The 233,894-nt window shown below is 48.8% G+C and overlaps 6 protein-coding genes across 13 annotated transcripts; 3 read left to right on the top strand and 3 right to left on the bottom strand.

Annotated features, from left to right (window-relative positions):
- Window positions 1-10,191: 10,191 nt before the first annotated feature.
- Window positions 10,192-73,672, bottom strand: DEPDC5 (DEP domain containing 5, GATOR1 subcomplex subunit). The gene is made up of 43 exons (XM_081113541.1): window positions 73,637-73,672; window positions 72,669-72,790; window positions 69,281-69,368; window positions 68,446-68,492; window positions 67,249-67,334; window positions 66,328-66,411; window positions 64,931-64,980; window positions 62,811-62,880; window positions 60,878-60,956; window positions 59,906-59,967; window positions 57,562-57,631; window positions 57,192-57,264; window positions 56,022-56,125; window positions 55,437-55,511; window positions 53,751-53,885; window positions 52,641-52,702; window positions 52,303-52,376; window positions 51,513-51,582; window positions 50,222-50,258; window positions 49,395-49,515; window positions 48,517-48,737; window positions 47,701-47,904; window positions 45,833-45,968; window positions 44,531-44,628; window positions 40,926-40,991; window positions 38,879-39,062; window positions 38,036-38,196; window positions 36,131-36,248; window positions 35,548-35,715; window positions 34,237-34,456; window positions 33,555-33,688; window positions 29,757-29,868; window positions 26,471-26,536; window positions 23,698-23,852; window positions 22,130-22,207; window positions 21,505-21,637; window positions 20,696-20,804; window positions 19,509-19,733; window positions 16,472-16,641; window positions 15,708-15,879; window positions 13,404-13,464; window positions 11,545-11,627; window positions 10,192-11,396 (listed from the first exon to the last, which is right to left on the bottom strand). Exons 2-43 carry the CDS (start codon window positions 72,724-72,726, stop codon window positions 11,104-11,106), a joined length of 4,812 nt encoding a protein of 1,603 aa, XP_080969667.1. The 5' UTR covers window positions 72,727-72,790; window positions 73,637-73,672; the 3' UTR covers window positions 10,192-11,103.
- A 3,941-nt stretch (window positions 73,673-77,613) lies between these two features.
- On the top strand, window positions 77,614-106,468 carry PRR14L (proline rich 14 like; the record flags this gene model as incomplete). Of its 2 annotated transcripts, XM_081113862.1 has the most annotated exons (9): window positions 77,614-77,773; window positions 83,708-84,227; window positions 90,411-90,483; window positions 91,035-96,210; window positions 97,227-97,298; window positions 98,007-98,178; window positions 98,721-98,827; window positions 101,363-101,434; window positions 102,112-106,468. In XM_081113862.1, 8 exons carry the CDS (start codon window positions 83,757-83,759, stop codon window positions 102,386-102,388), a joined length of 6,420 nt encoding a protein of 2,139 aa, XP_080969988.1. In that variant the 3' UTR covers window positions 102,389-106,468. The 2 variants fall into 2 exon arrangements, with proteins under 2 accessions (XP_080969988.1, XP_080969989.1); XM_081113863.1 differs by lacking the exons at window positions 77,614-77,773; window positions 97,227-97,298; window positions 98,007-98,178; ... (1 more) ...; window positions 101,363-101,434; window positions 102,112-106,468 and having other exon boundaries at window positions 83,757-84,227; window positions 91,035-91,147; window positions 91,350-94,240.
- A 1,924-nt stretch (window positions 106,469-108,392) lies between these two features.
- Window positions 108,393-129,820, top strand: PISD (phosphatidylserine decarboxylase). Of its 7 annotated transcripts, XM_081113858.1 has the most exons (9): window positions 108,404-108,488; window positions 111,860-111,939; window positions 124,033-124,237; window positions 125,626-125,791; window positions 127,031-127,267; window positions 127,426-127,564; window positions 127,810-127,956; window positions 128,122-128,282; window positions 128,609-129,819. In XM_081113858.1, the coding sequence occupies exons 3-9, from the start codon at window positions 124,188-124,190 to the stop codon at window positions 128,831-128,833; spliced, it is 1,125 nt and encodes a 374-aa protein (XP_080969984.1). In that variant the 5' UTR covers window positions 108,404-108,488; window positions 111,860-111,939; window positions 124,033-124,187; the 3' UTR covers window positions 128,834-129,819. The 7 variants fall into 7 exon arrangements, with proteins under 7 accessions (XP_080969982.1, XP_080969986.1, XP_080969984.1 ...); XM_081113856.1 differs by lacking the exons at window positions 124,033-124,237; window positions 125,626-125,791 and adding an exon at window positions 115,028-115,206 and having other exon boundaries at window positions 108,393-108,488; window positions 128,609-129,812; XM_081113860.1 differs by lacking the exon at window positions 124,033-124,237 and having other exon boundaries at window positions 108,400-108,488.
- On the bottom strand, window positions 129,772-171,235 carry SFI1 (SFI1 centrin binding protein; the record flags this gene model as incomplete). The annotated part of the gene is given in 33 exon segments (XM_081113854.1): window positions 129,772-129,970; window positions 130,046-130,157; window positions 130,666-130,967; window positions 132,138-132,369; window positions 132,518-132,622; window positions 133,300-133,559; window positions 133,630-133,806; window positions 133,948-134,022; window positions 134,663-134,737; window positions 135,125-135,285; window positions 136,101-136,197; window positions 137,493-137,595; window positions 138,600-138,676; window positions 139,104-139,199; window positions 139,673-139,748; window positions 140,900-141,078; window positions 141,357-141,438; window positions 143,514-143,644; window positions 143,990-144,056; window positions 145,193-145,290; window positions 146,982-147,074; window positions 148,006-148,076; window positions 148,353-148,514; window positions 150,313-150,469; window positions 156,638-156,740; window positions 158,145-158,262; window positions 159,785-159,879; window positions 161,644-161,754; window positions 166,265-166,336; window positions 168,058-168,219; window positions 171,128-171,177; window positions 171,180-171,215; window positions 171,218-171,235. Coding segments are annotated over 33 exon segments (3,858 nt in total). The 3' UTR covers window positions 129,772-129,865.
- Window positions 171,236-176,152: 4,917 nt separating this feature from the next.
- On the top strand, window positions 176,153-209,323 carry EIF4ENIF1 (eukaryotic translation initiation factor 4E nuclear import factor 1). The gene is made up of 19 exons (XM_081113413.1): window positions 176,153-176,250; window positions 177,155-177,280; window positions 183,681-183,754; window positions 186,258-186,385; window positions 189,892-190,178; window positions 190,448-190,649; window positions 192,675-192,850; window positions 195,106-195,241; window positions 195,453-195,632; window positions 196,354-196,586; window positions 199,103-199,174; window positions 199,634-199,814; window positions 200,756-200,835; window positions 201,150-201,292; window positions 204,020-204,098; window positions 205,485-205,617; window positions 207,071-207,415; window positions 207,691-207,855; window positions 208,614-209,323. Exons 2-19 carry the CDS (start codon window positions 177,185-177,187, stop codon window positions 208,853-208,855), a joined length of 2,952 nt encoding a protein of 983 aa, XP_080969539.1. The 5' UTR covers window positions 176,153-176,250; window positions 177,155-177,184; the 3' UTR covers window positions 208,856-209,323.
- Window positions 209,324-211,480: 2,157 nt separating this feature from the next.
- Window positions 211,481-220,920, bottom strand: DRG1 (developmentally regulated GTP binding protein 1). The gene is made up of 9 exons (XM_081113414.1): window positions 220,704-220,920; window positions 219,108-219,231; window positions 218,282-218,457; window positions 216,914-216,983; window positions 215,951-216,120; window positions 215,115-215,245; window positions 213,581-213,748; window positions 213,201-213,323; window positions 211,481-211,790 (listed from the first exon to the last, which is right to left on the bottom strand). Exons 1-9 carry the CDS (start codon window positions 220,743-220,745, stop codon window positions 211,691-211,693), a joined length of 1,104 nt encoding a protein of 367 aa, XP_080969540.1. The 5' UTR covers window positions 220,746-220,920; the 3' UTR covers window positions 211,481-211,690.
- Window positions 220,921-233,894: the final 12,974 nt, after the last annotated feature.

The following is a 233,894-nucleotide window of genomic DNA, read 5'->3' as shown; positions in this document are numbered from 1 at the left end:
ACCTGAGTGTTACCCTCTGGAAATTGGACTTGAAGGACTGCTAAGAGCACTAGAATAGAAATCTCGGGATGTCCAAGGAAGGCTGGCAGAGCCCTTGAAAGTCACCACTGTCACGGGCTGGTGTTGCTCAGTGGTTGAGCCTTGATTCCTAGCGGGGGCCATGCAGGAGGCAGCCAGTCCATGACTTCCCCTCTTGTGGATGTTTCTAACTCTATCCTTCTCCCTTCCTCTCTCTCTCTAAAAATCAATTATATATATAATATATATATATTATATATATATGTATTATATATATATAATATATATATATTAAAGTCAACCACTGTCTGACCCTTTAACATAAGAGGAAACTGAGATTTGAGCAGGGAGGGAGCGAAGGGGGAGGCTGGCCCGGGTTTGCACAGTCTCCAGCCTTCGGGGCCTCCTCATCCTGGCTGTGATGCTAACATGAGGAACGCAGTGCCCGTGGGGTAGGATTTGCCTGTGGGTGTGAGAGGAGCCCCCACCCCAGGCTTCACCAGGCTTGGAAGCGTCATGTTTGCTAACCACACATGGAATCGGGGTTCACAAACAGGCTTATGTTTCCCCCGGTGAATATCTTTCCAGAGCCCAGTCAATAGTAACTGTCACCCACCAGCCCTGCCCTCCGTGAGGCCAGGGTTCCCAGCACCGGAGGGGACCCCAGTTTCCCTCAACTCTCAGAGGGGTTAGAGCCCTTCTAGCTTTTCTAATCACTTGGACTGAGATGGATTTCAACACAGTGGACATTAGGTAGACGGCAGCATTCTAATCAAAGTCAGTTCTCATGCTAATTGGTGGTGACATGCGTGGGGGACACGTTGGCTCTCCCACAGAGCCTTTTCCCCTTCTCACCAAACTTCAGTCTCCACCTCCGTACCTCCCACCCAACCCTCAGCTCAACGTACTCGGCCACCTCCACTCCTCCACGGTGGCCACCAACGGCTCCGGTTGTCAAATCCGAGGTCACTCATAGTCCTCCCCTCCTTGGCCTTTTAGCTTTCATGACCCTGCACGCCCCTGCCTTCCCTCTGCTGCTCTGGCCACTCCTCTCCTGTCTCCTGTGTGGGCTGATCTTCTCAGCCTACCCGGAAATGCAGGGGTTCCTCAGCCATGGGGAGAGCTGCTAACATCCCCATTCCTCCCAAATAACCCAGGACAGCCACCTCAGACAGCTCACCTATTCCCACGGTTCCGAGTCTCATCAAGAAACATGGACTTGCCCTGGCCGCTGTGGCTCAGTTGGTCAGTTGGTTAGAGCATCGCCCCGATATGCTAAGGTTGCAGGTTCAATCCTCAGTCAGGGCATATATGAGAATCAACCAATGGATGCATGTATAAGTGGAATAGCAAATCGATGTTTCTCTCTCTCTCTCTCTCTCTCTCTCTCTCTCTCAAATCAATAAAAAAAAATTTAAAAAGAAAAGAAACATGGCCTTTGAACACCTCCAAAGAGTGCTCCTGAGCCAGGTTTAGGGGGGCTGAGCCAGGTGTAGGGGGGCTGATGATTAAGGTCAGACAGGCTGTGTTGCCATGGAGCTCAGAGCAGGTCCCCAGTGCAGGGGCCAGGTCTGCTGTGTCTCACGCAAGGAACAGAGGGAACCCCGCGGCTACCGGAGGGTGGGCGTGTGGTGTGATGGGGGAGAAGGGTCTGGACTTGGTTAGAACCCTCTGCCTGGTACCTGGTGGGCTGAGTAAGTACCTTGCGCAAGCCCCTTGCCACATGGGACTAAGCACCCCTGTCTCTTAGGGTCGGGGATCAGCAAGACTGTGTTTGTCCCGGGCCAGCCTGGGGCCAGCAACGGGAAGCGCCGGCCATCACAGCTGGTAACGATTCCTTGCTCTCCCACCGGAATGACAGCTCCTCGCTCAGGACCGGATCTGCAAAGCATCGCCAGCACCTTCTGCCGGAGCCCAGTGAATGGGTGACCCAGAAAAGGCACGTCCTGCTTTTCCTCTCGGGCACTCTGGGACACTCTGAGCTCCCCGACAAGTCTGGACACCAAGGGACATATTAAAAAGAAGCCCTGGCTTTGTTCTGGAAGAGACGGCGGCGTTCACACCGTTGGCATGGTTACCGTCTTGAGCAGGAGGGGCCACCCGCCCACAGATTGGTGTCACCCAGATAGGATTTTAATTGTGCCCCCTCAAATGCAGGTCTCCTGCTGCCCAGGTGACCCTGCCCATCCCGAGCCGTGACCCCACCATCGACCGCATCTTAGCTGATGAGTCCTGGCTGGCTCTCTGCCTGGCCTGAGGGTACTTTACCCCCATATGTTGTCTCCCCAGATCCTTACAGCCCCTGGAGGGAGGTGTTTATCCCCATGATACGGATGAGGAAAATGAGACCTGGAAGGCACTCACTCGCTCAATGTTCAAGGCGGTCACCCCAGCCCACCCCACCCCCCGCCCCGCCCCCTTCATGCCCACTTCCTGCCATTTGCTTTGCCTGCTACAGAATCCCACCCCCTGTGTCTAAGACCAGCCTGAGCTCACAGATTTCAGGGCCGTCCGTCCAGAGCCTTCGCCACTCTTTCAAAGCCCACTTTGGAAGCAGACTGGCTCCCGAGGCAGCTCTTGGCATTCAGACGTGTGAAAATGTCCTGGTAGCTGCAATCTGGGAGCTGGTGGAGCTCAGAGCCCCATTCCCAGCACCCACCCCCTGTCCCCCGTCCCCCCACCCCCCAAGCTCAGCTCCGGGGGAGAAGGCGAGGCTGTGGGATCTGGTTAAAACAAGGGGGAAAAGGCTTTTGCTCTGGTCAAGGAGCTTGTGTCCCTTAGCCAGAATTTTCTAGATCCTTTGGCTGGAACCATCTAGATCATGGCTTCAGGCTTCTGTGTGATTCCCACAAGGTGGGGCCGAGGTGGGAGGGGCCCTGTGGTCCAGGAAAGCTGGAGGACAGGGCCTGAGATTGCTGGGACTTCCCCTCTCTGAGCCTTGACGTTCCTATCTGTGAAATGGGAGACTGCACTGGTGGGTGACAGAGTTCTTCCTTTCTCCCAGCTCCGAAGGTCTAGGCAGTTCGCCATCGGCAGCTCAGCAAACCCAAGAGGATGAACCAGGGGTGCCTCAGAGGCCCCGTGTTGGGACCAGGTCAGTACACGGAGTGGGGGAAGGGAACGAGCACCCACCCCATAGCAGGCCCTGGGGCGGCAGGTAGCCCGGGAGCTCCCACTTAAGTAAAGGCGAGGTCAGTGGTACTGTTCCATTTTACAGACGAGGAGACTGAGTCCCAGTGAACTCAACTGCAGCACAGAGGTCGGGGGCAGGAAGCAGAGCGCAGACCCGCTCCACTGTCACCGTGTTTCCCACTGCTGCCCCTGCCCTTCTGAGAGCCTGAGAACATTCTTTCGGTGGCGGAACATTCTTTTTCTGCTTAAGCAGCGGTACCCTGGGAAGCCAGGGGGAGGGTGGCGGAGTGTTCGCCGGGGCTCCCTGCCAGGCATCTGTGCTGGAAAACATCTTTCTCCGCCCAGTATGTTAGTAGGAGGCAAGCAGATTGCTGGAGCCCTGTGCCTTCCTCCAGAAAACAGTGCCAGGCTGGCCCCAACTCGGGAAATAAGGGATCTGGGAGGACCAAAGCCACCGGGCAGGCTGACTCCAGGGGCCTGGCCTCTGCAGACCGCTCTGAGCTGCCGCCAGGGTCATCGGTCGGACCGCTTAAAGGTACAAGCTCCTCTCCTGGCCCTTCAGAACCAGACCTGGCTCACCTTTCCAAGCTCCTCCCCCACCCCTGCACATCCTAGGCCAGTGATGGCAAACCTATGACACGCGTGTCAGAGGTGACACGTGAACTCATTTTTTTGGTTGATTTTTCTTTGTTAAATGGCATTTAACTATATAAAATAAATACCAAACATATACATCTTTGTTTTACTATGGTTGCAAAGATCAAAAAATTTCTATATGTGACACGGCACCAGAGTTAAGTTAGGGTTTTTCAAAATGCGGACACGCCGAGCTCAGAAGGTTCGCCATTGCTGTCCTAGGCCCACCAGGTTCCCATGAGTTTCTTCCAATGTCGAAACGTAGAATATCCTTTCTGACTCCTCCACCTCTCTGTTCCTTACGTCCTTTAAGGCCCAACTGAAATCTTTTCTTTCAGAGAGGAAGGAAGAGGGGGAGAGAGATAGAAACATCAACGATGAGAGAGAATCATGGATCGGCTGCCTCCTGAGTGCCTCACACTGGGGATCGAGCCCACAACCCGGGCATGTGCCCTGCCTGGGAACCAAACTGTGACCTCCTGGTTCATAGGTTGATGCTCAACCACTGAGCCCCACCAGCCAGTCTCTAGGGCTCTTTTATTCACAGCCCCCGCCCTGAGCTCTCCCTGTGCACCAAGCCCTGTGCTATTGCTAGCCATGGCTTCACTCAGTCCTCCTAGCAACCCTGAGAGGGGGACCCAGTCTGCAGGTAAATGACTAGGAAGGGGTGGGACCAGGATCCAAGCTCTGATCCAGTTCCCTCTGCCTGAAACACGTCTCCTGCCTCTTTCCAGACCTAACTCGAGCCTCTCCTTCAGTTTTCAGCACCACCCTAGCCTCCTTGGAGGAACCCCTCAGCCTCAGGAGGGCGGGCACAGGGCTGGGCTTTCCCCTCTGCAGTGAGGCTGCTTCTCCATCTCCTCCACTAGACAGGGAGTCCCGTGAGGCAGGGGTCTTAACACCCTCACAGCTGTGACCCCAGAGCCTAGCACCGTGCCTGGCATTCAGCAGGTGCTCAGCAAACACTTCCCAAATGGCTGAGTGCACTGTGTCAGCAGCAGGAAGCAGCGGGCCCTGAGGGAGCCGAGAGGAGACGGGAGGAAAGCTTCAGAGCTCCTGCCACGCCTTCCATTAGCGCATCTTCTCTGCGCCTGACAGCTGGCCCCCCGGGACACCATCTGAGCCAGCCGAATTGGATTCCCGTCACTGCTTCACCTTGGAAAGGCAGCCTCGGCCCCCACCGAGCAGCCCAGTAACCAGCATCACCGGGTGCCAGGAGCTGCCGTTAATATTTAATGTGGCCGGCACTGCGGCAGAGCTGCAGGTTGGAAGAGCTGGAGGGGGGCGCACAGAGTGTCCGTGGGGTCGTGAGGAGGGCACAGCTGGGAAAGGGCTTCATAAACCAGAAAGCCCCCAGCAGACGAGCATTAAACACATCCATTTGAGCCCCTGGCTTAACTCAGAAAAGGCCGGGGCAGCGTGTGCCTGCGGGGGGACGAGGAGACTGCTGACTGAGCCCAAGCGATGAATGTAGGGGGGATCAGGGGCTCCCCGGGGACATTTCCCGGAGACAGTGGGAGGGCAGAGCAGCAGCGCCAGCCAGACCAGGACTTCACTGTGTGGCCTGAGCAGCAAGTTTTCTGACCTCTGAAATGGGTACAATAAAATACCTTCCTTGAGGGGCTGTTATGAGGCTTCAATGAGAGAAATGATGTAGAGGACCCAGCTCAGCACATAGTAGGACCTCAGAAAATGCTGAGTTTCTTCTCCCAAACCAGGCATGGGTTCTGAGGTTGGAGAGAAGAGATGGGGGCGGGGGGAGCACAGGAAGGGTGACCTTGAAGCCAAACATCTCGAGTTTGGACTTGGCATCATGGTGGGGCAACGCCTAGGAGGGATGTCAGAGAGAGGACGGGCAGAGAGCCCAGGGCGGCAGGAACAGAACAGCCCTTATGGACCATCTCTTCTCACCATCCGACCCCTTCATTCAACAGATGAGGCTGCTGAGGGCTCGGACCAGCCCAGAAGCTCACACAGCAGAGCTGGGGCCTGACCCGGTCTGCAGTCACCTGTAGGAGGCTGCCTCAGCTGAGGGGGTTACCCAAGCCCGCCCATGGGGTCGAGGAGGCAGGTGACATGATGAGGTGCCCCCATTCCCTGGCAGGAGGGGACTTCTGCTTCTCTGGCCTGGACAAAGCAGGACCCTAACTCCCACCCCTTCCTGTCTCTCTCCAGTGTGTTTCCCACAAATCCTGGGGGGAGCTCCCCAAAGAGTAAATCCAACCAGCCCAGCTGTGGCATCAGGATGCTGTGTGACACGGAACAAACTCCTTGCCCTCTCTGGACGCCGGTGTCCTCATCTATAAAACGGGTCACTCCTCCCTGGACTTTCCAAGCCCATGGGGCTGTTGGGAGGATCAGATAGCAGTTCGATGGGAGAGTGCTTCGGAGAGCAGGAGCTGTTTAGTGAGTAACAGGGGGTTGCTGTTAAACCTGAAAACAGTCCATTGGAAATCTCTACTTTCTGCTCAGTTTTGCTATGAACCTAAAATGGCTCTTACAGTAGTCTTTTTTTTTTTTTTAAAGGACCTCTAGCAAGACCCTCTAGACCAGCAGTTCTCAACCTGTGGGTCGCGACCCCTTTGGCGGTCGAACGACCCTTTCACAGGGGTCGCCTAAGACCATCCTGCATATCAGATATTTACATGACGATTCATAACAGTAGCAACATGACAGTTATCAAGTAGCAACAAAAATAATTTTATGGTTGGGTCACAACATGAGGCACTGTATTTAAAGGGCCAGAAGGTTGAGAACCACTGCAAAGCCTTTAAGTCAGGCAATATAATAGGGGTTCAAATGCTGGCTTGCAATTTTCATGACTTTGGGCAAATATGTTAACCTCTGTCAGAGGTCTGGCTTTTCTTCTGCAGAGACAGGGACTCTGGGGAGAAAGAAGGGCTGGGAAGATGCTACAGGATGTGATAAATGAGGGGAAGCCCCCCAGCCTGGGCAACTGCAGAGGAGGGTCCCCCACCTGGCTGTGAGAGGCAGTGGGGCTCCCTGTTCCTCTTTGCATCCCCCTCCCTTCCCCACCAGGGGACTCTCAGCTCCACCCCAGGTAGATGGTGACTCCAGTCATCCTGCAGCGACTGGTCCCTCTGCCCCCGTTGCCATGGCACTGCAGCACAACCTGGCCAATCAGGAAGGGGATGGGTGTCTGAGCCTCTGTTGCTAATGCCGAAGCAGGATGCCTGGCCAATGGGAAGGGCGGCAGAGTGGAGCCACCATGGAAACCTCAGCCTTGAGATTCTGTTCCAACCAGGTTTTTGCTGTTTGCAGGGGGGAGGCTGGGCTTCCTGCATCCCTTTTCTTGCAAAGAGCATCTTGCAGCCCAGAGAGGACATTCAGGAGTCATAGCGAGGGTGCGTGACAAGAGGCCTGTGTAAAGAGTCGCAAAGGACCCAGCTTCGCAGGGCTCAGCGTCAGATGCCCCTCATCATTCCCCCCCACCTCAGATGCGCAACATCACCTGGTCTATGGTCTCAGTCCTTCCCCACGGCTCTCCCAGCCCCATCTGTCCTGAGAAATGGCTGTGGGCTGCAGAAAAATGCCCACCCCCACGGGAAAGGAACATGGAGCTCACCCCAGCGGTACCCCTCCACCCTCTAGCTCTGTGGCTTTGCACAAACGCTCCACCTCTTCTCCTCTGAGCAGGGAACTGCTGGAGGATGGTGATGAGGGTCAGACAGGTGCTGGCCCCTCTGCAAAATTCAAAGATGGAGCAAATGGGCTCTGGGATGCCTCTCAGATCTCACATTCCAGACTTCGTGCTGTCTTCGCCTCCAAGCTCTGGATCAGGTGGACCAGGGGGGGATCCCTGGCAATAGTGCCAGCGGACACAAATAAGACTCAGGTTGCCCTTAAAATGCCAGACCAGCAGGGCCAGCCATTCTAGAGCTGAGGGCCAGAGGGGCAAAGCTGCCCCCTCAATGCCACACAGCTAAGCCCTAGCTCCCAGCCCATTCTTCCAGCCGGCCACGTGTGCAACCTCCTTCAACCAGCCTCCTCACCCCACCCCACCCCACCCCACCCCCGCAGGCAATCAGGGAGCTGTGCAGCCCAGGCTCTCAACACCCCTTATTTTGCAAACACGGGCATAATCACAACTGCAGGGGAAAGTGCTCCCACCCCTTCCCAGCTCTGCCCTGGCTTTCACTCTGTTGCCTGGCAACAGTTCTTTCCAGAAACATAGGTGTCATCCTAAACAAGAGCCTGGCTGGCCCGCATCCTTCCCACCAAACCCATTGCCCAGTCATATCCCTTTTATCTCCTAAATGGTTGACAAGTCATCCACGCCTCCCCCGCCCCCCCCCCCCCTTTCCCGGTCTGAGGTTCCATCACAGATTTCCTGGACAACCACACTGGCTCTCAGCGGCTTCCTGCTTTGACACTCGCTCATCCCACCCCCCGCTTCCATTTTGGATCACCACAGCCAGACACGCTTTTAAAACTCCACACCTGACCGGGTCACCTGGTGCTGGCTTAGAGCCTTTAATGATAAAACCCAAAAAATGTTTTATGCCTGGCCGGTGTGGCTCAGTGGTTGAGCATCGACCTCAAAGATGCTCAGTGGTTGAGGGTTCGATTCCTGGTCAGGGCACATGCCCGGGTTGCAGGCTTGCTCCCCAATGGGAGGCGTGCAGGAGGCAGCCGATCCATGATTCTCTCTCATCATTGATGTTTCTCTCACTCCCTTCCTCTCTGAAATCAATAAAAATATATTAAAAAAATAAAAGGTAGTTCCATCTTTAAAAACAAATGGTTTATCACAGCTTGCATTCAATATTATTTTGTATAGGTTCCAGGTGTACAGCCCAGTGGTCAGACGATTCCCTTCCCAAAGCGTCCCCCGATATTCCCAGGACCCACCCGGCACCACCCATGGTGATTGCAGCATCACTGACTATGTCCCTATGCGAGTCTGCACATCCCCGGGACACGGTCACTACCCATCTGCACTTCTCAGCCCCTGAGCTGCCACCCTCAGAAGTGGCCCAGCACAAAGTCTGGCCACTCCTGTTGGTCTTTGCTCATCAACTGCTGCATGCTGTTTTTCCTCTGCGAGCCGCTCGCTGTCTGCCGCACTGTAAGGAAGCTCACACTATACCAGTATTTGTCTGACTTAACAAACTGTATCTTCTTATTAGGATGACTAGTAATTTCCTTCTAGAATCCTCACCCGAGGATATTTTTCCATTGATTTTTAGAGTGGAAGAGAGAGGAGAGAAATATTGATGTGAGAGAAACACATCAACTGGTTGCCTCCTGCACGCGCCCCCGACCGGGGCCAACCCTGCAACTGAGGTATGAGCCCTTGACCGGAATCGAACCTGGGACCCTTTGGTCCGCAGGCTGACACTCTATCCACTGAGCCAAACTGGCTAGGGATTATTTTTTATTATTTTTATTTAAAAAATTTTTTTTATTGATTTTAGAGAGGAAGGGAAAGGGAGAGAGACTGAAACATCAATGATGAGAATAATTGATCGGCTGCCTCCTGCACACTCCCCACCAATGATCGAGCCCACAAGCCGGGCTTGTGCCCTGACCGGGAATTGAACCGTGACCTCCTGGTTCACAGTGGACGCTCAACCACTGAGTCCCCGTGGCCAGGCTGCCTTCTCGTTTGGTTTTAGTGCCAAAGCCCTTTAGCCCTCCAGAATCCCCTCCCCCCCCCACTCCTTGAAGGCCAGAACTCTTACACAGCCTTCACATCCCAGCCCACGACTGCAAGATTTCACCACCATAACAATAGTGACCTGTGCACACTCGTGTTCACAGCCCTTCTTCCTCACGGACCTGTGCACAGATTGCTCTGAATATATTGTTGATGGGAGAACAATGAATGAGAGCATAAACCGTGCGTGAGCCTCTATCTTGTAGTGACGGGCTGGCCGCGATTCCACTGGGAGCAGGGGATGTAAAAAGGGCCATTTCCCTGAGAGTCTACATCACAAAACCCAACAGAAATGGTATCTTCCAACCACAGGGATGCCAGCCAAGGAGGCCTGTGTGACCAGATGCTGCCCAGGATGTGTGGTGGGAGGCAGACATGGGTGGGTCCCCAGACCAGCCCGGCTTCTGTCAACCCCCAACCTCAGACCCCAGCCGTTCCTGCAGGAGACGGTGGCGAGGGGATGGTCCGACGCGCCTCCTGCGAGGGGAAGTGTGCCCTGTTTCACTTCTGCTTTGAGGTGAGACACTTCCTGTGTCAGACCAGCCCGGAGCGCTCCTGTCCTCCTGTGCCAACCGCCCTCGGAGGCCAGTGCGGTGACCGGGGACCGGAGGGTGTGTGGCCTTGGCCCTCATCGCTGGGCAGGGAGCCGGCCCCAGCCTGCCCTCCCCCCTTCCCAGTGCGGGGAAACCACTCACAATGGGCTTATTTCTCCCACTCCTTTTTTTAAAAAATATATTTTTATTGATTTCAGAGAGAGGAAGGGAGAGGGGGGGAGAGAGATAGAAACGTCAATGATGAGAGAGAATCATTGATGGCTGCCTCCTGCACGCCCCACACTGGGAATCGAGCCCACAACCCAGGCATGTGCCCTGACTGGGAATTGAACCCTGGCCTCCTGGTTCCTAGGTCAACGCTCAACCACTGAGCCATGGTGCCTGGCTGGGGGCCGGGGCCGGGCAATTCTTTGCTGTAGGAGCCACCCTGGGCAATGCAGGGTGTTGGGAAGCACCCATCAGATGCCAGTAGCACTGGGGACTGTTAGGATACCCGAGTGTTTCCAGATATTGCCAAATGTTTCTCAAACGGGGGTCCAAGTCGCCCCCAGTGAGAACCCTGGCCAGCCCCTGGTGCTCCCCCAGCATGTACCAGGGGCCTGGAAAGGTGGGGGCTGGGGGGTGCTTTAAGACGGCACAGAAACCAGGCTGGGGCCAGGGATGGCGCGGGGCTCTTTCCTCCGCTGCTGCTATGTACAGGTATGTACAGTCGGTGTGAGCCTATGTACACTATTTCACAACATTATCTTACATCCTGTGCGCTCTCCTAGTGGGAAGTGTGGATCCTGCTCTGAAGAGCCCCCGGGGGGTGCAGGAGGGGACTCTCGGAGGAGCCACCCCCTCTGAGGACACTCCTGGGGGCTGCCTGTCCCCTTCCCACGGGCCATCTGGGCCTCCCACCTGCTCTGGGCGGGCGCTAGCTGCTTCCAGAATCCTTCTCCTCGAGCGGAAGAACACGGGGGAAGCAGCGGCGGCCCCCGCCCACTGACGGTGGCAAACTGCCATCGACGCCCAGAGCCTGGCTGATCCGTTGCCTATCAGCAGCAGACGGGCATCCTCCCATCCTCTGACCACACCCCCGTCTCAGGGGGCGCTGGCATGCATCTTCTCCAGGCAGCTCGCCCAGAACGTGATCAGCCGGTTGTCGCGGTTGACGCAGAAGTCGGTGAAGTCCCTCAGCAGCCGGTCGGCGAACTTCTCGTCGCCCGTGGCACTGGAGCGCCAGGTCTTGGTCAGCATGGTGTTGTAGGCCCAGTTGTAGCCGATCCGCTCCTCGCAGAACATGTTCTGGTTGGCGGAGCTGGTGGAGTTGCGCCGCCGGCGCTGCTGCCCCGAGAACTTGCGCTTGGAGTAGGGCAGCTGCAGGAACACGGTGCCTGGACGAAGGGGAGGGCGCGGGGTTGCAGCCACAGGTAGTGCCGCCGGTGGGGTCGGGGTTGGCTGGGCGGTTCTGCAACCACAGGCGGGGTGCAGACCCTGGGCATGGGGCCCACCCCCTCCCCCATTCTCTCCAGAGCCCCTCACCTGTGACATGGATGTACTGAGGCTTGTTCTCAGCTGGGAAGTTAAAAGCAGACGCGGAATATTTATCTTGCACAAACCCAAACCTAAGGGAAAGACAGGAAGACGCACTGAGTAGGGCCTCTCACAGGACCAGGGGCTAACAGGACTCCGACAGGCTGGGCTAACAGGGTCTGGAAAGGTCTCCAAGATGGAACATGCAGGCTGCTTCCGTCTGTGTCTCAATCTCTACCTCTCTGATGGCTCCCCGGATCTCCTCGTGCCCAGCCTCCGTTCACCTCCGGGCGGCTGAAAGCCCCCTCCCCGCCGCCCTCTTCCTCATCCCCTGCTCCTGGCACCCCCAGCCGTCCCATCAGACCTTCCCACGGTGCCCACCACATCCTCAGGATTGTCAGACCCTGAAAATGGTCCTGATCTTTCTATACCGTAGCCATGCCTCTCTCCCTTCCTCGTCTCCCACACTAAGCACACAGTAGGTGCTCATTAAAGGCCCTGAAGGGAAATGAAGTAGCTTAATTGAAATTCTGTTCTTAGAAGCGAGGACCACCAGTCTGGGCTGTGCTTCCCTGCGGTCTGGAATGGGCAGGAGGGGCCGTTTTGCATGCACGGCTGTTCCTTCCGGCTTCTGTCTCCGGCTTGTTCTATTCCTGGTTTTTCTATTTCGTGAAGCCCATTTCTCACAGCTCTACCTGCTAAGTGCTGCAAAGGACATATTAATAGATGTGGCTCCTGCCCTGAGCCCGACGCTTTATGTAACGCAGGCGGGGACACGGGCAGAACTCCAGGAGGTGAAAGGCCCCTCTTCTCTCCTGGACCAAGCTCCTCAGGGAGGTGCTGTGTGGTAGCCTCTACATTAGTCAGATCTGCAAACACATGGACCGGCTAACACGCCTCGCAAGCCCATCGCCCGCAGGCTGATTCCATCAGGTGCAGGCGTGGCCTGGGTTTTCCTCTCTTCCTCTCTACTGCTAATCAAGTCCTTCATTTCCTCGGCGTAGATCAGCCTGAGCCAGATTCTTGCCTCATCTCTTCCTTAAGTCACCAGGAAGGAGCTTCCACTTTATAAAGGCAACTTAAGCTGCGCACTGGCAGTATCGTAACCAATGAGGTTTACCCGAGGCGCGATTATTGCTATTTGGGAAAAAAAAAAAATGCGTGGCTCCGTGGTTGAGCATCAACCTATGAGCCTGGAGGTCAGAGTTCCACTCTCGGTCAGGGCACATGCGGGGTTTCGTGCTCGATCCCCAGTGCGGGGTGTGCAGGAGGCAGCTGATCCATGATTCTCTCTCATCACTGACATTTCTATTTCTTTCTCCCTCTCCCTCTCTTTCTGAAATCAATAAAAAAAATACATATTTTTTTAAAAAGGCAATTTAACCACATGGTCCTGGGCCCCCTCACTGACTATCCCCGGGATGGACAGCCAAGCCTGGGGAAGGCTTTCCCTGGAACACAGCTGAAGTGCCAGGAAATGCCTCCTGACTCCTCTATCACTGCTTAAGCACTGACTGTCTTTTCGGCATGTGTCAAGGGACTCTTGACAAATTCCAGTTTTTCATCTCCTGTCATCTCCCAGATAGCTTGTCTCAGGTCTTGTTGGAGGCTAAGGGGGGGGCTCTGCTCTCCCCTCAACTGGAAGGCGACGGAAATCAGGTCTGAAAACAACAGCCACGGGAACTGGAGAGGGTGCGCTGAGCTTTGAAACCAAGGCCGGGGTCCGAGCGGAGATAAGCAGCACATGTGACATTGGGGGGCTAGCCCTGTTTCCCCAGAAATGAAACGAACGGGGCTTCGCTCTGGGAACTGCTATTCCAGACGAACGCGAGGGTCTCCCTGCCGTTCTCTCTTGCGAAGGGACGAACCTGTGCGCAATGGCTTCCTGGAAGAGGTGCATGCGGTCCCAGTACGTTTCCGGTTCAAAGCCTGAAAGGGAAAAGGAGTAAATGCTCGGCTGTGACCCTACGGTACGCGACTGGCCCGGGGTCTGGCCTTCTGAGCCCTTCTCTGCTCTTGGCAATGCCTCCTCCTGGTCACAGGCTCAGCTTTTCCACCCGCCCTGCCTCCGGAAAGACCAGCCTCTACCCCAAGAGGGGACGTGCCAAAGAAAGTGACAGCCACACATTCTCACCCTCCTCTCTCCTGCGTTCCATCAGGATCTAGAGAGGGGACGAACGTGAGCCCTTAGGAGCCAGTGTGAGCTGCCAGGACTCATTCCAATGACCTCCTGTGTCAGCAGCGGAAAGGAGCACGATGTCCCAGTGCAAAAAGGAGAGGAGCTTTAAGGGCTCTGGCCAGTGTTGCTCAACGGATAGAGCCTGCAGACCAAAGGGTCCCGGGTTCGATCCCGGTCAAGGGCCCTGGTTGGGGCTCGTGCAGGAGGCAACCAATCGATGTGTTTCTCTTACATCGATGTTTCCTCTGTCTCTCCCTCTCTCTTCCACTCTCTCTAAAAGTCAATGGAAAAATATCCTTGGGTGAGGATTAACAAAAAAACAAAAAAGAAATGCATGTTATCTGCCTCTGAGGACCACCTTCCATTTCCCTATGAGGAAAGGCAATATTATAAGCTGGGTGGGGAAATGGAAGCAAAGTGATATAAAAATAATTTTGGAAGAGTGATCGTCTGGGAGGGGCGGGGACATACCCTCCCCCATCGCCCACTTTGTTGCTCCAGCCCCGCTCCTCCTGCTCCTCCTGCGGGGCTGCCTTGAGGACCAAGAGGGGCGGGAGGGGGGCTGGGAGCCTGTCCCACAGCAGCCGGCCAGGGCCAGGGCCGCTCTCAGGACGGAGGTGCCACGGACATCCCCAAGGCCCGGTGCCTGCAGCGGCCTCGTCACTCCTCCCGCACTTGGACTCCTCTATCTAGGACAGACCTGAGGATTCTGGGCAACGGAGAGCGAGGGAGAAAAAGGCTCTGGCTTTAATAGGAAAACACACACACAGCCGATTCTTGTCGGGTTTTTAAGGGTTTGAATCCACTGTTATCAGAAGGGGCGATAACTGGAAGAGAAGCAGCACAGAAGCAAGAAAATCGAATTTTAGACTCAAGCCCTTATGCCTTGAAGCTAGGACTCCTTTCGTTCAGCTGTAACCATGGCAACCCACAGAGGCGGCTGGTCTTGATGACGGGGTTATGAGTGGCAGAGAAAGCCATCAGCTCACACAAAAAATGTCCCCCGAGGCCAGCCCCTCGCGCTATCCTGTGCTATCACCATGAAGGTGGAAAACCCCAGAGGAGGCTCGGACGGTGCGGGGACCATCTCTCTGTCCCCTCAACACATGAAAAACAGCACCATGAGGCGGTGCCTGGCTTAAAATAGTTAGATACACACACTCATTAGGCATTTCCGAACTGCAAAAATGGTCCTGCCTCAGCCACACCGTGAGGTCACACAAGTGTGTGTGTGTGTGTGTGTGTGTGTGTAAAGAGTGCTTTATAGCCCCGCTGGTGTGGCTCAGTGATTGAGCATCGACCTATGAACCAGGAGGTCATGATTAGATTCCCGGTCAGGGCACATGCCCAGGTTGTGGGCTGGATCCCCAGTGTGGGGTGTGCAGGAGGCTGCCGATCCATGATTCTCTCTCATCATCGATGTTTCTCTCTCTCTCTCCCTCTCCCTTCCTCTCTGAAATCAATGAAAATATATACAAAAATAAAAATAAATAAAAAGGATTTTGAGGCCCAGAGACATTAAGTGACTTGTCCAGGGTTACCCAGTCTCTAAGTGAAGAGGGAAGATTAAAACCCAGATCTGCCCTGACTGGTTTGGCTCAGTGGACAGAGCGTCAGCCTGTTGACTGAAGGGTCCCAGGTTCGATTCTGGTCAGGGGCATGTACCTGGGTTGCGGGCACATCCCCAGTAGGGAGTGTGCAGGAGGCAGCTGATGGATGTTTCTCTCTCATCGATGTTTCTAACTCTCTAACCCTCTCCCTTCATCTCTGTAAAAAGTCAATAAAGTATATTTTAAAAAATCGTTCAAAAAGCCTTAGGGCCACTTCATTAAAAAAAACAAAAACAAACAAAAAACCCCAGATCCTTTGGCCCCTGTCCGAAGGCTCTCTATGCAGAAGCCTGCGTGGGTTAGCTCCCCAGAGGTGTCCTTGGGGGGAAGAGGGGTCTGGTCTTACTCATGGAGACGGAAGCCCCGAGGGGAGCGTCTCTTACTATCGAACAGGTGCTCGCTGCCCTCCTTGAGCAGACAGCTGACGTTGAGCGGGATGAAGAGCTGGGCTCGAAGTGGGTCGCCGTACAGATAACTGGGCAGCGCAAAGGGACCCTCCAGAACCGGCACCAGCAAAAAGCCGCAGGAGGTGGCTTTGCGATGCCACCCTTGGACCTGGTGGAAAACACAGACACAAACAGTGTCACCCCCAGCCTGGTGCAGACGAGAGGAAACACTGCTCGGGGAGCGAAGCTGCCAGGTGGCGTCACGCACGTTGACTGGCACGTTGGTGATCGCCAGCTCCCAACCAGTCCCGGGCAGGAAAACGCAGTCTCACCTCCTGACGAATACTCGCAATTAAGAGCTACGCACAGTTCCTCCCGGCAGCCCATGTGTCTGCAATGCCGGTGTTTCTTTTGGGAGGAGGAGACTGGAGAGAGCTATCTCTTGCTTCTAAAAACCCTTCTCACCTGGCCTGTGTGACTCAGTGGTTGGGTATCAACCCAGGAACCAAGAGGTTGCCGGTTTGCTTCCAGGTCAGGGCACATGCCTGGGTGGTGGGCTCGATCCCCAGTAGGGGGCATGCAGGAGGCAACCGATCCATGATTCTCTCTCATCACTAAAGTTTCTATCTCTCCCTCTCCCTTCCTCTCTGAAATCAATAAAAAGATGTATTTCTTGAAGTGACATGATTTGCTACTAAGCACCCACTGAGCCCTCCGCACAGCGAGCCAGGGCCCCATCTGCAAGGAGAGGAGGTGCTCACCATCTCGAAGAGGACCGCGGCGGTCACCGCCATCCAGTGGAGCTTGATCTCGAAGGCCGCGTTCAGGGAGAAGTTGCCATGGTAATAGCAGCTGCACCACTCCAGCCGGTCTGTTCGGTTGTTCACGTCCACGTCCAGCGTCACAGTCCTCTGCTCCGGGACGGTGGCAGCTATGTCCGCGCAGAGGAGGGGCCCCAAGAGAGAGGGAGAAGGAGGAGGGGATGAGGAGGAAGAATAAACACCCAGATAGGAAACTGCAGAATCACCTAAGAGGAAAATCGCAGATTCTAGAAGCTTCCTGGAAATCATCTAGTCCAGGGGTTGCAAACTTCTGTAAAGGTCCAGATAATAAATACTTTAGGTTTTGCAGGCTATGTGGTCTCATATAGAGACTGTTTCAATGGCTCAGGTCTGCCATTATAGTGCAAAAGCAGCCACAGGCATGGCGTAAATGTAGATTTTATTTACAAAAACAGATGGATTTTTAGGGCAGTGAAATTGCTCTGTATGATACTACAATGGTGAATACATGTCGTCAGACATTTGTCAAGACCCATAAAATGTATACCACCAAGAGTGAACCCTAATGCAAACCACAGACTTTGGGTGATGATAATGTCAATGTAGGTTCATCGATTATAACAACCATCCCACTCTGGTGGGAGATGTTGATAGTGGAGAAGGCTGTGTGTGTGTTGGGACAGGGAGCATATAGGAAGTCTACTTTGTGCTCAATTTTGCTTTGAGTCTAAAAGTGCTCTAAAAATAAAATTTATGCCCTGGTTGATTTGGCTCAGTGGATAGTGCATCGGCCTATGGACTGAAGGGTCCTGGTTCAATTCCAGTCAAGGGCACATGCTTGGGTTGTGGGCTCGATCCCAGTAGGGGGTGTGCAGGAGGCAGCTGATCAATGATTCTTTCATCATTTGATGTTTATAACTCTCTCTCCCTCTCCCTTCCTCTCTGAAATCAATAAAAATATATATATAAAAAAGAAAATGTATTATAAAACAAACAAACAGATTTGAGCAGGTAAGCCACAGTTTATCTCCCCCAATCTAATCCCAACCCTGCATTTATAGTTGAGGAAACAGCAGCCAAGGAGGGAAAATGTTTCCGTCAAGATCAGAGTCAGCTGAACCCCTAACCTTCTGGTCCCAGTGACCCACGAAGGGACACAACTGGACCAGCCATCCAAACCACATCACAGTCCAGGGCAAGTCTCCCTTTTCTGGTCTCGACCCCGGAAGGCAACGGTTCTATAATCTTACCTCAAGAAACCTCATCATGAGGCCTAATGCCCTGGCTCATCAACTGTGTGTTACTCAAAAATTCCAGGTCAGTATCAAACTAGCTCATCCTCCATGGGTCTCCTGCTCAGAAATCCTCTGCAGCCACAGAGGAGAGCTCTGATCAATGAAACGTGGATGAGTCACAGCCTCCCTGCGTGCCTTCTCCTCTGGCCACCTCGCTTGTAATCATCCCCTCTTCTGTTCCTGGTAACCCTTCCTCCCAGTATAAGCCTCCCACTCACCCATGGTCACCCCGAGGCCTGGCCAGGCTCCCATGGACACTGCTTAGCTGGCTACGGTACTTAAGGCGAAAGAGTTCGGTGGCTCCAATGCTAGAAGTTTCATTGAAACTGGCACACAAATCCCTCCAGCCCTGACCTGCTCTGACTCTTGTCTTCCTGAAGCCGTGGTGCAGTATGGTCGGGCTCAGACAGTGGAGAAAACACGCCAGTCCTAACACTGCATAGAAGCAGAGCCTGGGGCAAATTCCTGCCCCTCCCTGAGCCTCAGTGTCACGCACTCTGCAACATAAATCACAGCCTCGCTCCGGCACGGGAGGAGTAAACGAGGTAACTGTCTGCCTGCTCAGTGCCGACTCAGAGTGATCTAGAAACCAGGGCACGAGGGCTGTCATCGCACGGCACCACCTGGGGCAGGGCGGGGCTAGAGCAGCCGCATCACCCATGGAAAGCACTAGAGCAGCGAGCAGCCCAGGGCCACGAGGGCAGAGGACAGCGCTTGCTTCGGACGGCAGCTCCCTCCTCCCACCAGCTCTGAAAACACCCTCCCCGGCCTGACACCTGCAGAGGGAGGCGGGCCTCCCCGGTTTGCTGAGCTCCCCGATCTTGGCTCCTTCCTGCAATCTTCAATTCCCTCCCAGGCAGCCATTCCCAATTGGGGGTGATTTGGCACTCCCCTGGGGACGCCGGGCAATGTCTGGAGACATTTTGCCAGTGGGCGGAGCCACTGGCATCCAGTGGGTAGAGGTCTGAGAGGCTAAGCACACTACGAGGCACAGGACAGTGCCCCCCCCCCCAACAGAATGATCTGGACCCCAATATCCACAGTGCTGAGGTCGAGGCCCCTGCTCTCTGGTTTTGCACATTCCGCACGAGGGACTCACATCAGAAGCCCTTTTATCGAGCACTTTAAAGGAAAAGACATTCTTCAAGTAATGCTAGTTACCCCCCACCTAAAAGGAGCTCAAACCTAACAGATGTGTGTAAAACACATTCCTACAACATGTTTGTACACTTGCTGCCATCAGTGCCCCTGATTTCCTGCCTCTAACCTGGGGCGATCCTGAGCGATTGTAGCCAAGCTCCTTACAGCAAAGAGCTCTCTGTGCTGGTCTGAGGGGCGCGCCCTGTGAGAGTGACGCTTGGACTTCTGGCACTGGGTCGGGTTCTTTGGGAATCTCTCTTGTTCCCTCAGCTCTCAGGAAAAGAAAGTATCACCGCACACCAATACTTATTTGAAGTGGCTCATTGTGCCTCTGTCTCTGAACGTGACCTTGGGGAGAGCGGGACGCTGATGAACACTGTTTGTTGGTCAGGACAATAATGAGCTCAACCCACTCACAGAAGCCAGCGCAGGAGCCTGCAGTGCCCACAGACCGAATGGCCAGTGTGACTGCCGCAGCGGCTTCGATCCCGGTTCCCAGGCCTCGTCCCCCCGGCTGGCGGCCACTCTGCCTCAGCCACCCGCCAGCGCACCGCCAGGCCCTACGTGGGTCGGGCACCTACCTAAGAGCGCAGCGGCCTGGCTCCGTCCTCCGAAGCTGCGGCTGAAGGAGCTGTGCCTGCTCGCGTAGGAGGCCGGCCGGCTGGGCAGCCAGGGCAGGAGGAAGGCCGGGATCTCCGAGTGCAAGAGCTCTTCGGCCACGAAGGCCACCTCGAACCACTTGCGCTGGAAGCTGGCGAAGTCGTCCACCGCTGGCGTGTGCCAGGTGGTGGGCTGCTGCATGGCCACTGGGGAAGCAGAAGGGAGAGAAAGCGCCTTGGGCACGAAGGCCTGTTTTCTTACGGACGCACGCTACAACACGGGTGAGCCATAAGCACATCACGCTAAGCAGAAGAAGCCAGCACAAAAGGCTACGCTGTAAGAGGCCCCTTAATAAAATGTCCACTTTGACCGGCATTTCTTCAACTTGAAGGTACAATAGGTCACACTCAGAAATGAAGGGAAGAGGTGGCAGGGGCACACTAGCAGCTACAAGGGAGACGACCTGCCCGATCCGCTCTGACCCATCCTTGGGGAAGAGCGGCACAGGCTGCTTTATCGGATGCACGATTCCTGAGACCCATGGCCGGACGCCCTTCGTCTGCAGGACGGGAGTCACACAGCCCTGTGCGTCAGGGGACCACAGCTGCCTGTCTGCGTCCTGGCTGCCTCCAGTGCTGTGCAAGCCAGCTCTGACCAGCTGGGATTGCTATCCTCTTGGGGATCACTTTTCCTCATTAAAAAACCCGCAAACACATAAAACATATCTTGGGAAATATGTTAGGTCCTGATGGTCTTCCTGGGGGAAGGAATGGAGTCTGCAGGCCCAGCGAGGAGAAAGTGCTGTCAGACATGCAGGTTAGAGCCCGTCATGTCATCCTCAGACCCACCTGCACTGGGTGAGGGCGCTCTAATCAAAGCCAGCTACCAAAACATGGCCCGCGGGAATTTGCTCATGCCAGGTCCCTTGCCCTCCTGGAGGGTTATCTTCCATTCACCCGGTTCCCACCAAGAACGTCCGGTAGCTTTAAAACACCCGTGTCGCTCCAGCTATGCTTAAATTAAACACGAACGCTCAGGGAAGCTGACAGGCCCGGCACAACTTGGAAAACCAAGTGACCCAAGAAGCTCCAGCAGCAGCGCCATTTGAGAGAGCAAGTCACCGGGCAAAGCACCAGCCCCCGTGGCCCCAGCGTGCCGCGCCTCTGACCTCGGTCGGGCTCTCTGTCCATGACTATCTTGTAGAAATAGAAGCCGTAGATGAAGGTCCGCCAGACTTCGCCAGACGCATGCGTGATGAGCTGCTCCTCCAGCATTTTCTGAGGGAGAGACAGTGAGACTCTGAAATTCCCGCAGAGGGACATGTGAGAGGCGTAGCCCCCGTACAGGGCGGAGTGGAGGGGTGGAGGGAGTGACAGGGCCCCCAGGAGACCGTACCCTCTACCCCATCAGCCACAGCTGCACCCTGCGAAGTGCTGTGCCTGGTGCAGACAATGCTATAAAGTACAAATGCGTATTTTAACATCATCAAATATTTCAAACATACAGAAAAGTATAAAGAAAACCCAACTTTAACAAAGTTAATATTTTACTATACTGACATCAGATCTTTTTTAAATATATTTTTATTGATTTCCAAAAGGAAGGGAGAGGGAGAGATAGAAACATCAATGATCTCAGAGAATCACTGATCAGCTGCCTCCTGCATGCCCCCCACTGGGGATGGAGCCCACAACCCAGGCATGTGTCCTGACCGGGAATCGAGCTGTGACCTCCTGGTTCATAGATTAACACTCAAACACTGAGCCCCGCCGGCTGGGCTCAGCCAGATTTTTAAGTCATGTCTTTCAAAGCAAGACAAGCTCCTTTCTCAATTCCAGACAGTCCTCACACTTATTAAAAAGCAGATCCTCACCCCCCTCCAGACCTCGCTGCTGGAAAGGGCGGCTCCTTTACAGATGGGCTCTGGCTTCCTGGGCCTGAGCAGACGGTCCTGCAGCTCCGCCCGGGCTGTCTCACCTGCATGATGTCGATGGCCATGGCCGGCGTCTGGACGCCCTCCACGTTGTTCACCAGCCAGTGCACCACCTCCGCGCTGATGAAGCAGGAGGGCGAGAGGCCCTTCTGTTCTGAGAGCAGCTGGACGCCTGTCCTGAGTTCCAACGTGGCGCGCAGGGAGCAAGGCGCGTGCGCACCATGGCAACAGCGGAAAGAGAAGATGGTGAAGAAGGGACTCGCGCTAAAGCGCTTGCTATCTGGCGCGAGCATCCCCACAGTGCAACTGCTCTCCGCTATTTCTAGACCCAGAGAAACCCCAGAACAAAAAATGGTGTGAAAGGGGGAAAAGGAGAAGAGAAAGCAAAAGGACCTGATATTTAGAGAATATACTTGTCAGGTACGAGACGAGGTGAGCTACATAACTGTTCTACTTAATCCTTACATCCAACCTGGGACTTCTATTGTCCCATTTTACGAACAAGGTACGTCTCAGAGACCAGAGAGGTCAAGTGACTCGCCCGAGGTCTCACAGCTAGTGAGCAACCAAGTCAGGTAGGACCCCACCGGACTGCACTGCCCGAGCAGGGCCCGGCTAGGGCCTGCGGACCCCCCCGCCCCGGCGCTCACACACGCGCCCAGCACTTACGAGGGGTGCTTCATGGCTTCCAGGATCTCGGCCAGGGTGGAGGCCGACGTCAAGGAGCTTGCCAGCACCTGCTGAGAGCTGGGACACAGAGCGCCTGGTCAGCAGGGCCAGAGCCGGGACCTGAGGAACCGTCCTTCTTACAGAGCGGGGACCTTGGACAGCACTGACGTTAAAGGTGACCCAGAAAATTCTGGATTGCTACATCCTGGGGTTATCTTATGGGAAGGGGTAGAGGTTCCTACTTCCAAAGTGTATACATTAAAAAACAAAAAGAATTCCAAGTGATTTTATGTCCACACTTGCTTATTTTTAAAAAAATACGTTTTGTTGATTTTAGAGAGAGGAGAAGGGGTGCCTCCCATACCCACGCTGAATGGGGACTGAACCCAGCACCCCGAGTCCCCACTCCCAGGCTCGGACAGGAGGCGGTCCTACCCGTGTGAGCGCAGAACTCAGCTCCTCTGAGGAAGCCCACCTCCCCGTGGCGTACCAGCTGCTAGCAAGTTCTTTACCACGAAATGGAACCTGTTCTATTTCCATTCACTGGTCCTGATTCTGTCGATGTTGGTCTCCTTGTCTCCAGCCTACATACCCCCAGTTCCTCTTTCCTTTCAAAAGCAGAAGAAACCTGCGCCCCTGGTCTCGCAAGCAAGGAGGAAGCCGGGACATGCACTCCGTCCCTAGGAGCCAGGCAGCCCCTCCGACCCTCCTCGTCCAGAGCCAGGCTCGATGGGGATGAGCCAGGCTCGATGGGGATGAGCCAGGCTCGATGGGGATGAGCCAGGCTCGATGGGGATGAGCCAGGCTCGATGGGGATGAGCCTGGGAGGCGACAGAAAGGAGGCACACCCAGGCCTGCTTGCGCCTCTGATCCTCCGCTGGCCACAGTGAACGGGCTGCGTGCGTGAGACATGGGAAGCCCGGCCCTGCACGTGCGACGTGAAGGCAATGGAGTGCTTCCAACAGCGCCGGCAGGCAGGCTGCCCGGGGCCCTTCTCTCTTGGGGAACGGGTGCAAGAGGCAGCTTCTCAGGCCACGCAGCCCAGGGCTGCTCCATCGGCCCAGGAAGGCGGCAGGAACAGCCTGGGCAGATGGCTAGGGAGCAATTATGCAACAAAGGAAATAAAAAAGAAGTTCCTCTGATCTGCCAAGGGTATAACAAGCTGGGGTGTGGGCCGCTTCCCCAAGCAAATGAGGTCCGAGCGGCTTCTGTTCCCTCTGGATGCTCAGGATTGGGAACAGTGTGGCCCTACCTGGCCACAGAGGGGGACCCATTCACTACCCGTGCATTTCCTCCAGCGGCATAGACCCACTGCACGCTACCACATGGGAGGCCCCTGCCACGGGAGCCGCGTGGAACAGGACTGACGAGCTCAGAGCCCCCTCCCCGAAACCCACCCTGCATGTCTGATCCTCCGCGGGGGCCTCTGAGCTCTCCTGTGAGCAAGGCAGGGCGCAGGGCAGCAGCCCAGCACAGGTCCGGTAAGAACGGACTGGGCGTCGGGACTGGCCGCCCAGCCTCCGCAGCCTCTGCGGGCGGACCATCCCACCGCCCAGGAGGAGTCTCACCTGCTGTCACTGGGGTTCGTGGAGGTGAAGCTCTGCTCCCCCGCGTTCTGGGAGCTCCCGAAGGTCTGGCTGTTGCCTCTGTCCGCGGACTGGCCTGTGCTTACCCCCAAGCTGGTGCCGTCCAACCCCGGGACGGCCGTCTGGTCCACAGACACCTGTATGTTAAAAAAAAAAGAAATCCTTTAAGGCTATTTACATTTGTGGTCCTTTTCTTTTCTTTCTTTTTTTTTAAGGGGACTAGGAATACTTGAGCACTTCTAAAATGAAGCTTTATATCATCAGCTATGTTGTTAGATGCTGCACAAAGTACTCCTGCTAAGTCAGGGCGTCTCAACCTTGACACTACTGCCACTTGGGGACAGATAAGTCTGTTGTGGGGGCTGTCCTGTGTGGGACATAGAGCAGCATCCCCAGCTCCTACCCACTAGATGCCAGTAACACTACTCTCATTATCTCCCCCAGCCCAGTTGTCATGAATAAAAGTGTCTCCAGATAGTACCAAATGTACCTTCGGAGGCAAAATTGCCCCTCATTCTGAAAGAACCATTTGGCTCTCGGTTTGGGCGGGTGGAGGGACACACCAAAAACACACAGACTCTGCCAGCACCATAAGAACATGGAGAAAGAAAGCAAGAGGCAACTTGCTATTACCAATCCCCATCTGCTTGTAACCAGCAAGGCTTAGGAACGGGTACCGCACTGTCATCCTAAATTAGAAGCGAATGGAGGACTCGACCCAGCTCTCAGGCACAAAAGCGTGGTTCTTCCGTGATGCCCTCTGGATCCCGGTAACGGGTTCCCTCTCATCTACTGCCCCTGAGAACTGCCCCACCAGCCTAAATGGAAGGATGTCTCCAAAATTTACCTAATTCCTGCGTTTCATTTCGGTGGAGATGAGGTTAAGGAGTTATCCTCTTCATCAGAAATTGGCAAACCTTTTCTGGAAAGGACCAGACTAAATATTTTAGGCTTTGTGGGCCATACAGGGCTTGCGGCAACTACTCAACTCTGCATGGAGAGGCACAGAAGCAGCCATAGACAACTTAAACGAATGGACATGGCCTTGTTCCAATAAAACTTTATTCATAAAAGCAGATGGTGGGCCAAGTTTGCCCATTCCCTGATGCCTGCTCTATGTTCATCTTTCAATCTTTCTCTCTCTCCTCTCCCTTCCTCTCTGAAATCAATAAAAATAAAAAATATCTAAAGAAAACAAAGCAAGCAGATTTTACGTTATGTATATTAAACACAGAAATGAAACATAAAGTGCAATTTAACTTTGTGTAAGTATCTGATTTGAGTAGAGATAATGTTCTAAGAAGTTATATGTCTTCTTAACAACATACCTGGTGGGCGATATAAAATTTTTCATGTGTCCTCCTAAGCTCTCAACTCTGTATTTCCAATTGTGGGAACACATCCACTTTTGTTCTACTGGTGAATCCTACCATGTGAAGCTGTGCGGACTATTACGGGATTTATAAAACAATTCTCTTATTCCAGATCTGTTGATCTTTTTAAAATATTTTTTTTATTGATTTCAGAGAGGAAGGGAGAAGGAGAGATAGAAACATCAATGATGAAACAGAATCATTGATCGCCTGCCTCCTGCACGCCCCCCACTGGGGATCAAGCCTGCAACCCAGGCATGTGCCCTTGACCGTAAAACCCTTCAGTCCACAGGCCGACGCTCTAGCCACTGAACCAAACCGGCTAGGGATTTCTTTTTCTTATGTTAAATTCTAATCTAAGTCCAAGAGGGTCTCTTGTTAGAAAGCAAAAGTTTAAGAAGTCCGACCTGAGTCTGTTTTAAACCAAAAATGCAGCATGCCGCCCACACTCAGAGATCACATCCTCCTTAGCTTGCCCTGCTCCGCATAAGCCTCCTCAGCTCTCTCAAGTCTCTGTAACTAAGCCAATCTCACACACTCAGGGGTCTTGGTAAAGGACTGGGAGCCCCGTTCATCGTCACCTGGGACCTGTCAGGACAGTCATTGCTAATGTTGACTACAGAGCAGGGGGGTCACGGGTCAAGCCTGTTGGTCCTGGATTTAAAGCCCAGGTCGGCACCATGCTGTGCAAAGTACAACTTCTTTGCCTCTCAATTTTTCCATGTGTAAACTGGCCCTAACACTTCCTAACGCACCGGTGACGGCGTGAGGATAAGTGAGGTGGTGCTATGTCGTGGCAGATAGCAACTGAAGCATGTTAAGGCTTGGGAGGCCCTTGGAGATCTGGCCCAAACCCTTTCCTTTGACAAATGTGTTCAGGGAAGTCCAGTGGCTGGACGAGCTGCCCAGGCCACACACGTTAGCCTCCGACAGCACATGCCTGTTAGTAAATGTCTGCTGGTTTCCACCACTTCCCGCTTCTCACCCCATGGTTACAGACTTCTCTGGCTGTATTAGGAGGGGAAAAAATAAGCGTTCAGGCCTTAAGCAGGCATCGTTCATGCTGCTTGCATTATATGGACAAAAACACCTCAAAGGGAAGAGGCTGCCCCTTGGCGAAGAATCGGGGGCAACTCTGTGGCAGAGAGGCAGAGGCAGGAAGCGTGAGTCAGCACTGATGCGACCATTTGGTCTCTGACATCCATCATTTCCATCCCCCGCTGCCCTGGCCCAAACCTCGGGTGGGAATGGACGCCTCGGAGACCAAATTCAATGTCAGCTGCCCTTGAATCTCAGCCGAGGTCCCATCCCATCTGTCCTGAGCCGAGCAGAAGGCTTCTGCTGACCGGGCAGGCCTGTGTGGGCTGCAGGGTTTGACTGACCTGCGAGTAGAAGGCAGACGACGCTGTGCGTGGACTGCGGACAAACTCCATAAAGAAGGCCCCGTCCTGGAGTCAGAGGAGGAGGAGGCAGTGGTGGCAGCAGGTGCAAGAGAGCGAAGGAACGGAATGTGGACCCGTGGTGAGCCATCAGGGGGAGGAGCGGGGGACGAAAGAAAAACAAAAAAACGAAAACAAGGAGGGAAGGAGAGAAACAAGGGCTCATGAAGAGAATGGGGGGAAAGAGAGATCCACCAGGGAAGACAACATCCAAATGCAAAGCACAGGCAGGACTCGCACCTTCTTGGGCAGAGCATCCCGTGACGTGGGAGCGAGCACCTGGCTTAGAAGGTGGGTCCAAGCTCCCTGGGGCCTCCTCGGAGCCCGGCTCGGACACGTGCGCCCTGCCACATAGCTCTCAGCTCCCTTCAGGCCTATGCCCGGGGGAAGGGGCGGCCGGAGAGCAGCTTGGAGGGGGTGGTAAGGAAGGCGCTTCAGGGGTCACTTCTTGGCCTCCCACCAGCCTGGGTGACCAGCAGGCCCCTTGGAGAGATACTCAAGGGCTTGAGGCTTTCAATTCTGTCGGTCCCTAAACATGGCAGCCAGATGGGAGAAGAGGGTTCCATGCAGGAAAAGTTCTTGCTTCATTTTCTGAGCAAACAGGAGATAAAGGGGCAGCAATCCTTTCTCCTCCACAGCCTGTGTGACAATGTCATATTGTCGGATGCACAGGCACTGGGGGGAGCTTCTGAAACCGCCTTCCTCTCCCCGCCTGCCCCTGTGGGCCTCCAGTTGCCACGTATGTGAAACAAAAATGACATAGAAGCCCAGGCAGTGCGGCTCAGTGGTTGAGCGTCAACCTATGAACCAGGAGGTCATGGTTCAATTGAGCCCGGGTTGCGGGCTCCATCCCCAGTGTGGGGCGTGCAGGAGGCAGCCAACCAATGGTTCTCTCTCATCACTGATGTTTCTCTCTCTCTCCAACTCCCTTCCTCTCTGAAACAATAAAAATATATTTTTAAAAAATGACATGGAGGACTTTTCCAATAACCCCTCCTTCCACCTTTCTTATGGCTAAGAAGGCCTCTCTCGTCCTGTCAACATGTTTTTACTTTGGATGCATTATCACTGACACACGATAGATCTGAAGGCCTCTGCTTTCCTACCACCTTCCTTCGATCCTGTCAGCAGAGTCACTGAACTGCCTGGCTGTGTTTGATCAATACTGCCGCCATTTCCCACAGGCCACTGGGAACTCGGGGAACTGACCATGAAAACGCGCGCCTGTGGAGATGCAACCTCGGGTCCCCTTCCACGCATCCCAACCCAGACGCTGCCTGGAGACATCGCCAGGCGGTTCTGAGCATGTCAGCCAGGGCTCTTCGCGCTGGCCATCGCATCACACCTGTGCTTCTCCTTGACGACACGGGAACCCACACCCAGCATGACGGGTGGCCATCTGTCTGGATTTTAGTGTTCAGTTGGAAGAGTAGGAGCGTGTTCTAAATAGCCCTCGAATATCGGGTTGTTGCCACATTTTAGCCTGAATGCTTATGACTCTATAATTTCTCTACCTGGCACTATTTCTAATCCTCACAGATGGCAATGAGCAGAGGTCAAAGCGAGGGTACTTTGGGATTCTCCCTGTTCCATCCGGTCCCTTCTCTGCCAGAACATACAGAAGCAGAGGTGGTGATACCGCTAAGATGTATACACATGCAAGTGAGGATGGGTGAAAAGCTTTTCCTTGACCCACAGGTCATTCCTTACGCACAGACTGTCCTTAGAACTGCACCTGAAGTCACAGCAAACTACAGCCTGCAGGCCAAATCCAGCCACTGGCTTATCACAGCCTGTGAGCTAGGAGAGGGTTGTAACAGCTTATGGAAGTACTATGCAAAAGCCTTGAACTTGCCTCTTGGCCCACAAAGCCTGCATTCCTCAAGGTTTGCCAACCCCTGATCTGCAGATTTCACAAGCTGCCTATAGACTTAGTTATACTTTTTCTCAGATTTTAATCCCTCCATCCTTGTAGTCTAATGCTAGTAATTTATCCTAAAAAAATAACCAGCAATGTGGTCAAATAATTATCTGCAAAGATGCTATTTGCAGTATTATTGATAATTGTAGAATAATTATAAAAATGTATGGAAGAATTTTCAAAAATTGTTTTTAAAACCAGGTGAAAAAAAAGTAAATTATAAATGAAGGGCCATCCATCTGATGAAATATTCTATCATTATTTTTAAAAATAATTCTTTGGCCAAAACCGGTTTGGCTCAGTGGATAGAGCGTCAGCCTGCGGACTGAAGGGTCCCAGGTTCGATTCCGGTCAAGGGCATGTACCTGGGTTGCGGGCACATCCCCAGTACGGGGTGTGCAGGAGGCAGCTGATCGATGTTTCTCTCTCATCGATGTTTCTAACTCTCTCTCTCCCTTCCTCTCTGTGAAAAATCAATAAAATATATTAAAAAATAATAATAATAAAAATAAAAAAATAAAATAAAAATAATTCTTTGGAAAAATAATGATCTGGGCAAATGTTCATGACAGGGAAGTAAAATAAATAAATACCAAGGTGGATATACAATTTGACCACAATTTTGAAAAGAAAATACATCTATTAAATCTCCTTCGTTTCTTCTTAATGGAGATCAGATAAAAGGACATCTGATCGGCTCACCTCCCACACCAGACGATCTCAGGGTCTAGATTTCCCAGAGGCGTGGACACAGCCAAGGCTACTGGTCTTAAAGGTGTGCGAAGCACGACCTACAGTTCCCGCCCCTCTGATGTGCGTCCTATTCTGCTCAGAGGCCCCAGACTCAGGCTGTGTTTTTTGTGGTGGTTGTTGTTTTCAGGAGTCTAAGCAAACTGACGGGAATTTCATTACCAAAGAGTGAGCTCTCTCATCCTGGACCTTTACTTGTAGATAATTTTAAAAAAAGAAAAAGAAAAACAGTGAACTCATGGCAGACGCTTCCGGAGCTTCCTACCTGCCCTCCGGGGGAGCCAGAGAGGTGGCTACAGGACAACCAGATGGCCAGTTCCAAGGCTCAAGCCAGACCCTGGGCTGTGACCAGTACCGTTTAGCCCGACTGCTTTCCATCTGCCTTTACTGAGCAGCCAGCCTCCTTACAGTTCTGAGCAGGAAAGTTCCTCAGTAAAAGTAGTCACGTTGCAAAGGGCGCAACGCAGGGCAGAGCGCCTCTGAGTCCTCAGCTCGTCAGTCCTAGACCCCACCCTGCCCACTGGGTCGCCCGTTCCCTGCAGGAGTGGCCCCCTTTACCTTTCTCGGGCTGTCCACGTAGGTGGGAGTCATGGCAACGCTGCTGCTGCTCTCGGCGGGCTGGGCGGAGTTCTTGCCACCGTGCACAGCTGCCTGCTGCTCTCCCAGGCACCTGGAAGGGCAAACACACGCCCCTGGCTCGCTCAGAGCCCCCCGAGGAAGGACCCGCGGTAGCCAAGACGACACGAAGACAGCGCTGTTGCTGTCACCTTTGTTTTTTGTTTGCTTTTTTTAAATCCTCCCTCGAGGATTTTTTTCTATTGATTTTTAGAGGGAGTGGAAGGGAGAGGGAGAGACAGAGAGAAGCATCGATGTGAGAGAGACACATCGGCTGGTTGCCTCCCCCACACACCCTGACTGAGGTGATCAAACCTTCAACCCAGGTACGCGCCCTTGACCAGGAATCGAACCCATGACCCTCCGGTGCGCAGGCCGATGCTCTAACCACTGAGAAACACCAGCCAGGGCTCAAAAACTTTTCTTTAAGGTTTTCTAATATCAAATATTTCTCCAATCACCTTCAAAAATTTCTTGGCAGTTTGTTTGTTCAAAACAGGATTCAACTAAGGTCCCTCCACTGCAATACGCTGTGCCTCTTAAGTCCCTTTCAAGCTATAAACGCCTTCTTATCGCTCTCATCCCTGCCGTTTATCTGCTGAAGAAGGCAGCTCGCGTGTCCTGTAAACGGACAGCCTGGGAGAGCCGATGGCACCCTTCACTGCGCATCCCGTTCCTCTGGGCCTGCGCTTCCCGAGGCCGAGAGACGATGACGACAGGCGTGGGCAGATCGACACTCAAGGGCCAGCCTCCTCCCCACGCGCGCGTGTGCTTGTCGGGAGGCCCCTCGTCCCTCTCTGGCGACGGCAGTTGCCGCTGATCATCTCTGCTGATCTACACGTCCGTTAGAGCCCACACATGTGATGTGCTATCATCCGCCCCAGCTATTCCCTGGAACATTGAGAAAAAGAAAACTTCCCCACACCAGTGACTTGCTACTCTGGGGTGCAGTTCATACTGCAAAGGTGAACAGGTGCTGGGTTCCTTCCCTTGTCCCCTCGCATCACTGTCTGCCTCCTCCCGCCACACAGCCCCCTGCCCCCTCTCACCGTGTGGTTTCTTCTGAGCCCCACGCGCGGTCATGCACTGTGACATTCCCTTGGGTAGGCCACGGCCGGGAGAGCAGGGCCAGGAAGTCTTGGCTACCCACAGACGCTTCACTGACGCCCATGTCAACCCCCATTTACGGAGCTGCCATCTGGCCCGGGGACTGGCAATCAGGGATCCAGGGACCCTGTCCTTGCCCCTGGAGGCTCCTTGTCTAATGGCTCAGGGGACGGGGCTGCCACAAAATGACCAGTCACACGTATTGTGCACGTACATACGTGAGAACATGCGTAGGGGCACACGGCCTTCTGCCGGGAGGGCAGCACCAAGGCAGTAACGGCTGCCATGTGTGTGGGGGGGGTCTCTGCTCGGACTCAGCTGTCGTCATTGTCCTCATCTACAGGAGCAGCGAAGCCTGCTGCTGGGTACCTGCTGCCCAGACGGCTCACGGCCACGCTGCTCATGGGCCCAAGGCCAAGGTCCCCGGGGCCGCCACCTTCCAGGAGGGCCTGACTGAATGGACACACCTCCGAGAAAGACGGGAGGGAAGTGGAAGAAATAAGCACAGTTATGCTGGGATGGCCGGACTATAGGGGACATTTAAAAATTATTTTTCATGCCTGGCTGTGGTGGCTCAGTGGTTGAGCATCAACCTATGAACCAGGAGGTCACGGTTCGATTCCCGGTCAGGGCACATGCCCGGGTGGTGGGCTCGACCCCCAGTGTGGGGTGTGCAGGAGGCAGCCGATCCATGATTCTCTCTCATCATTGATGTTTCTGTCTCTCTCCCTCTCCCTCTTCCTTCCTCTCTGAAATCAATTTAAAAATTATATTTAAAAAATTCTTTTTCATAATAAATAAAGTTGGGTCAGCTCGGTGCAGGAAATTAAAAAAGCACACAAATGAAAACGCTGTGTGAGCAAACACTATAGGAAGGTCTGCTCCCTCTGCTCTGCCTCCAGCACTGAGAGAACGCACCACGTCACAGAACAGTCCTCGGGAAGGCGCGGATCTCGCCTCTCCGTCCTGCCTCTTGCTCTGGGGCTAGCTGAGTCTTGCTCCTCTCACGGGACCCCTCCTCCCCCCACAAGCCACCCTTCCTCTTCCAGGCTGAGCAGAAGCAGGCTCCTTGGAGCGTCCTGAATGGTGACTCACTGACAAATTAAAATAAGACCCCCCCCCCCCCCCCCAGCTTCACACCCTTCCCAGCAACATATGCTCCTTGTTGTTTCCAGCAGGAAAGGCCTATGACTAGTTGCAGGGAGAACCTGCCAGGCAGGGTCCTGGGGTCTCTCCTTGGGCACATGAAGGTATTTTTGGAAGAGGACCCACAGTCACGAGCCCAGCCCCTCCCAACTCTCTTCCTCTCATTTGCTCCCCGTCAGCCTGCTATGTTCTCCACGTCCCCACCTGGATCCCTTCCTTCCCATGTCACCACCACCCTCCCTCCACCTCTGCATTCTCGCCTGGGCCAGTGAGAGCCCACCCATGGGCCCCTGCCTCCTGGGCCCGCCCACCGGGCCTTCCTACACGTGGGGCTCAGCTCTGAAAACACCACTTCTGGCAAAGACACTGAAGGGCTATTTCATGATGTTAAGGGATTGCTGTAACTTTTTAGGTAAATAATGGTATCACAGTTTTGTTTTGCTTTGTTTAAGAAAGAGGACTTATTTCTCAGAGACATACTGAAATGTTACAGAGGAAGGGACATGTGTGTGGGATTGAATAAGAAATTAAAAAGGAAGATGAGAGCAAGTGGGATATAAATGAAAGAGATTGGCCATGAGATGATAACCAGTGAAGCTGGGTGATGGGTAAATGGGGAGTTATTATACCAGCCTGTCTATTTTTTTTTAATCTGTTTGAAATTTTCCATGAAAATAAAAGGCCTTTCAGAGGATCGCTCTTGCTAAGGAAAGGACAGCCTGAACTCAACTTCCCACGCAGCCTCTGTAATGGCATCTCCCACTCGGCCCCATCCTCACTGCATGTCACTTCCTGAAAGCTGAATGGATGCGGGCTCCTGCTGGGACCCTCACACCAGACACACATGGTCTAGTCCCCTATAACATCTCGTCCAGGGACCCCTGCATCCCTTTCTCCATCATTCACGTCTATTGTCCACCTACTACGTGCCAGGCACAGCACACAGCCTCTGTCCTCAGCGCACAGACAAGTCGAGAGAAGATGAGCGAACCAGGGGCGGCCTGGAAGAATACTGACGGACACAGGCCCAAGCCGGGAAGCTCCGAGGCTCCCTGACCAGGTTGGGAGAGTTAAGGGGGCACAGAAACTGTTCTGTCATGTGACGACATGTAATCCTAAACTTGTCTAAACCCACAGAATGTACACCACCACGAGAAAACCCTGAGGTAGATGAACTATGGCCTTTGGGTGACTATGTGTCGATGTAGCTTCATCAGTTGTAATAACTGTACCACTCTGGTGGGGGATGCTGATGAATGGGGGAAGATATATATCGTATATGTGGGTACAGAGATTCCCCATTTGTGTGTATGGGAAATCCCTGGACCTTGCACTCAATTTTGCTTTGAACCTAAAACTGTTCTACAAAATAAATTCTACTAAAAACAAAACAAACAAAAACAAACAAACAAACAAAACTAAACAAAACCAAAACCCCTCTCTGGGCCACTGAGTGTAGCCGTAGCCTCTCTCCGCCCAGGCACTTACTTCTGGCTGGCCTCCATCTCCAGCAGGGCAGACAGGGCCGAGGTTCCCTTCTTCCCAACCGGGGGGCCGGCCGCCTCGAGGGAGTGCGCGGAAATGGGCCCCGCCATCTGTAGGCCTTTCATGGCGGCCCCTTTCTGAAGCAGAGAAAGGAGACAGGCATCAGCCCAGGCGGCCCTCAGTGGAGGCTGATGCTGAGAGAGCAGGCAGCCCCGACGGGTCACGTACTGTGTGATTCCACTCGTAGGACATTTGGAAAAGACGAAAAGCGCCGTGATGGAGAACAGGCCACTGGCTGCCAGGGATGAGAGATGAGGGGAGAAGGTGGCTAGAAAGTAGGGGTGGGGAACCTTTTTTTCTGCCGAGGGCCATGTGGATATTTATAACATCATTCGAGGGCCACACAAAATTATCAACTTAAACATTAGCCCGCTCGATTTGGTCGAACATTTAATGAACTTCTAACGCCTTGGCAGGGCCCGACCAAATGATTTTGAGGGCCTTACACTGCCCGTGGGCCGGACGCTCCCCACCCCTGTTACACAGGGTGGCACGAGGGAGATTTTTTTGAGTGACGGAAACTATTCCATACGCTGGCATCTCCTGGAGAGGTCCCTGAGCTAAGAGGAGATGGCTCCCAAATCCCAGACCAAGCGCCGTCCCCAAGGGGCCCCCGGACCCTCACCCGCATCATGCGGTCTGAGCGGTGGCGCCGGCGGATGCGGTTCAGGCCCTCCACGAAGCGGATAAAGCCATCCAGCAGCTGCCACTCCTCCTCGTCGGCCCGCGGCCGGTCCCCATAGATGTCGCAGTGGGCTTCGCCCTCCGTGATGCGCTTGGTGGCAGTGACACAGGCGGGCAGCAGCAGGAAGCGGGTCCTCCAGAACTTCAGAGACTCGATTAAGCTGTGGAGGAACCAAGGAAGAAAAGGGGGTGGTGGTGAGAAAAAGCAGATCATGAAAGCACCATCTCAACCCTCTCCCCGAAGTTGATGTGTGAGGGACCCTCTCCCCATGATGTGCCACAATTCAGGGGGTTTCACTCACAACACAAGCTCGCTGTATGCCAAAGATAATTAAAAAATAAATTCTGAAAAAACAAAAGAATTGACTTCAAGGTCACGGTTCGATTCCTGGTCAGGGCACATGCCCGGGTTGCGGGCTCAATCCCCAGTATGGAGTGTGCAGGAGGCAGCTGATCAATGAATCTGTCTTATCATTGATGTTTCTATCTCTCTCTCCCTCCCCCTTCCTCTCTGAAATCCATAAAAATATTTTTTAAAATAATAACAAAATAAAAATTTAAAAAACCCACAAAAACACAAGCTCAGAAGGAGGAACTGGAAGATTGAATTCGCTTATTGTTCCCAGAGATGCCAGGATGCTTCTGTGTGCCCGGCCCGGGGGAGTTGTGGCTTTTTAATCCCCGCAGTCATAAATCACACAGAAAATTAACAGCAAAGCACCACAAAGTGGTCAGGAAAACGTTAAGAGAACATGACCTGCACTGACATTCCACCAAGTTTTCTGGCTGTTTGTTTTTAGGTGGTAAAATCTACATAGCAGTTTACCACTTTAATGATCGTTACGTGTACATTTCAGTGGCATTAAAGCACATTCCCATGGATGTGCAACCATCACCACTATCCATTCCATCATTGAGTTTTTAACCCAAATGCAGATGTGCTTTTGTTCTTCCAGGTTCTTCTAAAACCAACATCATTTTGTAATCATTTTTAAAATATGGATACACCCAAAGAACTTGTATGCATACATGCATAACCCATGGACACAGACAATAGGGTGGTGAAGGCCTGGGGCGCGGGACGGGGGCAGGCTGGAAGGGTCAATGGGGGAAAAAGGGGACATATGTAACACTTTCAACAATAAAGATTTAAAAAATAATAATAATAAAATAATAAATGACTAAATATTGTTTAGACAAAAACAAACAAAAAATATGGCTACACCCAAGGCGGCCCAAAGCGCCCTCCGACCTGAAGTCCTCCGAGCCGGCGGAGCAGATGTACTGATCTAAGTAGTTCCACTTGTACTCCTCCAGCCGTTCGTGGGAGAATTCCACCCAGCAGGACACGAACTCCGAGTCCGAGTGGGAAGGGCACAGGCTGTAGGTGTAGTGGATCTGGGCTGATTCGTAAGGGTACCTGAAACAAAATGGCCCGGCCGGAAGTCCAACAGGGAACCTTCCCCGATTCCTCCCTACCTTTTCCAAAACGCTTAGCACCCTCCTCGGCATTCAACCACCTCGTCCCCAGGGGCTGGCAGAGGAGATTTCTCAGATCTCAACTTTCTCCTCCTTCTCTCCTCACATTCTCCATTTTCACTTGGCTTTTTAAGAATCAGGCGAAACGTTATAAATGGAATCAAATCCCTTTTGGAAGTCTGGGCGCTATAACCCTAACGTAACCCTAGGAAACCAAACAGCAACTCCAGAAGAGGACAGCACTCACTCCAACACCTCCGTGTGAACTACGTGTGACACATGTAACTGAGTATGTGGACAGCACGTGGACACAACGCAGGACAGGAGCTGGAGCCCTGACCTGTCCCAGGACTCACTTGGGCAGGTAGCGCGTCACTGTGATCATCTTGTCCTTCAGAGTCACTTTGTGGAACGTGCGGCCCATGCTCAGCCAGTACTGGTCCTCCTCCTCAGGGCAGTTTCGGGACACCAGGCCTGAGAGAGGAAAAAAAATCATTTTCTAAATGTGGTTGCAGGTCATTCCATTAACAGGCAATTGCCTCTCTTCCGTATAGATTCAGAAAAGGAGAGACAAAAGAGATACTTTCTTTGGAGGGTAGTTTCGTGGAAAAGCGTTATCCTTTGGTAAAAAAAAAAAATGTCAAAGTCCTGAAGTTAGCAGATTTTTCCATTATGAACCAACCAGCTACAGATCAGAGCCTGGGGCTGCTGATAGCACCTGGATGACACACTCAAAGTCGAACAGCCGGTGTGGCTCGGTGATTGAGCATCGACCTAGGAACCAGGAGGTCATGATTCCATTCCCGCTCAGGGCACATGCCCGGGTTGGAGGCTCGATCCCCAGTGTGGGGCCTGCAGGAGGCAGCTGATCCATGATTCTTTCTCATCATTGGTGTTTCTATCTCTCCCTTTCCCTTCCTCTCTGAACTCAATACAAATCTATATATTTTTTTAAAATGAAGCCAAAATAGTCCCGGTACTCAGAAAGGTTCCTATTCAGTAGAGTCCAGACTAGGAAAAGAAGGCAACACGTGATAAAGATCACAGGGGCTTTCAAGGAAAATCCAGAGGGAGTCTGAGGCTTCGTCATCAACGACGGGGCCTGGGCCGGGTGACCACCGAGCTCCCTCTAACAAAACCACACTTCTCTGATCCTCTGGCCAGGGGCGGCTTAATGGCGCCAAAGACGAGCGGAGATTTTGAGCTGGGTGGCTCGGGGAACAGGGGTCTCATTAGCTAGATGGAGGAAGCAGAAGATTAATGGTTCCTCATCGATTGTTCCAGGAAGTAACTGCTGCTTTCTGATTCCAGGCACCCGCACTGAATTTTCTTTGCCTGCGTCACTTCAGAAGGGCTCTCCAGCGCTTGGCTCCAACTCAGCCGGCGTCACCCAGTCTCTGCCACTGTTAGCCCCTGCCACTCACAGATGACCCCCCATTCTTGCTCCAAGTCAGTAAGCGTCAGTGATAAACAAGAGATGAATCCAGAATAGAAAAAAAAAAAAAAAAAAGAAAGTATAAGCTTCAGGTTTAGGTGACATCTGAGAACCTGCCGTGTGCCAGGCACCATGTCAGAAACAAATGCAAGTGTCTGGGTCTAGAACAGTCCCTGCGAATGCTGACATCTCAGTCACAGCTCAGCTGAGGTGTCGCCCAAGCCAGGCTGTGACATTCCTGAACTTGGCCATTCTCCTCCTTGAAAGGAGAGTTATAGATGAGAGCTTTAGGATAAATCTGTGCCTAGTGGAGACTTCATTCCTCCTGTAAAGTAAAATTTAGGGGGAAATATTTTGTGTTGAAAAATAATTACTCCTAGCCCTGCTGGTGTGGCTCAGTTGAGCATCGACCTATGAACCCGGAGGTTACTGTTCAATTCCTGGTCAGGGCACAGGCCCAGGTTGCGGGCTCCATCCCCAGTGTGGGGCGTGCAGGAGGCAGCCGATCCATGATTCTCTCTCATCATTGATGTTTTTCTCTCTCTCTCCCTCTCCCTTCCTCTCTGAAATCAATAAAGATATATTTGAAAAAGAGAAAAGAAAAATAATTACTCCTAAATTTATCTATTCCCTACCATCTTGAGAGTCTACTTGCACAAATTTAGTAGAAAAGAAAAAATACAGTAGCTGGTTTGGCTCAGTAGATAGAGCATTGGTCTGTGGAATAAAGGGTCCCGGACCCTCCAATAAAAATCTATTTTAAAAAAGTTACATATATACACATATATATTTAAAAAGGAAAAAATATAAGTCGAGGAGAACTCACCTCGGCTGTACAGGGGGCTGCTGCTCAGCGGGGGTGGGACGGCGGGGTTGGGTTTCTGCGCCTTGGGCTGCACTATGATCTGATAGCCCTGCATGAGACGCTGGCAAATGAACTCTTCGAACACCTGCTGGGCCGTCATCTGCACACCCTCCTCGTCCCTCCTGAAAGAGCCAACGATTGCTCACACGCATATGCTTAGCCCAGGGCGGAGGGACACTCGGAGTCCACACTCCCATCCTCTCCTTCGCTTCAACCCCACAAGCCAGCCCTGATAACCATTCCACAGTGGTTCATAAAACTAACTGTCTATAAATCTATTCTGGGAGAAATGATCGGTTCAAGAGGTGGAAAAAGAAGGCAGGTAATTCGATACCCAAATGAATAATCTTAGAAAAGAAGATCCGAACAACTGTCACAGAAAACATGAGAAGGGATCAATGAGGGGAAATGGTTAAAGGAGGCGGGTCAATAGAACTCCAAAGAAAAACAGACAGCCCAGCTGGTGTAGCTCAGTGGTTGAGCATCGACCTATGAACCAGGAGGTCGGGGTTCAATTCCTGGTCCAGGCACTTGCCTGGGCTGTGGGCTTGATCCCCAGTAGGGGGTGTGCAGGAGGCAGCCGGTCCATGATTCTCTCTCTTCAGTGATGTTTCTATCTCTCCCTCTCCCTTCCTCTCTAAAAATCAATTAAAAAAATATTTTTTTTTTTAAAAAAAGGAAATTTAACAGTTCTTGCATCATAACATTTCCTAAGTATAATTTCAGTGTTCTGAAAATGCAGTGTTCTGACGCACACCTGGCCATTCCCAGACTGCCTGCCAACACCCTTCCTCTGACACCCACCTGTCCATGTCCGCTTCGGGGAGGAGGTCGTAACAGCCCTCCGTGTAGTCGTTCTGCAGGCCCTGGCGGTCGGGGAAGTAGTCGGTGGTGAGGGGGAGGCACGCCGGAGTCGTGAGAGACTTCCAGTCCACTCCAACTGTGCAACAGAAGCCTGGCACTACAGGGGGGGCAGACAGTGTCAGAACTGCCTCGTGTAAACGGGGGAGGCACGTGTGGTCGCCACGGGCAAGCGTGGACAGAGGCGGGCAGGGAGGGGAGCCGGGGGAGAGGGAGGGGCGGGGGGAGTTCATGGTGCAAGGTGACAAAATTTCCAGGCACGGGGATGGGGAGGGAGAAAGAGAAAGAGAGAAACAGTTTGTTAGACAATGCAATGCGCGTGCTGCTTATTCAGTCCCATCATGCAAATGGGATTCAAGCTGATCCTTTCGTTTTCTGCTGATCGTGAGCTATAAGCTGCGATGGCAAGGAGGTTACCGCGGGGCAGGCAGAGGCACACATCGAAGCGGATCACGTCCCCAGAGCAGGAGCGGGCTGGAGCCCGAGCCTCTCCTGAGACGGCAGAGGGGCTGGCGGAGCGAGGAGGAGAGCTCAGCTGGATTTTGGAGCGAGCAGCACACGGTAGCAGAATTTAGGAATTCTTTCAGAATTGCAAAAATAAGCCACAGATCCAAAGGGTAGGAAGAGAAATCAGGGTGCTTGGGACAGTTATAAGGCCGGAAGTGTAAGCGGCTGAGCTGAACCACCTAGAAAGGAAAGCTTCGGTGGGTAGGGAGAGTGGGCCTGACCACAGGGGTCTGCCCCCAAATTGCCTGCTCTTTGGTTAAAGTGGGGTTTCTCCACCTCAGCATTACTGAGGTGTTCACATTGGATAATTCTGTGTTGGGGTGGGGAGGGGGGCTGCCCTGTGCATTGTGGACCATGGACGCTACTCACTGGACACCAATGGCATCTCCTGGTTGTGAAAACCAAACATGTCTGCAGACACTGCCACGTGTTTCCCGGGACATCATCGCTGCCCCCCCTCCCCCGCCCCCCGCCCACCCCAGTGGAGCATCAGTGAGTAAAGGGAATAGGGCAGCTATTTCTTTAAGTTACTGAAGTGAAGATTATTTCCCAAGTCTCTGTACAAAGGAGTGATATGAAACAGAAACACTCCACACCTCTCCCCTCAGCCCCGGGAGAGACCCCATACACCTTCTTTGCACGGCGCTGTGTCCCTCAGTGAGGCTGACCTCTGCTGCCTCAGCAGCCCTCACCCTGCCTCCTCGGGGCAGCTGTGTGTTCACCAACCCCTGACACAGCGGGCCAAGCCTGACCTCCCAGCGGTGACAGGACCAGAACCCTCTCTGCTGAGGCGACTTTCCAGCAGGTAGACACACCCCGACCAGTGCAACGGGTCCCACCGAACCCGGGGCTGCCGGACAGGAGGAGGGCCGTGTGCTCAGTCAGAGCAGGAAATATGCCCCATCAGCTGCCTTGGGGAATCTGATCTGACCTACAATCGGCCCAACTCCATGACCCACACAGGCCTTGGGCTGATTTTTTGTTTCAATTTTACTTTATTATGGTGAGAACACTTAAGACAAGATCCACCCTCTCGCGCATTTTCAAGTAAGTGCACCACACAGTATTATTAACTTGGGCACACTGTTGTACCGCGGAGCACTAGAACTTATCATCTTGCGTTACTGAAACTTCACGTCCATGAACTAGCAACACCCCATTTCCACCTCCTCCCTAAGCGCCTGGCAACTACCATTCCGCTCTTCGATTCTATGAGTTTGACTATGCACAGGTCTTGTTAACTCATTACCATTTCAAGAATTCAAAACATAGCCCTGGCCAGGTAGTTGGTTGGAGCATTGACCTGATCGGCCAAGGTTGTGGGATGCGTGGAACAACAGATCAATGTTTCTCTCTCTCTTCTCTTTTTTCTCTCCCTCTCTCTCTAAAATCAATCACTCAATAAAAAAATTGTTTAAGTTATTTGTGGATTGTCAACACCCCCACCTCCTCTCCACCTTCCACAGCCCGCCGCCCCTCTTACTTGGGTCGGGAGAGGTAGAGACACTGTCCTCTAGCGAATCCTTATTCTGGGTCCTGGGGTTCATCCCTATGGAGAGAGGAAAACAGCTGGTTTTAATGAGGCTCATTCTTCAAGAAAAGCTCTGACCAGTCATGGTTTAAAAAGCCCCAAACTAGAGGTAAAAATGAAGACGTAAGCCAAGTGTTGAGGATTTGCAGCAGCACGAAGGAATCAGTCACAGAAAAAGGATCACTCTAAAAATTGGGAACGAGCCAGAACGTGACTCTGAGGTTATCAATACTATTATTCTTTGCCCACTGAGGCCTTGCAAAAAGCACCTTACCACTTACAGTAAGAAAAGGGACGTATTCCAAAGTCATTTTAAACGAAGTAAAGCCATCTTTAGCACACATAAAAGCAATCTTTAGCAAGCATAAAATAACCTAAATTTCATCCTTCGCCAAATCATGGCTGTTTGAAGTATGATGTCAAAGCTCACTACCTGAAGAGAAAACACACATGATTTCACCTATAACTAGGCTGAAAGAAAAACAGGTTCTTTGAAATACAATTTATTAACAGAAATGTAATAGAACTCATTGTAAAACACACATGTAAATATTTAAATGTTCCTTTCAAAACATGAAATCAATAAAAAAAATACATTTTTAAAAATATATTTTTATTGATTTCAGAGAGGAAGGAAGAGGGACAGAGAGATAGAAACATCCATGATAAGAGAGACTCATTGATTGGCTGCCTCCTGCAAATCCCCTACTGGGGATTGAGCCCACAATCCGGGAATGTGCTCTTGACCGGAATCGAACCTGGGACCTTTCAGTTTGCAGGCCGGCGCTCTATCCACTGAGCCAGACTGGCGAGGGCGAATATATATATATTTTTAAAAGAAGCAGAGGGGTGAAAACTCTCTGCCCAGTCCCACTGCTGGGCCGAGTGTGAAAAACAAGGGAATGGCCCAGGTGCCAGGCTGCAGCCAACAAAGCTCAGAAAGAACCCGACGGGGCCAGGAGGAGACCCACAGAGACACCTCCTGGGAGCCATGACTCGCTAGGGATTAGGGATTCAGTCCAAGCGCAGAAGACCTGAGTCATGCCCGAGTGCCTGCAGGTGGTGCAGACTGTCAAGCCCAGGGGGTGAGGGTGAGGTCATGGATGAGGTCGTCTGTGTTTTAATGAATGAAATGTGAACTAGCTGTTTGTTTAGACCCCACCTTGTCCCCAAACAAGAACCCAACGTGACATTTTGCCCTCAGGGAACCCGATCTACTTTTGATGGCTGCAACTTGGCGAGGCGGGTGGGCAGGCAGGGAGGAGGCGAAGGCCTTTCTGCCCATTAAACTGACGAGGCGCAGCCCAGGCTGAAGGCCGAACTCCGGAGGCCATGAGGAGTCGGGCTGGGAACTTAGTTCTGGTCGTAGGTCACGTGGTCAAACCACACGGTACCACTGGAACCACTCACAGTCCAGCTCCCCTCAAGAGGCTTTATTTTCTCTTTTTTTTTTAGAGAGTGGAAGGGAGGGGGAGTGACAGAGAGAGAGAAACATTGATGTGAGGGAGACACATCGACTGGGTGTCTTCCGCATGCGCCCTGACCAGGGCCAGGGATTGAGCCTGCAACTGAGATATGTGCCCTTGACCAGAATCGAACCCGGGACCCTTCAGGCCATGGGCCGACACTCTACCCACTGAGCCAAACTGGCTAGGACGAGGGCTTTACTTCCATGATTGTTACCCCTTCCCCCCATGGAACTGCTTCCAACAGAATCCCGAGTCAGAGCTCCCTGAGGTGAGGATTGGTGTCCGGATCACTTGGCTTCTCCTCAGGCCTTAGCATAGTGCCTAGTGTTCAAGAAACATTTCGGGAACGGGTAAGAGTTTAGTGGGTATGAAGAGAGCGATCTGTGGGGATTGAGGATGGCTGAAAGGAGTCAATTCCAAACCAAGCAAGGCAGAAAAAGACCGTCCGATGCTGTGAGGAAAGGAATCCAGTTAACTGTTCCAGAATCAATGCTAAAGGTTTTAAGAGAGAAGAAAAACCTTCAGGAGAGAAAGCTAACCTCAGAAGGCTCTCGGCATTCACTCAGCTCCTTGCTGTGTGCCAGGAAGCATTTTAAACTCTAGAGATACAGCCATAAACAACAAAAAGGAAAGTTCTAGCCCAGTGGCTCCCAGGTTGAGCATCGACCTATGTCACGTTTCGATTCCCGGGTTGTGGGCTCGATCCCCCATGTGGGTTGTACAGGAGGGAGCCGATCAGTGATTCCCTCTCATTGTTAATGTTTCTGTATGGAAGGGCAGTTAGCAGGCTTCGGAGCTAATTCAGGCAAAGATGATGGATGTTACGGTGTTACGTTGGACCGAGCGAGTGGTGGAGGTGATGGTAAGATTCTAGATCTATCCTGAAGGTAAATCTGACATGAACTGCTTATTGCACATGGCAACATAGAATGATCTGATCGCGTTTCTTTCCGTGGCTGGCTAACACGACTGACCAGGAAGCACAAAATCAAAGGTGGGAGTTCAATGCTACAGATCACCTCTGATGACCCCTGACCCCTTTGAAAACACATGCTACTGGTCATAAAGAGACAGGGCAAGAGTAAGGATGAGCCTGCTTCTCTACATTACCCATACATTACCCAGACTACAGTACCCGAGGTGCCCACGCCTTCTCTACGGTAAGATGCTAAACATTCTAGAACATATTTATGTAACTGAACACTCGCAGGCAAAGTAGAGTAAGTCTGTGGGTCATTCAGATGCTTCTCACACATGGCCGCTTGGCCCTGGAAGTGTACGTTCACTTGTCAATACATGTGGGGCGTGGGGACAAAGTGGGGGCGAACAGAGATAAGTTCTTTCAGGCGAGTGGAGCGACAAACACAGAAGCAATGGGATCAGAACGTGCCAAGTGGGACAACGGGGTCACGCGTGTGAAGCGCTGTGGACACATGCCTAACAGCTCCTGGGAAGGCCTGGGGAGGAGACAGGCGCACCAGAGGGCCGCAAAGGAGGGGCGCTGTTGGAGCTGATGCATAAAGACCAAGCCGACATTTCCCACGCAGAATCAGGGGTTGAAGAAAGAGAAAAAGCATGTTCCAGACAGAGGCAAGCCCACCACCTGGGCCTGGGCCCTGACCCGGATTGAACCGCGACCTCCTGGTTCACTGGGTCAACGCTCAACCACCGAGCCACACGGGCCGAACAAGAAATGCAAAGAGAGAAGAGGACAAAATACACCACACTGTTCCCCTCTGGGCCTCTCCTAGTTGTTCTTATGGAGGGGTCCCCCCCACACAATGGAAAGCTCTTTCGGGAGCAGAGATCTCTCCTGCCCTGGCCCTGCCCTCAACACCAAGCTCGCAAGTCGTCCTCGGTCACGACTGGCTGACAGACCGATGATAAATGTGGCTTGACCAGCATGTTCCCGGCTAAAAATGTACCGTGCGGCCCATTTATAATTCCATGCATTATAAAGCACTGCTTCTAAATAGGTCGCCCCAAATTGTGGCTGACATGATCCCAAAATAGACGCGGCCCTTCCTTCTGGTCCCCAGACGAGCCTGCTCCGAGCGTCCCGGCTCTGTCGCCTCCTGGATCGGTTACCTGCGCCGCTGTTGCTAAGCAGGCCGGCAGCAAGCTCTTCCGTCCCACCGAAGTTCAAGAAGGACATGCCGTCGCCAGGCTGGCGGGAGGAGCTGTGCCTGCAGGGAAGAGCCCAGCCACCTGGCTTAGTGCAGATCATCACCTCCTGTATCCTGCTCACCCTGCATCCCAGGGGTCGTCATCCAAAACAGGACTGGCTATTCAGCCACCCAGTCCCAGGCTGGCAACCGCTGGGATCCGTGTCACAGGCTACCAGGCCGCGGCGCGTGGTCCGGGTGCCAGCTCCGCCGGCCTCCTGTGACCAGCCCCTCCTGCCCTGGCACCTCACCTGCGATTGCCAAGGCTAGACCGCCTGCCCTTTCTGCTCTAAGCCTCCCCTGCTGACACCAACAGGAGGATGTGAGGTGCTCGAATAGAGGCAGCAAGTTAATCTGGTAGAGATGGTCATGTCGGTCTATATCCCTCATCCATCCCAGGGGATGCTGAGGTGAGTGAATGGGGTCGAACACTGCTCTTTGCAAAGTGTTGCCTAAAGCATCACAGTGAGTCCAGGCGTAACCCGGGCTCATGCTTGTCAAGGCTTCAATGGCTTTCTTCCTGGACCGAGTCTCTTTGGATGCCTCTAACGCAGTGGTTCTCAACCTTCCTAATGCCGCGACCCTTTAATACCCCTCAATTTCATTGTTACAAATTGAACATAATTAAAGCACAGTGAGATTAATCACAAAAACAATATGTAATTATATATGTGTTTTCCGATGGTCTTAGGTGACCCCTGTGAAAGGGTCGTTCGACCCCCAAAGGGTCGCGACCCACAGGTTGAGAACCGCTGCTCTAATGCATTCAGAATTCTGGTTCAAAAAGGCTTGTTTTTAAAAACACAGACCTTGAATTCCACCGTTTTTAGCACTGATTTATTCTAAATTCAGCAGTGAGATTTCTCAGTGACCAAAATGACAAAAGTCAGAGGCTGCCTGCCCAGCACACACAGCAAGAATCACCGGTCTGGGCACCCCTTGTCAGCCTTGACCAAGGACTAGAAGGCATTCATGTCTGAGGTGTACAAACTGGGCTCTGAATTACACCTCCACTAAAGCAGGGCCTGGGCAACATTTCTGGCAAAAATGTCAGGCCATTTGCTTTGAATGTGGCCCATTGAAGGGAGTGACGCTGACCCTGATCTCACACTGTCTCTTCCAGTCTCATCAACGTGACACTGTGTCAGTGGTCTGTTCTGCGCATTGTCTTGGGTGCCGAAGGGTGGTCTCGGGGTACCGTCCAGAGCCCTGCGCACGTTCTCACCTTCCAGCAGCTTCATGATAGGCTAACTCCAGCAGCTCTGCAGAGGAGTGGGTGGGGTCCCTCCGCCCGCTGCCCTGCAGCTCCGCCATGTTCTGTCGAGTTTGGTGATGGATCTGGATGGCCTCTCCGGATGGTCCTACCCAGACAAAGACCCACTGAGCATCATCCCCACCCGACAGCTCGTGCTGTGCACTTGGCGTCCATCTTCCTCCCTTCTGGCTGCCGGGATGCGGGTGTTGCAGCCATTGAAGGATCACACCACAGACCACACACACAGAGGCACGGTATCCCCGTGGCCCTTCGGCTCCCAACAGGACGTCTGTCTGCTCTTCAGAGCTGAACTCATCCTCCCGTGTGGCCTCGTGTTTGTCACTCTGTCCAGCCTAAAAATATTCGAGCCTCTTTCTCAGGCGTGTCCAATTGAGACAACACAGAGAAATACAGAAGTACAGGAGGCAAAGGCCCTTCCCAGGAAGGTTAGCACCAACCACATGAAAAGGACCACACAACTGAAACACCAATGGCTCCCCCGGCCGGTGTGGCTCAGTGCTTGAGCATCAACCCGTGAACCAGGAGGTCACGGTTCGATTCCCGGTTGGGGCACAGGCCTGGGTAGTGGGCTCGACCCCCAGTGTGGAGCATGCAGGAGGCAGCCGATCCATGATTCTCTCTCATCATTGATATTTCTCTCTCTCTCTCCCTCTCCCTTCCTCTCTGAAATCAATAAAAATATATTTTAAAAAAGAAAGAAACACCAAGGATTTGACTAATATATAAGATAGCAACAACTGTGACTCGAAGAAGCAGAAGATACATAAGCACAAAAAAGGCGAGTAGGAGATCATCAGAATTAGTCCAGTCTGCTTCCTAGAGAAGGAAGTTTCAGAGCATTGAAGTCAGCGAGGCTGAAGGAGAGGAGGTCTAGGTGGAAGAAAGGATCCGTGTGAAACCCAGGCGTGCAAGAGGCAAGACATGTGCAGGCGACGAGCTTGGGAAAGAAGAGAACCTCTGAGGATGGTGACAGTTGGGGAGCCCGGCAAGGGAGGGCCTGGCGATGCGAGGCCCAGGTGGGCGGAGGATGCAGCTCTGGAGATACTGTTTCAGTGAAGTGCTGCATGTCGGGTGTTTGGAGGAAAAGCACAGAAGCAAGAAGAGCGAAGAGTCACGGGGGAAACACCAATGGTCCTTCCCCCAAGAGAACACGAAGGGAGCCAGTGGGAAAGCAATGGGAAGAAAGAGACGCCGAAGAAACAGGTCATGTGACTGACTATGACAGCGATCAGGAGGGCGAGAAGGGGGCTGAGAATGACCCCCAATGACAGCCGAAAGAACCAGATCCACTGCTCACTTATTTAACACTAACGCAAGAAAATGATAATAATAATAAATAATAATAACAACTAGACGTTCCCAGGCGTTCAGCAGGATGGCTTCCAGGAAAAACCCTGGCTTTTCATGCACCTGTCCCTTCCCAGCCCAGCAAGAGCCCATTCAGCTGCAGGTGCATTCCAGCCACAGCTGCATAAAACCCAGAGAGAGGCAGGAGAGGGAGGAATGAACGAGAATGAGGGCCATCAGTCTTAGGAAAGAAAGCAGGTGGCAAAGCACAGTCTCTTTCAGACAGAACAACAGAAGCCCTCGGCTCCATACCGCTGGCTACAGTCACAAAGCCCATTCCCAGGTGTGCCCTCGGGGTCCTCACGAGAACCCCTGGGGTAGGCAAAGGGGGCGTGGCTACCCCATCTGACAGGCGGGGCACCAGGGACCAGAGGAGTTTGGATACTTGACCACGGCCCTGTGGTTGGTTGGTGCCAAGGACCAGGCCTGAGAGCGCCCGGCCACGGCTCTTTCCTGAGCCACCAACTCACCCACAGGGAAGGTGTGCATCCAGCGCCTCCTGTTGGACGTGAGCTTCATGGGCATCCGTGAGGGGGCGAAGGGGTTGATCAGCGCCCGCTGGGGTGCACAGCCCCCCGGTCGAACGTGCAGCATGGATTCCGCGCTGCCCACGTGGAACCGCCCTGGCGCGCTGGAGTCTCGCTGCGGCGGCTCCACCATGTTCTCCAGGGCATCTGCCGGTTACGGTAGAGATGAGACACGGAGACAAGCACAGAGCCACAGAGGAACCAGAACCAGGCAGTCCGCTCTGCCAAGGCTGCCAAGAACCTTGGACAGTACGCATGCCGAGCAGTGAGGGAAATGAGTAAAAGCACCAAACCAGGGAGAGATGAAACCGTGGGTGTGTTTACTTTTTAAACACTTCGTCTGGGTCCTTAAATGACTGGCCCAGTGAAGCCACATCCAAACTGACGGGGAGGACCACACATCGCCTAGACTTAAAGACCCTGCACTTTAAGCTGGTATATGTCAAGGGCAGGACTTGAATTGCCTCCCGTGGAGATGGGGTGGGTATGTTCTGCATGTGAGAGGAACAATAAAATATGTATATTTGGATGAACAGTGGGCCAGACCCTGGCAGATACAGTCCATGTGTTTGCTAAACCTGCTTGATTTTCCTCGTAGGCACACAGATGGACAGCTCAGGTGGTTTGTACACACTGCACTGGCATGGAAATCATTAAACGTGGACTTACATCTGGCCACAACCCCCCAAGCCCCACCCCTCCTGCAGGAAGGAAGCTGCGCCCAGCTCTGCCCAGCTCGGCCCGGGCTTCGGCTCTGACCTCGCGTGCTGGTGTAGCCCAAGGAGCTGCTGACTTCATACTGGTGCAGGTGGGGGAGAGGGATCATGAGGATGTTGGCGCTCCTGCCCAGGGAGCTGTCATCGGAAGCCTGGCTCCTCACTTCCTCCGTGGGCAGCGCCCGGCTGGGCACGGAAGGGCTGGAGGAGACGTCGCAGGAGCTGGCACTCTTTCGACTGTGACTCTCCTGCTCGCGCACAGACCTGACCCGGGAGAGAGGACAAGTTACCGCCAAGGAAGGGACGCTGCCCCCAAACCTGTCACCAGCCCAAGCTACTTGGGAAACCAGTAACAAAAGTCCCCAATGAGCCCGGCCGGCGTGGTTCAGTGGTTGATCGTCGACCTATGAACCAGGAGGTCACGGTTCGATTCTTGGTCAGGGCACATGATCCTCAGTATGGGGCATGCATGATTCTCTCTCATCATTGATGTTTCTCTCTCTCTTTCCCTTCCTCTTGGAAATCAATAAAACTATATATTAAAAAATCCCCAATGAGATGTCTGAGTGTCTAGTAAAAAGCTGAAGAATGCGCTCCTATTAAGGACAATACGTTACAGCAAATAGAGCTAACAAAATGGCTGACCCAGAGACCTTGATGATCTATATAAGGCAAGCCTCCTATTTGGCTAATTTTTAAAAAATAATTTTTTATTGTTGAAAGTATTATATATGTCTCCTTTTCTCCCCCACTAACTCCCTCCAGTCCGCCCTCACCCCCCCCACCCCCCCCGCCCCCCCGGCTATTTGGCTAATTTGAATTGAAAACATTTTCGAGATTGCTCTCATAAAGGTCCCCGCCAGACCTCACATTTTCCCAAGCAGTTTTTATATCCACCCCCAAGGGAATCAGGCAGAAAACCTGCAGGTGGCGAGGCGCTGAGCCCGGGATGGGCCTGGCAGCCTGAACACTTGAGCGTCATAGGCATCATAGTCTACTTGGATGGGCAGGGCATTCTCAGCTTCTTTTGGAGTCCCAAGAGCTGAAACACACAAATAACATGAATTGTCACCAAAACTCATTTTAACCAGATGCCTTCCGAGGGTCTTCATCAAAATCTGCAAGACATAATGATCACCATCATCATCATCATCTCCCCCTGGAAAAAAAAAAAGAGAGAGATGCCCTGACCAGTGAGGGGCACTTGGATGGGCATCCTGCTGTGCATCAAAAGGTTGCTGGTTCGATTCCTGGTCAGGGCACAGGCCCAGGTTGCAGGCTCGATGCCCGGTAGGCAGCAGGCAGCTGGTAGATGTTCTGCTCTCACATCAATGTTTCTCTCTCTCCCCCTCTCTCCCTTCCTCTCTCTCTAAAAATTAACAAAAATATTTTTTTAAAAAGGATGATAACCATTCACCAGGTTGTTGAGACACATGACATATGTCAAAGGATGCAGGAAGAGTATAACACTAAGTGGAGGCGAGGTGATGGCAGTACCTCATTCTTCTGTAATCCCACTCTTACGACATCATCTTCCTGTGGGCGTTTCGTACTTTCAAACGTTCTCCCTGACCCCTACAACTGGCCTGTCATTACCACCCATCTTGCAGCTGATAGGACAAATATATAAAGGTGGTTTAGGAACCCAGGTCTCCCAACGTGGCTGTGAACTGTTATGTGAGCTCACATCCTCTGTTGCCATGGCAGGCTGACTCTTTCTAAAGAAATGAAAGGAGGAAGATACTCACACGTGTCACGGCCATTTTTCGCTCTCTCGGAGGCAGGCTGAGGAAACAGAGAGAGAGTTAATCGTTCCCCTCCCTGCTGGAACAGGACTGACCACAAGGCACAGCGCGCAGGCGGCCGCTCCCCAGCGGGGAGACCGTCTCACTCCTGACACTGATGGGAAGGTGGGAGCGCACGCCAGGCGCCTGCCTACCGTGGCCTCAAGCCCTGCCAGGGCCTTTCCTCCCGCCTCACACCCTGTTTGCTCTCACAACTCTACCCAGGGGGTCCCCGGACCCCACTTCACAAGGGAGGCTATTTAATTCTAGAGAGAATAAGGGACTTGTTCAAAGGCACATGATTAGCAGGTGGCAGAGCCGAAGTCTAAGGTCAGCTCTTCAGACTCGTAAGAGTGGCATTTTTATTGGCTGCAAATATACTCCATCGAGTGGATATTTCATGGTTTATTTAGCTATTTCCTTATTATTTTCAACTTGTCACTATTACGAATAAAATTAGCCCAGCCGACGTGGCTCACTGGTTGAGCGTCAACCTATGAACCACGGTTCATAGTAGGGGGCGTGCAAGAAGCAGCCGATCAATGATTCTCTCTCAGCACTGGTGTTTCTATCTCTCTTTCCCTCTCCCTTCCTCTCCGAAATCAATAAAAACATATTAAAACAAAACAAAACACTAGACCAAGGTCTATTGACATTCAATGTCCTCAGTTATGTCCCGAGACCACGTGGCCGGAAATAAAATGATGTGTCAAATGGCATGACCATTTGCACTGCTCTTCATACACACGCTGAACTGCTTTTCATAAGAATCAGACACGAACCAGATACTCAAACACCAGTTTCACAGACTTTTGGTATAATTATTAATAGGGTTTAAACCTATTCGGTTTGGTAAGCAAAAAATGAGTCTCACTCCCGTCTGAACGCGCCTTTCTTTAATGACCTGCTAGGATGTGATCTTTTTAACGTATCTCCCCTTTGCTGCAACATGTGTCCCTGTCTTTGTCCCTGCCAGTACCTGAGAGGTCTCAGTGGGTGAACACACCAGTCACATCATAATAAAAATAGTTTTTATTATTAAAAACTAAAAATAGTTCTTTGTCCATATTTTTGCCAAAGGTATTTCTTACATACGGGAGTTTGCCTTGTTACTTAATGCGGGGAATTGTAAAAAGTTCTAAAACAATTTCTGAAACTCATTTATTCCCTGGGGGGAAAGGGAGTATCTCAGGACCAAAATAACCACCTGGGTGTGTGACAGTCCCTCAAGGCTCTGCTGGCGGGTGACACCTACCTTCTTTCCAGCCAGTTTTATCCGGGGGGTGAAACTGTTACAAAAGAGCTGGCTTTTGGAAGTGTAGAAACTGCGAAAGAAACAAACAGGGTCATCAATCTAAACACCCCTTTTAAAAATATATATATTTTATTGATTTCAGAGAGGAAGGAAGAGGGAGAGGTAGAAATATCAATGATGAGAGAGAATCGATTGGCTGCCTCCTGCACGCCCCCTACTGGGGATTGAGCCCGCAACCCGGGCAGTGCCCTTGACTGGAATCGAGCCCAGGGCCCTTCAGTCTGCAGGCTGACGCTCTATCTACTGAGCCAAACCAGCCAGGGCATGAACCTCCTTCTCTTTTAAACCTCAAGACACAGATGAAATCGCAGCCCTGGATCAGCCACCTTGTGAATGCCTTTGTCTCAGGCTTCCTGGTCTCCCCAATTCTAACTTCTTTTGTAATTACTATAAGTATTAATTATGCTTTCAATTGTGTTCGTGCTAGTTCTGATTCCTAACTGGATTAGAATCTCCATCTTCTGGCAGAGATAAATCTATTTATACCATAATTTTTCACCCAGATGCATGGCATGATGCTGGGCCCTGACTGGGAATCACACTGTGAACGCCTGGTTCATAGGTCGATGCTCAACCACTGAGCTACGCTGGTCGGGCATGTACATAGAGAAGCTTTAGGCAAATGTTAAAAGCTTTGGTTTCCACGTCTTGACAAGAGACTTCACAGAGAAAATGGCAAGGAAGTTATCTGACATTCTGGTCACATACCACGAGTCAAGATCACGCCCACCTGTGGTTGATCCAGTGAGGAATATTATAGTCGTCTCCCAGACGGGAATCGCAAGGAGCACTCCGGTTATGCAGCTGCAAGCGAGAAAGTCAGGCACAGATCAGCTACGAAAACAAGTAGGCCACCCGACTGCTCCACTTCCGTTTCTCTTTTTCCTTCTTTTCGTCTTTATTGCTCAAAGTAGTACACAGCTCCTCCTTTTCCCCCCATTCACCTCTGCAGCCTGCCCCCGTCCTTCCCCGCCCTCCAGCCCAGCTCTTGTTTTTAATGAAAACTATTCTCAAGACCATCCCGGCCCTGGAAACTGGCCTTCAGTAAGCGATCCAAAACCGAATTACCTTGAACAACGGGACAGCATGTAACGGCTGCTCCCCCATGCACACCAAGTCCACACCAATTCCTAAAAAAACCCCAAAAAGAGTTTGGGAGAGATGAGGCGGGGAGAGGCGGAGATCAGTGCTCCGATCTGTTACCGAGGTTTTCTCACTGGGTGGGGGCCTGGGCAGAGCCAACTTTCCGTGCCACGATTTACAAGCCCCTGTGCTGCCTACGCAGCAAAGTACGTAGATGTGTTTTGTTCTTTCTCTGTTCCTGTTCCCCGGTCTGTCACACCTGCCACTATTTGGTGCTCGACAGTCAGCCTCTGGCTGCTTTGCAGATCACGATTTGTCACACAGACAGGCCTCCATGACCAGGGTCAAGGCCAGACAGGGAAAGGAACCTTGTCATCTCCGTAAAAAGCCAGACGATCCCCGTCACTTAACAGGGCGTCTTGACTGGCAATTGGGATTTCCGTTCCCAGCCCCATCCTGTTGTGGAAGCACAGATTAAATGGGGGCCCGGGGTGCGAGATGGGGAAGCACAGCACCCCACAGAGGGAGGGCTGCACTGGACGATCTGATGGGACTTCCCAGTGTGGCTGATGGACACTGGTTCCTGGAAACCAGCACCCCCACAAGGGCTCCCCAGTGTCAAATATGTTTGGGAAACTCAGGGTACCAGTTATGCCCTTTAGAGATAAGCAGGGAACACTGACATGTTAAAATCTGAAATTAGGGCCCTCGCTGGCGTGGCTCAGTGGATACAGCGCCGGCCTGCGGACTGAAGGGTCCCAGGTTTGATTCCGATCAAGGACACAGGCCCATGTTGCGGGCTCGATCCCCAGTAGGGGGCCTGCAGGAGGCAGCCGATCAATGATTCTCTCTCATCATTGATGTTTCTCTCTCTCTCTCCCTCTCCCTTCCTCTTTGAAATCAATAAAAATATATTTAAAAAAAAATCTGAACTTAGGGAATGGGCCTAAATGTGTATGACCAAGTTCTCCCACACCACTTTGACCATGGAATTCTTTGTCGCCTGATACCATTCACACTCCCCGACCTCCGATGCACAGAGCCAGGGGAAGCTGAGTTTCTAAGGGGAAGTCAGCAGGACCCAGGGAGCGTTACCGTTATCTATCATCCGCTGCTTGGTCAGGATCATGAGTAGACGGTCCACTTCGAACACACCCACCCCAGGCGTGATCACCACGGACATCTGCCCAGTTCGGTCAAAGTTGCGGTTGATATAGTGCTTGTCAAACACTGGAAATGAAGCAAAAGAAACCCTCCAATGAAGACGTTACAGCTTTTGGGAAACCAGCCACGGACAAGACGCTCTCTTCTCGGAGCATTTTACCTGTATCGCTACCACAGCAACTGCCACATGCTGACCTGGTTTCTAGTTGGTCACACGCATGCCTGCCTTTCCCCTTTTACATTAAGAACTGCCTCACACAAGACTATGTCACTGTCGCCTTTGTTCATTGCTCTCCATTGATACCTGCCTTGTGCAGCCAGCCCTATAGGCTCAAACTTCATGTCATTAGTTTCCACAAATGAGGCAGCATTAAAACTTCTAAGAATAAAATACTACCCTGGCTGGTTTGGCTCAGTGGGTCAAGTGCTGGCCTGCAGAATGAAGGTTCCCAGATTTGATTCTGGTCAAGGGCACATGCCTGGGGTTGCAGGATCAATCCCTAGTAGGGGGCGTGCAGGAGGCAGTCCGTCAGTGATTCTCCCTCATCATTGATGTTTCTCTCTCCTCTCCCCCTCCCTTCCTCTCTGAAATCAATAAAAATATATATTTTTAAAAACAGAATCAAATACTAATTTCGGATAATATTTAAAAGAGATGGGCCAGAACCAAAAGTTAATTTTTATTTCTGGCCTGTGAAATTCTCACTATGGAAAATCAGTGATATCCAAATATGACAGAAGCCTCATTAATAAAAGACCCCAGGCTCTGGAATGCCCAGCGCCCGAGTGCAGGCCGTGGGAGGGTGATATGCACAGTGAAGTGCCCACACAGGGTCCCTTCCACCACTGGTCGGCGCCAGACAGATGCCTAACCGGGGCTGGTCCGATCAGATGCTCTCTGCTGGGAACGTGGAATTCGGAACAGAGGGCAGAGCCGGGGTTGCTGGGACATGAACACAGTTCGAGGAATTCCTGCCGCTGCGCTTCCCAGAGCCACCCTCATCCCCACATTCTTCGACATGGGGTTCAGGCCTTTCTCGGCTGCCCCACTGAGCCCCTGTACCTGTAGAGTAAATTTCCCTTTTTGTTTAAATGAATTTAGGAGGTTTCTGGTATTTGCAAACTAACACAGGAATGTAGGGACAAACATCAGGAAGAAATCCCGCCACGCTCTTAACGGCCGCTCTCGGAAGGAGCCTGACAGTGGCGGGCAGGGGAGAATTTCTTCACTATCCCTCTCCATGACTTGAATTCTAGGCACACAGGCCACTTTTATAATTTTTTTAAAAAGTTGATTGAAAAAATTGCCTAGGAGCAGCTGAGGGCTGGGGTGAAAAGGAGTAAGAATATAGTTTAGTAAAACAAAGAGCCAAGAGGATCCCCCAGCGCTTTACTCTGAGGTTACCCTGAGAAACAGATGAGAACAGCAAGTTAAGTTCCCAGCAGGAGACCTAAGAGCTACATTCTGGCCGTCAGAAGTTAATGCTCTCAATTAATTGGGGGGGTAGGTAGTGTGAACATCACCAACCAGGCCTGGGTCTTTGGCATCGATACAGAGAAGTTCAGAGTCATGCGGTCAGCAGGATGCCTGCTCACGGTGGCGCTGAACTCACTCACCATTGAAGGACAGGTTGATGGCCTCTAGGTAGTTCCCTTGTGCTGAGGTAGAATTGTCTCCTGGAGGGAAGCCCTCTGAAGCGAGAGACACAAGAGAGGGAAAACAGCTCATGAGAAAGTCTTGTAAAGCAAGTGGCAGGTGCCTGGCTCCACAGGACACCCCACACCCTGCAGTGGGGACATTATTGAACCTACTGCATGTGTAATGAACAATCGGACCCAACCAGAAGCAGAAACCTGGGCCCACTGGCTCAGTGATTGAGCATCAACCTAGGAACCAGGAGGTCACGGTTCGATTCCCGGCCAGGGCACGTGCCCAGGTTGCAGGCTCGATCCCCAGTGTGGGGCGTGTAAGAGGCAGCTGATCCATGGTTCTCTCTCATCGTTGGTGTTTCTATCTCTCCCTCTCCCTTTTCCTACCTCTCTGAAATCAAGAAAAAATATATATATATTTTTTAAAGAAACCTGATGGAAGCAGAAACTACACACAGCACTGGAAGGGGAACAAGCATGAACCTCTTCTTCCCCCAACCTCGTCCTACACCTCTCTTCCCCGCTGCACCTTCTACCCCATGGCTGCAGTACCTGCCTGTTCCAGTCGCACCAACACTGGATACTGGATAAAGAGCTTTTTAATGGTCACCAGGAGTGACGTCCACTCTTCTCTCCTCTCATTCTGCACCACCACTCTGAAAGGAGCATCATCATGAAACAGATATCAGCCAACTACTACTCACAGGACAGCAGGTCCCTTAGAGGGTTGTAAGGAAAGAAGATAGGTGGGATTCCCAAAGTTAGGGAACTTTATCATACAATTATAAGTGATAAAGTCAAGTACATTTAACAAATATTAACAAAGAAATGTAATCATGTCAATAGCCACATAGATTGAAATGAAGAAAATATTTTAAAATTGCCTTGGCCTGGCTGGTGTTGCTTAGTGGTTACAGTATCAGCTCACACACCTAAGGGCTATGGGTTTGATTCCCAGTTAAGGGCATGTACCTGACTACTGACTCAGATTCTCCATTACGTCAACACTTGGTGGGAGGGAGGGAAGAAAGGGGATATTGCTTAAGGAGACCAAAAAAAAAGTTGTTTTGGAGACAATTAAGGAAATCTGAATATGTACTAGATATCGGATAATACTATAGAATTATTATTAATTTTGTTAAAGGTGATTATGATAAAAAAAAATTGTGGCTATATATGTGACTACACTGTGATTACACATGGAAATGCCCTTACTCTTGAGATATGCAGAGGAACAAAATGTTATAATATCTGTAATTTACTCTCAAACATAATTTAGCCACAAAAGGAACAGATGAAGCTAATATAACAACTGTTAAAACCAGGCGTTGGGTATATGGGTTCATTATATTACTCATTCTCTTCTGCAAGTTTGAAATATTTCCCACAAAAAGTTTGGGGAGTCGTAAGGCAGTGTGGTATCCTAGACTGGCCTGTGGAACAACAGAGTACGTAAATGGAAAACTGGTGAAACTGAGAAAAGTCTGAAGCTCAGTGAATAGCAATGTTCTTGCAGTTTTGACCAATGGACCTTGGTTATGACACGTTAACAGAGAAAACTGGGGGAAGGGTATATGGGAACTCTCTAGATTATCTGTGCAACTTCTCTGTAAACCTAAAATTACTCCAAAATACAAAGGTTAATTTAAAAAAAACAAAAGTTAGGAAAGAAACCACCAAGAAACAAAGAGAGGGGTTTCTAGTGAAGGACCCAAAACATACTTATAAAAGTCTTCATAGAATCGCCCCTTGTGATCCTGCCGAACCGAGGCTCGGTTTACCTCGGGAAATTCATCTGAAACAGAGAAAGCGAAGATGAGACTGAAAAGAGAGGCTCAGTTCCTCTGCTCCCATGTTTCTGGGTTGAAATCTGCATCACGAAAATAAATAAATACCATGACGTGTCTATGAAGTCGGTTTAAGATGAATCACAGCCCACAGACTTCCTGCACCTGCTAAAGGACTGTGCTATTTGCCACTTTACCGACCACAGACCAGGAAGGGTGAGGAAGATGGAGCAGAGCAAAGGGAAAGAAGATAACAAGGAATGAATGAGCTTAACAAAAAAGAACTAGGAGAAAGACGTACTCACCAAGCGATTTTGCATCATAGAAAGTTCTAGAAAATAGGACCACTGTCACTTCATGACTACAGTTCTTCTCCTAGGCATGAGTAGAGAAAAAGAAGGCTCAGGTTTATTCCATGTCCTTCGCATGAAGCAGCCCGCATGGACGCAGCATTCTCAGTGCTAGGAGGCATGGTGGGTAGTACAGTCTCAGATAACATCAGGTAATTACAGGTTGCACAAGGCGAGGCGATGAAGAGAGCGCTCCTGGATTCAGCCCTGGCGCTGAGACTTACCACGACGTGACCCTGGGCAAGTTACCTAAAGCTCCAGGCACGTGGTAAATGCTTTGAAAGCTGCAAATCACCAAAAAAAGTGGAGGTCCCTGCCTCCCAGCTCTTGATTTGGCATGAAATAGACCAGCCCAGTGTCTAAGGATTATGGTATTTATATCTGTGTCAGTGCTATTGTTTTTTAAAAATAATTTTTATTGCCGAAACCGGTTTTGCTCAGTGGATAGAGCGTCGGCCTGCGGACTGAAAGGTCCCAGGTTCGATTCCGGTCAAGGGCATGTACCTGGGTTGCGGGCATATCCCCAGTAGATGTGCAGGAGGCAGCTGATCGATGTTTCTCTCTCATCGATGTTTCTAACTCTCTATCTCTCTCCCTTCCTCTCTGTAAAAAATCAATAAAATATATTTTTTTAAAAAATAATAATTTTTATTGATTTCAGGGAGGAAGGGAGAGGGAGAGAGAGAAACATCAATGAGGAGAGAGAATCATGGATCGGCTGCCTCCTGCACGCCCCCTACTGGGGATTGAGCTCGCAGCCTGGGCATGTACCCTGACCAGGAATTGAACCGTGACCTCCTGGTTCATAGATCAATGCTCAACCCCTGAGCCACACCAGCCAGGCAGTGTTTTCTAATTTCTACATACGTGCAGTTTAGGGAACGTGAACAGAACTGCTGGTGGTGGATGTGAGACTCAAAGACACCCCCACATCCTGTCACTGTTATAGGATGAGGACGGGGGGCTGCTTGAGAGGCAGGGGTTGAAGCCAAGGCAATGCATTCCCTTTGGACTGGGATAGGGACTAGTGAGAAGAAGCACTCCCATGCAGCCTGGAGACCAATGTTCTGGAAGTGGAGTGTTTACAGGTGGCATGAAATTTGGCTTGCAACAAGGAGCCCGCCTTCCAGGTCCAAACTCAAAAGTAAACAACATTCTAGCCCCTAAAATGTATAGTTAAAATAATAATAATAATAATAATAATAATAAATGTATGGTTAGCTGCTGTTTCAAATACATATATCCAACCTCCATAAGTTCTCTGAGGGCAAGCATTATATTTCTATTTTCTTTAACCTTCAGAGCTGGAGGACATTTTCCCTATGTTGCTGAGGAAAGAGGATGAGATTTAGATTACATTGAGACCCAGACCCTACTGAGACCTGGCTATGTGCAGCTAATTTAAAACACATTGTGAGTTAGTGACTATTATCTCCAATCTATAGATAAGAGAACGGAGGCTCAGAGAGACTGAATTCTTCTCAAATATAAAGAAGGTAAGCAGAGCAGAACCATAATTTGAAACCCAGTCTATTCGAATCCAGACTCCATGCTCTTTTCTGCTACAGGTGTGACCTCAAATATTTCTTTTTAACAAATTTTTTTATTTATTGATTTGAGAGGGGGGGGGCATAGATTTGTTGTTCCACTTGTGCATTCACTGGTTACTTCTTGGATATGCCCTGACCGGTGGTCAAACCCACAACCATGGCATCTCGGGACGACGCTCTAATCAACCCAGCTACCGGCCAGGGCCACTGTTTCTTTTTCTTACGTTGTTGTTCTGGCTAGAACTTCTAGGGCAGGGGTGGGCAAACTTTTTGACTCGAGGGCCACAATGGGTTCTTAAACTGGACCGGAGGGCCGGAACAAAAGCATGGATGGAGTGTTTGTGTGAACTACTATAAATTCAAAGTAAACATCATTACATAAAAGGGTACGGTCTTTTTTAGTTTTATTCATTTCAAACGGGCCGGATCCGGCCAGCGGGCCATAGTTTGCCCACGGCTGTTCTAGGACAATGTTGAAAACTAGTGGTGACAGCAGGCACCCTTATACTGTTCCTGATCTTAAGGGGGAAAGTTATCAGTCTTTCCACAGTGGGTATATTAACTATGGGTTTTTCATAAATGCTTTTTACAATGTCAAGGTGATTAAAGTAATTTAAGTTGAGTCTCATCAACTTAGGCTTTAGCTAAGATACCCCAATTAAATACAGTTTAATAGAAACAGTGTATTTTTTAAATCTGCATTGAAAAACATTTGCTCGATGAGACTGAGTGCATAAGGGGAAACATACCTTCCACTTGGTAAAGAGATCGGCAAGGAAACCATTCACAGCTTTCTCAAAATACAGATCCCCTGAAAAGGAACAAGAAGAGGGTGAGGACAATCTGTCATTCTTGCTGACAATTACTTCTCTCAGTAAAGCCGCAGGAATGGGACTAGTCCAAGAGAAGGTGGGTTCTGCTATGTTCTCAACCGAGATCATAAAAGCCAGACATACGAAAGGGGTTTCAACCTAGACTTTCCATGGGGTCAAACTCAGCATTCACCTCACTGAGTGAGAGGCCATGGCTTCGAGGTAAAATGCAAGATTGGAAAAGCTCTGACGACTGGAAAATACGGTGGGTCTTCAAAATGAGAGAACCATCTGATTTCCAAACATGACCATGTTCACAGGGATGCTTGCAGTTCGTTAGATGATCAGGTGGACCCTGGGCATTCGCTGAATGACCATTGTCAGTTCCTGCTGTTTTTGAGTGATTTTGACGACCCGCAGGAATAGAGGAATTTATAATTTTATAAAACACAAATCCGAATTGCGTGCACCATGAAGCTGGTGTGTCGGACACGGTATCCACACTGCCTAGCACCTTTACTGTTCTCTACTTGCGTCGTCGTTCTAATAAAATGAGATTTCTGGGATGATAGGACGAGAAATGAAAGATAGCGAAGAAAGTATTGGTTCACAGAGTCACTCTCTCTATGACTTTTGACCCTATAGTCACAGGACAATTAAAGATCTATTGGCATTGAGTGTTTGTGCTTTAGTTTATCTTTTTGTTTACCTTTTAACGCTTTGCCACATGTCATGTAATTCAGTATATGGAAAATATAAAAATTGTTTGTTCTAGCATTTGAGAATTTGTAAAAATCCCAGGGACACGTCGTGAGAGAATGTCAAGGGCTTACTGTCAATGATAACAACTTGGGAGAAACCAGAAACTTCTCCCCATTAGCAGTGACAGCCAGCATTTAGGGACAGTACCATAAATATCAAAATCCCACATTTCACAGCTCATCTGAATAAATATGTAAACCATAGCCGACGTAGAACGGAACACCACCTGAAATAAACGAAAACATGACTGCATTAGAAAAGCAATGATGTAGAGTTTCGGCTCGCCATTCTTGGTGAACTCAGAGGTTTTTAGCATAGTCACAATGTTACGCAACCATCAGCACTAATGCCAGGACATTTTATCACTCCGAAAAGAAACACATCCCCACTAGCAGTTACTCCCTCCTACCCTCTTCCGTGTCTCTGTGGATTTGTCTCTCGTGAACACCTCTCATAAATGGCATCATACAATCTGTGGCCTTTTCTAACTGGTTCCTCTCACTTAGCATAATGTTTTCAAGGTTCAGCATGAATCATCACTTCCTTTTTTTTTTTTTTTAAATCCTCACCGGAGGATATTGTTCTGTTGATTTTTAGGGAGAGTGGAAAAGAGAGGGAAAGACAGAGAGAAATATTGATGTGAGAGAAACACATGATTGGATGCCTCCTGCAGAAGCCCCGATTAGGGTCCGGGCTGGGGAGGAGCCTGCAACTGAGGTATGTGCTCTTGACTGGGATCGAACCCGAGACCTTTCGGTCCACAGGCCAACGCTCTAACCACTGAACCTAGAGCCAAACCGGCTAGGGCTCATTCTTTTTTTATTGAATAACCTTCTATCGTATGGCTATACCATACTGTGTTTATCTACTCATCAGCTGATGGGCATTCCTGGTTGTTTCCACTTTTTGCTATGTGAATAATTCCGCTACAAACATTTGTGTGCAAGTTTTTGTGTGAACACATATTTTCAATTCTATCGGGCATGTACCTGCGAGTGTAATGGCTGGGTCATTTGGTGATTCTACATCTAACCTTTGGAGGAACCGCCAAATTGTTCCACAGTGGCCGCAACATGTTACATTCACCCCGGGAGTGTGTGCAGGTTCTAATTTTTCCCCATCCTCTCTAACACTTGTCAATTTCCTTTTTAAAATTTTTTATCGTAGGCATCCTAGTGAGTTTGAGGTGGTAGCTCAGTAGGGTTTTGACTGACATTTCCCTAATGACTAATGATATAGAACATCTTTTCATGTGTTTATTGGTCAATTGGGCTGTTTATCTTCCTTTTTTAAAGGGAATTAATCAGCCTTAACTGGTTTGGCTCAGTAGATGGAACGCTGGGCTGCGGACTGAAGGATCCCAGGTTCGACTCCGGTCAAGGGCATGTACCTTGGTTGTGGGCACATCCCCAGTAGAGGGTGTGCAGGAGGCAGCTGACCGATGTTTCTAACTCTCTATCCCTCTCCCTTCCTCTCTGTAAAAAAATCAATAAAATATATTTAAAAAAAAAATAAAGTGAATTAGTCATTTACTATATTTGAGTCTCTTTCAAAGATACTTTAAAATGTCCTAGTTAATGTCGATTATAACTTTTTCTATCATATTTTAATATTTATGTAGATATATAGTCATATTAATGTTGCCATTCTTAACTTAGAATTTGGGTTTTTTTTTATTATTTTATTATTAAAAGTTCAAACATACAAAAACTTTTTTTAAAAATCATACAGCAACCACCCACATACCCACCACCTAAATCCTATACTGAACATGCCACCCATCACCATCTGGCCATCCCTCGCCATCTATCAATCAACCCACCGTATTTTTTCTATATAAAAATAACTTATAGACATTAATACTCCCTCTCTTTTTATGTTTGCTACTTCTAAAAATTTGGAGGCTGGAAAACCAGGTACTTGAACCGGTTATAAAGTTTATCTAACAGCAGAGGGCCTTGTGCCACTCATTATCAAGTTTTTGCTTGTTTCTCTGTTTTGTTTTTTATTTCAGGCCTTAGACATCACGATACAGGGAAACGAAACCAAAAAAAACCCAAAAACATGTTCTCCATCTTACCCTGGTATCTTCACTGATATAACCACACATGACCTTCTCATTCTTGACCCACAGCTCACCAGCCTGTGCCCTGAGAGGAGGAACACACACACAAGTTACTGCAAATCTTACATGAATCGTGAAGACACGGTGCTGGCTTCAGGGCGGCTCACTCTACTCTGTTACTTCTACCCAAGTGACCTGGCCAGCTACGGATTTCCAGAGATAGTGCCATGGACGGATGACACAACATGAGGAATTCCTAGAGCATGCTGTATATGCACAACAGGAACTCTTAATCTGAGCGTCCACAGACAGCACGTGGGTCTAAAAAAGGGGGTCCAGGGAAGCCATGAACCCTCTCCAGTGATGCAAATTTTGTTCTGGGCAGAGTACTGCAGCTTCTGTCAAATCTTACAAGGGTCCGTATGTCACAAAAAAACAACAAAGAAGCACTGATGAGCATTTCTGCTAATCCCAGTTTTAACACAGTCAGTCTCAACAGAAACAAAATCCATCTAAATATCAGGATTAGAAGATAGGCAGTTAGAAGGCAAGAAGGGACAGAGGCCCTATACCCGTGGTCGGCAAACTGCGGCTCATGAGCCACATGCGGCTCTTTGGCCCCTTGAGTGTGGCTCTTCCTAAGCCTTAGGAGTACCCTAATTAAGTTAATAATAGTGTACCTACCTATATAGTTTAAAAAATTTGGCTCTCAAAAGAAATTTCAATCGTTGTACTGTTGACATTTGGCTCTGTTGACTAATGAGTTTGCCGACCACTGCCCTATACAATGGAGGCCATTCTAGTGAATAATTTTCATGGCAACTTGCTATTGTGTTTTGGGGGCTTGTTGTTTTCTCCTCTGCCACTTGTTAAGACTGTAAAATGGGTAGAACAGTGAAAGAACACGGCCTTTAGCACTGACCAGCCCGGAGGGCAACCAATCAATGTTCCTCTCCCACATGATGTTTTTCTCTCTCTCTCTAAAAAAAAAAAAATCAGTGGAAAATATCCTCAGGTCTTATGAGTCAAAACAAACCCAAGACAGCCCAGCCAGTATGCGCAGTGGTTGCGCGTCCAATTTATGGCTGAATCATAAAACATCCCTTTTTGGGGGAAAAAAATTCCCTTACCCTTTTTTTCTTTCCCAATTAAGTAGTTCAGACCAATCAAACAGCCCTAGTTGCTGGTATAAAAGTTCTTTTCAAAATGATCCTGGCTAATAAATGTAGAAAGAATGACTGAATTAGAAAACCACCATCTCACAACAATTGTCAATGGATAAAACCATTAGGTAAAAAGTTGATGGGGAATTTCAGACTTCATCACTGGAGCCCACCTGTCAACCTTAACATGATTAAGTGAGCCAACCAGGTGCAAATATGCTTGTACGTGTGCAACAAATTTCAGGAAAGACACGGTGTCTTCTAAGGAAAAGGATTATATATTTCATTATACACATCTTTGTACCGACAGCTTTATTATGTAGAAGTCTGCTTTTTTAATTTAAAGGGGGGGGGGTCCTCTTCTAAACAAAGTGAAATATAGAAATAACTTTAATAAATCAAGAGTAATTCAATACAGTTAAAAAGGCAGAACTAGCCCCAGCCAGTTTGGCTCAGTGGATAGGGCGTTGGCCTGTGGACTGAAGAGTCCTGAGTTTGATTTCGGTCAAGGGCACATGCCTAGGTTGCAGGCTCAATCCCTAGTGGGGCGGGGGGGGCGGGGGGGGGGTGTGCAGGAGGCAGCTGATCCATGATTCTCTCCCATCATTAATGTTTCTCTCTCTCTCTCCCTCTCGCTTCCTCTATGAAATCAATAAAAATATGTATTTTTTAAAAAAGAAGGTTTGATTAAGTATGTTCACCTGAGGCTTTTTCCAATTCTAAAGTTATGAGTCTAGACCTCCTTTGTTACCGAACACCAGGTGGCTTCAGCAGCTGCCAGAACCCTGGTGCATTTGGGGGGGGGGGGGGGGGTTGGTTTGTTTTAGCCAGAAGAGAACCTAACATTTTAAACTATGGCGTATTTCATTATAGGAACAGCCATAGGCCTCAAATGCTGTCTGCAGCCCCATGGCTGCATTACATCATGCTCCCACTGACTAGCCGATAAGTCGAGAGTCATGTAATACCTACCTGATGCCAGCAAATTCCACCTTCTGAGTGATGTAGGCGCATGTGCTGACCTAAGGGAAGAAGGGAAGGTTTAACAATACATCGAGGGGGTAAAAGGTCATCAAGAAAGGCTCCTGGCTGTCTCATCCCTCCTAACAACCCCAAGTTCAATTAGCCTGGGAGTAACAGCTTTATAGGAAAGCCTGCTGGGGCAGGTCCAACAGCAGGGTCTTAAGAGTTTGGCAAGTACAGACAATAGTAAAGACCAGTTGGATAAGCAGCCAGCTTCACGATATACTTATCCTCACATGTTTGCATGCGTACCTAAATTTACATACTCACTTAAATATAGAACATTTCGTTCCCATGTTAGCTCTCATTTCGGAAAATAGAACCCTCCTTCTATCATTGAAAATGAGCAAAGAGCGCCAGCCAGTTTGGTTCCGGTCAAGGTCACGGACCTTGGTTGCAGGCTCGATCCCCGGCCCTGGTTGGGGCATGTGCAGGAGGCAACCAATTGTTGTGTCTCTCTCTCACATCGATGTTTCTTTCTCTCTGTCTCTCACCCTCCCTTCCACTCTCTCTGAAAATCAATGAAATAATATCCTCAGGTGAGGATTAACAAAAAACAAAACAAAACCAAAAAAAAAAACGAGCAAAGATTTTTTTCTGAAAATATGCACTGCATGGAAATTCTACCCGTAATTTGTTGTTTCATAATACTAAGAAAAATCCAATAAGGAGAATTTTCAGCACCAGCTCACAATTTTTTCATCATTTTAGGTGGAAAACATAAATTAAAGATAAAATAAGGAAAGTGGGAGGAGGGTACGGCAAAAGCAGTCTGACCTGGAAGCAGTGAGGTCTGGCTTTTAGCTCAGTGCTGACTGCTTCCCAGCCTTCTGGTCTCAGCCAATCACCTAACGTCTCAATCTGTTTTCACATCTAAAAATTGGGGGTAATAAATAGCTGTCCACAAGGAGGGCATGTGAGGTGCAAATGAAATCAAGGGAAAATATGAAAACTAGAGTTTTATTCAAATGTCAAATAATATTATAATTTCCCATTCAAACCAAAAATGCAGAGTAAAACTCTCTGATAATAGACAAGAAAAACAAAGCTATAAAAAAAAAAAAATGGAAAGAAGGAACTATGAAAAAGCCCTGGCCAGTGTGGCTCTGTTGGTTGGAGCCCCTTCCCAGCACTAGAAGGTCGCAGGTCCGATTCCCAGAAGAAAAGAAAACACGATGAAAAGTAATGGAGGAAGATACAGACAATGTTCCCAATAATTGTCCGTGATGCTGCAATTTGAAATGACTGTAAGCTCTTCTCCCTTACTGGATCCTCTAATCTCTATGAGAACATGGATTATTAATATAATATAAAAAGGCACAGACTTTTAAAAAATCGTATCTTACCAAACTTTTCTTTAGTCTCCACATATCCCCACGGCCAATATATTGATCCTTAAAGGTGAGCTCCACTAGATCAAGGGTCACATCCTAGAAAAGACAATCAGACATCTCCCTCTGCATCCTTCTGCCTCACTTCACGGGCATAAGATAATGCCCGTCACATGGGGACGCCTTTTGGCAAAAAAGAAACTACTGGAAGACCATCCAATAGCAGCACCATGACACACAGGTTTTATCCTGCCAACAACGGTTTCCGAGAACAGGTGATGAGTCTGTAACAGAGGCTATAGGAGCTGAATCACGGTTAAGTGCAAAGAGCACCAGAGTGCTAGTTCTGGGTTTCAGGTTTTTCCTCTTGTGATTGACTGCACTGGGGTGCCACTGCTTAACAAAATTATACACAATTCCACAGTACATCACCTGTACACTCTATTGTGTTGTTTTAGTCTTAATTCTGACACACAAGTATGACATCGAGGTTTGTGTTTTATTTCCCTAGATAATGTCAATAATACCTTCTAGAAGATTTTTACCTAATATAGCATTGTTTCTAGAAGTGCGAGACTAGAAAGAAAATTTAGTATTTTAATAGAAAACTTTACTTGTAGCTTCACGAACACACACAGATTATCTAGACACAAAATCTTTAAAAAGGGAGGAGAAAAAAAATATATATATATATATACACACACATACATAAATGTTTTTTTAAAAGACTCCATCCTTATAGAAAGAGGGGCAAAAAAGGGGGGGCATTTTAAATGCAACTTACATACTACCTATAATCTAAATAACCTACATGTGACTGCGTATTTCATAGTCTAACACTATACATAAGTAGCTCATTATTTCCTTAGAGGCCTAACCTAGAGGAAGGGTGCTAATCATCTCAGAAAGATATTCAAGCCCAGAACAAAGACATACCTTAGGGTCCACGACATTCACATAGACATCTTGATAAGGTCTTAGACGAAACACTTGGGTCACGGTCTGGTCCACACTGATAGTTTCTGAAACAGAGAAGAAATCTAGTGATACAGTCTGGAAAAAAGCAGGTACATATATTGTAATCCATAAATACTCAGACGTTCAGGAAGCAACACAACTGACCCTCTGCCATGGACGAGCCATGTTCTCTGCCTACTAGGAGCTTAAAATTTAGAATTCTCTGCTTTTCAGATGACACAAGCAGATAAAGACTTGAGCCCAAGCAATTAAAAAGTGAGAGAGAAAAAGAGATAAGACACACAGAGGAAAATAATTTAAGAAGCAACATAAAAAAGTTTTAAAAAAAAAAGCTCAAAGAGCTGTGAAAATTCAGACGAGGAAGAGTCCTTTCTTATTGGGAATGAAGTAGTAATGGTCGCTCGGAAAGAAACCAACTCCACAATCAGTCCTGGGGCGAGCAGGAGGCAGCCGATCAATGGTCTTCTCTCATCGTTGATGTTTCTCTCTCTCTCTCTCTCTCTCTCTCTCTCTCTCTCTCTCTCTCTCTCCTCTCTCTCTCTCTCTCTCTCTCCCTTCCTCTCTGAAATCAATAAAAATATATTTTAAAAAAACGGAAAGAATAAACGAAAGCATATTTTGCAACAACCACTTTGGAGTTAAGTGTAAAGCTTCACCTCTTCAGATTAATTTCCTCCTGAACTAGATTAAGACTGTTTCTTCAGTGCCCGATGCTGACAAGTGCGATTCACGGACAGTTTCGATAGCGGACCATTTCTTAAGAGATAACACAATAAGGAGAGAAGTACTGTGCCCTCATTCCTGAGATTGTAAAGAGAGGTTTCTTGCCCTAACCGGTTTGGCTCAGTGGTCAGAGCGTTGGCCTCAGGGACTGAAGGGTTGAGGGTTCGATTCCAGACAAGGGCATGTATCTGGGTAGCAGGCTCAATCCCCGGGGCAGGTGCCGGAGGCAACCAATTAATGTGTCTCTTTCACATTGATCTCTCTCTCTCTCCCCCCCTCCCTTCCACTCTCTCTAAAAAAAAAAATCAGTGGAAAAAATAACCCCTGGTGAGGATTAACAAAAAACAAAAAGAGAGAGAGAGAAGTTTCCTGCAGTGTCTGGGATAGTAGAGTATAAAAATCTTAGAGAAGAAAGATGGAACTTTTTCTTACCTTTCTGTAAATCTTCCTTAAGTGACTTGACTTGCAAAAGCAGAGGGCTGGGGGAAAAAAGCAACAAAAAGATGGGATGCTATAAGCAGTAACTAACTAGCTTTCTTCATGCAACCCCCTCTAAAAGGTAAACAAACGACTCTGGACATATTGTAACTTGCAGCACAACAAAGTAATCCTGCACCCGCACTCAAGGAAATGGAAAAGTGCTACAGAATGTTTCTCTCTCTCTTTTTAAAATCTTTATTGTTGAAAGTATTACATAGGTCCTCCTCCCTCCCTTCCTCCCCCACCCCCCAATTGATCTTTTCCAGCCTGCCAGAATTTTTCATAGAGTTGTCAATTCGGCTTCAAAAACAGAAAGAATGGTCCTGGCCAGTGTGCTCAGTGGTTAGAATGTTGGCTGGTGCACCAAAGTGTCGAGAGTTCAATTTCCAGTTAAGGACACATACCTGGGTTGCAGGTTCAATCCCTGGCCCTAGTTGGGGCTTGTGCAGGAGGCAACCAATCGATGCCCGCTTCTCTCTCTCTCTCTCTCTCTCTCTCTCTCTCTCTCTCCCCTCCCTCCCTTCCACTCTCTCTAAAAATCAATGGGAAAAAATGTCCTCGGGTGAGGATTAATAACAAAAACAGAAAGAATGAAAAAAAAAAAACAACAAAAAAAAACCCAGGAAGAATGCACCACTTTGTAAAAGATTATGGGCTTACCGAATCCTAGAGGCAGGAGCATTTTTATCCCAAGGCAAAGAGCTGTCTTGCCCGCCAAGCCCCTTAAACAAAATCTCATCTGGAAACAGCCGCCAGTCAGCTCCCTTGACCCCAGTCAGGTACTCACCTGTACTCATCGTTGGGGTGAGCAATCTCCACAATGTCTCCAAGCTTGATGTGAGGAAACACTTTGGGGTTCATGACCAGCTCATCATCTGAAAGACAATTCGGCAGTCCCAAGCAGGAAACACACTCACGTGAGTGACAGGTGTGGTGCGTGTTCTCACACTGGGTCCTCGCCACCCCCTCGGGCGGGTATGACCGGGCAATTCCTTATATTTATCCACAATGATGCAAAGGTACTGTCTTCATACGTCCCTCACAATAAATCTTTGGATCTAGCAGAAATGAGGATATACCCTAGAACAGGTTAGGGGTAAACAGCTAGTAACAGCACAGCCAGGACTGATGACTGCCTAGGCCAGAGCTCCGTCTACCTAACGCCCACCACCTCTCATATGTCATGAAAGTCAAGCCAAATAAAATGGGCTTCGGAGGGCAGCATCTGATCAGGGAAAAAGCTTCCGATACCATTCACATTAGGATCCAAAGAGACCCTTAAAATAAAGGGCGGACATGGTTTCATGCTTTGTTTGGGAGAGAACTCTTGCAAATACAACATACTCAAAGCCATAAAGATGGGAGTGATTTTTTTTTTTTCTCTTTTGATATTTCGGGAAAGACATGGCCTTTAACTAAGCTAAAATCATGACAAATAAGTATATCTAAATTTCAAACATAATCAGATCCAATCAAAATTCAGCCTGGGAACCAAAGCACTGGGTTAATCCCAAATTTTATTATATATATATATATATAGTTATTTTTTAAATTGATTTTAGAGAGGAAGGGAGAAAGAGAAAGAAACATCCATGTGAGAAAGAATCATCGACTGGCTGCCTCCCACATGCATCCCAACCAGGGGGATCAAGCCCATCACCTGGGCATGTGCCCAGGTGGGGAATCAAACCAGCAACCAACCTTTCAGTGCATGGGACAATGTTCAAACAACTGAGCTACACCGGCCAGGGCTTCTGTGTTTCCATTGACAGTTTCCATTGACAGTTTTATGCCAAATCCTCTGTTTTATGACAGTTTTGCCCCAACGTCCACAGTCCGAATGAAGTTCCCTGAGCATGCATTCCTTCTGCTTCACGTTATCATTTCCTTTTTGCTCCTCTGTCTCTTCAAGCTGAATGCCCCTCAGGGACAAGGGACCTTATCATGCTCATAACCTTTATGTTTGGCACAGGTGTGCACCTGAGAATGGTTGGATGTGTTTTTATTTATCATCCTACAGGAAACGGGTACAGCACCTAGCTACCTGGGCCTCGTCAACAGGAAAAAGCAGACCTGTATGCATCGTATCTACTACCACATAGGGTGGGGCACAAGTAGGTTTCCAGGTGTTCGTGTGGAAAATAATACAAAAATTAATAAGTAATAACACAAGAATAAACTCTGTGTTTCATGTACTCACAACTGGACACCTACTTTTGCCCCACCCTGTTGCCTCCGTCCCTCTACCAAAAGTGATTTGTGTTGGCTGTTCAGTTCTACTTCCCCCATGTTTAGACAGCATCAGCCGCACGCCAAGAATAATGTTAACCACAGAGGGTGAGTTTTAGCAGAAGTTGTTGTAAGTATAGCAATGCCTGGTTATCCTGGTCCTGGTCATGACAGTGGCTACATTTATGGAGTTGCACTAACAAGCCTGGTGTTTTGCTAAATACTTTCCATACGTTACCTAACTTGACCTCCACACCTTATGACAGAGAAACTAATGTTTTTCCACCCGGCCGGCGTGGCTCATTGGTTGAGCATCAACCTATGAACCAGGAGGTCATGGCTCGATTCCCAGTCAGGACACATGCCTGGCTTGCAGGCTCCATCCTCATTGCGGAGCATGCAGGAGGTAGCCGATCAGTGGTTCTCTCTCATCATTGGTGTTTTTATCTCTCTCTCCCTCTCCCTTCCTCTCTGAAATCAATAAAAACTATACTAAAAAACAATAACAAAAACATGATTGTTTTTCCTTTTTGGGCAGCCCTTGCCTTTGGAGCAAATGCATACTAAAATACAATTTTAAAACAACTCATTGTGTTGTTAATTCCAATTGCTGAAGCAAATAAGGTTGTTAAGACAGAAGAGAAAATTATTTATTTAGCAAAAAAATCATATTACTAAGTGTCATCCTCTGCTGCAGATGTATAGACTCAGGTGCTCAGAGAAAAGACATAAGGCCCGTGGATGTGTAGATACGATAAACCAGGGCCTGGCCAGGGCCACAGGGAAAGTCAGAGGCTGAGCTGACACTCTGGATTCTGGTTAGCGCGGGACAACACGCCGTATTTCTGCCCCTTCTCACATGGCCTCAGAGCCATGCAAAGCTTCATGCTTTGATCATACCTGTCTCATGCACATCTGCTATTTCTCTCTCATTGAATGTAAGTTTCTCTTTTCTGCCAAACCAGTGCAGGCTGATTTAACACCCTTCAGTTTAACAAATGAAAGGTGTTAATTGGTAATATTCACAATGTTCCTTAAAAGTCAGAATGCAGACCAAGCCGGTTTGGCTCAGCCTGCGGACTGAGGGGTCCCAGGTTCGATTCTGGTCAAGGGCATGTACCTTGGTTGTGGGCACATCCCCAGTGGGGGGTGTGCAGGAGGCAGCTGATCGATGTTTCTAACTCTCTATCCCTTTCCCTTCCTCTCTGTAAAAAAATCAATTAAATATATTAAAAAAAAAAAAGTCAGTGCAGCCTGGCTGGTATTGCTCAGTGGTTGAGCATTGACCTACAAACCAGCAGGTCACAGTTCAATTCCTGGTCAGCCTGTTTGTGGGCTCCATCCCCAGTACGGGGCGTGAAGGAGGCAGCTGATCACTGATTCTCTTTCATCACGGATGTATCTCTCTCTCACTCCCTTCCTCTCGGAAATCAAATTTAAAAAAAAAAAAAAACTTAAAAAATAGGTCCAAGTGCAAATGCTTTTAAAAAAGGCCTGGCCCTAGCCGGTTTGGCTCAGTGGATAAAGCATTGGCCTGCGGACTAAAGGGTCCCAGGTTTGATTCCGGTCAAGGGCAGGTACCTTGATTGCAGGCTTCTCCTGGGCCTGGGACCTAGTCGGGGCTTGTGCAGGAGGCAACCAATTAATGTGTTTCTCTCACATCGATGTTTCTCTCTATCTTTCCCTCTCTCTTCTGCTCTCCCTAAAAAAAACAATGGAAAAATATCCTCAGGTGAGGATTAACAACAACAAAACAAAACAAAAAAGAAAGAAAAGGTCTGTACTCTCTGTGCCTACTGCCCTTCCACTACGGTATTATACTGGCTGCTTCGCTCAGACAAGTTGCCTGTCTCGCCTTCATGGCCACACGAGCCAGTGTGTCATTTTCAAGGCACTGGACACACCAGGACCGCGGCCAACTCACACAACTCCCAATCGATACTGACCGCTGCCCCCAAAGCCCTTCTTGTGGATGACCAGTTTGTAGACCTTTGTGGTTCTCATCTTGCACGGCGGTTCCTTCAGCTGTTCCAGGCTTGGGGGAGAGACGTCATCTTGCCTCCCTGCCCTTGAGAAACACCAACAAAAAGGCGGTCAGACTTCGCCTTGCAACTGCTCTTCCATTTGAACCTCCTGCACATACCGTTGCTGCCCAGCGATGAGGTGGCACCAAACCCGTGGATGAAAAATAACGCCTCCAAGGAGGGATGGAGGACAAAGAGGACCAGAGAATTTGGGGAACGAGAGGATTGGGGGCCACGCTCTCGTCCTTCCTCCAAGAAGAAGACATTCACCCTATCACACTCCTACAGGGGGAAACCGGGAGTGAGAAGGGGGCACTCATTGCCTGGCCTCCATCTCCACCAATAACACTCAAGTCATTAAGCGCTTTGAAAAGGTAAGCGCACTCCTTCTGTGGGAGGAGAGCGTGGGCCGGGGCGAGCTGACTTGGCCAAAACCACCCGGGAGGCTGAGAGGCATGGCCACAGTTCCTGTTTGGCCATCCATGTCGAGGGCAAAAAGGAGTATAAATGGGAGGAAGGCGCGGGTTCATGCCCCGCACTTCCATCCCTGCAAACTCGCAGCGGGTCCTCCGCACGTTCACTCATTTCGCGGCGGAGGCCGCTGAGATTCAGAGAGGTGCAGAGCCTGGTCTAAGGTCACACAGCGGGTTGGGGGTGGGGCCTCCCTCTTGTTCCCCAAACCCGGGCCCCGGCTGGCAGCTCCACTCACCCGCAGCGCCGGACCCCCTTCCCGCTTCAGCCCGGGGCCCCGAGGACCGGACCTTCGCCAGGTCCCTCGCGCCTCCTCGGGGAGCCCCTGTCGACGCCTCGATCGCCCCCGCCCCGTGCCGCTCTCGTGCCCGAGCTCCAGCCGCCGACCCGCTCGCCCGCCCCAGCGGAGGAGCGCTCACCTGAGAACCCGCGCCGCGCCGGTGGCTCCGCCCCGCGGCTACGCCCCCTTCCCGCCCACCCGCCCCGGGCCGCTCTGGCCCGGCCTCCGCCTCCTCTCGGTGTCCGCGCGACTTCCGCATCCGGGCCTCGCGCCGGGGGCGGGGCCTCGCGTGGGGGCGGGGCGTCGCGCGGGGCGGGGCGGGGCATCGCGTGCAGACTCCTGCTCCGGCTGCCCCATGCATTTCCCGCTGTGCTGGCCTGAAGGCCTCAGTAAGCCGCATAGAGGAAATGCCTTTACCTTCTAGTCATTTCTAAACAAATACGAGCCCGAGATCTTCGTTTCCAACTTAGTGGTCCTCCCAACGAGGCAAATTCAGCAGAGTCTCCTCCCCGGATCTATAAGGGGAATGTTATGTATGGACCCTCTGTCTGGCCTCACCGGGGCTACTGAGAGGCCCAACATGGTTTCTGGGAGAACTTAGGTAAAATACAAAGGGCGAAGCACGTGTGACTCAGTGCGATCGCCCATGCTGGAAAGTACCCGTTTTGAGGGGCTTTTCAAAGCCTCTTCCAAACCCCAGATAACGTGTGTGCTGGCCTGGTTATTCTTAATAATAGCTACCATGGCTTTCACAGACGTCCTTATGTGATCGTCACATCCCTGTTAGGTGGCAAATACTATCGTGTGTTTCAGGCACCAGGGAACAGGCTTGGGACCCGAAACTCCTCGGAAGAAAGCAAGGACGCATCCTGACCCCGCTGAGCCCAACGTGGCTCCGAAGGCCAAACGTTTAACCAGCATCTTCGTGTCACACCCAAGGGCTCAAAACATTTATCTGATTGACTGTGATATTCGGGGAAATTCAGAAGGCTGAAAGAGAAAAAAAAAAGCATTGCATCCTGCAAGGAGACTTGGGAGTTGCAAGACAAGTAAGAGCTTCCTTAAGCATCCATGCTTTTACTTTAGGATTCAGAAGTTAAATATTAAGTCATTGTAATTTTTTTTTATACATTTAAAGGAAACATATAATCAAGGGAACTGCAACAGTTCCAAACATTTTCAGGGACAAAATGTTACATGTTGAAGACTTTTTATGTTGCCAATTCAGAGACACACACAGACCGCCCCCCCACCCCCTAAAGCTGTTTTCCGTCCTTAGCAGCAATGGCTGATGGGAAGTCCTTCCATCCGTGAGGCGGCTAATGGGATGCTTCTCCTCGCTCTCAGGGGAATTGGATTCCACCTCCTGAGAGCTGTCCAAGGTTGGTCTCATATATTAGAAATGAAAATATCCCACTTTTTAATTTGGCATAAACTTGAGAAACACCTTAAGGTTTGAGATTTTAAAAAAACTTGTCTAGCCTTAGCCGGTTTGGCTCAGTGGATAGAGCCTGGGCCTGTGGACTGAAGGGCCTGGGTTCGATTCTACTCAAGGGTACATGCCTGGGTTGCAGGCTCGATCTCCAGTAGGGGGCGAGCTAGAAGCGGCCGATCAATGATTTTCTCTCATCATTGATGTTTCTATCTCTCCCTCTCCTTCATCTATGAAATCAATAAAAATATATTTTTTTGGGGAAGGGGGGGACACAAAAGAAAACACTTGTCTAAAGCTGGTCAAGGTAAGGGGAGGCTGGCGCTCCCAGACTGGGACTCCAACTGCCTTGGTTCTACAACCATTGTGCTACAACCACCTACAGGATGTACCCTAAAATTCAGTGAGCAAGATAAATAATATTTTGAATGCAATATTTTCAAGTCAAAATTAATACAAAATTCCATAACGTACAGAATAATCACATATTTAAATAAAGACGAGATCAATAATGGTGCTCTGCAGAGTCATATTAGAGCCTGCGGCAGAAGGACAAACCAGTAATTCTGGGTTTCTCAGATCCCCTTCTATAGATAAATAGTTGCCTGAGGAAGTACTTGAGGAAGCCGATTCTGTAAATGTAGAAATGTTCTAAAGTGAATTTCTAGTGAATTCATCCCAACAGCACCTACAGTAGCCTATAAGTGAACTGTACACATATATAGATGATACATGGACTCATAGGCTATAAACAATAGGGTTGGCATTGTTATGGGAAAGGGAACCTGGCCCTGAGAGGGTCTGCCTAGGGCCAGCTAGTAGTGTGTGGGTTCTTGCAGGAACAATTTCACAACACGAATCCAGGTGGATTTTAGAGGATGTTTTTACAGCTGGGGACAGTGGAACCAGGAAGGGCCTAGGATAGAAGCAGCACCCAGAGAGAGACTAGGTAGAGGCCTGAGCCCAGGCTGCACTGCTTTGGCTCACTGAGAAGTCAGAGAAAAGGGCCCCTTGGAGACGGTTCAGGGGAGTCACCCTGGATGTGAGTCTCATGGGGTCCCTTAGAGTTTAGATGTGGGCCTGCAGGGGAAGGAGTGGGGGAAGGGAAAGGCACCGGCCTGCTCCTGGGATGGAGAGAGCACGCTGGAACCTTCATTTTGATGGTTTTTAAAGGCTGCAAGTCTAGGAGAAGTCTTAGGGGAGAATTTCAATAGAATATCCATCCGGCCAAAACCGGTTTGGCTCAGTGGATAGAGCGTCGGCTTGCGGACTGAAGGGTCCCAGGTTCGATTCAGGTCAAGGGCATGTACCTGGGTTGCGGGCACATCCCCAGTAGGAGATGTGCAGGAGGCAGCTGATCGATGTTTCTCTCTCATCAGTGTTTCTGACTATCTCTCTCCCTTCCTCTCTGTAAAAAATCAATAAAATATATTTAAAAAAAAAAAAAAAGAATATCCATCCGGTTTATGTTGATGTGCTCAGATGAGATTTATCCCCCTAACTTCATCTATCCTTCGATGAACCTGGCAAATGGCACTAATTGGATTTCTGCTCCCTATCTCCCTGAGTAGGATGATTTTTTAAGCTATTTACCCTCTGGTTGGGGAGAAGTAAACCATTTACTCTCTTTTTTTTCCATATGTGTTTATTGATTTTAGAGAGAGAGAGAAAAAGAGATAGAAACATTGATGAGAGAAACATCAGCTGCCTCCTGCATGCCCCCTACTGGGGATCAAGCATACAACCTGGGCAGGTGCCCTGACCAGGAATCAACTGGTGACCTCCTGGTTCATGGGTTGATGCTCAACCACTGAGCCACACCAGCCAGGCAAACCATTTACTCTTAAGTGTCCTCGGTTACAGGAGACACGATTTTGCGATTTATTAGATGGCTGCAAACTGCTTGGCCATTTAACTGTTCCCCTATTCCGCTTGTCCTGGCTTACTAGCCTGTCTCAGCATTTGGATTTGGATTTGTTTTATCTCTAGTCCCAACTAAAGCCGGGGAAACCTATTATCTCCGCCATGCTGGCTGGCTCAAAGATATCTTGATCAGAAAAGGGAAAAATAAAGTCTCCTCCAAACCTTGAGACTGTCCTTCAAATACCTATTGAGTGGACTCCGTTAGGTACCCAGCAAAGAACGATGGACAAGATACACAAGGGTGGGAAGGGACAGGTGATAGTGAATGGAGAGATGAAACGGGGCCACTTCAGCTGGTGTTAAACCTATGAATAAATTAAAACAAGATGCCTTGCCTTAAAGGACCGGAGGCAGAGAGGTGCTATTTAGAAGGAGGAGGGGAGTGACATGACCTGAAACACTGATTCCAGTTATAAAGAGCTCTAGGGCTGCCATAGTGGGAGGCAGGAAGCCCCTAGAATTGCAGCGCCAGGCCGGAGAGATGGTGGACTGGACCAGGGTATTTTCGGTAGAGACAGACACTGGACCCTGGGGGCGGAGGGGGTCTCAGCAGTAGCGTAAAACGGTGTGTTCCGCTTTAAGAGCACAGGCCGCAGGGGCGGGGCCTAAAGCGACGGGGGTCAGCCGAGGGCGGGAGGCCGACGCTGGAAGAGCCGCCCCTCGGCGTGCGCGCGCACCGTGCGGGGGCGGGGCCTGGGCGAGCCCGCATGGCTGTCTCCGGCCCCGGATGAGGAAGTACGAGGAGGGGGGCGGGGGGGGGGGAGAAGGAGGGAGCGGACCATAGAGACGAAGAGGTGGCGGCTGCCGGAGCGCCCTGGGCTCTCGGGACTCCGTAGGCTCAGGTAGACTTGGCGGCGGCGGGGCTGCGGCTGCCGAGGCCCGGCTGGCGGGGCGAGTGCGGGCCGCGGAGCAGGCCGCAGGGTAAGAGGCGGGGGCGGGAAGGCTTGGGGCGCAGCCGCCCCGCCCCACTCCACCCTGAGAGGACCTTCCGCCGGGAGGTGCAGGTGGAGGGGGAGCCCGGCCCCCCGCTCTCTCGGGGTGCCGAAGGGAACCGAAGCTGCGCTGCGGGGCGGCGGGACGCCCCGGGGAGAGGGAGGAGACCGGGCCCCCGCGCCGCGAGGGGGAAACGGCCTCCCCGAGTCATGGCTCCGACGGGGGAGAGACGCTCCTGTTCAGCCTCGCTGCGGCCGGAGACCCCCAACTTCCTCCGGGGAGTGCGACGCCCCCGGTCGTGGGCGGACGCTCTCCCCCGGCTCCAGTGCGTCTCTCAGCGGAGCAAGCCCCGCTCCCGGGGTGCGGGAGGGCGAGTCTGATTTTATTTTAAGGCTAATACCCCCCCCACACACACACATCCCCAACAAGACCTTCCCCCCACTCCTCCGATGCGGTCAGCGCCAGCCCCGCAAGTGGAGAGCGAGCGAGGCTCAACTTGCCTGAAAGTGACAAGAGGGGCTCTCCCTTCCCCGTGGGAGATGGACTTACCGTCGCCCCTTTTTTTTCCACCTTTACCCCGAGACACCGGGAGGAAGACGCAGAATTTATGGTGGGAGAAGCCAGCCTTTCTCCCCCGCCCCCAGTCATGCCCACGGCGGCGCCTCGCTCCTCTAACCCCCTCGGCGCCGGCTGTGCCGTGAGCTCCTGCCATTTGCACGCTTGGCGTCGGGAGGGCGATCGTCGCGAGCCCCTGCCCTCCGCCGCCGCCCACCGTTGTGACCTTGGCCGATGGCTGCACCTTCCCCCCCCCCCCCCAGCCCCTCTCGGGTCGGGGTAGACGTGTCCCAGGGGCTCCGGGAGACCTTGTGGGAGTGCTCAGCCCGTCGCTGTAACCTTGTGGTCAATTGTTGCTAGCAACTGTTACTTCACTTGCCTTTTAAAAAAGGAAACTAATATCCTCTCCAGAGAAACATGTTTCCTCTCAGCACCCCCAACCCACCCCTCGCCAGCACCCCCCCCCCCCCATGGCAAGTGTTCAACCCACCGTTTCCCTCGTGGAGCCCCCGCCCTCCCCCCCCCCCCCCCCGGGGTGGAGAGAGAGGCGCTTCTCATCCTTGTAGGTCCCACCACACTCCCCCCAGCGAACAGAGGGGGCCTCCCGGAGAATCATCTGGGAAATAGACTTGGTTTTTGGAAGCCAGTCTGTCCTCCAGGAGGTCGGGAGGCCTGGTGCAGAGGCCAGCCTTGTCTTTGTTCCCAGAAGCTCTCACTCCCTCCCCGGTTGGAGGTGTCCTCTCCCACTCCCGGTACTTGCTCTGGCGAGAAAAAGCTTCCTTCTCGCTAGCTAGGCCCCCCGCCCCCTCCAAAGAGGGAGAGTCCAACTTGTGTGTCTTGCTCTTTCTTCCAAGAAAAATAAATACCCCTGAGAGCAGGACCCCTTTCTGCTGTCTGTTGAGAGCAGCTCCGGTGGCTGGTGGCTGCTTTTCTCCTCCTCTGAAAAAGGAGCCCCAGCCTTTACTGCGGGGAGCCCGCCCTTGGGAGAGGAGCGTTCCCTCCCCGGTGGGCACAGGGGCTCCTCTGCACGCCAGTGAAGCGGGGAAAGGGGAGCAGTGGGTGCTGGTGGGGCTCCTGCGCTCCGCGTTGGAGAGCGGGGCCCTGTCCGTGGGTGGGCTTCCCTGCCCCACTTTCAGTTTGTGTGGAGATGGGGTTCAGAGATCCGTCTTTCTCTGAGCCTGAAGAAGAGGCCCTTCTCCGAACTCCCTCCTGGAAGGGTTGGCTGCAGGGTCTGATCGCTGGCGGAGAAAGCCCCTTTCCAAGGTGCAAGGCGGGGCGGGTGGGGAACGTCTGAGCGCCCGTCATCATGGCATTGTGAGCGCCCGCTGTTACTAGCTGTTCCTTCCGTTCAGGCAGCCCCTTTACATTTGGAGAGAAAGGGAGGGGAGACCTTCGGCCTTGGGATTATTGGGGCACATGGTTTTCTGTCCTGCTGTTTTCTTTGTGTGATTCCTTCACTCCCCCCTCTCTGCCCCCCATTTCTTTTCTTAGTGCCACAAACTTTGTACTGCCAGAACTTTTGTTTGGGGGTTGTCGGAAGGACTAAAGTGGAAAGGCCACTCTGTCAGGTTTTTAGTCTCATAAACGTATTGAGATGGGGAGCTGCAGCGTTGTCTTTCACAGGTTGTCTCTCCACCACCCGGGCTGTTGTTACTGGGTGGGATAGGAATGAACACTGCCAAGGTGCCCTTTCACCGTTTTTGTATGTAAAGTGTTCTTAAATTACCCCTGCTTGCTCGTGAGTAGCACAGTGGGGATTAGTCTGAGCTCTATACCACCATTTTGGATGCCTTGGGTGTGCTTTGCTGAAACAGTGAAATAGAACAGTTTTCTTTAGAGTTATGGGATTTTTATGGGGGGCAGGACCTTTGAGATTGTTCTGTTTAATTTGTTAACTTTACACGTGAAATACTAGCCTGAGGAAGTTAGGGACACACTCCAAGCCTAGCTGCCAGCACGTGCATGACAGGATAGGGACCCTGGTCGCCCCACAGGAAAACCAGCATCTAGACTGCGCCCAGCACTGCTTCTGCATTTGAGACAAAGATCCGGGCATATTTGTTCTCAATTCAAAACAATTTCTTCTTTTATTGGAAGAATTCTGCATACTCCTATAAATATCAGTCATTTTTTTCCTTTAGGAAAAAATCCATTCTTTAAACAATCGAAATCTTATTTATGTTATGGTAAAGATGAAGCCAATAGCAGCTGGTAAGAGTTGTTCCTGAGTCTCTAGGTTATTTCTTGCTTATACCTCAAATTAGATAATTATCTGGTATCCTTACCTAGAAGGTTGGTTATAAGTCATTAGCAAGGATTAAACCCTAAATCCCTATCTACATTTTATAAGCATGTGTTACTCTTTCCTCCTACTTGAAGTTTATTGAACATTTAATGTAAAAACTTTGTGGTTGAATTAGAGAGCTGACGTTTGGGGTGATACTGATAAAGGCATAATACAGTTACAGTTATTTATTGCTACATATTTGGGTCTTGGGAGATAATGTTTAAAAAAATTCGACATATGGAATGCATACTCATTGTAAAAAAGGAAAAAGTACAACATATAATGAAGCCAGGGTAAAATATTTCTGACTTTCTGTGTAGAACTATATTTCTTTACCATTTTTAATTGCTCCATTGTATTCAGAGATTTCATTTTAAAGAACTTGAATGGTAAATTTTGGGGTATTTTCCTGCAGTCTTGTGGCATTACCAGTAACATAATAGATGGCAAAAATTGAGAGAAGGGTTTAGTGATGCAAGCTAGAGAGCTGAGAATGATTTTGTACTGCTGCTCGAGGCTTGCATCTAAATATTACTCCATCTCTGAGGGTTCCAGCCAAGGCACTCAGCTGTTCCTGGTGACTCAGTTGCAGATACGGCTGAGAAAGAAGGACCCAGAATTGGGTGAGGAGAGAAAGGAGGGGTTGTCTGTTTTGCTTCCACAGCCAATGTGCCTCATTGTTCTACAGATTGCAAATTCTAAGAATTTTGTCTCTACCAAACACGAGCATCAAGAGATGATGTGCTGTTTGGTTTTTGTAAATTGGAAATTATTTTTTGGTCACCAAAGCATTTAAAATTGAGTTGTAGCCAGTGCAAGTTTACAGTGTATATGGAGCCATAAGAAAGGGAAAGGTACTCTCTTCTCTGAGGAATATTTTGAGCCATTTTATGTGATTATCAATATTGCCTCTTTGTGATAAAGATGTATTTTTACGTAAGTTCGTGTTCAGAACAAAATCTTGAATTAGGACCATGGGGGCTGAAAGGAGTGGGATTTGTTAGAGACACTGCTGGATTTGAGTCCACGAAGGCAAGTGGAAGGTCTGATAAAGTTCAAGTCTGAGCTCTAGGATAATGGAGATGTCATTACTGAGATGCTGGGATATTAAAAAACAAACAAACAAAAAATTAAGGCCACCCAGTGGGTGAAATCATAGGAACATGAATAAAACATCCAGCAGTTTAGAAAACCAAGAGAAAGGCAGAAAGGTCCAGAGTGAGGACCTGTCTTCTGTCCTCAGCCCCCAGCTTCGGTCCAGAAGGCACAGGGGAGAGGATGGGACCTGTGCATGGAGGAACGATTGTCAGCACAAGAGTATCCACAGTGGGTGCTCCTTCCCTTGGAGGCAGAGCATGGACATCTGTGTAAGTGACACCAGCGGGCTCCCGAGATCATCAAGGTAGGAGTAGACACAGGGGCCAAGGAAACGGCGTTGTGAGGATTTACATGGTGTGCTGGGAGTCCCTGCTGCTCAGAAACCTGGTTGTGGTTAGTGAAGAGAAGGTGAGACCGTTCAGTAGCCAGCACTGGACCTTACAGGTGTGTAACATGTTTATTTGGGGGAAAAGCTGGACGTTAGGAAGTGGGGAGGAGAAATTGGCTGGCTTTCTGAAACATCCCTTCTTTCCTTGGTGCGTTTTGGCCAAAGGATGTGCCATCAATACCTCCAATTAATCCTTGTAACGAACTGAGTTGCCAACTATTTCTCATCTTTCCTCTCCTTGTGTAGGGTTAGGGAAAGCATCAGAATGAAAGCATGCAGTATCTTATGTTGTTAATCAGCTTCTATGTTGGTCAGGTCACAGTGGATTTTGTGGAAACTGCACACATTATTGGTAGACTAAAATGGAAAACTTACCGGTCAGGAAACCCTGGTTGTGAGTGTACCATTTTCTAGCTCTGTGTGAGTGCATGTGTGTATGTGTGTGTGTGTGTGTGTGTGTGTGTTGACTAATAATATAATATTATGACCTATATAGATACAAATATTATTTCAGCAAATAAGCTGTGTTTCCATTACCCAATGCAAAAAATTAAACATTCCATTTCAAATGAAGTCCCCTGGGTATCCCCCTCCTTCCTCTCAGATAACCATGTAATATTGTAGGCAGGTCATTTTTAACCTCTTCAGGTGTGATTTTAAAATCACAAGATGATAGCTGCCCTACTTAGCTCACAGGGTTATTGTGAGAATCAAGTGAGTGGTGACTGTGAAGGCACTTAGAAAATCTCAAGATGCTGAATAAAGGTCAGGAAGGAACCTGCCAAAGACCTGGCTTGGTAGTGTCTCGTGCCAGCCTGGATAGGTACAGCTCAAGTGTTTGGTAAGCAGTGAAGGAACGGAATTCCATTTTCTCCATATCTTCTTTCAGAAAGTACAGGGTGTCCCCAAAAATGTATATACACTTAACAGCTTGATAGCTCAATTGATGTTTCTTTCTTTTCATATTTAACCCATTGGGATTAATAATTATTCAAAGCGTGTGTACATTTTTGGGGACACCCTGTATTTTAATAAAGAAAAGCCAGTGATTCATATTCTTCAGAGTCCTTCGGTATATATTCATTCAGCAACTATTTACTGAATACCTACTCTGTGTCAAGTACCTATTCCAAGCAGTGGGGGTATAGCAGTGAACAAAATGAGCAAAGTTCATGCCTTTAAAACAAAGTAGAAAACTTTTGATCCTTTTTTAAAATATATTTTTTATTGATTTCAGAGAGGGAAGCAGAGGGAGAGAGAGATAGAAACATCAATGATGAGAATCATTGATTGGCTGCCTCCTGCACGCCCACAACAAGGCATGTTCCCTGACCGGGAATCAAACCAGGACTGCCTGGTTCATAAGGTCGATGCTCAACCATTGAGACACACCAGCCAGACCTGTTTTGATCTTTTAATTTACATCATTTTCCCCCCACAAATTCAGTCTATTAAAGACAATTTTTTTAATGCCAGATAATGCCGGCATTTGAGTTAGAATTTATTGTCCTTATTTTTGCCAGGTTGAGCTGAGACAGCTTTCTTCAACCCTGCAAAGTTTTAAACTGTTATCCCTTCCTTTGATTTGTGTCAGGGTGAACCGTTTGATGTAAGACTTGACTCCATAATCTACATCTGCCCTAATGCTGTCATCCGGAATAGAGACTCAGCCAGTTCCACTTGATTCCTCCATGTCTGCCGTGGTACAGGAATTATACTCGGCACTCCCAGTAAGTGTCTCCAAAGAGCTTGATGCTGACCCTGAGCCAAGTGTGATTCCAGATGTAAAACCTGGAGCCTCAAGCTCTCTTATAAGTCAGAGTAGGACAGTGCCCTTGGAGCTGCAGAGGACTCACGCGGGAAGTTGTGAAGAAACCTCTGAGACCTCGGATCATGGGGGAGAGCCTGGGCGGTGTGGGCTGGTGGACTCCACAGCAGGAGGCTCTGTGGCTTCTGGGATCTTGGATAGGGAAGAGAAAACCGAGAGCATGGAGCTACAGGTCTTCAGAGATCGAGGGGACCAGGTGGAAATTGTAAGAGACCCCTGTGAGGGAGCAAAGGAAGACCCCTGTCAACATTCCACAGCCTCTGAAGAAAAGATCAGCCCAAGTCAGGTAAGAGATGAGCTGTTGATTCAGATGAGTTGAATATGAATGACAGCTTTCCAGAGTCACACTTCACAGGATAAAGTGTAGGTGCTGACAGGTAGCTTATGATTTATTCTTGAAACATTTCCAAAATGTTGATTTTGGTGTTAACTTCTTTGGATGATCTTTTAAGATAATAGACCCTTGCAGAGAGGAAGTGCTTATTTAATGAAAAAGTGTCACTTCTTTGAAGCAGCTATTGTATATGAAATAGTGAGTCTCTTTGTGATAGTCGTATTTCTGCATCTGATGTTAAGAAATTATGTGTACTTGTCCCTTAAGTTAGGGTAGTATCCTGATTAGGGATAGCGTTGTGGAGTAAGATGTCACAGAGATATCTTTGAGGGAGGCTGTTGCCTCCCACGTGCCCTAGGTACATGCCCTTGATGGGAATCAAACCTGGGACCCTTCCGTCCACAGGCCGATGCTCTATCCACTGAGCCAAATCGGCCAGGAACTCTATTCCTTTTTAAAACCATCTCTTTTTTCCCTTCCAACTCCACCATAGGTAAATACAGTGGAACCTCGGTTCTCGAACTTAATTTGTTCCAGAAGGCTGTTTGAGAAGTGATTTGTTCAAAACCCAGATCATTTTTTTCCCATTAAAAATAACATAAATTGAATTAATCCGGTCCAGACCCCCGAAAGATTCCCTGTTTTAACCTTTCACAATTTCCTGATTGTTGTCTTGTGAGCAATTTCACCCTTTCGTAGCATCAGCACTCTTGATAGCCTCTTTATGTTTTAAAATTGTGCTAATCATTGATTTTGCCATGCCATACTCGGTAGCCAGGTCAGACACGGTCTACATACTTTGCAATTATTTCTTTTTTAAGCTCTATTATTGTTCTCACAACTTTCCTTTTCACTTTGCTCCTATCACTAACTTTCTTAGGACCCATGGTGACTTATTGTACATATTTAATAATAACAAGCAACAACAAAAGCAGAAAACCCCACAAAATATTCACAGCACAATTTCCTGAGATGTTAACAACATGAGGTTTAGCCGTAAACTGACTCATATTCATGCATTCGCTCCTTTGTTTGTCGCCTGACAGGCGTGTGACTGAGCATACAGGTATCAGCATGAATGGGTTGTCAGGTTGAGAACCGAAGTTTTGTTCTACAACTAAGACATTTTTTCTGTGAACAACTTGGTCAAGAACCGAATTGTTTGAGATGGGAGACATCCGAGAACTGAGGTTTGACTATACTATAATTAATAGTAATAAACGTGAGATTTTGTACTTGATTTCATAAATTGAACTTCACAAGTGAAAAAAAGCAGTATATTTTGGAGAAACAGAAGACCTACAGGTTTTAGCTGGTCACTTGGAATTAACTTTGTGGCATGGCTGCCAAGGAAAGCCAGTCTGCTCTTAATATACACGAACAGAAATGTGTTCCCTGGACTAAGAGGTGGTGCTCTGTTGCCTTCTGGCTAGCCTATAGCTAGAGTATCATACTCACAGGGAGTCCCTTCTCCCCTCAGCACTCAGATGAGCTCATGATGCCCCTAGGTTTGAGAGAGTGTGGGGGGAGAGGGGAAGCAAGAATGTGTCAGTGTTGGGGTTCCTGGCCAAAGAGGATCCTTCCTGTCCCCTCCTCATGCTGAGCCTGGTGGCATATGTGGCAGGAATACAGAAAACCAGGAATGTATTCCTGGATAAAAATTCACACTAATGTCACAACTTGACAGCACACCATTGGAGACAGAGTTGCTGGGCGTGTCTTCCTATGAAAGGGAAAAATCAAGAGAAGTGAGAGAAGCCTCAGGAATTTGGGAGCTGTGAAGCAGAAGTGATTCTGTTGGGCACCGTTAGGCTCCGTGGGAGACCTGGCAGTGATGTCTCCTAGTCATTCTCAGGTCATAGGATCCTTTGGAAATCTAAATGAATGCTGCAGACCTCTCAGAAAATAACATTTCAGAAGGTTCGCAGAGCTCTGACATCCGTGGACCTTGAGATAAGAACTCTTGCTAGAATGGCAAAACACCACAAAGATAGTCAAAGACACTGACAGATTGAGAGAATGTATTTGCAGCATATATCGCAGATAAAGGATTTATGTCTCTAATATATAAATGAAAAACCTGATAGAGGAAAGACTTGGATAATTCCCTGTGTGTGTGTGTGTGTGTGTGTGTGTGTGTTGTACTTAAACACATGAAGAGATGGTCAAACCCACTCATAATTAGAGATGTGATTCCACTTTTTACCTGTGAGAATAGTGAAAACGAAAAATTATGACAACATATCTGGTTGGCAAGGCTGTGAAGAAAAAAATATTCTCCCACATTGACAGGGGGAATGCATAATGATGTAACGGTTCAGAAGGAGACTTTGCTCCTAACAAAACTACAAATGCCCTGCCCTGTTGACCTAGCATTGTTCTTTCTGTGTATCTACCTGAAACACACCTTCAACAAAGTAAAAATGTGTATCCACAAGGTTATTCTTTGAAGCATTATTTATTATTGAAAAATGTTGGTAGCATATGCCTGGGTTGAATATGTTGTAATAGCTTTGGGTCCAGGATACAAGACTTTAGTCATACTCAGTACAGACACAGAAAAAGTTCTGAATTGTCTGTTAGCTATAATACAAAGGCTCTTTGAAAGTACCTGGACAGGGGACATCAAGTAAGGAAACACAATGGGTGATCACTTGTAGCATGTTATGCTGTTGGAAAACTTGTTTTTTAATGGCATATGTTTAAGAGACTTAACATTGTACAGTTTTTATGACTTTACTTAAATGAAAGGCTATTGGACTAGCTGCCCATTAAGCTTACCTATTTCTCACCCTAAGAGTCTGTGATTCTAAGGGAAATTTGCAGTGGTCTGAAAGTACTATTTGATGAAAAGGAAATCGTTGGAAAGAATTCATGTCACTAAAGGTGAAGAAATCTGAACTTTGCACTCTCAGAAGTACAATTGGTGGCCATAAGCTGTTCTCCAGGTCTGCCAGGGCACTGTTGTCCCCACAGTGATGGCTGGCTCACAGTTCTTATCTCATACTAGAGGCCCGATGCATGAAAATCGTGCAAAAGTAGGCCTTCCTTCCTCCGGCTGCCAGCACTGGCTTCCCTCTGACACCCGGGACCTGGGCTTCTCTCTGGCCGCCGGCAGGCACCCAGGACCCGGGCTTCCCTCGAAGCCCCTGGACGTCTGGTCAATTAGCATATTATGCTCTTATTATTATAGATTATTGAAAGTGTGTGGCAAAGAAGTGACCAAAGCATTGGTGCCATACTGCTGAAGCTTAAGACAGAACTTCCTCCTAAGTATTTTAGCAGTTCTCTTAGATAACTTATTGTGGGGGAATGCTATTAAATGTCTTACCCAACTAACATGACCGGTGTCTTATGTAAAGTCACCAGTTGTTTCTCTGAATTGAGATAGGTGGAGGAAAATTCCTTTTTATTAGGCTCTGTTAAGATGACTTATAGTTGTCGTTGTTCAGCTGTTCCTTTCTAAATATGCAAACATAGGAAAGTGAGGGATCCATCTAGAAATACAGAAGTTTCTTTATTTTCAGTGTACTTTGCTATGAACATAATCCTGGCTATTTTCACAAATGTCATGAAGTAGGAAATACCTCATTTGCTCCATGTTGTGGACCCATAATTGCACAGTTCAGTGTAGAGGCAGTCCCATCCGAAGATGGGGGCCATCATCGCTGCCCTTCCATCTGCCTCTGCCTCCAGCTCAGGAAGCTCGGGGTTGGAGGAGCTCAGCAGGGTCTGGGCTAATGGCTCAGCAATACATCAGGCCCCGAGGAGCTTCGGACTGCCCTGCTTATACAGCTGACAGCCTGATGTATAGTCATTTCTCCCCTTAAGTGTTTGTGTGTTTTTCCTGCTCTAAACTGATCTCATGGGAATGAATAAGAGAATTGTATTTCCCCCCGCCCCCAGAACATACAGCCAGTTTTTAATGGGAAATAAGATTACAGACGAACAGTATAAGAATGGTTTAAGACCCTCCTAAATTCTGCCAAAACTTTGGAGAAGTCCCAGAAGCTGCGTTTTATTCCAAAGCAGTGGTCAGGGAGAGGGTGTGTTGGATGGGCAAGGCAAAGAATTTGTTTACTGTCAATTTGAAAAACAAGTTGCACTACGACGTGATGTTTCTTATGTCCAATAGTTGATAGAATGCTGCAAACTATAGCAGTTATTTCACTTGAGGTTGAAAGAGGGATCCATGGGAACTTCATCTTAAAAATCTATTCATTTAAAACAGATTTTGCAGGCAATGTTAGTATAGTAATGATCAGATGTCAGTATCTAACAAAATCTAGATGGTAGAAAGAAATGCTTAGAATTCTACCTCCTGAAAGTTAGAACACTGATAAAATATTGTAGGAAACATCGATTGGTTGCCTCCCATACACTCCCTGACCTACCGGGGTCAAACCCGCACCCTGGGTATGTGCCCTGACCAGGAATTGAACCTGTCACCTTTCCGTGTATGGGGCAACTCTCCAACCAACTGTCCCACACCGGACAGGGCTGATTCTCAAACTCCCCTCCCCCTCCACTTAAACTTTTAACCACTAGTTTGAACATCCAGGATGATGTTGGAGATGATACGTGCTTGAGATAATTATTACTGTGATTGTTGCCAAATGGTGATTTTTCTATTCTCATCCTTCTATGGTAAGTAAGAGCTTTCTCTGCTCCCCATTTACAAATAATGTCAGTCTGGCATCATGCTATAATTCATACTTTTTGCAACATGGTAATGTTACACATAAGTTATCTGGAAGGTATTTGTTTTTAAGTTCATGGTCTGCAAGAGTATACCACACTGAAGCTTATCTAGAAAATGAAAGAATAGACCTACTTTATATATGCCAGTCCATGCTAATCCCACCTCTCAATTTCAATGATGTTTTATTGCTGCCCGTGCTCACCTGTACTTGCCATTGCTCATTCGTTTTGTCTTCTCCCCTTTATGGGTTCTGTTTCCACCACAGAGCTTAAAGCCAAATGGCTGTGTGTGTGTGTGTGTGTGTGTGTGTATGTATGTATGTGTGTGTGTGTGTGTGTTTAAGATTTTTTTAAATGATTTTTAGAGAGAGGGGAAGAGAGTGGCTGCCCCTTGTCTGCCCCTCCTGGGCATCGAGCCCACAACGCCAGCCTGTGCCCTCACCCAGAATCAAACCAGCAACCTATAGGTACATGGAACAGCACCCAGCCAACTCCACCACACCGGCCTGCGCCCAAACGGCTTTTCCTGGTATTTTTTGTAAGGTTTTTAAAGTGTTACATAACTTATCAAAAGTTGTAATAATGATTTCACTGCCTGTAGATTTAGGTGAACACTATGTGATAGTCTGTGCTTACCAGTTAAATCACTGTGAAAAAAAAATATTTTTTTATTCTTAGGGCAGGGAAAAAGAAATGACCCAGAAGGAGCTGAGTGTGAGCAGCTGTCTTTGGTCTATCAGTGTCTCCCAGCTGGTCAGTCTCATACACCCTTAACCTTATGGGGCTCCAAGCCATTTGCTGCACGCCGTGCACATTCTGCCACTGCCCTTCTCAATTTTCTGAATTCCTTCAGGAGGAAACTGGTTGTTATTGGTGGTGTTTCCCCTTATCCTCTCCTCCCGTGTGAAGGGGGATGAAAGAAAAAAATAGCCCTTCTACGAAGTTTTGGAAGAAACTTTGGAAAGGAAATTGAGTATGTATTTTGAATGGTTAGGCACTGAGATACAGTACATCAGACTTCCTGATATATTTTTTAATGAAATTAAGATTACATTGCAGCAATTTGTTTCTTGATTCAGAAGGTATTTATAGGGCTTTGGATGGATCTTCAGGCCAACATTTTAAACCCCTATTGTCCCGATCTTGGGGAAAGTTGGCTTTTCCAGGTCAAATAGAGAAGTGGAAGTTTTTTTGTTTTTGTTTTTTGTTTGGTTGCTTAAAGTATTACAAAGAGTGTTATATATGTCTCCTTTTTTTTTTCTCCCTTGAGAAGTGGAAGTTTTTATTGATTATACTTATTTAAATTTGAGGTTTCCTTCAGTTCCCAATCTTTGTGACTACTAGTGAATTTCCAGAGTCATAAAGAATTCTCATTCATGAGCTCAAGTATTCAGCAGAGCTCCGAGTCCTCCCTGACCACTGATCTTCCTGCAGGAGGACCTCCGGATGCCGTCGCATGAAGAACTGTTATGCATGGACCTCCCTGAGGATTGTCTGAGGATCAAAGGTATTTACTTATCACAAATCTTCATACTGGAAATACTCATAAAATTGCAAATTTTTTTGAAAGTAGAGAGCATACTAAACCCCCATGTACCTCACTCAGTTTCAGTGATTACCAGCTTATGACCAGTCTTGTAGCTATTATTCTAGGTATTTCGGCTGAGGTAACTGATCAATGACTTCTTTAGTATTTAATTATTTAAGTAGTAAGAAGGTAGTCATCTAATAATATAAGCTGTTATATTGTGAGTCTGTTTTGTTAATGTTTTAGAATGGAAGCTGCTTAAGACTCTGAAATAGGCATGTCTTTTGTTGTAGTCCTTGGTCCTGCTAAGTAAGTACATTTAAGTAACACTTAGTTACCTGTTCCAGTCAGGTTCACTTTTGGCCTCTGTCATACTCTGCAGAGAAGAACAAACCCAATGGCATCGTGCACTGACTTTGCAATTCTTCTTCTGAGTTGGGCATTTTTGTTGTTTGTTGCATGATTACTTTGCCTTCATGAATTTATTTTTTATGATTACATGCTGATTTGGATTTATTTCTTTTGTGCAGAAGGAAATGTACAAATTACAACTGAAACTCTGTTAAAATCTACTGAACAAGTACAAGGTATGAAGGTCAATGGGACTCAGACAGATAATAATGATGGACACAAGAATGGCAATGTGAGTAAAGATCTCTCGGCTGGGTGCAGCGATTCCCCAGAAGTAGACAAAATCATGACCAGTGGTGAGGTTTCAGAAACCAGCACATTCGTTTCCCTAGAGCCTTTAAACTCTGCGAACCCTGGATTAACAGAAGCAACTCCTAAAGAAAAAGTATGTGAAGAATTAAAAACTTGTTCTTCTTCGTTGTCATTATTACCAGGGAACAGTGCCGTTTGCAAAGTGGACAATGGGAAGGAAGAGTTGTGTAAGTTAAGCCTTGTCTGTGAAGCAGATGACAATCACCACCAGATTGTTGGCCACCATAATGAAAAACACGGTTCTGCTCATGGCAGTCCCAGACCCATGAGAAATGTAGTTGTAGAACCCTTAGGAAAAAATTCTGAAGTTTCCTGTTTCAAATCAAGTTTATCTGGTCCAGAATCCAGAACAGCATCCTTAGAAAAATGTAGTTTTGCAGGTGATGGCTTGCTAAAGAGATCTGCGGAAAAGACAGAGAATTCCTGTTTTGATGGTGACGCTCAAAGCAAGAACTTGGCTTCTAGAGAAGAAAATGAAGAACAGTGTGTGAACTTCAGCTCTGAAAGAGGGGAATTCTTTCTTGTTAATGCCAAGCAACCAGAAGAGGATGCTGGTGGTCCTTGTTCTGGAGAAAAAAAGACTGTTGCCTCCCCAGAAGAAAATGTCCATGATAACTATTGCATTCAAGGCAGTATCCACACAGACAGCTCCAGTTCTCTAATCCCCAAGTCTTTTCCCAAAGCCACGGAAGTCACATTTAAAAAAAAAGATTTGAATATCACTTCAGACATACAAGTTAGCTTAACAGACCCTGAGGGCCATAGAGAAACTTTTACTAATATAAGCCATCCAGGCAGACACTCTGAAGAAAGCAGTTTTTCCTCCTCGATGCAGACCGAAGAGCCAAAACAGACAACCACTATCGAGCCTGGTATGTTAAGTGAAAAGATTTACAGTAAAGACCCTAACTCCTTAGTCAGCACCCAGAGAAATCTGGAAGGTGACACCCAGTTAAATGAAGCATCATATAGTGACTTTATGATTGAAAAAAAAACCCATGTGAGTTTAATGCCAGAGGACCAGATAAGTCTTGTAAATGAGGAATCAAAACCCAAGAAAGGTGCTGCTCAGCTATTACCATCTCTAGAATTTGGTTGCAGACCTGAGTCAGAAAAATCTGTACAGATCTCACAGGACAATATTCCACATTTAGATGAACAGAGCGTTGCCTGTGAGTTGAATGAACGTCCCTCTACTGATGAACTAGTTCTAGACAAAATAGAAAGTGAATGTGTTTTAAATCAAGTGTCCCTTAATTCTCAAGATCATGCGACATTGTCAACTGACAAAGAGTTGCCTTTAGCACTAAGCGAGGATTCCCAACAGAGCCATCGCCCTCCATTAGAGGATGGAGCCAGTGTCCTTACTGATATCCAAACCATCCCCATGAAGACAAAAATGAAAGATATCTCTCCACCAGGTGACAAAACCTGTGGTGCCTCATCAAACAATTTCACCTTAAATATCAAACCAGGAAGCCTACAAAGAAAAAACGAAATGGCTGATTCAGGAACAGAAGACCTACATTCCAGACTTCTCTCATGTAAGAAAGAAGTAGCAGTCTTGTCTCCAGAGGTCTCTATCATGGATTGTCAGAGTGTTCAACCTCAGCATCTCTCTAGCTGCCATTGTGTAGGGGAAAATGCACCAGGAGAGAGCACGTGTTCTGCATGTGCTGCTTATGAGTCTAGAAGAATCATCCTGGAAGGTGAAAACTCACTGATGATCAACCATGAAAATGCATTTCAGCACAGTGATCACTATTCCCCAGGAAAAGAAGACTCCGTGGAAAGAAGCACCCATAAAGTGAGTTGTACATCAGAGGGAAGTGAACTTAATGGAAGAGAAACGAAGGGCAACCTTCCAGGAGATAAGATCAGAAACGAAAGGACAGTAGGTATGTTAAATAGTGAAGCTTCCAACAGAACCATTCACGGCACCAATCACATCCAACCCAGTGAGGAAGGGCTAGAATTAAAGGAACAGGATATACCCAAAGAGACTGTGTTTTATAAATATAACAACTCTGATTGTGCCACACAAGAGCCAAACCAATCTATAAACATTCCAAATCCTGAAAAACGATTGGAGCTGTCTCCTGCTAAGTGCTCCAGTTTTAAAAACATGAATCAAGCTGTTAAAACTCTTGATCAGAAGACAGATGAAGTCCTTGACTACCGGAGTAACCCAGACAGACCAGATGAGTACAGAAGTGAAGATAAACCAGCTAAGGGGACACTAGGTAATGACCAGAGACAGACCATCACAGAGCCTAACACAGGGGAAAGCTGTAACCAGAAGAATCTGCCGTTCAGTTCCGGCAATAACAACTCATTGTCTGGTGGTAGTCGGAAGAAAGGCTATTTGAAAGGAGGCTTTGAAAGGATTTCTAGTTGTGGTAAGTCCACAGATGGTATGGTAGACATCGCCTGCACAAACTGTAATAATAAGCCTAGAGAAGGCATGCTGGACACACTTGGTGGTGTGCGGCAAGGTGGACTGGCATTAATTGAAACCTCAAGGAGTGCCCTGTCTCAGAGAGGAGACTTGAATGCTGCATTTACAGGACAGATTGACCAGGATTCAGAATTCCCAGATGCTACTTCCTCTGCAGCAGAATCTCTTGAAATAAAAAAATCATGTGAAGAGAAAGTTTGCAGATCGTTAAACGATAGTGAAATGGAAGTGCATCCAGACCCTTGTGCCAATGAGATAGAGTCTATTGCAGATCATGAACCAAATACAAGAATATTGGATGGAGTAAATGTGTCTTTAAATCATAGTCATCATGAACAGCAAGTTAAAGAAGCATCTCTGAGAGAAACACAAGAAATGATTGAAAAATCAAGACTAGAAATACATTCTGAGTTTGACAAGGAAAATATCTTTGGAATTTCCTCAGAAGAGTTGGTGTCTAGAAGACACCAAGATGAGAACTTGGTTCTCCCAGAGAGCCTGAAATCCATTGAAATAATGCCATTGTGTCTATCTGCTCAAGAAGCATCAGAAGCTAATGTTAAAAGTGAAGAAACTGACATGAAAAATATTTTTAAACCAAAAGATGGTGAAATGCTTTGTGAAAATGTAGAGGATTGCACAGTCCCGCCTGAGATGAAGGAAGAAATACCAAGGAATAGGAGTAATCCCGGCGAAGGAAACAGCATTGACATCAGTATGAAAATTTTGCCTTTGATGATGGAAACAGAAACTAAAGTGAAAGGGGAAGAAGCCAAAGAAGATCAGAGGGGACCACCAGATCACGTACCTGTTGGGGAGGAATCTGACGAGAGGATTACCAGAGAAGATGGTCATGGTGATGACAGGAGTGAGATTTCTCAGACACACTGTAAATCCCTGAGGATGTATGGTGACGCTGAAGAACAACAAAGCCAGAGGGATTTGGACTCCATGTTGCAGAAGGCAGAGGAATATGAACATCAGAAAGAAGCACAGACACTATTGGAACCATGTACATCATCTAATATGTTGTCAGATGAAGTGCAAAATCAGAACCAACCTAAGGATTACAAATGTGAGTACACCAGGATGAAAGAAGTCACCCCAGCACAGCTGGCCCAGGGTAACATTACCACACGGCTTCAGAAGTTGAAAGACCCGAAGGAGGAAAAATTACGTCATCCATTAAAAAAGGACATCGAGTTGTGCATAGGGCCTTGCCTTCATAGTGTCCCCCAGAAATCCCAAGACCCCAGCTCTGCTAGGTGTTACGAAGTACACGGTGCCTTTGGGAACACTTCCCATCAGAAAGGAGTGCTTCCCTTCAAGAAGCAGCCGCATCGGGCGTGTAAGAAAGTTCCTTGTCAGGGGCAAGTCAGCATCGGGAGGAAAATAAGTAAAATCAGGAATTCTGCCTTTTTAAAGAATTCCTCTGAGTCCATCCCCACAAAAGCACACAGACTTCTCAGCTCACCTGCTCTGTCTGCACCCGCACGACTGGAACCCGACACAGTACCTAGCGGGAGCCTAGTTAGGCACATACCAAAGCAGAAGGCTACTCCGTGCCATCTCTTAAGGAGCCTGAACGTCAGGAAGCCCACCAAAGAATCAGCCTTACTCAGCAAGCTATCCGCCCTTGCCTCCAGGCTGGCCCCGGCCTCAAAGACCCACAAACTAAGGTATCGGCGGTGTTCTTCTGAACTCCTTCCAGTGGCTAAAAGCTACAAGCGGCTCAGATGTAAAAAGCTCCTGGATGGATTTTCAGACACTATGATGCAGCTGAATCCATATTTGACAGCTAGCGGATGGGATAGGAGGCCTAACAATAAACCCTTGGCACTTTATCCACTCGAAGCCATTAAAATGAGCTTCATAGATTTGAGCAACAAGATGCCATTGCTGCTGTTCGGTTCTGGAATCTTCCCCATATCCTTTCACGTGAAATCAGGCTCCGAGCGCATGCCTGAGTCCCCACGGACTTTTCCTGAGCACTGTGCTCCGGCGAGGCTGGCCTTAGGGGAGGCCACCCCTTGTCCTTCTCAACCTCCCAAGTGGACCTTTTCCTTCTTCTTGTCCCATGGTTGCCCTGGGATGGCCACATTCAGGGAAGACACTGGCCTCCATGCTCAGGCACATTCCCAGGCTCCTCCACAGCCTCCAGCTCCTCTCCAAGACCACGGAGGCACCGCCATGGTCCAGACCGGAACAGGCTGCTCTGTCCTTGGCCTTCACACTCTCCTAGCACTTTGTTCCCCGGGATGTTACCGAATCTGGACAAAAAAACGGAGCTTCTCCAGTCACATGCCTACCATGCAGAGGCTCTTCATGACTCAGTTTACACAGGGCTTGAGGGGGTTAAGGTCTCCAGCCTCCATTGCAGACAAGATCTTCTGTTCTCTGCCCTATTCGGTGGGCCGAGTGCTGTCCGTTTGGAGCCAGCATGGGCCTTCTGCCTGCCCCTTCGAAACCTCTGCTCTGCATTCCACTCACAGCAAGCGACCGCCAACTCTGGACATCACAAGCAGGTAAACTGTCCCCTGCTCTTTGTAAGTGTTCCGTCTTTGCTGCCTGCCATCAGGGAGAGGGCGGGCCACTGCTGGATATGCAGGGCTATTGGGAGCTGTGTCTGCATTCTGTTTATACCTTGCCCAGTCTCTGCTGAGAAAATGGGGCAGTAATTTAATTGCAGACCCCTCTAATTTCCTGCCGAATCCTTTATTTGGTGCCATTCTTTGTTCTGTTCCATGCATTCTGCAGCCCATCAAATCTTTTGAATGTCTTTTCTCCTCTTGTCCCTACTCTGAACAGAACAACATGACAAGTTAAGTAGTGACAAATAATGGCTTGTAACTATAACTTGTTCACAAAGTATTATATAAGCCAGCACCTAATTCAGAGTTTGGTGTGTAAAAGGATACGAAGAAATACTTTTTTAACAAGTTAATTACATAGGCATCACCAAATCTGGTTTGTGAACATTTGCATTTCTTTCTGGAACAGAAAGGCTTCAAAGATTGGCATTTACATACTATAGTTGCAGAATTTATAGAATTTTACATGAACTTGGAAGAGAGTTATTGTGGTTTGACCACTAGGAAAATAATTTCACCAGTGTCATTTTACCTTCTAATTGAAAGTTAAAGAAAAAGAATTGAGAGTTATATCCCTAAAGATCTGCTTTAGATGTAATAGATACATCCTCCCGTTTGTAACCCTTTGAGTAAATAGAGACTTTAAACATGTTTTATGTTGCCCATATGATTCTTTTCTCCTCCTTTCTCTTACTGTCCTCTCCTTATTTCTACCTTCTTTCCATCTAAGTGAGAAAATCATCTCCCTGTCTACCAGCCTCCATTCCAGTGATGAGCACATAAATGAAATGCTCCCAACTGGGAGATTGTCATCTTTCTGAGTGACTGACATTTCTTATCTTCCTGGGGCTCTAATTGACCGTCATGTGCTAAACCCATAATGACATCAAAACGTTTTCTGTTGTTCCACTGCCCTAACCTATTGCTCGTGTACTTTTGTTCCGCTTCAGCCACACCATGTTACCGTATGTGCCTCTTCCAGGCATGGAAGCTGCTTACAACACCAGTGGCGGTCAGATGAGGTAAGTCCAATGGTGCTGGCGCATGAGGACTTGCGGAGTGAGTGAGTGTGCGTGTGTGTGCGTGCGTGTGTGTGTATGTGTGTGTGTGTGTGTGTGTGTGTGTGTGTGAGAGAGAGAGAGAGAGAGAGAGAGAGAGAGAGAGAGAGAGAGAGAGAATATGGTAGCGAATGGTGTGGATCAGGCCTGGTGTGATTCTGAGCTTTTGTTTTTCTTCTAAACCAGATTGAATCTTAGATTCAAATGTGTTTTATTATAAGTAACAACTAAGAATATGTAATCAATACCAAATAAGGGGGGGAAATCAAAATCACTTAGCCAGCTCATTATACTGTAAGTTCCCTCTCAAGCTATTTTTGGTCATTTAGCCCAACTTCAGTGCCTGGGTGGGATTGATCTCATCTGCCTACATTTCATTTGTTTCGTTCACTAAATGTCTTCTCCTTTCCAAAAAATCTGTTCCTTTTTACATTTTTCCTTATTCACTACTTTTTCCTTATTTTATCGCTCCATACCAATGAAATGGATTGACCGCATTCTTGTAAATTTTTATATACACAGATACAGGCTATGTCCAGATGTGACTAGAGATCAGGTGGAAATGTCATTGCTGGCAAAAGGCTTCAACCTAGTCTGGGGGTTAAGTTGAATGTGCTGAGGTAGAAAGTGAGTCCAATCCTTTCTCTTGTGTTTTTCTCTCGGTGCTGCTAGGCTAGAGCCTCCGTTCCCTGCCCTGGTACCAAAGTCGTGCTTGGTAACAGACTCGGCTGTCAGCAAGCTCCTGCTGTCCGCCTCTGAGTTCCCGGTTCCTGGGTTAGATGAACTGGATGGTGTGACAGCAGCGCGCCCCCGTCCACAGAGCAGCCCTCCAGAGCAGAAAGAGGTGAGTGTGAAGTGCTCCGGGGTCAGGTGGCAGAGGCACTGGAGATGGCCATCGATGACGACAGATCACGTGATAGGTACACATGGCCCTGACTGCCTTTACTTGCCACCTTTAGCTTCCGCTGCGTCCTGGAGAGCACCAAGAGGAGGTTTCTGTTTGTCCACTGCAGGCTACCCTGGAGCTCTTAATCTACATTGTTTTCTAGATCTTTTTTTCTTAATGACAGAATTTAACACTGTTTAGAGAATTAGACCACAGCGCTGCTTCATGCCTTCAACAAGGATGAGTGAATGACGGCATTTTTCAGTTTTGCAATATCTGCTGTCTCCAACAGAGAATGATAGGGCTCTCTTTTAATATAAAGTAGGATAGTTGCTGAAAACACTGGTGGCAGGAGTAGCAGGGGAAGCTTTGTCATAAACTACTTATTAGAGTCATCTGTAAATGGAGGATGTGATATCTTGAGGGTGAAAAAAGGGACTTTATATTTTTTAAAACATCTTACAACTTGACGTATCTTTCTTTTTAACCCTTAAAAATAGGCTGAGCCAGAGAAGAGGCCAAAGAAAGTCTCACAGATTCGCATCCGGAAAACCATTCCTAAGCCAGACCCTAATCTTACCCCCATGGGCCTGCCTCGCCCCAAAAGGTGAGCTCTTTCCCTAATACACATAGCTTCACTCTTTTGGAAAATCGTTTGACATAATACAATGACCTTTTAGTGATCTACTAGTATACCCTTGAGCTATTTTACTCCTAAGGTTGACCCAAGAATATTCGTTGGCAGTGTGGCCAGAGACTTATGTGCAGAGTTATCTCACCACACTCCTAATCATCTGCATTGAGCTCACCATGCACCCTTTGAGTGGATACTCTCTCTGTTTGCTCTTCAGTGGTGCTGGGAGGAAAACACTGTTGTCACCCCAGGTGTAGGTAAGTGTGCTGAGCTTCCTGGGTTAGGAACCTGGCAGGCCATAGTGCCAGTCACGACACAGGTGGTTTCTGTCTCACACAGGTCTTACCCGACCCCACAGCTCAAGCTCACAACATTCTGTGCACAAAACTGGGAAGGGGCCTAAATGTTATGAAGGAAAGAATTAAACTTTTTAAATTTTTTTCGAAAATACCAGATCCATGTTATGGTCTACTTATAGCCTTAAAAGATTTTGTTTCTAAAGATTTATTATTTTTATTTTTAAAATGGACCAACACATGTCATAAACCATTTGGTCATTTTATTTATTTATTTATTTTGTTAATCCTCACCCAAGGGTATTTTTCCATTGATTTTTAGGGAGAGTGGGAGAAGGAAAGACAGACAGAAACATCGATGTGAGAGAAACACATCGATCAGTTGCCTCCTGCGCGAGGCCCGACCAGGGCTCGGGCTGTGGAGGAACCTACAACTGAGGTACATGACTCTGACCAGAATTGAACCTGGGACCCTTCGGTCCACAGGCCAACACTCCATCCACTGAGCCAAACCGGCTAGGGCTCTCAATATTTATTTTTTTATGACAGAGACCATTGCTAATCCTATAAAGTGAAGAGGGGAGAAAAACAGATTCCAAATTATGTATTTAGCCTGAATCCAGTTTTATGTGTTACACGGACACATTATGACAATGGAAACATTTTTTAAAAGACCTCCAGAGCTCTATTTTCATGTAGTGGATCTCACTCCTTCATTTCTCATTGGCAAATAGAAGCCTAACATGGTCCCTGAAGTCACCCCAGGTAAGTTATTTAATAACCTTCCTGAGCGTCTAGAAACTTTCTGTAAAATGTGAGTAAGAATTCCCAACACTCAAGGTTGCTGTAAAGTCTAATAGAGATTCCAAAAAAATGTACTGTAGCTATTATACTGGTTCACACAACACATACGCAATTAATAGTTAATTATTACTATGATCATGATTCATGTTTCACTTTTCCCATGTGGTTTTCATCTTACTGTATTTTTATCTTATAGTTCTATTATTGATCATTACTAGAATAAAATAGGATTCAGAATTGGATGTATTCTACCTTGTAGATAAAAGTTCTAAAAACCAGCCTGGCTGGCATGACTCAATGGTTGAGCTGCGATCCCTGAACTAGGAGGTCATGGTTCAATTTCTGGTCAGGGCACATGCCTGGGTTTTGGACCAATCCCCAGTGTGGGATGGGCAGGAGGCAGCTAATTGATGATTCTCTGTCATCATTGATTTTTCTATTTCTCTCTCCCTCTCCCTTCCATTCTGAAGTCAATAAAAAAATAATATATTTTTTAAAATTTCTGAAAAGCAGTTCTGGCTGGGTAGCTCAGTTGGTTTAGAGCATCCTCTGATAATACCAAGGTTGCGGGTTTGAGCCTGGTAAAGAACAGTAAATCTGTCTCAGTCTGTCAGTGTTTTTCGTGGCTATCAATAGCACAAAAAGGGTGAAAACAGGGGTCATGTCCCTTGTGATGGAGCATACAGCACCATCTGAAAGTCTTCCTAGCCAAACACACCTTAATCTGATTATGCCTCTATATTTAATTGCCTGTCTGTAGGAAACATCTATAGTATTCCCATATGTTTAGGTCAAAGAAGCATGTTAAATGACACCATGTAGATGGACTCAAGTAAAAAATCTTGACTGGGGAATCCAGATTACCTGATTTCTTCATCAAATAAATTACAAAATAAAAAAGGAGACAAAATAGAGCACTGATAACATAAATTGGGACAGTACTGATCTGATTTCGATAGATCCGGGGTCTATCGTGTTCCAGGGTCCTTGTGTTGTTGGGAGAAGGGTAAAAATATGATGCACTTTAGTTTCTATGTTCAATATACTCATAAAATTCTTGCCAACCACTAAAAGAATAGAAGAGTGTACGATTTCCAAGCCAGGAGACGGGCTGCAAGGGAGACAGCAGCAAGTGCGGCGGGGGCGGGGGGAGGTGTCAATTGAGGAGAAGAAAAAGAAGCAGTAAGTTTAGAAAATAGTTGTGGATTCAGCTGTATCATTCCCAATAAGGATAAATGAGCTACATTTCATAACATTGGAGAATGGCAGCCTGGGGGGAAAACCCAGTATATGTTCACATGAAACGCATCTAAAACATACTACAGAAAGGTCGAAAGTAAATTAATGGACAGAGTTAGGAAGCCAATCTTATCTCTTGTAAGAGACAAACATTTTGTTCTCATTTCAGGTTAAAGAAAAAGGAGTTCAGTTTGGAAGAAATATATACCAACAAGAATTACAAGTCTCCTCCTGCAAACAGGTAGGCATATGCGCAGGCAGCAGTACCCGGGAGGCTTCTGACAGGATCGGCGTAAACCTCTGGTTCTTCAGCTGCAGCCAGCGCATGCTCACTTCTTCCCATGCCAGGCCTTGGAAATCCCCGGAATTGTTGCTTTTAGTTCCCAGCATTGGAATCGGGGCCGGTGGGGGCTGGGAAAGAAGTGTGGATTGGGTTAGTTAATACAGAAAATGTAGTCAGTCTCCTTTTAGTTCGTGCTGGAGTTTTTACTGAATGTGCTGGCTGTCTTTTGGACTAACAATCACTGATATTGCATATGATTCCGAACACAGGAAAGGTTTTACGGGGCTGTCTTTGGGTCTAAATTCAGTTCAAGTCAGTGGACTGTATTCCCATCCCCCCAGAAGTAAATATCTGAGGTGATGAGTGTGTTAACCCCAATGTGTGAATCCCTTACCAGTGTGCAGTTATATCAAATCACAGTATTATGCTTTTAAATATCTTACAATTGTAGTTGTCAGTTATACCTTGATAAAGTTGGAAAAAACACACACATACGTAAAAAAAAAAAAAAAAAGATACTGGCCAGAGGAAATAGTTGCCTACGGAGTTGGTGCAAACAGCTCTCAGCCCCTGTTGACTAGAAGTGTGGCCTTGTGAGTTGGTGTGTTGGTGATTGTTTTGTGTTCCACTCTTAGGTGCTTAGAGACCATCTTTGAGGAACCTAAGGAACGAAATGGTACGCTAATCTCCATCAGCCAACAGAAGAGGAAGCGAGTTCTCGAGTTTCAGGATTTTACTGTCCCAAGAAAGAGGAGAGCTCGTGGGAAGGTCAAGGTGACAGGCAGCTTCACCAGAGCCCAGAAGGCAGCCCTGCAGAGTCGAGAGCTGGATGCCCTTTTGATACAGAAACTAATGGAACTGGAGACCTTCTTTGCCAAGGAAGAGGAAGAGGAGCCATCACCTGGGTGTTGAGAAGCAGTTTGGTTGAGGCGTCTCAATGTTAGATTTCCCAGGCCTCCTGGGAAGAGGTTGCATCAGTTTGCCCAGTGCCCAAACCACTCAAATTGCAATCCATGGATTTTTACTGCTTCAAGGTGCAGTCTCTTTAGAAACTGGTGGCGGAGGGCCCTCTACTTCTACTGCTGATCTAGAACCTCAGGAAAGCGCCCTTCCTCCTGGAAGTGGTCCTGAGTGGCATCGGGCCGCCGCCTCCCACACTCTGCCATCCACAGAGGAAGGCGCAGCGCACCTTCGACAACACTAGATCCCAAGGACTCCAGCACTGGCACGTCCCTGTGAAAGTTCCACGCTGTTTACGGTGGTGCTAGACCAAGATTGCTCAGATGTTGCCTAGGGAGGGGGCCTGGTGTCCTCGCCTGAGTGGCCTCACAGCTCATTTCGGTAGCTGAGGAACGATGAGCCTGTGGTGTTTTCTAATCCTTTGAGTCCGTCTGCCCAGAACCTGGGGTATATGTGTGTGTGTGTATGCGTGTGCGCGTGTGTATATGTGTGCGTGTGTGTGCGCATGTGTGCGTGTGTGTGTGTTTTCCCATCATTTTTTCCTCCCCTCTGTGACTGTGGGTCACTAGTGCCAGAGGGGCCATCCAGGCCCCATTCAGAGTAAGTTGCACTTTTTAACGTTGTGGTGTTATTTTCATTTGTTTTATTCCTTTTTTTTAAATTGCTGCATGTTCAGAGCCTTTAAATGTGATTTTAAAACAATTTTTTAAGACATTGAGGAGAAAGATAATACATGTCTGCAGAATAGATGGTAGGTGTTTGACCCAGTGTATCTGCATGGTCTGGGACAGTGGAGAGACACTTTTCCATCCACGTGTTTCAGCAATCCCTTCCCCATCTCTCTCTCTGCAGTTCATTAGAGGGAGTACTTTTTTCATCTGGGTTCTCATTCTTGCGTGCTAAGTAGATGTATTAATTTTAATGACGGAAGTAAGAGCAGGTTTCTCTCCCAATCATTTTTAAAGTGTGATGGTTGGGTGTGGTCTTTTAATGGATTTTATCTGAAGTGTTGGAATGTAACAAAGTTGGGAACAACAGTACAGGCGGTGGTAGAGGCCAACCAGTGTGTTTGCAGCTGTCGGAGCAGCCGGCCCTGAGAGTGGGGAGGGGCCGCCGCGGTTCAAGCTCAGTGGTGTGTTCTTGCGGTGGGATCACGAAATCCCACGGCCGGCCGGCCCCTCTGAGGACACCTCTTTGTTCTCTGGGCTCCTGTGTCGAACCTACTAGAAATATAGAATGCCCGTGCTTGCTGAGCATCTTCTTTTGTGCCCACAGGAGTCTGGGCAGAAGGATGCTGTGTGGGTTAGCAGTCCCAGAGGTTCATTCCTTTCCCACTAATCCCTGTGTGCCCGCACCCTGCTTCCCCTGCCCTTCTTCCCTTGTGTTTTTTTCCTTCTCTCTCTCTCTCTCTCTCTCTCTCTCTCTCTCTCTCTCTCTCCCTCCCTCCCTCCCTCCCTCCTTCCCCCCCTCTCTCTCTCAAAACAAGAGTTCAGAGAATTACATTCCTTGGCTGGTGAATGGAGTGCTAGATGCAGCCTCAGGACATCGGTCACCTCTCCCTGTCCTCCTCAGAGCCACTGCAGAAGCCGCTGCCAGTGGGAACTGTCCCAGCGCCAGGCACTTGCCGCCAGGCTGCTAGAGGAGAGAGAGGTGCCGCCCTGGGGTGTGTCTCCTAGGTTTCTTTGGTTCCCCGTTTGTCAGTGGGGAGACGGGTGGGGTGGGAGGTCTCTATGTGCCTTTCCTTTGCAGGTTGACAGTCTGTGCCACACTGGAGCAGTGAGACGGACATGAGCCGGAAAAAACAAAGTGCACCTCTGTCTTGGGCCCCTGTCTCAGACAGCGCCTAGTAAGTCCCATACACACCTGGGAGTCCCCGAGGCTTCTCAGGCCAAGGCCAGCTAGCGTCAGGAGAGAGCGGGCTTCCCCCCGGCTCTGAGTGAGCGAGCCCGTTCTGCTCTTGCACATCCACTTGGCCTAGAGCCTAGACTGTATGGACACCACCTGTGTTCACCTCGGTACTTCTCCCTTCCTGGGACAGGGCCCCTAACGCTTCTGTCTTCTTGCTTTAGGAGTGGGTGAGTGATGCCGTGTGCCCTTGTCCAAACGTGTTTAGGGAAGTACTGCTGGACAAGCTTGCAAACTCCCAGTGAGTCCACAGAGCCCTGTTTGCCAGCACCCGTGCGGTATAGCCGAGTCAGCGATGTAGCCACGCATCCTGCAGGCTGAAGTTGAGATGGGCACACTGTGGTATCACCAACTTTACAATTACGACTTCAAGTTTGCCCGTTAGCGGCAGGGCATTTTATGAGCCAGCAGCAATGATTTGGGACATTGGTGTCTGGGAAGGGAGAATTGGAGGAAATGGAGACCTGGGTTCCTTCCTCGTCCTGGGAATGTGGGAGAGAAGCTGCTCTGAGGCCAACCTGTCTGTCCCTGAAGTTCTCGGCATGCCCTCTGGTTAGGGCCTTTCCCCGCCGCAAAGTTAAGAATGGGTCCCCACTGCGAACTTGCCGTTGCTTGCCTAAAGTCGCTAGAAGGGTTCTAGCCATGCTCAGGCACGTGTCTTACCTCTGTCCTCCCCATTGGCTAGCAAGCTGCAGCGCTGTTGGTGGTCCTCGGAGCCTGTGGGACCCGCCAATATTGGGGATGTGAGTCAGCTGCTGGCACACGGCCTGCCCCGAGTGTCTAGTTCTGGTGGGCCCTGGTACAGTTCCTAAGTTTGGGGACTTCCTTCCAAAGTGGCAGGGAGTTCTAGTTAACCATAACTTACTCAACTCTGGTGTAGTGTCATTAATGTGGGAAAGAGGAGAAATCTCAGGTCCAGTTGGGGTTTCACCCGTCAGTTTTTCACCGAGACTTTGAACTAGGAGTTTTCTCGTCTTTTAGTTTACAGCTGTATTTGCTTTCCCACCCACCTTCCCCATCTCTGTTCCTTTGGCCTCCTTTCCAGCTTCATTTCTTCATACCTCATCACCTTTTAAACCAGATTATGTCCACTTTTTCTTACTGACCTTGCTCTGAGAGCTACAGCTGAGGGAGGTACAGTGGAAAGACATGTAGCGTTTGCCTTATTGGAGCCTGAAAAGCTCAGAAACTCATGCTGTGAATCCCAAAGCTCTGCGCTCCTCCGAGAGCTGTGAAATCATGACACTTTGTCACATTTTTGCCTGAAAGAGCCTTGATGGGTGCCAGAGCCAACCTGAGGTCAATTCCAGATCCCATCCTCCAGGCACGCCCCCCGTCCCCCACGGGTCCTCGAGCTTTGGGCAGCCTCGTGGCACACGGAGCCCGCGGTCGTCTCCAGGCCAGAATGCCACCTCACAGTCCCATGTGCATCAGCGTCCGCCAGAGACCAACTTTCGGCCGTGGCCCTTTTCTCCCGCTCCCTGGGTGGGAGGGTGGATGCAGTTGGTGCTTTCAAAATTCTCCTGTTTTGTTTCTGTAAGCTTTTCCCCTGGTATCATGGAAAGGACCTCCTCATCACCACCTTGTGGGTGGCTGTATCCTAAGTCTAAATAATTGACCAGATAATGTGGAGCAACCTTTCCTGAACTCATGGGAGGGAAGGGCTCCTGCACCACAACTGAACTTCTTACGTGAAAGGCTGGCTGGGGAGGAAGGCTCCGTTTTATCACAATCAAATGTAATGGTCTCCAACCACAGATGGAGCAGCAAAGGCTATTCGATGGTAAAGTGAGGGCCCCTGAGTAGTCCACCATCCAGCACAGCATAGTCCGATCTGATGCTTGTTCGTTGTGTGTCTTCACGAGTCCCTCTCTGGTGCTGAATTGGATTTGAATTTTGGTGAGAGGCCTCCGCATCTCCTTGGGCTGGGCTGGCCAGTGAGTAGCTGCCTGACGTGTTTATATATTATCACGATCAATAGTTCAGTGAGATTTTGTACATTTTTTGGTAACATTGGCATACATGATGCCCCTGCAGCTCCTGTTCTGTTTGGTAGTTTGTGCCTCTAAAATTCCCACTGTTATGTGTGTTAATTTATGAAAATAAAGAATTTTTGAAGCCTTTCAAGTAACTCTCCAGGCTGTTATTTTATTCTTATGGCTTGGCATTAATAAGTTAAAATTCTGCCTGTAATGTCATGAGGCTGGTTTTTTTAAAATAGACATCACAAAGTTATCATCAGAACAGGCATCATACCCTCCAAAGCGGCCACCAGGTCCTGAGGGCTGTCCTGTGCTCAGGACGTGTGGCACTCCACCTTCACGTGCCTTCCGTGCTACCATGAAGCTTTTCTTCCTTCCCTTCTCTTTGTTCCTTTTGTTGTTGTTAATTCTCATCTGAGAATATTGTTTCCATTGATTTTTTAAAATTGATTTTAGAGAGGAAGAGAGAGAAACATCAGTGATGAGAAAGAATCATTGATGGACTGCCTCCTGCATGTGCTCTCCTGGGGATCGAACCCACAACCCGGGCATGTACCCTTGCACTTGTTTGGTTTCACCATTACTTGAGGAGTATTCTACACTTTTCCTCTGTTTAGAAGGCAGAGGCTAGTTATCAATTAAGGTGGTGTTATTCCTTTAACATCTTCCATCTCAGAATCTTAGCATGGGTAAGTCCTCCTGAGAATAAGAGGACTAGTCCAAACTGTTTTAAGAATTCTCTCAACTCCTGGACATGGACAACAGTGTGTGACTGTGGGGGTTGATAACAGGGCATAGAGGGGATAAATGGTGATGGGAAAAATTAAATTAAAAAATGATGGTCTTAAAAAAAGAAAAGGTCTCTGGTGTCCTGCCCTCTGCTAATATGGAGACCTCGTTTCTGCAGTTCCTTCTGGGACTTCTCTTGAGAAGTGTTCTAGAAAATTCTTCAAGCAACTTCCGGGGGTCATAGGTGAGTTTTTCATAACCTCAAATTCCAGTGTCTTCTCCCTCCTTACTGACAGTTGATAACTTTGCATTTCACTGAGATAGAACCTATTTGAATAGAACTTGCACACGGAACCTTTGCAGTTACTTGAACAGACTATTGTAAAATACAATTTTTAACCAATTTTTTTTAATGGAGAAAAGGGTCCATTAAGGCAAACAAAGGGGCCACAAACGCAGTAATGCAGCTCAGCCCCCACCATTCAGTTTGCAAAATCACAGGGATTGCATGCTGGTTCTTAAATGTTAGGCTAATTCTGCCCCCTAGTGGCAGTAGGGACATTCCGAAGAAAGCACTGCCCTGGAGCTGTTGGTCATTCATCATGGCAAAAAGGGCAAATCCAGCCTGGCCTGGGTGGCTCTGTGGTTGAGCATCCACCTGTGAACCAGGAGGTCACTTTTCAATTCCCGGTTAGGGCACCTGTCTGGGTTGCAAGCTCGATCCCCAGTGATTCTCTCTCATCATTGATGTCCCCCCCCCCCACCTCCATTCCTCTCTGAAATATATTAAAGAAAAAGGGCAAATCCAGCAGCAAGAGATAACAATCTCGAATTCTCATAAACATTACAATATGTTAGAGAGCGTCGGCCTGCGGACTCAAGGGTCCCGGGTTCGATTCCGGTCAAGGGCATGTACCTTGGTTGGGGGCACATCCCCAGTAAGGGGTGTGCAGGAGGTGGCTGATCGATGTTTCTCTCATCTATGTTTCTGACTCTATCCTCCCTTCCGCTCTGTAAAAAATCAATAAAATATATTTAAAAAATAAAATATGTTAAATAAAAGTTGTCATAACTAAAAACACGTAGCTACACATGGAGGTATGAACATCTCTGCCTCCACTGGCCACGCTGCTCCCCGGCCCGGGTTTAGGACAGCCGGAGCGAGCCCCTCCCACACCTGCCCAACCCGGCTCGGGGGCGACCGGAAGCCCCTCGCTGGTGGGGCGGGGAGGCCTGGGGGAGGGGCTCAATCGTCTCCGCCCACAACCCCTCCGCGTTCCTCATTGGCTCCGTGAGCTCGAGGCTCGTGACGCCACATGCGTGCGCCGCTCGTGCGGAAGGGGGCGTGGCCAGTGAGAAGGAGGAGGCAAGATGGCGGCTTCCGTGGGGCAGCGGTGCCTGAGGTTGCTGCGTGAGGTCGCGCCCTGGCGGAGCAGGTACCGTGCTTGGAGGGGGGCGGCCTGGGCCCAGCCGGGGTTGGGAGGGAGGAGTCGTGTTTAATCGCCGACTCGCCCCGGGGGCCGCTCCGGGGGCGACGGGGTCACCCGCCTTCACCTCGAGCCCGGGAGCAGGTGCGGCTGCCGCCGCGTAGGGCGGCCCGGCTTTAGTCGGCGTCTTGCTAAGCGCCCGGGCTTTGCCCTCGCCAGCTACACGTGCACAGGGACAAGGGAAAGGAAGGGGAAAGGCCAGAGGGAGGAAGCCCGTGCCGCCCTGGAGTCGAGGCGGGACTGGCGCCTCTCAGGGGTTCGTGTTCCTGGAGGGGACGGGCGGTGTGGCGTGGGGGGAGCACTGGGCTGGGAGTCCTCGGGCGGCTTTCACTTCGGAGTCTCGTTCTTGGAAGCGGGGGGTTTGAGGCCCGTAACCTCCAAGTAGGATGGACCTGGGGTCCCGTGTACCGTGGCGACTCCCACCTCGGAGGTGCTGAGAGCTGGAGGACGTCCCGGGCGCCGTCCACGTCCGGCTCTTCCTGGAGTTGGCGAAAGGGAGGCCCCGGGAGAGAGCCTCGCTCGCGTTCACCCAGCCAGTTAGTAGCAGAGCCAGGACTCACTCACTCTCTCTCTCTCTCTCTCTCTCTCTCCCCCCCCCCCCTCCTCCCCCTCCTCTCCAAGGACCTCAGGCTGCCCGCCGTGTGAGCATTTATTATTATTATTATTATTATTATTATTATCATCATCATCATCATCCCGCATAGCTCGGGAGCAGTGGGACTCTCGGAAGGTGCAGGAGTGCTGGCAGCTGTGACTCAGGGTCAGCCGCTTGGTGTTTCTAAGAAGGGAGTTTGGACGCTGGGAAACAGTGTGTTTCCGGCCGGGCTCCTCTCGGAGGCGTTGCCCAAAGCCACCCCTCGCGGTGCCTTCGGGAAGTTAGAGACTCGGAATTTGCTGCGAGGGGAGCAGAGCTGTCCTCGGCCTGGACGCCAGAGCTCCCCTCTCCCGAGGACGGTGCAGCGGTAGCGGGTCGCCCGGAGGGGCCTCTGCCGCCGGGTGGTAACCGGTGGGGTCTGGGCAGGCGGGGCCCTGTGGTTTCAGTGTTAGTACCAGGTGTGCTGCTCGCGTCAGCCATGAATTCTTTTAAACTCTGTCATGAGTTGGGAAGACTAAAAAGTGACATTCCTAACATATTTTTTAAATGAGGAGGAGGATTTACTCATTGTCATTAAAAAACGGGGAAGTCGCCGGGCCAGCGTCACTCGGTGGTTGAGCGTCAACCTTTGAGCCAGGAGGTCAGGGTTCGATTCCCGGTCAGGGCACAGGCCCGGGTGGCAGCCTCGATCCCCAGTGTGGGGCCTGCAGGAGGCAGCCCGTCAGTGATTCTCTCTCATCATTGATGTTTCTCTCTCTCTTTCTTTCTCTCTCCTTCCCTCCCTCCCTCCCTCCCTCCTTTCCCCTTCCTCTCTAAAATCAATAAAAATACATATTTTCTTAAAGGGTGGGATGGAGTTACACTTTTAGTACCAATGTAAGTACAAAAGACTAGGTTTAGGAGCAGTGATTGGGAAGGATAAGGACTTGGGTACAATAAGATGTCTCAATATTCAAAGGTATTACATATCAAGACAGAAGGAAACTATATTGATACAAAAAACTAAAAGGTAACATTTTCTTGAGTTTTCAGTAAAGCAGCCTCTGAGAGACACACAGATGCAAGCCCCATATCGCAGGGAAGTTTCTCAGTAACTGGGTGATGTGCGACAGGTGATAGAACTCGGAGAGAGCAGCATCTCGGGTGACAATTTGGGGCCATGTTTGATAAAAGAACGGGGGAGATATGTATTAGAAACAGAGACCTCCATCCTGCTGCCGCGTTCAGGCTCAGTAGGTGAGGCTGGGCTCTCAGTGCCCGATCACTCTCAGGTTCGGGCCAGTATGGACGTGACGCTCGGGGCGTGGTTGGCTGTGTAAGACGTGCATTTACCAGTGTGTATGGCGCCAGGGACTGTGGAAGAGTAGCCTGTACAGTTCAGTAGGAGAGAGAGAAAACACCCTAGGAAATTATATAAGATAGAATATGAAATGAGGCTGTCAAGAGGCCTGCCAGTTCATTTTCAGAACTTTCACAGCTTTAGAAGCAGGAGAGAGATAACAGCTCTAGTTACAATGTTGTCACCAGAGGTGATGTTAAGAATATTTGTAGGCTTGTCCGGGTAGCTCAGTTGGTTAAGGCGTCCTAATGCACCAAAGTTTCAGGTTCGATCCCCAGTTCAGGGCACGTATAAGAAGCAAGCAATGCATGCATAAATAAGCGGGCAGCAAATCAGTGTTTCTCTCCTTCTCTCTAAAAATCAATAAGTTAAAATTATTTTAAGGATATTTTTATAACTATGACAATATGGGCACAGACCAGTCAGCATGGACACTGGTCATAGACAATTGACACGGCCATCCCAGTGTGGGCCAGATTAATGTAAACTCTCTTTCTTTTAATATATCTATAGCGATACATGTAACTTTTAATATGTAGTAATGTGTAACTAGGGGCCAGGCCTTGGGCTGAGGGGTTTGCATGATTGTCTCACTCTTAATGAGACGTCGGTCCTGTTTTTACAGGTGGAGAAACAGGCTTGGAATTAGTTAGGAAATTTCCTAAAGTCATGCAGCTAATACGTGGTAGGCCTGAGATTTGAGCCCCACAGTCGGACTTGAGTGCTTAATCACAGGAGGGGCTGCGATCACCTGCTTCCGGACACCATGGGAGAGACAGCTGGTGATGGTCCATTCCTCCTCTGGGCTTCACCTCATTGCTGAGATTTAGTCCATTGAGAAAACAGACCACCCCTGCCTTCATCCGGGTTACAGCCAGCTAACAATTAAGTGAATAAATATATGCAATCTGTTTCTTTCAGTTCGTGAGAAGTGCTAGGAAGAAAAATAAAGCTTCAACAATAAAGATAAATAAATAAAGGAAGGCAGGTACTTGAGGGATTAGAGAGTGCTTGAGAGCGGCAACTCAGCCACAGGGTGGTCAGGACAGACCAAACAGAGGAGAAACATTTGAGCAGAGAACTGAATGAGTAAAAAATTGAGCCACATAGAGAGGGCTGGCCCAGGGCCTGGGCCGGGGAGGAGCCTGCAACCGAGTGACGTGGCCTTGACCGGAATTGAACCCAGGACCCTTCAGTCCATTGGTGGACGCTCTATCCAGCGAGCCACACCGGCCAGGGCTAAGGACATTTTTGTACATAACCAGGAAATTAACATTGATGCTGTAACATTGTTGAATCCATAGACTGTATTCAAAATTTGCCAATTGATCTAATTGTTTTAATTATAAAAACAGTGTCTAATTGTTCATTTTTGCTTGATTGCAGCCTCCATCACTGTGAAAACACTGCCCTGAGCCACTTCCCACAGCCCTCACGGAAGCTGCCTCTCAGAGCCTTCTCTAAAAGTAAGTAGTCATCCGAGGTGGTGGCCTCTCTGGGCTTCGGGCTGCTCATCAGCTAATTGAGATGCACATGGCACCTGTTCCTCAGGGTTGTGGTTAGAATCCAAGGACATGTGCCTGTGAGGTGCCCACATGCCGGGCATGTGGTCTCACAGAAGCAGTAGCTGTTCTCTCCCTGTTTTACAGGCTGCCTACAGTCTGTTGTGTGACTGTCCCATTCAGCATTGGGCATTTGTTGCCAGTCTTTTCCTACTGTAGGTGGCGCTATAGTAACATCTCTGCATCTTCAGGATATATCGGTAAAGGGCGGACTGCTGAGTCAGGTTTATGTATTTTACAGTTGGGTATTTACGCCAGTTGCTCCTCACAGAGGGTAAACCAGTTTCCCCTCACACAGCAGGGCACGCCGTGGCACATTAGTTCCCCACCCCCACACCGTGGGTTCGGAACTTTTTTGATCTTGAAGCAGCTATGTGAACCCTTTTGAAAATGTGTATTGTCCTTATTATCTAAATACCCTTTTTATTCATCATACCAAGAGCTATTTTTAACTGCCCAATAAGAGCACCTTGGAGTAGAATGAGATGGTTAGCGAGAACAGAAGCAAAGGCTTATTGTAGTTAACAGTGGCGCACCTGGGTGTTACTGAATTGGCCTGCGTGCTGGACCACACAGGAACCACATGGAAGAGGGAGGTGGGGAACCTCCTGCATTAAGCTGTGCTTTTAGGAAGCGGCAAACCCAGTGGAGCAGTGGTCAGGAGGGGCGAGCGCTCGTATTCACTGCTTCCTTTTGGAAGAGTAAAGCAAGCCTTTGAGAGGCAAGAGAAAGGGGCCCGTCATCGGAGAAATACGCGCCGGCATTAGGTTGAGGGGGACCAGTCAGTCCAGGATGTGGCCTAGTGCAGGGAGGATACAAGTTTTCTCATCACCAAATATTCCAGAAAGAGAAAAAGTGTTCTGCTTTTTGACACATCTTTCCTGGTCGTCAGAGGTAGAGTATTTAGTTATTAAGTAGTAAGGGTCCAGGAGGGATCGTTAGAGGGTGGAAGAGATTAATGACACCCTCACTTGCTCATTGAAAAAAGGAACAGCAGCAACTAGAACCCGCTGGAGGGAAGCGATGCTGGGAGCAGGGCGCTCTTTCCTTGGAGTCGGGCCTACGAAGGGTGTGCTCTGGTTCTGCACAGGCGACTGGGAAGTCAGCTCTAGAGATTTTGTTTTAATAGCAGTTGTATTGATCAATAATTCACATACCAGAAATTCACCCTTTTAAGTATGCGTTTCCGTGTTCTTTAGTATATTTTCAGGGTTGTGCAACTGTCACCACTGTCTACTTTCAGGGCATTTTCATTTCCTCCTTGCCCTCCCATGAAAAACACTCCACCTATTAAACTGTCCCTCCCCATTTCTCCCTCCTCTCCTCCCCCAGGCAATCACTAATCACTTATGGTACATTTCCTATACTGGGTATCAATAATAATAAAAGTGTAATATGCTAATTAGACCAGACAGCCGAATGACCTTCTGGACGTCCTTCTGGATGAAGCTGTGGCTGCCGCCGCTGCGGCTGCAAGGGCCAAGCCCCTTGCAGGAATTTCGTGGATCGGGCCTCTAGTTTCATATGAATGGAATCACACAATGTACAGCTTTTTGTGGCTGGCTTCTTTCATGTCATGTTTTCAGGTTCATGTTGTAGCGTTTGTCAATACTTCATTCCTTTTCATTATCACATAATGTCCCACCGAATGGATAACCATGTTTTGTTTATCCAGTCTCCATTGGGGGTCATTTGGAGTGGGGTTTTTTGGCCTGTTAGGAATCATGCTTCTGTTGAAAGATCTTGTATAAGTTTTCGCGTAGATCTATGTTTCACTTTTTTGAGTTACAAATGGTTTTCAAAGTGGCTGCCTCGTTTTGCAATCCCAGCAGTCGTGTGAGTGTTCAGTTTCCCCCCCTGCCTGGCCAGCACTTAGTCTTTTATTATAGCCATCCTAGTGGCTGGGAGGTGGTAGCTCCCGTGGCTTGAGTTGATTTCCCTAATGACTAGTGATGTTGTCTTGATTGGTTAGGCCGCTCTAATAAAGTGTCACACACCAAGTGGCTTAAACAATAGAATTAATTTTTTTGAGTTTCTGGAGACTAGAGGTCCAAGATGAGGGGGTCATGGGGTTGCTTCCTTCTGACGGCTATTCCATGCAACTTGTCTGGTGTCTGGTGGTTTGCTGGCAGTCTTTGGCTTCCTTAGCTTTTAGACGCATCATCCCTAACCCTCACCCTCACCCTCACCCTCACCCTCACCCTCACCCTTACCCTCACGTGGCATTCTCCCCGTGTGCGTGTCTTTGTCCAAATTTCCCGTTTATAAGGACACCAGTCATTGGATTAGGCCTCATCGTGATGATTTGATTTTGACTTGATGACCTGTGGAGACCCTCTATCCAAGTAAGGTCCTGTTCTGAGCTACTGGGGGCCAGGGTTTCAAGATATGAATTGGGGGAGGGGCACATGTTGAGCATCTTCTCATGTGCTTATTGGCCATTCGTATATCTTGTTTGAAGATACGTCTCTTCAAACCCTTTGTACATTTTTGTTTTTGTTTTTTTCATTATTGAACTGTAAGAGCTTATGAGATTTTGCATTTGAGAACAGTAGTGTCCAGTAGGAAGTGTCCAATAAGAACTGGACGCCTTGCTAAAGTGAGGTCAGAGAGGCCTGGGTGAGAAAGGGTGCCTGGCTCTCAGCCCTGGACCTGGTGGGGACGGGCTGGCCACCTGGATTAGTGTCTTGACCTCTTTGTTATTCAGTGTTTTCTTAAATTCTGTGACTGTGGCGGCAATTGGGGCGCCTTGTAGTTTCACAGGAAAGATGCTTGTCGCTTGCTCATTGATAGAATTTGGAGACAGAGGGTCCCAAGTAGTGACTCAGGTAGCACCTGCCTGTCAGATCCCTTGAGGCCACTCACCTGCACAGGCTTCTAAGACGCATTGCCTTCTCCTGGCCCTCCTGTTGGCGCTGGGCTTGCATGACTCATTCCTGTCCCTTTTCCCAGGCTCACCATTTTCGCTGTTGTTGGTTTTTTGTTCTTACAGATGCCAGAAAAGTTCACACTGCCCCTGCTCGAACCTTGTTCCGGTTGCGCCCCCTGCCATTTCTGGTTTTGACTGGCGGCGGCGGGTACGCAGGTTACCGGCAATATGAGAAGTATAGGGAGCGAGAGCTGGAGAAGCTGGGATTGGAGATTCCACCCAAACTCGCAGGTCACTGGGAGGTAGGAATAAGACGGAACCGCCTTGATTTCTCGTCTAGCACAACCGCCTGTCACTTTTAAATGCTCCAAAGTCAAAATGTTTGAAAAAGTGAACCGCGCCTTCTTGGAGCTCATGTCTCCAGTGGGCTCTGGCCAGATACAGAAGTTCTCTCTTCCGTCCCAGACCTCCCCAGGGCGCCCCACGGGCTCTGAGTAGAAACGGCCTGCTGCTGAAACCCTCAGAGTTCTTGCCTGATATTGGGGCTGGCATCCTGGCTGCTCACGCCTTCTCAGGCTGAGGATGAACTAAAACGGTTGGATTTTGGGGATGTGGTTAAGTTCTCACCAGAAACCAGACTGAAATAATCAAATCCTTTGTCCTTGTTGCTCAGATACTCCCCCCGCTAGAGGGCCACGTGGCAGGGCCAGGCTGCGGTACTGTTGAGCCCGGGGTGATGGGTAACGAGCTCCTTATTCCTCTGTGCTTCCCGCGGACCAGTACCATCCCTGACTCAGCAGATATTCAGTAAATGTTGAAGTCGAATATAAGTGTGTATGTTTAAAAACTGCCCCCTGCCCTGACCAGTTTGGCTCAGTGGATAGAGCGTCGCCCTGCGGGCTGAAGGGTCCCGAGTTCGATTGCGGCCAAGGGCATGTACCTTGGTTGCGGGCACATCCCCAGTGGGGGGTGTGCAGGAGGCAGCTGGTCGATGTTTCTCTCTCATCGATGTTTCTAACTCTCTATCCCTCTCCCTTCCTCTCTGTGAATATTTGAAAAAATAAATAAATAAATAAAAACTGCCCCCTTTGCAGCTATATTTAACAAATGAAAATACAAAATACCAATCCGTCTTGGCAGTCTGGGCGGAAGAGGGGGTGAACGTGAAGACGTTACGGTGTTTGGAATGATGCCTGGGTGTCCTCGTGAGCCGCTCCGTCCATGTTAGTATCCAGTGCAGCTGGTCCAGGGCGTCTGCGAGTCCCAGCATGCTCCTCAGGGAACTAGGCTGTGTCACTTTCTGGGCCTTTGTGTCGTCAACTGTAAAACAGTGGGTCACCCGGCTGGAGGGGCTCGGTTGAGCGTCGTCCTGTGCACTCAAAGGGCAGGTTCAGTCCCCAGTCAGGGCAGGGATGAAGGCAGCCGATGAAAGTCCCGGCCCCCCCCCCCCCCCCCCCCCCCGCTCTCGCCAAGCATGTCCTTGGAGGACTTGAAAACAACAATAACAGTGTTTGGATTGGAACGTGGCTCCAGCTCTAACGGTTCATCTAGAATTGTTGGCATTACCTGCTACGTGTTATACAGGCTTCCTCCCAAAATCCTGTTCTGGCTTTGGGTGTTGACCCTCTTCCTCCAAGAGAAGCAGGGGAATGGTTTCACTTGAGTCCCACAGTCTGTGAAACTGCCTTCGTCGGCGGGCCATGCAGGTCGCGATGTGGCTGGACCCTGAGATGTGTCCGTCTGTCCTCATGTGCCTACCGTCCACGGCTGTGGCCTTTATAAGAACAGACTCAGACCAAGAGACCGAAGGCTTTCTGTCCTCTGGCGTTCCAGCGCAGATCCGCAGGGAAGGGCAGGCATCGAATGTGAGCACACTCCAGTCTGCTGGGCTCTGCATTCTCCATGGCCCTCGTGGTCTCCCCACTGAACATACTCTTCCTGGAGAGCAGTTAGTGTTGCTGAGCTGACTCATGACTGTCGTCACGTGTTAAAGCCAAGCTGCTTCGCTCTGGCCCCAGCACGTGTCAGGCTGACTCACCCTGTAAGGACCTTGCAGCCCTCAGGAAATCCCCACTCCCTTCAAGAGGATGTACATTTGGGAGAAACTTGCTGGTTCCAAAATCATGACAGACCAGTGTCAGCAGCTGTTTTCTCAGCACCCACCACTTGTGTGCTTGGGGTTACCGCCATACGTGAGGCCGGACCTGAACGGGGGTGTTTGTAATGAGGGCGGGGTTGGTTAGCTCTGGGGTCAGCCCGTGACCTGGTTCATGGGTCGATGCTCAACCACTGAGCCACGCCAGCCGGGCAGACTGTTTACTCTTCAGTGTCCTTGGTTACAGACGACAGGGTTTTTCGATTTACTGGATGGTTGTAAACTGCGTGGCCTTTACTCAGGACTAGGGCAGCCCTGCTGTTGCACTACGGGGTGGCTCTCGGGGATGCCTACTCAGTGCCCTGTATTCTGTGAGGACTTCCCACCGGCCTGTGCAAGTGTCTCCTGACCCCGGGTGAGCTGGGAATGGGCTCCCAGCTCTGAGTGTGCGGTGGAGCTCCTGGAAGTTAAGCCCCTGCATGTGCATGACTTTGTAGTGGGCAGAGCCTCTGGACCTTAGAGAACCCAGCTCGTTATTAGTACAGACACCTCCTTTCATTACCAACTAGCAGGACGCATGGCAGCAGGGACACTTGGAGGGTTTTGTAAATTATTATTTGTTTAGGGTTCTGGGACCAATTCCAACATTTGCATGTGTGTTTGGGGGTGTATTTCCCACACCAGCAAACAGGCTCACACTAGCTGGGTGTCCTACAGTTCAACTCAGTTCTGACAGCATCTGCCCAGAGTGAGCGAAAGACTCTGGGTTAAGGGCGGATTCTGCATCTGTGTGGCAGTTGAGATTTCAGACACGCTGTCCTCTTGTCCCCATAAGTCAGAAAGCGGGAGCAGAGCCTTCTTAAGTACCTCCTAACGAGCGGGGTGAAGGTGGTGGCGCTGTACCCCTAAAGCTACTGGGTGATCCAGGCGTGGTGACTCCCGGGTTTCTGGGAACATAGCCGATGTGAGTTCCGTGCAGGGTGACGTCTGGTGACAGATTCCCCTCGGTCTCTGGCGTTTCCTGTTGGTCCTTTCTTGACCTGAGGACAGGGCCATGTGGTGGGAAAGCTGGGCGATGGAAATGGGGGGCCTGTCGGGGAAGAAGCCGTCCACACGGCCCTCCTGCAAGCCACGGAGGTGCCACCAGGGAGGTGACAAGCAGGGGTGGAGGCCTGTGCTGCAGAGGGGGCTGTGGTGGCAGCCGGCACTCCATCAGGCGTGGAGAGCTCCCGGATCCCAGCCCCAGCCTGCAGCCTGGCACGCGGAGTGCTGGCCGCGTCCTACCTGAGTGGCTGGTCCTGTGACCTGTGTCTGCTGTCCACCTCGGGCAGCTTGTCCCGCTGTCTGCCTCCGTTTCCTAGCCCACTTGTCCTGGCTCACTGGGCTCAGTTTCAGGTCTGACCTGAAGTTTTCAATCCATTTTGAGTTTATTCCTGCACATGGACCTTGTTCTCTTCTCATGCTGCGTGCCACCCTTCCTCAGAGCCACCGAGGGGCTCCCCTGCGGGTGAGCCGGAGAGGCCTGCGGGCTGGCAGGGCTGCTGAGAGACATTTGCAAGCACCCATCTTCCTCCCCCCTCCCGCCTCCCGCCCGACTGGCCCCCAGGGAATGGGAATCAGCAGAGATTCCTGCCACCCTGTCCCACTGCCTCCTGGTGCCCTGGCGCTCAGTGGGGAGCTGCAGGGGTTGACCTGGAGGGGAGGTCTGTCCACGCGTCTTGGTGGCCAAGAGGCCTGAGGCTTGCAGAGCCTCCCAGCGGTGAGAGGTGGTACTCCCACCCGCGGGAGTTGAAATGAAGGACCCAGTTGGCCGGAAGGGGCTCGTTCTGAGGGGAAGTAAGCTTACCACAGGCTCTTGTTTTCCCAGAAATGATCTGTCAGCTATTGTCTGGGATCCAGAAGGCGTTTCCCTACTGAAACAGGGCCCCAGGCGGTCAGGTGCGAGCCAGAGGCTGATCCCAAGGCAAACCTGGGGCATGTGTGTGCCTTTTCTGAACACCGTCCCCTGAGGGGTCTGAGTGTCACAATGAACTCTGGGAGATGGTGTGGAGCCACCTGATTGGTCATTTTACCAGGGAGCGTGTTGGTGCCTCCACTCAGCAAATGAGAAGCTGGCCTTTCGACCCACAGACGCGTGCTGGTCTGGGTGCTGGTCTGGGTGCTGGTCTGGGTGGGCCGTGCTGGAGGCTCCCAGGACCTTTCCGCTGTGGCGTGCGCTGTGGCGTGCGGCCAGGACTCTGGCGGCCTCCTCTGTGCGTTAGCTCCGTTTGATCTCGTCAGGTGGCATTTGCTTGGAGTGTGGAGGTGAGAAGGGTCTGGCGCCTCAGCAGGGCTCAGAATGCTGGGAGCCGGGCTGGGCCTCAGCGTGGGTCCCGCCCGCTGCGCCTGCCGCTGTGGGATGTCGGACGGCCTGAGCCAGGAGCCTCCTGTTGCCTCCCTGCGCTCCACGCGGCAGCCAGGTCTCCAGGTCGTGGAGAAGGAGCTAGTCCCAGTGAGGCCTGGTGTGGGCGGTCTGCACGCCCTGGTCAGCTACCATCTCTTCACAGCCCAGAGGCGTCCTAGAAACCACATTCTCGGTGGAAGAAGCAGGGCTTGGTTTGGTTCAGGAGCCTGAGCCAGAAGAAGGCGCCTCTGAGCAGTGTGACCAGCGGTTGGCGAGCTGCCCGCGTGGCCGGCACCCCCAGCAGCCAGGCCCCTGAGTCCTGCCTTGCTGTGGTCGCATGGGCGGGCTTCCTGTCAGCCCTTCCCCTGGTCGGATATGCTAAGTGCGTCATTCCATCCGTGTGGACTGGTGGGCATGCGGATGTGGCGCTGGCCCCACAGGCTAGGGGTCTGCCATCTGGTGGGTAGAAAGGCAGGTCTAACACTGTGTGTGCACCTGAAACTAATCTAAAATAAGGTTGACTGTTAACTGTAATAGGAAAATAAAATAAGACATGTCCCGAGTGCTCGGCCCAGGGGCACACCTGGCCCCCTGGGCTTGTTTGCTGGTCCACGGGATTTTTGTGCGGCAGGCGTGGCCACCCACAGTGAACTGGAGGAGAGGAAGCGGGGGTGGGGCAGCCTGGGTCTCGGGATGTTTCACTTTCTCACTTGGAGGGCTGGACAGGGGCTCCTTAGCCCAGAGAAGCCACAGGCACCTGAAGGCCCAGCCTGCCTGCAGGGGTGGGTGTAGGGAGGGGGGTCAGGGAGGCAGCCGCCCAGACGACCAGCCCCTGCTGGGGACTGCGGCTCCCAACCCGCCATGTCACTGGGGAAGTGCCCTGACTGTGATCCAGGGTCTGGTCTCCTCTTCCCCTTGAAGGGCCCCTGGGCAGGCGGGGCTGGGCCGGAGGCGGAGCACAGCTCCCGGTGTCTGGTGTCCGCCCTTCTGTCCCGTCCCACTGTCTGAGTGGCTGGAGGCTGAGCCCCGCCCTCCAACCCAAGGCTTTGGCGGAGGAGCGGCGTCTCCGTCGGGTGCAGCCCGGAAGCCAGCGGGACAGGACCACCTGCCGGTGAGTGAGCTGGGCTCCTCTCCACACCCGGCTGGGAGGCCACCAGCCCCCGCGGTTCAGGGCACCCCTTTCCGGCTCGGAGCCTGAGGCCTGGGGGCTCAAGGAGCCCTCCCCACCGTCTCCCCCAAGTAGTGGGCTTCCCGGCCCCGCATGGCCGTCGTGGGCCGGCCGGTTGGATGAGCTCACTTCCTCTGCATCCTCTGGCTTCTCGGAGCCTTAGGGCCGAGAAAAGGGAAGTGCCTCCAGCGCCGAGAGATCGGCTGGTCTCCTCTGTGCCCCCCAAAGGGCCTGGGGTGGGCATGGGGGGTGGGGCTGCACTGTCCTCAGCGGGACCTGGCCGTGTCAGTACTTGTCGCCCCCTCCCCGCCCCTCGCGGGGTGACGTGCTGTCCTTCCTGAGCCTCATCCCTGCTGGCGGGGGGCTGCCCGCGAGGAGGGCCTTTCCTTTGGGAGAGCCCTGCCCCCCCCCCCCCCCGGCTGCCCCTGGGCCATCTCTGCTTCCGCTTCTCTAGCCGAGGCCTCTCCAAGACGGCCCACCCACGTCACGGGGAGAGCATGGCTCCGCTCCTTCCTTGTGAAGCTGTGCCTGTTTCTAGCCCCGGAACAGGAGGAAGGGCTGGAGCCTCATCGGGACACAGCTGCCTGGTGGCCAGGCCCAGGGGAGCTGGGGGGGGGGGGGGCGGGGAGCGGCTCTGCCCTGGGGGGGGGGGGGGAGCGGCTCTGCCCTCCAGGGCGGGGCACACAAAGGCCGGTGCACACGTTCAGGGGGCACGGGGTTCTGCTGAGGCTTCAGAGGGGTGACTGGCACCCAGGGAGATGGCCGCGCAGGTGCAGGAGCAGAGACTGGGTGGTCTCAGGCTGGACGTGAGCAGGGCTGCCGGGCCCTGTGTGCGCAGGGAGAGCCTCTGAGGGGGCGGAGGGGGGACAGTTCCGACCCCCTCACTGCCTCCCTGGCCTGGCTGAGGCTCACACCTGAGTCTGTCAGGTCCTGGGAGCTGGGGGCACATGCCCACGCCCACCCACCTGTAGTAGCTGGTCACTGGCCTGGGTCAGTCCGTCCGACGTGAGGTGGAGTGTCCATTCGCCCGGTCAGTGAGGGTGGACGGGGACATGCAGCACTGCTCGGTGTGAACCCCCAGAACAGCGCGTCCTGGCACAGATGGTCCCCCCCCCCCCCCCCCCCCCCGGCCGTGGGGCCGCCAGAGTGCTGTCCCTGTTCCCGCGCAGCTGGAGGCAGAGGCGGGCAGGCGTGGGCTCAGTCCTGGTTCCCCGGGTCCTGTGGGGCCCTCTCCTCCTACTCACAGGCAGCCTCCGCCCTGTTGCTTCCACCTCCCAGTGGGGGACACCTCTGTCCCCCAGGGTGTGGGTCTGGAGGGGAGACGTCGGGAGCCAGGTCTGGGGTGAGGCTGCACTGAGCTCCTGGTGGAAGGGAGGCCTGGGTTTCTGAGCAGAGTCGTTCTGGGTGTGGTCACAGCTCTGGTCTGGGCCTGGGGTGGGGGTGGGGGGTGGCAGGAGGAATGACCAGGGAGGGCTCCTGTGAGGGGCAAGGCCTCTCCCTGCTCTCAGGGTGGGGGTTTTGCAGTAACCACATTGTCCCTGTCCCCACCAAAGCCACCTGAGTTCTCATGGTCCATGTGACTGTCCCTTAGGCCTTGTAATGACTTTAATGTCCTATTGGTCACAGTCCAAAACTCACCACCACGGAGTGTCCTTGAGACTGTCGGGGTCCAGGGAGAGTGTCCGCCCTTCCCCACCTCAGAGCACCTCCTTGCGGCTTCCTCATCAGCTGAGGCCCCCCACCCCCACTCGGAGCCAGAGAGGGCGAGGCTGGCCCACGTGTGGAGGGAAGTGGGGCTCGGGGATGGGAGGCCGGGAGCGCTGCTGGCTACCGAAGTGGCTCTGCCCTCGGGAGGTGAGGGGTGACCGCCAGGGACCGACCGCCTCCGTCCTGCAGCTCTAAGCTGGCCTGGGCGCCAGGCTCGCTTCCTGGGGACCTTTCAGAAGAAGAGGCAGAGGAGTGGCCGAGTTGGGACTGAGGCGGGAAGGACCTCCTGCCGGCCCCTGAGGACAGCAGCTCCTTGGCCGGCTCCTGAGCTCCCTCCACTGTGGGGTGGGAGGGGAAGCAGGGGAGGTCTGGGGACCATGAAATCCCAGCATGAGCCTCTGCTCTGAGGGTCAGGTTTCCAGAGAAGCGGGTTTGTCTGTGGGCCCTTGACTGTGCCTCTCTGACCTGACAGCATGCTGCGTGGCCACCATGGCCGAGAGCAGCACCCGCAGGTGGCGGCTGGGCCTCATCCCCTCCCACAGGCCTCGCTGGCCCCACCACGAATCCGAACTTTCTAGTTTCTAGAGGCAGGGAGAGAACCCCGTCCTGGAAGCCATGCACCAAACTTAGCCCCGACTGCCATCACCCTCTGGGCCTGTTTTCTTGGGGAGCAGTATGAGGCCAAGGCCTGGTGGAAGGGGTGGGGTATGCTCAGCTTGTGAGTGGTGTGGTTGAGGCGACCTGACCATCAGGGATAGGACTGCTAGCTGGAGATCACAGAGCCTGAAGCAGGGGTGTCCATGGGGCTGTGGGCTTGTCCCTCGGGGCCAGAGGAGGCCTGGCCCCCTCCCCACAGGGAACTGACCCCTCCCAAGGCCAGTGGCCTGGGGAGGGGTCTGGACCTGCTCTGGTCTGGGTGGGCCGGGCTTTGCTGTCTCCTCGGTCAGGGCAGAAATCCACACTCACGTCCAGACTTCAGGCAGCCTGGTCCTGGCTCCCACGGGCCCCTGCACACCTGGCAGGTGCCGAGCTGGCCTTTTCCTCTGCCTGAGGCGGGCTTGCTGGGTGTCATCTGGTCCCGCTTGTGTGATAGAGCGTGTTGAGTTGGGGCCTCCTGCTGGGTCACAGGCAGTGGCCGTGTGGGGTCCTGGGTGGGTCAGAGATGGGGCTGGAGGCCAGGCTGGTGGGGCGTCCTCCCTGGGGCTGAGGCAGCAACAACCTGGGATGTTGCTCTTCTTCCCTGTTATCTGTGAGGCTACCGGAAGGGCTTGGAGGAGGCACGTGTCCTCCCCCTAGCCTAGTGGGTCCCCGGCCAGAGTGTTGTCCCTGTTCCCAAGTACCGACGGGGAGGGCAGAGGCGGGGCAGGGGTGAGCTTCAGTCCTGGCCCCAGCTCCATGCCGTTTTCCTGGCTGTCACCTGGGTGCTCCCCGTATGGGGGTCCGGGGCATGGGCCGTGAGGAAGAGCCACCTCTCCTGCCTCCCCTCCCTCATTCCTCAGATGCTACTTTGTCACCTGAATGGAAAATGGGTCAGGTCCTGGCAAGGGAGGGGCCTCCCGAGCCGCAGACTGGGCGACGCTGGGCGCCTGCCTGGAGCGCAGGGCTCAGATTCCCTCCGATTCCCGCTTGTGCTCCTTGGGCCCAGAGGGGCCGGTCCCCTTCCTGCCGGGCTTCACTGGAGCGGCTGGTGGCCAAGCTGGGGACAGCGTGGGCCGCGCTCAGGGCTGGTGCTGCAGGCCCAGCAGGTGTGTGACCAGTGCCTGTCTTTGCAATAGTCCCTGCCCCACCCAGTGGTCTCTGAGCCGAGGGCCGAGGAAGCGGCCCACCAGCCGCCGTGGAGCCGTGACAGCCCAGGAGCTCCTTGGGGGGAAGGGCGGAAGGAGGAGGAACAAAGGCAATCGTGCTGGCGCCGCCTCCCTGCCCGCCCACCATGTGTCAGTCAGAGGCAAGGCGAGGACCAGAGCTCAGCGCGGCGAAATGGTGAGATGCTGCCAGCGGCCTCCTAACCCTGCTGTTCCCCGCCACGACCTCCACAAGGTCAGAGTTCATGTCCAGCGACCCCGAAGTGGAGGTGGCGGCAGGGGCCCCGGGGCTCCCCCGCGGTTGGAGGGTCCCGGCCTTGGGGGCCTCAGTCGGAGAGCCCGCTTCAGGTACTGGGGAGGCGGAGCGGGCTGGTGGCCCAGGGTCTGCGCTGCACCTAAACTGCTGCACCCCCACCCCAGGCGCCCCCACCCCAATTGGGTGCAGCTCTTCCAGGATTGGTCCCTGTGCTTCTGCAGTGAGCAGGGCGGGTGGGGGCAGTGGGACGGGGAGCGGGGATTTGTCTGGTTTTGCTTGGGCCCCACCACCAACCAGACCTGTTTAAAAAACTGGGGGGCGGTGAGAGAATGAACGGGGAGTCCGCAGAGCAGTGGATGCGGCAGGACCGTCCCTGAGCTGGGCCTGGCCATCGGCTCGGTTCTGTTTCCTGCTTTCGGTACCAGCTGAGCTGCCTCTTTGTTCCTTGGTTTGGTCAGCGAGTGGGGGCGGGGGGCAAAGGACACCGCTTCTCTGGGGGACTTGTTTCCAGTTGAATGCAGTCCGTTTGCAGATGCTCAGAGGGTGGCAGTGTGGCCTCCTGATGGCTGCTCTAGGGCCTCGGCAGCATTTTCCGAGCCTTCGGCACTGAGGGGACACGGGCCTCACTGATGTGGCTCAGGAGGCCCAGGTTCTGGGGAGACGCTGCGCCTGAGCCGAGTGCGCTGGGCTGGGGAGGCCTGGGCCAGGGGTGTGGCAGGTTCCCCCCAGCAATTTGTGGATGGGTTTTGGAGAAGCTGACCTGGTGTCGAGTGGCCATGCTGATGGATGCAGCAGTCACTGCTGGGGGCTGTTTTCCTCTGTGATCTCGTCAGTCCCAGCCCCTTAACTCAGATGAGGAACTAAGAGGCCTGGAGCCATCCGTCGGTTCCCCAGGTCCTCGCGGGCAGTAGCAGTAGCTCCCCCACGGTGCGCGGCTATGCTGAGGGGTGCTGGGAGGTCAGACTGCCTGCTGGTGCCCCAGGAGGGCCGGGGTGAGGTGGTGCTTAGCCCTGAAGGGCCTCCCAGGGCCCGTCCCATGTTCAGAAGCCGCTTTCTCAGAGGGGTGAGGAGCTGGACCTCCCGCTGCGTCTCAGCTGCCAGCAGACACCTGTCCGCCACAGCCGGGGCAGGTGTGAGGGGCTGGGACTTGAGCTGCCAACCAGAGGCGGCCAAGCCACCGGGTCAGAATGGGGTTAGGATGCGGGGCAGGGCGGACGCTGCTCTGAGGCGAGCTTGCTGAGGTTGGGTGGGGCTCCCAGTGCCTCCCAGACCCCGGCTGCTGACCCGTCACGCGTGGACATTGCCCGCAGGTTGCACTTCCCCCAGCTGGCCCTGCGACGGAGGCTGGGACAGCTGAGCTGCATGTCCAGACCTGCGCTGAAACTGCGCTCCTGGCCCCTGACGGTCCTCTACTACCTCCTGCCCTTCGGTGCCCTCAGACCGCTCAGCCGGGTGGGATGGAGGCCCGTGAGCAGGGTAAGTGTGTGCAGGCTGCTGGCCGGGCCCACCCGGGCAGCCTGAGGTCGGGACCAGACCTAGGAGACAGTGGTCATGGAGGGCCTGGCTGTGGGGCTGAGCCTGGCAGGCGGGGTGCTGAAAGGCGAGGTGAGGGCCTGCTGGCCGGTGGCTGTGGTCCTGCCGACAGGTGCCTGAGGGCGGCTCTGCCTGCATTTGCGCCTTCGGGGGTTCTGCTTCCGGACAGAACCGTGTGGGCCTTCAGAAAACGGTGTCGGGTTGGTTTCCTTGTTCAAGGAGGAGTGAGCTTAGAGGTAATTTTGAGAAGAATCTAAGCTAATTCCTGGATGCCAGAGGGCGGTCCAGGAAGGCTGGAGCCTGTGTGGGCCCTTGGGGAGGGGATGCCTTTGAGGACATGGGAGCCCGGGCAGTTCCCTGGAGGGCAGGTGGGCCCCAAGGAGGAGGCCCTGCTCCTGGCCCGTGGACGGCCCAGGTGGGGTGTCTCGAAAGCTATGGAGCTCTGGACATTCGACCTGAGGGCACGTGGCAGCTGTGGCCACTTGTGTACAAGCGTCAGCTGGGAGGAGTTCTGGGAGTCAGGCAGGCAACACCTAGAGGCGGTTACGTTGGAATGAAATTGCTTTTACCTTGGGGCTTGGTTGTGTTCAGACATCAGCCACCAACTAGCAATCCCATGTCAGCGGCACCTAGAAGGGTCACCTGGCCCTGAGAGAGGCTGGTTCCCTTGTCCCACCTGGGAGGAGCCCCAAATGCAAACAGCCGTGTGGCCTGGCCCGTCACAGGAGATGCCTCTGCCTGCCGGGCGGGCGACACAGCGCATCTGCCTGTCACAGTGCCTGTCCTTGGACGGGGGAGTGGGTCCTGTTAGGACAGGGAATCACTTGGGCTGCACTTTCCTGTCCTCCAGGGCCTCCTGCCCCAGCCTGTCTGTGACGGTATCAGATCCATTTATGCTCCCTCCCCCTTCAAGAAGCAAGACTGTGCTGCCCAGTCTCCCCCCAGGGACTAGGATGGCTGTGGGCGGGTCTGTGTGAAGTGACAAATACCGGAGTTGTAGTCCCGTGTCGGTCTGGGCCAGGACTTAGTCTGTGAAACCACTTTGCAAGCTCAGTCTGGTTCCTAGTGAGAAACCACATCACAAGCCAATGTGGGGTGCACAAGGCCTCTGGAGAGGGCCCCCTTGGTGGGGTCAGTGGGCTCGCAGGGTGGCCGACTCACCCACCCGCCTGTGGCCTGCAGGTGGCGTTGTACAAGTCGGTGCCCACACGCTTGCTGTCGCGGGCCTGGGGTCGCCTTAACCAGGTGGAGCTGCCGCACTGGCTGCGCAGGCCCGTCTACAGCCTGTACATCTGGACCTTCGGGGTGAACATGAAGGAGGCCGCCGTGGAGGACCTGCACCACTACCGCAACCTCAGCGAGTTCTTCCGGCGCAAGCTGAAGCCGCAGGCCCGGCCCGTGTGTGGCGTGCACTGCGTGGTGAGGACTGGTCCTACCTTCCACTCCCCCCTCAAGAAACAGGATGTAGCCTGTGCCTTTGGGAACCAGTCCCAACAGCCCCCACGGGTGGGCATTCCTGCCCTGCGTCCCCTCTCCCCTCTCCCATCCCTGGCAGTAAGACCCGCCTGCCCTTCCAGATCAGCCCGTCGGATGGGAAGATCCTCAACTTTGGGCAGGTGAAGAACTCGGAGGTGGAGCAGGTGAAGGGGGTCACCTACTCACTGGAGTCGTTCCTGGGCCCGCGTACCTCTGTGGAGGACCTGCCCTTCCCACCAGGTGGGTTCTGGCCTGGCCGCCCTGCTCCAGTGTGGCTGGCCCGAGGTCAGAGGGTGAAGGCTGGGAACGGGTTGGGAAGGGGACACTGGGAAGGCTGTAGGCACTGAGGGCTGGCCCCTGGGCCAGGATCACTCTGTCCAGCACTTCAGGGCCTCCCTGGAGCCCGTGTCCAGATGACACACCGGCCCCAGCTGGGGACATCGGGTGCCCATCTGATTGCCTGGCCCTGTGTCCGCCCCCGACAGCCGCCTCCTGCAACTCCTTCCGGAGCCAGCTGGTCACCCGGGAAGGAAACGAGCTCTACCACTGCGTCATCTACCTGGCGCCCGGGGACTACCACTGCTTCCACTCGCCCACCGACTGGACCGTGTCCCACCGGCGCCACTTCCCAGGTAGGCCAGGCCGGCCCAGGGCCGAGGGCTGCCTGTGAGCCCCACGTGCCCTCAGCTTCTAGGTCTCAGGGACCCAGCCCCCTCAGTGTTTGCAGTGATGTGAGTGTGACCCTGGGTGGCTGGGCCTCCCGCCAGGCAGAGAGTACAGTGTCCCTGCTGCCACAGGCTCCCTGATGTCCGTGAACCCCGGCATGGCCCGCTGGATCAAAGAGCTCTTCTGCCACAACGAGCGGGTGGTCCTGACCGGGGACTGGAAACACGGCTTCTTCTCGCTGACAGCTGTGGGGGCCACCAACGTGGGCTCCATCCGCATCTACTTTGACCGGGTAAGCAGAACCCCGGCCACTTGGGGTCCCCTGCGCAGCCAGATCTGTCAGAACCAGAAGTTTGACCCCTGCCCCTCCCTGGAGGTGGCTGGAGAGGGAGGGCCTTTCTTGGTGTCGGTTTGTGACTGCCCCTTGCCCCCTCGGGTCTGATCCCTCAGAGGCCTGCCTCGTTCAGAGCGGGCGTCGGGCACTGTGTCTGGTTAGGCACCGGCCCCTGGGCTGAGCCACTATGCCCACCGCCCTTTGCAAGTAGTTGGGGGCGGGCCACAGGCTGTGTCGAAGGTCCAGGGAGCCAGTCTCCACCTGCTCTGCCTCTGCCTCCCCAGGACCTGCACACAAACAGCCCGCGGTACAGCAAGGGCTCCTACAACGACTTCAGCTTCGTGACCCAGGCCAACAGGGAGGGCATCCCCATGCGCAAGGGTGAGCACCTGGGCGAGTTCAACCTGGGCTCCACCATCGTGCTCATCTTCGAGGCCCCCAAGGACTTCGACTTCAAGCTGAAAGCAGGACAGAAAATCCGATTTGGGGAGGCCCTGGGCTCCCTCTAGGCCTCTCCTGGCTGCCGCTACTGAGGGATCTAAACAGAAATGGGAGAGTTTTTGAGGGGAACCTCCTCAGCTGTCTGGACGGGACTCTCAGGACCAGGGGGTCTGACCAGGCAGGACCTGGGTCACTTCTGCTCCTGCTGTCCCAGAGGTGCGGGCGAGGCCAGAGCCCGGTCCTGCCCAAGACCTACGTCATCCCCTCTGCTCACCCTAAAGAGAAAGTGTCGGGCTGATCTCAGATTCCCTTTTGGAGAAGTTTTAACTCCTATTGCATAAACCAGAGACCTGCATCTCCTGGCTGAGCGTTGTTGGTCTTGGTTTGTTACGATGGTAAGTGGTACTGTACCTTCTGCTGCTCCCATCACTACTGTTGGCCTCCCCTCCTGGCACTGACTGGGCCTGCCAGCCTGTAACGTAACCGCTTTCTGTTTCCAAACCCGGCCCACCTGCTCACTGGGAAAGCCTTCCTCTTCATACTGGTGGCGACTATGTCACCCGACTCAGCCAGGTCTCCCGAGGATGGTGACTAGACGAGGCGCTTTGCAGACCTGAGTGACCCGGAGCTGTCAAGGCCAGTTACTGAACCAACCCCCTGACTGGTGTCCCGTGTGAATGGGGCAGGCAGGTAGTCGTGGCCACACGGGGAGAGCTTGCGTCCCGCCCCCCCCCCCCCCCCCTCCATTAAATACAGGGAAGTTGCTGCTGTTGGTTCGGGGGCATATGCTAGAGGCAGAGGAGCCCTGGCACACTGGGTGGGAGGCAGGGCCGGTGCCTAGAAACCCTGTCCCAGGTGGTAGGCATGTGTCCTTGGGGAGCCACTGAGGTGGCCCAGGGTTCCCGTCTCCTGGGGACTCCGCATTTCTCCTGCAGGAGAAGCCATTTGAACTTTTTCAACTGTATCAGTAGCACAGTATTTTTGTATGAAAAGCGGGAGACTTCTGAACAGTAATTCATGTAATTGCAACATTTTGAAATAATAATTTAAAAAGAACTCATTTTACTTTACATTCTGTTCCTGGAGGCAGACGGAGGCCTCTAGCACAGAGCCCGCCGCAGGGCCTGGACGCGGGCGATGCAGGCGCTGACGGGCTGGCGCCGGGCCTGGAGCTCTGCAGCCAGTTGCTGGGCCTGCAGCTCCACCTGCGGGCAGGGAGGGACAGCCATGCTGAGAGGAAGCACAGCCAGAGCCCCTCCCAGGGGGGCCGGGGACCTCACCTCCTGCAGCTCTTCCTGCACCTGCTGCTCAGCCTCCTGGTCCTCGGGCCTGGGCTCCTCCTGGCTCAGCTCCAGCCACCGGCGCAGGCTGCTTGCTTGCCGCTGGTAGGACCTGAGGGTGAGACGCCTGCTGTTCGCCTCGGTGGCGCTCAGGCTTGGGGTGAAGCGTGTGCTTCTGGTGCAGGGGTGCCTGTTCCTCCCCTGCCTCCACACTGTCCAGCAGACGCAGCTCGGATGGGCCCAGGGACCCCTTCCTGTCCCTCCATGGCTGCTGCTCATGGGGTCTCCAGCCTGGCCTTGGAGGCGCAGACTCTGGACCCAGAGCACAAGCAAGACAAGCCACTGCGTGCCGCTGGGGCCCAGGCCAGTCTTTGTACCTTTTCATCCCACGTCACGATCACTGGGCAGACTGCTGGCCCAGCTTTCACGTGGCCCAGTCATGTTTACTTCTGCTCAGCTTTGTTGCCCCCCGCCCCCCAACCCACAGGTAAGGCCAACAGCCTTCTGAGCAGGACTGAGGGTAAAGGGGCCACCTGTGCTCCGGGGCTGGCAGGTGAATTGCCCCAGGCCCTGGCAGCACCCCCAGCTGCTCCCGTGGGCAGGGTGTTTGTGGGCCTCACCGGAGGCTCTGCTTCATGCTCTGGTAGTCCTGCAATTGCCGCTGGATGCTCTCAAGCTCAGCCTCCAGGTTGCTGTGGCCCAGGGCAACAGGACAATGAACTTGATCTTGACCACGCTCCCAGCTGGGCCCAGGCTGAATGGAGGGGACCCAGGCGCTGACAGACCTCAGGTGCACACCTGCAGTTTCAGAGCTAGGCCCACCTGTGACAGCCTCAGGAAGGAGCAGACAGGGGTCGGGGACACTGGCCAGGGATAGAGGGGCCTGGGGCATAAGGCCAGGGGAGGTCACCCATGCTGATGCCTGTAAAGGAAGGATGGACACTAAGCAGAGAAGCTGGAGGAAGGCTGGGGCAAGAGCCAAGGCTGCCCACTGCAGGGGAGGGTTGAGGAGGCCCCAGGAGCTGGGCTTTGCAGTGTCCCGGCCCTGCCCTTCCTTCAGGGCTGACCCCAAGCACCCCACACTGCCGAGCCTGGCTAAGCACTGCTCCAAGCAGCTGCTTCAAGCCTTCCTGGCCCTAACCCCTACCTGTCTCTAGGCTGTGGCCTTGTCTTTCAGTGAGAAAGTGATCAGAGGCACTTGTAAGTGTCCAGCTGCCCACCTACAACCCTCCTTCCCTCCTGGTGAGAACAACGTCCCCTCCTGTCACCCTGCCCCTCAGCACTCCCGTGGCTCTCGAGACCCCAGCTCTTTGGGGTGGCCCAGCCCAGGCTGTCTCCTGCTACTGAGCACTCCTGCTCTCACGCCTCCTTCCCGACCCGACTTCTATTCTCAACTTTGATCTCCAGACCAGACTTCTTCCCTGAAGGCCAGGCTCACAAGCCTGTTGCTTTATCTCAAATGTGACAGGTTGAACACACTTCATGCTTCACCCCAAATGGGACCCCAGTGTTCCTTCTTTCAGTGAAAGAACTCATTATCCCGAGGGATCCAAGCCAGCTTCCTTCCTTCACTGGCTGCAGACCCATCAGAGCAAGTCCTGCCTCTTCTGCCTTTCACCAGGGTCTTGGCCCAGGTCTGCTGCGGCCAGCACCTACTGGGCGATCCATCACAGCAGCCAGCCAGCCTCTAGGACTTCCCTCTCCTTAAAGCCAAACTTCCAGCAGGGCCTGCATGGCCCTCTGTGACCTGCAGTCTGTCTGCTGGTCTTGTCCTCTCTACTGGGACATGTAACCTTGGGAGCAGGGGCCTGGGCTGGGGGAGGTTGCCAGCAGGGAGTGGCTCAGGCCTGTCCTGCTGTTTGCCTCACCCCCTCCCTCCAATCCCGACCCTAACCAGGGCCCGACCCTGACGGGCCTGTCCCCGTAAGGTGGACAAGCAGCTGCATCACCAGGGTCACTCCTGTGCCCTCAAGCAGTGGCACCTGCACTTGGTGAATGAATGTGTTCCAGAAGCAACAAGTACAGCTGTGGCTGCAGCACCAAGTGCATGAGCCCTGAAGGATGGGAGCCCAGATGACCAGGGAGGACTCACCTCGGTGGGTGTGCCCACCCCACAGGGCATGAAGGAGGAAGGGGGCAGCAACTGCGGGCCTGTACTCGCCATGGGCACCAACTTCAGGCCAGAGGCATTTGGCAGGGCCCCAGGCTGGGGCAGGGCGCTGCCTGGGACCAGGACTGTCTGGGCCTTTTCCGAGAAGGGCCTCGTCAGGGAAGAGCCTGTGGGCGGGGCCAGGCCTAGGTCTCGCTCCCTCGGCGTCTCAGGCCTGAGCAAAGGGAAGGCAGGAGCTGGTCAGGCCTCAGCATCCTCCTGAGGAGCAGGAAGGGAAGGGGGGCACTCACCCTCAGACCCCAAATCACATGCCCTGGATGGAGGCACCATGTACTTTGGGGGCCCAAGACCCCATGACCTACCCCCGTCCCCCGAGGCTGCCACCCCCCAGGGGCCTCTGGCTCTGCAAGGGCTCCAGCAAGAAGTTGGGACGTCGTGGCTGCTTCCTTGTGGAGCGGACGGCACTGCTGGGAAGAAACAAGGCCTGTTCCTCAGGCTGCCCAGGGGCCTGGGACTCTGGGGTAGGGGTCGTCATCCAGCCCAACCCCCCAATCTTGTGGGGAGACTGCAGGCCAGAGGAGAGGCTCTTGCCCAAGGCTGACATGGGAGCTGGGCTAGGCCCGGGCCACACAGAACTTCGGCATCTCCATGAAGCGAGCCTGCTCCCTCACCCACATCATCTCATTTGACCTCCAGCGACCCTGGTGATGCAGCTGCTTGTCCCACCTCACGGGACAGGGCTGTCAGGGTTGGTCCCTGGTTAGGGTCGGGATTGGAGGGATGGGGTGAGGCAAGCAGAGCAGGACAGGCCTGGGCCACTCCCTGCTGGCAACCTCCCCCAGCCTCAGGCAGCACGGGGCTCTCTGGGAGCAACAGCTACGGCAGCTCAGTGTGCAGCTATAGGGCAGGTACCAAAGCATAGAAAGGGGTTCCCGAGAGGGGGCCCCATTTCCTGGCTGTAAGGATCAGCGGGACACTGGCAGGCCTGGGGCAGGAGGGCAGGGCTGCCCTCCTTTTGCTAACTCCTGCGCTTGGGAGGGACAGGTCCTGCTGGAGAGAAGGCTCCCAGTGTTCTCCCTGCAGGACAGGCCAAGCTTCTGCCCCAGGTGGGAGCGGAGGGGCGAGGTGAGGGGTGGCTACTCACAGCTCCAGGAGTGGGGGGTCCCCGGCATCCAGGGCCAGGCTACCCAGAGCGCCCTGTGGCCCACGAGGGGCTCGAGGCCTCCTGGTATCCGGGGCGGCATCTCCAGCAGCAGCGCTGACATGGTCGGGAAGGGGGCCCCTGAATGTCACTCTCCTGCTGGGCACAGTGGACGTGGGGGGAAGCGTCCGGCCGCGGCCCAGCACCTTCTGTTTCCAGAGCATGGCACAGCGGTGGACTGCCCGGTGGAGGCTGTGGGCCACCTGCAATGGCCTCTTGTCAGGTCATGCCATGCCCTGCCCGCTCCCCCAAGGCAGGGGAACCCGGGCCTACCTGCACCTGCTGCTGGGCATGCAGCTGCTGCCGGAGGGCCTTCATGTCCGCTGTGAACCGCAGGAGGCAGGTGGCGCCCTCCTGGAGGAGCTGCTGGTGGTAGGCCTGCACCGCCCGCTCCAGCCTCGCCTTCTTCCTCCTCCTCTCCAGTACGAAGCCCAGCCACGCAGCCCACACCTCCAGGAGGGGGAGGAGGTGAGGCCCAGCTCTCCCTTTAGGACCCTCCAGGGGCTATGCCCACAGCCCACCCTGCCCTCCACCAAAGCACAGCGCTCCCCCGGGAGGAGCTGGGCAGCGGGATGCGGAGCCCGTCAGTACCTTTGCCTGAAGCGAGAAGGCCCAGAGCCACAGGGCCCGAGCTGTGTCCCGCTGCTCCTGCCGCCTGTTCTCCAGCTACAGCCAGAAAGAAAAGATGACAGGGAGGCCTCCCCGTCACTCGCAGACCCCGCTCTGCCAGGCCCCGAGGGGCTGGATCAGGGAATGACCCTCGGAAAGGGCATGTGGGGCAGCACGCTGGGCTGCAGAAGCACAGGGAACACCTCCACATGGCAGTCAGAGGCTCAGCAGGACGCTGGCACGTGACGGTTGGCGGAGCAGGGCACAGGCCCACCCGGCGTTTTGCCAAGACTTCACTAAGACTTAAAATGCGTCTCGTGCCCTGGCTGGTTTGGCTCAGTGGATAGAGTGTTGGCCTGCGGACTGAAGGGTCCCAGGTTCGATTCTGGTCAAGGGCATGTGCCTGGGTTGTGGGCTCAATCCCCAGTAGGGGGCGTGCAGGAGGCAACCAATCTGATTCTCTCTGATCATTAATGTTTCTCTCTCCCCCCTCCCTTCCTCTCTAAAGTCAATAAAAACATATTTTTTAAAAATGTGTCTCATGTTGATTTTTGGATATTATCCTGACGTATTTTTAATGAGACACACAGAAACAGGGCCCTGAAGCGGCTTGGCCGTAGTGTCACAGGTGGATGGAAGCTGGTGCTGCCCAGCAATGTCAGGGGGAGCTCTGGGGCGAGGGCTGCTCGGCTCCCACCTGGTGTCGCCACTGGCGGAAGCAGGACCGGCTGAGTGTCTGGGCCCGGAGCTGGGTGCCCCGCCTCTGCAGCAGCTGGAAGAGAGGACACACGCATGGGAGATGCTTCCAGTGCTACCAGGTGCCTTTGCCCAGACCACCCGGGGCAGCCACAGGTGAGGCTCCCCACCCAAGCGAATGGTTCTCCCACTGCCAGGTGCCCCGGCTCGGACAGGCCATGATTCCGAGTGAGCCAGGTTTCTCTTTCACCTGGAGAGACCCCTTTAACCTTGGTCCCCGCAGCCATGCCTGGAGGCTCCTGAACCGTGTGCCCACAGGACCCGAGACCACCCAGCACCCGACTGGTACTGTGAGTTCTGCAGAAAGGACCTTTCCTCCCCAGAAGCACCCTCCTGGCCTGGGAGGCTCCACCACACAAGGGAACCGGGCCCGGGGGGGGGGGGGGGGCTGCCGCTGCCTCACCCTCTTCCTGACGCAGCCCAGGTGGTGCACTTTCCAGCAGGCCAGGCCCTGCAGCAGGAGCCGCTGACGGTAATGCCGCGCCGCCCTCTCCAGCTGGGCTCGCTGCTGGGCTACCCTCCGGCCCCGGGCCCGCCAGCGCCGAAACCAGGTCCTGAGACGGCCTATGGCAGGTCCGAGTCAGTGTGCTCTTTGGTCAGGTCTATATGAACGCCTATGTCATGGGCAAAGCTGAGCGTGGAGAATGGAGGAGGCCCTGGGGGGGAGCGTTGGGGTGTCAGCCACACGGGGTGAGATCACCACAGATGGACACGCCTCTGAGGACAGCTCCGGGCACCTCAACAGCCGTGAGCACCGGGACCGGAGCCAGGCCTGCTCTCTGCTGGTGCGCCTGTCCCGTGGGCCCTCGAGCCTCAGAGACCACGGGGCTGCACGAGCGCCTATGGCCCGGAAGGCCCTGGGCCCGACAGACGGCTGCTCTGTGGGAGGAAACCGAGGCGCAGAGACCGGCGAGCCCCCGAGCCAGGCAGGGCCATGGCCTGCGTTCTTTCTATGTCACCAAGTCTCACTTTCTCCTGCTGATTATTTTACTTTGGACTTTTCCTTTTCTCAGGCCCTGAGAGAAGTGTCTTTCAGAGACAACAGAAGAGGGTTGATACCAGGGCACTGATGCCAAGATAGGGTGCCCTCCAGCACCCACAGGCGGCGCAGGGAAGGCTGCGCTCACGGGCCTGGAGGCCAAGCGTTAGTACTAATGCGACACTGCCTGGCCCTCATGGCACCCCGAGACGCAGGGAGCATTGTCCCCACTTTACAGATGGAGAAATGGGGGCTCCGAGGACGGGCCCATGTTGCACAGCCAGCATCTGCAGTGCTGTTACCTCAGCAACAGGAAACCCACACATGAGGAGACAAGACTGCAGGGCAACAAGTGTCCTGGGTCCTTCACACCCTTCCCTCAGCTCCAGGGCCCGCTTACCCTTCGCCAGCACCCGCTGGGCCTCCCGGAGGGCACAGTCCGCCCGCTGCCGGCGGTAGATCTGCACCGCCGCAGCCTCCCGCCACCGGGTCAAGACCTGCGGGCAGACGAAGCGCAGAGGGGCGGTCACAGCGTGTCCGACTTCCTGGGGACACCGTGCTCTGCTGGCAGCTCCTCAGGGAAGGAAGCCAAGCGGCAGACATACGGCGCTGCCACACGTTCCCGGAGGCACAGGCCACCCACAGGCAGGCAACAGGGGAGCCCAGACCTCAGGGGCGGCCTTCCCTACCGAGAGTTAACCGTCACCCCGCGCCATGAGGACGCGAACGGGCTTCCATTCTGATATGGAGACTGTACGTCACGCGTACACTTCCTGTGAGACCTACGAAGTCGCAGCAGTGGGACACTTTGAAAAGAAGTCGAACATCCAGGGGACACCTGGTGCCTGCTCCCCAAACGATCACAAACTCCATTCACCCCAAAAGGCCGTAAAGCCAAGCAGAGTCCTGCCCCTCCCTCCAGGGCAGGGGACCCGCGTGCCGGCCTCCGTGCTTTCCTGAGAACAGCCTGGCCGGACCGCACCTCGCTCTCCACCGCGGACGTGTCAGTTGTCAGGAGCTGCCCCTCCTGCCAGCTGGGCTCCCGCAACCGCTTCCTTCTAAAGCGTCCCTGCGCCCAGGGCCACCTGTCACTCGAGTCCCTTCTGTCTTGTAACAGGTCACCTTCCCACAGCCACATCCTGCCACACCCCCCCCCCCCCCCGCATGTGAAACCAGGCCCCACCGTGTGGCATCTGGGGGCCACTTCCCACCGATGACGACCAACAGCCTCACATTCCTGGGATGCTCTAGGCCAGTGGTTCTCAACCTTCCTAATGCCACGACCCTTTAATACAGTTCCTCATGTTGTGGTGACCCCCAATTTCATTGTTACAAATTGAACATAATTAAAGCATAGTGATTAATCACAAAAACAATATGTAATTATAGATGTGTTTTCCGATGGTCTTAGGTGACCCCTGTGAAAGGGTCGTTCAACCCCCAAAGGGGTCGCGACCCACAGGTTGAGAACCGCTGCTGTAGGTTTTCCCGTAAGTCCCCCAGCCACAGCACCTGTGAGGCTGAGGAGCAGGAGCGAGTGTCCTCCTCGCTCGATGGCACCGTGACTGCCAGTCTGTCCCGTGGGAAATCCCACACGTGTGGAAAGTACTAGTTGTGACACAAGCAGCTTGCTCACTAGGTGCTATTCTGTTTTAATGAGCACTGGCTCATAATTCAATAAACAGAAAGCCCGCCTGCTCACACGGCGAGGACGTTACCCCGTTTTCTAGTTCCTTGTTCAGTGCGAATCCCTGCCACCACCTCCCACACCACTGCCTTGCAGAGCCCTCACCTTGAGGCACAGGCCCCTTCGGTAGTGAGCCCTCGCTCGAGAGGTTTTCCTTGCTTCCTCCACGCAGGCCGCTGCATTCTCCCTCCAGCGACGTAACACAGACCTGCAGGCGCACAGGATGGGACGGGGCGGGGGACACCAGTGTGGAGAGATGGGGTGAGGTTCCTGGGAATCACTGCTGGTTCCGCAGCCCCCTCCCACCCCCAATCAAGGACGCCCTCTGCCCAGAACATTTCCCCACGGGCGTGTTTATGTTGACTGGGACGTGCGCCCCACGGCTGCTGAGCCCTGCCCTGTGCCAGGATGGGGCAGCCCTGGGGACCATGCGGTGGACAGGACCAAAGGCCACATCCTCGCACATGTGTGCGCTCCAGGGAACACAGCGTTGTAACAGGTGATGACAGGACAGGAGTCAGTGCAGGGCTCCCTCCCCATGCCATGCTGTCTGGGGAGCCGAATGGACATACAGGGCCCTGAAGGAGGGACAGTGATGTTTAAAGTCCCCAGGCCCCTCACGCACAGGTGGCCTGACAGTGTGCAGTGAACAGACACAGGAGGAAACGGAAGGGCGGACGGAGGCCTGCGGTAGGAGTGAGTTCAGAGCGTGGCTTAGCAGGACTGGAGGACGGGCTGGGGGACTGGCGCTGAGAGGTGCAGGTGACCAAAGGCGTCCCAGACACAGAGGGTGCTGGCGGCAAGAGGTGCCACGGGGAGTCAGGGAAAGGCCTGGAGAGCCAAGCAGGGAGGCCACTGACTGGGAGCTGAGAGGCCACGGGAGCCATCGCAGCCTCTGGAGCAGGAGATGCTACACTGGTGCCTCCTTCAGGCCTGAGGTGGGAGGGGGAGCGCTCAGAGCAGGGCACGCAGGGCCCTCAGACACGCAGGTGAGCTGCTTCCTAGGGGCCCGGCCCTGCACATAGCAGGGGCTCTGGGCACAAGGGGGGAACCGGTGAATGGAGCGCTGGCTGTGGAAAAGCCAGAGCTACGCTGTGAGCTGCACGTGGCAGCCAGGCCCATCCTGTGCCTGCCCTGGACAAAACTCTCCAACCTGCCTGGTCAGGAGCCTGGCCCCCACGCTCGGGCGGCCCGGGACGCCAGGAGACTCACCGCAGCAGCTGCCTCTGGTGCTGGCTCTCCCTGGCCGCCACCTCTTGAAGGACGCTCCGCACGCGGCTCTGGTAAGCCTGCAGGAGACCAGGACTGGAGGCCGCCCTGGGCCACAGCTCTCTCCATTCCCAGGCCGTGGGGGTTCTCCACGCCCAGAGCTCACACCCACCAGAGGGGCGGAGAGGCCACAAGGCCCCGGGCTGGAAGACCACCCGAGAGCAGGGCGAGGACTGTCCCCCTCAGCCTCACCCACAGACCCCTGGGCTCCTGGGCACAGGCCACTCTGAACAGAAGGCTGGAGCCTAGACAGCCCGTGTGTACTTTTCTGGTTTGTGTCTGCGGAGCGAGGAGGGAAGGACTGAGCCCTGTGCTGTAAGGCCCCGTCCAGGACACTCGCTCTGGTGGAATGACTGCTCTGAGGGGCGGGAAGAACAGGAAGGGAAACCGCCTTCAGGGTCCCCCTCTCCCAAGGCAAGGGGGCGAGGAGGAAGCAGCAGCACCTACCCCCCAGGTGTGCAGCGCCCGGTGCAGCAGGGTGTGCTGGTGGTGCAGGTCTGCGCGCATCAGCTTCTGCTGCTCGATGCCCCGCAGGGTCAGGCACTGCGGACAGAGGCCCGGCCGGAGGGGAGGGCCGAGGAGGGCAGGCTCAGCTTTGCCTCCAGGTACACGCAGCTTGGGTGAGCTGGGGGAGGGCAGGACACCTGGGAGCCCGGCTCCCCATCTATAAATAGGTACCGTTACAGGTTTTGCTGGGATCAGTGGGGCCAGGGCCTGACTTGGGGTAAATGCTCCGGCAATGTGAGCGTGAATGTTTCTGCCCACAGCAGGGTACCTATCGTGGTTAGACCAGGAATTTCAGGCTCAGGGAGTTCAGGTAGGAACAGCCCAGCGCGTAAGAGAACAAGGAATTCTGAGTCTATCATCTTGGGAGGCCAGGTTCACGTTTTCATCTGCTGCCCGGCCCCACCCCACGCTCAGAGGGACGGGGATGAGCCCGTCCTGCGGCTGAGTCACTGACGCCCAGCTCCACCTGTCCCCAGCCACACAGGGGTGGCGCCTGTGCCAAAGCTTACCTGCCTCCACCTGTGCCAGGCCCCGCGCAGGAGCCGCGCTGAGAGGAACGCTGCAGCCAGCACCCCGCCCGTCTTCCTGTGGGGAGAGAGTGGGCAGGGCCCAGCCGAGGGTGCCCCTCACACTCCCTGGCTCCTGCCTAGTGGTTCTTAAATGTGGGGAGTCAAGCTCACTCTGAAGAACGGTCAAAGGATTTGGGCTCTTCACCCAGGAGCGTGCACGTGTGACCACGTCTTTGCAGACGACCTCGCGGGGCTCCAAGTACCACTGGGGCCTAGTCACGTGCAGGAGGCGCCATGTGGCCGAGCTGAGTGGGGGAGCGCCTCACAGCCCCAAGGGGATCCAGAAAGGCCTGCAGCAGGACAGTGCCTGCAGGGCGCCCGCGGCTCTGTCCCCACTAACCACGTGGTAGGCAAAACCTGCTGCCCGTGGCCCTGGCTACAGCTCTGCTCCGTGCTGGGGAGGGTCCATGACCCCCAAGGAAGCCCGTTAGTCTGTCCCTTGGCCACGGTCACTTCACATGGGCCCCAATCAGCAAGCAGGGTGCGCCCACGCACAGGACCCAGATGCACAGGCACGTGAGGGTCCTCTCACCACAGCCCTGGTTGTGCTCAGACTGTTTCAGGTTGAATTTTCGGAACTTAAAACCAGAGTCTAGGCCAGTGATGGCGAACTTTTTGAGCTCGGCGTGTCAGCATTTTGAAAAACCCTAACTTAACTCTGGTGCCGTGTCACATATAGAAATTTTTTGCTATTTGCAACCATAGTAAAACAAAAATTTATACTTTTGATATTTATTTTATATATTTAAATGCCATTTAACAAAAATCAACCAAAAAAATAAGTTCGCATGTCACCTCTGACACACGTGTCATAGGTTCACCATCACTGGTCTAGGCTAACGTGACCCTCTGGCTGGGCACTCAGATCTGACAGTGCTGCTACTACAATCAAAGCTGGTCTGAGCCTGGACAGTGTGGCTCAGTGGTTGAGCATCGACCCAGGAACCAAGAGGTCACCGGTTCAATTCCAGGCCAGGGCACATGCCCGGGTTGTGGGTCCCCAGGAGAGGGTGCGCAGGAGGCAGCCAATCAAAGATTCTCTCTCATCATTGATATTTCTACCTCTCTTTCCTCTCTCTCCAAAAATCAATAAAAACATTAAAAAAAAAAAAAAAAAAAAGCTGGTCTGAGACGGGAAAAGCCAGAGGCAGGAAAACGACCACTCACTCTGATCTGAGCCCTCGGGCGCTCTCCCTCCAAATGGAGAAAGCCGTCCTGAGCCTCGCCTGGCGGTGGTGGGCACGGGCCACTGCTTGCCACTGCCGCTCCTGGCGATGTGCTGCCGCCCGCCGGTGCCACGTGGACCAGCACCTGCACAGGAGCTGCCGCTCGGCGTGAAGGATGGCCTGCGGCACGAAGGCAGGGAGAGAACAGAAGGGGGCAGGTCAGAGGGGTACAGGAGCCAGGATGATGAGGCAGAAGAAACAGACACTCAGGAGCCAGCTGCCCTCGCCCAGAAGCCACCTGTGCAGAGGAAACCAATGCCCCAGACCCTGGCCCTGCCCCACGTCCTGGTCACAGGCAGGACGCCCTTAAGGGGGTCTGGGTCCCAGGCGACGTCCTGAGGCGAGGAGGCAGTGAATGCAAAGGCTTGGCTCGCACCTCCTCAGGGGAAGCCACATACCATTCTCTCTGCCAAGCGGAGTTCTTGATGCCGAAACATCTTCTGCCACCAAATAGCAAATACTTGCTTCTCTAATGTCTCCCTATGTAAATAATAATAATAATAGAATGAGAAGTTCCAAATGGATTTTCCTCGTACACTGTGCTTTTAAGAGACAAATAAGCTTATCTAGGGAGAAAGAAAAAGGGAAGAACAGGAAAAATAGCCAAAAACCCCACAACCACCCAATTCTTTCCAAGTATTTTTGGTGCCAGCCAGGCACTCACAGAGTGTGAGCAAGACTCTGAGACTGTTCTTCTGCAGTCCATGCTGAGTTACCGCCAGTGCTCACGGTTCCTAGCGAAAGCTGCTCCAGGCCAGGCTGACCCGCAGGACACACATCCTTGGGCAAAGCCGTGAAAAACAGATGCCTGGCCCTAGCTGGTTTGGCTCAGCGGATAGAGCGTCGACCTGCAGACTGAAGGGTACTGGGCTCGATTCCGGTCAAGGGCACATGCCCAGGTTGCAGGCTTGATCACCAGGAGGGGGCGTGCAAGAGGCAGCCAATCAATGATCCTGTCATCATTGATATTTCTCTCTCTCCCTCTCCCTTCCTCTCTGAAATCAGCAAATATATAAAACAAAACAAACAAAACCAGATGCCTGGCCCCCAAGGCTGCTGAGCAGGCCTGAGGCTGCCCCGGAAGCAGCCGGCAGACAGGGAGGTAAGTGGGAACCACTGCTCTGTCACCTCTAGGCGGGTCCTAGACTTATCACTGCCCACTGAGTGAAGCATGTAAACATCTGATCACCATGTTGTACACCTGAAACAAATGTAATACTGTGTGTGAACTGTAACTGAAAAGTGTGTTTTTGTTAATCCTCACGTGAGGACATTTTTTCCCGTTAATTTTTAGAGAGAGTGGAGGAGGGGAGAGAGAAAAAGAAACATCAATGTGAGAGAGACACATCAACTGGCTGCCTCGCCCCACCTGCCGAGGATCGAATCCTCCTAGTCAAGATCACGGCCACTTCTCCCAATGCGTGTCCCTCCCTTCCGCCTCTGTCCTAAGCTGACCTACACCATTACTCAGGGCAATCTCCAAAGCTGTCATTTCACTGGCTGCACACACCTGCCCGTGACTGATCCACAGGATCAGGCCATTGCCTCAGTCCTGTCCTCATCTGTCCACTCGGCCACCCATCCCCAGCCCCCGGCTCACAGCCACGCCTGCCCCAGGTCCTTCCCTCAGCACTAGCGCTGAGCCCTCGAGCTTGTGGCTGACACAGCTGAGGACACGAGAGCTTTCTCTGGAACTGTTTGTTCTTCAGTAGTTTCTTGCGTAACAGTCTTATCTCCCGCAAAGTCTTTAGAAAGAGCTCCCTCCCTGGACTTTGGAGTCCGGGAGCTGAGTTGAAACCCAGGCTCTGCTAACGACGGCCTGCGTTACCAGGTGGGTCGTTTGCCATGTGAACTGGTTCTCTCAGGACTGCTGGGAGATGGACGTTATTAACGCGATGACGATGGCACAGGCACACGAGTCTCTCGATTGGTGGCTTCCTTTCTCCCATCACACCCTGCCCACCACAGTGGCAGACACACAGCTAGCGGTGAATCATTCCAATACATTCCACCCACATGCAGGAAGGACCTGCAGTTGGGCGAGTTTGCCCCTGTGGCCACTAAAAAGAGGTAGCTCTGCTCCTCGCCTGTCCTCATTTCAAGACTCCACGAAGTCAGGTCTAGCAGAGCAAGGACCACACGCTGCAGGGAAATCACACTCCAGGGGGCCTGCCAAAGCAATGCAAGGTCCCCCACACTCAGATTCAGACGCTAATGGGCAGTTTTAATGAAACACACTGTGGCTTGTAATGAAGGGAGGGACATAAAACCCAGCCTCCTCTGAAAGCATTTGCAATGAAGCTGGATAAACGTTTCCCTGGGGAGGAGGCTGGCCGTCTTCCTGCGAGATGAGATCAGTGAGAGCACATTGATTTCAGAGAAAAATCAATTAGAGAAAATCCAGGAAGAGCCTGGGCCCAGGGGCTGCGAGGCTGAAAGGCACCGCAATGGCCGTGTGGTGGCTGAGTCAGACCCTGACGCCGCCTTGCGTGTACCCGTGGAAGCGACACTGCCCAGCTGCGTACCCGTGGAAGCGACACTGCCCAGCCGCGTACCTGTGGAAGCGTGCTGCTCTGGCCTCCAGGACGCTCTCCTGCAGGCGCCATCGCCACAGTCTCCTCCACGCCTGGAAGGCTGCGGGCAGGGTTCTCTGCTGGAAGTGCCTGTCTGCTCTGGCCTGTAGCAGCTGAAGTAAAATGAGTGACCTTTACTTGTACTTTACATTAAAAAAGAAAATGACCTTTCTCTTTTTATTGATTTCACAGAGGAATGGGCAGGGAGAGAGAGAGAGAGAAACATCAATGATGAGAGAGAATCATGGACCAGCTGCCTCCTGCAGGCCCCACACTGGGGATCAAGCCTGCAACCCGGGCATGTGCCCTGACTGGGAGTCAAACCGTGACCTCCTGGTTCACAGGTCAATGCTCCACCACTGAGACACAGCGGCTGGGCTACAAGAATCTTTTCAAAGCAAAGGAAACGTAACTAGAGAGTAAGCCAGCAGAGCGACCTGCGGTGAAGTGCTCCCTACCTCCTTGTCTCGCCTCTTCTGCATACGCTGTAACCACCACCTGACACACCTGCGTAGCAATGTTCTTCTGAAATAAAACACAGAACACCACGGTGCTGCCCAGCCCACTTCCAGGTTCCTGCATTTCTGTTTTGTTCTGAGGCAGGTATATTCAGTGTAGTTATATCATGAGTGTTAAAGGCACCCCATGCGTTTCATTCTAGGAGACCCCCAGTGGGGGTCGTGCAGGAGGCAGCTGATCAGTGATTCTCTCTCACTGATGTTTCTGTCTCTCCATCTCCCTTCCTCTCTGAAACCAATTAAAAATAATAATAATAAAATAAAAAGACACCTGTCCTTCTCTCACCACTCCCCTTTAAAAAAAAAAAAAAGGAAAAATGCTCCAAAATCAGACCTATACCTGTGCACATTAGGTGGATTAAAGTGGCTTTTTAAGGGGGATATACTAAATAAGTCTGGCAGCAAAAATTGATAGTGGTTACCTCCAAGGGGTTGGAGGAGGGTCCCAGGTAGCTTTTATTTAACTCTCTACCTTCCTTCCTGGACACCGAGTTTCTCCTCATGGACATGTGTACACTCACATATTTATTTTAATGGAATGATTAACTCTAAAAAACTGAAGACACTCTCTGCACCCCTCAAGACGGCACCACAAATATGCCCCTGGCCTGAGCCTCCTTCTCTTTTTTTTATTTTGTTGATTTTTTACAGAGAGGATGGGAAAGGAATAGAGAGCCAGAAACATCGATGAGAGAGAAACATCGAATAGCTGCCTCCCGTACACCCCCCACCGGGGATGTGCCCACAACCAAGGTACATGCCCTTGACCGGAATCGAACCCAGGACCCTTCAGTCCGCAGGCCAATGCTCTATCCACTGAGCCACACCGGCCAGGGCCCGAGCCTTCTCTTTAACAGCACTAACGCATGACTTCTACAACGTGAACACCATTAGAGCCCCAAGGACTGAGGCGGCGAGCCAGCAGGCACATGCTTCAAACCATGGTGGCCAAGAGCCGGTACAAACATCCTCATTCTACCTCTCCTCTGAGCAGCCAAGAGAACACACGCTCAGGACCAATGTTACCGCAGGGACTGCCTGAACCTGCTCAGGGGCACACGGAGGGTAAGCACTCGCTCCTGGGGAACAGCGAGTCTGTCCGGCGGTCCCAGGAGAGCCCCGGGGGAGGGCCAGAGTCCCTACCTGTGGTGGTCCCAGGCAGCCTGCAGTAAGGGGCGCTGCTCTCGCTCCTCCCTCTGCTCGATCCGAGACTGCCAGCGGTTCCAGAACCGGCGCAGCAGCTGAAACAAAACAGAAAAGAAGCAAAAATTTATTACCACAAACAAATCTCTATTAGCCTATTAGCTAGCAAACCCCCACACCAAAAGACTGTAAGGTTCCCAAAGCAGAAATGACCTCAATTGGGAGCACGCAACATACAACAGGCTGTGGGACGACTAGGGTGAGGCTACATGGAGCTATTCTGGGCCAACCAAAAAGCAAAAGGAAGGGTCTTCCAATCTATGGAAATCAGGAGCTACTTCTCATCAGGGCCTAGCGGCCAACAATGCCATTGTAGAAATTAGAAGCGATCTTAGCACATTTTACTGCCTATGAAGTAGTCTTGCCAAAAAAATGTTTAGCTTCAATTTCATCAAGCCCTTAGATCTAACTTCTAGTTTATGGGAGTTACATAGAAAGAAAAAAGGAAAATCAAATGTCATCAAAAGGAAACAGATAAATCGAGAACATTGGAAAACTGTACAAAATAACTGGTGTTCCTTTTCAAAAAGTCAATGTCATTTTTTATTTATTTTTTTAAAATATATTTTATTGATTTTTTACAGAGAGGAAGGGAGAGAGATAGAGAGTTAGAAACATCGATGAGAGAGAAACATCGATCAGCTGCCTCCTGCACACCTCCTACTGGGGATGTGCCCGTAACCCATATACATGCCCTTGGCCGGAATCGAACCCGGGACCTTTCAGTCCACAGGCCAACGCTCCATCCACTGAGTCAAACCGGTTTCGGCTCAATGTCATTTTTTTAAAAAAAAGGTGTACATGATGCTGAGTGAAATAAGCCAGTCACAAAAGGCTAGTACTGCAAATAGGAAGGACCCAGGGCAGTCAAATTCGTAGAGACAGGAGAATGGCGGTTGCCAGGGGCTAGGGAGAAGGAGAATGGGAGCTGTTCAATGGGGACCGCGTTTCAGTGTTGCAAGATGAGAAGAGTTCTGAGATGGTGCTGATGGCTGCACAACAATGTGAATGTGCTTAATGTCACTGGACTGTAAACTTAAAAATGGTTAATATGATACATTTCGTGTATCAAACTACTCTTTATGTTTTTTCTATGCATTTGAACATTTTCACAATTAAAAACAAAGCAAGAGCCCTGGCCAGGGTGGCTTTGTTGGTTGAAGCATCATCCTGTGAACCGAAGGGCCACAGGTTCGATTCCAGGTCAGGGCACGTACCCAGGTTGCAGGTTTGATCCATAGTTGGGGCGACTACAGGAGGCAACCAATCGATGTTTCTCTCTCCCTTTCCCTTCCTCTCTCTCTAAAAACTCAATTAAAAAAAAACAAAAAAAACCCAAAAAACAAGAAAACCCCATCCTTCTGCACCCACAAACACAATCTCTAAGTAGAGACAGAACGTTTGTCGTCCTGAGGTAACTCACCCCTGATGAGAACAGTTGTACAGACGTATAGTGCAAACCAACCAGAGCTGCCTGGAGTGGGGGCTTAAACCATATTCACTGGGTCAAGGTTGGAAGCCAGTCCCTGACCTGTGATTCAAACACCAACTTTCTTAGCCAACAGATAAGTGGGATTAAACCAGGGTTTCTCTATTGGCTGGGATGGAGTATTGAGGAGACGAGCACTGAGGTTTCAGCATCTATGGGTCTGGGGACAAATCTGTAAGCACAAAGGTTAACAAGAGAAGGGCCACCAGGAGGGCCCCTGCGGCAGGAGAAGGCCCTCACCCCGACGTCGTGCTGCTGGTGAGCGAGATTCCTTCTCATGCGCTGGAGGCGGGCGCGGGTCACGTTGCCTCTGAGGGCTCTAAAGCAGAAGTGCTGTGGAAGGCAGAAGGACACACGGGTCACCCATCTAAGTGGCTGCAACAGTAGCAGCAGCGCCCGGGACCGGTGGCCAGGAGCTCAGTCACAGCTGCTCCCAGGTCCCTGAGAGCGTTTCTCTGCTGCGTGTCAACTGGGAGTCTGATGCACACACAGGTGAGGCCGCACAGTAGGCACTTAACAAACAGCTGCTGTGCACAGTGATGCACAGAAACAAACACGCCCTCCCGCTGACCAGCAGAGACCCCATGGCCCAGATGGGAACACCACAGACAAAGGTGGAAAATATCAACTTTGCCTCTCAGGACGGAGAGACTTTTAGCCTATGATGTTTTGTTTTTACTACGTGGGGTCACGCCTATACCTGCAATTATAAATGCAGTTTTGCGAGAGTGGAAGAGAAGGACTCCTTGGTCAGTCAGGAGTTGGGGCAGGGTCAGGACACGTGGGCCTGGCTCCAGTCCCATCGATGTCTCTCCAGTGGCCTAAGCCACGCCCATTCCCCCACGGCCTGGGCTTCGGTTTCCCGAGACAGAAGTGAAGGGATCAGGGGTTCTCACACTGTGCTCTGCGGAGCCCCCGGGCCACTGAAAGTGTTGGCGGGGGTACGCCCAGACCTTCCCCCATCCTCCGCATCTCTTCTTTGATCCATTTCACAGATTAGGCTTCCACCGTTAAACAGGGGCCCGCCGTGTACCAGTAAAAAACCCCAGGACTACAACATCCCTAAGATTCCTTTACAGTTCCAAACCCCCTGGGGGGGGGGGGCCATTACCATCTCTGATGCAGAGTGAAAACAGGGACACCCACATAGGGGAGGGCTCCACGGTGACGCCCACACAGGGAGGGCTCACATGCCCAGAGGCACTGAAAGAGCGTGTGGGTCCAGGGCTCCTGAGTGGAGGCTGGAGCAGGGCTCCCCGCTTACCAGCAAGCGGCGCCGACAGTGCTCCTCTGCCCCCTTCCACCGGGCAGTGTCCTCTGCACACAGCAGCACGTCCGCCAGGAGTTAAGGCCTCTCATCTCCTCAGGGTTCCCACCCCCACATGGTACAATCCCGCTGACCCACCAAAGGGTTCTGGCTGCAGGGATTGAGGGACTCTTTTGTATGAATAGCCCCAATTAAACGAAAATTTCTAAAAGAAGTCAACAGAGAGCAGGACTACGAAAGTGTTCAGAACTGATGCCCGTGTGCCCCTGACCCTTGTCGTACAGGCGGCTGAGCTCACGCTGCCCTGGCCGGCAGCGGACGGGCCGCAGGGCTGAAAAGGATACAGTGCTTCCAGTGAGTGAAGGCCCGCCGCAGCGCCACCCTGCCGGCCAGCGCCTGCACCCGGGCGTGGCGAGCGTGCCAGCTCTGCCTCCACTGCCAGGCCCACTGCCAATCACAGAAGTGCGTCTGAAGCACCGTGGCGCGGTGGAATCGCTCAGCCATCTCTGCAACACAGAACGTGACTTCGTGACTTCGCTGCTGCCCCTCCCGCCTGGGCAGTGAGCAGGCAGCATCCCTCACACCAGCTGACCCCACCACAAGCAGCCAGCAGGGCTCCAAGCAGTTCTCACGAGGAACCCTGGACTACATGGTTTCTGAACATGGGAGGGACCTCAGGAATCCCTTCATCACATCTCTTCTGTCCAAGAAAAGAGAAAAGGTGTGGCTTTTCAGGGAAGAGGATGCTATGAAATCAAAGCGCTGAGGCTCCTAGTCACTACTGACGAGTAAGAACGGTGACTGTCGCTTTCAGACTCCGCTCTATTTCTGCCTCTTGGCTAATGTCTCCTGGACAGGACTTCAGGGACCAAGTCCATGTCACACCATTCGGTCAACTGCTGGCCGCGGCTTGTGGAGCGCTCAGTCGGGCTGACGCAGGCTGCCAGCTTCACTCCCTTTGAACACTGACTAGCTGAGGGCCTGAGGAGCCGGCGTCCGGGCAGCGAAAGGGAGCGGGTCCCGGACGAAATGTTGTAACTGGAGGAACGTTAGTCTGCAGCTCATCACTCCTAACGCTCTGGGCTGGGGCAACCAGGCAGTGGTCCTGTCACTATTCTCACAGGACACACTCACTCTCCCCAGAGCGCAGGAGCCTAGAGATTTCTGCAGGGAGGTCGAGGTGAACGCTGGAGAGCCCGACCCGGCATCGGGCACAGAGCATGAGTCACTTCTGCGTACGCTGAAGAAATGAAAGCACAGCAGTACCGGTGACCATGACCTATGCATGTATTATTACTTCTGAACTCTCACTGGTAAAGAAACGATTGGCACAGAGCTAACACGACTCACCATCTAAATCACAGGCATCCCTGTAACTGGGGACAAACAGAACAACCCAAATACCCATCGACAGAAGAATGACTACGGTAGATTAAGATAAGCCACCCTATTAAGTACAGCCACTAAAAAGAATGTAGCATTTATGAAGAATAAAGACACAGGGAAGTACAGGTTAGTTGTATGGGGGAAAAAGCCACATACAAAACTGCATGTATCATATTAACCATAACAACAGGGTAGTTATAGTATCTTTAAAACTCTACTGAAGCCCTAGCTGCTTTGGCTGTGGATAGAGCGTTGGCCTGCAGACTGAAGGGTCCCAAGTTCAATTCCAGGCAAGGGCACATGCTCGGGTTGTGGGCTCGATCTCCAGTAGGAGTGTAAGAGAGGCAGCCGATCAATGATTCTCTCTCATCATTGATGTTTCTCTTTCTCTTTCTCTCTCTCTCTCTCTCTCTCTCTCTCTCTCTCTCTCTCTCTCTCTCTTCTCCTCTGAAATCAATTAAAAAATATTGTTAAAAACCCTATTGTGCCGGAACCGGTTTGGCTCAGTGGATAGAGCGTCGGCCTGCGGACTGAAAGATCCCAGGTTCGATTCCGGTCAAGGGCATGTACCTGGGTTGCGGGCACATCCCCAGTAGGAGATGTGCAGGAGGCAGCTGATCAATGTTTCTCTCTCATCGATGTTTCTAACTCTCTATCGCTCTCCCTTCCTCTCTGTAAAAAAATCAATAAAATATATTTAAAAAAAAAAAAAAAAAAAACCCTATTGAATAAAATATATGCACAGAAGAAAATAAGTGTGAACTGAGGATTACGTACTTTCCTCCTCAATCTCCCTTTACCAGGATTTGGGGCACACTCTGGTGCTCTCTCTCCTTAATAAATTAGCTCCACTGGCAGAAGGAAAGTGGGAATTGTGACCCGACCCTCTGTCTCTCGAGCCCAGGACTTCCCGCTCACCGTTCTGCTGTCTCTTTACCCTCCGGGCCTGCAGGTAGTTAAGCCAGGCCTTCAGACATCTGCACTTCTGCCACTGCTGATGGTGTTTCACTGCGCAGACCAGCTTCTGTCTCTCTCTCTGGACATGCAGGAGCTGTTCCTGCCACCGTGACCAAGCCTGAAAAATAAAGAAAAGACGGCAATCAAAGAAGAGGCAGGAAAGCAGAGGTGAAGTACAGGTGAGGGAAACAGATAGACACAGACACACGCACACACACACACACGCACGCACGCACAGGAAAGGTAAAAATCAGACACAAGGAAGTGGCAATCCCTAAGCAGGATCATAAACTATGGGAATTTGGGGTGAAAGAATCTTTAAGAGGGTCATTCTGCTTCCAGAAAGTAAGTTTTTTTTTTCTGGATAAAGAACAAAAAATAAAAATGAATCATCAAACCAACGAGCAGACAAGAAGCAGGGACAACCACAGGGATGACCTGATGCATTCGGATCTGGGACAGGTGAGAGCCTGCCTTCTCCTCCTCAGTGGGAGGAGCCTGCTGTCAAGAGGCCCTTTCTCAGACGTGTTAGTTTCCAGGAACTTTATCGGCCGAAGCTGAGGTCCACAAAAGGACCCCAGAGGACAACCCGTAACGCACACCCTCAGGAGACCTCCAAGCACGCTCAGCGAGACTCGTGCCCTAGTTGCAAGATGACTGTCTCAGACAAGACTTCGTACCTTCTTAAACCTGTACCACCTCTTCGCCTTCCTTTCCTCTCAGGTGAATACCATTCTTCCTATTTCACCAAGAAAATAAAAGCAATCAAAAAAAATTTTCTCAAGCTCCCCCCACTCTACCCACCCACCCACCTGCCCACAGGCTCTGCCTTCTCTCCTGTGAACTCTGGATAAACTGTCCGTGCTCCCATCAAAGGTCACCCCTCTCACTAAGGATACATCCCACCTTCTCTCATCTTCTCAAGATGACCTCTCTGGCCATTCCGACTTCTACATCATTGATTTTCACTCTCTACTAGATTTTCAGAATCAGCATATGAATGTGCTACTATTTCTCCCATCCTAAACAATACTGATGTATCCCTCAGGGATGTGAAAACCAAAAGCAGCCCTAGCCGGTTTGGCTCAGTGGATAGAGCGTCGGCCTGCGGACTGAAGGGTCCTGGGTTCGAGTCCAGTCAAGGGGACATGCCCGGGTTGCAGGCTTGATCCCGTGTGGGGCGTGCCGGAGGCAGCCCATCAATGATTCTCTCTCATCATTGATGTTTCTATATCTCCCTCTCCCTTCCTCTCTGAAATCAATTTAAAAGAAAGAAAATCAAAAGCAATAGGTAACCCTTCAATGGACCTGGACATGACACTGAAATAGCAACAATATATGTATATCTGCATATAAACTATGTTAGTTATTATTGTATCAATATTAAATTTCATGGATACAATGATATTGTGGTTACGTAGGGAAACATCCTTATTTTAGGAAATAATAAGCTAAAGTAGTATAAACTTTATGTCTGCAACTTTAAAGTGTCTCAAAAAATACATTGATATACTTAGATAAAGCAAATATGGCAAGATATAAACAATGCTTAAACTAGTGAATAGAAGATAGTATACACCTTTTCCGTGACTTGGTATTTGTTAAAAATAAAAAGTGTGTGTGTGTGTGGGGGGGAGGTAGCTTACTGTCATAAAAACTTTTTTTTTTTCCAGAGAGGAAGGGAGAGGGAGAGAAAAGCATCAATGATGAGAGAATATCATTGATTGGCTGCCTTCTGCACACCCCCTACTGGGGATTGAGCCCACAACCCAGGCATGTGCCCTTAACCGGAATGGAACCTGGGACCCTTCAGTCTGCAGGCCGATGCTCTATCCACTGAGCCACACCAGCTAGGACATAAAAATACTTCTTAAAAGAAATCAGTAATTCTCAAACCAACCAACTGGCACCCCTCTCTAGACCAGCGGTCGCCAACCTTTCAGACCTCACCGACCACCACTTTGCCAGCGGCTAACACTACGTTTCTTTCCCTTCCTTTCCAAACTCCAGAAAAGGCTGCCTGTTTCCTGATTTCTTTTCTCCCATGAAGGTGTCCTTGAACCCTCTTCCCCATCAGGCGTACTGAAACTGCTGTCATTCATCTCTCCAGTTCCCCAATCCAAAGGTCAAATCGCAGCCCTCAACTTCCCGGAACTGGCAGAAACATGGGACAGCCGGTCAAACCGTCCTTCCCCGGCTCCCAGGATATCACGGTCTTCCTCTGCTCCTGCTGCTGATCCCCAGCTCACAGGCTCAGTCCTGGAACCTCTCCACCACCAGCTGCGTGCCTAGGACTCCCAGATCTAACTACATCCAGGTCTGGGCCTGTCCTCACTACTCCACACACATATCCAACTGCCTTCCTGGCACCTCCTGGTGGGATTCGAAAGGCCTCCCAGGCTGAAAACATGTACCTCTTCCTAATCTTTCCCCACAAACCTGCTCCTTCCTCCATCTGCCCAATTTCAATAAATGGCAACAACACTGTTCACTTAGGCCTAAAACATGGGAGTCATCTTGGAGTCTCTCTGAAACTTCACATCTTATCTATCCATTGACATATCCGGTGGACAATACCTTCAAAACATACCCAGAATCCAACACCAACTTGCTGTCATCCTTGTCCAAAATCTCCCCTGGAATCTGATAACAGCTCCTTATCTGTTCTCCCTGCTTTTAGCCTTGACATTCAATGGTCTATTTTTAATGCAGCAGCCACAGTGATCCTTTTTCGTTTGTTTTGGTTTATGTCACTTAAACCTCTTTATTTTATATGACAATTTCCCTCCTCCTTTTTTTCCCCCTCTCAAGCGACCAATTTGTTAGGGATACCAAGTCATTTACCCTATAAAATGCCCCACATTTTAGATGTGGCTGACTGTCTCCTCCAGGTGCCTGACACTCATTCCTCTGACCCCTGTATTTCCCTGAACTGATGGAGTCAGATTCCAATTTTTAGACAAGAACCTTTCTCAAGTGGTGCTAGGCATTTCCCATCACACTGCGTCAGGAGGCCCAGCGTGGCTGCTGCCAGTGTTCTGCGCCAGACTGCTCAGTGGCATCAGCCTGGTCCCTCCACTGTATTTCCCCATTGTCTTTTCACCTGGTGGTTGCTGCCCAGATCCACTTTCTCATTAGGAGTGACGAGCAGTGATTTTCTAATTCTAGTGCTTTTATAGCTGGAGTTCTATAAAGAAGCCTACTCTCTCGTTAACCTCGTTTCTCAGAGGTTTGCATAGGAAAGGCAGGATAAATAGCTTGATTTTTACCTTCATTAATTTTCAAAGAATTGAATTAAAGCTCTCACAACACAAATTGTGACCAATGAGTTCCTTTTTATGTCTCATTATGAATGCATACATTTTTATATACTTGATGTGTTTTTAATCCACTATAGTCATTATTCTTTTTTGATGCTCAAACTGTTCCAGCTTAAGCCTATGGGAGCCCTGATACAACTCCATTAACCTTTGTTAATTTACACCCTTTCCAGCACGCTATCCCAGAGGCCAGCGATTTTCAACAGGTGTGCCGTGAGAATTTTTAAAGCATGCAACACCTATTTAGTCAGGGGCACTGAACTATTTTTCCTTAGATTGACAAATTAAAAAAAGACCACAGCGAACACACAGCGGTCCAGTGTGAATGCCCCGTCTTGAACAATATATAGGTCACGTACAGAGTTGCATTTTATTGGTTACATCACATAAGGTTGCATCTGATGGGCTATATCTTGGTACCAGAAATCCTTATATACAAGTATGGGCACCTGATATTTTGGTAAAAAGTCACTTTGGGGAGCATCTGAAATCTTGCTTCCCTGGCATGTAGTCTGTTTGGCTCAAATACACTCAAATCAACTCCTTTTTTTTTTTTTTTTAATTGATTTTTAGAGAGAGAAATAGCGATCCGTTTGTTCATCTTATTTATGCATTCATTGGTTGCTTCTTGTATGTGCCCTGATCAGAGATCGAACCCACAACCTTAGCATACTGGGATAATGCTCTAACCAACTGAGCTACCCAGCCAGGGCCTCAAATCAACTCTTTAAAAATTTTTTTAAAAAGTCATTGTGGAGCAAAAAGAGTAGGTGATTACTATTATTAGTTTTTGTTAAGTCAACCAGAATTATACTTACTTTTTGTTAGATTGGCAAAAAATATATATTTTTGGTATGCTGCAGAATTTTAGTAATTAGTTTACATGCCAGGAGATGAAAAACATTGAAAATCACTTCCTTAGGCTTATGATGTCTATTTTCAGCTCTAGATCTGAAATCAGCCATTTCTCAACACACACACCCTCAGTTCCTTTCAGTGGGAAACAGCAGAGACCACAACTTGGGCTCTCAGGATGCCAAATGCTGTGTTATTGCCACTGCTCCTAAGACTTTTCAATAAGTAGATTTTTTAGGTAAAAAAATTTTTGAGTCCATATTGATATTTACAGTTCCAGTTTCAGATTTACAGGGCTCTTGTTTTTTCTTTTACCCTATAAATTGTGACTCCTAATGATACTGCTGCCATGGTTATCTGCTTTGTCTTACAATGTAGCTATAATCATTTCAACCTAATTCCAAAGCTGCTGCTAACAGTAAGACTGCTGGATACAGTTTTAGATTTCTGAGCAGTCCTGTGTCCTTAGCCTACATCCCACCAGGGAGGAACAGTCCCAATGTTGTATTTTGAAGTCCCTGAAGTAATGATTTTCTCTGTGTAGTCACTGCTACAAACTTGGTATGTTTGCTTCAGTGTCTTAAACCCTAGGGATTATCTTCCTTTCTGATTTACCTTTGGGGGTTTATTTTTCCATTGTTTTTCTTGAAAATATAAGCAAACACACTGTCTCTAGTTTCTCTCCCTTCCTTTCTTCCTCAAAAGGCAGCAGTAATGAACCAGAGGGTCCTATGAAGAGGACCCACTCAAAGCCAATAGCCACACACACACACACACACACACACACACACACATGGAATAAGAGCCAAAGCCTTTAAAGGGCACAGCCTACAAAGCCCTACAATCTGCCTCCTTGTCACCTCATGATCTACCTGACCCTTTCTTCTCTCTCCCTCTCAATTGGGTCCCTGGGCCCCATTCTAAAGTGGGGTGGGCGAGGGGTATAGAGAAAGCCCCCTCCTAGACACACACCAACAAGCAATTCTTAGACACCAGTAGGGTGTCCAGGAATTCAACTCAATTCTGACACTATCTACCCAGAGGTAGCAGCCAACATTGCCGCCAGTGGTCAATACGTCTACAATGGCTGGTAAGTCCTCAGAAAGTATGTGGAGAGAGACAAGCTTCAGTTGGAACGTGCGAGTGGGCAGAAGAGAACACGAGGTGCGAGGGCTCTGGGCCCACTTGGCTGCTTGGAGCTGACTCTTTTTTTAAAAAAATTTTTACCACATTTATTTCACATCATGATTTCTTAGTCCTTATTAAGTGGATACAATTTGGGGACATAAATACTCCCTCTTTCCTTTTGTTGCATATGTATTAGTAGGGGTAGGAAGAACAGAATATTACAGAATAGGCCAGGGAAGAGGAAAGATAGTGTCAAAGAGAAGAGAGTGTTTATATGAACCCTTCCATAAGCAGTACCAACCAACCATGTACAAAGCTGACCCCATGAAGTGTTTTCTTTCCATGTGGACTTCTGAAAGCATGAAACAATTTGAGATCATATTCAACATATATTAATTATACAGCATTGTGGTGCATGATGAGTACATTGGAGCTGACTCTTAAATTTAGCTCAGAGCTTCTTGTTTTTATTGCCTTTTTTAAAGTTTTTGTTTGTTACTGCACTTTTTTTAAAAATCCTAACCTGAGGATATGTTTTTCATTGATTCCAGAGAGAGAGGAAGGGAGGGGGAGAGAGAGAAACATAGATGTGAGAAAGAAATATAGATTGGTTGCCTCACACATGTGCCCCAACTGGGGATCGAACCCACACCTTCAGGTGTATGGGACAATACTCCAACCGAGACACCTGGCCAAGGCCGAACTTCTTTTTCTTTAAATTACAGTGACATTCAATAATTTATTAGTTTCAGGTGTACCCCATAGTGGTTAGACATTTACATAACTCACAATGTGAGCTCCCTGATACAGCCAGGACAATTTTTAAAAAGAAAAAGAATAAAGATCCCTTTCCCTAGATGGAGACTTAGAGCTATACAGTAAGGTGAGGAGGAGGAGAGAATGGCTAGCATTCACCGAGCATTTCCATATTCCAAGCATCACCCTCTGGGTGTGGGGCTTCACAACTTGGACAAAGGACTCACCTGCAGCTTGAGGCTCAGGGCCCTGTGCGTCACAGCTGAGGCACAGAGAGCACGTCCCACCCGGACCTGTCCCAGCTGCCGCCTCCACTCGCTCCACCACGCCCTGCCGAAGAGCACATTGAAGATGGAACCAGTCAGAAAAAAGTCATGCAGGAAAGAGAAGGGGAGTGAGGGCTGGGCCTCAGACTCTCAGCTCGTCCCTCTGCCTCTTGGCACCATGTCCAGATGGGTATGTTAGAGTCCCTGCTAAAAACGTCAATCGAGACAGTCCTAAAGCTACCAAGTCAGGTTTGGAAACTGATGGTTCTATGGTCAGATCCAGCCTTAGACAACGTGCTCTGTATGGTTTACGCAAATATTTAAGACTATATAATAAATCATTGCCAAGATTTAAAAAAACAGGAGAGTTCACAGAATAACCTGCAAATAAAAGTAGCTTTTAGATTTCTAGTCCTGATGGATCCCTTTCTTTCCCACTGTCCGGGCCAGGTTTCATTCCAGTCTCATTTCTCTTCTGCTTATTTTCTAGAAACAGTATGAGGATGTGAGAGTTCGCAGCCTCTGCTTTACAGAAACACACAATCTGCCTGGTCACTCCACCCACCAAAATCTCTTTCCTCCTAACCTAGGCCATGCTAGCTGCGTCACGCACTTCAAAATCTCAAGCTATCTTACATTATGAGTTATCTTTTAGAGCACTCAGGGAATTGTAAGTTCCCTGAATGCAGCCCCAGCACCCAATATTATACCAGGAACATTTTAAGCCCTCAATAAATATACACTGAGTAAATAAAATCATGTAAAAATAACCATTATAGACTCTAGTAGAATTACATACTTAAGAATCTTACAATATTTGCTGAATAAATTTTAAATCATTTCAAAATTATTTTATTTTAAATAACTTTCTGTATGTCCATCCTATGTTAAAATACTTTACAAATATTATCTTGAAAGTGTCTCCATGACAACCTTGAAAGATACTTAATGGTGTGCCTATTTCACAGATGAAAAAAGTGAGACTTGGAGAGGTGAAATGACCCAATGATACATGTTGGGAGAGGGATGTGAAGCCAATCCAGTCTCGCTGGAAAGCCTCTGCCCTTATCCATCCTACATACAGTGCCCAGGTAGGAGCACGGGTTTGGCATCAGAAAAATGCGTTTACAACTTACATGAGCTCGAGTAAGTTGCTCAACCTTTCTGAACTTACTGTATATCTTAATCTGTACAAGAAAACTTCTTTTACAGTTTATGGTGAGGATTAAACGAGACACTTTACTTTAAAAAAATTAATATACACACATACTTAATACAGGGTTTAGAACACTGCACATAATCAATTAGTGTTACGATTATGCAGAAACCAGTGATCTCATAGTTGAACAACTTGTTAATATTTATTAGGTATCAATTATGTTCAAAACTGTTTTAAGGTGGGTTTTTATGCTGCTTCCCAGCGATAAAATGATCATTACTGAACCGCAGGGCATCTGAGTGCACTCACCACAAAATGCTCCGCTGCCTAAACTCCAGGGCGGTGGTCTGCATCTGAAATTTGGTTCTTCGAAAAACCACGTAGATCAACCAGGACTTCCAGGCCCGTCGCATCTTTTGCTTTGCATCTAGATGCACCAAAGAGATTTTCAAAAAGAGGGTGGGGGAGATGGGTTACTCTGGGTTATGGTAAAACTCATGGGATTCTGTACTTCTCCCGCCTCTGAATGTCTAAATTGCTCCAGGCTTCAATTGCCCCCTGCTGGAAAAGTCGTGAAGTTCCACAAATGAATAAAGATGCAAGAGGATGTGAAGAATGGTTATAGAAGTGATGACAGTTACAAAACATTTAAAGAAAAATCAATACACTGCCCTGCTCAGAAACACTTTATTTTAAAAGCCCTTTACTTTTTAGAGATATGTTATGTAATATTTACAGATGAAATGATGTGAATAACACAGGAAGTAGAGAGGTGAGACTGGTGTGAGTTGATAATTGTTGAAGCCGGGTGGGTGTATGTACACAGAGGTTCCTTATTCCATCTTTCAATTTTGTAGAGATTTAAAATTTTCCATAATATGAAGTTTAAAGAGTAAGAAATCATGTTATAAATCTTGCTGTCTGAAACAATTTTAAAGTAGCCTAAGCAAGACAAAAGAAAAGGCTACTATCTCTGTCTGCTTGGGAAACAGAGTAAGGCAGAGCAGTAATGATCCCGGAGGAAAGAGAAGTTAGTAGACATGAAGGGGCAAAGGTCAAAAGGTTTCCCTTTGTGGTAAATTCCATTTTTATTATGAAAGTTATCACTAATAAAGTAAACTTCTTTTCTTTTTAGCATACAAAGGAGAAAATAAAATTATAAAAAGCATTTTCAAAATATTCTCTAAAATGTGGTCAATAGGACTAGAGCTATACTTTATATTTCATAGTTGTTGAAAAGTCAACTCAAAATATGAGGACAAATTTAACATGTAGCTTCGAGCCCACCGCAGGCCTCAGGAATCCACACACCCTCAGCAACAAGGTCAACAGCATGGTGCTATGGCTTAGAGTTGGGTAAGAGGCCAGGTCTGAATACTGGACCTTGTCATTTATTAGGTAAGTAACCTTGCATAATTAGGTAAGTAACCTTATCTATTAAATGATGCCTCCTTAGAGATATGTTTGCAAAGAGTAAATGAGATTATCTATGAAAAGTGTCTCCAATAAATGCAAGCTGTTATGTTCTGAGCATGGAAATCCCGGGAATCTGCATTCATCGTCTCTACCAAGAGTCTGATGACAATTTGAGGACCATTCCTCCCTCAGGCCTACAAGTGCCTGCAGACTTTTCATCTAACAGTGAAAGAGTGAACACTCCCTGAGGTCTGTGGACATGGTCTGAAACAATGTCACATGCCAGGAATAACTTGTTTAACAAAAGAAAAATTGATAAACTGGACTTCATCAAAATTAAAAGCTTTTGTTCTGCAAAAGATAGTGTTAAGAGGATGAAAAGACAAGACCCAGGTGGGAGAAAATATTGGCAAAAGGGGGAAACCATGAATGTGTAGGGGCAAAAGGTATTGCTCCCAAAAAATAAAGTCTTAATAAAGGAAAATAAAAGCCAATCTGGGCATTTCCTTTAGACGTGCACTTGCGTTTCTCACCGTAGTTCTCGGCTCTCATGTACTTGTTCCTCATGCCCTGCTGCTGGTGCACGTAGGTCCTCCAGGTCTGGAACATCAGGCTGTACAAGTAATACCTGAGGAGCCAAAAAAGCAAATGGCATTTCTTTATAAGAAACAATTCCTCACTGATAGGCTTGGTCTGTACTCAGGAGAAATCACCATGGACATTTCCGATACAAAAAAAAAAAGCCATATCTTCATCCTAAGCTAAACTTTCATTGCCTCTGATCACAGTGAAATCTACTGTCCTTGACAGAATGTTGCTCTCCACACCTTACGGTGTCACTGAAGAAAAAAAGCCCATTTTTCCAAGAATAACTTCACCTTCAGCAGCTACAAAGCCATATTTGGAATGATAGGCATATTTTAGTCATCTTTCTTAAAACATTTTTTAAAATATATTTTTATTGATTTCAGAGAGGAAGGAGAGGGCAAGATAGAAACATCAATGATGAGAGAGAATCATTGATCGGCTACTTCATGCATGCTCCCTACTGGGAACTGAGCCCGCGACCAGGGCATGTGCCCTTGACCGGAATCCAACCCTGGACCCTTCAGTCTGCAAGCCAACGCTCTATCTACTGAGCCAAACCTTAATATCCACAGTATGTAAAACATTACTTCTCCTCTGCACTAAAACTTGGTCAATGACATTTTCTTTCTTTTCCTTCTCAATACATACACTGAACACATTCAAACTGTCAGTCCCTCCATATTTTCACTACCCCATTTCCTTAGACTTGATTTTTCATACTATACCAGTTTTTAAGAATTATTCAATACATCTATTTAATCAAAAATATGTAAATCACGCCGAACCGGTTTGGCTCAGTGGATAGAGCGTCGGCCTGCGGACTCAAGGGTCCTGGGTTCGATTCCGGTCAAGGGCATGTACCTTGGTTGCAGGCACGTCCCCACTGGGGGGCATGCAGGAGGCAGCTGATTGATCTCTCTCATCGATGTTTCTGACTTTCTATCCCTCTCCCTTCTTCTCTGTAAAAAATCAATAAAATATATTTAAAAAAAAATATGTAAATCAGAACCCCTACCCCAAAGAACCTAAATAAAGAAGTGACTTTTTTCCCCCAGAGAACTTCAGTCCTTAAGGACTTAGCTCCTTCGTGGGCTTTGGGGCAGCAACCACAGGTCTGAATCGAGGTGGTGCCGGGGGGGGGGGGGTTGGTCCTTCTGGACCTCACGAGAACGATTCCTGACCACCTCTCTGTGAAGGCACAGCTCACACAGTCGTGTACTTTCACATGCAGCTTGGGAAGCACATAGGCAGGGAAGACACTAGCTTCAGAAATGTCCCTAATGGCAAGGGCCTGCACTGTGTTTCAAAGGACAACTCCTTGCCCGTGGGCACGCATCGGGTGCAGGTGGCGTGCCTGCACATGGCCACGGCCTTTTGGTAATGGCCATTGTTCCTTCTTTTTTGGGTCATGTAAGCAAGGGCCTGAGGGTGAGAGTAAACACCATTTTAAACACACAATGTGTCAGATTTATTGGGCATATATTTTCTCCTATAATCAGTATAAATTAAAACTTACGTTAAAGAACAGAATATTCTCAGAATAAGAAATTATAAATAAGTGAAAGCCAAGCAGAAAACCTTATTCAAATCACTAGCATGACCAGCACATAATGGTTATTTGAATTAGAGGAGTGGCTCTCATGCATGCGCACTAACGTGCATGTGTGCTTGGGTTTAACGTAGGATTCTGATGTTGCAGATTCTAAAACGATTCAGAACGTGTCTCTGTTTGACCATAAACATGCCAAGGAACTACCTGATAATGTGCATCACTAAACTTGAAGTCACATAAATGAAATCTGACCTGTAGTAACAGTCTGCTCGAACACAGAGCTTCCACTCCCGCTGGGAAACCCACCACTCTCCTTTCCATTCTTCAAAGACCTTCCGGAGCACCCTTTGCTTATAGTAACACCTAGGGCAACGGGAAAAATCAGGGGGACAGGAGGATATTAAAGCTGATCTCTAGTCCCAAGTCACGGTTTCATTTTACCATTGCTTTCGCGTAGTAAAGTGTGGCTCATTATTTGATTAACACCAACATAGATTAAAAGTAGACATTTAACTTTTTCAGATCAAAACTATATACTATAGATCTTACCAACTAAAGGCATTAAAGTAAAATAAAAATCTGACTTTTCAAATACCATATTGAATTGAGAATTCTCAATTTTTTTCATGAACCAGACTAAAAAATATTCTTGAGCCCTGGACAGTATAACTCAGTTGGTTGGAGCATTGACCTGTATACCAAAAGGTCACATGTTCAATTCCCAGGCAGGGCACATACCCAAGTTTTGGATTCGATCTCCACACTGGGGGTAGGGGGGTGAGGAAGGCAATAATCAATGTTTCTCTCTCTTTCTCCCCTCTCCCCCTTCCTCTCTCTTTAAAATCGATAAACATATCCTCAGGTAAGGACCTGATTTGATGTAAAGGGAACCCAAGTGATGGAATCCTAGCTACAGGAGGAAGTTGAGGCAAAAAGATTTTTTTTTTCCCAGAATGGGAAAAATGACTGAATGTGACCCATTAAAGAGGGAAAAATTGACGATGCAAAAAAAAGAAGAAAAAAAAACAACCCTTGCTACATTGATGGCCTTGAGTAGGCACAAGGGGAATATCATGCAAAAGTCAAGGATTTTGCCACAAACGAGAGCACGGACAGTTCATCTGCCCACCAGCTGGGAAGCAGGCTACATGGGACAGATGCTGGCACCGGGTAAATATAGTGGAGGTCTCTTCTGCTGCTTCTAAACCCGGAAACAAGGACACTCGCTACAAATGAGGAAGAAACACTGATTAACACCGATAAATGGACATGCCTGTTTTATTTACTTCCCAAGTTAGACAAATTTTGCTCAGATCTTCTCTTCAGAAAAATAGGGGACTACTTCAGATCTAAGACTGCCTTATATATGGACACTTACTGTATTATTTTTGCCCTACTAATTCAGTGATCATTTTGGTTTAGTTTATTAATGATAAAACAATTCCAGTTTATAAAAATTAAAGCATTCTTTAATGGCTATATTCTATAGTTTCTGATATGTCATTTCCCTCTAATATTCCTAAATGTGAGAAATAGGTAATTCAATGAAGAGACAAAAAAAAAGAAAAAGGAAGAAAGAAAAACCAATATGCCCAAACCTCCCCCAAGTAACAACCTCCTTGACCTAAAAAAAGATTGCACACTGGCCAGCGTGGCTCAGTGTTTGAGCACTGATCTATTAACCAGGAGGTCACAGTTCCACTCTGGGTCAGGGCACATGCCCGGGTTGTCAGGGGCATGCAGGAGGCAGCTGATCAATGATTCTCTCACCATTGATGTTTCTCTCTCTCTTTCCCTCTCTGAAATAAAACAAAAATAAAAAGATTGCAAGTTGAAAACCACCACTCCATCACAAATTTCTAATCAATGAAAACACCGTATCAGAACTAATTCCGGTAGATGCCCAAAGCCGTAACTTATCCCCAGATCAAACAATTAGCTCCGATCTGGGTTACAACCAAAACTCAGGTCTCCTAAACTCCCGCCCAGTATTCTTTCCCCTATACCCGGCCACCACTAAAGAGCAGAAAAAGTAGAGAGAAAGCCGTGTGACAAACACCGGTCAATGGCTAACCCAACACCAAGACTCTGCACTTCCTCATGGGCATCTGTTACAGAGGCAGCCTCCTCTGTACCCTCAGGTGGCCAGTGACACACTGACCAAGGAGGCCGAGCAGAATGCAGCTGGGGCTTCCAGGAGCACTGTGCTTTCCCGATAGAGACAGGTGGAGCTGATAGCACCTTCCCCCTCCTTCCTGGGTACAGCTGGATCGGTCACCTTGCAATCATGCGGTGTCACCTCTGAGGACAAAGGGCCAACACGCTAAGGATGGTGAACCAGAAAGGTACTAGAAGCCTGCGCTTCGATGGCATCACTGAACAGCTGAACCAATACCAACCTCCAGACTGCGTCTGAGAAAAAGTAAATCCCAGTTTAAGTCACTGCCAGACTTTCTCGAGTCAAACGCATTCCTAACTAAAACAATCAGCATTTCCCAAACACTTGGAATATAAGTTGATACTATTTGAAAAGAGATTTCCAGTTAAATATGGGTCAAATTTAAGTTTAATAAAATTAAGTAGGAAGAGGATTTGGGGAAGATGGGGAAGGTGGCAACGTTTTTCAATCTCTGAATCCCCATAAAACACACAGAGCAGCCAGGTACCAAAACCAAAAACTCATGTGTCAATTACAACAAAACTAAGTGACGAGATATCCTCATGAATCCAAAATGCAAGCAGGAGAGGGCAAACGACTCACAGTCAAAAGACCTGCACAGCATTAACATTTGTACAGACAAAAAAGGAGCAATGAGGTGGCATGTGAGGAATGTAATAAAAGTTACGTGGCCCAGCTGGCGTGGCTCATGGTTGAGCATCGACCTATGAACTGGAGGTCACGGTTCGATTCCTGGTCAGGGCACATGCCTGGGGGCTTGATTCTGTGTGGGGCATGCAGGAGGCAGCCAATCAGTAACCCTCTCTCCCCCTCTCCCTTCCTCTCTGAAATCAGTAAAAAATAAATATATTTTTAAAAGTTATGTGAATGGGATCTCTCCCTCTCTCTCAGCAAACTAGTACCAATTTCTTCTTCCTTCTTCACAAGTTCATGGATAGAAGATTCATTCTTACCCTACATCTTAGCAACCTCAGCATACTTTCTTGGGTTTTTTTTTCCTTATTAAGTCAATAACTTCTACCTTTTCACGTAAAGGAAGCACTGTGGCTTCTCTTTGGCATATCCAAATTGCCAGCATCACTTTGGGGCCATTATTAAGTAAAATAAGGGTAAGTTGAACATGAGCACTGTGATACCGCAGCAGTTGATCTGATAACTGAGATGGCCACTAAGTGACTAACAGGGCGGGCAACGTGTATCCTATGGATACTCGGGATAAAGGGATGATTCACTTTCTGGGCGGGACAGTACGAGGTTTCATCATGTTACTCAGAATGGCGTGCAATTTAAAACTTATAAATTGTTGATCTCTGAAATTTTCCATTTAATATTTTCGGATCTCAGTTGACCACAGGTAACAAACTGCAAAAAGCGAAACTTTCACAAATTAGGGGGACTACTTTATATTCTTTTTTTTTAAAAGAACTGATTTTATTTATTTTTCTTTTTTTATATTTGTATTGACTTCAGAAAGGAAGGGAGAGGGAGAGATAGAAACATCAATGATGAGAATCATTGATCAGCTGCCTCCTGCACGCCCCTTCTCCCCGTCATTGGGGATCGAGTCCACAACCTGGGCATGTGCCCTTGACCAGAATCAAACCTGAGACCCTTCAGTCTGCAGGCCGATGCTCTATCCACTGAGCCACACCAGCTATAGCTTCAGGACAGTCCTTAAAAGGAAAAAGAATATATAACTTCTAAGCCAACATGAATAAAAAAATAACAAAAACAAGAGATTTCTGATAATGGCAAACTAGATAATTCAGATCAATTCTCCTACTGAGAACAAGGAAAGCAGATCAAAAAAATTATTTGAGGGCACTAAAGAGCTGCCAAGGCAGTGAAGAAGGACAGGGCCACGGCGCAGAAGGGAGAGCTGAGGTGAGCGACCCCTAACCCCTGCAACTGGGATGGGCTGCTGCCACACTGGGACCATCGCTGGGCACAAGGAGATGGGAACAGTAAGGCGCCACAAGGTATTCAAAGGAAAGGTTTCCGAGAGCACACACAGCAAAGCTGCTTGAGAGACCTTGAACCAAGAGGCCTTGGGAGATGTTCCAGGCTGGGAAAGCCAGGCTCAGAAAAGTACAACGGGAGGGAGGGAGGGAGGGAGGCGAGAACCCGTAACATTTGTTTTTTAAAAAACGCTTGCGTTCTCAATGGCTGCCAATTCTCCCTCTAAAAATGGCCTACACTGGCCCCTCCTCTCCATCCCCACTGCCTGCTGCAGTGTCCCTGACCCGGGGCGCCCCCTTGCGGCCCACTCTGGACGTGGCAGCTCAGACTATCAACCAAAACCCAGAGCAGTGAGCGGTGGATTATACCAAGTGAAGCTATGGCAGAGGGACTTTCTCTTGACTAAAATTTCATTCCCATTGCCAATGCCAACGTTTTCCGTAGAACAAGTCAAGGTGTTCATCTTGCCCTTCAAAGGGCTCACTTACTCTGGGCAAATACCTTTTTTCCCAGAGGCTATTAGCTGTCCTGGTTTCCTTTCTGATTCCTTCGTACACTCACTGAGTGAAACTAATCTGTGTTAAATTATCACTTTATTATATGCCTGCTGGAGGCCGAGGGAGGGCGGGGAAGGAATGTTACACACGCCATAATAAACGTTACGTGTGCGCTTAATATAAAAACAGAAGCCCAGAATGAATGCAGCGGAAGCTGGGTGTTCCGAGCTAATACTACCTGGCTTTAGAGGGAAATACTCTTCCGAAAGTTTTTCGAATCCACAAATACAAGAACTTCCTGGCCACACATCTGAAAGATGAAAAGAAAGGACATGCACATTTTAAAACTCCATTTGGCCTATTTCATCAGTTTTCTGGAAAGGAGAGGGAAACTTTAAGGCCCCAGAGGGAGAGAAATGCTAGTGTGAGTCAAAGGGTGAATCATACCTAATCTTGCATCAAACAGCATACGATGGGACAGATTTATAAAGCTAAAATCAAGCAGATTTTTTTAAAAGTACTTTCAGTTTAAAGTATTTTGTCAATGAAGACTTCAGCCCAGCCAGTGTGACTTAGTGGTTGAGTGTCGACCTTTGAACCAGGAGGTCACGGTTTGATTCCCAGTGGGGCTCGATCCTCACTGAGTTAGATGTGCAGGAGGCAGCTGATCCATGACTTTCTTATCACTGATGTTTCTAGCTCTCCCTCCCTCTCCTTCCTCTTCAAAATATATATATGTGTGTGTGTGTGTGTGTGTGTGTGTATATATATATATATATATATAATTTTTTTTTTTAAAGACTTCGGAGTTGAGGAAAAGGAAGTACATGATAATGCTTTTGTTTGTATTATTCCTCCTTCCTAAAATGCCTGGCAAATGCCCACCTACCCATCAAGGCTCATCTTCAATGCCTGCTCCTATGTGAACCCTTATTGGACCTTCCTCAACCCAAACAGGGTGAATGCTCTGTGCTCTCAGCACTTTATTCTATTCTGGAACATTATGCCACCAAATCACGGTCATGGATTTGCAGGGTGCCTCTTGTTCCCTCTGCCATGAGCTCCTGAGAGCAGGGACTGGGCCTTACAGTATCCCCAGTACCTAGCGCGCATACAAAAAGTTGACTTTTCTCGGCTGTTAACCTCCAGGTTTAGTTGGGAATGTTTTTCGTCCTCCTGCCCTTTACCTGGCGGATTCTTACATCATCCTTCAGGAGTTGGCTTAAACTCCGCTTCCTGCAGGAAGTCACCCAACTACACTAGCATGGCTGCCCCTGACACATGAACCTATCTCTGGTACCACATGCTCTCCTTTCACTGCACTTACCACACTCTGTTGTTGTGACTTATTTAACAGTCTATCAAGCATCCCTGCTCTTAAACTTCGGTCAAGGGACCAGGAATGCCTTCTTCACCTGGTATTGCTCAGCATCTACGTAACACTGGCAAAGTGGGGAGCGTGCAAGAGGCAACTGGTACATTTTACTGAATGCAGAAATGGATGGATGCCTTTGATGGCACTAATCAAGAGGAACAGAAAATAATCATTTTTCTTGGACCATGTTTAGATTTTTTTTTTTATAGCTTACACATTGTGGGTACTAACTAGAGAACGTGAATGAAAACACGCAATGACAGGTTTTATGTCAGCTGAGTCCTAAATATTTCTTCTTCTGAGCATTCTGCCATGAAAAGCAGGCATGAAGGTGTCCAACTAAATGAGATAGGAGAATAAGAATCGTCTCTCAATTTTTTTTTACTCAAATTTATATTTACAGAGAGGAAGAGGGAGAGATTGAAACATCAATGATGAGAATCATTGATCAGCTGCTTCCTGCACGCCTCCCACTGGGGACCAAGCCCACAATCCAGGCATGTGCCCTTGACCGGAATCAAACCCAGAACCCTTCAGTCCCCAGGCCGACACTCTATCCACTGAGCCAAACCAGCCAGGGCTCGTCCCTCTATTTTAACCAAGAAGGGAGAACAATGAGAAATTCACTGCAGGCAGGTGACCACTCACATGCTCACCTGATGCGCAATTCTTTTAACCGACCCCTTTGGGTCCGAGCGTGGTGCCCTGGATGGCCGGAACGAGGTATCGCACTCCGGATCCCAGGGAAGGCAGAAGACTTCTTGTCAGACAGTATCTTTGGAGAATAAAATTTCTTAACTGCACCATCCCTAAAAGACCTTAAATTTGAGGAGTAAGGGGGATCAGAATCACATTATCTCTGCATGTGCTGCAAATACCTTTACACGTTTAAGTGAAATTAAATAAACTCTTTGAGACAGACAGATAATAACTATGCTTCCAGGACACCAAGCAGCCCAATCTCTGACAGAAATACCTGCAGGCTCTAGGCATCGACTGCAGAGCTACAGGGCACCCTGGAGTCATGAGTCCTAACATTTTAATGTCATTTTAAGAGTAACCATTTATAAACTAGAAACATTCTTTTATATAGAAAGCAATTAGAAATGATTTTCAGATACTGTGACTTTTACAACAATATGAAATCACATATTTTACTAAACACTAAATTTCTGACTTTTAATCCTGCTTTAGAAACATTAAGAGTTTACATTATTGGGATGAACTCATGATTTCTTTAAATGTTTTTAATATATATTTATTGATTTCAGAGAGGAAGGGGGGGGAGAGAAACATCAATGATGAGAATCATAAATCAGCTGCCTTCTGCACGCCCCACACTGGGATCGAGCCCACAACCCAGGCACGTGCCCTTGACCAGAATCAGACCCTGGCCGACGCTCTATCCACAGAGCCAAACAGGCTAAGGCTGAACTCATGATTTTTAAGAAATGTGTGGCAGGTGCTCTCCCCTCCAGGGAGTACGCCCTGTACCATTCCCTTCTCCCTTTTCTCCTCCCTCCCTCCCGTCATGTATCCCCTATCCTCTAAGGCAGTGGTCGGCAAACTGCGGCTCGCGAGCCACATGCGGCTCTTTGGCCCCTTGAGTGTGGCCACGAAGTTTCAATCGCACTGTACGTGCGCGCCCGCACGTGGTGTTTTGTGGAAGAGCCACACTCAAGGGGCCGCAATTTGCCGACCACTGCTAAGGGACCCCATGAGGCTTGCAGCCAGGGGAGCAACGGACAGCTGCAGCTCCTCCAGGGCTAACTCCTTGAACCTAGCTCCAAACAATAGGCAGCTGCAGCTCGTCCAGGGATAACTAACCCTTTGACTTCCCAGTAAGCTAAGGCAGCCCACCCTAGGCTTTCCTGGTGCTTCTCCTATGCCCGTCCTTGTTTCACTGTGCTATGTTTTTGCTGAGGTCAATAAATTCTTGCTTGCTTTTCTAAAAAAAGGAAGGAAGGGAGGGGGGAAGAGAGGAAGAAAGAAAGAAATGTATGGCAGAACTCTACCTGCAGGAAATACTTGGAAGCAATGATATTCCATTAACAATGAGCACACACAGAGCTTAAACACTGTTTATAAAGTGCCATTCCCTACTAAAAGGAACCAGGGCTCCTTGGAGATATGATTTCAGATCTGAAACAAGGGAAATGCAAGATGAGCCTGGAATACCTTTTTAGATCAGAAGGTAAAGAAGTGTTCAAACAAGGATGGGGGCATGTGAACCATCTGTACGCCACAAGCGTCTATGGACCCAGGCTGTCTCATTCACTGGGGTGGCCCCACAGAAACAAGTGGGTGCTAGTTTGATAAGGAACAGGATGTTAATGTAGTTTCAAAAAGTTATCTACACACACACACACACACACACACACACGGTTGCCCCTTTCAACTGCTAAGCATCCAATTCAAGGAAAATAATGGAAGGAGCCGCCATTCCTGCTTTTTGGATTCTAGCACAGTGGTTCTCAACCTTGGCTGCACATTAGAATCACCTGGGAATCCTTTTAAAATCCTGATTTCTAGCCCTAACCGGTTTGGCTCAGTGGATAGAGTGTCGGCCTACAGACTGAAAGGTCCCAGGTTCGATTCCAGTCAAGGGCATGTACCTTGGTTGCGGGCACACCCCCAGTAGGGCGCGTGCAGGAGGGAGCTGGTCAATGTTTCTCTCATCGATGTTTCCAACTCTCTATCCCTCTCCCTTCCTCTCTGTAAAAAATCAATAAAATATATTTTTAAAAAATAAAATAAAATCCTGATTTCTGGGCCTCATCCTCCGGAAATTCTGTCTCTTTGCTATGGGGTGGGGCCACAACATTAGTAACAAAGAAACAGAATTTCCGGAGGATGAGGCCTAGAAATCGGGATTTTAAAAAGATTCCCAGGTGATTCTAATGTGCAGCCAAGGCTGAGAACCACTGCTCTAACAGCTCTTCCAGATTCACCAACATACTTATTAATTCGGGTCCCTTTCTGCAAGAAAAGTCCAGTCCCCTCTCAATGGCCAAAGCCTTTACAACCATCCAGGATATAAAGCATCCAGGTGGCCCCGACAGAACTCCTTCCCGGCGGCCGACCCTCGGGTGGGGGACAGGCTGCACGCGGCGAAGGCCAGCCCATGGCCTGCTTCAATGTCCGTTTGCTACGGCCCAGTCCTCCTCTGACCAGGACACACTGAGACACCCACCGCCACCTCCCTCACGGCCCGGCCTGCAGGAAACCAGCGTGACGTCACCTTCACCAGCCCCGCCACCTCGCTGCCGGGGGTCAGGCTGCTTCTCCAGGACGCCCGGCGAAGGCAGAGTCCTGTCCCCATCCCCGTCCCGCCCGGGAGAGGACGGTCCAGGCTGTCCATTCCCTGGGGTGGCCCCAGCACCCACTGCAGGGCCTGGCTCCAGCAATGAATCAAAATCAAACCTTTCACGATGGCTATGCCGCACACTCAAGACAGGGTTTGACTGTAACCTAAGGTATGAAATGTGCATTATACTCTACACGGTGGATGAGAAACCAAAAAAATGAACAACAACAGAAAAATCCTTACCCAAACTTCCTATCACATCCTCCGTGCATGAATTGAGCACAAAACTTTTAAAAATAAAATCACTTACTATTTTCACACACAAAATATGTGCAGGCTTTTATCTGAGCCATCACTTCAGTTATTGTGTGTGTGTGTGTGTGTGTGTGTGTGTGTGTGTGTCAAGTCACATCACTCACCTGGAGCCAACCTTCCTCTCCATTCTCCACTTAATCTTTTTTTTTTTTTTTAATGGAAATTCAACCAGGAGCTTGATATACACTCTTCGGAGTGAGCAGATTCTTCATGAGTCAAAGCCTTTTATTTTCTCTCCTAACTACAAGAAAAAAGAAGAAAAGGAGGGGGAGTCTTTTTGAGAGAGGACAGGAGAGGGAAACAGAGAAACAGCCTTTGGCTGCCTCCCCGTGCACCCCGGCGGGGGACGAACCCGCGACCCAGGTACGTGCCGGGCCGGAACCGAACCAGCAACCTCCCGGGGCGCGGACACCCCTCCGCCCTCCGCCCGCGGGGCCACGCTGGCCGGGACATCCATCACCGGCTTCTCAACACAACGACCCCGACCGGGGCGGCCATTTCCACGCAGAAACCAAGGGCCCACGGTGTCCAGCTACCAGCGGTTCTCAACCTGTGGGTCGCGAGCAAGGAAAGTCCATCCTGCACATCAGGTATTTCCGTGACGACTCATAACAGTAGCAACATTGCAGTTATGAAATAGCCACGAAAATAAGTTTATGGTCGGGGGTCACCACAGCATGAGGACCTGTATGAAAGGGTCGCGGCGTTAGGAAGGTTGAGAGCCACTGAAAGCGGCCCCGCGGGGACAGGTGCTCGCCCGGCACCATTCACGCCGCGAAGACGATGCACCAGCGCGGAGGCCAACGAGGGGTCGGAGGGCCTCGAGCCGCTGAAGCGAAGCCCTCCTCGCCCTGAGGGGGGGTCCCTCACAACGTGGCCCCGGGGGGCTCAGGGGGCCCCTGTGGTGTGCTTACACTCGCCCCTCGCCGGCTACGCAGCAGGGGGACACGGACGGACACACCCCCCCAATCGGAGCCTTGCACGGACGCGGGGCCAAGCACATCCCCGCAACGCACGGGACGCGCGGGAGGCGGCGGCGCCCGGGTCCCGGCTCCGCGACGCTGACGAGCACCCGCCGCCAAAACGACGCGAGCGCCGCGCTGGGCACGGACCGGCTCCGGGGGCCGCCCTGCGCGCCCTTCCCTGGCCTCCTCCGCTCCCCACCAGGCCCCGGGGGTGGGCGGCGTCACCTGCACTTCTAGCCGAGGAGGAGGAGGAGGGCGGGAGGAAGCCGAGGCTGCCTCAGGAGGCACCCGGCCCACTTCCGAGAGACAGGCGCGCGCCGGCCGCTGGGAGCGGCCCCGAGAGGCTGAGCCTCAAAAAAGCGTGGGGGGTTGGCCCTCAGACCCGGCCTCGTACCTGAGGAAGTCAAGCCCTCGCGAGTAGCGCCTCAGGCGAGTCCGGGCGGGAGCCGGCGGACGCCCACCCATTTCCGGCGCCCGCGCGGCCCACGCAGGCTCTGCGCTTCCCGCGCCTCGGCGAGCGGATCTCGTGCCAGCCCCGCCCACGTCTCCAAGGCGACGCGGCGTGCGTGAGGGACGCGGCGCCTGGGACCCGGGAGTTCGCGCAGCCGCAGTGCGTCAGGAGACACGCCCCCTTCTGGCAGCCTCGCACTGTCCGAGCACACCTGGGTGGACCGGGCGGTTGTCGGTCTGGGCTGGGTGGGGGGCGCGGCGTTCTGCAAGCCCCTAGTTAAAATTATCCCGGGCTGATAACTACATTTTAAGGGGAGGATTCAGAAACTAACAAGCGCTAGTTGTTAAAATTTTAAATTGGGGGTCCACTCTTGATCATCCTTTAAAAATCGGAGTGGGTAAGGGTAAGAGACATTTTTACGTGCTTTTCTCCTGTGCTTTGTAAAATATCGCTTGAGAGCACATGAGATATCTGGTGGAAAGAGCAAAAGCTAGCTAGTATCATATATTTAAATGCTTGAAAGGTTTTACGTTAAAAACATGAGGAAAAAAATTGTTGGGTGTCTCAGGATTAGAATATTAGGTAATTTGCATTTTTGCCCTATTTTCTACATGTTAATTTTTTAAAATATATTTTTATTGATATCAGAGAGGAAGGGAGAGACAGAAACATCAATGAGGAGAAAGAATCATCCATCGGCTGCCTCTTGCACACCCCCACTGGGGATCCAGGCAGCAACCCAGGCATGTGCCCTTGATTGGAATTGAACTCAGGACCCTTCAGTCCACAGGCTGACACTCTATCCACTGAGCCAACCCAGTTAGGGCTGAGCAGAGCTTCTTGAAAAAATATTTTTTTTCCTTGATCCAGGTTGTGGTTGCATGAGTTTGCCTTGTGAAAATTTATTGAGATGAGCCCTTAGAATTTGTATACTTTTCTGTATGTATATACATTTTCAATAAATACATTTATTTTTTATAAAATGCTACAATGAGACAAGTTTTTGCAAGCACAGGTAAATGTAGTTTACAGATGCCCCGCCCCCCCCCCTTAGTAAATTACTACCTTTATTTCTAGGTAATAATTGTCTTCTTTCACAAGCACAAATTGAGACTCAGAGAGAGAGGTGAAACCAAGGTTCCACAAGACATTCAAGAATCTAGTGCAGCCGTGGGCAAACTACGGCCGGATCCGGCCCGTTTGAAATGAATAAAACTATTGAAAAAAAAGACCGTACCCTTTTATGTAATGATGTTTACTTTGAATTTATATTAGTTCACACAAACACTCCATCCATGCTTTTGTTCCGGCCCTCCGGTCCAGTTTAAGAACCCATTGTGGCCCTCGAGTCAAAAAGTTTGCCCACCCCTGATCTAGTGGAAGAGTACATCCGAACTAGGATAAGCCCGAGGGCCTAGGAAATTAGCTCCAGGCCAAGCCAATATCACCACAGTAAATTGCCTTGAGATTTCACGTGTGACTTCTGGTAATTCTAAAATACGCTCACACTTTCTTCCAACACTCCTCCCATATAAAGGTGGAGTCTACGGCCCCTCCCCTTGAACATGGGCCAGTCCTGGTGACTCCTAGCTAAAGAACAGAAACTGGCACAACAGACACTGAGTGATCTTGAGGCTAGGTTCGAAAAGAAAATTCAGCAACTGTCTGACTCAGAATCCAGCCACCATCTCGCCACAGAGAAAGGCCATGTGTCTGTGTTTCGGCCAATTCTGATGGCCCCAGCTGACAGCCACCGTCAACCATCAAACATGTGAGCCACTAGGTATGATCCTAGGTGATCCTAGCCCCCAGCCTCCCACCACCACAGCTGATTCTCAATGGAGCAGAGACCAGCTGTCCCAGATAAAACCACTCAAATTGCAGATTGGAGTGCAAAATAAATGTGGAGTGAAGCCACTGCGATTTGGGGTCGTTTGTTACACAGCAATCGAGAACTGGAACTGTTTTTATGTGTCTAATTCCCACTACAAGCTTAAAAAGTAGATACTACTCGGCCAGTGTCGCTGGGTGGTTGAGCATTGACCCAAGAGGGAGAGAGGGAGGAGGGGAAGAGAGAAAAACATCTACGCGAGACACATTGATTGGTTGCCTGGCTCATGCACCCCAAAAGGGGTGGGGATCTAACCTGAAACCCAGGTACCTGCCCTTGACCCCTCGACCAGAATGGAACCTGAGACGCTTGGTTCACTATCAACGCTCCAACCAATGTACAACCCCCGCCAGGACACCGCTTGGTTTTTAAAATAATTAAAACGACCATAATGTTTCTCTGTATAGGCTTAAAAAACCCACAAACACACACACAGCAGCTTTATGGAATTTGTATGAGGCCTTTTGCCCACCTTCTCCTATTTAATCTCGACAACAGCGGTGTGAGTTATCATCATCCCAACTTTACAGATGAGAAAACCCAGGCTAAGAATGAATAACCGGCCTAATTCTCCGCCGCCTGTAGGGTGTGGGAGGGCTGGGAGGCAAATTCGGCCCATTTGCAAACGCTCCCCTCTGCCTCTTGCAGAGAAAATAGAATTTGTGAGAAACACATTGTTATTTCGTATTACAGAGGAAAAGAAAATCGTTTACGTCCCAATTTTCTCTGTTGCCAAGACTCATAAGAAGAAAACTTAGTGATCAGTGTCCAGTCCCTGGGTTTCACAGGAAAATTAAGCTCAAAGAAAGTAGGTCCCTTAAAAAAAAACAAAAAAAAAAACGCCATCCACACCCATGTGTCATTCCACACAAACCCTGGGCGGCCGCCGGAGCTGCGATCATCCTGCCGAGCAGGCTCACAGGGGCCCCGTCCGGCCTTTTCACACGGGAGGGAGGTCATATTTGCTTTTCTGTGTCCCCTTCTGAGTGTCCGCACTCGGGCCTCGGCGCTGGGCGTCCATTTCCACCCAAACACACTCGCGCTTCCCCTTCCCGGCAGACGGCGGCTGATGGGCGGGAAACACCCTTCCAAGAACCTGTCAGCCGCCTTCAGCCCCATCAACAGCAAGCGCGGCGCGCTCGCCCTGCAACACAACCGCCAGGAACGTCGTTTATTCCTCGGAAATCTACAGAGAGAGACCATTTTAAAAAGAGCGGAACTCAAGGCGGGCAGCTCTGCCCCAGCTCACAGCCCTGGGAAGAGCTGGGGTTCGAGCCCACACCCCGCAGGCTCAGAACCCCCAGGCTCGCCCGCCGCCTAAGCCCCCCGGTTCGCCGCGGGCGACGACAGGGCCAACGCAGCGGCCCAGGCGGCGGGCCCCGGCCTCCCCAGGAGCGCAGCCCCGCGGGGGTCGCGGGCTCCCAGCGCCGCCCGTCCCGCTCCTCCCCGCCCCGAAGCGCGCGTGGGAACCCGGCGTTGTCCCGGGGGCTGCCCACGACGGCCGCCTGCGCGCACCCGGGAGGACTCATGCCCCCTCCGGCCCGGCCTCCTCGCCCCCGCCGCCACCCCCAACCTCCGTCTCCACCTCCTCGCCTCCGAGCGCTCGCAGGCGCCGGCGCCCGGGCAGCGCGCCCCGACGGCCCCCTTTTCGGCCCGGCACCGCCGCGGCCACCTCACATCCGGGCTCGCGGCGGCGGAGGCGGCGCCGGCGCCCGGGTGCGTGGAGGGAGTTATTAAGAGGGAGGGGGCCGGGGAGGAGGGCGGAGGGCTGGGCCGCGGTTACGGCGGCTGAGGAGAGACAGCCCGGTCGGGTGGGGGGGCGAGAGCGGAGGCCGCGCCGAGCAGCCCTGGGACCCGCGCGGGCGGCGGAGCGGGGAGCCGCGGCCGAGGGGAAGGGCCTCCGGGCGGCGGAGGCACCGAGTAAGAGCCGGGCGGCGGGGGGTCCGGGCGCCGCGCCCCGGGGCCCGCAGAGAAGGGGCGCGGGCGCGCTGCTCCCGGGGTCGCGTGCGTTAGCGCGAACGCCGGGGCGCGCGCGGGGAGCGGGCGGGGACTCGGGGCCCGCGGGGCGGCCCGCGGACGGGCTGGTGGGGCCCGAGCCGCCGGGCCGGACGGCGGCGGGCCTGCGCCGGCTCCAGCTCGGAGCGCCCGGGCCAGGGGGTTCGGTCTCCCCGTTCCCTCCGGCCCGCCTCCTCTCGTGAGTACAGCCCCCGCCCTTCCTCCGAAGGAGGCCGCTGGCCGGGGCCTGCGCGTGAGGCCGGGGGTTGGGGTCGCGGCCGGGGGAAGCCGAGTTTCGGAGCCGCGGCCGGCGCTCGCCTGGCATGGCCACAGGTGCGGCTGGCGGGGCGAGGGGCGCTCGGGCTCCGTCCCCGGTCCCTGGCCGCGGGTAACGAGGGGCAGCTGGCGCCGTCCATTGGCAAGTGACAGGCACTTGACGACAGCCCGACTTCCCGTCTCTCCGGCTCCAACCACTGCCCTACCTGCCCCCAGTCCGGGAAACTTCCCCGCGGCGCCGCGACCGGTCTCCATGGGTGGCAGCCGCTGATCTTGGTTCCTTTTTTGAGTAAAGCAGCTGAAAGGCTGTCCCCTGACCTGGGCACCTGCCCCTGCTGTTCTCCTCGCCCTTTTGATGTTTATTTACTAGAAGAGATAACCCAGGACCAGGGGTGCCATTTCCGACGGGGCTCTGGTTTAGAGCACAGTTGCGGGAAGGTTTGTGTCTTAATGGTAGTCATTTTAAGAGGGAAAAGTTCCAGTTTCTGAACCAGTCAAGACTTCTGCAAATGTGCTGTTCTCAGAGACAGTTTTGTGCTCCTTTATCTTCCAGGTGCAAAGAATCGTAGACCCGGGAGGAGCCATGGATAGGAGAAGTGCGGGTGACATAGAAAATGGAGATGCTTTCCTTGACTTGAAGAAGCAACTGGCCTTCAGAGCCCCCCATCGCTATACAAAAGTAGGCGTTGTTACTAATGAAATAGTGTTTCTTCGTAAAGGCGGGGAGGTTGGTAACATTGTGTAGGTATTCCATTGGTATTATGGAAAGTGGTAGTGACATTCCATTCTCTCTATGGACTAAATGTTAACTAGAGTTCGTAACGCATCGCTTTGAACTTTTTTTCTGAAAGGGTGAATCCCCAGAGTTTAAAGTAGATTTTGCTTCTCCGTAGCTTTCAGGTGAGAGGAGTATTGGCTCGGATCCCAAATGAATTTGTGGACCAGTATACGTTGGCACACACATTCTGTAAGAGCTGGTATGTTGTTGACTTAGATGCTGTAAGAACTGCATCTCTGAGATGCCTCATAAAAGCAGTGTCCTGTGTTTTGATGTTTTCTTAAGAGGCGAACACCCCAAAGGAATGCTCTTGGGTGCATTCTAGGTGCTTGGCTAGAATCACCAGATTTTCAATTGTTTTTTAGTTCCTGTCACAAATTGAATATGGACTCACAGAAGTAAGACTTCAATTATATTTCCCCTAGCTGAAAACTCGTGATTTTAAACTGCTCATCTAGAGATCTGCTTTTGCCAGGGGTGGGAGGGGGTGGGGTATTTTTATTGAGGCTATTGTTTCCCACAGGATCTTGTCAGTTACTGAATGTTTCTGAAGAGGCTGACAGGACTGAGTGAGCTGTGTGCGATGTAGTGGGCTGGAGTATATAAAATGTGCTTGGGACTGTTGACAGAAAGGATTATGTCCTAGTCGGGTCCATATCTATACTTTCTTACTATGGACCCAGTCAGGTCTTGGAGGTGGTATTGTCCCTGGCTTGCTAGGATACCGATAAGTGTGTTCAAGTGCAAAAGAGTTCTTGGTTAATTGCTGTCTTACTGCAGTCCGTGTTGGCGTGACAGTGAGAGTTGATAGATAGCATTTTACTTCATCCAGGTTTGGTCTTCCCCAGTGTAGTTCTCCTCAAACCTGAGGGTGCTTGTTGAGTAGTGTTCACAACTTAAATTCATTACCTAAAATGTTGACAGGTGAATTGTGAATGGAGAAAAGCTTATTAAATGAAGGGAAACTTTTATAAGCTTCTGTGATTTCAACTCTGCCAGAACTTTTTGAATGAAGTTCTGACTGGTAGTCTACTGGTAGAGCACTGACACTTCCACAGGCTGACCTGAGGCTGGCATGTGTATTTCATCTTAATGTTTATCCATCTTGATGGTTAAGTCATTTTTAGAAAGTTATTATTGGTTTCTCTTGGGATAGAGCGTATGTATGTCTACAGTAAAGAATAAAAAGCTCATTATAGCCCATTTTTTATAGTCCAACCTCAAAACTCTGTACCTAAAATGGTTAAGAAAAGCATTTTTTAAGTGAGTGACAGTGGGGCTTAGATTTAATAGTCTTCTCTACCAAATTTAGTTGAAAATAGGCTTACTTCCCATTCCATTCAAGAGGATTTAGTTAATGGCACTTTCAGGATTGTGTTTAGGCAAAGTTAGGGTAGTGCTTTCTTATATATGTTACTCAGCACTAGTAATTCTATGTGAGACTTGAGGCAAACTAAGCCTTTCTTCTTTTGAAGAAAGCTTAAAGCAATCCTGAGTTCTGAGTACCATAATAAATGGTCTGTTAGTCCCACAACTGGAATAGTATTTGAGCTCGCCTATTCTTTATCAACATACAGAGATCAAACAATTGGAATAAGTAAAGCATTTAGTAATACTTCTGCCACTTCAAGTTCATGCACTAGAAAGTTTAGAAGCAGTAGAAGGAAACTGTCCTCAGTGATTTTCATAAGTGATATATATATTTTTTAAAATATATTTTATTGATTTTTTACAGAGAGGAAGGGAGAGGAATAGAGAGTTAGAACCATCGATGAGAGAGAAACATCGATCAGCTGCCTCCTGCACACCCTCCTACTGGGGATGTGCCCGCAACCAAGGTACATGCCCTTGACCGGAATCAAACCTGGGACCCTTCAGTCTGCAGGCCGACGCTCTATCCACTAAGCCAAACCAGTCAGGACCATAAGTGATATATTTTGTGAAAACTTTTGTAAATATGGGAATTTTACTACAAGGTCAAAAAAATATAAAACACATTGGCCAGATAAGAGGCTTCTTAAGCTTTGACCCTTCGTAGTTTAGCATTCAGTTGTTTTTATGGGATAACAATAGTCTGTTCAGAATTTGAGGGCTTTTTTTCCCCATGAAGGTAAGGGGTCCAGATGTTTGGCTAAGTGCTTTTAAGGGTAACATACCAGAGTTCCTTGTGTCCGGGGATCACCTTGTAAAGTGTGATTCTGAATGTTAGGTCAGAGATGGGCTTGAAAATTCAGTTTCTTAACCAGCTCCCAAGTTAAAAACTGCTGGTCCACTGACCACACTTTGAGTAGCTAGGCTTTAGTATTCCTTGAACAACCCAATACGTGGTGTTGATGTTGTCAGGCAGCTCAGATGCATTGTTACTCCTCCTGGTTCAGTTGGTGTCCATTGTGCTTCCGTGAACATCTCAGGAACTCAATTCAGACTCACACTGGGTACTTTCAGACCTACCCTTAAGTCTCAGTGATGATTAATGGGGATGGTTATAAGTGGATTTTTCAAATGCACCTGTTGTCCTGAGGGGTTTGAGCCCTTAATTTATAAACCGATGGAGGTCCATTTTGCCAGGTCAGATTACTGAGATCAAAAGCTGTGTTTCCATAGTATTTAAATGTGCATTTATAAGTTGATTGGATTATGTTGAGCGACTTTTGGAGGTTATAGTGTGGGTCTCACCTCAAAGTCATGGATTAAAAGTGTTTTAGACCATCGGTCACCAACTGGTGGTCTGTGAGGTCCGAAAGGTTGGCCACCGCTGGTTTGGACAGTGGCTCTCACCGTGTGGTCTTTTAACTAGCATTTAGCATTATCTGGTAACTTGTTAGAAATATAAAGTCTCAAGTCCCATCCCAAAGGTATTGAATCAAAGTCTAGGGATAAGGCCTAGTCATCAGCATGTAACAAGTCTTTCAGGGAATTCTGACTCTGATTCTAGTTTGAGAACCATTGGTTTAGGAAACAGAGGAGATAGTGATGTGTATTAGTGAAGAAACTTTGGGAGCCATTCAGCTTTTTCTTACCTTCATCAGAGGCCCTTATTTACCAGTTCTTGAGGTGCAGCACTGGCTATTCTATTAGTGATATCATCTTCTGCTTGAAATACAAAATAGAAATGCTCTGGACTGTCCCGTTATTCAGATCCATGTGTTTTTTCTTCAAGTGAACAGACTGGTCTTAGAGCATAGAGTGTACATACTTAGTGCTATTCCTCCTCTGCTCTTTATCTTCCCACCAACTCATTAAATGCTGCCTCCTGCCAGGGGACAGGAAATAAAAACAGAGGACACAGAACATTCATCTTGGAGCTCCAGGGGCAATCGGTTAGCGCGCGGTACTTACACAGAACATTCATCTTGATACTGATCAGTGTTCATGCATGTGAAACCTAAAAAGTAGGTGTTGGATTATCTGAGCTTAATTTCATGTGTGATCTTCATTGCCTTGACTTGTTGAGAATTGGCACCATTTTAGCCATCAGTGTCTGTAAGGGATCTTTAAAAGAGGCCCCCCATTTGTGGCTGGTGGGCAATTGGTGACAGTGGTGCAGCCATGTTTATGTCTTTGCTTTAAAATCATTAATCAAACAACCCAAGTGGACTGGTTTGAGTAACCTCCTAGCCTTCTTGGAGAAAATCAGTTGCAAGACTTGAAGTCAGCAAGCTTCTGAGAAGAAAACAGTAACTGTGATTTAAACCCTAAGTTGAAATCAGTAGTCAGATGGTTGGTTTTTCTTGTACAAAGGTCTCATTTGATAACGTCGGGGTTGTTCAAGGAATACTAAAGTCTACTCAAAGTATGGCTATAGGTTTCTCTCAAAAACTGAATTGAATAGTAATCTTTAACAGGTGGCATTTCAGTGGCACACTTAGTTGCAAACTCTTAAGCTAATGTAAAAATAGGGGTGCCTGTTTATATTGGAGAAAGCAGAATTATGGTATGAAAGTCATGATAGCCCTGGCCGGGTAGCTCAGTTGGTTACAATGTTGTCCTGATACACCAAGGTTGCAGATTCAATCCCTGGTCAGGACACATACAAGAATCAACCAATGAGTGCATAGGTGGGTGAAACAGCAAATTGATAATGTGTCTGACTGTCTGTCTCACTCTCTTTTCCTCTCCTATCCCCCCTCTCTCTAAAATAAATAAATAGTAAGGAAGACAGGAGCCCTGGTTGGTGTGGCTTAAAGCGTCAGACTGTGCACTCAAGAGTCATGGGTTCGATTCCTGGTCATGGGTTCGATACCTGGGCTATGGGTTCACTCCCTGTCCCCCACCCTCGGTCAGGGTGCTCCCAGGAGTCAACCAGTCAATGTGTGTGTGTGTCTCTCCCCCTTCACTCCCTCCCATTCTCTCTAAAAAGCAATGGAGCCCTAACCGGTTTGGCTCAGTGGATAGAGCGTCGGCCTTCGGACTCAAGGGTCTCAGGTTCGATTCCGGTCAAGGGCATGTACCTTGGTTGCGGGCACATCACCAGTAGGAGGTGTGCAGGAGGCAGCTGATCGATGTTTCTAATTCTCTATCCCTCTCCCTTCCTCTCTGTAAAAAAATCAATAAAGTATATTTTAAAAATAATAATAAAATAAAAATAAAAAGCAGTGGAAAAAATGTCCTCAGGTGAGGATTAACAAAAAAAAAAAAAAGGAAAAATCATTATACAGTTTTAATGTTTCAATTGTGCAGAAAACCATAGTGGGCACTTTTCCAAGTATTTTTCCTTTAGCTAAATTTGCAGGTTTTCTTTTAAAATATCCCAGAGTGGCTCCTTTCCAGGAGTGATTGTTGATAAGGGCTCTAGATGAGAGAGCAAGTCCCCTTGAGAAACTGGAGAGCTGTGAGGCCAGGAAGGAGTCACCTGCCTGTGCTGGGCTAGCCCGGCGCCCAGGAATGTTCAGTGGACAGTTACGGAAAAGCAAACTTTGTGTTGACTCCCCCACTTAAGTGGGGGATCCTCTCAGGCTGGGATACCTATGTCTTATGCAGTTGAGACTTCGCTACCAGATTCCACTCTCTCAGCCCACAAAGAGGAGCATTCTCCTGTTTCCCTAAATGCGCAGGTGGATCTTGGGTCACATTTTGAGAAGCGTCATTGGTTTAAAGTACTACTTCTTAACTTCTTTAGGATTTACTGGCAATCGTTTGAAGGTATAAACACTCACTGCTGAAACGCACAATTTTGTATATGATTCCTTGAGGCCCTGAAATTGGTTTAAGAAGCTCTGCTCTCAAGAACCATAAGTATAAGTTTACCTTGATGTTTAAGTTATTCCCATCAGCTTTTGCAGTCCAAGAATGGTTTTGTTTTCCCACTTCTCAGCCTATTATTGAAGAATGTGGTTCTTCATCCTCTATCGACGTTCCAGTAGAGGTGTACCCTGTCACAAATGGTACTGCTAGCATAGTTAATGCCGGTGTGCAGCTGGCTCATTGCTCTATCTTTTGCTCCTATAGGCTTTGTATAGTCAGTCACTTGAGTATTTGTTCACACCTGGAAAATGCCAAGCATATAAAGTCAACAAAGAAAACTAGAGTAATATGGGAGGGGAAGTTAAAACATTTTTACCAACCTGAGTGATTCTTATACCTGAGAATAGTTGGCATTTATCAGTCATTGATTAATAAATCTGTAAGAAGAGAAATTAAACAAAACATTATCCTCTGGCAACTGAATCTCTCACTTGTGTTTACTTAAAAATATTTTTATTGAGATATAATTCAGAAATATAAAATTCATCCCTTTTAAGGTACACCACTCAGTGGTTTTTAGTGAATTCACAAAGCTGTGCAGCCTTCACTGCTATCTAATTCCAGACCTCAGAAAGTGTAACTGGGGGTAAAGGGAGATTACCATATATGATTTGTAATTTCCCCCCCTATTTTTGGGGTTGTCGTTTTGCTTTCTTAATAGTAATTTGAAACACAAAAGTTTATGAATTTGAAGTCCATTTTAAAAATCTGTCTCCTTATAAATTGGCACCTGGTGCATTTAAGAGCAGGAGGTTTCAGGTAAGCCTGATGCTTCCATGCCGTGAGGAGCATTCAGTGTGTGGAATATATTATTGGACAGTGATTTGTGAGAGAATGTGTCTTAGCAAGAAACTGATCACTGTTAGGTTATTTGCCAGTTTTGCTTGAACTTCTTATAAGAACCTTAAACTGACTCCAGTCCTTTCGGGAATAAGTCAGGTATAAATAAATAGGAACTGTTTAAAATGCTTAAGGTAAACACTCAATTACTGAAAACAAAAATAAGCAAAAGTGTGTGAAATAGTATTCAAAATCACTATTTGATTTCTCTTTGTAGGAGGAGCTCTTGGATATAAAAGAACGCCCTCATTCCAAACAAAGACCTTCATGCCTCTCTGAAAAATATGACAGGTATGGGGGAGGGGGGTTGCTTCTGGTCAGCTTGTTACATCAAACTTGGTACATTTAGAATTGTATTGTTTTGGAGCTTCTTGATAGAATTATGAGTGGGAAGATAGGGGTTTTGACATTGAGCTTCAACACAACATATTACAGATAAACTATGAACATGGCTAGCATTTCATTACATTGTCTTCATTATTTTCATTATTAATTAGTTTTGAACATTAATTCAAAGATTTGAGCTGCAAGGGACTCTAAGGACAGCTGAACCAGTTCCCTTTTAACTAATTGGTGATGAAACTAAAACTAGAAAATAACTTGGTCAAAGGCACATGGTCAGAAAGCAGAATTAAGACTTGACTTGAACACAGGAGTCCTCATCAGGGTATTTCCTCTCTTCTAGTGGCTTTTGCACTGTGCTTTGAGGGGCCTTCTTAAAGGTCTGCCCCAGGTAGGCTGATCAGGAGGACTCTGAGCCTTTTCATCTGTGCCCTCCCCCCCAGCTCTGTCAAACAAGAGTCATTCAGCCTTGACCAGTTTGGCTCAGTGGATAGAGCATCAGCCTGTGGACTCAAGGGTCCCAGATTCGATTCCGGTCAAGGGCATGTACCTTAGTTGTGGACACATCCCCAGTAGGGAGTGTGCAGGAGGAAGCTGATCGATGTTTCTCTATCATCGATGTTTCTAACTATCTCTCTCCCTTCCTCTCTGTAAAAAATCAATAAAATATATATATATATATATTTTAAAAAAGAGTCATTCAAATAAGCCCTTTCGAATCTTGGCATTTTCCTAAGAGATAGAGGCTTTGGTTTGACAAGACTATATAAAAAAAAAAGAAAGAAAGAAAAAAGACTATATTATAGCTAACAATGTTCTGAAAAGCTCTTACAGTAACTTCTACATTGCACTTTTCAGGTCATTTCTTCAGTGTCAATGTAGATGGTTCATACTGGTCTACACTTTTTTTTTAATATATATTTTTTATTGATTTCAGAGAGGAAGGGAGAGAGAGAAACATCAGTGATGAGAGAGAATCACTGATTGGCTGCCTCCTGCACGCCTCCCACTGGGGGGATTGAGCCCGCAACCTGGGCATTTGCCCTTGGCCGAAATCGAACCTGAGACCCTTTAGTCTACAGGCCACGCTCTATCCACTGAGGCAAACTGGCTAGGGCTGGTCTACATTTTTAACATACAAAGCATCCATCTTGTTTGAATAGTGCATATTCATTTTATTTTTGTATATGGACTGTTTAGAAGGTTGCTAAATCTGGACTCCTCATCTGCTTTACCCTGATGAAGGGGATACTTGAATAATTGCTATTCCACATGGTTAGGACTTTTTAATAAGTCTCAGATAATCTGTTGTTGTTTTTCATTAAAGCTGTAAAGCTTTTTTAATGCCTCAAATTGAATTTTCTTATTACAGCTGTTTCTTCTTGACATAAAATAAAGTTATTGTGGGCATACACATTCACTTTTATTCTGAAATGGAGACATTATGCCTAGTAATGCTAATAAAAATAAGAGGAAAAAGGTTCTCATTCTGCTGTTTCTCTTCCCTTGACAATTAAAATTTTTTGGGTTCCTAAACTTTAAGCAATCCTCAAAACCGCACGAAAAGACAGGTCATGTCCCCTTTATGATGAGGACTTTGAGACAGAGAGGTTGACTCACTTATTCAAGAAATGTTCATTGGTGCCTGCCATGCGGCAAACACTGTGTCAGGTGCTGTCAAGTACTTCCTTCGTGGAACATTGGTCTGTGGAAGGGCACAATCAAATACCCCTAAGAGGTTACCATGCCACCAGTACAGGCTGTGAAGGACAAGTGCAGAGAGCAGAGCTAGTGTGTAGTGCAGCTGGTCTGATCAGGGGTTGGGGAAGTCCTTTCTGCAGAAGATCGAAGGGCATCTTGTCTAAGGTGTCCCTGGTGGTGATGGCAGAGCTAGAATTAGTCCCAGATCATTGGGCTCCAAAGCTGCTATGCACACTGTACCACCTGTCATTCCATCATCAGAGGGCGGACAAAGTAAAACCCAAACCACACGTTTTAGGCTCTTACTAGAAAGAGCTTATGGGGAAAACTGAGACTGCATAGACATTCTGGGAAATACCCTCCAGGCATTCCAGGAGCTACTTCTAGTGAGAGGATTAAGAGGTTTTTCCTCCTGTACTAATCTTCTGTAAACTGAGTAGTAATATTTATGGAGCCATATTTTTTGTGTAAAACAGGCATAGTTACTGCACCCCAAGGTATGTGAACTGAATGTTTCATTTATCCACAGATGACTAGTTTTCAAGCTAGTTCAGGTGTTACGTGAACAACAAAGTATTACTGAATTAATAGTTGCTCTTGTTTTCATCTTAAAATAGATAACCATTTTTAACCATTTTTATGGTAACCATGACATTTTATATTGGAAAGGGATTTCCACAACTTATTACTTGAGGAAATTCGTAAATGAGACATGTGTAAATGCTAACTGTTGGTGCCCTTTGCCTTACAGTGACGGTGTCTGGGACCCTGAGAAGTGGCACGCCTCTCTGTACCCAGCTTCCGGGAGGAGCTCCCCAGTGGAAAGTGTGAAAAAAGAGTTGGATGCAGACCGGCCTTCCCTGGTGCGCAGGATAGTAGGTGAGAGCACAGTCACTTGGAAGTGGGGGCAGCAGTTTGGAGACAATGCTCTTTGCTGCTGGCTTCATTCTTAGCTGTGAGAGTTTTGTGCAAAGAGGGAAAGCGTCATTATCAGGAGGCTGATTTCCAATTGAGTAAAATCATAGCCTTCCTGTGTAGCAGCAGTGGCAAGTAGACACATTAGGCTCCGTGCTTTTGAATGAAAAGTGCTCATGTCATTCATTGACGTAGATAACTGAGTTAGGTGTGGCAGGGAGCGTAAAGCTGTGCTGGAAATCTGGTTATGCTTAGTCTCATATGAGAGCTAGTACTCAGGTGTAAATCAGTTCTGGCAGTTCTTTTTTTTTTTTTTTTTTAAATATATTTTATTGATTTTTTACAGAGAGGAAGGGAGAGAGCTAGAGAGTCAGAAACATCGATGAGAGAGAAACATTGATCAGCTGCCTCCTGCACACCTCCTACTGGGGATGTGCCCGCAACCCAGGTACATGCCCTTGACCGGAATCGAACCCGGGACCTTTCAGTCCGCAGACCGACGCTCTATCCACTGAGCCAAACCGGCCTCGGCGGCAGTTCTTAATTCATAATGGAGTATGGTATGAATGCAGGGTTTAGATAAGGTTTGAGACTGGAGTAAAGTTTGATCTTCCATACCTTTCCCCCTTTGAACTAGTAAAGATACTGAAGAGTGAAATGGAGACCTGGCAATATTAAAACTAGTCAAGAGACTTGTTGCCAGAGGAACTCCTTTTGATAAGAGAAGACCCATCATAGAACAAATTTGGAACTGAGCAAAGAAAATAGGGATGACTTTAGTTGGAGCTATAAGATCCTTCTACAAAGTATCTACTAGTACAGTCAGTGCAGTAATGCCCCTCAAAGAATTTATTCTAACAGAATCATTAAAGATGTGCCACAGACTTTATTCAAATGATGAAAACTTAGAAGCAACCTAAATGTCCATAGTAGAAATGGGTTGAGTATGTGTGAGTATTGCATTGGTTAGCTGTTAAAAACGTGTTGGAGATGTTTACCAAGTTATATAAAGCTACCCATATTATGCCTTGTGTTGGAAAAAACTGAGACACTGCATAAAAGTTCTGGAAAAGTACACACCAAAATGTTTTAGGAACTGATTTTGATGAGAGGATTAAAAGATTTTTCTCACTTGGACTTATCTTTAGTTTTCTGTTTTTTCTAGGGAGAATTTTTGAGTGTGTGTTAACATGTTTACTTTTCTTACACCTTTATTGAGATATAATCTATCTATATAAAAGCCAAGTGACTGGAACACCGGAATGACTGGTTGCTTTGATGCAAAATGCAGCCCCAATCAGCCCCCTCCACTCCGATGCGGGGGGGGGGGGGGGGGCAGCCGGCCAACCTCCCGCATCCCCTCCCCCCAGTCAGCCCCACCTGTGCACGAATTCGTGCACCAGGCCTCTAGTAGACATATAATAGACTGCACATAAAGCATACCATTTGATGTTTTAACATGTGTATACACCTGTGAAACATTACCACAAAGTAATAAGCATTTCCATCACCCCCAAGTTTCCTAGTACTCCTCTGAGTCTCTTCTGTACAATTCCCCCCAGACAAGCACTGATCTGCTTTCTGTCACTCTAGTTTACTTTTCCTAGAATTTTATAGACAGCGTGCACTATTTGGGTAGCTTCTTCCACTCAGGATAGTTATTATAAGATTCATTCATGTTGTTTTTATTTTCTATAAGTAATTCCTTTTTATTTTCTAATAGTATTTCATTGTATGAGTTTGCCACCATTCATTTATCTATTGGTGGATATTCGGATTGTTTCCAGTTATTAACTATTAAAACTATGAACATTCATGTATAAGTCTCAATGGAAACCTATGCTTTCTTGTCTCTTGGGTAAATAGCTTAAAGTAGTATGGCTGGGTCATATGGTAGATGTGGTTAACATTTTGAGAAACTGCCAGGCTGTTTTTAAAAGTGGTTATACCATTTTACAGCACTGGATGAGAATCCCGATTGCTCCACATCTTTGTCAGCACTTGGAATGGTCAGTCTTTCTTTTTCTTCAAATTATAAGAGAAAGTTTATTTAGAAAGTTACAGAGGGAGAAGTGAGCCCGCTGGGCTGCATAAGGTCAGGAAACAAGTTAGAGAGGCAGAAAGAAGAAGGGCCCTTGGAGCTCAGGAGAAAGTCAAAGGTGATGGACCTGGCGGAAGAAGAGGGGGAAGGGAAAGGCCTGGCGTGCTCTCAGGAGGGAGAGCGCCATTCTTTTTGAGTGTAGCCATTCTAATGGATGTGTAGTGGCATCGTATACGGTTGAATTTACACTTCCCTAGTGGCTAATGATGTTGAATATCTTTTCATATTGCTATTTGCCAACCATATATCATCTTTGGTGAAGTGTCTCTTCAAGCCATTTGGAGTTTTTTTTAGAGTTTTCATATGTACTGGGTACAGGCCTTTTATGAGCTATATGGTTTGAAATGTTTTCTTCCAGTCTGTGGCTTGTTTTTCCATTCTTTGAGTACTATGCCAGGTTCTCAAAGAACATCATTTGTTCAGTGTCGTTTCATTTTAACATTGAGGAAATGCCATGGGAATTTAACTCCTGTTTATATCAATTAGCCTCTGGTAAAATTGGTTTTGTTATACATTGTTTCACTTAAAGTTAAGGAACCTATCAATTACCTTAAGAGAACTTAAGAAAGGAATTATTGTATCTGTCAAAGAGTAGAGGTTTTAAATTTTGATCAAGCCCCCTTTATCGTTTTTTTAAAGGGATTATGCTCTTGGTGTCATGCCTAAGAAAACTTTGCTTAACCCAATGTCACAAAGATTTTCTCCTGTCCTTTCTTCCAGAAGTTTTAGTGGTTCTCAACCTTCCTAATGCCACGACCCTTTCATACAGTTCCTTATGTTGTGGTGACCCCCAACCATAAAATTATTTTCGTTGCTATTTCATAACTGTAATTTTGCTACTGTTCTGAATCGTAATGTAAATATCTGATATGCAGGATGTATTTTCATTGTTTGTGACCCACAAGTTGAGAACCGCTGATAAGGTTTTACATTTAGATCTATTATCCATTTTGAATTAATTTTTGTATATGAGACCAAGTGTGGATTCAAGTTCACTTGTTTGTGTATGGATATCCAACTGTTCAATACTATTTGTTGAAGAGACGCTAACTTTTTAAGTAATTTTTTTAATGCTGACACACAACATAAGTTGACTAAACATTTGCTAATAATTACATAGATAAGGACATAGTCAAAAGGGATTATGGAAACTAATCTGGGAAAATCATTTATGATTAAATACATTGATTGCTACTAAAGATAAAAAAGCAAAGGCTGTCTTACATAAATATGTAATGTACATGTTACTCGGTAGCTGTTTTAGTGGGACTCTTCTCCAGGAACCCCACCACCACGTCATGGGTATACCATGGAGGAGGAAAATGCCCTTGCTGGCTTGCTTACCTTTCTGTTTCTGGCATCTTTCCAGACCCACGAGAGCGCCTGAAAGAAGATGACTTAGATGTTGTTCTCAGCCCACAGAGGCGAAGCTTCGGAGGGGGTTGCCACGTCACGGCCGCTGTTAGCTCCCGGCGCTCAGGAAGTCCATTGGAGAAAGACGGTGATGGACTTCGCCTGATTGGAGGACGAAGAATTGGCAGTGGGAGGATAATCTCTGCCAGGAACTTCGAGAAGGACCACCGGCTTAGCGATAAGGACCTGCGGGACTTGAGAGAAAGAGACCGAGAGAGGGACTACAAGGACAAGCGCTTCAGGGTTTGTCTTCTAGGTTACTTGGCACCTGTGTACTAGGGACTCAGTAGTCACCTCATTTGTACTTTGAGATCCTGGACGAACATGGCCCATTCTTAAGCCAGATAGGGAGGAATAGAGAGAGCTGGATGGGGGCGAAGAGGGGCTTCAAGTCTACAACATAGTATCTTCATTGCACTATTGAGTATTACTTAATTCACCAAGGCCTTGATTGAGGTAGAAATGCCTTAACTAGAATTTTCTTTTTTTATCTGCATTATGTACTTTTCCAGAGGGAGTTTGGGGATAGTAAGCGTGTCTTTGGTGAGCGTAGAAGAAACGATTCCTACACAGAAGAAGAACCAGAATGGTTCTCAGCGGGACCCACAAGTCAGTCTGAAACCATCGAGCTGACTGGCTTTGATGATAAGATCCTGGAAGAAGATCAGAAGGGGAGAAAAAGAACAAGGCGACGGACAGCCTCTGTGAAGGAAGGTCAGCCAAAACGAGGAGGGAAGCTCACTGTGCTAAAACGCGATGTGCTTATAACTGGCTTATAACTATGCATTAGGAATGGGCACATTTATTAGGAAGTAGCAAGTTCTTACAGTTGCAGCCTGATTTTGAAACTGCTTCCTATACTACCTCCTCAACTTGCTCTGCCTGCAATGCTAACCAGAAAGTCCTCACATTGTGCTGCTACGAGCACTGTGCACACAAAAGGATTCCCAGAGACAGAAACGTGGTAGATATAATGGGGGTCTCATTTATTGAGCACACTATATATATTACACAGAGTGGTAAGCATTTTGTCTATATAATCCTACTTCCAACAATCCTGTGAGGCAGGTGCTTTTATGCCCATCTTATAAGTGAGCAATTGGAGGCAAAGGGGGCTTTAGTGGCTTGTCTGAGGACCCTGAGGAAGTAAATAGTGAAGCTGGGAGTTGAACAGGATGTATGCTGTTACACTTTTTCCCCTCGGGTGATGCAGGAAATAGGTAACTTGGGAGACTTTGTTCTTAGTTACTTTGCCTAGGTCCCTGACTTTTGAGTTTATCATAATAAATGGCCAGTTGTGTTTGTCTGCTAGTACATATTCCTACTCATACAGACTCTCAGTTGTCAGGCCCATCCTGCTTTCTAGAGAGCTTAAAGCTGCACACAGTCCTGGCTGGTGTGGCTCAGTGGTTAAGAGCATTAGCCCACGTACTGAGGGGTCACAGGTTCAATCCCTGGTCAAGGGCATGTACCTGATTTGCAGGTTTGATTCTCCTGCCCTACCGGAGCACATGAGAGAGGCAACCAATCGAAGTGTCTCTCACATCCATTTCTCTCTCACTGCCACTCTCACTTAAAAAAAAAAAAAATCAATGGAAGAAATAGCCTAAGATGGGGATTAACAACAGAAAGTTGCATATGGGGCACTCGTGCTGCTTGCAAAAGCCATTCATCTGTTAAAAGATGTCCCCATCACAACACAGAATTAGAGTGACTATGCTAAAAATTAGTTTCTTTTATAAATGTATGTCTTAGTTGGGACACAACTGCAACAGTATCTTAGCTTTCTGAACCCTGACTTAAGTGGTGGTGCAGATGCATGTATAAAGACAGAACCAAATTAATTTGGTTCCATTTTTAAGCAGTAAGACATGCAAAGGCCACTGCTTAAAAAAAAGATCCTGTTAGAAAAATAATCCACCACACCAGCAATTTTCAAGCTTTTCCATCTCATGGCACAGGAAAACTAATTACTAAAATTCTGTGGCACATCAAAAAAGGTATATCTTGCTGATCTGACAAAAAATAGATATGATTTTGATTGATTTACAAAAAATTAATAATAATGGTAGTAATTGCCTACCCTTTTTGCTCCAAAGTAACTTTGTAAAAATATCAGGTGCCTACACTTGTGTAGAAGAATTTCTGGGACCAACTATTAACCGATCATACGTAACCTTATTATGTGACCTGACCAGTAAGATGCATCTCTATTAGGTGACCCATACATAGGGTGTCCCAAAGAAATGTGTACACACACTTTGACTAATGACAAAGGGAGTATTTATTAATACACATTTCATTTTCAAATTGAGCTCCCAGCTGTTAGAGTGTGTACATATTTTCTTGGGACGCCCTGTATTTATGGTTCAAGGCGGGGCTTCATACTGGAGGGCTATTGTGTTGGCTGCTATCATTTTTTAAATTTGGCAATCTAAGGGAGAGGTCAGTGCCCCTGACTAAAGAGTCAGGTATTGCAGGTTTTAAAAATTCTTGTGGCGCACTAGAGGGAAAGCACTATACTGCACTGGGGGAAACTTGAAGAATGGGCAGAGGAGGGACCACAATTCTCCTTCCATAGGAAGAGAACTGTTTTTCTACTGAACATGCTCTACTGTAACAGAAGTCCGCTTTTAAAGTCATCTATGTCTCTTCTGCATGTGATGATGGCTGAGGCCACAGACTAAGTCAGTAGCAATTAGCGTGCTCAGCCTGCTTCTGACCTGGTTTTGCTTTTAGGCATAGCCGAATGCAATGGAGGAGTGGCCGAAGAGGAGGAGGTGGAGGTCATCCTTGCACAGGAGCCTGCTGCAGATCAGGAAGTGCCGAGGGATGCCGTCTTGCCTGAGCAGTCCCCAGGAGAATTTGACTTTAACGAGTTCTTTAACCTTGATAAGGTGCCATGCTTGGCTTCGGTGAGTGTAGTAGCACACTTACGAAATGGAGGGAGCAACTATATGGTTAATATGTCTTTAACATATGTCTTTTTGAGGTTGTTTTTTTTTTTGTTAGAGGCCCTGGGGGCTGTTAGGCTTTTATTTGTTTATTTAAATCTTCACCCAAGTGTATGTTTCTGATGAAAAATCAGGTGTCAGCCTTATGGGAGCTCCTTTGTAGGTAACAGTTTTCTTTTCTTTTATTGCCTTTAAGATTCTCTCTTTGTTGTTAATTTTTTGGCATTTTAATGATGATGTTTCTGGGCCTGTTTGCATTCTTCCTGCTTAGGGATCTCTGTGCCTCCTGAACTTGTGTGACTTTTTCCTTTACCAAACTAGGGAAGTTTTCTGCCATTTCTTCAAACACGTTCTCTATCCCTTTCTCCCTTTTTGCCTCTTCTGGCACACTTAGGGGGAGGCACTACTGTTAGAGCATCCCAGCTTGCTCTGTGATAAAAATGACAGACTAGATAAACTCTTAAGGATTCTTCTCAGGTTTAAAATGCTTTTAGTTTCTTGTAATTGGCATTTCCAGTTAATGTGTATAAAAGTAACTTTGTTTTATGTTTTAGCTATAATAAAATTTAGCTTCTCTAAGTGAAACAAAGTTAGTAGATGATCAAAATATGCAAATGACTTTCTCAACACTTAACTGTCATATCTTTAGAAAATGTCCAGATGCTTTATATTCAGGTCCTTTGCTTTTCGTGTTCCTTCTGTATATCTTCTGACTTTTTTCCTATACAGTATGATCAGAGGAAATAAAAGGTTTAAAATGAAAAGCCATTTTTGCTATTTATAATATAGTAAAACTCTTTTCAACATTAAACTGTTTTTAATAGCTATATCTTTTAGTTACTTTTAAAATAATTCCTAATTATCACTAAGGTGATTGTATCTTGGATACGATTCCCTATTTTCACAGTGCCACGTCACTCATAATGCTTCTCTTATGCTGTAATTGCAAGTGCACGTAAAAGTCAGCATTATTTAAATGAGAGTCTACAAGTGGAATGTGATTGAAACTATGAATAATACCTCAGAAAATATAAGTACCACAGATAATGATCAAATTAGTGTCTTGAATTAAAATCCCTTTTCTTATGTGACAGGAGTGTTTTGTGGCTTAGTTTGGGTATGTGTTACGAGAAAATTCTTCCATATAAGAATAAAAGAATAAATCTTAACTTCTACTGCTGAACTTTGGAAACTGGGGGTTCTAGACTTCAGATAAAAGAGTCACTAACATTGTCATCTATGTACCAGTTTGGGGGGAAATGTGTTTTCTGTTTATTGTTATAGAAGTAAAAGTTTATGCCTTACTTTCAAGGATGTGCCTCGTCTTTGGATTGACATTTGCTTTAGCTTTTCTAAACGTTGATAAGAATACTATACTGCATAAATATCAATTTTTATATTTAACTGGATTTATGATAGGGTACAGTTGAAAATTTTATTTTTTTAAAAAAACGTTTAAAATCTATCTTTTAAGAAGGATTGATGATAGAAATTACTATTATGAAATAGTGTTGAAAAAAATATTTCTGATCATAGCGCATCATTTAGTTGGCCTTATTATTAAGCCAGAAACCATGGAAGTTGGATTTAAAACAAAACAAACATCCGAAAACTCCTCGTTAAATTCAAACAGATATTAGAGATGCGTTAAAAGTTCATCTTTCACATTCTGATATTTTCTAACTTTGACTTGGAATTGTGATCTATGAGCTCTACTTTTTAGCTACTACTTTTTGGCTTCGGAAATTATCAGCGTTGAACTTTATGATGTTCATTACAGCCATGAGACTGCAGCAAGGATTTTCTTTCGTCAGCTGTCCATACATATTTAGTTGAAGGACACTTCTCAGCTTGGCAATGGAATGCTTTACTTTTGGTGCTGATTTTGAAATTATGTCCTCCAAGAACATTCAGTGGTTCATGGGTTTGTCTAATGAGGCAAAGGATAAAAAATGCCATTTCTATGGCACAGTGGTTTTGCTTTATATGCTTAGAAAGTACATGGTTGGTTATGCTCAAGTTTGGGTTACTCAGAAATGACCCAGGAGGGGAAGAAAAATGAAAGATGTTCAGATTCCTAAGTTCTGAAAGTGTTTACCGTCAGGTCAGCCGCTTCAAAGGAAGTTTCAAAGTAAGTGACCCTTTCTTAAAAATTGAAACTTCTTGTCCCTTTCGCCGAGAAACTATTATCTTAGCTCCTCTGTCTTTCCTTTTAGATGATAGAAGACGTTTTGGGAGAAGGGTCGGTCTCTGCCAGTCGATTCAGTAGGTGGTTCTCTAACCCAAGCCGATCAGGAAGCAGATCCAGCAGTCTTGGTTCGACACCACATGAGGAACTGGAGAGACTTGCAGGTAAAGTGGCTGCAGATCCTGGCCATGGGCCTCAACTTGAGCTCTCGCTGCCACTGTTCATTATCTTCGTTAGTCAGGGGTCCATCAGGGTTAAAGAGTCTCTGGATACTGAAAAAGCCTTCAATTCGTGTCCTTGTAATACTATTTGAAGCTGTGTTTCTGTGCTTTATTGGGATCAATTAATTATGAATATATTTACTTGCATTATTAGGTCTGGAGCAAGCCATCCTCTCTCCTGGACAGAATTCGGGGAATTATTTTGCTCCTATACCATTGGAAGACCATGCTGAGAATAAAGTGGATATTTTAGAAATGTTACAGAAGGCCAAAGTGGATTTAAAACCTCTTCTTTCCAGCCTTTCTGCAAATAAAGAAAAACTTAAAGAGAGCTGTAAGTGTTTATTAGAGTCTGCTTTATAGGTATCTGCAAAAGCTTGAATGCTCAGTCTTAAGGCAGTTAATGCTATTTCATCAAAAGTCAAATATGTAGTGGGCTTCGTTGAACATACTTCAAAAAAAAATTTTTTTTTTTAATCAACCAATACCACCTCTTTGAGAACCTGGTATAGTCAGTAGGTCCTGGGACCTCTATTAACTCTTCCACCCAGTCCTCCTCACCTGGAGCCCGTTTATAACACTCTAGCGAATGCTGTCCTCCTGAACAGCATTTGGCAGCTCCTCACATCTTTGCCCCGAACTGCCATGTTCTTGTGAGGTTATAAGCCTTCCACAGGAAACCTTCGTGGTACAGTAAGCATCGTGCTGGCGGCAGTCGTGCTGACGTTAGGCCAGCGGGGATTCCTGCCCTGGTGACAAGCCTCCAGAAGACCCTGGCAGAGGTCCTCCGACAGGATGCGCAGCAGGATCTTGTCAAGTCTTACAGCTTGTGGCCCCGTTTCTAGCACTGAAGCATTTTAGGGTTAGTTTATGCCATCTCTTACTCAGCACACAATTATGGCCTCATTTCAACTAAGCAACAATGATTTTAAGTGTCTTCAGTCTATTTTTAGTGTGATTCTCTTTTACTTTCACCTTAACCGTGATGTAACCAAAGAGAATTCCTACCACATACTCCTTTGCTTGACTTAACCTGGACTTTCTCAACTTTTCAGCACATTCAGGGGTTGTGCTTTCAGTGGAAGAAGTAGAAGCAGGGCTCAAGGGCTTGAAGGTGGACCAGCAACTGAAGAATTCCACTCCTTTCATGGCAGAACACTTAGAGGAGACCCTGAGTGCTGTTACCAGCAATCGACAGCTCAAAAAAGATGGCGATATGACTGCATTCAACAAGCTAGTGAACACCATGAAGGCAAGTGGGACTTTGCCTTCTCAGCCCAAAGTCAGCGTAAGTATTTGACACAAACTCCAGCCTTTTCTCCTTTTCCCTCTTTCTGTTCCACTTCCCACAATAAATGGATTTTTAAAAAGGTATTCTGAGTAAGTTGGAAATTTTTTAGTAGTCATTTGGTCCTTGATGCTTTTGTGTGTTCTTTCATTATCGCTGTGCTATTTGTTACTAGAAAAAGCAGGTTTTGGTTCATCTACATGTGTTGTGGGTGACAATATAAAGATTGAAAGAGTCATACATAACTTTAAGTCATTGCTAAAAAAAATGGTGATGCATATCTTTTTGGATGAACTCCAAAGAAAGTTTTGTGTTTATTCAGCTACTTGTTAAAGTAACTTACTGTATGTATATTTATAGTCAGATCTTTTCCATACCTTCTAGTTACTTCCAAATACCCAGGCTTACCTGCTTTCTTGACTAGGCCGTTGGCAGTTATACGAAACATTTGTCAAGTAGGATGGATTTTTTCAAGACAATTGTATTTTGTTAATTTACTAATAGAAAAAGCTGTGACTCTAAACTTGTAAAACACCTTTAGGCATGAAGTTGGGTTACAAGGTGACTGAATATCAGTAAATGCAGGTGTGTAGCACATACTGGAAGTGTGAGACTCTCAACCATGGCCTTTGTGTCAGTATTGCTCTCCTTGATGAAAGTGATCAAGGAAGCAGGATAAATCTGAAGAATAAAAACAGACATTCCATTTGCTGTGTTAGATTTACCAAAGTGAGTTGTCTTCTCTTTATACATCCTTATCTGGGAACTACAAGTTAGCTGCTGCAGCAGTAACTGATTCATTGTGCCTTGACCATGGGAAGGGAACTGATTTTTGGTGTTTCTCATATGACCAGCAGTTAGCAATAGAGATTCCCACAGAAATGCCATTGTTCCGGGCCTTACTGCTAGAACTGTCCACCTCGGAAAGGTGGCAACTCAGGGAGGTAGATTTATTCCTGAGTATCTGACCACACCCTGCCAATTTAGGGGAATACTTCTTGTAAACTGCTTTAGAATTATTTCCATTCAAAGAATTATTAGATACAAGGGCCAGATTAAAAGATTGCAAACTATTCTGTTCTCCTTGTTACCTTTGTGTCTTGGTGACTGGGTCACTTCATGTACCTTCTTTCTTTTAGTGTGAGCTAAGAAATGGGAACAGGAAAATTCAACAGTTAACCTGATGCTTTTGAACATTTTGTTTCAGATATGGATACGATTCTAGGGTTTGATAGTAGCACAGTTGACCCTGAGTGGTTAGAGGAACTATTTCAGTGTTTGTATTTCAATGTTCTGAAATATATCTGATTTCGCCGAGGGAAGGAGACTCAAAATGCCTATTTAAAGGGATGGATGATATAATTCAAGTTGCTAGGCAAAGAGTAACAGAAATCCAACATAACCTAGGAAAGAAAGCAACAAGAAAAATAATGTAATAAGTACACCAGTCATTATCCCAAAATATTGCTTAATTTGCATGTTATTGAGTCATGGTCTACATCTAAAATCAGGTTTTTAATTACTGTGGCTATGTGTGCGATGTATACTATTTCTGATTTGACTATGTCTGTTTAGCTTCAATCATATTTTCCTCCTCCAAACATGTTGGTTCAATCTAAACTCTATTTCAAATTGAATTGTAGGCTCTGTATACTATATGAGCCCATATAGTATAAAGTTGCCTATTTTGTCTTAGAATTAAATGGCTTTTTAGGATATCTCTTATTAAAATCATCTGCAGTGAGTCCCAGTTCCAAAACCAACAATAAAACATGTGGATACCTTTGGGCTATACTCCATGCCCGAGGACACTGCTGTGGGCCTTGGCATCTCCACCCAGTGGAAGGGAAGTGTACCAGAGAGAGCACTTAGGCATGAGGATGTACTGAAGTGCAGGGAGGTAATGCAAGTTGGATGCAAAACATAACTGCAGCTGCATTAAAAGAGCAAAAAGTGAAGTAATTGAATTTCCCCCTGTATGTGAGACCCATTTGAAACAGCTTGTTTATAAATAATAAAGTTTAAATTTCCTAAAATATGACAGTTCTGGCCTGCATGTTGACTAGATTTTTAGTATCGCCTGGTCTATAAATCTTGTTACAGTATAGCAAAAGTTGCCTCAGAAACTAAAATCTATAAATTATCCAAATTTTCTGCATGTGGCTTCTTACTAAAGTACTCCCCCTTTCACCATTTCTTTTTTCCTTTGTTTGGTCAGTGTTAGAAACCATTAAATGCATTAGGGTTACTACAGGGAGGAAAAGACCTTGTCTGAGGACGGTCTCTAAGTGGACACTACATGTACATGGAAGATTCTTTCTGGTCCCAGATATTTGGGACCTATATGATGAGAGAGTGGAACAGGTTGATTTAAGTTTGTTTTCTGTAACTTTGACATTATTCTGCTGTTACATGTTGACTCCTGAAGAGTTTTTAAAGCTTTCTTGTGGTCCCCAATTAATCTTTAAGTGAAGTGTGTGAGAAGGTTAAAACCAGTTTTCCTTTGACTTTTTTAGCGAAACCTTGAAAGCCATTTGATGTCCTCTGCAGAGATTCCAGGCCAGCCTGTCCCTAAGAACATCCTGCAGGTACTTCACAATCTTATCCGAGGCCTCGGGGTCCTGAACAGTAGTCCTCTGAACTGGTTTTTGTAGTGCTCCAGCTTTGGGCCTGAGAGAATGATCCATGTTGCCTGGCAACTGAGGATATGTCGCTGCCCTAACATAGCTGTCGCTGTTAGCCTCAATGTGGGGTGGGGAGGGAGGTTAAAAAAAAAAATGACAAAGCAAGCCCTTGATTTCCAGTTTGCAGGCTTACAATTCCTATGGAAGTTTAAAGTATCTAACCTGTACTGATAGCACTAACTTGCAGCAGTGTTGCTAACTCAACTTTCAGAGAAAATTGTCACAAGTACATGTGACAATTCCTTCAGTGGAGTATGAGGGAGATTCGTTGTTGGCTTCCAAAAACTCATCCCTAATCCATAGCCTCTGAACAGGAGGGAGAACGAGTTGTGTTCACAAGGATTTGACTTTTCTGCCTTCTAGGAACTTCTGGGTCCATCAGTTCAGAGACCTGCTTCCTCCAACCTTCTGAGCGGCCTTATGGGGAGCTTGGAGCCTACATCTCTACTGGGCCAAAGAGCACCATCTCCTCCCTTGTCACAGGTGTTTCAAACACGAGCAGCCTCAGCAGACTACCTTCGTCCTCGAATACCATCACCAATTGGTAAATACTCGTGTGTAGATGTCCATCCATCCGTCTCCATCATGCCATGCACATTTCACCACCCACTCACATGACCAACATTATACTTGTCCCCTAGAATTGGCAAAGTCTTTTGATGGGCATCCTTGAAGATTTTAAAAAGAAATGTGTGGGTTTATTATACGTTGTGTACAACAGGTGGTGAGGACACATGTGGAACATAGTTTATTTTCCAACTGCCCCTCTAGATAAATATGTCCATGTTATAGTTTTGTTTTTTCTCTTGAGATTGAACTAAATTGGGTCCAGCTCTTCGGTCTTTTTCCTTATTTCGGGAATTCAATCCAAAAAAGTTAATTTGACTTCCTAGGTTTTTTTCTTGATAGAGTATGTCAGAGTACTGGCTCTTTACCAACCTAATGAAGTCGGTACACAATCATTTGTGAGGTCTATGGCTAATTCAGATATGAAGGGAAGCACTTCCAGAAAGCTATCTTAGCAAAGTGTTGTGCTTAATCTCCAGGTGTTCCTCCCACCCTGGACTACTATAGGCTGCTGGCCACCCTGGCTCCTGCCAGTCATGTCTTGCGAGGGAGTTTTTTGTAATCTTCCCTCCATAATTAGGGAGATAGAATGAAGAGCTCCCCATAAGGCCACTGAGTGCACTGGTCTCTGCTTTGGTATCAGCTGGCTTGGTGATAATGAGCCAAATCACTGGCTAGTGAAGCTCTGAAAGGACAAAGCTGGCAGCTTAGTGGGGAAGATGGACACAGCAGCAGTTCAGGTCATTAAGTGCTGGTCCACAAAGCCCACTGTGGGGGACACAGAAGAGGGACATCAGCCCAAGAAGTCAGTACTTCTCAAAAGAGCTGGCGTTGAGGAGCAGCATGTCTTGGTGATAATGCCTCTTTGATGGACATGTGCTACCTTGACACTCCCTGATACTGTAACCTTTCCAACAGGTTTCACACCAGGACCACAGCAGCTACTCGGAGATCCATTCCAAGGCATGCGCAAGCCCATGAGTCCCGTCACGGCCCAGGTCCAGCTGAGCTTTCTCAAATGCGATCTATTACTTGCTTTCCACCTTTATTATTATTTATGGGGTGGAGAATTAGATTGCTATAATTCTTGGAGGTGGTTTTTAACTATAATTCAAGTAAAGGCTAAAAAATTGGTGAACAGCTAAAGTCATATTTAAATAGTTAAAATCCTCTTTGGTGGACAGCACGATTTAGTCAGGTTGCAGCATGTAATTTCTCTCAGCTGCTGCTGACGGAGCGTGAAGAGAGACCTTTGTATAAAGTTCAGTGACCGTCCTCACTCTTCTGACCCTCTGCCGCTTGTGTCCAGCAGATGAGCCAGCTGGAACTGCAGCAGGCAGCCGCTTTGGAGGGGCTGGCCCTGCCACACGACCTTGCAGTGCAGGCAGCAAACTTCTATCAGCCTGGCTTTGGCAAACCACAGGTGGACAGAACCAGAGATGGATTCAGAAACAGGTAAGTTACTGATCCTACCCTTGTGGGGATTTGCAATTTAATTTTCCTCAGATTAGCAAATTAGTTATCCGCAGTGTAATTCTGTTGTAAACACTGATATGTTGTACAACGCATGGTGAGAATGCCATCTCATCCAGATATGCAGTAAAGGGAATAATGATTGAATTCTGCCTGGGCATAGGCTTTTCCTCCTGTATAATTCTTTTTTATATTCTTGATTTAAAGGATTCATCTTTTCGAATGCAGCTTATTTGCAGTTATGCTATAAAATGATGGAAAGTAAAACTACCTAGCTTCCTCCCCCGTGGCTTCCTTGTTGAATGATCAAACTGTCTCTTGATGTGGGTTTGTTGATCAGAGCAGTTAAATGATTACTGACCACTCTCCTCCTGTTCTTTCTGCGAGTTGCAACAAGTAGTAAAATGGAAGGAATCATAAGTTGGGGGGTAGGGGAGTAGCAACATTGTTCTTTTTTATTAGAAAATAAAAAACTTCATTAAGCAAATGTGCAAGGCAAACTCCTTGTTAGCTACCCAGAAGCTGTGTGCCCTGTCCCTTTTATGCTCCTGTAACTGTCTAGCCTTAAAGACAGTTTAGTCCTATTCATACAGTACTTGGAAATTAAGAAGTATTTATGTTTTGATGTGATTCTTAAAATTTGCCATATCTGTGTCTTAGTGTCTTGCTTCAGCTAGTTTTATATGCTGACATTTTCAGAAAACATTGAGACTAGTAAGTACCCTGTAGCCTTGCCTAAAGGCATTCTATCCTTAGTAGCCCTCAGCCTAGAGAGCTCAGGACTAGTCTGCTAAGGCTCTGCCATTGGCTTTCTCTCTACAATATGTGTCAGTGGAGCCTTCATGTTTAGATCAAATGTCACCCTCCCAGGCCTTCCCTGAACACCCTATGTTACTTGTGTCCTCCAACAGACATGCCTTTCTCCTTCTCTTCCTTTATTTATTGTACTTACCACCTTCTAGCATACTATTTTTCGAAATATATCTTTGTTGACTTCAGAGAGGAAGGGAGAGATGGAAACATCACTGATGAGAATCACTGATTGGCTGCCACCTGCACGCCCCGACACTGGGGATCAAGCCCACAACCCAGGCATATGCCCTGACTTAGAATCCAACCATGACCTCCTGGTTCATAGGTCAATGCTCAACCACTGAGCCACACCAGCCGGGCTCTAGCATGCTATTTAATTTTTGTCTGTGTCCCTGCCCATAGTAACCCCTCTCCACTCTGCAACAAGAATGTAATGAGGCCAAAGTTTGTCTGTTTTGTTTACTACTGCATCCCTAGCACTTACAATAGTGTCTAGCACAGCCGTGGGCAAACTACAGCCCACGGGCCGATCTGGCCCGTTTAAAATGAATAAAACTAAAAAAAAAAAAAAAATACCGTACCCTTTTGTGTAATGATGTTTACTTTGAATTTATACTAGTTCACACAAACACTCCATCCATGCTTTTGTTCCGGCCCTCCGGTCCGGTTTAAGAACCCATTGTGGCCCTCGAGTCAAAAAGTTTGCCCACCCCTGGTCTAGCATATAGTAGGTGCTAAAGTACGTTTGTCAGAAGGAATAAATTAATTATACCTTACGCAGAATCACCTGATTTGGGGTTTATATCTTAATCACTCAGAATACTGTTAACCTGTCTGTCCCCTCATTGTCATGATCAGAGTCTCAGTATGGCAGCAGTAGGGCTTACCTGGTAGAGACTGGAAAGAGAAAAGTCATGGTTTAGGATTCCCATTTGCTCATGATTCAGAAAACTTCAGAAGCAGGCTGTACTTGGGCTTGGGCCTTTGTGGTACTGGGTCGGACCAGGCTGAACTGCAGCGGAGCTTTCATTAGCCAATGAGTTCACACATTCATTCTTCTCTCAGCCTATTTATATCTTCAACTGTTTCTGGTTTTCTTCCAAATTAAGGCAGAATGAGTAGAACGTCTCGGGATAGAATGCAAGTCTGTTCTTAACTTCACTTGGGAGGCCTGGGATCAGCCTTGTGTGTAGACCAGGAGTGGTGGGGAATGCTGCATGGAACTAGGTCTTAAAATAAAATAGCTGAAACTGTTGGCGCTGTATCTGATTTGAGCCAGTGTCTCACAGAGCATCAGTTCTATGCCAAGCACTGTGCTAGTCAGTGTTGCTCCATACCCTCTAGAGCACAGCCTGGACCACAAGATGAAACTTCTCGCTAGCCTACCTCACTCGTAGTCTGAAAATAAACTATACATGAGCTGTGGATAACCCTACATTCCCAAGTCCTTACCAAGTCCCTGTACCTGTTCCTTCTACCTAAATCCTTGTTCTCATCTTGTAGCTTCTCATTGGTCACACCCAAGTTAATGCAGCTCCTTACCAGGAAGCTTGTCCAGTCCCTGCAATAGCCGTATCCTATCATTCCTTCTACCCCTCATTTTGCCATGACACCTTGTTGGTACCTAATACCTGAATGCTTGGTGTGTCCTAGGTTAGTGAGCATCTCCCCCACCAGATGAGAGTTCTTGCAAGGCCCAGGACCATGTTTCAGTGAGCTTGTCTTCCCTCAGAACTTAGCATGTGGTTTTGCATATTTAGACTTAGCAAATGCTTGGGAAGTTGAATTGGATTAAGGGAAATGTTGAAGTCCTAGGCTGATCTTCAGTATGGTGTGGTTTTAGGACTCAGAGTTGAAGCAGCTCGGGGCTTACACTGATACTTGGTTTGTTCACAGGCAACAGCGAGTGACCAAGTCACCAGCACCCGTGCACAGAGGGAATTCCTCTTCCCCTGCCGCCTCCATCACAAGCATGGTCAGTGACCTTTGCCTTTGTGAATGACCTCTAGGGTTCTAGGTTTCTCCCTGTTTGGTTGTGCCTGTGTTGTATCACTGTAACCCAAATGTCCTTGAGTGCCTTCCACAGGAATCATTGATTTCACTCTTTCAGACCTGTCTGTCTATTGGGTTTTCCCCTTTCAGTCTGTTGGGGTTTTAGTTACATTGGGGAAAGTGTGTTTCAGCAAATAGACAAGTATGGCTGGAGCATACAGATGATATGTAGTATGTTCAAACAAGTGAACAATTGGAGTGGGGAGGACAGTGTGAAAGGCAGGGGCTGTGGTGGATGGGATGGTGACCAGAGTCAGGTCATGGGGAGTGCAGTGGTGAGTTCACAAATTCAGATCCAGATCTCTGATATGAATTAAGACTGGGACCAAGGGGTTTGCTTTTTGTGGAGACAAGTTTAGTTTCACAGCTGACTCATGTGCCAGCATTTTCTTTTAAGTTTCCTTCCCCACAAATTTTATCACCTAGTTAAATCTGACAGATGTGGGCAAAACTATCACTCTGTGTTCAGGATCCCAAGTAGGTCTTTGTACTAAGCACCTTGAAGGCAGGATCCAGAAGGATGTTTTCTGTTCATAATTCACTCCCTGTCTCCTGCCATCACGGATTTGGGTTGGTTAATAAGAAAAGTTGCCTGCATGATAGTCATCAAAGTAGAAATATGCAGTGAAGAGATAGGAACAAATGACCCCAAATGGCGAGTTCTAGTAGCTGAGGAGAATAGGAAGATAATTTTGAATTTTCTAGTAATATAACAAGTCCTTAAATTATGTTTTGTTCAAGGTCATTTGGTTATAATGTTGATGAGATGCTGTACATATAACTCTTGTTTTTATCAACTAGCCTATAGTAAAATTGGTTTCATTATATGTCATTTAGCTCAGAGTCACAGAGCCTGTCAATAATGTTAAGTGAGAAAAAGTAAATAATACTGTTAAGTGAGAACTTGATGTATAGAGAAATTTAGGCTCTGAGGTTGTCTCTGAAATGTCCTTTCCTGGCTGGAAGTGTTATTGCTCCAGGGCATATTTCTGGCCATGTTCTCCCCCTTCCAAGCTAATGCCCTGGCTGGGGAAGTAGCTAGCTGCATTGGAGGTCACCATCATCAAGTTAAACCTTTATGTACAAGGAAGTCTAGGTTTTGATGAAAGTGAGTTGTAAGGGATGATGCACTGGGCCACCATCCATTTGCCCCATCCTGTTTCTTTACCTCTAGTAGCTAGAGACCAGAACGTTGGCTTTCACATGTCGCCAATAAAGGGACTCCTCAACTTGCTTAGTTTGTCCAGTTAATCTCGGCTTGAGTAGCAAAGGTATTTAGAGCAGTGCTAACACTAATTGTTCTCTGCAGCTTTCTCCTTCCTTCACCCCTACCTCAGTGATTCGTAAGATGTACGAGAGCAAAGAGAAAAGCAAGGAGGAGCCAGCATCTGGAAAAGCAGTTCTTGGTGACAGTAAAGAGGACACTCAGAAGTCCAGTGAAGGTACTGCAGAGCTGTTGAGGGTGTATTGCCCAGATAGTATGTGAGAGAGGGAGCATGGATTTGAGTGCTGACCAGCATGGCCTGATTCTCTGCAAAGCGCTAGACAATGCCCTGACCGGTTTGGCTCAGTGGATAGAGCCTCGGCCTGCAGACTCAAGGGTCCCAGGTTCAATTCCAGTCAAGGGCATGTACCTTGGTTGCGGGCACATACCCAGTAGAGAGTGTGCAGGAAGCAGCTGATCAATGTTTCTCTCTCATTGATGTTTCTAACTCTCTATCCCTCTCCCTTCCTCTCTGTAAAAAAAATAAAATAAAATAAAAGCGATAGACAAGATCCCTAGACTGCTAGCGCTAGACTGCTCTAGACCACATTTCTGTTTGACACTGAGAAGGTTGGACCAGCTCATAGTGACTTAGCTGCTTGAAAACTCTGACCAATCTAAGAGTACTAGTATTAGACAGGAAGGGATGAGCTTTAGGTTTGGATTCTTATTTAGGTTCAAAGTAGAATTATTAGTACATCTATTTGGCAAATTGATATAGTTCAACCAGTTTTACTTCTGAAAGGTTCTCTCCAGTCTATAGAGAGTGTGTCCAACAAACTCTGCAACAGATGAAGTATATAGGAAGTGTACCAAGCCTTTTAGAAGTACATAGAAAATGCTGACAGGCTTCTTTTAGGACTTGCACAGTTGAGATTGTTCAAGACATGGTGAAACATTCCGATGTTGGGTTTACAGGCCTGGGTATTAGTGTAAGAGCTTTTTGCCTGTGAGGAAGTTTGGGGTGGGGGGAGGAAATCCTGTTGGTCTTACTTAAAAAGGCAGTTAAGATTCCTTCACCAGGTTCTAATTGCTATTTGAACTTTCTGTTATGATGGATTTGCATAATTTTGATTTTTACCTTAGGCTTTGAAAAAGCATGTTAATCCCAAGCAGCTGACTAGGCTAGGACGAGCTCCCACACAGATCCAGACCATAGCCATATGGGCAGAGCAAGGTGCCCAGCTGAATTACATCACCAGACATGCTGTGCCAGGCTCACTTGCCCAATAGCTATTCCTGGGTTGAGAGGATTTTAAGAATAAAAACAGGGCCTTAAGAGTTACTTTGTTTTTTTAACTTTAGAGCCTTTGGGTTTTTAAAGTGTAGCAAAGATAAACTCTGTTCCAACAAAGTGCTGAAGACTGGAAAACTTGGGGTCTGCTCCCAGCTCTGTCCCTGACTACCCCTATGGCCTTGACTGGGCCTGTTCATAAGGCAAATTGATGTTTCCTAATTATGCAATCCTCTAAATTTGTTGAGGGGAGCCAAATAAGGATTGTGAGCTTTCTAAGAAATGAGATTTAACACCCCCCCCCCAAAAAAAAAAAAAAAGATTTACTGGATCATTGGGAGGACAAAGTGTTTGGGAGTTTGCCAACACTAAAAATATTCTGTCTGGATCCCTACAGAGAATCTCTTGTCATCCAACTCTGTGCCCAATGCTGATCGAGACTATTCTCCTACCACAAATCCCAAACTGTCAACATTGCAGCGGTCTTCATGTTCCACCCCACTGTCCCAGACCAGCCGTTACACCAAAGAACAAGATTATCGACCTAAAGCAACTGGGAGAAAAACACCCACCTTGGCACCCCCAGTTCCAGGAACACCTTTTCTCCGTCCTGTCCACCAAGTTCCCCTTGTCCCCCATGTCCCAATTGTTCGGCCTGCTCACCAGCTTCACCCAGGGTTGGTCCAAAGGATGCTGGCCCAGGGAATACATCCACAGCATCTTCCAAGTTTGCTACAAGCTGGTGAGTTTCTGCCCCGCCATGACAACAGCTGCTAGAACTAATAAAAGTGCTGTGCTGTGGGAGGTTTTCATCCCTAGAAAGATGTTACTAGATTTTTCCATCTAACTGGTGGATAGTGGGTCCAATCCAGTCCACTCCTTACTCTATTAAAAGATTAGGAACCTAGCTTAAGCATTTTTCACTCTCAGTAAACTTTCAGATCAGTAACACTATACAGTGAAGCTTGAAAATTTCCAGGTAGATTAAGATTCTCACCGATTTCTTCTTTCTAACAGGTGTGCTTCCTCCTGGGATGGATTTGACTCATTTACAGGGAATATCTAGCCCAATCCTGGGTCAACCCTTTTACCCTTTACCTGCTGCTAATCACCCTCTCCTAAACCCTCGTCCTGGGACACCTCTGCATCTGGCAATGATGCAACAGCAGCTACAGCGTTCAGGTAGGTTCAGGAATGGGCCAGGTGAGCTGGGTGTGGCTAAATAGGCTTAAAGTCTTGGACCAGTTCCTAGTGAGGGGGATGAATTGACATAGACAATTCATTCTTTAACTTATCCTGCAAGACTGGGATAAGGGTATAACCAAGACGAAGATGATGTAAACCAACCTCTATGGGATTTGGAATTCCTGTTCCTGTAAAACAGAGAGCCAATTGTGCTCTGGCGCTTTTTTGTCCTTCGCCTCTTAGGAGGCTGAAAATCCTTCCAACAGAGGTTCCACATAGGGACTGCCCAGAATAGATGCCCTCTCGCCAGCTAATGTTAGTGCTTCCGTGATGTGGCTGCTTGCTGTGGGACATAGTAGTCATGTCATCTACTAGGGTAACTTCTGAATAGCTCAGCTTTCAAAGGTCTATTTTCTGGCATTTTGCAAAGGAATTTCCTAGAACAAATCATCAGGTAAAGAATTCTGTTTGGAGTTTTATGGAGAGAGTTGAGTGAGGCAGGACTTGATACAGTACTTTCCCCCTCCTGTTCTACCTCTTCCTTTTTTTTAAATGTATTTATTGATTTCAGAGAGGAAGGGAGAAGGACAGAAACATCAATGATGAGAGTCATTGATCAGCTGTCTCCTGCATGCCCCCTACTGGGGATCAAGCCCACAACCCAGGAATCGAACCTGGGATTCAGTCCGCAGGCTGATGCTCTATCCACTGAGCCAAGCCGGCTAGGGCATAACTCTTCCTTCTTATTCCCACAGTTCTTCATGCTCCAGGCTCTGGTTCCCAGGCAGCAGCTGTGAGTGTTCAGGCGACCCCACAGAATGTGCCCAGCCGGTCAGGCCTGCCCCACATGCACTCCCCACTGGAGCACCGCCCCAGCCAGAGGAGCAGCTCCCCGGTGGGCCTTGCCAAATGGTTTGGCTCTGATGTGCTACAGCAGCCCCTGCCCTCCATGCCTGCCAAAGTCATCAGTGTGGATGAATTAGAATATCGACAGTGAGCAAGGCAGGCAGGCTCACCTAACCCTGGACCTATGGTGGACTCTGCTTGGTTTACAGGCTTTTACTTTGGAGCACTCTGTGCAAAGCTGTTCAGGAGGCCTAGGCATCTGGTGTGGTCTGCATGATGGAAGCCTCCATGGTCTGAATACAGGATGCATAGTCCTGTCAATGCCGGAAATAGTCTTTCTTTTTTTGTAAGATATGTGAATGAAGTGCTGGTGTCTTCACCAAGAGGTGGCACCTAAGGGTTCTGAGGAAATAAATGTATAGACCCTTATGTACAGACCTGTGTATAAATAATTTTTGTATATACATAATAGGATAGCTTTTTTGAACTTATACAGCTGTACATAAAAAAAAAAAAGTAGCTGATATTAGTTAAACCTGTGTCTAGTTTGTATTTCTTTCACTTGTACATTTGGGACTTTCTCTTTGGGTTGATTAAAGTTGCATATGCTGTGAATGAAGTGAATGGCATTACTGTGTTTATTTCCTCCTGAATCCCTTCCTCCTTGTTTCCAACCAGCTGACCTATCAGGGTCAGTAGGTTCCTCATGAGAAATTAATCTGGTTTTAAGTTTTTCTTTAAAACCCATGGCACTGCCCTAGCTGGTTTGTCTCTGGATAGAGCGTCGGATGATTCCAGTCAAGGGCAAGTACTTTGGTTACAGGCTCAATCGCCAGTAGGGGGCGTGCAGGAGACAGCAGACCAGTGATTCTCTCATCATGGATGTTTCTCTCTCTCCCCTCTCCCTTCCACTCTGAAATAAAAAATATATATATATATTTTTAAATGGACCAGTGACATCAAGGCTTATATCCTACAAAGTGACTGGATACCAGGCCTGAGGGGCTTATCTTCTGAGTCGAAAGACAGTGCTAACACTGTCCAGAAAGACTCGGAGGGAAACAACTGTCACCAAGGAAACAAAAGAAACAAGTACTAGAAAAGCCTGAGTGTGTGTAGAAGCCCACATCTTCGTCCCTCACATACTGCCAGTTCTAGCTCACTTCACCTATAATCTACCTTCCTGCAACTGTTTCCCTTCCTGATTTTCTCGGGCTACTGTCATCCCTTTAACCCGTAATGAAATCATCTTGGACTTCTCTTCCTCTAAAGAGCAAGTCAGGCACCAAGTTTAAATTTCTCCTTTGTACCTATATGCCCACCTCCCATGTCCATATCCTCACTAGCCAGTCCACACAAAGATTTTTGCCAATTTCCCATTATCCAAGCAATCCCTTCAAAATCCCTTATTCCCAACCCCAAACCTCTGATTATACCCTTAATAGACTCTCAAGTAGTCCTGACCACACCCCTCTTAATGCAGTCTCCCACCGCCTTACGTAACACGTTATGTATACACACAAGGCTGCTCTGATCACACCGGTTGCCTCACTTGCAATGTTCTGCCTCCATGCCTTCAACCAGGTTATGTGGTTGAGGCCAGGACTGCCATGGGGGTTCAAGCAGAAAGGCTGGGCTACAGAAAAAGGGACATTTAGCGGCCAACCTGGCAGCATGGTTCAGCTGAACATTCAGCCCAACACTGACAGAGGGCCGTGCTCTGACTAGGGCAGGCAGGGAGCCCAGGAAAAGCACAGGAACCAGTGACAAGAGCCAACATTCGGCACACACTGTGCTAAGCATTTTACAAGCACCACATCCCTTAATACTAACAATCTGCACTTTAGTAAGTGCTATTACTATCTCCATGTTATATGAGGAAACTAAGGCTTACTAAGATTAAGTAATTTGTGCAAGGTTCCACAGCTAATTAGAAGTTAACCTGCAATTCAAACTCCAATGTGCCTGGTCAGAGTATTTTACTCAGTAACCACACATCGTCTCCCAAATGGGCTAGCCTTGCAAAGAATAAGCAGTTAACTTAAATCAAGTCTTTCGGCATCATATGAAGACCACTTGAAAGGACTAAAGGCCACAGCCAGTTGGAAGGATTTCCCATGACTAAACATCAAATTAACATATTGCAGCCCAGCTGGTATGGCTCAGTGGTTGAACGTCAACCTATGAACCAGGCAGTAATGGTTCAATTCCCAGTCAGGACACATGCCAGGGTTGCGGGCTCAATCCCTGGTGTGGGGTGTGCAGGAGGCAACCAATTGATGTGTTTCTCTCACGTCAATATCTCTCTTTCCCTCTCTCTAAAAATCAATGGAAAAATATCCTCGGGTGAAGATTAAAAAAAAAAGGTTGCAGTCAGCTCTGACTGGTTTGTTCAGCAGTTAGAGCATTGGCCCTGTCAACCAAAAAGTCATGATTCAATTTCCAGTCAAGGGTACATACCTCAATTGCAGGTTCAATCCCTGGTCCCAGTCAGGGCTCATGCAGGAGGCAACCAGTTGATGTCTCTCTCTCTCACATCAATGTTTCTCTCACTCTCGCTCCCTCCTTCCATCCCTCCCGCTCTCTTCCACTCTCTAAAGATCAATGGAGAAAATATCCTCGGGTGAGAATTAAAAAAAAAAAGTTGCAGTCACATTTTTATCCAGTTCACACTCAAGACCAAGTTCCCAAGTAACCCCTTATCCAGCTGCCTCGCTGTACATACGCATCCACATTTAGTCCATCGCAAAACAAATTCTGACAATGACACATGACCTGCACACAGCCAGCTGGCCGTCAGGTCCTTTATGCAGTTCAACACACAAGGTGACACCAAGTTAAGACAAGTGTTCCAATTTGGGTACCTCCATCTCCCTCCCCTGAATCCTGATCCAGTGGTTGCCAAAGCCAGAGGGGCTTGAGGTGGGGGCTTGGTCATGGGGAAGGCTGCAGTGGTTGGCCCAGCAGACAGGCAAAGGGGAAGGCTTCACTTCTTCACAATCTGAATGACATCCTCGTCCTCCAACGTGTGGTCTTTACCCACTTTTTGAGGATTGTGTTTCACAGAGAGACCCCAGACCAGAGCACTATACGGAAGGGAAAAAGAACAGTCAGTATGAACAATCACCTAGCTCAGTGATGGTGAACCTTTTGAGCTCGACATGTCAGCATTTTGAAAAACCCTAACTTAACTCTGGTGCCGTGTCACATATAGAAATTTTTGGTATTTGCAACCATAGTAAAAGACTTATATTTTTGATATTTATTTTATATAGTTAAATGCCATTTAACAAAGAAAAATCAACCAAAAAAATGAGTTCGTGTGTCACCTCTGACATGCGTGTCATAGGTTCGCCATCACTGACCTAGCTTGACTACCTGGCAGCCACCTTTCTGCTCAGGTTTAGCATTCAGGCTCTTAAGAGCGACAGTCCTGCAACAGTCAAGGATCCTTCTGCCTAGTCAAAAATCACACTCAAAATTCATTCAGAGGCTTTAGCTTCCCCAGCAGTGTGGCACACTGGAACCTTCACATACAAAGTAGCATAGACTTGGAAATTGTGTAATTCCTCATGTTCCAAAGCCAATTTAAGAAAGTCAAAGAGAAAAAACACAAATGAGAAGTGTGACAAGATGAGCTTAAAATTAAGAAAGCAGGGGTTTATTATAGAGAAATACCCTGAAATCAGATTGGAAATTAATTCTCAGAAGTACAGTGTCAGTTATCGACTGTTAAAGAATACCAGTTTTTATTGGTTCTACTAAAACTATCATTGGGTATCTGATAAAAAAATGTAGGACCTCCCTTCCTCAGCCATGCCAGGAAAATTCTCCCTATCAAGAAACCATAACTGGGCCCTGACCAGGTAGCTCAGTTGGTTACAGCATCGTCCCAATAAGCCAACGCTGTGGGTTCAATGCCCGGTCAGGACACATACAAAAATCAACCAATGAATGCACAAATAGGTAGGACAACAAATCATTAAGTTAAAAAGAAATATATAGCCAAAACCGGTTTGGCTCAGTGGATAGAGCGTCGGCCTGCGGACTGAAAGGTCCCAGGTTCGATTCCGGTCAAGGGCATGTACCTGGGTTGCAGGCACATCCCCAGTAGGAGATGTGCAGGAGGCAGCTGATCGATGTTTCTCTCATCATCGATGTTTCTAACTCTCTATCCCTCTCCCTTCCTCTCTGTAAAAAATCAATAAAATATATTTTTTAAAAAAACCACACACACATATATATATATATATATATATATGGTAAATGAAGATAATTTTTATCCATGGATCTCAAGTACTAAAAATATGTAGTACTACTGATAGGAACTGGTAAACAAGACACTGAGACCTGCCTCACAGAAGCTAAGAACTATGTACGAAAGGACAGAAAATGGTGGCCGTATTGCTATTAATGCCATGCTAAGAATTTCCAGTTAGTGAAATCAGTAGCTTACTGGGAAAAGAAGGCACCACCTACGTGCCCGTGATACTTACTATTTAAATTCCTTAATAAGATTTTTGTGAATCTTCATGCAGAAATCCTCCACTGTGGTCCTGGAGTAAGGCAGCACCACTGGGGATGTGTAATCTGGCAACTGGCCTTTGGGTTTGGTGTAACTAGAAAGAGAAGAAGCAGAGGTTGCCTACTTCTTGGAATGCTTCATGTGCTGAACGCAAATCAGCCCTCCATCACCTCTCAGAACAGGTGCACATAACCCCAACTCGAGAAAAAAGTGCCCTCAATATGGCCTAGCAGATGATAGGAATTAATTTGTGTCTCCAAAGACTTTATGTTAATGAGCTCCACAGGACATCATTGTAATCCAGTCTGGTTTAATTCCCACAGCAATATTACCCTATCCACTAAGACTTACATCCTCACAAGTTTCAGATAGTCCCAGATCTTTTCCAACAGGTCATCAAAATTCCAGCGGTGATGAGCAGAGATGGGTACACAGTGAGGTACCTTATAGATGATATCCAATTCCTCAATGGAGATCTGATCAATCTTATTTAACACATAGATACAGGGGATATAAACTCTAAAAAAGAAAAACAGGACATTAGTCTGGAGCTGCTGACAAGACTGTCAGTTTGATTATCAGTACCCCCTCATCCAGAATCCTAAATCAGAGACTCTCCAAAGGGATCATATGATGCAGATCAACCCCCACCCCCTCTATCCCACAAAAATGAACTTCCCACCAAAATAAAGTAGAACATCCAGAAAGTGAACTACAGGTAACAAAACCCAGGCTCTAGTTCCAGCCATGCAGCTAACTGAGAGAACATGCTACAGAGAAAAGAACACAAGCTTTAGAGTCATACAGACTGAATCTACTCATAGCTCTTTCACTTTCTACATATGTGCCCCAGGACAGGTCTCAGAGTTGATTTCCTACAAAGTTGTTTTCAGAAATGTAAGAATGTAAATGTATTTCTAATAACATATTTCATGATAATTTTTAAAGAATAAAAAAAACTTGCCCAGCTGGCATGGCTCAGGGGTTGAGCATCAACCTATGAACCAGGAGGTCACAGTTCGAGTCCCGGTCAGGGCACATGCCCAGGTGTGAGCTTGATCCCCTGTGGGAAGCATACAGGAGGCAGCCAACCCATGATTCTCTCTCATCATTGATGTTTCTATCTCTTTCCCCCTCTTCCTTCCTCTCTAAAATCAATAAAAATATATTTTTTTAAAAAAGCACTTTAAACAAAAATCTGGCAATGTCACAATCCCAATGTCCAATCAATGTGGCAGCTAAGGTTAGTATTAAATAGGCAGGCCACAAATTCTCAGGCTTCAATTATCTCACTAAATGCCTAAATCAAAGCACTGGCTTTATTTTCAAATGATCAAATAAATTCATCCAACCAATTGGAACAAATGAACAGGAAGGCAACTAGAAAATATTATATCCAAATGCCAGGAATAATTTTAACAGTGGTTTCAATTATTATTTAATTTCAAATATTAATAGTAGTAATGTTTCATGGATTAGGGTTTTAGCTAATGCACCCTTAGGTCAGAGAGAACAGACACAGCCCGGCCTACTCTGAGTTCTGCAGGACAGCCTCTAGGATTTCTCACATGGGTTAATTCTAGGAGCGAAGACCGAGAACGTAGTCTCTTCAACCATCATATGACACAGAGCTTAGGGGACAGCCTAGTTCACAGCAAGTAACTGAAATGGGGAATCAGACCATCGTAATGAAATTTCAAAGCAAACAAGGAAGTTAGAAAGCAAGATCAACCCTTTATAGCCAAAGAAACCAAGGCCCACTAATATTGGAGATACTAGCACAACTACAGTTAGAATCAAGGTCTGCCACATTCAGGATCCAATGTTGTTTCCATTAAGAGGCTTCAAATTCAAACTCGGGCACCAGACTGCAGTCGGTCCATACCTGTTTCCTTCCACCACATCAATGAGGTCATCCGCTGTGGCATCGCTACGCAGAGTCACATCGGCATTGTGAATTTTGTATTCAGCCAGAATGCTCTTCACAGTTTCCGCATCCAGCTCACTCTGAGGGCACTGAATAGACATAGAGGACAATGACTGGTCAGAGAGCAAAAACAAAAACTCCCAAGAGTATCCATGGATGAATCTGGGTAACCTTAGCTAAGGTGCAGCAAACTCATTTCTAAAGACTGCTATCCTGGATGAGAGTAACGAACTTATAGTAGGAAATACAAAAAACTAAAAATCTTTCCAAACTCTAGGGAAGGTGTTATGGCCTGAATTGCGTCCCCACAGCCCCCACCCAAATTCATGTTGAAGTTCTAGTATCTCAGAATATAACTTTTTGGAGACAGGGTCTTAAAGCGGTAACTAAGTTAAAATCACATGAGTAGGCTCATATAATGTAAGAGCAAGAATTTTTGTCTATTTTGCTCCCTTTTCCATCCACTCCCCAGAGCGTAAAGCAATACTTAGCCCATGGTAAGCACTCTATTAATCTGTGTTGAATGAATAAAAACATGGCATTGGCAACGATCTATCTCCTGCAAACATAAAATTGGTCTATACCCCCATACCACCTCAAACAGTTAACCCAAAAGAGGAAATGAGAGTCTGACTCTTATCCTACTCTTGATTCTTGTCAATCATTACAAGGTAATTATGTTACTTCAATTAGTGCTAGAAGTCCGGTAATTTCCAAATGACACTGTCCCTTAGCTCAATCCATTCCACCCCAGTGTCTTTAGCAGCCTGCCCCATACCACCTTATCCCCTTACAGTGGCTGTGAGATTAATGCCTCCTTTATCCTTCTTCTTAAAGCCAATGTTGGGAGGTTTGCTGTTCAAGCGAAGGCCAAAGCCTTCCAATTCATTTTCAATGATCTTCTTATGTCCCAAGGGTTTTAGGACATCCAGAACAATCAGGATCAGGTTACACGTTCGAGCCACTGAAGAATTAAAAAATAAAAGTTATACCCAGGCAAAGTTCATTAAAGATTTAACTAATACAAATACTCAAAAGTATAGGGGTGAGGGTGAGGGTGGGGTAGGGGTGGGGGAGAGTTCCTGCACTTAACAGACAAAAAATGTTTTTGTAAATAAGTCGGCCTATGAACCGGGAGGTCACAGTTGAATTTGTGGTCAGGGCACATGGCCAGGTTGCAGGCTCGATCCCCAGTGTGGGGCATGCAGGAGGCAGCCAATCAATAGTTCTCTCTCATCATTGATGTTTCTATCTCTCTCTTTCCCTCTCCCTTCCTCTCTGAAATCAATAATTTTTTTTTTAATGAGGTGATAGTGTGCAGACACTTTAAAAAAGTATGAAGGTAAATAGAAGAAACAGTTGAAGAGTTGACAGTATAGTTGTCAAAGGGGAGTGACAGTGAAGGTGAGGAGAGGTGGGGTAGCAGATTGTTGCAATTTATGATTAGCCTTTCATAAGATTTTACTTTAAATAAACAGAAAAGAAGAAAAAGCATGGGTGGGAATAAGGAAACCTCAGTTCTAATTCCAAATCTTCCATGAACACCAACACTGGACCAAAGCCCTCTACCGCTCCTGTCCTTAGGGTTCCTCCTCAAATGGGGATCTGAGGTCCCTTCAAGTCCTGACATTCTATTCTGGTAAGAATCGGTAAAACTATGCCCTTCACTATAGCATCGTCTCCAAGTCCACAGTCCCCAGCTAAAGAACATCTGGTAAAGGAATGATATTCCAGGATGGTGGCCCTGGACCACTCACCTGCAATGACTTGACGGCCTCTACCTTTCCCGTCCTTGGCACCCTCAATGATACCCGGGAGATCCAGGAGCTGCAAGATTGGGGGTGGGGGGTAGGGGGGAGAAATGGAAAAACTTATTATAAATCTGAGCAGATCACATAGAATGATTTATTTCTCAAGTATACAAAATTTAGGAGATATAAATCAAATGTTCCTTATGAGTATATGAATATTATTTTAACTAAGCATCTTCTAAATGTCAGCTACAGGCTTTTTACATACTTTAATCTAGTTTAAAATGCCTAACAACCCTATAAAATAAGGATATTAGCTGAGTTTCATAAAAGTGGTGATTTACTCAAAGTCACAATCCTAATAACTCAAGTAAAATTATAACCCACATTTTTGGAGCCAAATGCATTTGTCTCTATTAATATCTTTCAATATCACCACACTTTTTTTTAGAGAGAGGGGAAGGGGAGACCGAGAGAGAAAAACATCCATGTGAGAGAGAAACATCGATTGGTTGCTTTCCACCCACGCCCAGAGTAGGGCCAGGGATTAAGCCTGCAACCGAGGTACATGCCCTTGACTGGAATCAAACCCAGGACCTTCAGTCCAAGGGCTGACGCTCTATCCACTGAGCCAAACCGGCTAAGGCTGATCATATTATTTATTAAAAGTTTCTAATAGCTCCTAAATTAGGTACAAGATAAAATTCAACTTCCTTAGTAGGTACACAAGGTCCTTCATAATTCCACTCCAACCTACCTTTCCAGATTCAGTTACTAACACTCCCTGTCCCACACCTAAGCTCACACCACAGCAGGCTGTTCACCATTATGGCTCCCTGAAGTAGCCCTTTACCTTTACTGGCTGGTGAAATGCCTTTTGAACTTCAAGACCCACCTCCAGCCCTAGCAGGTTTGGCTCAGGGGATACAGCATCCGGCTGCGGACTGAAGGGACATGGGTTCCATTCCAGTGGATGCCAGGGCGCATGTGGGAGGCAACCAGTCAATGTGTCTCTCTCACATTGATGTTTCTCTGTGTGTGTCTCTCCTCCCCCCTTCCACTCCTCCAATGTCACTTTCTACATGAAGTCTTTTTTGTTTTGTTTTGTTTTGTTTTGTTTTGTTTTGTTTTGTTTTGGTCTTACCAGACCTCCCCCACACCGAATCCTCAGAGGAAAAGTAGTCCCGCCTTTCTCTGTGTTTTCACAGGTCTATCCCAATGTGTACTGATTGGCCTTACTGCTCTATCTCCCTGCTAGACAATGATCGGGAAGCAAAGACCAGGTCTGGCATAGGGAGAGCTCCCAATAAGTGCTTTTTCAATGAATGAAAGGATGGGTTCCCCCCCCTTCCTTGTCCTGCAGGACTGACTCACCTGGATCTTGGCACCTTTGTATCTGATGACACCAGGCACAGTGGTCAGAGTGGTGAACTCATAGGCTGCCACCTCAGAATACACCCCTGCCAGGTTACTGAGCAGTGTCGACTTCCCCACAGATGGAAAACCCACAAACCCAATTCGAGCATCACCTGTCTTGGCCACATCAAAACCTAAAGCATCAACAAATATCAAAAAGAGGAAGAAAGTTATCCCTGAGTGTTGAGACTCATGTAATTCTTTTCACATTCTGGTTACCTATCTGACGAGGACCTATGTCTGCAATTTTGTACAGTTTACCTCTAGAATAGAACTTAAGCATACAAAATCTCACTACAGCAATTTGCAATATTTAATGGACTTTTTAGGTTTTCTTTTTTTTTCCCTTTTTTTCTTTTTACAATGGCTGCAAACAGGTTCAAAGCCACATCTGTGGCCCTTCTCTAGAAAGTGTACAGAATACTGACATTCCTTTTTGTTCCTAACCTTCTCTCTCGACTTCTCCAGCCTACGCTTATTCTTCCTACCTTCGTGTCCCTTGGCATCCATTTCCTTAATTTTTATCTTGACTGTCTATGTGTATGTATTTCTGTAAGCCGATGTAAATCTATCGGTATAAAATACACATCAATAAAACCCTAATTTATTTAGGTAATACCCACTTGCCTTTGAAATCAGCAGAATAAACACAAATCAAGACTTTAGGCTTAGAAAGCATAAATCTTCTCTGATAGAAATTTAAAAATTACTTTTGGGCCATGTGCCTGTATTATTTGGATTAAAATTACGCCAGAGGAAAACAAGGTTTAAGGACACCACAAACCTTCTCCCGGCCCCCCGCCGCCGCCGCCCTTCGGAGTAATGAGCTCCCTGCGCAGCTTGGCCAGGCGGGCCTTCAGCAGCCCCAGGTGGTGCGCCGTGGCCTTGTTCTTCTGAGTCCGAGCCATCTACAGGGGAAGAGTCACAGCCCCGAGTCAGAAGCAGTCCCCACAGGCTCCAAGACCCAGGATAAATGCTCCCCCACCTCCGAGAGCAGCGGTTCTCCACCTGTGGGTCGCGACCCCTTTGGCGGCCGAACCACCCTTTCACAGGGGTCGCCTAAGACCATCCTGCATATCAGATATTTACATGACGATTCATAACAGTAGCAACATGACAGTTATGAAGTAGCCAACGAAAATAATTTTATGGTTGGGTCACAACATGAGGAACTGTATTTAAAGGGCCAGAAGGTTGAGAACCACTGTCCGAGAGGATGGCGTTTTCTTCCTCGGTCCCTCTCAGGTCAGTATACCTGTACCCATTTTAGTCAGATGCTAAAAAGAGAAAAAAACCCATTCTCTCCAGCACCCGGCCCATTCCCCTCATTACAGAGCAAGCAAACGGGGTACCCAGTCGAGAGAAGAGACCTGCCGTGACCAGCAGCGTCCACACCCATCCGCTGGTTCCCTTCCCGCTGCTTGTACCTGCTGCGCCCCGTACAACACTGGGCCACCCCTCTCCCCGGTTTCAAGAGCGACAGAATCACACGACCACCCGGGTGGAATCGACCGCCTCCACAGGTGTCGATCCACTCCCAGGTCCTACTCCCGGGGAACCGAGCCGTCACAGCAGAGGCTGGGGGAGGTGGGGGGTCGCGAGGTGATAAGGAAAGATACCGAAGTGCGGGAGCAGCCAGGGCGGGAGTGAGGCAGCAGGACATGTACGTGCACACACACAATCAGAGACTGAGAGACACAAACTGAGCAAGGAGAGTCAGGGCTGGAGTAAGGAAGCCGGATTCGCTGCACACGCACGTACGCGCACACACGTGTACACACACACGTGCACGCACACACGTGTACACACACTCTTAGAGATTGAGAGAAACAAACGGAACAAGGAGAATCAGGGCTGGAGTAGGAAAACAGGATTCGGTGCACACGCACGTACGCACACATGTACGCACACACCACACACACAAAGTACGTGAGCAGTCAGGGCTGGAGTAAGGAAGCAGACCTCGGTGCACACGCACGTACGTGCACGCACGCACACACACACACAAATTAGAGATTGAGAAAAACAAACAGCACCAGGAGCACCAACCAAGACGCAGTGGTGTGGAACGCGGGCCCGTGAGGAAGGGTTCGGGGAACGCGGGCCTGGACTGAAGGGAGTCGGAGAACCCGGACCGGGGCACAGGGGCGTCGGGGGGTGCGGGACCAGATTGAGGGGAGTCGGGGGGCGCGGGACCAGGCTGAGGGGATCCGGGGGACGCGGGCCCAGGCATAGGGGCGTCGGGAGACACCGGTCCGGGCTGAGGGAAGTCGGAGGACGCCGGCCCGGTTCTGACGCGGCTGAGGGGAGGTAGGCAGGAGCGACACCGGCGAAGCCAGCACGCTCGGGCGGACGGCGAAGCGCGCGTGGCGCCCATTACCTCGGCCTCGATCTCCGCAATCTTGGCTAAGGTACTGCTCATCGCGGCGGGTCGCGGGGGGCTGCAGCCACCTCCACACTTGACTATCTCGGTTCACACACCCGCCGGCGGACCTGCCACAGCTGCCAGGCACGACGGTGCGCACGCGCGGGACTTTCCCCAGTTCTCGCGAGAGAACCCCGCGCGCGGTGCCCCGCGAGATCCGCCGCGTCTCGTCGGCTCCTCCCCCTCAGCCAACCCCGCCCCGTCCCGCCAGCCAGCGCGGTGTCATAGAGCCCGCGGGAGCGGGGGCCAGAGCGGCCGCCCCAGCCCGTGCCTCCCGGAGCGCGCGGAGGGTCGCGCGCCGCTCGGCCCCGCCCCGCCCCGCCCCGCCCAGGCCCGGCGCGGGGTGTCCGGGGGCTGCTCCCTGCCGCGGCCCAGGGCCCGCAGCCCACAGACCCTGGACGGCGGAGAAGCGTGCACTGCAGCCTTCCACCCTCTCTTCCTCGCCAGCGCCTACGGGTCCCGGAGCCCCTTTTCGTGCTGGGGGGACGCCCGGGCGGACTTACCGGACCCCTAGGTTGATGTAGAGGCCGATCTTCAACCTGTCCCGCCCTCTTGGCAAAAAAGAAAATGCTCCTTTTTCATCACTCACAACTATATTTAGGTATCTGTTTTGTTTACCCCCCCAAATCCCGGATAGAATGCATGGCACATGGTGAGCCCACAATAAATGCAAGATTAAATGGATAATGCCCAGAGAACCGGTACTGAAAATTTTGAAGCTATATGTTAACGCCCATCGATAGGAAAACCGATAAATAAATAATGGTCCTTCTAGGCTGTGAAATACTATTTCAGCCATTAAAGTGTACATTCGTGTGGTCTGACTCAATAGATCTCCAGGATATATTTTTTAAAAAAACACCTATGTTATGATCCCATTTGTGTTTATTTTAATTAGATATTGGTCTTCATGTAGGAAAGTGCATTGTTTAAAGGCCTGAATGAAAGGACACATTCTCAACTTCTTACACTGGGATGGGATGCAAGGAAAGGGAAGCCTTTCACTTGTCATTCCACACATTATGTCGTTGGAATTGTGTACAAGCTGTGTCCATGTGACATTTGTGTAATAATAAAGTTAAAAATTTCAAAACACTCCTCTTTCCCAAGCGTCTCGTGAAGAGGAAGCCAAGACGTCCAGGAGCTGTGTGCTGGTTTTGAAATCTGCTTCCTGTGGGATCAATGAATTCTTGTTGATAGATTGATTGATCCATTGGGAGTGGCGGGCCAGGCTTAACCCACATGGCTGGCCTCCACTCAGCCCCGGGGAGGGAAGTTTATTTATTTAAATTTGTAAGTAAGAACATTTCCAACTTGCCAGAGACAGAAAAGGAGGTTTTATTGGGCATAAAGGCAGGAATCGAGAGAGGAACGCTTTTACACAAGGTCCCCAAAAGGGTCCAGGAGTTTTGTTCTTCTTTTCTTTAACCTCAGCCCTTTCATAAATAAATTAAGGGGTGACGAGGTAATTAGATCCCCGCACGATCAGTAATGGAGGAGGGAAGAAGAGGAGAGGAAGTCCAGCTGGAATGGGATATGATCAAAGATCAGCCTTAAAAGTCAGATAAAATCAAATCAGCAGACCTTCCCTAACTTGGAGTACTTAAGGAATTAATCGGCTGACAAGATCAAGGGCATCACAGCTCTGTGAGTAGGTTCTCCTTAGCAAATCTGTCATAGGAGACCTGCCGCTAAGTTAACTACTTCATCGCTCACAGACATCCCGGGACCCACCTTGGAAGCCCCACGCTGTCAAGAACGTGCCAGAGGGTAAAACTCATCTCCGCCAGGGTCCTGGGTGGCCATCTTATTCATCCAACAAATACTTAACTGAGCTCCAACTGCTGCCTGGCACTGTACCAGGGCTGGGGACAGAGCAGAGAGTGAATCAGACACTGTCCTTGAACTTAAGGAATTCCTAGGTTAGGAGGCCAAGACCAGACCTTCAAGCTGTAGGCTCCTAAGAGCCTTGGGTAGCCCAGGTCTGCTTGGTACCAACCACAACAGAGGGCCTGTTTTGCATGATGGCGAAACCACTCATGCCTTGGCACTGTGTTTCTAACAAAACAAAACAAAAAATAATTAAAAATAAAATGGAGGGAAGACAGAAAAGCTTCATCGCTTGCCGGGACACTTCAACCACTCTGAAGTAATTATACTTCTCCAGATGTGTGAGGGTTCTCTGGAACTTGTTTTTTCTGCTCAGTATACTATTGCCCCACCCCTTCTCTCCACCACCCAGATCTGGCCTAAGTCTTCCTCATCGTCATAGTTTTCTGATCTGCATAATCTGAGAAGCATTCTTTGGCTGAGTAGGGGCCCGCCTCTGGCTTCCCCACTCACCTCGGCCCAACCAGGGTGCAGTCACTCTGCTTCTTGACTTGTCTGACTCACCACTAACCCCCGAGCCCACGAGGGAGGAGCAGGATATATTTCCAGCACCAGCAAAAGTGCAGCTACAGCAAACTCTTGAAACATGTTTATTAAACAAATGGAAATAAAAACAAGAAAACGGGAAAAAATGTATAGAAGCAGAAGAGGTTTTAAATTTTTTTTTCCCTAGATGAGCATTTATACCTTGTTTCAGACACCACAGAAATGGAGAGCTAAAACACCTGGGTCTGGTTGATAGCATGAAAAGTAAAAGGGTAATGATACAGGAAAAACTCCATGTTATCACTGTTTTAAGTTTAGCTCCTAAACAGGTCAAAATTCCCCGGATACTATAGCAGTAAAGACTGGGAAGCCCTAGATGAAGGGAAGTTATTAATATCACCGGGGAGTGGTAAATGCTTTGCTTTTAGAAAGGAAATGCTCAAGAATGTGCATATGGGGTACAAATGAAGGCAGTCCTCTATAAAAACTTTATCTCATCGATGCAATGATGCACTAAGTCTGCACTAAGTCAAAGTCTGATTTTTTTTTTCATTCAAGTGGGTAATTCCTTGACCCATATAGTACTTCTAGTCCTTTCATCTCTGTAAGCATTGTGTGTCAGGGACTGTGATAGGCACTGGGAATACTACAAAGACAAGATACCTGCCCCACCCCAAGAAGAGAGGAGAGGGGTGAAGATATGCAAATACCCAAACCTCAGTCATACAAAGCCCAATGAGGTGTCAGGAGAGAGATAAACAAGGTAGAGTTCAAAGGAAGAAGCTCTCACATCTGTTTCGGAAAGAGATGGGCCTGGGAAGATGGAGATGAGAGAGAGAAACCAGTTCAGGCAGGTGAGCAAACGCAGAGCAGAAGGAAGGCCAGGACACACCTGTGGTCTCCACAGGTGACAGTGAAATGGAGTGAGAGTGTGTATGCTAAGAACATCCCCAAACAGAACATTGTTCTTGATTATCAATACACATCCTGCTCACTGAGATTGTGAGTACGGTGAACATGGCCAGTCATTTTGTGGTTAAAAGGCAAAATGGTACTTTACTGAAAGATAATTCCCTTTCCTTCATTAGCCTTCTTCTGAAAAAAGTTGTAAAAATGTCCAAGAACTTGTATTGTTTGTTCTAAGTACGCTCAAAACAGAAGAAAGAAGCCGAAAAGAAGTCAAATTAAAACCCTGGACGAGAAATGTCAGTCTAGTCCAGTAAAATGGAGGCATTGAGAGTTGGGGAGACTGGAGAAATAAATGTGCTCTAAAGGCTTAGTCATCATTTAATTGTGTTATGTTAATAAAAAAATATGCCTTTGATTATGATGTTAGCAAGGGGAAGGAAGGTAGCCATGGTAGAATTGAAGAGCACAGTAGAGGTTCTGAAATAACAGGGGAATAAGGAAATGTGATTAAGGCAGCAAAAGTAGGGAAAAGGAGAAAGAGGAAATAAGTAAAATAGGTTGACAGGAATAATATCCAATATATCTGTTGTTATACAATAAATGCTAAATTCCACTCTAAGAAACAGAAATTGTCAAATTAGATTATTTAAAAATCCAGCTGGATCTTAAATATGAAAAAAAAACCAACATCCTGATAATGTGACAAAGAAAAGTTAAAAATAAAAGAATGAAACAGATTGATAAATGTTCAAAGATATGCTAGATAAATGAAAACAAAAGAAAACAGCATTATCCATAATAAGTAAAAGAACTGGAAATAACCCAACTACCCATCAACTAATGAATGGATAAATAAAATGTGCTATATCCATAAAATGGAATATTACTCAGCAATAAAAAGGAATGTACTGATACATGCTGCAATATGCATGAATCCTAAAAACATCTTGAGTGAAAGAACCCAGTCACCAAGGACCACATATTCTATGATTGCATTTATATATGAAATGTCCAGATTAGGCAAATTTATAGAGGCAGAAAGTAGATTAGTGACTGCCTAGGACTTGGCGGGCAGGGGGAATGATTGCCAAAAGGTATGGTTTCTGTTTGAGGTAAGAAAAGTGTTATAAAATTGATTTGTGGTGGTATCTGCACAGCCTTGTGAGTATACTAAAAACCACTGACTGGTACTAAAAAAGTTCAAGAATATGTTTTTAAATCTTCCAAATACTCCAAATAGTAGATTACACAGGCTGCATTTTCTAAACATAATCCAATGAAATTAAATATCAGCAGCAAAGATATGAGAAAGTGTAACCACTTGGAAATTAAGAAACAATCTCCTAAATAAAACAAAAAGTAAAATTTCAAATCATCTATAATCTTATGAGTAAAACACTGCATACCAAAACCATAGGAATATTGCTAAAACTGTACTCAGAGGAAATCGTGTAGTCTTAAATATTATTATTTTTTTAAAAGATGATAAAAAGATGGATTAATTAACTATTAAAAATTTTAAATTTGAGCAAGAAAACCAAATAAATACAAGTAAGTCAAAATAATGTAGAAAGTAAAATAAAATCTAAAATAAAAAAATAACAATTTGTCAAAAATAGGTGAAGGGATTTGAACAAATAAAATAAAAAGGAAAAATAGCCTAGCATGCCTGATTAAAGGGTAAAGGATAGAAATAATAATAATAATAAACAGTAATTGTGAAGAAGAAATTACTGTTGGTTGGCCTGAGAGCCGAAAAATGGAGGGTTCGATTACTGATCAGGGCACAGGCCTTGGATGCGGGGTTATTATATTTTTTTTATTGTTTGTTTTTAATATATCTTTATTTCTTTCAGAGAGAAAGGGAGAGGGGAAGAGAGATAGAAACATCAATGATGAGAGAGAAGCACTGATCGGCTGCCTCCTCATGCTGCCTACTTGTGATCAAGCCCGAAACCTGGGCATGTGACCTGACTGGGAGTCGAACCGAACCGTGATGTCCTGGTCCACAGGTCAACGCTCAACCGCTGGTTCACACCGCCTGGCAGTATCAATCATTTTAGAAGGCCCGAGGTTCAGATGGTTTACAGCGGAGATGTCTTCAATTTTAAAGAATAAGAGCTTTCATTGGGGGTGATAAATATGTTTATCGCCTTCATTTCTTCATTGCCGTGATGGTTCCATGGGTATGTGCATAAATCAAAACTCATCAAGTGTACGCTTCAAATACGTACAATGTGTTATAGGTCAGTTATACCTCTAAAAAGATGTTTACAAAATGACAGGGAAAGTAGGACTTCAGCCGAAACCGGTTTGGCTCAGTGGATAGAGCGTCGGCCTGTGGACTGAGAGGTCCCAGGCTCGATTCCGGTCAAGGGCATGTACCTTGGTTGCGGGCACATCCCCAGTGGGAGGTGTGCAGGAGGCGGCTGATCGGTGTTTCTCTCTTATCGATGTTTCTAACTCTCTATCTCTCTCCCTCTCTGTAAAAAATTAATAAAATATATTTTTTTAAAAAAAGAAAGAAAGTAGGACTTCAAATAATGACAAACTAACCCTCTAATTCTAAATAGCTAAAAAAAAAAAAAATCAGAAGCCATTGTCTTCAGGCATTGGAAAATAGGCAACATAGACTCCGATCCTTGAGAAAAGGGAAATGGACAAGATGAGCTCTGTGTTTGTCCTGGCTTTCTGCCTGCCTACAATCTCCCAGCTGTAGTGCAGAGAGGTGGATCCCAAGCAAAGGAGTCATCTTCCTGCGCTGAAGAGGCAGAAATCCGTGTCTGAGGCTGCTGAAGCAGCAGGAATTTGCAGGTCAGGGTTCAGAGGGGGGGGAGTAGCACAATGGGAGATGGAAGGAGGCAGAAGTCTCTACAGAGGAATTTCTCTGAGTCTTTGGTCAAAGAAGGCTGGGCTGTGGGCTGTATGTGTACCGAGTGAGACTCTGGGAGGCTTAGCACAGAACAAGGCGGCGAGCTGAACAGAAACAGCAGAGTTTGCTCAGGGTTGGAACAGGTTGGAGTTCAAGCCCCGCCATAGTGGACATGCTAGACATTGTGGGCATTCAGTGGAGACTCCCAAAGGATTAAGGACGGAGGCCTCACGTAAGGGCCATCCCCTGGGACTAAAAGGCAAAACCAAAAGAGATTCTCCTGAACAAAACTTAAAACCGAACCTGATAGGAACAGGCTTTACCAGTGATTTGACCACCTTCCAGGAAGAAAAACACAACAACAAAACCCTTGAAAAGAAGGCCATAAAATTCAGACTCACTAGTATGTATCGTTCAAGTCTACATACCGTAAGAGGTTATTCATGTGGAAAAGATGAAGGAAAATGAGATACATGGTCCAGAGAAAAAGTTAAGAGGGTCTATGTTGGTCTTAGCAGAAAAGGACTTAACCCAACCACCACAACCTTGTTCAAGGATTTAAAGGAATAAATGGACACAATGAGGAAACACCTCAGCAGACAAATGAAAAATATTTCAGAATGGAATTTATAGAACAGATAAGCACAGTATCTGAAATGAAAAATTCACCATGTAAAGTTAACAAAAGATTTCAAAGTGCAGCATAAAGTTTAAACGTGAAGAATCAATACAAATGATCTAAATTGAAAAACAAAGAGAAAAAAAAATTGGAGGAAAATGAACAGAGTCTTCATGTCCCGTGGGACAGTATCAAACTGTAACATACTTGTAACGGGAGCCCAGAAGTAGAGAAAAGATAGTGGGGCAGAAAAACTATGTGAAGAAAGAAGTGCCAATTAATACCTCTAAATTGGCCCTTCCCAAATTCCTGTCATTTTGCAGAAAACATCATCCTACAGATCCAAGAAGCTCAGCAAATCTCTAGTAGGATAAATACAAACACACATACCCAGGAACATCATATTCAAAGTGCTAGAAATCATGAATAAAGAGACGATCTAAACAGCAGCGAGAGAAAAATAAGACATTTACATACAGGGGTGGGGGCGGGGACGGGGGTGGTGGTGGTGGAAAGATACAAGGAGAACTCACTTTTCATTAGACGCAGATTCCAGAAGAAACTAGAGCAAGATTGTGAAAGTTGGGAGGGGGCGGGGGGTGGAATCAAGTGCTAAAATAGAGAAAGTGTCAATCCAGAATTCTCCCCAGCAAAAATATCCTTAGAAAATGAGTGAGCTAAAGACATGTTCAGAAAAAAAACGAAAGTTAAAGAGAATTCATTGCCAGCCATAAGAAATGCTAAAAGGAAACTCTCCAGCTGAAGGGAAATGATACCAGGTGGAACTCAGGTCTGCAGTAAGGAGTGAAGAGCCCTGGAAGTGGTAAGTATGTAGATAACTATTTTTAAATCATTCATTCGTTCGTTTGTTTTTTATTCTCACCTGAGGATATCTTTTCCATTGCTTTTCAGAGAGAGTAAAAGGGAGGGAGGGAGAGAGAGAGAAACATCGATGTGAGAGACACATCAATTGGTTGCTTCCTGCAAGCACACCGACAGGGGGTGAGGAGCGAACCCACAACACAGGTACTTGCCCTTGACCAGGAATTGAACCCAAGACCCTTTGATGCGCAGTCTGATGCTCTAATCACTGAGATACACTGGCCAGGGCTTTTAAATACAATGTTATATGTCCATTATATTGTCTTTTAGATTTTCTTATTTTCTTTAAAAGACGACTGTTTAAAGCAAAAACTGTAGTATTGTATTATGCGGTTTACATAAACACATGGAATATAAGATCATAATAGCACAAGGGAGAATATTGGGGGTGTAAATGGAATTATGTTGTTTTAAGTGTCCTACATTTTACATGAAATGGTACAGTAATTAATCCTTTTCAAATGACCACAATTAAAAATATTAGAAGGAGAAAAAAAGTAATAGAAGAAATTTTAGAAAAACATTTATAATGCCTTAGGTGAGAGAAGCATTCCAAAACAAGGCAGACCCAGGCCTTAAAGGAAATGACTGGCAATTCTAACTTACAAAAACAAAACAAAAAACACACACACATACTTTTAGACTGAAGAAGACACAAAAAACAAAGTAAGAAATAAATGAACAACTGGTAAAAATATTTGCAACACCAATGAAAGACAAAGGTTTACAATTGCTGCTATACAAAAAAGCCGTACAAATTGCGGGAACAAAAAGATAAACCATTTCAACGGAGAAGGGAGCAATGGGTATGAACAGGCAATTCCAAGAAGAGGAAACCCAACAGGTCAGTGAACATATGAAAAACTGCTGAGCAAGTCCACTGACCAGGGAAATGACAATGAGAGACACAATGAAGTAGCATTTGTCCCTATCACATTGGTTAACAGAGAGACGTGGCATCAAGTGCTCATAAGAATGTGGAAAAAGAGGCACTCCCATTCCTTGCTACTACGAAGGGAAGGGGAATTGTGACAATCCTTTTGGGGAATAAGGTGGTAATATTTACTAAGATTTAAGACAGACATGCCCCTTGACCCTGCATTCCCACTCTGGGGAATCCATGCCGTAATTCCTATGTAAGCACAAGAATGTTTATGGCGGTATTGTTTATAGTTTAAAAAATAAAGCCTGGCCCTAACCGGTTTGGCTCAGTGGATAGAGCATCGGCCTGCGAACTGAAGGGTCCCGGGTTCGATTCCGGTCAAGGGCATGTACCTTGGTTGCAGGCACATCCCCAGTAGGGGGTGTGCAGGAGGCAGCTGATCGATGATTCTCTCTCATCGATGTTTCTAACTCTCTATCCCTCTCCCTTCCTCTCTGTAAAAAATCAATAAAATATATTTTAAAAATAAATAAATAAAGCCTGAAACAACCCAATGTTTATCAGTGGGGGAATTCATCATGTACATGAAACAATATTAATGAAACAATATGGCATATTACATAGCTATTAAAAAACAATGCATAGCCTTAGCCGTTTTGGCTCAGTGGATAGAGCATCGGCCTGCGAACTGAAGGGTCCCAGGTTCGGTTCTGGTCAAGGGCACATGCCCAGAGAAGGGAGCAATGGGTATGAACAGGCAATTCCAAGAAGAGGAAACCCAACAGGTCAGTAAACATATGAAAAACTGCTGACCAAGTCCACTGACCAGGGAAATGACAATGAGAGACACAGTGAGGTAGCATTTGTCTCTATCACGTTGGTTAAAATAGAGACGATCCCCAGTGTGGGGCACGGAGGAGGCAGCCAATCAATGATTCTCGCTCATCACTGATGTTTCTATCTCTCCCCCTCTCCCTTCCTCTCTGAAATCAATAAAAATATATTTTAAAATAAATATATAAATAAAAGAGGAGGAGGACCTAGGCCTCTCTTCAGAAAAACAAAACAAATAAAAAAAACCAATGCATAAGATCTCTTTTTTCCTAGGAAGGATAAACATAATACTTTATTTTTAGGTGAAAATAATTAATAGAATAATATGTACAGTTTACCTAATTTTTATAAAAATACAAACAAAAAAAAACCAACAACCCTCAAATAAAATCCTATAGATACCAGCTCTTATTGGCCCTGACCAAGATCAAACCCAAAAACTTGCCCCTTGGCCTATGGGGACAAGGCTCCAACCAACTGAGCTACCAGGTTAGGGCTGCTCTGAGTTTTTCCAACGTGCTTTAAAAACCAAGAGAAACACAAGCTCTTGTAGCTAATTCTCTAATGAATTAACAGAATAATATGTACTCTCTGATGAAATAAAGCGTGAAAAATGTTCTTTTGCTGCTCACTGAAGTCCCCCCACTCCTCCCAGAAGGAAGAGCAGCTCGTCTGCGGGTCTGTGTCCTTTCCACGGGAGGCCGTGACTGAGGCTCAGAGCGGGAGAGGAGGTGCACAGGGATCCGGCCAGTAAATGGAAGATTCGGAACTTGGCTCCGCGTCGAAGGTGTGCCCCTGTGTGTTCAGCAGAACTGTTAACAACACGACAAGCCAGGGCAGACCCTCGAGAACATCCCAAGTGTGTCCGGCCCCGATTCCACCCCTTAAGGACAGGCCTGGGAGACGGCTTGGGAAATCCCAACCGGTTATCAATACCACCACTGCCCATGGCCTTCCAGAATATTTATGTCTTTAAAAAAATGATGACTCGGAGTAAGGAGATCAGATATATCCTTAGTTCCTGTGAGCTCAACACTCAGACGAATTCCTGCAATGTAGTGTCTCCTAATGCGGTCAGATGGGAGTTCCAAGGCAGGCTGTGTCGGAAATAACAGATTTCTAAATGAACTTGACTGATAGAAATACAATATTGGGGGCGGGGGTGGCTGGGATATCTACTGAGCAAGGATGATATCTGATCATCTCCGGATGGTCAGGGCCTGGCACAGCTCAAGGTAATTGCTCAATATGCTGGCCAAATTGAATTAGTCCGTGTGCACAAAGGTTTCTAGATCCTAAGGTCCTTAAAAGAAAAAAAAAACACCCCAGTTTTTCCGGGGTTTCAGTGGAAGATAGTAAAGCTAAGCCCCTCATTTATAAGCTGAGCAGTCATGACATGTAATTGCATCAGGAAGAGCCCTCATCTTGTGAGGTAGCTGCCCAGTTCCTAACAATCCATTTTCTGAGAACTGCTCTCTCCCCACAGTGGCGCGGGGCAGCCATGTGGTAAGACAGGACCCCTCCCTTTCTCCTGGACACAGGGGATGGTACCAGGGTTTATAAGGGACCTGAGTTGAGCCCGACCGGTGTGGCTCAGTGGTTGAGCATCCACCTATGAACCAGGAGGCCACGGTTCAATTCCCATTCAGGGCCCATGCCAGGTTGTGGGCCCGATTCCATGGGAGGAGGTGGGGGGGGAGGGGAGATGTGCAGGAGGCAGCTCTGATCTATAATTCTCTCTCATCATTGACTTGACGTTTCTATCTCTCTCTCCCTCCCCCTTCCTCTCTGAAACCAATAAAAATATTTGTAAAAAATTAAGGGACCCGAGTTGGGCTCATCCAATTTCCTCTCTGAAAGATTCAGCCTTGGGGCTCAGCAGTTCCAATGGGTTTCCAGGGTGACTGAGATGAGAAACACGACAAAATGCAGGCTCCGTGGCTTAGCCATCTTCTGCCGGGTGCCGGGTACATGGAGAAAGCCAATGCTGCTTGTGGGTTCCAGCAGAGGACACTTTTGTGTCTTTCAAATAAAGTTTTGTTGTTGTTGTTGTTAATCCTCACCCGAGAATATTTTTCCACTGATTTTTACAGAAAGTGGAAGAGAGAGGGAAAGACAGAGAGAAACATCGATTTGAGAGAAACACATCCATTTGGTTGCCTCCTGCCTGCGCCCCGACCAAGGCCAGGCCAGGGAGGACCCCGAAACCAAGGTACGTCCCCTTGACCGGAATCGAACCCAGGACCCTTTGGTCGGCAGGCTGACACTCTATCCACTGAGCCAAACAGGCTAGGGTTCAGCTAAAGTTCCTTTTTACTTACAGAGCTTGAGTTGACTTTGTTATTTGCAACCAGGAGAGCTCTAAGCGATTCTCAGGACTCCTGACTGCTTCCCAGGCCTCCTGAGGTCCCACTACTTTTGGGTTCAGTGAGCTGAGACAGCGCCCTTCCGGTAAATTCCTATTCTCTTCACTTAAGCTAGTTTGAATAGGTCTTTGCAAAGAGCTTTGACTAAGACAACATACGCCTGTGTGTACGCGGAAGTCAACCTTGGACGAAGCTCCCCCAACCCTATTCAAGATGTCCCTTCATGCCCGTCCCCACTGGCTCCTCTGCGCCTTGCCCAATCCTTGATGCCACGTGTGCACGGCCCAGAGGATGCAGGAAGTGACAGGGGGTTTCCCCTAAAGAGGCAAAGAACAAGCCTGGGAAGGACCTGGGTTTCAGTCTGGGCTCCATGCTTTAGCTTCAGACTTTGGGGGAGTCCTACACCCTCCTCTAACCTCAGTCTGCGCATCTCTAAAATGGGGGTAACCGTCGTCACGTTTCTGATCACCCAGACTTGTTGGGAGGTCCAAGAGTATAAGAAGTTCAACAGGGTAAAGAACTTATTTTGTAATGACCACAAAGTGAACAGAAGGCTATGTAGAAAATCGTGAAAATGAAGAATAACGCAAGAAGAGAAGTAGAAAAAAATTCACGTAAAAGTTACTAATGCCGCTGGTAAGATTTTACTATAATTCCTCAAATATTTTTTCTATGTGTACTTTCTTTTTTCCTGATAAAATTGGAATCCCACTGTTTTGTATGGAGTAGGATCTCTACTCTTTAACTCAACAATTTGTGAATATTTTTCAAAATTATTCCACTTCATTTTAAATGGCTGCATAGTGTTTCGTCCCAGGCATGAATATTTTTTATTTATTCATTTTAGAGAGAGAGAGAGAGCAAGGGAGAGAGAGAGAGAAACATCATTGGTCGATTCTTGTATGTGTCATGATCAGGGAATCAAACCCACAACCTTGGCGTATGGGGATGATACCCTACCAGGCCAGGGCCCAGAAATGAATCTGACTACCATTCCCCATTCATTTCAAGACCCCATGCTGGACACTGAGTCAGGTCAATGGAGGGAGAGGTCAAAGATTCCGGGGTCAAGACCAGCTCGAGATCCAGAAAGACTTCATTCCACTTGGACTTTGAATGTGTTTGTGCCTGTATTATCTATTCAAATGATTAAAGGGATGGAAGTCTTCAGAGGAGTTGAAATCTGAGCTGACCATTGAAAATGAGCAGGATGTTTTTTTAGGAGAGAAAAATGTAGGGAAAGGGGAATTCCTAATGAAGGAAGTGAAGCCAGGGTGTAGAGGCATGGAACAAAAGTGGATTACGGGACAGATTCCTTTATCCAGAAAGAGAGCTAACGTCAGGAGCTGGCAAGTGCACAGGCAGGATTTGAACCCAGGCCTGCCCGGTTCCTCAGTGCTCACGA

This window comes from Myotis nattereri (genome assembly GCF_964212035.1).
Source record: "Myotis nattereri genome assembly, chromosome: 19".
In the NCBI taxonomy this organism is placed as follows: domain Eukaryota; kingdom Metazoa; phylum Chordata; class Mammalia; order Chiroptera; family Vespertilionidae; genus Myotis; species Myotis nattereri.
The sequence above is the reverse complement of the archived record's forward strand: the minus strand, read 5'-3'. Positions and strand labels throughout refer to the sequence as shown.

Excerpts from the sequence above, each read along its gene's own strand:
- PISD (XM_081113855.1), top strand. The coding sequence starts at position 124,235 with ATGGTGAGATGCTGCCAGCGGCCTCCTAACCCTGCTGTTCCCCGCCAC. Across the intron at positions 127,565-127,809 it reads GGACCTGCCCTTCCCACCAG|CCGCCTCCTGCAACTCCTTC; the intron begins GTGGGTTCTGGC and ends CGCCCCCGACAG. Across the intron at positions 127,957-128,121 it reads CCACCGGCGCCACTTCCCAG|GCTCCCTGATGTCCGTGAAC; the intron begins GTAGGCCAGGCC and ends CTGCTGCCACAG.
- DEPDC5 (XM_081113541.1), bottom strand. The coding sequence starts at position 72,726 with ATGAGAACCACAAAGGTCTACAAACTGGTCATCCACAAGAAGGGCTTT. Across the intron at positions 40,992-44,530 it reads GCTTAGCAACAGCGGCGCAG|GGATGAACCCCAGGACCCAG; the intron begins GTAACCGATCCA and ends CTCTCTCCATAG. Across the intron at positions 26,537-29,756 it reads ACGTGGACAGCCCGAGAAAG|GACGGGGCCTTCTTTATGGA; the intron begins GTAAAGGGGGCC and ends CTCTGACTCCAG.
- EIF4ENIF1 (XM_081113413.1), top strand. The coding sequence starts at position 177,185 with ATGGATAGGAGAAGTGCGGGTGACATAGAAAATGGAGATGCTTTCCTT. Across the intron at positions 195,633-196,353 it reads AGAAAAACTTAAAGAGAGCT|CACATTCAGGGGTTGTGCTT; the intron begins GTAAGTGTTTAT and ends TCAACTTTTCAG. Across the intron at positions 204,099-205,484 it reads CCGCCTCCATCACAAGCATG|CTTTCTCCTTCCTTCACCCC; the intron begins GTCAGTGACCTT and ends TGTTCTCTGCAG.
- DRG1 (XM_081113414.1), bottom strand. The coding sequence starts at position 220,745 with ATGAGCAGTACCTTAGCCAAGATTGCGGAGATCGAGGCCGAG. Across the intron at positions 216,984-218,281 it reads ACAAAGGTGCCAAGATCCAG|CTCCTGGATCTCCCGGGTAT; the intron begins GTGAGTCAGTCC and ends CCAATCTTGCAG. Across the intron at positions 213,749-215,114 it reads GATGTGGTGGAAGGAAACAG|AGTTTATATCCCCTGTATCT; the intron begins GTATGGACCGAC and ends TTTCTTTTTTAG.